This window comes from Eleginops maclovinus, chromosome 6 (assembly GCF_036324505.1).
Source record: "Eleginops maclovinus isolate JMC-PN-2008 ecotype Puerto Natales chromosome 6, JC_Emac_rtc_rv5, whole genome shotgun sequence".
NCBI classification, from domain to species: Eukaryota; Metazoa; Chordata; class Actinopteri; order Perciformes; family Eleginopidae; genus Eleginops; species Eleginops maclovinus.
The window spans coordinates 283,581-538,338 of NC_086354.1; the positions used below are offsets into that span (position 1 = coordinate 283,581).

General features: G+C 41.5%; 8 protein-coding genes, 1 long non-coding RNA gene and 1 pseudogene across 22 annotated transcripts in view; 6 read left to right on the forward strand and 4 right to left on the reverse strand.

Annotated features, from left to right (window-relative positions):
• The window catches only part of LOC134866481 (kinesin-associated protein 3-like), an 18,864-nt gene extending 13,630 nt beyond the window's left edge, over positions 1 to 5,234 (forward strand). The window contains exons 19-20 of the mRNA XM_063886685.1: positions 2,209 to 2,293; positions 3,137 to 5,234. Of these exons, the coding sequence (XP_063742755.1) occupies positions 2,209 to 2,293; positions 3,137 to 3,239 (188 nt within the window). The 3' untranslated portion in view covers positions 3,240 to 5,234. The remainder of the gene's footprint in view (positions 1 to 2,208; positions 2,294 to 3,136) is intronic.
• Positions 5,235 to 8,158: 2,924 nt separating this feature from the next.
• LOC134866504 (protein Niban 1-like) lies at positions 8,159 to 32,024 on the reverse strand. Of its 2 annotated transcripts, XM_063886713.1 has the most exons (14): positions 31,834 to 32,024; positions 29,234 to 29,364; positions 28,903 to 29,037; positions 28,682 to 28,799; positions 28,120 to 28,281; positions 15,949 to 16,064; positions 15,753 to 15,857; positions 14,244 to 14,406; positions 13,811 to 13,992; positions 13,430 to 13,576; positions 13,132 to 13,242; positions 11,321 to 11,428; positions 10,829 to 10,940; positions 8,159 to 9,905 (listed from the first exon to the last, which is right to left on the reverse strand). In XM_063886713.1, exons 1-14 carry the CDS (start codon positions 31,886 to 31,888, stop codon positions 8,446 to 8,448), a joined length of 3,105 nt encoding a protein of 1,034 aa, XP_063742783.1. In that variant the 5' UTR covers positions 31,889 to 32,024; the 3' UTR covers positions 8,159 to 8,445. The 2 variants fall into 2 exon arrangements, with proteins under 2 accessions (XP_063742783.1, XP_063742784.1); XM_063886714.1 differs by lacking the exon at positions 29,234 to 29,364 and having other exon boundaries at positions 31,834 to 32,021.
• Positions 32,025 to 33,051: 1,027 nt separating this feature from the next.
• LOC134865467 (olfactomedin-like protein 2B) lies at positions 33,052 to 46,841 on the forward strand (annotated as a pseudogene).
• Positions 46,842 to 70,584: 23,743 nt separating this feature from the next.
• On the reverse strand, positions 70,585 to 80,129 carry dusp12 (dual specificity phosphatase 12). Of its 2 annotated transcripts, none has more exons than XM_063885094.1 (8): positions 80,023 to 80,129; positions 78,484 to 78,748; positions 74,972 to 75,085; positions 74,527 to 74,645; positions 74,117 to 74,204; positions 73,799 to 73,890; positions 71,726 to 71,805; positions 70,585 to 71,143 (listed from the first exon to the last, which is right to left on the reverse strand). In XM_063885094.1, the coding sequence occupies exons 2-8, from the start codon at positions 78,744 to 78,746 to the stop codon at positions 71,000 to 71,002; spliced, it is 900 nt and encodes a 299-aa protein (XP_063741164.1). In that variant the 5' UTR covers positions 78,747 to 78,748; positions 80,023 to 80,129; the 3' UTR covers positions 70,585 to 70,999. The 2 variants fall into 2 exon arrangements, with proteins under 2 accessions (XP_063741164.1, XP_063741163.1); XM_063885093.1 differs by lacking the exon at positions 80,023 to 80,129 and adding an exon at positions 79,294 to 79,664.
• An 11,720-nt stretch (positions 80,130 to 91,849) lies between these two features.
• On the forward strand, positions 91,850 to 103,197 carry prg4a (proteoglycan 4a). The gene is made up of 13 exons (XM_063885810.1): positions 91,850 to 91,922; positions 93,377 to 93,493; positions 94,201 to 94,314; positions 94,938 to 94,997; positions 95,381 to 95,443; positions 97,763 to 97,957; positions 98,491 to 98,580; positions 98,829 to 98,915; positions 99,355 to 99,494; positions 100,444 to 100,603; positions 100,777 to 100,872; positions 101,323 to 101,448; positions 102,065 to 103,197. The coding sequence occupies exons 1-13, from the start codon at positions 91,850 to 91,852 to the stop codon at positions 102,250 to 102,252; spliced, it is 1,509 nt and encodes a 502-aa protein (XP_063741880.1). The 3' UTR covers positions 102,253 to 103,197.
• On the reverse strand, positions 102,776 to 141,808 carry LOC134866224 (nucleoprotein TPR-like). Of its 5 annotated transcripts, none has more exons than XM_063886267.1 (55): positions 141,571 to 141,808; positions 140,408 to 140,512; positions 140,228 to 140,292; positions 139,617 to 139,707; positions 139,308 to 139,411; positions 138,566 to 138,730; positions 137,921 to 138,013; positions 137,711 to 137,791; positions 137,506 to 137,593; positions 136,661 to 136,798; positions 136,463 to 136,557; positions 135,658 to 135,855; positions 135,398 to 135,505; positions 134,289 to 134,506; positions 133,515 to 133,678; positions 133,305 to 133,429; positions 131,666 to 131,814; positions 131,402 to 131,564; positions 127,475 to 127,609; positions 127,096 to 127,236; positions 125,974 to 126,214; positions 125,194 to 125,390; positions 124,945 to 125,085; positions 124,243 to 124,359; positions 123,715 to 123,918; positions 121,731 to 121,909; positions 120,804 to 120,951; positions 120,462 to 120,599; positions 119,696 to 119,827; positions 118,902 to 119,032; positions 117,463 to 117,673; positions 117,233 to 117,376; positions 115,896 to 116,009; positions 115,600 to 115,704; positions 115,256 to 115,468; positions 115,044 to 115,082; positions 114,491 to 114,685; positions 114,245 to 114,356; positions 113,942 to 114,135; positions 113,337 to 113,407; positions 112,894 to 113,093; positions 112,140 to 112,334; positions 111,768 to 111,880; positions 110,924 to 110,998; positions 110,458 to 110,691; positions 109,430 to 109,601; positions 109,159 to 109,349; positions 107,019 to 107,090; positions 106,602 to 106,693; positions 105,391 to 105,503; positions 105,214 to 105,312; positions 104,633 to 104,774; positions 104,390 to 104,487; positions 103,876 to 103,974; positions 102,776 to 103,105 (listed from the first exon to the last, which is right to left on the reverse strand). In XM_063886267.1, exons 1-55 carry the CDS (start codon positions 141,719 to 141,721, stop codon positions 103,050 to 103,052), a joined length of 7,554 nt encoding a protein of 2,517 aa, XP_063742337.1. In that variant the 5' UTR covers positions 141,722 to 141,808; the 3' UTR covers positions 102,776 to 103,049. The 5 variants fall into 5 exon arrangements, with proteins under 5 accessions (XP_063742337.1, XP_063742334.1, XP_063742336.1 ...); XM_063886264.1 differs by having other exon boundaries at positions 111,768 to 111,883; XM_063886266.1 differs by having other exon boundaries at positions 104,438 to 104,487; positions 104,633 to 104,744; positions 111,768 to 111,883; positions 112,110 to 112,334.
• Positions 141,809 to 142,159: 351 nt separating this feature from the next.
• odr4 (odr-4 GPCR localization factor homolog) lies at positions 142,160 to 161,542 on the forward strand. 8 transcript variants are annotated; one of them, XM_063886073.1, is made up of 14 exons: positions 142,160 to 142,308; positions 142,639 to 142,742; positions 143,391 to 143,501; positions 143,958 to 144,050; positions 147,323 to 147,429; positions 147,510 to 147,546; positions 152,025 to 152,168; positions 152,240 to 152,335; positions 152,503 to 152,550; positions 154,868 to 155,011; positions 155,601 to 155,709; positions 160,017 to 160,217; positions 160,789 to 160,842; positions 161,427 to 161,542. In XM_063886073.1, the coding sequence occupies exons 2-14, from the start codon at positions 142,644 to 142,646 to the stop codon at positions 161,495 to 161,497; spliced, it is 1,314 nt and encodes a 437-aa protein (XP_063742143.1). In that variant the 5' UTR covers positions 142,160 to 142,308; positions 142,639 to 142,643; the 3' UTR covers positions 161,498 to 161,542. The 8 variants fall into 8 exon arrangements, with proteins under 8 accessions (XP_063742143.1, XP_063742147.1, XP_063742140.1 ...); XM_063886077.1 differs by having other exon boundaries at positions 154,892 to 155,011; XM_063886070.1 differs by having other exon boundaries at positions 160,789 to 161,542.
• A 235-nt stretch (positions 161,543 to 161,777) lies between these two features.
• On the forward strand, positions 161,778 to 202,708 carry dpydb (dihydropyrimidine dehydrogenase b). Its single transcript, XM_063886067.1, has 25 exons — positions 161,778 to 163,084; positions 164,944 to 165,054; positions 165,547 to 165,629; positions 167,121 to 167,208; positions 167,445 to 167,606; positions 170,038 to 170,234; positions 170,741 to 170,822; positions 171,131 to 171,218; positions 171,399 to 171,506; positions 171,852 to 172,021; positions 181,561 to 181,771; positions 182,611 to 182,795; positions 186,923 to 187,138; positions 187,657 to 187,821; positions 188,583 to 188,651; positions 188,772 to 188,855; positions 189,500 to 189,620; positions 189,737 to 189,856; positions 190,268 to 190,410; positions 199,275 to 199,329; positions 199,649 to 199,770; positions 200,117 to 200,263; positions 200,369 to 200,431; positions 201,156 to 201,233; positions 201,769 to 202,708. The coding sequence occupies exons 1-25, from the start codon at positions 163,055 to 163,057 to the stop codon at positions 201,931 to 201,933; spliced, it is 3,063 nt and encodes a 1,020-aa protein (XP_063742137.1). The 5' UTR covers positions 161,778 to 163,054; the 3' UTR covers positions 201,934 to 202,708.
• Positions 197,288 to 197,997, reverse strand: LOC134866442 (uncharacterized). The gene is made up of 2 exons (XR_010166039.1): positions 197,806 to 197,997; positions 197,288 to 197,621 (listed from the first exon to the last, which is right to left on the reverse strand). It is a non-coding gene; the product is annotated as an uncharacterized LOC134866442 (long non-coding RNA).
• A 1,191-nt stretch (positions 202,709 to 203,899) lies between the features above and the next one.
• On the forward strand, positions 203,900 to 230,943 carry LOC134866103 (polypyrimidine tract-binding protein 2-like). Its single transcript, XM_063886069.1, has 17 exons — positions 203,900 to 204,004; positions 205,516 to 205,537; positions 205,893 to 205,944; positions 206,651 to 206,814; positions 210,202 to 210,273; positions 210,371 to 210,442; positions 210,530 to 210,688; positions 210,911 to 211,021; positions 211,323 to 211,491; positions 214,605 to 214,682; positions 215,734 to 215,846; positions 218,057 to 218,090; positions 219,254 to 219,346; positions 223,338 to 223,454; positions 223,571 to 223,670; positions 223,772 to 223,849; positions 228,907 to 230,943. The coding sequence occupies exons 1-17, from the start codon at positions 203,997 to 203,999 to the stop codon at positions 229,034 to 229,036; spliced, it is 1,572 nt and encodes a 523-aa protein (XP_063742139.1). The 5' UTR covers positions 203,900 to 203,996; the 3' UTR covers positions 229,037 to 230,943.
• Positions 230,944 to 254,758: the final 23,815 nt, after the last annotated feature.

Consider the following 254,758-nt stretch of genomic DNA (forward strand, 5'->3'; position numbering starts at 1 on the left):
AACTTCATATTGTGCGACCAACAGATGATCACAAAATATACAATACATTTGTTTTTCAGCATAGTAAAGGGAAAAACCACTTCTCTTTCAACCAGTAGTAGGATGTTCTTTTTTCCATTTTGGAATATTTCAGAAGAAGAAAAAATGTGTGGAAAGCACGACTTTTATGTTAACTACATATTTAGTTCAGCAGAATAATTTCCACGTACGAACTAAACTTGAATCATTTTAGAGGCGTAAATACCTACGGAAGCGTATTGCTGCCACACACACAAAAAAAGGCTCAGTATCAGGTAATTACATGAAAAGTTTCACGTTTTTACAAGATAATTTTCACATTATTACATAAGATGTTCAGCCTAGACTGAACTGGCATGTGTCCCAGTGAGCTCCTGCTGCTACTTCGCCAGCCTTCCGTGCCCCTCCAGTTGATCAATGAGGAATGACGCTACCTCAATAGGGTCGGATTCGTTCTTCCTTCGGTACAACCCCATGCATGGGCGGCGGGTACTGTAGGCTAGGGAAGGCTAAGCCTTCCCAAATATTTTTGTCACTGCATCCTGGTCATTTAAAAATAATGTATAATGTATGTGTTGTTGACAATAGCGCTGCTATGCAGCCTCCGCTATTATTGACCTGATGGCGTGCAAGCACCTGCGCAGGCATGTTTGTGTCAATCCCCTAAATACCGATTGATTAGGACATCCGATTGACACTACAATTTACCGATGTACCCCAAATGTCTCATTTTGCACGTGTTGCCAATGGCAACAATAAACAATTGCTTCGTTCAGCAATACAGCCTGACACAACAACAATGCTGCTGTTCAACTGCTGACATCTGTATACAGTAGGTGTTTCTGCTCCACAGTATTTTGTAAATCCACTATTTCTGTGGTGACTTCACAGCGACAGTATTGTTAGATTGTGATGTTTTTGCTTGTAGACACTTTTTGTATGCATTTAATTTATTCATTACAAAACCAGATAGCTTGTGTAAGAAATGTTCTTTTATTCGAAGCCCAGGAGTCGATTTAAAAGAAACGAAGTGAAGCTCCTCATGAAAGTTTTAAAGGAGTATTTAATAAAAGGATGTAGCAGTAGGTTTTAAAGTAAAGTTTCACAGCTGTGGCTCAATAGCCCGGTACACGCGTCCACAGGCCGCTGACTGAGTGGAGCTCATCAGTAGTTACTGTCTGGCGGTCCGGAACAAAAGAGAGCTCGATTTCACAATACAAACATGTTTTATAGAACCATCCCTTTCGGCCATACAATAAACAACTTCAAAATAAGACGAGCTCCGGTCTCGTGCTCTCATTGGTTGGTAGCGGGGGCTGGATCCTGTTGGCCGCTTGGTCTCATGGGGTTCTCCGGATTCTTCTATTGGTTGACTATCATCGGGGGCGGGTCCTCTTATGATGTCACCGTCGCCATCTTGTTAGCGTAGTCATGAAGTTCTCACCTACGATATTCTATTATGCAATCCTTCTGAGGTTTATCAGTTATTAAACACGCAACAGTATCATCATTGCAGCATCAATGAGTGAGAGGTAGAGGCGGTGTGTTTAGTATGTAACTCCACGCGTCCTTCTCCCTCTACTCATATATACAATACAATATTAGCTACATGCTATCTGAGGCTAAAACCAACATCCGGTTACAAAATAAACAGAAGTAAAACAGTTTTCAGAATAAGACAGTGTTGTAGTTACACATAATATTGATGATTATTTCTTACACGCTGCACAAAGTTCCTCCCTGACCTCATCAGCACAGACAGCTGCTGACTCACCTCAAGCAGCCGCATGAGAAGTATATAGGAAACATTTTAATTAATTCACCAACACTTATGCTCTTGGTTCATTCTTTCTCATGAGACTGCTGAGTGGAAGCTGCAGTGCTGGAGAAGTGAAGTGTAGTTTTTACTGAAGGACAAACAAAAGCTACTGAAGGACTGTGAGTGCCAGCAAAGAGCCTGTGAAGAAAGTTCATTCTGTTCCTGAAGTGTGTGTGTGTGTGTGTGTGTGTGTGTGTGTGTGTGTGTGTGTGTGTGTGTGTGTGTGTGTGTGTGTGTGTGTGTGTGTGTGTGTGTGTGTGTGTGTGTGTGTGTGTGTGTGTGTGTGTGTGTGTGTGTGTGTGTGTGTGTGTGTGTGTGTGTGTGTGTGTGTGTGTGTGTGTGTGTGTGTGTGTGTGTGTGTGTGTCTTTAGATGGAATAACTCCAGCTGACGGTTCAGTCAGCCCAGACTTCTTCAATGACCTACAGCCTCAGAATGGAGACATGCTCCATACAGGGTGAGTGAACATACTCCAGTAAGAACATTCAGCTGAATGAAAACACGTGAAGCAACTAATCATTCTCCAGGCTAAACTGGCTTAAACTGTGCCGCAATATCAAAGGGTAGAAAGCACTCACAGCTTTGAATGGTGGCTCCTCAGTTCCACTCTCAGGAATTTGACATCATCATAAAATGGTTTAAAATATAACTCACTCTTCAACGCCATAAATAACTCTGCTTTAAGATAGGGTCAAATATGCTTTCTGAACTGTCTCTGATAGGTTCTCAATACACTATCTATTTACTATCAACTTTATTACTACGCGATCTACAGCCGAATTACCATGTCACATCGAGTCACTGTGAATGTGTGGGAAAAAAGAAGCACTAGCAGTATGAATAGATGGTGCCGGTAGCCAAATGTCCAGTGTTGGATTAAATGCTAAATTGATACGGGCTTACAGTTACAGTATGTCTTGTTTTAAAAGGGTGATGCTCTCGAAATATAACTGTAACTGTGAGGTATATCTATATTTTTCCACAAACGGTAAGAAGGGAATGTGGTCAAAGAGGTCTGCCAGCTCTAAACAGCCCACTGCCCTATTGATAATGTGGAAATATTACAAAAACATTTTTTTTTTAAACTTTAAAGTCCACTTTAAGTTATTATATACTGCACATACAGTAATTGATTATTTAAACATTTATTGTATGTTAACATTTAGTAATAGTTTTTATTATAGTAATATGTGTCTTTTTTTTCAAGCTAAATTCCTCTTATTGCTACTTAGCTACTTTATAGTACTGCAACTATTTATCTGTACCTTTTTAAATGTGTAATGTTCTGTCCTGTTTTCAGAGATGGCAGCGATGTCTTCGACCAGACCAGCTCCTCTCCTGGACGTCCAGCTACTGCGTACGGCTTCAGACCCGATGAACAACCCTTCTATCAGTACTCATAGATAGACAGACACACACACACACACACACACACACACACACACACACACACACACACACACACACACACACACACACACACACACACACACAGGACGTCCTGTCACCCCCCACACACCCCCTGCATGTCCACTCTCACATCTTTAGATTGAAGTTCCCTGCTAGAGTCCCTCAGTACTGAAGGCCTCATGTGGGGATAGCTCCTGAAACATGGATCATAGTCACCTTTTCATCCACTCAGCATTATGAACGTATAGGAAGTCTTCCTTACTTACTGAGTACAGCTCTCTTCCAGTGTCTTCCCCAGGGCTCAGCAGATCATTGAAAGAACACTTAGAGGGAAACTCCAGTACATTTCAACCTGGACCTGTGATCCTGCCAGGCACATCTGGCTCAGATAGTTTCTATAAGTGTGTGACAACATTTTGGAACATGTCCAGGTTGAAAAATATTTAGCTATCCTTTCTAATTTTCTAAAGATCTTAATATGTTTTTGCATATTCTCTCATGCAGTAATTATATTTGTTGCCTCTTCAAATCCCTTAAAAACAGTCAAAGGTTACATTCCATTACTGAACCGTTTCAGATCCAGTTACACCCACTACACTGTGTTATTAACATGCACTATGATGTACATAGCTTTGTTTTGTCACTGTAAAAATAACTTAGGGTTCTTTTTCACTGGCAAACCAAACTTATCTTCAGCCCCCTCGGTATACTTTAATCTCCATTTCCCCCAATCATGTTAAAACAAGCTTAAACAACAGTGGTCAGCAACTGTACTTTGATGAGATTGATTTCAAAGATGTTCTGAGCAGCAGGCTAAGGACAAAAAATTACTTAATTAATCCTCTATTAATTCATTCATTTTCGCGCTAAGTTTAGGGTGAACATGAGCACCTCTTGTGGCAGCAATGTGACGTATATGTTAGCCATGTCAAACGATAACAGTATTACATACATTACATACACATAACATGTATTATTAGAAAACCCTGTCACTGCAGACACAATGTGTGATAAAACATTTGTATTGACCTGATACCATAAGCCCCTTATCCTGTCTGCTCCCCATAAACAACATTGAGGAGGTTTACGTGCAGGAAGTGCCGAGTCCTTTAGTCTCTGCCAGCACATGTAGCAGCTGGCACAGTACTGGGCTCTGCTTTCCCGGTCAGTGTTACTCTTAGTTAGTACAGGAGGAAAGAAAACAAGCCCATTTGAATAACGGGCTTTAAAGGCACGATGGGTAGGATATGTTGGTTGCGCAGAAACATTGGAATAGGCCCCTCCTCTCCCAGCTGTATGGGGCCCAGCACATGTAGCTTCCTCTGTGATGCCTGCCTATGATCTGGCCCCTGGTCGCTACGCTTTTATAGAAGCTAACGCCTAAAAACATCCCTAACAAAGCATTATGGAAGAAAGGGTATGTATTAGACTATCCAGTAAGGACAGTCCTACTCATTTCGCCCTTTAAGTCTATTGGATAGTATCAGAGGAGCCTCAGGTTTTCCATTGGTCAATCAAAAACATGTCCACAATCCTCAGAGGCCCAGATCTAGCTCACCTAAACACAATGAAAGCATTTAAATTATTTATTCATTATCCTCCCTGACAAGTCAGAATTATAAATGCACCTTGAACTGTGGCTGGAAATGTACATTTAGTTCCCTTGAGCATGGCACACATGGAACAGAGCCTATCTGAGTGTGAATCAGAGCATACACACACTTTGAAAAACTTTATCGTGTCATTGACGGACCCACATCTGAGAGGAGGCTCAATAGAGGCATATTTGCACATATAGTTTATTGTTGATGCAAGGTTATATTTTATGTTTTTATTAAGTTATTAGTATTTGTATATAATTGTGTTTTTTATAATTGATCTTGCTACCTAACAACATTGTAAACATGAACTATTGTTGGACTATAAGAATTCTCTGTCTCTCTGTCTGTCCTGCTCAGGTTCTTTAATAAAAATAATTCCCACATGCATATGACTCTTTAAAAAGGTCCCTTAATTACTTACTTTCACTGGAGGAACATTTAGAATACTTTTACTGTGACAGAGTATTCCCACACTCTGGTACTTCTACTTTACTCAAGTACAAGATCTGAGTACTTCTACTTTTACTCAAGTACAAGACCTGAGTACTTCTACTTTTACTCAAGTACAAGATCTGAGTACTTCTACTTTTACTCAAGTACAAGACCTGAGTACTTCTACTTTTACTCAAGTACAAGATCTGAGTACTTCTATTTTTACTCAAGTACAAGATCTGAGTACTTCTACTTTAAATCAAGTACAAGACCTGAGTACTTCTACTTTTACTCAAGTACAAGACCTGAGTACTTCTACTTTTACTCAAGTACAAGATCTGAGTACTTCTACTTTTACTCAAGTACAAGATCTGAGTACTTCTACTTTAAATCAAGTACAAGACCTGAGTACTTCTACTTTTACTCAAGTACAAGACCTGAGTACTTCTACTTTTACTCAAGTACAAGACCTGAGTACTTCTACTTTTATTCAAGTACAAGATCTGAGTACTTCTACTTTTACTCAAGTACAAGACCTGAGTACTTCTACTTTTACTCAAGTACAAGATCTGAGTACTTCTACTTTTACTCAAGTACAAGATCTGAGTACTTCTACTTTAAATCAAGTACAAGACCTGAGTACTTCTAGTTTTACTCAAGTACAAGACCTGAGTACTTCTACTTTTACTCAAGTACAAGATCTGAGTACTTCTACTTTTACTCAAGTACAAGACCTGAGTACTTCTACTTTTACTCAAGTACAAGATCTGAGTACTTCTACTTTTACTCAAGTACAAGACCTGAGTACTTCTACTTTTACTCAAGTACAAGATCTGAGTACTTCTACTTTAAATCAAGTACAAGACCTGAGTACTTCTAGTTTTACTCAAGTACAAGACCTGAGTACTTCTACTTTTACTCAAGTACAAGATCTGAGTACTTCTACTTTTACTCAAGTACAAGACCTGAGTACTTCTACTTTTACTCAAGTACAAGACCTGAGTACTTCTACTTTTACTCAAGTACAAGATCTGAGTACTTCTACTTTAAATCAAGTACAAGACCTGAGTACTTCTAGTTTTACTCAAGTGCAAGACCTGAGTACTTCTACTTTTACTCAAGTGCAAGATCTGAGTACTTCTACTTTTACTCAAGTACAAGACCTGAGTACTTCTACTTTTACTCAAGTACAAGACCTGAGTACTTCTACTTTTACTCAAGTACAAGATCTGAGTACTTCTACTTTAAATCAAGTACAAGATCTGAGTACTTCTACTTTTACTCAAGTACAAGACCTGAGTACTTCTACTTTTACTCAAGTACAAGACCTGAGTACTTCTACTTTTACTCAAGTACAAGATCTGAGTACTTCTACTTTTACTCAAGTACAAGACCTGAGTACTTCTACTTTTACTCAAGTACTAGATCTGAGTACTTCTACTTTTACTCAAGTACAAGACCTGAGTACTTCTACTTTTACTCAAGTACAAGACCTGAGTACTTCTACTTTTACTCAAGTACAAGATCTGAGTACTTCTACTTTACTCAAGTACAAGATCTGAGTACTTCTAATTTTACTCAAGTACAAGATCTGAGTACTTCTACTTTTACTCAAGTACAAGACCTGAGTACTTCTAGTTTTACTCAAGTACAAGACCTGAGTACTTCTACTTTTACTCAAGTACAAGATCTGAGTACTTCTACTTTTACTCAAGTACAAGACCTGAGTACTTCTACTTTTACTCAAGTACAAGACCTGAGTACTTCTACTTTTACTCAAGTACAAGACCTGAGTACTTCTACTTTTACTCAAGTACAAGATCTGAGTACTTCTACTTTAAATCAAGTACAAGACCTGAGTACTTCTAGTTTTACTCAAGTGCAAGACCTGAGTACTTCTACTTTTACTCAAGTGCAAGATCTGAGTACTTCTACTTTTACTCAAGTACAAGACCTGAGTACTTCTACTTTTACTCAAGTACAAGACCTGAGTACTTCTACTTTTACTCAAGTACAAGATCTGAGTACTTCTACTTTAAATCAAGTACAAGATCTGAGTACTTCTACTTTTACTCAAGTACAAGACCTGAGTACTTCTACTTTTACTCAAGTACAAGACCTGAGTACTTCTACTTTTACTCAAGTACAAGATCTGAGTACTTCTACTTTTACTCAAGTACAAGACCTGAGTACTTCTACTTTTACTCAAGTACTAGATCTGAGTACTTCTACTTTTACTCAAGTACAAGACCTGAGTACTTCTACTTTTACTCAAGTACAAGACCTGAGTACTTCTACTTTTACTCAAGTACAAGATCTGAGTACTTCTACTTTACTCAAGTACAAGATCTGAGTACTTCTAATTTTACTCAAGTACAAGATCTGAGTACTTCTACTTTTACTCAAGTACAAGATCTGAGTACTTCTACTGAAAAATGCCATATAATCCTCTCATATTGTTATTATCTGACTGTATTTGTGGAATAGTGAGGGATCCTCTGGTTAATGTGCTTTTGAACATGACATCAACAAACTGTTTCTAAAAACGTCCTCTGTGACGTGACTGTGAGGCGTCTTTACACAGCTTTGTTGGATAGTTCATTGTGATTGGTCAATTCTACAGGCTGTTATTTCTTTACAGTAGGCCACTGCTATAATTAACAGACTCTCACTATGGAAACGTTTGCGATCTCTAAACACAACAAGCAGAAACACTGAAATCTATTGGTTTTAAATCAATATTTTGAATCATATTCTAGTTGGGTTTTTTTGTAGCCGTGTAATAGGCTTTATAAAGGTGCAGTGAGCAGGTCATCACTGCCATATAAACCATATTAACCCCTTTCAGGTTGGGTCCCCCCTGCAAAAGAATGACCAGCTTGTGTACATTATCACTTACAGAAGTTTTATATCTTTATTGAATCATTTGTCCGTTCAACGTTAGCAGAAAGTCACAATGTAAACAGCGGATTAATCTAAATGAATTGAATCATCATTAAAAAAAAGCTTACTGAAGTATGTGGAATTATGTGTCTTTTTAAAATGTAATATAAATGTGTGACACTAAAAAGATGTGTAATGATCTCCTTTCTGCATTTGTTCACTTCATTAACCTCTGTACCATTAATAAGGGCGCTCCAACAGTCAGTCGTCATGGTAACGTGTGTCAGGCTGTATGGCTGCTGTTGGGACAGGGGCTGATGAGCGTCTCCACCTCAGTGATCTCAGTGACAAGGTCTCTGATCATCGCCACGCTGTCCAATGGCGGCTCAGCATCACTCTGACACTGCGCTCCCATTGGCTGAGGGCTTTGAAGAACCTCCTCCTGTTTTTCTTTCACTCCTTTTTCTGCATGCTCTCCTTTCTCCTCGTCCTCTTTTCTTTCCTCCCTCTCACTATCTTCATCACCCACCCTCTCCTCCCCTGCTGCCTGCCATGTGGCGCACTCTGCTGGCGGCTCAGAGGACTCTCCCCCTACATCCACAGTCTCACCCCCTGATCTGGCTTCACCTTCAACTCTTTCCTCCTCCTTCTCCTCTTCTTCCCCACCTCCTGCTTCAGTCTCCTCTTTCCCGTCTTGGATTCTCTTCTCGTCTCCCCCTCTCCCCCTCTCCACCTCCCAGCTGTCCTTCACTCCTCCCGTCAGGTACACAGCTCTGTCGGTATGAGAGAGCGTCTGTGGTGCAGAAATGCAACCAATCGCCTCGCTCAGTGACCCAAGGCGGATTTTCATTGGACAATCTAAACAAGGTGCAGATGGAGGGTGTGGATCCTGGGTGGGGGGGCCTTCTGTTTCTCCATCTGAGGTTGTGAGGCCAGGGCGAGGAGGCGCTGCAGATTGATCAGCTGGAACATATGTGGACTGCAGCGAGGACAGAGTGGACATTGGGGGGTCTGCACACTCTGGGGTGGGGTCACTGGTATCTGCAGGTGCATCACGTGCCTCAACTTCCTGTGTGGGGGGGTCTTCTGTTTCTCCATCTGAGGTTGAAAGGTCAGGTGGAGGAGACTCTGCAGATTGATCACCTTCAGCAGCTGGAACATCTGAGGACAGAGTGGACAGTGAAGGGTCTGGACAGTCTGGACAGTCTGGGGTGTGGCCACTGTGCTCTACAGGTGCACTGACTTCCTGTGTTGGCGGGACTTCTGTTTTTCCATCTGCGGTTGAGAGGTCAGGTGGAGGAGGCGCTGCAGACTGAACACATTCGGCTGGAACATCTGAGGACTGCGGTGAGGACAGAGTGTACATTGGGGGGTCAGGACACTCTGGGGTGGGGTCACATGGATCTGTGCATGCAGCAGATCCAAATTCCCGTGTGACGGCTGCCTCAGGTGAGGTGAAGGTGGACACAGTTGTCTCTGAAGGTGCGTCAGGCTGGTCTCCTCCGGCTTCCTCCTTGGACTCGGACCCAGCGTTAGGATCCGGTTCACTCTGAGGGTGAACCTCAGCTGTCACTGTCTCCCCCCCTGCACTGGGTGCTGCTGAGGGGGGGTCTCGGGTGGGCGGGGCCGGGCTGCCTGGTGCAGAGTGAGGGGGCGTCTGACCCAGCAGACTGTACTGACTGATGGTCAGATCTGAAGTGTCCAACAGCAGTCGGCTCTTCTTCCCGACTGCTTCCTGCACCGCTGAGGAGAGGAGCACAGGGGCTGTTAGAGAGCCTTTCTGTGCGTGCAGGAGGTCAAATAATATGTGGTCTGTAGTTACAAATAAAACACTGAATAACATAATGTCCTGCAAGCAACTGGAAAATAAAATAGATATTCATTATTGCCTGGGGACAGTTCTGAAATATACTCCATACTGTAAAATGATCTGTGATCGGCACAGCTTATCTGCAGCAGATATAACAAACATACAGTATATACTCATTTAATCACATTTCTGGTGATGGCAGTTAATGTAGGGGGACTCATTTAGTCGTTATCACCTTCTTTACTTTTTTTTTTTTTTGTCTCTTTCTTTGTACATATAATCAGTGCAAACTATTTCTTGATGCTTTTCCTTTCAATGGTAAATGTTAGCATATATGCACTTCTTTAAGATGTAAAACCTCGGTTATGCACTGTAGAAACTTAATCAAAAGACTTTTGATCTTAAAAATCAAACAGATATACAGATATGGGCAGTGTGTGTAGAAGACGCCAACGAGACACAGTTCAGTTCATTCAAATTACTGGATTATTATTAGCAATGCATTTATCTGTTCATCACAGCTAATACATATGGAGCTTTGCATTACTTTGTATACTGCTTCTGGATATTTCAGCCTTTTATTATAGGTTTATGTTTATTATTTATTAGTTAGAAACAATAATCTGGACCTGAAAAGTAACTAAAGCTGTCAAATAAATGGAGTGAAGTAAAAACTACAATATTGGCTTTTAAAATGTAGTACAATAGCATACAATGATAATACTCAGGTTACGTACAAGTACGCTCTGAGTTGTTCGTAAGAAAAAAAAGTACTCTCACAATCATGCATATGACAATAAAGCCTTGAACCTTTGAACTTCAAGATTTGCGTGCGTGTGTGCGTGCATGTGTTTACCTGTCTCTATCTGCTTACTGAGGATGTTTCTCAGTACGTCATCATAGACGTTCTGCACCAGGATGAAGCTGCTGTAGTCTGAGAAGATGAACTCCTCGAACTGCTGCAGCTCCTGCAAAGAACACACACACACACACACACACACACACACACACACACACACACACACACACACACACACACACACACACACACACACACACACACACACACACACACAGTTTAACACTGTAGAGCAGTGCAGTGAGTATGAATGTTATGGTCACTGTGTGTGTGTGTGTGTGTGTGTGTGTGTGTGTGTGTGTGTGTGTGTGTGTGTGTGTGTGTGTGTGTGTGTGTGTGTGTGTGTGTGTGTGTGTGTGTGTGTGTGTGTGTGTGTGTGTGTGTGTGTGTGTGTGTGTGTGTGTGTGTGTGTGTGTGTGTGTGTGTGTGTGTGTGTGTGTGTGTGTGTGTGTGTGTGTGTGTGTGTGTGTGTGTGTGTGTGTGACGTACACTTTTCCACTTGCTGTCCATGTTCCTGCTGAGAGCGGGCAGGGTGATCTGCAGCAGAGCGTCCTGATACAGCCTCCTCTGAACCACTCGGCTGTCATAGTCCAGCTGCTGCTCACACACACACACACACACACACACACACACATGCGCTTTGAGTAACAGAATATTCAATTGTCAACCAATAGTGTCAGACAGTATAAGTCTGCACAGCCTCAGATGGAGTCTCTGGAGCTTTATTCTCCCTGAATAATGTTTAAATGTAACCTGTTTTGCTAACTGATATACAACATATCATTTTTGGAAAAAAAATGTGCAAATAAACTGAATTATACAGCATAAAAAGAGACCCTAAATATACAGAAACACACAAGTAAAAGTGCCAAACTTTATTTAAGGAATAATGTTGGGGCGCCAGCAGTGGCGGCTGGTGAAAAAAAATCTTGGTGGGGCTAGTGTGCCAACAGGTTTCCCTGCCTAATTTAGCATAAGCATTCAAATGAACAGTCGGAAAATGACTACAGTTCCACAATAATAATTTAATTTCACAGTTTCCAGCTTCACAGAAAAAGTAACAATGTACAGCTATATTAGACTTTATGCTATCAAATACTATACAATACAATCAAGGGATAAATGAACAACAAGGGTATGATTTCAGCTGAATCTATACAAATCAACAGTGAGTGAGTGAATGAGTGAGTGTGGGTTGAGAAGAGAGAATGAAACAGAACTTTCCTATTCAAATGTAACATATACAAAGAATTTAGAACCAAGTTATTTTCAAAATTTTTTACATAAACAGATTATTTTAATACCCTCTCTCAAGGAAAAATGCATTTACTTGGAGAAAACAGCATCAGTGCCATACAGTTGTCATTGCATGTCACAGCCTGAGAGAAACAACAAAGCATTCTCCACAACTATATTATAATTACATACTATAATATTATTACATATTACATCGCCATCATCTCTCTTCGTCGTCGCGCGTATTTTTTCCCCACGTAGCGTAGGACAGAGTCTGGGAGTCGCACTACGAAAAAAAACTATCGCTGGCTCCTTATGTAGCTACAGCAATCCTAAACCTTCACACATTTTACGTAGCAGTTGGGGCTAAATTTCCAGCGCCCCACTGGCGTTAAATTTGGCGACGTTGATAGGCCAATTATTCATAATTTCTCCCTAGCAACCATAACCGGATTGGCTGTTTAGCTGCCGGTCAGGGGCACTTTGCCGATCGCCCCATGAGAGAATGATACACTGTCTGTCAGTGGAAATTCACTGTTTAATGAGTGTTAGTTGGTGGAAATGTTGTTTAAATGATTTAAATTGCATGTAGGCACACACACTATTAAGTAAAACTGACATTGATTTAAAAAAAAATATGCAAAAAATATTTGTTCCCCTCAACAGCTGGTGGGGCAGAGCCCCAGCGCCCCCTATGGGCCAGCCGCCTCTGGGCGCCAGGTGTTTAGAGACTTACGATATCACAAATGAACCCCCCCTTATTCTGCAACGGCAGGAAAAAGGGAGGGCAGCATATTGTCTTCATCAGTGTAAAAATAACAGTCTTTAAATAAAGTTGTTTCTCTTTAATATTAGTGCACCAGGACACTTTGGACCTACTTTTTGAAACCTGTCCTGAAACAATGTTTACTCTCAATTCCATACATTATATAATGTTCAATATCTGAAACAACATCTGTTTTTGCTTATTCATAAAAGTATGAATTATTTCGTCACAAACTGACTGGAGGGTTTCTTATGCTGAAAAACACAATTATTTTAATATTTCATGTGGCTGTGTTTACCTTCAGGACTCGTTCTTTAGCTCGCTCCATCTTGAAGGGAATCAGAGAAGGCTGCAGTCGGGCTGAAGACTGCAGGAAGAGATCCAGCGTGTGCACAGCGCTGTCCAACAGCTGCCACACACACACACACACACACACACACACACACACACACACACACACACACACACACACACACACACACACACACACACACACACACACACACACACACACACACACACACAGTGAGGTTTTAAAGGGTCTTGGCTGTATTTTAAACCCCGGCTGAAGCCTCTCCCTGAACTCTGCTCCTTACCTTCTCCATCTGCAGGTGAGCACAGTGGACCAGCCTCTGGATGCTGCTCAGCCCAAAGCGCTGCTTCACATCTTGAAGCTTCTCCATCAGGTTCTCCACCTGCCTGTAGCTCTGATCCAGACTGATGGAGCGCAGTGGAGACAAGTCCTGTACAAACAAGCAAAAAATACAGTCAGGAACTCAAACCACATATTAAATATCATACAAGGAGTGCCTCAAACAGTGAGACCTTCCGTCAGTTAGAGCTGCAGGGTGAGGCTCTGATACCTGCATGAGAGACAGCAGGTGTGACCCAAAGAGACATTCATTTAAGCACATTGGGAAATTCGAGCCAAAATGTATTCTTAGACTCTCACTTAGAATACAGATATGCACACTCACCTTCTTTGTCTCCTCTGTCCCTCCATTAGTGTGTGTGAAGGCTGAGTCCATCTGTGTGTGAAGTGTGTTCTGCATCCCCTGAATCCCTGCACTGATGTGCTCTGTGAGCGCTTCAAGGATGGAGGACATGTAGGGCGACACACACTCACCACACACTTTCTCTGCTTCTGCACATATACATGCTGGAATACACACACACACACACACACACACACACACACACACACACACACACACACACACACACACACACATTGGACACAATATTTACAGACTGATTTGTATTTTTACATTATCATAGCACCAGATGCAGTAGAGGGGACTTATTGCAGAAGTCTGTCTGTATTTAGTTTTTTCCTTCTTTATCTATACTGGAGGATTGTTGGCCTCTCCAGAGTGTTCTGTGTGTGTTCACGCTGTCGGGTTGCACTACCTTTGACCTTCTCCTCCAGGAAGCAGTGAGAGGACATGATCTGGTCCAGGTTGGATCTGATCAGCGCCTGATTTGCTGACGCTGTCTGCCGACACTCAGCCCTCAGAGCCTCCAGACTGACAGAGAGTTGCTCCAGCACCAGAGAGTAGCTAGCCTGTACCGTCTACACACACACACACACACACACACACACACACACACACACACACACACACACACACACACACACACACACACACACACACACACACACACACACACACACACACACACATACACACACACACACACACACACACACACACACATACACACACACACACATATTAATGATCAATGAAAAGTCAATATCTAAATTCTGACCAGGGATGCAGGATTCTGAGGATAGTAAGATTATAATCTGAAGTTGGAAGAAATAAATGTAAATATTTCAAATATTAACACTGCTCTGAAAGCAGTCATTGCTTTTTGTTGCCACTGGGGGGGGGCAACATAACAAGCTGTTTTATATATTTCCATCTAAAGGTGATTTGTGTGTCAGTCCTATTTGAGGTGGAAGAAGTACTCAAATACTTGACTGAGTAAAATTAGAAATACTTTGGTCTTAAAATACTCCATTACAGGTAGAAGTCTTAATTGCTAGATGTTATTTAAGTAGAAATACAGAGGTATTATCAGCTATTTGTACTCACAGTATAAGAATTAAAGGTATTCAATATGCATAATGGCGCTTTATATTATATTACTGTTTTTATCAGGGTACTTTAATTTTGTGGTTTGTCAATGAGAAGCCAATTTTAGATACTTACAATTTAAATACTGGTTTGTATTTTTGTATATTGGTAGTGCAGCACTGAATCATATCAAATAAGGAAATCTGATGTTTTAATATGTCAAAAGTAAATAGTAACTATTGCGAGTGTAGTGGCATAAAGGTACAAGCTTTGCTTCCAAAATGTACAGGGTTAGAAGTATAAAGTAGGATAAAATGGAAATACATGTCAAAATAGTAATTCAGTATGGTACTTGAGTAAATGTACATAGTGACTTCCCACCTCTGTATTTGAACACCTAGCTGACACATTAGCATGTTTGACTCTTTTTTTCTCTCTCCAGAGACATCAATGATGAGGGGTGCTCTATTGTTCATTATCCCAGTAGACCTCATTAAATGCCCTTTTATTCACTTCTCATATAAACATACTGGGAAAAAAAGTTGAAATCTGTTTAAAGAAAAACATCTTTACTTTGGGCTGAGGTGGATTGATGGAAACAAAATGTGAAATATGGACCTGTATAAATAAGTTAATTACTTAAGCTTCCACTGAAAACAGGATATTTGTGTGGATCAATGAACAATCTTCTTTAGACACATCACATGAAACTAATTTGTGCTGAATTGGGATGGAAATGGATTACTGTTATCAGGTTTCCTTAACAGGGTGAGTAACTTCTACCCTACATTAATAAAGACAGTAAAATATGAAAGACAGTATATGTTTAACTCACTGCCAGCCACTGTCGAATCCTCTCAGCCTTCTTGCCCTTCAATCTGGACTGAAGCTGACTCTGTAGCCATGACAACACCTCCTCCATCACCTGTGAGGCCAGCACCTACACATGCAAACACAACATTTAATAACCAAATGTCCATCAACCAGGAACAAAAAACAAAATGAAATGAAATGTGTGTGTGTTGGCTGACTTGTTCCTCTGTTCCGAGCAGCATTTCCCAGGATTCATAGCATCCTTTGTCCTGTCGGTAGAGTCGGAGGGCTCGGACGAACGCCTGGCCCTCGTAGGATGACTCACACCAGGGGTCTGCAGGGAAGTCAGGTGGAGTTAGATTGAAACCATGTTCATCCTTTGTTCAAACCAAGTGTTGTGTCAGTATGCAAAGCCTGAGGTCTGATCCCTCTGCCACAGAGCTCCATTGTCCCCGAACTTCTAAAACTGAGCCTCCTGCTGTTGCACTGGGTGACTTTATTTCCACACACATTCACAGTTGGACTATTGTTTGATAAGAACTGCAGTGAACAGCTATTTTAGGAAAGTAATTATCAAATGATTTGAGTTCCTGATTCTGGTGCAGTCGCAGACCTATTTGAATGTCGTTCTCAACCTCTCCTTGCCTTCATTTCCTGTCATCTCTGCACTGTTGGCTGTAAAGTAACTGATTACATTTACTCAAGTACTGTACTTGAGTATTTCCATTTTATACTCCTTACTTACTTTTACTCCACAACAATTATTTATTACCTTTTAGTTAATTTTCAGATATGGCTTAATGATACAAAAATATATAATCACACTCACATGGGTATTTAGGTCCACCTGGAGTAAATTCAGCAGCTACCCTGCAGTATACAAAGCCATTCAAACTAGCTGCACCTTTACCAGCTCTGAGAACACTTTAATGATCAATCATTATAAAACATATCAGAGATATTATTCTGAAATGGACCAATCAAACAATGACTACTTTTACTGTCGCTACGTTAAGTACATTTAGATGAGAGTACTTTCTACTTTCACTGGAGGAACATTTAGAATACTTTTACTGTGACAGAGTATTCCTACACTCTGGTACTTTTACTTTACTCAAGTACAAAAAAGAATATAAGAAAGTTGAAGATAGTGATGTGAAACCTAACACTACTGGAATCAGTAAAAGTAGTCATTGTCTGATTGGTCCATTTCAGAATAATATCTCTGATATGTTTTATAATGATTGATCATTAAAGTGTTCTCAGAGCTGGTAAAGGTGCAGCTAGTTTGAATGGCTTGGTAGAACTAAAGTCTGATTTAAGGGTTGAATTAATTTGAGGAACAGAAAGCTGCATGCTGAGGACAATTCCTTTGTCATCAACACCTTCAGAATGAATCACACCCATGCAGCTAAAAGTAAGTCAGGGAGCATGAAATCATAACCGAAATGACGTCACACACACCCATTTATTCTTCAGTAAAGAAGCGGGACTGATTTCCTCATGTGTTGGTCTGTGCAGCTTTAAAAAAATGCATGTACTTGTGTAATATTGGAAGAAAAACAGTGAGGTTGATTTTTTTGGTAGAGTTCCCATTTACTTTCAGTTATATCTGTTCACATAAAACTGGTCAACACTGGTTTCAAGTTATTTTGACACCAGACTCCAGCTAAGGCTTACACAGGCATGAAGCGGCTGAGTCGGCAGGTGCCTTGTTGGCGCATTGGTATTTTGAGGCAGCAGAGAGAACAGAAACCTGGTCTAAAGTCCTCGTATTTAAAGTGTGCATTATTCAGATAGTTAGAACGCCTACATCAGTATGCAGGTTACATCACATGCACCTTCATTGAGAATAAATGGCACATAACACGCTGATTGGTTTCATTCATGAAGGCATAAAACCCAGCCCTGACTTACTTTAGGAATACAAGCACTTTGCCCTTTGTGGTTTACTTTTCTTCCAGATTATTGACAGTTTAAATCTGAAGAGTGGAGTTGGAAAGGCATAATATATCTTATGGGTTATATTACCCTATATTCATTTAAGATCATGTTTTAGCGTCCAAAGTAAACCGGTCCCAGCCGGCCGGCTGCGTGTTGTTTCCTGTTGCTGCTCAGTATCTTAGTGGCTGTGCAGATATGTCATGCTGTGTTTTGCAATAATGTTAAGGGGCTCTTCATGCTTAACCACAAAGGAAGTGAACAGCATTAATATTTGTATCTGTAGCCAGGGCAACTGCCACCACATTAGTGACACATTCAAGAAGAGCCAATCAGCAGGGGCAATTGGTAGGTTTAATATTTTTAAAACTCTACGTTACAGAGGGGTCGAAGTTTTTTTAGAACCTTCACACTACTTCATTATTTGGATGGTGGGTATGACTCATGTACCCCTTTGGCAGTTAAAAATACTCTACAGGACCTTTTTTAACCGGAAATCATTCAAGGCATGTTGTGTTGCATCATCAGCAAACTTCAAAAAACACATTTCACCAGTAATAATAAAAACTGCCCTTTTTCCAAATGTGGACAACAGTAACCAGGACTTGATTTGCCAATTTAATCATCAAATATGTTGTTTCTTATTTTGTTGTGTGATAAAACCATTTAAATGTTCATCTGTAGCCTAACATTCTAAAATGTGGTATAATATTAACAAAAGAGGATGAAAGAATCAGTGATCTAAATAAATCAAAATATCTAAGTTTGATGATGCAAGCTAACATTAGCTGCCTTACGCTACTGCCATTCCAGACCAAGACAGACAATTAAAGCAACACAGCTAAGTGTTTCATTGAATAAAGGTTATTATATTAATAATGACTTGAAATGATCATATGTCCGGAAGTTTTAATCATTCTTGGAAAGTTACATGGTCTGTCAGATTGGTATCATCTCATGTCATTCTCGGGAAGAAATGAAATGATTGCATTTCAGAAACTACGAAAGCGAAATAGGGGTTATATTTTGTGTCCAGATGAGAATTCCTCATTTTCAGTTACGTTTCTAAGTTTTGGGCAATGCTGTGCAGCACGTCCCTTAACAATCTTTCATTTAATTTGTTCTCTTTAATATCTTAATATACTTCATATTACAAACATGGGAACAGCGCTAAGTTATAAACACACACACTGACGCGGTCATTTGCTACATCGGCAAATGCATCGATGACGTCGTGCCGCGGATTACTGTACGGACATTCCCAAATGAGAAGCCCTGGATAAACGGCGAGGTCCGAGCTAAACTTAAAGCACGGGCCATCGCGCACAGCGGCGGTGATTTGGATGAGTACAGGAATTCCAGGTATGCACTCCGGAGAGCTATTAGCAGTGCGAAAAGACAATACAGGGACAAGGTGGAGTCGAACTACAAGGGCTCCAACGCCAGAAATATGTGGGCTGGACTAAAAACAATAACGGACTACAAAAGGACAACAAGTGGTGTTGAGGAAGTGTCTGCATCTCTCCCAGATGAACTGAACACATTTTATGCACGCTTTGAGAAGCCCCCGGCTGTGGAGGCACAAAAGGCCCAGGATCCCTGCTCACTGGTTTTAACCAGTGCAGATGTGTGTAGATCTCTGAAAAGGATCAACGCACACAGGGCTCCTGGACCTGATGGCATCCCTGGCCGTGCTCTCAAGGTGTGTGCAGTTCAGCTGGCAGATGTGTTCACAGACATTTTCAATAGGTCACTGCTCCAGTCTGTAGTCCCCACATGTTTTAAAGAGTCCATCATTGTCCCTGTCCCCAAAAAGACAAAACCCATCTGCCTCAATGACTACCGCCCAGTTGCACTCACCTCCATCATCATGAAGTGCTTTGAGCGGTTAGTCAAAACTTTTATCACCTCCTCCCTCCCTGACTCACTGGACCCCCTGCAGTTTGCATACAGGGCAAACAGGTCCACGGATGATGCCATCTCCCTCACCCTCCACACTGCCCTCTCCCACCTGGACCAGAGGAACACTTATGTAGATGGCCACTAGCAGTGTCTATTATGCTTATCCTGTTATTATATTTTATCCTTTATTCTGAGTTACTTTTTATCTCATGTGACTTTTATTTTGACATCATGCTATCTGCACGGTGAACCAATCCTTCCAGAACGTGCACGCTCGCTGAAGGTATAACACAAGAAGGCACGTTACAAGACAATGCATGTCTAGAGTCAGAGATCTCAAAATAGTATTATAACTTTAAATTAACGTGTTCTCTAAAGCGTTCCTTGAAGTGTTATATTACGTTGCAGCATTCCTGGTCAAACCCGTTTGAATGAGTGCTCTATTTGCTTGGCAGTAGCAGTTTAAAAAATAACGTATGAAGTTGCTAGCTAGCTCTCCAACGTTAAGTTAATGGCGGCAGTCTTCCCTGGATCACCACTCTTTAGCACCCCTCGATATGCGGAGCGAGGTATGTGTTTCATTGTAATGTACTGTCTATTTCATATGTATTCATTTCTTACGTTTGTGTAAATGATGTAATGTAAATAGTAATGTGATTCATTTCATGATAATGTCGTTATCTATTTGATGCTAGCTTGCTTAAGTGCATTTGTCAAGGCATTATTTGTATCTAGCTAAATTGCCTTTGTCATTTTCCTTTTAAGTTTTCACGGTGTTTTGTGCAATGCACACTCGTCTGAATAAAGTACACCCGTAAGGAAACACTCCAAGCCTGTTTATTCAAGTTGAGGGGCCGCTACAGTGAAAACTCGACTGCTCGACGTGGAGTGAAACTCAACTCGACGTGAGAAGGACCTGCCATCCGCCATTCTAAGACTGCTATCTACTGTTCCAACGCCCTCACTTCAAATGGAATCCAGGCAAGACCGGTCCATTTCGTTTATGTTGATTGCTGCATAAAATCACAGGGACTTTTCGATTGTGAACAGTGATATTTATGTAGGTCTAATGGACTGAAATCACCTTTATAAACAATATACTGTAGCCTACATGGTTGATGCTCTGATTTAATCATAGGCATATATGAAAGGTGAATTTAAGGATACAGAAGGGTAAATTAATTTAACAAAAAAAAATTGAACAAACTGAACCTGTTAAATGTAAATTCATTCATGGGTAAATCTGTATGTTAGCAGTCATTGCTAAGCTGTTTGTGTGTTAGCCTACATTTTGTTGATGCTACTCGTCCAGTGCATGTTTGATATTAAGTATTTGCAGAGAAGTATTGAGCTATATTTCAGTCATTAAACTATAGTTCACTACTTCAATATAACCAAACAGCTACACAACTTTAACAAAATGTCACTTGATAGGGAAGAAGTAACTAACACACATGACCCACCCATGACCGATAACCCACAGCCAGTCAGATCTAGTTCACGTGAAAGAGCATTTACAGAAAAGGGATTAGAGATGCACAAACAGGAAGCCATTAAACATAAGAGAGAATTCATGAGAGCTTATTGCTCCTGGAAAGAGGTGGCAGGAAAGGTTAGGACAACGCTAAAATCATTCTGTTCTCAAGATGAACTAAATAAAATCAGAGAAGAAATCCAAAGGCAACACAATGCAGTAAGTGAATGTTATGAGCCCATTCAACGCAACCACAATGCCACTCCAGACATTGTACCAAAAATAGATGCTTGTATAGCACTCACTGCAGAGATCAGCGAAATAATAGAGAAGCGGCTAGAAACTGTTGAAGAGGTCTTCAATCCAGAACTTGAGAAAGTACGAATGAGGATGGCACTTAAGAAGGATGAGTATGGATCTATCTTCGGACACACAGAGACAGATACTGTACACTCTCTAGCAGAAAATTCAATCCACTCACAGGCCTCAAGCCAACATGTAGATGCAGAAGCAGAACTTGCAGCTCAACAGGAAAAGGTTAAAGCAGTGTATGTAATACAAGCTCAAGAAGAAGTTCTTAGCAAGTTAGAAGAAGAGAAGCAGCTAGTTCTTAAAAGGTTGGAAGAAGAAAAACAAATAGCTCTTAAAAAGATAGAGGCAAACATGCGTCAGGAAAAGAAAAGACTACAGCAAATTCAAGCACAGTCAGAAGTAAGAATAGCAGAGGCGAGAGTAAACGCATACGAGAGCCTTGAACATGACTCCAGAAACTGGCTAAAAGAGACTGTTGATCTCACAGTTGAATACAAAGGCCAGCTTAATCCAAAGGCCAACGCATACCAGCCTCCACAAGCACACGCCAATGCGCTAGCGCCTCCTGAGAAAGACCTTACCCAAGCACTCATTAACTCACTCAGTATGAATCGCCTGCCTGCTCCTGAGCCACCAAAGTTCTCCGGTGAAGCCCTAAAGTATGTAGACTGGAAGATGTCCTTCATGGCCCTCATAGACCGCAAGCCTCTCCCAGCTCATGAAAAAATGTTCTATTTAAAAAACTATCTGAGTGGAGAAGCACTTAAAGCTGTAGAGGGATTCTTCTATAGAAACTCAGAAGAAGCATATCAGGGTGCCTTAAAGGTCCTGGAAGAAAGGTACGGAAACCACTTCATTGTGCAAAAGGCCTTTAGAGACAAGCTCATGAAATGGCCCAAGGTTGGTAACAGTGATCCTGCTGCACTTCGAGAGTTTTCTGATTTCCTGCAGGCATGCGTTGAAGCGATGCCTCATGTGAAAGGATTGGCCATCTTGGACGATTGTGAAGAGAACCACAAGCTGCTGAAGAAATTACCAGACTGGATCACACGAAGATGGAGCAGAGTCGTCACAGAAAGGTTGGACGAATCTGGGGACTACCCGAGCTTTTCCTGTTTCACAAGGTTCATCCAAAAGGAGGCCCGGATAGCCTGTAACCCTGTCGCCTCTCCACTTCTGATCAAGGACACAGATGACAGGCAGCCCAAGAGAGCTAGAGCACTTCACACAAACACTAAAGGGAACAATCCCTGGGAGAAGGTCGAGAAAGTGTTCAGCACCAAGTCAAGGCCACCTTGTCCTATCTGTAAAGAAGAGACGCACGGCGTCGTAAAGTGTCCTACCTTTGCAGCTAAATCTCTGGAAGATAAGAAGGCCTTCATACGGGAAAACAATTTGTGCTACGGATGTTTGAGAAAAGGACATAACAGTAAAGATTGCAAAACACGACACACTTGTGGCACATGCAGCAGACGTCACCCCACCTGCCTACATGAAGAGAGAGAGAAACGATATGTGGAAGCAAAAGAGAAACAGTCCACTTCTACAGACAAAGGCCAGGAGGAGATCAAGGTGACGTCCCATGCAGTGACGCAGCGTGTCTTTGCTACATCAAGCATCGTCCCTGTTTTCATGTCATCTGCAAATGAACCACAGAAAGAAGTTATAACGTACGCTCTTCTGGATACGCAGAGTGATTCGACATTCGTCTTGGAAGACCTACTCGAAGAGCTGAATGTGGAGACTAAACCAGTACAGCTCAAACTGAGCACCATGACAGCTGTTGACACACCCATAGCAAGTAGAAGTGTCTACGGTCTACAAGTTCGAGGACTACAGTCTGAAAAACAGATTCAGCTACGCCAAGCTTACACTCGTGGCTTCATCCCGGTCGATAAGTCCTACATTCCGACTTCCAAAACAGCGCTGCTTTGGCCTCATCTAAAGCATCTAGCAAACAAACTTCCGCTGCTGAAGGACTGTGAGGTGGGACTGTTAATTGGAAGTGATTGCCCGTTCGCGTTAGCCCCCCTGGAAGTCATCACAGGAGGCGAAAATGATCCATTCGCCCAGAGAACGGAACTCGGCTGGAGCATCGTAGGCTCATCCAATCCACATCTGGATCGGCAGGGAAACCAGAGGTTCGTCCATCGAGTGACGGTGAAGGAAATACCAGCGCCATCAACCACTGACGTGCTGAAGGCCTTGGAATCAGACTTCAATGAAAGGAAGTATGCAGACAAAGACAAGTATGTGTCACAAGATGACATTCACTTCATTCAGTTCCTGAGTGACAACATAACTCAAAGGAAAGATGGACACTATGAAATGCCCCTCCCTTTCAAGAGCACAGAGCCTCCTCTGCTACCAGATAATAAGAAGCTGGCTACAGTTCGACTGCAGCACCTAAAGAAAAGACTGAAAATTAACCAGCGGTATAAAGAACAGTACAAGGCCTTCATGGCAGATATGATAAAGAAAGGCAACGCAGAGCCAGCCTCTCCTGCAACAGGACAGCAGACTACGTGGTACATACCACACCATGGGGTGTTCCACCCCAAGAAGCCAGAGAAGCTAAGGGTCGTCTTCGACTGTTCAGCAAAGTTCCGTGGTGTCTCACTAAATGATACACTGTTAACAGGTCCTGACCTGATCAACTCTCTCCTTGGAGTGCTCTGTCGTTTCAGGAAAGAGGCTGTAGCCATCATATGCGACATCGAGAAAATGTTCCACCAGTTTTACGTTTCTCCTGAACTACGGAACTACTTACGGTTTCTCTGGTGGGAGGATGGAGACCTCGAAGCAGAGCCTCAAGAGTATCAAATGGCTGTCCACCTATTTGGCGCCGCTTCGTCACCTGGATGTGCCAACTTCGGTTTGAAGTACTTGGCACGCCAACACAAGGAAGAGTACCCATCAGCATCAGCCTTTGTTGAAAAGAACTTCTACGTCGATGATGGGCTCATCAGCGTCCCCTCCGTAGAGGAAGCAAAGAAGTTGATCGCTGAAGCACGAGAGTTGTGCAAGAGAGGAGGCCTACGTCTACACAAGTTCAACTCAAATGAAAGGTCAGTCCTGGACTCTGTGGACCCAACTGAGAGAGCAGTCACATCTGAACCACTCAATCTGGACCTAACTGCAGCTCCAGCAGAACGTGCTCTCGGTATCCAGTGGTCCCTTGAACATGACACTTTCAGCTTCAATGTGAACCCACAGACCAGGCCCTCCACACGTCGCGGCATCCTATCCGTCATTGCTTCTTTGTACGATCCAGTTGGATTCGTGGCTCCGTTTATCCTAACCGGAAAGTGCATCCTCCAGGAGCTGTGCCGTCGAGGCATTGAATGGGATGACCCACTTCCCGAAGACTTAAGTCCACGGTGGGAGAGATGGAAGAGTGACCTACAAAGGCTGAAGGAAGTCTCAATACCGAGATGCTACCAACCACAAGGCTTCCACAAAACTGTCATGAGAGAACTACACCACTTCTCAGATGCCAGCAATGTAGGATATGGCTCGTGTTCCTATCTGAGAAGCAAGAATGAAGATGGTGAAGTTCACTGCAGCCTCGTGATGGCAAAGGCTAGAGTTGCACCTACAAAACTCACAAGCATTCCAAGATTGGAACTTTCAGCAGCAGTGGTCGCTGTAAGATCGAGTGTCATGCTGAGAAACGAACTTGAAATGCCGATCCATGCTGAATTTTTCTGGACCGACTCCCAAGTTGTCCTGGCTTATATCAACAATGAAGCAAGAAGGTTTCATGTCTTCGTTGCCAATCGTGTGCAAATGATCAGAGAACACACCAGCCCCAGCCAGTGGCACTACATAGATACAACAGAAAACCCGGCTGACCATGCGTCGAGAGGGCTCAATGCAGTAGACATCTCATCAACAAACTGGCTACCGGGACCCAAGTTCCTGCGGGAACAGGAAATACATCCAGAGTCTCACCTCACTCCAGAGTTGCTTGTTGGTGATCCTGAGGTCAGGCAAATACAGGCGTTTGCAACCAAAGTTGAACCGTCCAAGTCAGACATTCTTACCCGTCTAAATAGATTCTCCTCCTGGTCAAAACTCCTGAAGGTCATTGCAAGAATCAAGAGGCTGAATTCAAAGCAAACCCATCCTGGCAAACCTGTGAGTGTGGAAGAACGCGAGAGAGCTGCCGAATCAGTGATGAGGCTTGCACAAGAAGAAGCATTCTCCCAAGAGATGAAGATACTTCAAAGGGGAGAAAGTCTTCAAAACTCCAGCCCTCTGTTTCGCTTGGATCCCATCTTAGAAGGAGGAGCACTTCGTGTCGGTGGTAGACTAGATCAGTCATCCTTAAGCCTAGAAGTCAAACACCCTTTGATTCTACCCAAAGAAGGACATATTACCAAGCTGATCTTGACCCACTGCCACGAGAAGATCTGTCACCAAGGACGGAACCAAACTCTAACAGAACTTCGAGCCAATGGGTTTTGGGTCATCGGTGGAAGTAAGTCAGTTGCTAAGCTGATACACAGATGTGTGAAGTGCAGAAGACTCCGACGGCCTGCAGAAGAACAACGCATGGCAGAGCTCCCTAAGGAGCGTGTAGAAGTCTCTGCTCCCTTTACATACTGCGGCATCGATTGCTTCGGCCCATTCATCACTAAGAAAGCCCGCAAAGAGCAAAAGCGCTATGGCTTAATCTTCACTTGCCTTGCCTCTCGATCTGTACACATTGAAATGCTTGAGGACTTATCCACAGATGCATTTATCAACACCTTAAGATGCTTCATCAGTCTCAGAGGAGCCGTTCGTCAACTGCATTGCGATCAAGGAACCAATTTTGTGGGAGCAAAAAATGAGTTCAAAGAAGCACTGAAGCAATGTGACACCAAAACAATCGAGAGCTTCCTCGCAGAAAGGCAATGTGAATTCATATTCAATGCTCCCTCAGCAAGTCACGCTGGCGGTGTCTGGGAGCGCCAGATTCGGACTGTCCGTAATGTCCTAAATGCCACACTCTGTCAGTACTCAGGCAGACTCGACGACTCTTCCCTTCGTACTTTGTTCTATGAAGCAATGGCTATTGTAAACAGCCGTCCGTTAACTGTAAACGGGGTGAATGATCCTACCTCACTTGAGCCATTAACTCCAAACCATCTCATACTGATGAAGTCAAAGATTGCCCTTCCACCACCTGGCAAATTTGAGAAGGAGGATGTCTATGCAGCTAAAAGGTGGCGAAGAGTCCAGTACCTCGTCGAACAATTCTGGGGCCGCTGGAAGAGAGAATATCTCATGAACATCTCCACGCGCCAAAAGTGGCACACGACTCGACGCAATCTTAAGGTAGATGACTTAGTCATTATAAAGGAAGACACCCCTAGAAATCAGTGGCACCTGGGACGAGTGGTTGAAACCACAAAGGAGAGTGATGGACTAGTGCGTCGCGTCAAAGTGTTAGTAGGAGAAAGAACGTCAGTGAAACAAGATCGGCCTACCAAACCTTTGATTATAGAAAGGCCCATTCAGAAACTAGTTCTCCTCCTCGAGAGTGAGTGATCAGTCCAGTTGTCTACACCTTATCCCTCTTATGACAGGCTACCCTCTCTTAGTTACTAATTAGTACTCACCTGCACATATCTAGAACACTGATACAGATATAGGACTCAAGTATGAGCCGTTCAGCCAGGTTGATCCTTGTCTTCACTTTTCATAACATGAGTGGTGGGAGTGTAGATGGCCACTAGCAGTGTCTATTATGCTTATCCTGTTATTATATTTTATCCTTTATTCTGAGTTACTTTTTATCTCATGTGACTTTTATTTTGACATCATGCTATCTGCACGGTGAACCAATCCTTCCAGAACGTGCACGCTCGCTGAAGGTATAACACAAGAAGGCACGTTACAAGACAATGCATGTCTAGAGTCAGAGATCTCAAAATAGTATTATAACTTTAAATTAACGTGTTCTCTAAAGCGTTCCTTGAAGTGTTATATTACGTTGCAGCATTCCTGGTCAAACCCGTTTGAATGAGTGCTCTATTTGCTTGGCAGTAGCAGTTTAAAAAATAACGTATGAAGTTGCTAGCTAGCTCTCCAACGTTAAGTTAATGGCGGCAGTCTTCCCTGGATCACCACTCTTTAGCACCCCTCGATATGCGGAGCGAGGTATGTGTTTCATTGTAATGTACTGTCTATTTCATATGTTTTAATTTCTTACGTTTGTGTAAATGATGTAATGTAAATAGTAATGTGATTCATTTCATGATAATGTCGTTATCTATTTGATGCTAGCTTGCTTAAGTGCATTTTCAAGGCATTATTTGTATCTAGCTAAATTGCCTTTGTCATTTTCCTTTTAAGTTTTCACGGTGTTTTGTGCAATGCACACTCGTCTGAATAAAGTACACCCGTAAGGAAACACTCCAAGCCTGTTTATTCAAGTTGAGGGGCCGCTACAACTTATGTGAAAATGCTGTCCATTGACAACAGTTCAGCATTCAACACCATTGTGCCCTCCAAGCTCATCATTAAGCTCAGGGACCTTGGGCTCAACAGCGCCCTCTGTGACTGGATCATGAGCTTCTCTTTTTGCACTATTTTATTTATCTTATTTGCACCATGTATGTTGAGTTGTTGGAGGAGCACGCGACATAAGATTTTCATTGCCAACATATACGCTGTATCTGCTGTGCATATGACAAATAAAACATTGAAACCTTGAAACCTTGAAGTGTAATAGCTGGCCATAGAGAGTGCATGTGAGTGGGGGGTTTACCAACGTTGCCGTGTCTGATGCAGGTCTTGATGGCAGAAAGGAAGTTATCACGTTCTTCTTCCTGTAGGAACAGGAAGCAGGTGTGCCCCATATAAGGCAGGTGCAGATACACTGCAAGCACATCTGGAGAGGATACCACCGAAGAAGAATCCTCCTTTACTCCTAAACACACACATGGACACACACACAACTGTTACAGGTGTGGAATGACCGTCTTTATTCTTTAGTTAGAGCTTTATTAATTACACCAAGCTTCATGTAGCCTAAGTTAACTCGGTGTGGTATCAGTAAACTTCACAGGCTTCCTGCTCAATTGACAGTGACTTCAGCAGTAACATAGATAAAGGCATCAGCTCCATTTCAGAAACTTTAAAGCTGTCTTAAGTCAAGGTAAAGCAGTGAAAGTATTCTAAAATAGAGCACACTTTTTTTACACAGCAGTAGCCTATGTTGCTTTAGCTTGCTAATGTTACCTAACCTAAATTACTGGCAAGATGGATGGCGGAACTAGCATTTGTTAAATACTGAGGTGTAGTATTATAAAGAAATAAGTTAGTATTGCCATTGAGTATTCCAGCACAGGTTCGCTCCAGGTGAGCTTTGGACTCCTCCTCTTTTGTGAACACACTGCCCCCTGCTGGCTGGAGAACCAACTTTGCTGCACATCCACGACTGAAGCTCTAAATGTGGGAACACAGACAACATGTCCAGCACAGGGATATATCCAAGTCAATTTTATGTATAATATGCCATATTTAGTTCGGTAAAATGTGCATGTGTTACCTCTGCATTTTCATGTATCTCCACTTTGTAGTCTCTTAGTACGATGAATCTCTCTCTGCATTTCTTCCCCTGCTCATACCAGCAGGAGAACTTCACGCTCGTTTGGTATAGCACATCTTTTGGAGGATACTGAGGCTATGGACACACACACACACACACACACACACACACACACACACACACACACACACACACACACACACACACACACACACACACACACACACACACACACACACACACACACACACACACACATAACCGTTAATGTCTAAAAAAAAAAGTGCACAGATTGTTGTTTGAAAGACTGATTGACAGGTGCAGCTCATACCCCCTGTGCTAGCAGTAGGCTCCTCCCCTCTTTCTTAGGCTCCACCTCCTGGTGTAAATGTACGGTGTAGGCTGCAGAATACTGCAGTCGGTAAAACACACTAAAGCTCTGGAACGTACTGTCCACAAGCCCTGGATACACACAAACACAGCTTTTTCAAAATGATGTCCATCCTGAAAATTGAATATAAGCCTGTTAATGTGCTGGAAGAAACTATTGGTATACAAACATTAGGTGGTAGATTTAGCTTCAATAACATAGCATGTTTCTGTCTCCTTTTGTATAGCCAGTCCTTCGTACTTATGTGTGTCCACTAAATAGCCAATGGCTGCACTGCTCTCAAACGGCTGTTAACGCTGATAAACCCCTGTTGACTGACGGCATTGATGGAGCAGTTACCATTTGATTCGCCCTTAAGTTCACACAGTCAGCTCTGTCAGCATGTTTGCAATGTTTTCGCTCTTAGCATTATTAGCTGCTAGCTGCCAACTCAGGTGTGAACATGATGAGAGCTGTGTGGAGTCAATCCCTCTGCTCTAATTTAAATGTAAATGTTGTTGGTTTTATTTGTTTTGTTTTATGACCTATATATATTATGTTGCATTGTTGGAGGAGCCTAGGACTTACGTTTTTCATATCTACACTGTAGCTACAGTGACAATAAAGGCTTTGAATCGTTGTGTTAATCTACACGCTCCACAACTTTACTCTTTTGGTTCAAGTGTTTAAGTGAACATTAGCTAATGCAGCTTTAAAGTGCCTCTGCTGAGGTTGTCGTATAGTTTAGTTGAGGAGGTTATGTATAACACAAAGCACGACCCTTGGTCCGAAACAACAAAAGTGGGAACCAAAAGACTGTAGGAAGACTTTTGTGGAGGAACCTATTCACTGACACAAAATATTTATTATTTATGGAGGCTTTAAATTAGTGATTCTGGTAAAAATGGATTGAAACAACGGACCATCCCTCTGCTGCTCTGCTCTGAGATCAGTTAGAAGTATGGAGGACAGTGAGAGATGTGGTGGGGCAGAGAGGAAGATAGCAGTTACCACACACACAGACACACAGACACACACACACAGACACACACACACACACACACACACACACAGACACACAGACACACAGACACACAGACACAGACACACACACACACACACACACACACACACACACACACACACACACACACACACACACACACACACACACACACACACACACACACACACATTAACAGAATGAACTCAGATCACAGAACAAAAAATAATGCTTAAGAATTTGAACAGTGTGTGAATCACTGCTTTAAAAATGTGTACAGCAGGTTTGCATGAGGGTTTTCAGATATAAAAAATCTGTTGACCAATAAAAAGACGGGATTAATGTACTTCCATCACTGGAGGCTCCTGATGAGTTGTCATAATCTGTTTTTTTCTAAATCATTTTAAGATTTGTTTACAGTGAATGTCCATCATACATAGTTTGAGTCACACTGTAGCCTGACTTTCATCTTACACACACACACACACACACACACACACACACACACACACACACACACACACACACACACACACACACACACACACACACACACACACACACACACACACACACAGATCAGACCGCCCATAATAATGTAATAGTTGGAAATGGCAGTAATTACATTGGAGGAGATTAGTGACTGACAGGATGTGACTGTGCTGATAACATGTATAGGAATGCAAACATACAGTAGACATGAGCAAAGCCACTCTCATAGCACATCATTTGTATGTAATCTATGTTTGTTTGAAAGTCAGATAATGTATAACATTTATACGAAAAGGAAAAAGTTGGTAAATGCGTCACATTTACGTGATGTCCCCGCTATGATTCTGGAGCTCGTTTGTCGCAAGTCACTGCCCTCCCTGTGTTTCCTGTCTTCCTCTTAGCTGAATGCTATCTAATAAAAAACAATGTCAATTGTTAATTGATGCCCCCTCATGCAAGTACATAACCTTACATTACAATGTAGTCCAATAAAAAACCACTAAACACTAAAATGATCATATATTTGAATATTCGGTGCTGCTGGATCACACAAGGTCAAAAAGTATTTTAAAAATCTTGGACATCCAGACAATAATGACTAAATACTGGACAAAACAACATATAAAAGACAGAAAATAGGATCTGCACCCTAGACAAATGTTTCCATTGCATTTATTTGAGAAAATTCATTTATTGATAATTTGCATTATCTGGAATGCAAATGCTCATTCTGTTTAAAATATCCCTTAAAACAACCTTTAATACCCTTCGAACAGCAGAGCAAATCATTCATATAGGGGCAGCATATACATGAGTGAATGAGATAATGATGCTGGATTTGAGGATAGACACTTTGTTGGAACTTGCCACTCCGATACCTCAGATATAGACTCCTGTAAGAACTGCTGCTGCTGCCCCAGTATTGCTTCTGCTGTGATAGTGACACCAACACTTTCGCTGCTTCTGTATTTTCTCTTTTACTTTATATTTTCTCTGTCCTTCTCTTTCATCTTCCCGGTTTATCAATTATACTCTGAACAAAAAGTAAGTGATCTCTCAGTTTTACCTTTGATGTTGCTGATTTTAGCCTCATCCAGCAAGCCAGAAGAAGATGCTCCCATAATGTATCAATTTAATTTCTTCTTGAATTAAAGGTTTTATTTGGTTATCTGGGTATGTATACACAAGAAACCTGTACGTAACACATGTCAGATAAATGAGCTGCTCTGATGTGTCAAGAGTTTTTGCTCAGCTCACTTCCTCTGTTTTCTGAGGGAGTGTGTGGTGAGCTGGGCGGTGCTGTTCAACATGAGAGGAAACCTGTCAGAGCACTCCTTTCACAACTGCAACACCACACACACTGTCACACACTCTCCTGCAACGCCACCTGCTGGTTGACTCTTTGTTGAAGCTCTGCGAAAGTGTAACTCTTACATATGACATTTTACATCACTTACATTCTTATTGATTGTAAGAGTGATTTACTGGCATAAACACACTGTTTTTATGCTGTTTTGTGTCTTCAAGTGACAGTTTATTACCTCAACATGTTATATGGGCTTTGAATAAAATTATTGCCAAGTTGTAACATTGTCATCCCCAAAAGAAGAATGTTGCTAAAACATATTACCCAGTCGTATTTTTAAATGTCGACTTAAAGGCTATCAATTATGCATTTTAGGGTTATCCCTTGCCTGTAATGTGTTATATGTTCATGTAATTGTAAATGGTCTGCCAAGGCTAAAATCCGTGTGTTCCCTCTAGAGGGAGTTTCTCTCCCACACAACCCCTCCATTGCACTCCTTAGTTTAACATAACGATATCACTGTCGATCACTATGAAACCCTAGCACTTGTATTGGCTAGCACTCAAACACAGACCTCTATAATCACAACAGAGCGGCCAGCTAACCAATCAGAGCAGACTGGGCTCTGGTTTCAGACAGAGGGTGAAAAGAGGTGCTGCAGCACAGGCAGTATGAGAAAAATAAAGAGCTTTTTGAACATTAAAGCATGGAGACATGTCCCAGTCGATACTGATATGTACCTGAAAATGAGTAGAATAGGGCCGAATAAGAGTAGGCTACTAATGGTAAGGCATTGTAGTTTCCCATGAGTGGATAGTGAAACTGAAGAGGTTTTAAGACGCTCTCTCTCTCTCTCTCTCTCTCTCTCTCTCTCTCTCTCTCTCTCTCTCTCTCTCTCTCTCTCTCTCTCTCTCTCTCTCTCTCTCTCTCACCCTCTTTCCCTCCTCTGCACACAGTCCTGGTTTGGACCGGCTCCGGTTGGAGGTCAGTGCTTGCTGTCGGTCCCACCCATCTCCCCGGCGACACGAATAGAGCTCCCGTGTTTTTCAGCATTTTATTTGAATAATTGCTAACTTTTTTAAAATTCGTACTTTTAATGAATTCAGGACCGACTTCGGGAGCAAATTGAGTGCACGAGCGTAACTTGTTTTGTTCCGCTAAACTTTGACCGGACCCGTCCATTCATAGCTGTGAAGACGTGTGGGCCATTTTTAAGTGTTTGGAAGCTGGACATTTATCCTCTTGGTTAGCCGTTAGAAACGGCAGACTGTTGGCTGTTTGTTCTTTCCGCTGTCAGACTGGACCTGCTCCGGTTTGGCTTCAAATACCCGGTAACTCCCTTGGGACTGGTTTCTTCAGTTCATTGTGTTCAGTGGAGAGATGTGGCGCAGACTCTCGCTGCTGGTTCTCTGCTGTGCTGTGGGGTTGCTGGATGCTCTGGAGTCGACAAGCAGCACCGACCTCTCGCGGGATAAGATGCTGTTGACCGAAGCAGGGGAGCTTGGTAAACCGGACAATGATGCTCCCCCCGCGGCTAAAGTGGAGGTCAGTCAGCGGGGAGGGAAGCAGCGGTCCGCGGGGAGAGTCCAGCAGCCCACTGCCGAGCCTCTGGAGGAGGAGCTGGACAACCAGGAGAACATCATCAGCCAGGTCAGTGCAGTGTGCCTCAAATATTTTTTTACAAGTACAAGTAAAGCATCAACATTCTCCTCAAGTATAAGTACAGCAGTATAAGCATCACAATATACTTAAAGTATCAAAAGTAAGTACTCATTACGCAGATTGACATCAAACCTGGTGAAGGTGCAGCTAGTTTGAATGACTTTGTATAGTCAGAGTAGAAGTACAAAGAAAATATAAAAAGCTCCAGTAAAGTACAAGTCCCTTGAAACTGATTGTAGGCTAGTAGAGCACTTGAGTAAATATATTGAGTTACTTTACACCACTGCCAATGTCTTGTTACTTTAAGTAAATATATTAATGCTACAACTAACTTTTAACGTAGTATTTACGTAAGTATTTCTACACTGTGGTAGTTCTACTCTTACTTAACTACAGGATCTGAGTACTTCTTCCACCACTGCTTGTAGTTTAATCAGAAATTGCCTTAAGAAAACCTGTTGAATTAAAGTAGATCTAATATTTCACACAATATTAAAAAGAGGCACCCTTTAATTTGGCAATTCCAATGTATAACCAGTTTAATAATGTTTTATCACATGATATTTTTCAGTTTATAGGAAGAGTGAATCTGATACACTTTAGAACAGGGGTGTCCAAACTTTTTTCACCGAGGGCCATAATTAGAAAAACGTACGAAGTGCTGGGCCTCACTAAAGGTGAGGTATGCTAAATCAATCAAATGTTGGTAAATTATTGTTGATACTTGAAAATCCTTTAAGAAAAACAATGGCCTACAACATAGCTCTCCACAGGGTGTCATTTATTTTGTGAGCAGGTTAACCCCTAAAACAGAATCTTCAGATTGCTTATAATAAGAGGAACTAGGAAGGGTATTTTTGAAGCTTGTTACAAGCTACAACTAAACATGTTTTAACATCATTTATTTGAAAAGTGGGCTTATTAACACACACAATACTACTGTGAAATGTATCTTGACATATATATATATATATATATATATATATATATATTTAAGAAGTACAATATAAGAAAACACAAGTTTCAGGTTGGGGCCATATTCCATTATACTTTGGAATTTGCTGAGGGCCGATATAAAATGCCCCACAGGCCGCATTTGGCCCCGGGCCATAGTTTGGACACCCCTGCTTTAGAAGTCCAGTTTAGTTTTCCTCTTTCCACCAGACTTTATTTGATCTGGTGTCCCGACAGCCCTGTGTGTCTGATCACATCTCAGTTTTATGGTGAACTCCGGAATAGTTTCCATTCCCTTCATCAAATGAAAACCACATCAAGAGAGACACATGTTTAAACTGTAAATGTATCATTTCTGAAATGAAAACGAGATTATGTGTTCACATTAGACACAGCATTTTTTACTACTGTAAAACGATGGCTATCCTTTATTCTTCCTTTAAACACAATCCCAGCCCCACAGTTGGTCACTTCAGCTCAAATTACGAGTAGATCAAGCCAGTGTGTGTACACCACGGCCATGTGCTGCATCCTTTTGGTGGTTGGTTATGTAATATCCTTCAAACTGTACTCCAAACCAAAAAGTGCCTTTTCGTAAATCACTGTAGCTATATATATAATATATATTATAGAGAACAAAACAAAGTATCAAATATACATCATATTAAGGTTGAGTTAAATTGTGTTTTCTGCGACTTTCCTTAAATCTGAGAAAATAAGAAAAAAACGGACGAAACACAAACACAAGTTTTCTTTCTCTTTCAGCTGCTGGGCGACTACGACAAAGTAAAGACTGTGTCTTCAGGGTCCGACTGTGTGTGTCGCTGCATTGTTCGACCAATCAAACGCTCTGACTGCAGCCCTATGCATGACAGCGACCAGGCATCCCCATCACAAGATTCTTACTCCGTGGAGACGATCACCAAGGGAACAGACTGCAAAAAGTGTGTGTGCATGGCTCCACCTTCAGCCGTTAACCCCTGTGAGGGAGAGTACAGGTTTAAAAAACTACAAGAGGCCAGCAAAGATGACATCAAGGTAGACACACACACACACACACACACACACACACACACACACACACACACACACACACACACACACACACACACACACACACACACACACACACACACACAAACAAACAAACAAACAATATCGCTTTCATAGTTTTTCTGTTGGCTGTTGAGGACAATGATTTATTGGAATAACGTAAATTTGAACTTTAGGTAAAGATGACTCAAAGTGTTCTCACCTCTGTGCCTGTTAGCTGGCCACTATCATTGACTTGTTGGAGGGCTCTCTGTACGGACTGGACTTGTTGAAACTCCACTCTGTAACCACCAAGCTGCTGACCAGGGTTGATAACATGGAGAAGGTGAGAGCACACACACACACACACACACACACACACACACACACACACACACACACACACACACACACACACGGTCAGCTGACTACCTGAATATACTGAAGGACCAGGTTATTCCATCAATGGATCTTTTCTTCCCTGATGGCACGGGCATGTTCCAAGATGACAATGCCAGGATCCATCGGGCTCAGACTGTGAAAGAGTGGTTCAGGGAGCATGAGACATCATTTTCACACATGGATTGGCCCCCACAGAGTCCAGACCTGAACCTGATTGAGAATCTTTGGGATATGCTGGAGAATACTTTGCGCAGTGGTCTGAATCTCCCGTCATCAATACAAGATAAAAAGAAATGAATGCAAGACAGAAATAGATGTTGTGACATTGCAGAAGCTTGTGGAAACGATGCCACAGAGAATGCGTGCTGTAATCAAAGCTAAAGGCGGTCCAACGAATATTAGAGTGTGGGACCTTTATTTTGGCCAGGCAGTGTATGCTGTCTCGCATGGAGGGAATTCAACTCCAAACACACTTGAAATCTGCTTTCTCATAAGGAAGAATGTCATAGATGGTATATAGCGATTAGGCTACTTTAGGGTTGGTTTGAGCGAAAGACTGTAACTCCTATAAGATAATAATACTTGTCATTTTCCTTGTCAGGACAAGGAAAAAATAATTATAATAGCAATTAGAATAGCACCTCCGCAAAGGCCAGTAAACATTCACATGGTCCTTTGGTGCTATTTTGCCCCTGTGTTTCTCCTCCCCCTTCCAGCTGTCTCTTGTCTTGTGATTACCCATGTGTATTTAGTCCCTGTTTCCCTTTTGTCTGTTGTTCGGTCGTCATCATTTCTTCCCTGATCCCTTCCATGTTACCTGCCTGTTCCTGTCGCCCTTCATGTCTGAAGCTAAGTTTTTCGTGTTCTGTGTTCCCCTTGATTCGTGTTTTCATCAACAGCTTTTAAATAAAGCTTGCTTTTTGTTTTTGACCCTTACCTGCTTCCCCTTGATTTACTTCACTTGGGTCCAGTTTCCTCAACCCTGACACTTCACCAAGTTTCATGAAGATTGTAAGACTAATTTTGACAATTTTAACAAACTACTTTATATATTAAATCAAATTATAATCAGAGGTGAAAATGGTTTGTATCCTCTCACGTTTGCCCTTTGTCTTGCACTAGTGTCTTATAAGCAGCATTTTTTCCATGACAGAATGGAGACCTATGTACCCTCTGTTTTTAGCCTGTTCGTGTTTACATTTTGACAACTGGCACCATTTAGAGTGTGGGAATGAACCATTAGCAGTTTCCCATAGATGTAGAGACAACTAACACCGGACAACTTTCATACTAAAAACCTCAAAACAGGATTCTGAGGCAAATACTGCACTCGTTTTTTCAGCTTTGCTTTTGTGATGCCTGCTTAAAATGGACTGTTCATATGCTGTCATCATGTGTGTGTTCTCCAGGGTTTTGCCCATAATTTTACTGAGAGAGCAAGAGAGAAAGAACGTGTGAAGGAAAGAGCTAAAGAAAAGGACAAAGAGAAGAAAGCCCAGCAGAAAAAAAAGAAAGTTAATGATTTGGACTGTGCAGGACAGAAAAGTGGAGCCGCTGCTTCCGGCAACAAGCAGGTATTATCTGCCTGAAAACGATATAATAAACTGAAGCACAGAATGACTGCATCCTCTCTGTTTTCAGACTGTGATCTCAACCGAAAATCACTGTTTTGTTGCAGAAGAACCAGGAAAGTCAGCAGAAAAAAAAACAACAGCAAGATGGTGTGGAACAACAACCGCCAACCAGGAATAAGACAGGAACTGAAAAGCCAATCAAAGACAAGACAGAGCCAAAGCAGCCAATCAAAGACAAGAACAGCATGGTCATCAGGGGCGTGACCTTTTACAAGGCAGAAGAGGAGATCTCCAAGGGAGAAGGGAAGGATGAGAAAGGGAAAGGAAAATACAGTGAGTTTAAAGTACACCTATTTTTTTTGTGCTTTTATGTCTCAATAAGTAGTCATGTTTTCATTATATTTTAAGTTGATCTCACAAACATTTTAGCAAATAAAACATACACACGTCTGCTATTATGAGCAGGTAATGTTCAGTGGGTAACAGATGTTGGCTACCGTTGCATATGACACAATAAAAGCATTTCGACTGAGTCCAAACATTAAAGCTGCTGGCTGTAAAAGCAAAATAATGAGCTGAAAGGAGCTAAAATACTCTGTTTTTGGTTGTGTAATCAATCTCTGTAGGTGCATTACTATTAGCTGTCTCTTTAATTTACAATCACTCTGGATCCATTGTCTATATACAAATATTGATTGTAGTCCCTCTGAGGCTCTGGATTGTGGCCCTCTCTTCACCTGTCTGTCATTTCACTTCTTTAACAGCTACTACAAATGCTTCAGTGGACTTACCGATCTCTGGGCCGCCTCCACCTACCAGGACATTCCCCGCCAAGCGTCCAAGACCTTCCACTACTGTTAGCACACAACTAGACCCTACACACTTATCAAAGAGCAAGGCTGCACCCACCCAGCAACCAACAGCTCCCCCAACTACCACCAAACAGACCACCACTTCAACCACACCAGTTCCCACCACCAAACCAGCAGCTGAATCGACCACTAACATACCGTCTACCACTCCAAAAACAACAACAACAACAACAACAACAACAACAACAACTATCAAACCAAAGACAGCATCGACCAGTGAAATACCACCAACAGCTACAAAACCAGCTGCAGCCAAACGACTTCCCACCACCATCAAACCAATAATTAGCCAACGCAACAATCAGCAGACCACTCCCCTCTCAGATACCGATATTAATTCACCCATTAATGCGTCCCCCACAGCAAAGTCTCAGCCGGCATCGAGAAGTCGGCTTACTTGGACGGAGAGCCCTGCTGACCAACCAAAGACCACAACGAAGCCTGGTAAGGATACATGTTGTACAGTTGTTTATCCAAACCTAACCTAACCTAACTAAACTAAAACTAAACTAATACATGTGGTACAGTTTATCCAGCAGTGAGTGCACTAAAATGTGTGGAAAATATATCTTCCTATCTGTCTGTCTGTCTGTCTGTCTGTCTGTCTGTCTGTCTGTCTGTCTGTCTGTCTGTCTGTCTGTCTGTCTGTCTGTCTGTCTGTCTGTCTGTCTGTCTGTCTGTCTGTCTGTCTGTCTGTCTGTCTGTCTGTCTGTCTGTCTGATCTTGCAGCAGTGTGAAAGGAGGCGACACACTTTTCGGATTGTAAATGCAGTCTTCACACTCGTTTAGCTCTGCTTTGTGGTCTCCACCAAGCTTTTTTAGAAGCTAACACTAAAGTAAACTCTTCATAGTACTCTTGCATCCCCAGTGTCACCTCTCTGTGTGTTCTGCAGTGTGTGTGAAGGTAACAGTAGCCAGCATTTCTGAATCCGGTTCAGCAGACTCTTACGCCTCAGTGTCGGAGCCTGGATGAAAGATTCTCACGGCATGGCAACGTCATTACCTTACTATGGTGACTATGGCAACAACCTCTAGAGTTCGCGCGGGATTGAGCGTTATGTGCTATATGTTCAGACATTCAATGTATGCCCATGTATTGAAGTATATTTAAAAACACAAATAATGAAGAATCATGAAACCCTCTTATTGTCACATACATCACACGCAGGAAACCACACTGAAATTGTTCTGCAAACACTATTGGCATGCCGCCGGGGACAATGGAGCTGGTTATGTCGGCTTGTCAGGCATCACGGGCCTAGTAACTGGATTGATATTATTTTTAAAAAACAACAGGAAAACTAGTGCTGCTGAATCAGTGTGTGGAGGAACAGATGCATGCCTGGTCAGTGTTGCGTGACCTGACTTATGTGTGTTTATACGTATAAGTGTGTGGTCGCATTCTAGTCACCTCTGAGTCAGGCAGCATGAAACTTCTGCAATCTGAGCGCTACGGCTTCTAACAACTTGGTTCTTCCTGCCGTATTATTGTTGAGGCTAACCCCCTGATGTATTCAGCTCCCCAGCTCAGCTTATGAATCTCTGAACTACTTTTGTCACACCGCTCTCAGTTGTTTGGAAGTTTAAACAGTTTTGTTTCAGAGAGACTGGACACAACTCAAACAAACAGTTTATGAGATCTTATTGGCTGCCAGAGATAGCGGTACCAGGTGGGTTACTGCTTGCTTTTCTGTTGGCCTGCAAAAACACATCATCCCTGAAGCAATCCTTTAACAATCCTTCATAGGTAAAGCTTCATATATATACAGTGGGGCAAAAAAGTATTTAGTCAGCCACCAATTGTGCAAGTACTCCCATTTAAAAAGATGAGAGAGGCCTGTAATTTTTATCATAGGTATACTTCAACTATGAGAGACAGAATGAGAAAAAAAAATCCAGGAAATCACATTGTAGGATTTTTAATGAATTTATTTTCAAATGATTGTGGAAAATAAGTATTTGGTCAATAACAAAAGTTCATCTCAATACTTTGTTATATACCCTTTGTTGGCAATGACAGAGGTCAAATGTTTTCTCTAAGTCTTCACAAGGTTTTCACACACTGTTGCTGGTATTTTGGCCCATTCCTCCATGCAGATCTCCTCTAAAGCAGTGATGTTTTGGGGCTGTCGCTGGGCAACACGGACTTTCAACTCCCTCCAAAGATTTTCTATGGGGTTGAGATCTGGAGACTGGCTAGGCCACTCCAGGACCTTGAAATGCTTCTTATGGAGCCACTCCTTCGTTGCCCTGGCGGTGTGTTTGGGATCATTGTCATGCTGAAAGACCCAGCCACGCTTCATCTTCAGTGCCCTTGCTGATGGAAGGAGGTTTTCACTCAAAATCTCACGATACATGGCCCCATTCATTCTTTCCTTTACACGGATCAGTCGTCCTGGTCCCTTTGCAGAAAAACAGCCCCAAAGCATGATGTTTCCACCCCCATGCTTCACAGTAGGTATGGTGTTCTTTGGATGCAACTCTGCATTCTTTCTCCTCCAAACACGACGAGTTGAGTTTTTACCAAAAAGTTCTATTTTGGTTTCATCTGACCATATGACATTCTCCCAATCCTCTTCTGGATCATCCAAATGCCCTCTAGCAAACTTCAGACGGGCCTGGACATGTACTGGCTTAAGCAGGGGGACACGTCTGGAACTGCAGGATTTAAGTCCCTGGCGGCGTTGTGTGTTACTGACGGTAGCCTCTGTTACTTTGGTCCCAGCTCTCTGCAGGTCATTCACTAGGTCCCCCCGTGTGGTTCTGGGATTTTTGCTCACCGTTCTTGTGATCATTTTGACCCCACGGGGTGAGATCTTGCGTGGAGCCCCAGATCGAGGGAGATTAGCAGTGGTCTTGTATGTCTTCCATTTTCTAATAATTGCTCCCACAGTTGATTTCTTCACACCAAGCTGCTTACCTATTGCAGATTCAGTTTTCCCAGCCTGGTGCAGGTCTACAATTTTGTCTCTGGTTTCCTTGACAGCTCTTTGGTCTTGGCCATAGTGGAGTTTGGAGTATGACTGTTTGAGGTTGTGGACAGGTGTCTTTTATACTGATAACGAGTTCAAAAAGTGCCATTAATACAGGTAACGAGTGGAGGACAGAGGAGCCTCTTAAAGAAGAAGTTACAGGTCTGTGAGAGCCAGAAATCTTGCTTGTTTGTAGGTGACCAAATACTTATTTTACCGAGGAATTTACCAATTAATTCTTTAAAAATCCTACAATGTGATTTCCTGGATTTTATTTCTCATTCTGTCTCTCATAGTTGAAGTGTACCTATGATAAAAATTACAGGCCTCTCTCATCATTTTAAATGGGAGAACTTGCACAATTGGTGGCTGACTAAATACTTTTTTGCCCCACTGTATGTGATTTAATGATGTCATCATATTAGACTCCACTGACAACTGGACATTTCCTATCAAAGAGGGAAAGGATGTAGCTAAAGTACACCTGAATAAAAAAACAAGTAGAACAGAAAAACTAAAGAAAAGGAAAAGGCATTTCAGCCAGATTAAAATAATCACAACTTGGAGATTTAAGACTCAAGATGTTGCCCTTTTTTGCTGTTTTGTTTTAAAGAATCCTTGAACGCCATCCATCTGAGTTTGAACTTCTTTCAGGGAAATGTAAATGTAATGCCATCAGTACAAGGTGTCTCTACAGGGATATCTTTGGAGTTGTAGCAAACCATATGGGAGAAGATGGGTCTTGTTTTATTTTATTAATTTATACAGTATAAGGATTTGTCTATTAAAGGGGCACTATTATGCCTTTTGGGGGTTTTCCCTTTCCTGTTGGCAGTTCTATAAGTGTTAGTACATGTAAATGTTCTGCAAAGACAAAAATCCCTGTGCTCCCTCCAGAGGGAGTTCTCTCCCCCTGCCTGGAACGCCTCCATTGGACTTTGTTTAATTCCATAACATTCTGAAATCTAGAGCTTCTATTGGCTAATGCTCCATCTGGACATCTCTAAGCGGTTGACCAATCACAGACAACAGAGCCGGCCAGATAACCAATCAGAGCAGACTGGGCTCTGGTTTCAGACAAAGGGTGAAAAGAGGTGCTGCAGCACAGGCAGTATGAGAGACATAAAGAGCTTTTTGAACATTAAAGCATGGAGACATGTCCCAGGAGACACTAAACGCTTATATAAATCTGAAAAGGACCCCTTCAAGCTCAAGATTCATGAAGTAGCTTCTCAGAGACTCAACCTACCATGGCAGCTGTAATTCTATATCACATAAAGCCTAGCAGGTAAACTTGGCATACTTCTTCAAATATCACAACATAATTATGTTCCATAAGTCCTCTATGGGTGTTTCACATGTTTATGTTTAGTCATAGTCACACTTGTCTGAACAGCTGCATCTGTCCTTCCTCCTGCTCAGGTCAGGCGAGTAATTCATACAAGCTGCCCTACAGTTTCACTGGAACCGGCCACGTGGTGCTTAACGGAGCTTTCTACTACAACCGGGCCTTCAGCAGGGACATCATCAGATACGATCTGAGACACAGATATGTAGCCGCCTGGACAACACTACATGATGCTCTGCTGGAGGAGCACGTGCTCAGGACAAACACTGATGTAAGACACATGCTCTGCGGTGTGAGGGAGTACGGTAACTGTGACATCACTGTACCAGGAACACTGCACGATAAATTAACTGGTGGGATTTAGACTGGGGACACTTCAAAGGGTCATAAAAGGTCAGGGCGGGGAACAAAAACACTACAAATCACTAGAGGTCAAAAGGGCACATTTACACAGGAGTATACACAACTCACTGTTCATTTACAGACTCAAATATAAAGGAAAGTTACTGACTTGACCCACCTAACATTTCTTCAAAGTGAAAGTTAACATTATATGCAAAAATCGTTTATTTATTTTGTTTCAGAAAAGTGAGACGAGAAGATGAATACAGTTTTTGACATACTGTATGGGCAGTAAAGATGTGATAGCTTAGTTTAGTATAAAGGCTGGAAGAACAGAAATCAACTAGCCAAAGTTAGAGGTCAATAAAGCCCTTACAGTACACTCACTTTGCATGTTTACACACTGTATCTATTCCTTTCTATTGCATTTCTCTCAGCCATTGACCTATTCAAGGTCTGTTAGCATGCTTTTTGAGATCAAGAAGAATGTGTTTAGGCCTGGGTATATACGGGGTGCCTGGGTGTGTCTCCTAAAATAACACCTTTGTATCAATTGGTAACTTTGGGGATAATACACCCATGTAAAAGCAATATTACACCGTTATTAGACAAATGTAACAGCACTATTTTCCATATAAAACACCATATTTACCCTGTTATCACACCCTTTTTCCACATTGACAGAGTCTGTCAAATGAAGCTATCCCCCAGGATACAGAAACCTTTAAGGGTTGAGTGAGGGCCCCCTCAGTGACAGCATGTTGTGTTCCAGGTGCAGTTTGCTGTGGATGAGTCCGGCCTATGGCTGATGTACCCGGCTCTGGACATGGAGGGCTTCCACCAGGAAGTTATCCTGCTCGTCCACCTCCGCCATCGAGACCTGCAGCCCATAAAAAGCTTCCGCACAGGTCTGCGGCGGGGTCGCTACGGAAACAGCTTCCTGGTCTGCGGCGTGCTTTACGCAGTGAACAGTATGGAACATCGCTACGCTAACGTGACTTACGCCTTTGACACACACACGCTCACACACACCGTGCCGAGCCTGGCATTCACCAACTTGCACCTACACACCTCTCAGCTGGCTTACTGCCCCCTGGACAAGAAACTGTACGCATGGGACAACGCACACCAGATGACCTATGATGTCGTCTTTGCTTATTAGCGCTATGAAACGACAAGCAACCCAGCATGTCCAGCAAAGACAGGACAGTAGAGATAAGATAATATTTATCAGCGTGTTGTTTCTAAAGGACTGTGGATCAGTCTGACTGAATGTGTTTTTTATAAGGACCTCGGCTGCTGCTTTGTCACACACACTCCTAAGTCAATAGTAAGTAGCGAGAGTAGCATTTAGCTCAGAAAGGGAGTGGAAATGTTCTTACATTTTTGAAATAGACAAAACTCCAGGGACACATGAATGAATGTATCCATTGTAGGAAATCTGTGTTCACATGTTTCTCTTTTTCTGAGAGTGGAAAGTTTCCAGTTTAAAAATATGTATACCTGTGTCTCTCGTATTCAGACTGAGATGGGAAATCACTGAGTATGCACTGCTGTCTCTGTGTCCCATTCTGTATTTCTCATGCATGTCCTGTGAGTGTGGAGGATTTTCCCCTTGTATACATACTTTGAATTAACATTTAACACACACAATGGTCTTTAGAGAGGCCTTTGGTTTCTGTAACGACCCACATGAGTGCAGTGCTTTGCAATAGGAGTTATTTGTGTCATGTTAATTAGGATTGATGTAGTTTGTACAAAGTCATTGATTTTAAACTCTAATATACGGTGGCTAACAGGTGCAAAACGCGCGACAGTAGCCTTAAACTTTTCTATTAGAAACAAAGAAGAAACAAATAAATGTTCTGCAACTTCAAAAATGATGCAAATATAAAAACATGAATGTGTCAAAACACATGCAACTGATAAAACCTCTTCACCAACTTGACAACACACGGCAGGGTTTACAAAATGCGCTCCATAAACAGAAGAACCTCAAAACACAACGGAAACCAGGGGACACTAAAAAGGGGTGCACACAGCATGGGCTGCAGCGCATGTTTCATCATTTGCATGTTTTGGCAAATCTATATATTGTGTTCTATATGTGAATGATTAATGAAGCTGCAGTGCAGTGCTCCTAATGGAAATGTTTGGGCTGTATTTAACAAGACATTGCAGAGATAATGTGAAAAGAGTTCTGTATGGGGGAATGATGTGTATGATGTCATCAGTGTTGTAGTCTCAGCTTCCGTTTAAGAGCACGTATGAGTCTCTTTTGATCATATGTTGACTATTGGGTTGAAATTAGATACTTATCTTGACTCCATTTAGTTCTAAAATACATATGTGAAACTCTACTACTGGGAGTATATAGTGTTTTTGGACAAAAAAAGCATAATATCTTGGGCTCTGTTGCATCAATTGGGACCATCATTCAAAAACTCTTATCAAACGTCATGTAACAGTTAAGTTTGTAGTTTCCCTTTCGTAGCGCCATGAACAACTGTAAACTCATCCTGCTCCTCAATCCTGAATCCATGACATCCAATCACGTGCCTGTTAGGGCTTATTCCAGTAACAATCAGCAGCGTGTTCACTTAGATCCTGCAGTCAGAAAGATAGCATCAGGTGAAAACATACTTACTGTATATACAACTTCTAAATAAAGCAAATATTGATTTTAATAATGATTCTACTTGCACATGTTTCATCGAAATTCTGAGTAATACCTACATGTTCAGTATGAAATTGTGTTGTATTGTATGTTTAACTGTATGTCTTCTTAGCGTGTAGCATGTTCACTCCTGTATGTTTTCTACCTGAGGCTCAGAGCTCTCCCTCTGGTGCAGATGGGGCTTCGTTGTCTAACTTCAACATGCTACTCACTGCTCTGCTTGTTAAAACATTCTCAAGACAAAGTTGATTTCAACTGCTTCACTTGCTTCACAAGTTGGCCTTTTTAAATTTATAATAAAACATTTGAAAAAGATGAAGGTTTGTTTTGGTTTAACAGTTTTGCACAATTTAAAAATAGACAAACATCACAGATACTGTAACAAGTGTCACACAGTGCAGGAAGAGGCAACAAACACATTATTCAAATTCTCTAAATAAATAATGTTAAAAATCACCATTTAATACAAAACACAAGATCAATGCACACACAACAGCTTCAATTCAATAACAATGTCAAACTTTGAATACAACATGTACTACACCTAACATATACATGAAATAACACTGATGTGAACATAAAACCAGGCAGCAAATGTTTTTCAGGTATTTTTGTGAAGCAATGCAGCAAGGTACACATTTTGTTTTGGTTGGATGTCCACATCTTTGTTCCTCTGAAACGGAGGGTAAACTGAGCTCTACGAGCCAGACACTTAGGGGGAAGGATAATTGATGAAAAGGAACCTATGAATTCTCTTAAAGTACATTTTGAAAGGCATAGGAATGATCCCTTGACCTGAAAATATTACGTAAATAAAAACACACATTTGATAAACGCTGATGTCATAAACTGTAAGAATCTGAAGCCTGTTAAATAAAGGAGCAGATGAGATATGGAATCTGGTTGCAATCCTTACGGAGCAAGACACACTATTTTATGGAAAAATATTAGGTTCAACTTAATATTATTGCTTTCAACTAACTTAATACAGTTACTGTATGTGTAATTTGTTGACATAATACATTTGATTAAAGTCAACTTTTCAGTTTTTTCCTACGTCTCACTGTATTGTTTCTCCTTAAGTTATGTTGTCCTATACCAAGTGTAAAGACATATTCTGAATAGAAATTAGACAAATACGCTTGGCAAGACGTACCTCCTCAGCTGGTCCGGCATGTCCGGCCTTCTGTGGACATTATTTCTGGGGGTGATTTAGTTTTCCTGGAAGCAGCGCAGGCACTGGAAGGATCCCAGTGGTGGGTGGAAAATGAGCCGCAGCCAGATGCTGGTGAACGTCTGAATGTTCGGGACATACAACACTCTCACACACAGTCCTATTAGATCACACACACGTTGATAAGACTTCACAGACAGACTTTTCATTCCAGTCTGCTTTGTTCAGCGTAGCACAGTTCTCTTCAGGTCAGATATGCACTCTAAACAATGCACTCAAACAATTAACATATGGCAATAACACATTTTCAAAGCATACGAGCCCATAGGGAGGTATTAGGTCTGCTTCATGGCCTGCAGCCTCTGACACATTTTCACTAATGGACTCTGCAGAGAACTCAACAAAACTCAGGGAAAGATTAATTGCAAAATAACACTTGACTCTTTTTATTATAGCACCCATGAGGATTTATAGCTTTAACAGGGTTCGAAATAACGACACGCCCGCAAGCCCGGGTCTAGTAACTTTCTTACCGGGCTAGTAACTCTATGCACTTGCCTGCCCGTGTGTCTGGCAATTTTACAGCCCCTTTGCACGGAGCGTCTATTACAAGCATTACGGCCGTCATCGCGAACCTATTTTTGCTATTGTAAACCTCTCTTGCACAACATAAGATTGGTCTTATTTCGCACACGCTGCATTCGTGTCTTAACAATTTGTTTATTCAAATGTTTTTGTCCCTTCTGATAACCCGTAGGGTTCATGCTGTGTGTTGCCCACGATAACATGTAATAAAGTTAGCGTTCAATCTTATAGGTAAGCCACGTCATTTTACGGTGAACATAATCTTGGTTTTAGAAGTTAAGGTCACACAGGAGTATATTTGTAATGAGTTTGCCTGAATGCTAATCGTGTACACTGTTAAATGTTGGGTGATTTGTATAACTAGCACTTTTAAATCATTTGTAAAACATAAAAAATGGATGGAGATGTCAATGAGGAGATGTTAGATCTAGCAGTGACATACGGTGAGGTTCGTGGCTGGCGGGCAACCCTTTACTTCGTCGATTTCGGTAGGCCCACTTTAAAATTTCCAAAATTTTCCCCACCCAAATTTTTTTCCCCTTTTAAACCCAAAAAACCCCAAAAAATTTTTTTTTTTAAAAGGGGGGGAAAAAACCCTAAAAAAAAATTTAAAAAAAAAAAAATTTTTAAAAATAAAATTTTTTTGGGGTTAAAAATTTTTTTCCCCTTTTTTTGGAACTTTTTGGTTTTTTTTTAAAAAAAAAAAATTTTTTTTTAAATTTTTTAATTTTTTTTTTCCCTTTTTTTAAAACCAAAAGGGGTTTTTTAAAAGGGACCCCCCCGGGGGGTTTTTTTTAAAAGGGGGTTTTTTTAAAAAGGGGGGGGGGGTTTTTTTAACCCCGGGGGGTTTTTGGGGGGCCCCCCAAAAAAATTTTTTGTTTTTTTTTAAAAAGGGGGGGGTTTTTTGGGGGGTTTGGTTTTTAAAAAAGGGGGGGTTTTTTTTTTTTTGGGGGGTTTTTTTTTTTTTTTTGGGGGGGGGTTTTTTTTGGGGGTTTTTTGGGGGGGGGTTTTTTGGTTTTGGGGGTTTTGGGGGGGTTTTTTTTTTTTAAAATTTTTTGGTTTTTTTTTTTTGGGGTTTTTTTTTTTTTGGGTTTTTTTTTTGGGGGGGTTTTTGTTTTTTTTTTTTTTTTAAAAAAAATTTTTTTTGGGGGAAATTTTGGGGGGGGGGGTTTTTTTTTTTGGGGGGGGGTTTTATTTTTTTTTTGGGGGGGGGGGGTTTTAAGGGGGGGTTTTTTTTGGGGGGGGGGGGTTTTTTTTTTTTTTTTGGGGGGAAAAAATTTTTTTTTGGGGGGGGTTTTTTGGGGTTTTTGGGGGGTTTTTTTGGGGGTTTTTTTTTGGGGGGGGGGGGGGGGGTTTTTTTTTTGGGGGGGTTTGTGTTTTTTTTTGGTTTTTTTTTTTTTTTTGGGGGGGGTTTTTTTTTTTTTTTTTTGGGGGGTTTTTTTTTTTTTTTTTTTTCCCCCAAAAAACCCCCCTTTTTTTTTTTTCCTTAAAAAAAAATTTTTTTAAAAAAAGTTTTTTTTTTTTTTTTTCCCCGGTTTTTTTTTTTGGGGGGTTTTTTTTTTTTTTTTTGGGGGTTTTTTTTTTTTTTTTTGGGGTTTTTTTTTTAAAAATTTTTTTTTTTTTGGCCCCTTTTGGGGGGGGGTTTTTTGGGGTTTTTTTTTTTGGGGGGTTTTTTTTCCCCCCGGGGGTTTGGCGGGGTTTTGGGTTTTTTGGGGGTTGGGGGGGTTGGTTTTTTTTTTGGGGGAAAAGGGGTTTTTTTTGGGGGGGGGGGGTTTTTTTGGGGGGTTTTTTTTTTTTTTTTTTCCCCCCCCGGGGGGATTTTTAAAAAGGGGGTTTTTTTTTTTGGGGGGTTTTTTTTTAAAAAAAAAAATTTTTTTTTTGGTTTTTTTTGGGGGGGGGGGGGGGGGTTTGGGGGGGAAAAAAAAGGGGGGGGGTTTGGGGGGTTTTTGGGTTTTTTTTTTTTGGGGGGGGGGGGGTTTGGTTTTTGGGGGGTTTTTTTTTGGGGGGGTTTTTTTTTTTGGGGTTTTAAAAGGGGGGGTTTTTTTTTTTGGGGGGGAAAAAAAATTTTTTTTTGGGGTTTTTTTGGTTGTTTGGGGGGTTTTTTTTTTTGGGGGGGGGTTTTTTTTGGGGGGTTTGGTTTTTTTTTTTTTTTTTGGGGGGGGGGTTTGGGTTTGGGGGGGGTTTTTTTTTTTTGGGGGGGGGGTTTTTTTTTTTGGTTTTTAATTTTAAAAAGGGGGGGGGGGGGTTTTTTTTAAAATTTTTTTTTTTTGGGGGGGGGGTTTTTGGGGGTTTTTGGTTTTTTGGGGGGGGGGGGTTTTTTTTGGGGGGGGGGGGGGGGGTTTTTTTGGGGGGGGTTTTTGTTTTTTTTTTTTTTTTTTGGGTTTTTTTTTTTTCCCGGGGCCCTTTTGTTTTTTTTTCCCCCGGGGGTTTTTTTGGGTTTTTTGGGTTTTTTTTTGGGGGTTTTGGGTTTTTGGGTTTTTTTTTTTTGGGGGTTTTGGGTTTTGGGGGCCGGGGGGTTTTTGGGTTTTTTTTGGGGGGGGTTTTTTTTCCTTAAATTTTTTTTTTTTTTTTTTTTTTTTTTTTTTGGGGAAAAGGGGTTTTTTAAAATTTTTTTTTTTTTTAAAAAAAAAATTTTTTTTAAAAAAAAAAAATTTAAAAATATTTTTTAAGGGGGAAAAAAAAAAATGGGGAAAAAAAAAAAAATTTTTTTTTTTAAAAAATTTTTTAAAATTTTTTTAAATTTTTTGGGAAAAAAAAAAAAATTTTAAAAGGAAAAAATTTTAAAAATTTTTTTTAAAAAAGGAAAAATTTTTAAAAAAATAAAAAAAAAATTTTTTTTTTTTTTTTTTTTAAAAAAAGGGTTTTAATTTTTTTTTAAAATTTTAAAAATTTAAAAAAATTTTTTTATTTTTTTTTTTAAAAAATTGTTTTATGTTTTAATTTTTTTTTTTTTTGGGGGTTTTTAAAAAAAAAAAATTTTTTCCCAAAAAAAAAAAAGGGGAAAAAAATTTTAAAAAAAAAAAGGGGGTTAAAAATTTAAAAAAAAAAATTTAAAAAAAAAAACCCTTAATTAAAATTTTTTTTTAAAAAAATTAAAAAAAAAGGGTTTAAAAAAAAAATTTTTTTTTTTTAAAAATTTTTAAAGGGAAAAACCCCCCCCGGGAAAAAAATGGGGGGGGAAAAAAAACCCCCCCCCCAAAAAAGGGAAAAAAAAAAAAATTTCCACCCAGGGCCCCCTTTTTTTGGTTTTGGGGCCCGTTTCCAAAATTTTTTTTTTTTTCCCCCCCCCCCCGGGGTTGAGGGGTTTTTTTAAAAAACCAAAAAAAAATTAAAACCCCCCCAATGTTGAAAACAAAAAAAAAGGTTTTTTTTTTTTAAAAAAGGGAAAAAAAAAATTCCCCCTTTTTTGGGGGGAAAAAAAAAAAAAAGGGGGTTTTTTGGGGGGAAAAAAAAACAAAAAAAAGGGGGTTTGGGGTGGGGGGGGGGGTTTTGGTTGGGGGGGGGGGTTTTTTGGGGGAAAAAAAAAATTAAATTTTTAAAGGGAAAAAAAGGGGGGAAAATTAATTTTGGAGGTGGGGGGAAAAAAAGGGGGGGGGGGGGGGGAAAAAAAATTTTGGGGCTGTTGTAGACCCAATTTTCTACTGCTATTTCAGCAAAATTTTTACGGTTTGTATTACCATTTTGCCAAAGAAAAAGATTGGGTTTATCGTTTGATCCACTGCTAATATTGGGTTTATGTCCCCCGTTCTCAGTCTGTTTTTTACTTTAATTTAAATTTTTTGTTTGTTAAACTGCTGTGTTTTTTTTTTTGATGAAAAATTGTAAAGCGCTGTCAAATTTTCCCCCGGGCCCAAAAAATACTGATAATACAATCATTTCCAAAAATAGCTGAAAACACAAATTTCAAAATTAAAAAATAATTTTTCCAATTTTAACTTTTTGAGCTGAAAATCCCCCAAAAACGCTTTTTTTTTATTTTTTTTATGAAAAATTTTTGGTTTTTTGAGTGGGAAAAAGTGATGCGCGTGCCCAGGGCAGACATTGGGTTTGCTTGGGTTTAGTTAAATTTACACCGGGCTAGTAACTTTTGAAAGTTTAATTTGCCCCGTGTCTAGCTCCTATTTTTGGCCCCAATTTCATACACTGGCTTTAATTTTTAAATACATTTACCCCAACACTGAAAAAATATTTCCTCTGGATTCATGGTGGGTTAAACGGGAAATGTTTTTTTTGCAGGCCTGGGAAAAAAATGGAAAAAGCGTTTGATCAAATTTTCCCTACAAAAAAGTGGTGTTTATTTAATAAAAAATGCAAAGGGTTTTTTATTTTAACCCAAATTTTTTATGTTATAAATTTTCCCGTTTTTAATTTTAAATTTTTTGGGGTTTAAAAAAACCCCTTTAAGGGGTGATTTTGTGTGCGTTAAGCTTCTGATTGGCTCACATAATTCTCTTTGATGCTTTTTGATTTTTTCTGTGACACAGTATTGACGCTCTAGAAGATCACGTTTATTTTGAGTTTCTTTTACCTTCATTTAATACTAACCAAGTTTTTCTTCCTTCTGCAGCTTTTTTTGATGGCATCTCTCCAGTTCTTGGGCATGTGCCAGCGTATTAGCACAGGGCACAACAGCTACCTTTATGAAGTATTAAGGAGCCTTTAGCTTCACTAACACACAATCGACCACACACCTCCAATGTTTGATAGAGGAGAATGCATGAATCTTTCCATAAAGCTGATTGGATCCTTCAGAGATGACATCAAAAGTTATATAACCGTTGTGTTTATGTGGTGGAGTCTGTGTGTGTGTGTGTGTGTGTGTGTGTGTGTGTGTGTGTGTGTGTGTGTGTGTGTGTGTGTGTGTGTGTGTGTGTGGTAAGTGACCACCTAGCAGGATAAGAAGAAAGGCACCCATTCACATCAACTGAATACTCAAAGGTCTCAACAAGTTAATGTGTGTGTGTGTGTGTGTGTGTGTGTGTGTGTGTGTGTGTGTGTGTGTGTGTGTGTGTGTGTGTGTGTGTGTGTGTGTGTGTGTGTGTGTGTGTGTTCTGTATAACTGACTCAAACCACTTGGACTTAATGTCTACAAAGAGACCACACACACACACACACACACACACACACACACACACACACACACACACACACACACACACACACACACACACACACACACACACACACACACACTCATGCACTGCATCCATCCATCCATCCATCTTCTCCCGCTTTTCCGTCAGGGTCGCGGAGGTAACAGCCCCAGCAGAGAGCCCCAAACTTTCCTTTCCCTGGCCACATCAACAGCTCTGACTGGGGGATTCCAAGGCGCTCCCAGGCCAGCGAAGAGATATAATGGCTCCACCTGGTCCTAGGTCTACTCCTAGGTCTACCCCTCGGTCTCTTCCCAGCTGGACGTGCCTGGAACACCTCCCTAGGGAGGCGCCCAGGTGGCATCCTCACTAGGTGCCCGAACCACCTCAACTGGCTCCTTTCAACGCGAAGGAGCAGCGGTTCTACTCCGAGTCCCTCCCGGATGACTGAACTTCTCACCTTATCCCTAAGGGAGATGCCAGCCACCCTGTGGAGAAATCCCATTTCGGCCGCTTGTATCCGCGATCTCGTTCTTTCGGTCATGACCCATCCTTCATGACCATAGGTGAGGGTAGGAACGAAGATGGCTCGGTAGACAGAGAGCTTTGCCTTCTGGCTCAGCTCTCTTTTCGTCACAACGGTGCGGTAAAGCGACTGCAGTACCGCTCCCGCTGCTCCGATTCTCCAGCCCATCTCACGCTCCATTGTTCCCTCACTCGAGAACAAGACCCCGAGATACTTGAACTCCTTCACTTGGGGTAAGGCTTCATTCCCTACCTGGAGTGGACAATCCATCGGTTTCCTGCTGAGAACCATGGCCTCAGATTTGGAGGTGCTGATCCTCATCCCAGCCGCTTCACACTCGGCCGCGAACCAATCCAGTGAGTGCTGAAGGTCACAGACCGATGAAGCCATTAGGACCACATCATCTGCAAAAAGCAGTGGTGCAATCCTTAGCCCACCGAACTGCAAACCCCCTCCCCCACGACTATGCCTCGAAATCCTGTCCATGAATATCACAAACAGGATTGGTGACAAAGCGCAGCCCTGGCGGAGGCCAACCCTCACCGGAAATCGGTCCGACGTGCTGCCGAGGACCCGGGCCAATGCTCTCGCTTTGAGAGTACAGAGATTGGAGGGCCCTGAGCAGAGACCCCCTCACCCCATACTCCCGCAGCACCTCCCACAGTATCTCCTTGGGAACCCGGTCATACGCCTTCTCCAAATCCACAAAGCACATGTAGACCGGATTAGCATACTCCCAGGCCCCCTCCAGGATCCTTGCGAGAGTGAAAAGCTGGTCCGTCGTTCCACGACCAGGACGAAAACCGCATTGTTCCTCTTCAATCTGAGGTTCGACTATCGGTCGGACCCTCCTTTCCAGCACCTTAGAATAAACTTTCCCGGGGAGGCTGAGTAATGTGATGCCTCTGTAATTGGCACACACCCTCTGATCCCCCTTTTTAAAGAGAGGAACCACCACCCCGGTCTGCGACTCCTTCGGTACTGTTTCCGACTTCCACGCAATGTTGATGAGACGTGTCAACCATGACAGTCCCTCAACACCCAGAGCCTTCAGCATTTCTGGGCGGATCTCATCCACCCCCGGGGCTTTGCCACTGTGGAGCTGTTTAACTACCTCAGTGACTTCCCCCCGTGAGATTGGAATTGATCCCCCTTCATACTCCAGCTCGGCCTCTAACATAGAGTGCGGAGTTGTCGGATTCAGGAGTTCCTCAAAGTGTTCCTTCCACTGCCCTAACACACTATCAGTTGAGGTCAACAGCGCCCCATCCTTACTGTACACAGCTTGGATGGTACCCTGCTTCCCCCTCCTGAGGTGTTGGACGGTTTTCCAGAACAACTTTGGTGCCGACCGAAAGTCCTTCTCCATGGCTTCTCCGAACTTCTCCCACACCTGCTGCTTTGCCTCAGCCACGGCTGAGGCTGCTGCCCTTCGGGCCTGTCGATACCTTGCAGCTGCGTCAGGAGTACCCAGGGATAACATATCCCGGAAGGCCTCCTTCTTCAGTCGGACGCTTCCCTGACCACCGGTTTCCACCACGAGGTTCGAGGGTTACCGCCCCTTGAGGCACCTAAGACCTTGAGACCACAGCTCCCTGCCGCAGCTTCGGCAATAGAGGCTTTGAACACCGCCCACTCTGGTTCAATGTCCCCAGCCTCCACAGGGATGCCTGAAAAGCTCCGCCGGAGGTGTGAGTTGAAGGCCTCCTGGACATGGGACTCCTCCAGACGTTCCCAGTTCACTCGCACTACACGTTTGGGCTTACCAGGTCTGTCCAGAGGCTTCCCCCGCCACTCGACCCAACTCACCACCAGATGGTGATCAGTTGACAACTCCGCCCCTCTCTTCACCCGAGTGTCCAAAACATGCGGCCTCAGGTCCGATGATACGATAACAAAATCGATCATGGACCTTCTGCCTAGGGTGGTCTGGTACCACGTACACTTATGAGCATCCTTATGTTCGAACATGATGTTTGTTATGGCCAATCCATGACTAGCACAGAAGTCCAGTAGCAAACCACCACTCCGGTTCAGATCAGGGGGGCCGTTCCTCCCAATCACGCCCCTCCAAGTGTCTCCATCATTGCCCATGTGTGCGTTGAAGTCTCCCAGCAAGACTAAGGAGTGCCCTTCAGGAGCCCCATACAGGACTTCTTTCAGGGTCTCCAAGAAGGCCGAATACTCTGAACTGCTGTTTGGTGCATAAGCACACACAACAGTCAGAGTTTTCCCCCCCCATGACCCGCAGGCGTAGGGAGGCGACCCTCTCGTCCACTGGGGTAAACTCCAACAAAGCGGCACTCAACCGGGGCTTGTGAGTATCCCCACACTCACACTCCCCACAGAAGAATAGAGTCCAACCCTTATCCAGAAGTAAAGTTCCAGAGCCGACGCTGTGCGTAGAGGTGAGCCCCACCAGATCCAACTGGTAACGCTCCACCTCCCGCACAAGCTCCGGCTCCTTCCCCCCCAGAGAGGTGACATTCCACGTCCCCAAAGCCAACTTCTGTCGCCTGAGTCTGGTCCGTCGAGACCCTCTGCTTTCACTGCCACCCTTCTGACAGCGCACCCGACCCCATCGTTGTTTCCCGTAGGTGGTGGGCCCAAGGGACGGAGAAGCGGAGGTGTTGCCCACGTTGCTTTTTTGGGCTGTGCCCGGCCGAGCTCCGTGGCAAGCCCGGCCACCAGACGCTCGCTGACAAGTCCTCCTTCTGGGCCTGGCTCCAGAAGGGGACCCCGGGCTTCCTCCGGGCCGGGTATCCTCGCTTCCAATTGTGTTGTTCATGAAGTCTTTTTGAACCAATCTTAGTCTGGCCCCTTACCTGAGACCAATTTGCCATGGGAGACCCTACCAGGAACACAAGGTTCCAGACAACACAGCCCCCAGGTTCATCGGGGCACACAAACCTCTCCACCACGATAAGGTGCTGGTTCTCGGAAAGGTACTGCATAGTGTCTGGATAAGATAGATAGATTGGTGTCTGTACACACATCCCTGACAGAAAAGGAGAGAGACTAAGGCTAAAATGAATAATGATATTATTAAACCCATATAACACCAATAGTACACCAGTTTTATACCATTAGTACAGTAATATCACACTTGCATAACATCAATAGTGCACCCATATTTCGCCTTTTAATACCCACTGCTATTGCACCGATTTTACATCCACATTACAATTACATTTCACCCATGTTACACAATGACACATTCTGTCAAATGATTGAATACCACAGAATACAGAAACCATTTACATTTTAGGGTTACAGCTGGGGCAGGTCACACTGAAGAAGCCAGCGAGAATATACTATAGATTTAGAAAAGGATCTGACACAAACTCTTTCCCAACGACAGCAGCTAGCATCACCGTCTCCAAAAGTCTCTGAAGTCCGTCCCTGTCTGTCATGAAGAATCAGTTATGGAGGATGAAGCGAGATCAAGGAAATGCTTTCATGTCTGTCATGTACAACGATATTCAAGAGTACTTGAAGTATAGAAAGTAAAACAACTCATTCTACTAGTCTACTTCAGAAAAATAGTACAGAAGAAAGTAAATGTACCTAAACAAGCATTAAAGGTTTTAGTCCTCATCATTCAAATAGAATCTTTCACAGTATTTTATTTTTATTATATTTTCCTGTTTTTATGCATATAAGAGCATTTTAATGTTGTAGTTTGTCAGCTTAGAGTACGGCATTAAACTATATCAGCCTGTCATTTGTTTTAAGTGAACAAAGTAAGTGAGTGTGTTCAAATAAATGTGTTCAGTAAAAAGCACAATATTTGCCCCTCAAATGTGATGTAGTAGAAGTTTTAAGCAACATAAAAGGAAAGTACAAATATGTCAAAAAGGTACTTAAATGAGTAAATGTACTTAGTTTCTCACCAGCTCTGCAGTAGACTCACCCTGACAGTCTGTGTGCTCAGTCAGGATGTCTCCCATTGCTCCTCTATAACAGACAGCAGGAAGTTGGCTGGGAACATCATGTATACAGCTTTTTTATTTTTGTGACTGATGTCTGGGGCCAATGATATCACAGTCCAGCTCGAAAGACAGACACCGATTCTACGGCTATTTAATTCCTCCCAGTGATGGGGGGTTGATTGTCCAAAGTCTAATTTTCTGGACTGTGCTACTGCCTCAGGTTATTCCTTCCTGCAGTTATCAGACCGCTTTATAATTATTATTTGCTGCTATCTCTTAATTAGACTATTGACCTACTGTAATACATCTGTAATAACTGTGAAAAATATAATTTTACTTAACCAACTGTTATCTGGCTGCTATCATAATACTTCTACATGCTATCTTTAATTATGTATGCTTCTCATTTAATATTTTGCCTCTGTAATGTAATGTATTTCCTCAGTGGGCCTTATAGAGGTGTTCTGATTCAGCTAGTGCTATGTTAGCCATTTGCAACAACTGCTAATCCCCTCAAACTGTCTTAACTCCATTAGTGACATATGGAAACAGCTCTACAATCAGTTCACTGCAGTGTTTTGCTTTGAGTTCTTATTTATATTCTTTATTCTATTTTTGTCAACTTTGTGTGTCAGGGGTTTGAATATTTGGCTTGCTGTGTAAACATGATGTAGTTTCAACAAAGTGCAGGAACAAGCTGGTACAGAAAGTCTACTGTTTATGATGCTTTTGTCTTTTTACTACAGTCACAGAATCACAGTGAAAGTTTATAGAGGTTTAAATATTGCAGTGTTCCTTGAAATCAGACGCAGAGACTGCTCTAGCCTACAGACAGACCTTGAATGCTGCAGAGGAAATGCTAGAAAGCAGACTAGAGAGGAATGATGAGGGAGAGGAAATGGAAAAGAGATGAGAGGAGACAGGAGAGACATGATGTGTCTCCCAGACGTCAGATCTCACATCTGGATTATCACTCTGAGAACCAGACAGACAGGGAATAATGCAGCTGTTGAATTCCATTGTAGAAGACGATGGAGGTAACACAAAAGAACAGACCCAAGAGATTCAAACATTCAAAAGCTTTATTGTCACATGCACATTAAGAATAGTGTAGTATTAGGTTAGTTGAAAGCAATAATATTAAGTTTAAATAAAAATATCAGGTTTAACTTAATATTATTGCTTTCAACTAACCTAATACATTTTGATGACATTTGCTTACATAATAAATTTAATTAAAGTCAGTGTTTCAGTTTTTTCAGTGAATAAGACGTAAAGACAATAAAGAATTTTAAATTAAATAGTGCAAGAAAGTGAGCAAGACAAATGTAGAAATACAGTAAGTAAACTATATACATGTGAAAAAGTATAGGATACAAACTGAACGTAAAATAAATACCGTTCAGTGGACTAAAATACTGATTATCATAATTATATATAAACATGTGGACTGTAAATTGTCCAGCAGGTCAGAGAGCTTATGGAAACTGAAGAAAAGAATAAAACAGTTGCAGGTTCAAAGAATAACACTTCACACACACACACACACACACACACACACACACACACACACACACACACACACACACACACACACACACACACACACACACACACACACACACACACATACACACACTGGAAAGCCATTTGTTTGCAGTGTGTGTGCAGCCAGAGTTTGGGAATATAATGAGGAACAGAAGTAGGTCATTGTTTAAAGTTGAAAAGAGCATGAATCTGCAAATATCCCACTTTTTCACACAGTCCTCCACTGCCAAAAACCATTTACATTCTTCCGTCTAATGACTGAGACCACAAACAGGGAACTAACCTCCCTGTTGGTCCCATCACTGCAGATCTCTGTGAGCACAGGCACCACACAGTCCCGGGTCGGGATGGGGGGGTTGGATGTGACTCACTTCCTCCAGCATGTCATTGCTCACTCTCCTGCTGTCCTACTGTAGCTCTTCAGTGGGTCAGCTTACAGGAAGCAGGTCCAGGGAAGGCTTCTTGTGGTCTGCTGCAGAGGTGGGAGTACTCAGATCTTGTACTTGAGTAAAAGTAAAAGTACTCAGATCTTGTACTTGAGTAAAAGTAAAAGTACTCAGATCTTGTACTTGAGTAAAAGTAAAAGTACTCAGATCTTGTACTTGAGTAAAAGTAAAAGTACTCAGATCTTGTACTTGAGTAAAAGTAAAAGTACTCAGATCTTGTACTTGAGTAAAAGTAGAAGTACTCAGATCTTGTACTTGAGTAAAAGTAGAAGTACTCAGATCTTGTACTTGAGTAAAAGTAGAAGTACTCAGATCTTGTACTTGAGTAAGGTAGAAGGACTCAGATCTTGTACTTGAGTAAAGATGAAGTACTCAGATCTTGTACTTGAATAAAGTAGAAGTACTCAGATCTTGTACTTGAGTAAAGTAGAAGTACTCAGATCTTGTACTTGAATAAAGTAGAAGTACTCAAATCTTGTACTTCAGTAAAAGTAAAAGTACTCAGATCTTGTACTTCAGTAAAAGTAGAAGTACTCAGATCTTGTACTTGAGTGAAGTAGAAGTTCTCAGATCTTGTACTTGAGTAAAGTAGAAGTACTCAGATCTTGTACTTGAGTAAAAGTAGAAGTACTCAGATCTTGTACTTGAGTAAAAGTAGAAGTACTCAGATCTTGTACTTGAGTAAAGTAGAAGTACTCAGATCTTGTACTTGAATAAAGTAGAAGTACTCAGATCTTGTACTTGAATAAAGTAGAAGTACTCAGATCTTGTACTTGAGTAAAGATGAAGTACTCAGATCTTGTACTTGAATAAAGTAGAAGTACTCAGATCTTGTACTTGAGTAAAGTAGAAGTACTCAGATCTTGTACTTGAATAAAGTAGAAGTACTCAAATCTTGTACTTCAGTAAAAGTAAAAGTACTCAGATCTTGTACTTCAGTAAAAGTAGAAGTACTCAGATCTTGTACTTGAGTAAAAGTAGAAGTTCTCAGATCTTGTACTTGAGTAAAGTAGAAGTACTCAGATCTTGTACTTGAGTAAAAGTAGAAGTACTCAGATCTTGTACTTGAGTAAAAGTAGAAGTACTCAGATCTTGTACTTGAGTAAAGTAGAAGTACTCAGATCTTGTACTTGAATAAAGTAGAAGTACTCAGATCTTGTACTTGAATAAAGTAGAAGTACTCAGATATTGTACTTGAATAAAGTAGAAGTACTCAGATCTTGTACTTGAGTAAAGTAGAAGTACTCAGATCTTGTACTTGAATAAAGGAGAAGTACTCAGATCTTGTACTTGAGTAAAAGTAGAAGTACTCAGATCTTGTACTTGAGTAAAGATGAAGTACTCAGATCTTGTACTTGAATAAAGTAGAAGTACTCAGATCTTGTACTTGAGTAAAGTAGAAGTACTCAGATCTTGTACTTGAATAAAGTAGAAGTACTAAGATCTTGTACTTGAGTAAAAGTAGAAGTACTCAGATCTTGTACTTGAATAAAGTAGAAGTACTCAGATCTTGTACTTGAGTAAAGTAGAAGTACTCAGATCTTGTACTTGAATAAAGTAGAAGTACTAAGATCTTGTACTTGAGTAAAAGTAGAAGTACTCAGATCTTGTACTTGAGTAAAAGTAGAAGTACTCAGATCTTGTACTTGAGTAAAGTAGAAGTACTCAGATCTTGTACTTGAATAAAGTAGAAGTACTCAGATCTTGTACTTGAGTAAAAGTAGAAGTACTCAGATCTTGTACTTGAGTAAAAGTAGAAGTACTCAGATCTTGTACTTGAGTAAAGTAGAAGTACTCAGATCTTGTACTTGAATAAAGTAGAAGTACTCAGATCTTGTACTTGAATAAAGTAGAAGTACTCAGATCTTGTACTTGAATAAAGTAGAAGCACTCAGATCTTGTACTTGAGTAAAAGTAGAAGTACTCAGATCTTGTACTTGAGTAAAAGTAGAAGTACTCAGATCTTGTACTTGAGTAAAGTAGAAGTACTCAGATCTTGTACTTGAATAAAGGAGAAGTACTCAGATCTTGTACTTGAGTAAAAGTAGAAGTACTCAGATCTTGTACTTGAGTAAAGATGAAGTACTCAGATCTTGTACTTGAATAAAGTAGAAGTACTCAGATCTTGTACTTGAGTAAAGTAGAAGTACTCAGATCTTGTACTTGAATAAAGTAGAAGTACTAAGATCTTGTACTTGAGTAAAAGTAGAAGTACTCAGATCTTGTACTTGAGTAAAAGTAGAAGTACTCAGATCTTGTACTTGAGTAAAGTAGAAGTACTCAGATCTTGTACTTGAGTAAAGTAGAAGTACTCAGATTTTGTACTTGAATAAAGTAGAAGTACTCAGATCTTGTACTTGAATAAAGTAGAAGTACTCAGATCTTGTACTTGAATAAAGTAGAAGTACTCAGATCTTGTATTTGAGTACAAGTAGAAGTACTCAGATCTTGTACTTGAGTAAAGTAGAAGTACTCAGATCTGGTACTTGAATAAAGTAGAAGTACTCAGATCTTGTACTTGAGTAAAGTAGAAGTACTCAGATCTTGTACTTGAATAAAGTAGAAGTACTCAGATCTTGTACTTCAGTAAAAGTAGAAGTACTCAGATCTTGTACTTGAGTGAAGTAGAAGTACTCAGATCTTGTACTTGAGTAAAGTAGAAGTACTCAGATCTTGTACTTGAATAAAGTAAAAGTACTCAGATCTAGTACTTGAGTAAAAGTAGAAGTACTCAGATATTGTACTTGAGTAAAGTAGAAGTACTCAGATCTTGTACTTGAGTAAAGTAGAAGTACTCAGATCTTGTACTTGAATAAAGTAGAAGTACTCAGATCTTGTACTTGAATAAAGTAGAAGTACTCAGATCTTGTACTTGAATAAAGTAGAAGTACTCAGATCTTGTACTTGAATAAAGTAGAAGTACTCAGATCTTGTACTTGAATAAAGTAGAAGTACTCAGATCTTGTACTTGAATAAAGTAGAAGTACTCAGATCTTGTACTTGAATAAAGTAGAAGTACTCAGATCTTGTACTTGAATAAAGTAGAAGTACTCAGATCTTGTACTTGAATAAAGTAGAAGTACTCAGATCTTGTACTTGAATAATGTAGAAGTACCAGAGGCCATACAGCCTGACACACGTTACCATGACGACTGACTGTTGGAGCGCCCTTATTAATGGTACAGAGGTTAATGAAGTGAACAAATGCAGAAAGGAGATCATTACACATCTTTTTAGTGTCACACATTTATATTACATTTTAAAAAGACACATAATTCCACATACTTCAGTAAGCTTTTTTTTAATGATGATTCAATTCATTTAGATTAATCCGCTGTTTACATTGTGACTTTCTGCTAACGTTGAACGGACAAATGATTCAATAAAGATATAAAACTTCTGTAAGTGATAATGTACACAAGCTGGTCATTCTTTTGCAGGGGGGACCCAACCTGAAAGGGGTTAATATGGTTTATATGGCAGTGATGACCTGCTCACTGCACCTTTATAAAGCCTATTACACGGCTACAAAAAAACCCAACTAGAATATGATTCAAAATATTGATTTAAAACCAATAGATTTCAGTGTTTCTGCTTGTTGTGTTTAGAGATCGCAAACGTTTCCATAGTGAGAGTCTGTTAATTATAGCAGTGGCCTACTGTAAAGAAATAACAGCCTGTAGAATTGACCAATCACAATGAACTATCCAACAAAGCTGTGTAAAGACGCCTCACAGTCACGTCACAGAGGACGTTTTTAGAAACAGTTTGTTGATGTCATGTTCAAAAGCACATTAACCAGAGGATCCCTCACTATTCCACAAATACAGTCAGATAATAACAATATGAGAGGATTATATGGCATTTTTCAGTAGAAGTACTCAGATCTTGTACTTGAGTAAAAGTAGAAGTACTCAGATCTTGTACTTGAGTAAAATTAGAAGTACTCAGATCTTGTACTTGAGTAAAGTAGAAGTACTCAGATCTTGTACTTGAGTAAAAGTAGAAGTACTCAGATCTTGTACTTGAGTAAAAGTAGAAGTACTCAGATCTTGTACTTGAGTAAAAGTAGAAGTACTCAGATCTTGTACTTGAGTAAAGTAGAAGTACTCAGATCTTGTACTTGAGTAAAAGTAGAAGTACTCAGATCTTGTACTTGAGTAAAAGTAGAAGTACTCAGATCTTGTACTTGAGTAAAGTAGAAGAACCAGAGTGTAGGAATACTCTGTCACAGTAAAAGTATTCTAAATGTTCCTCCAGTGAAAGTAGAAAGTACTCTCCTCTAAATGTACTTAAAGTAGCGACAGTAAAAGTAGTCATTGTTTGATTGGTCCATTTCAGAGTAATATCTCTGATATGTTTTATAATTATTGATCATTAAAGTGTTCTCAGAGCTGGTAAAGGTGCAGCTAGATAGTCTCGGAGGATGAAACCCTCTATTTGTCACATACATGCACACAGCAGAGCACACACAGTGAAATTGGTCCTCTGCATTTAACCCATCCTAGTACTAGGAGCAGTGGGCAGCTATTGTGCAGCGCCCGGGGAGCAATGGGGAGGGGGGATTGGCGGTGTCCGGTGCCTTGCTCAAGGGCACCACAGCAGGGCCTAGGAGGTGAACTGGGACCTCTCCAAGTAGCAGTCCACCTTCCATATTTCAAGTCTGTTTGGGGACTTGAACCGGCGACCCTACGATTCCCAGTCCAAGCCCCTACTGACTGAGCCACTGCTGGACAAGCAGGCTTATAATAGCTTTGTATACTGCAGGGTAGCTGCTGAATTTACTGCAGGTGAACTACAGTCTGATTTAAGGGCTGATTATATTTACCATCATTAATCCAGATCTGTAACTAAAGGGATGAAATAAATGTAATGGAGTAAAAGTACACTATTTACCTCTGAACTGTAGTGGAGTAGAAGTACAATGTAGCAACAAATTAAACTCAAGTAAAGAACTACTAGTATCGTAACATTGTACTTTAATACTGTACTCAGGTAAATGTACTTAGTCACTTTACATCACGGGTCTGGTGTATGCAGTAAGCAAACCTGGAGTGTCAGACGTCCACATGAAGCTCTTTAAGATGCGACTCGCTGCGCAAACTGCAGCAGCACATCTGCTGTACTAATCTGATCTCCTGTGAGACAGCCGGGTGCTCTCTATTTTGACGGCTGCTCCTGTCTGCAGGAAACAGAGAACAGAGACAGAGAAAAGACAGTTATTTCCTGTCAATTATTGTTTGGTCTTCTTTTTATTTACGCTATGTACAGTCGAGGTAACTGTGACAGAAATGTGCTTTAAAGTTGTTTAAGTTATCAGATGTGTTTTTAATGTTCAAAAAGTTCTTTATTTGTCTCCTTCTGCCTGTGCTGCAGCACCTCTTTTCACCCTCTGTCTGAAACCAGAGCCAGGTCTGCTCTGATTGGTTAGCTGCTTAGCCTTTTACTTACATGTGTTGGAGTGCTAGCCAATAGAAGTGCAGGTGTAATGTCATTATGTCACGGAAGTAAACAACGGAGTCTACCTGGGAGTTTGCGTCTCTTCTAGTGACCGGGGAACAATGATTTGCTTCTTCTGAAATGGTACCTTCACACCAGACATGATGCGTTTTTTGACATGTAAAGTCAATGCTCATCAGACAGTGTTACAATTAATCTGTGATGAGACTTACCATCACCTACAAATGTAAACTAAAAGTTTCAGCACAATCTGCTAACTAAAATTCATAATCAGATATGGATGAAATAACCAAAGGATTGGATCACCATCCACTTAGTCACTACATTTAAAGACACTATAACCATGAAAGCAAACATCAGGGATTGTGACAACAAAAAAGAAGCCAGTGAACATGTTCTGTTTGAAAAACATCTGCCTTTACTTACTTTTATTACTGCAATCAGTCAGAGTGGACTTTATTAGCAGCCCTTCAGCAGCATTACAGAGGGGCTGCTCCGCAGATCCCTCACCACCAACACCATCATTAATAAAAGAGCCTGCCATGTATGTGTCTTATTTAGAGCACTTAAATAAGGGTTTTTAAATCTCCCATGTTTTGAATCCCTCACAGGCCATAAAGTTAAATGAAACCATCTGAGGAGAAAGCCTTTACGGACAGTTGAAGAACGTGTAAAAGAAACCGTCGGCCAAGGGGAGTTCAGGTTGTATCTAAAGAGTGGGCTGCCGGCTTTGGGTCTTTAAACAGTTACATCTAGAGAAAGAGCAATACAATATGAAAGTGCATGATCTCCACCAGTGGAAAGTAACAAAGTACTCTACTTAAGTACAATTTTTAATGTACTTTTCATTTAATGCCACTATATACTTTTACATTGAAAAACTGAACGTTAACTTTAATTTAATTAATTTAATCAAATTACACATAACTGTATTAGGTTAGTAGAAAGCAAAAATGTTAAGTTGAACCTCATCTTTTTTATTAAAACTTAATATTATAGCTAAAAGTAACTTAATAAAGTGTAATGTGAAAATAATGTGAAATCTATTGACATAAAACATTTAATTGAAGTGAACGTTCAATTTTCAGTGTACGCCACTACATATCAGAGGAAAATATTGTACTTTTACTCCACTGCATTATTTAACATGTTTACCTACTTTCAGAACTTTAAACATAATGTAGACTTTACAGAAAAGTAGAACTATCCAACGTAACAAAAAGTCAGAACTTGTTTATCTACAACAGTAAAGTCCTACTTAATTCAACAATATTGTCATACGTATAATAGTGAATCAAACATGAAGGCCAATTTTCTGCAGAATTAATACAACTTAATTAGTACTTTCAGTACATTCTGCTCATATTAACAGGTAACATAATGCTTCAATTATTAGTGGCTTAGTCAACGTGTTAGTGTACGAAGTGAACATCCCAATCACTGCAGAAGTTTTTTGGCTTTGGAACCAAAGGTTCACCAGTTCAAGTCCCAATTGGACCAAAAATAATGAGTGTGTATTGGTAGCTGGAGGGGAGAAAAACTAAATTTCCACTCAGTTCATTAATCAAAGTGGATCCTAATGTTATCGAGCAGGCAAAAGTAGTACTATAAAAAGCAGCAGAGACCCAACGTAACTTTTACCATGAGCAAGAACCTTGATGACCATCTTCCTGGACTTGAAATAACACAAGTCTAATATTATTTTTAAAAGAGTGTGCCATTATTATGGGCAAAAGCAAGCCTGAGCCAGCCCTAACTACTGTATAAGCTTTATCAAAGAGACAGTATCTATCCTAAACACAAACTGAGAGCTCATTCCAGGAGAAAAGACAACTTTTCCACTACAGCTAAATATAAAAAACGTTTGTTGATATTTATCTTTTCCCTGAGTTTTTGGCATTTCTACGTTTAACGCCCAATTTAAAATGTGGTTTGGATGAAAACGCACTGACTGAACCAGGATTAATGTACTTGGGTTCAAAGGGAGCTTGTGTTAGTCCCCTCTTCTAGAGTTTACACAAAAGGAGTAGATATTAAACTATATGTCTTGATAGAGTGGAAGAAGGAAGTGTGTATTGAGCAGGTAATAGGATAATAACAGTAGTAGCATGTTGGCACCATAGCTCACAGTCAGAGCTGTTGCTGCGCTGCTGTTACCATGCATGTGAATGTGCATCTTTGTGCATACATGCCTACACAAAACAGAGATCAAGATTTAAAAAACAAGACACCATAGCTCTGCTTAATGTCAAAAATCAAGCAAAAGTTCTGTAAAATGGTCTTATATGCAGAAGCATTACAAAAGCACTTTCACGTTTCCTTTAATCTGAATCAGAAGACTTTATTCCTCCCAATGAGGGAAATCAGGTCTGTGTGGCTCAGTCTCAGCTCTGGTGTGGAAGGTGTTTTGTTTCCTATCTAAGGGTGTGTTTACGCCAAGAGAGCCGTGAAGCTCTGGCTCCCACTCGAGTTTTGGAGACTGTAGGAACCACAGGGAACAATGCATTCTGGGAGTGCAGTGTTGCCTGACATGAGGAGCTTTGTGTGTGAGAAGAAGGATTCTAATTATATTCTGGGTTTTGCAGGGAGACAGATATGATCTCCTTTCTCATACACGTTGCATATCATTCTAGATCAGGGATGTCAAGCCCGCGGACAAAAAAAACCAAACGGCCACCAGAGGGTCAAATCCGACCACGGAATGACTTTGCAAAGTCTAAAAATATCAATGTGCAATCTAATGTCAGTCAGCAGCTTCAGTACAAAAGAGTTTGGTTTGGTAGAACTTATTGTTCATGCACTGCCAAAACTTTTATGTATTTTTTCTTTTTAAGGCAGAGGGATAACTGAACCTTCTTCTTAATAGTTCCCACTTTAGTGTGTGTGCTGGTGAGTCAGGATTACTACACAGACTGGAAATGAATGTAAAATCATTTTCTAGATCTTGACCAGTAGTTTTGATCATAAAGAAAAACAGTTCCAGATACCAGGGACTAAAGGTGTTTGTGGCCCCTGAACTGAAATAAGTTTGACTCCCCTGTTGTAAATCAACTCGTGAGTATAAAGTTAGTTGGAGCAGCCTGAGAAGTATTTGCAGTGATGATACTCCAGCCTCTTGAAATCATCTCAAAGATGAGGATGTGACATTCCATACAACACGACTGTAACAGCTGAACCTCCACTCTCTGCTCGCCCTCCCTCACTCAAGAGAGGCTGTGGCTCGGCTGTGGGAATTCCCCTTTAATTGATTCCTAATTCCTGTGCTCATGAGAGCATGGAAAACTCAGACCACATCTCCTGGCTCTGTTTTCCTTTTCTTTTCTTCTCTTTTCACACATATTCACTTTACCTTATTTAAACCCTTTCCCCAGCTCTCTCACATCACCCTCTCTTTTTGTTGGTGGTCACCGTGTTCGCTCTTTCCCCCACCCCCTACTCCGCACCACTTTTCCAGTGTGTGTGTGCTCCAGTTTTCCTGGCGTCTGTTTGACAGGACACCTCAATTGCAGTCCGGTACTGAAGTACATAGACATTCCACATACTGTACTGTGAGACTGATCTGAACCTGCACAGATTTAAATTGTTGCTAAAATAAGGTTCTGAGTGATTGCTTCAACTTGCGAAAAAGATTCTGTGCAGGTACTATTGAAAAATTGTCCTAGACATCATCAGTAGATTATCAGAGAATGGGCCCCTGGACAGGGTCAAGAGAAAGACCCACCGTCTTTCCTTTATGGGAACAAGAACCCAGACTTTTGGCCTCTTTATTTGCTGTTTTCTATGTTTTTGTAGTGGTTTTGTGTAACTTTGTGTCACTCTGTGGGCTCTTTGTGATGGCTTTACCTTTCTTTGTCGTTGACCCTTTGTATTTTGTGTTTCTTGGCTTTTCCTCTCTTGTTGGCTGTCCATGTGTTTCTCAGTGCTGACTCTGAGTCTCTCACTGTCTGTAGGTGTCTCTTTGAGGGACCCTTGCCTCTTTTAGCCTTTGAGCATGTGCCTGGTAGAGCCGATCAATAATCCATCCATACCAATGATCATTGTAGATCTGGAAAAGTACAATGTCAACTGTAAACACATTCAATAGAGGAGCCGCCTACACCTTAAATTGATTTGTCCATAATTTAGATTCTGACCTGACATTTGAGGGTTTATCCAAAACAATGATGACATTAAAGGACAGAAAATCCTCCACAACAACCACAAGCCACAGCGACTCTTCACTGAAACCAATCATGATTCAAATAAACTGATTCATACGAAATATATTCCTTTAAGGATTTTTATGAAGTCACAAGTATTACAAAGTACCCATTCTTAATAGCATTATAACACATATTATTATCTGAGATCCATTGTATATTATATGTTGTCAGATATGAAACAGCAGCTTAAACTCTAACTGAAAGTGTCGTTAGTGACAGAGCAGCATGTCTGTCACAGGCTGTCTCATCTGTCCTGAGTGTGTCTCTAAGATCTTTTGTTGTTAAAAGCTCAGCACTGGTCTGCCATCTTGTGGCCTTTATGAGTTACTACACATGATGTCTGGCTGAAACACCAAACAGATCATTGTAGCATCCCATAAACCCCTCTGTTTCAGCCCTGTTCCAAAAGAGCTGATTCAGTGACCATCACAAAGTGTCCAAAATCTGATCAGCTGATTCAGGCAGGTTTTTTTAGAGATGGATCAGGACAAAAAGAGAGGTGGTCTTTGTTACTGAAACATTCAGAGTCTTTGAACACAGAGGGGACACATGTTTATGTATAAAAGACAGGAAAAAGGGGATTTTGCATAACAGCGGAGACTTAAATCAACTGCACTGAATGACTTTTAATTTTTCTAAAATTCTGTGTTGCCATTTCATTATGTTTTAAATGAAAGTCCTTAATATATATGATTGCAAATTATAATTCAGCCCAAACAAAACACTTCAAAATGCTGGAGAGGAGGGTTAGTTGGTGTTGTTTTGTGTAGCGTCTGGGAAACAGATTGAAGAAAATGTCAAATATTTGTAGCACTTCTCTAAGCAATAACCCACTTACTTTAGTACTTGGGAAAACAACACGGGGGAGGGGGGGGGAGTCCAACTTATTTCTAGTGATAAGAATATAGAGGATTAAACACATTACAGAAATTGGTTAAACGATTATTAATTAATTCACTCACAATGGAAGAGTTGAGTAAGTGAAATGGAAAATATAGCCATGATAATCAGAAACCATATCTTTGATGAAAGATGGGAAAATAGGTCTATTATAGAACACAAAACACTTGTAACGACCAGGAGGAAAGATCTGACAATTAATGTACGTATGAGTATTTATGCTGGATCCATTATGTGCAAACTATACCTGATTTCCATTGGTGATTTTTCCTATTTTTTCCTTCCTGATTTGTTGATTGTTATGTATTTAATGTATGTGTCTATCTGTGTTCATCTTGTTATGTATGCCTTGTAATAAAATCATTTCTTATATGCAAATAATAATAAAATAGATAGAGATTACTAGCAGGATTACAGTGTTACAATACACTCTGAAACAAAGATGGATATATTAAAGGCTGACGGACTGAATGAATTGTCCTTATGGTTTAAATTTAGGCTACTTTAATTCTTCTTTATTTTCAATAACTTGCTTTTTCATGCAGAAGGTGGACACCTGATTTATTTAAAAAAATACGGTGTGATTTTAATTCATGTATTAGACTTAAACAGCATTTGCAAACTATTACTGTGACTACAGTCGCGGTATTCTTCTTTTCTGAGGTTACATACACATCAAATAAACATCTTATTGTTATTTATCTTGTCTTTTTTATTTGCATTGCATTTGATATTGAGTTGATCTAAAATTAACGGAAAGTAATCAGGTTACTTTTGATATTGTGAATAACACATAGCTACAGACTTAACTTTTGATATTTACAAATGTTTTTATTTTTCATTTATTTACATGCTTTGTGTGTATTACAGAGCTGTCCTACTTTCAGATTTATAAAACAGATAGAAAGTCAAGGGGAGCACACAAGAATATTAGTTGTGGTATTCAATTCAGTTTTGGCAATACCTTTTTCACTTTGTTAATATGCAAATATCCATTAAAGCCACCTTTTGGTTATTGGAATATGAAAACACCATAGGTATTTTCTGATTAATCAGAATATAAGACTGATTATTTTAGCACCAATATCTGCAAAACTTAAATAATTGAAGTTTGCAAAAGTGTTTTAAACATTTCAAAGGCCTCCTGATGTGAAGTGACTGAAGTTCTATCATGCGTTTCCCTCCAGTCCCAGGCGGTCCCGCTCTTAGACTGATAGTTCTGCACTTATTTCTGGATGTTGATTTGTCGGATCTCGTCCACTCTGTTGTGGTGCAGCTGGAAGGCGGGGGTGACCCAGCGACCGCACGAACACCGATCCCCACACCAGCTGAACGAGCCCAGCTTAGAGCTGCACTTAGGACACAGCAGCTACACAAGCGCGCACACACACACACACGAAGAGAGGAGAAGATCAGAACAGCTCCACAGTGATGGAAAGATGATCAGAACTAATACTCAAACATTTATACGCACTAATTACTAATGTAACACTGTTGTAAGATCAAACCGTGCAACACTGTTCACTGTTCACTGTTCACTGTTGGTGTTACGACTGGCCGCTGCTTCTTCACTTTCTTTAACGTTTAATTCCTTTTATGATGCTGCTGCTGTTTTATACCTTGGGTGTGTGCTTATTAGATTTTTTTTTAATGTACCTCTTATTTTGATAAGTTGGAAAACCCTTTTCATTTTGCCTCTTATCTGCAATGACTCTGCTGTAGGACAAAAACAGAATTTAAGATTTTTCTGTTTTCTGAATTGTGACAGGGGACATATATGCAATGTTCTATAAAGAAGGAACAACTACGACTCAAAATATTATATTTGTGACAGTTAAAGAAATAGGATCACATTTAAAAATGAAGCGACTCTGATAAACTGAAACTTGATATTTGAGTTAATTCAAATCTGTTTCTGTGAGACATGTGTGTGCTGTGTGTGTAGCGTTACCTGTCCATCCGTCACTCCAACTAAAGCTGGCTCCATCCACTGTACGGGCTCTATGAAGTAGGACGTGCAGTGGACGTCTCCTGGAAGAAGAAACATTTGCCAATACTTATAAATTAAAGGTTGAGTTTCTGTGACAGGACTTATCAGGAGGAACCCAGAAGTGATATGAGTCAAATGTGTATACTGTACCTAAGCAATATGTCAATAAGTCAACATCTGTACTGATATATTCAAACTGAAAATAGATCTGCTAAATATTAAACGATATTTAAGAGTGACAAAATTGTGGAGAATGTAGACAACTGGTTTCGAGGGAAGGAAATAAAGAAATAAAGAAATAAAGAAGGAAGGAAGGAAAATAATTTGCAGAATTAAAACACATCAGCTCTGGTACGCAGTATTTTTAAACGGTCCATGGTGAGTGAACACTGTTAACTCTAAAGACCACATGGATAAGAAGTCCTGCGAGTTCTACTATAGAAAGAGAAACATCTAAAGTAAGTCATGACTCCATAACTAGGAGAACTCTGCTGGGGATCAAGGGAGGACAGCTCCTGAATGTTTTGAGTTTTTTTTTGTATAACATCAGTCAAATAAATGTTAATGTATTTTGGTCACTTCTTTGCCTTCCTTCATTTTGGGGGGTTATCATGCTGGTAATTAACCATGATTGTCGTGGCGTTTTAGTCCTTTCCTTTTCGAATTAAAAGGCCACTCTCGGGATGCCGGGATTCGTGACGCGCCTCTCTTTGTTCCCAAAAAACACGAATTGAGATCATCGAGTTGAATCACATTTATTTGGTTGATCCGGCATACAAACGAACATAGGCTTTCTTGTTTTAACGTAAAATAAAAGGTTTGTCTCCGTGTCCAAACAATTACAAAAAGAGTACGGTCAAAAAGATTATACTGGCTCCCGTCTGAGGTCGCCGGCTGTGTGTGATTGCCCCGCTAGATAAGGGCACACAGACATGCGCACTAAGATAGATCAGTAAATACGTTATTCAATAATTAATAATATTCTAAACAGAAATGTGACATACAAAAATAAATCTAAATGGTCTAAACCAAGAATGGCTCTAACAATGATGCTTTGGGGGATTTTACCAGATGCATTGTGTTGCCATGGTTTCAGAGGGATAGCTGTGGGCCTCCATCAGGCTACAACTTGAGGTCTGTTCCATATTAGGTATTGTTTAAAAAAATGAGCACCATTTAAAGTATGTTGAATTAGCTCATAGCAAATATTTGTAATCTTACACAGTTTTAAAATAACTTTAAAAAGTGATTATATGATAAAGTTAAATCAGAATCTATTATTATCAAGTAGGTTTACACATACGAGGAATTTGCTTTGGTGTAATTGGAGCATACAGAGGAACAGAAAATAGAATAATACCTTGTCTTTTTGTAAAGGAATGAGCCAAAAATTGTACTATTATAAAAGCTATTTAAAAAAAAACACTACTATAATAAATTCAAAATTAAGACAGTATTGACACAAAAATATATATATGTAAGAATCAAATATGACAAATACTATATTTAAGTGGAGAGCTGTGCAGGTTTAGAAAGAGGTGGTGAGGTGAGCAGGGGGTGGGGGGGCAGGATGTACAATATAAACAGAACCAGAGGTCCAATGCATGAAAAGGAGTTTATTGTATTATTTGTGCTGGTTTAAGGATGTTTAACCTTTGTTTTCAGCATGCACCCTTCCCTTTCAGCCTTTAAAAATACCAATACATCATTGCCAAAATACTTCTTTGCAAGTTAAAGTCCTGCAAACAAAATCTTACTTGAGTAAAAGTACAAAAGCTTTATCAGCTAAATGTACTTAAAGTATCAAAAGTAAAAGTACTCATTGTGCAGAAAAATAATCTGACTCTTTGGTGCATTTTAAAAGTAGCTTAAGCTGTTTCATAAATGTAGTGTGGTAAAATTACATTATTTCCCTTTTAATTGTCATGGTTTAGAACTATAAAGTTACTTAAAATGGAATGACTCAATAAAAGAACCTCGAAAATTGCACTTAAGTACAGTACTGGTGATCCACTGGGTGTTCAGTGTTCTTACCGCTGCAGTTGCCGGACTTCTTGTGACCAAAGGCCTGCGCTCCTTCTCCCACAGGGTGACTGAGAATACTGGAGCCCCGGAACAGAGCTCTCCTGCAGAGGCAGAGCATCAGGAGCATTATGTTTCATTCAGCAGTAGAATAACAACATTTTTATTAAATGTTTTATTCTGACATGAATTCACAACTCCTGCACCCAGCAACAGGTGTGTTCTTGTTGTTAGGAAGAAGCTGGTAGACAGTTTGAAGCTTCCTGCTTCCAGAACCTTGACCCCCCCCCCCCATGAATTCAGTGCCTTCTAACATTCCTCCAGCTTCACCTGCACTTCCTGCAGCGATAGGACACTTCAGAGGACCTGCAGTGGGCGGGGTCAGTGGCAAACAGCTCCCTGGGAATGTGCTGCATCTCTGCTCTCACATACACACAAACACACACATGCACACGTGCACACACACACACACCCCGTTGGAAATGAATTTGTTGGAGTCCACGTAACGATAAATATGATCTGCTCATGGTTTAATCATTAAAACACATTATTATTATTATTATTATTATTATTATTATTATTATTATTATTCATAAAACAGTGCCAGTTCAAAATAATAATTTTAAATTTTTCACCAACCAATACATTTCTTGGAATGATGTTTCTTTCTTTTTCTTTACAATAGCAGATGCAACAGAAAGACTGTGTGTGTGTGTGTGTGTGTGTGTGTGTGTGTTTACCAGGATACTTCTCAGTGATCTTGATCAGTCTGTACTGTTTGTACAGAGGACTGGAGGTGTCCACTTCACAGTGCAGAGCCTCGTACAGACGCAGCTGCTCCTCAAAGCCACTGTTCACCCTGAAACACACCAGCAGCTGTCAATCATCTGCCCTGAGACTTGTTTTAATACCCATACTGACATAGCGCTCTTACAAGGTCAGATCAAAACATCATATATTATTGATACTTCCAAATTTTTCAATAAAAAAGCGAATAAGAAAGTTTTCTATATTTTCCTGATACATTTAATGATATCATCACATTAAAAAAATGTTGTTGGACTGCTTCTTGACCCCCCCCGTTGGTGCATGCCTCCCTCTTCGTGTGTGTTCTGTGTGCAAATCTCGCAGAATCGTTTCACTGCAGGGAACATGTAGCTTGTTGAAAGGTTAAAAGCCACTTACTGGACGTCCTGTTTGGCAGTCTTCAGCCGGTGGTAAGCCTCGGTGAAGCTCAGCTTGTGTTTCTTCATCAGGTAGGAGGTGATGATGGTGGCACTGCGACTCCTGCCGGCCTGACTGAGTCACAAACCGCAGCTGTTCACACTAAGCCCAAAACTACTGAGACCCTCTCAGTGTTGATAGTATATTGTGGATTCAAATCAATCAATGTTTGCTCCAATAGCCCTATGTCTCAGGGGGTTTACAGTTACAGCACCCTCTGTCCTTAGACCCTCGCACGTACAAGGAAAACCTCCCACAGAATCCCCCACAGTTACCAGGGAAATGTTATAAACCTCTGGAGAAAACCAGAGGAGGATCCCTTTATCAGGATGGAGAGAGATGCAGTAGGTGTTGTAAAGATCAAAAAGATATCAGTTACAACATAGACAATCTAAATGTTAAACATGATAATGTGACTATATAGAGGAAAAAAAAGATAGCTCCAGGTGGATAGAAATATAACTAGTAAGTTGTACTTCAGTAAGTAACTTCCAATAATTAGCAGGAATAACATTTATTTTGAGATGGAACCGATCTGAACCGGAGTGGTGGTTTGTTACTGGACTTCTGTGCTAGTCATGGATTGGCCATAACAAACACCATGTTCGAACATAAGGATGCTCATAAGTGTACGTGGTACCAGAGTACTAGGCAGAAGGTCCATGATCGATTTTGTTATCGTATCATCGGACCTGAGGCCGCATGTTTTGGACACTCGGGTGAAGAGAGGGGCGGAGTTGTCAACTGATCACCATCTGGTGGTGAGTTGGGTCAAGTGGCAGGGGAAGCCTATGGACAGACCTGGTAAGCCCAAACGTGTAGTGCGGGTGAACTGGGAACGTCTGGAGGAGTCCTAAGTCCAGGAGGCCTTCATCTCACACCTCCGACGGAGCTTTGTTCAAAGCCTCCATTGCCGAAGCTGCAGCGGGGAGCTGTGGTCTTAAGGTCTTAGGTGCCTCAAGGGGCGGCCTTTCGGGATATGTTATCCCTGGGAACTCCTGACGCAGTTGCAAGGTATCGACAGGCCCGAGAGCAGCAGCCTCAGCCATGGCCGAGGCAAAGCAGCGGGTGTGGGAGAAGTTCGGAGAAGCCATGGAGAAGGACTTTTGGTCGGCACCTCAGGAGGGGGAAGCAGGGAACCATCCAAGCTGTGTACAGTAAGGATGGGACGCTGTTGACCTCAACTGATAGGGTGTTGGGGCGGTGGAAGGAACACTTTGAGGAACTCCTGAACCCGACAACTCCGCCCTCTATGTTAGAGGCGGAGCTGGAGTGTGAAGGGGGATCAACTCCAATCTCACGGGGGGAAGTCACTGATGTAGTTAAACAGCTCCACAGTGGCAAAGCCCCGGGGATGGATGAGATCTGCCCAGAAATGCTGAAGGCTCTGGGTGTTGAGGGACTGTCATGGTTGACATGTCTCATCATTGCGTGGAAGTCTGAAACAGTACCGAAGGAGTGGCAGACCGGGGTGGTGGTTCCCCTTTTTAAAAATGGGGATCAGAGGGTGTGTGCCAATTACAGAGGCATCACATTACTCAGCTTCCCCAGGAAAGTTTACTCTAAGGTGCTGGAAAGGAGGGTCTGACCAATTGTTAAACCTCAGATTGAAGAGGAACAATGCGGATTTCAACAATTGCGGACCAGCTTTTTACTCTCGCAAGGATCCTGGAGGGGGCCGGGGAGTACGTTCATCCGGTCTACATATGCTTTGTAGATTTGGAGAAGGCGTATGACCGGGTTCCCAGGGAGATACTGAGGGAGGTGCTACGGGAGTATGGGGTGAGGGGGTCTCTGCTCAGGGCCATCCAATCTCTGTACTCTCAAAGCGAGAGCTGTGTCCGGGTCCTCGGTAGTACGTCGGACCGATTTCCGGGAAGGGTTGGCCTCCGCCAGGGCTGCACTTTGTCACCAATCCTGTTTGTGATATTCATGGACAGGATTTCGAGGCGTAGTCGTGGGGGAGGGGGTCTGCAGTTCGATGGGCTAAGAATTGCACCACTGCTTTTTGCAGATGCTGTGGTCCTAATGGCTTCATCGGTCTGTGACCTTCAGCACTCACTGGATCGGTTCGCAGCCGAGTGTGAAGCGGCTGGGATGAGGATCAGCACCTCCAAATCTGAGGCCATGGTTCTCAGTAGGAAACCGATGGACTGTCCACTCCAGGTAGGGAATGAGGCCTTACCCCAAGTGAAGGAGTTCAGGTATCTCGGGGTCTTGTTCTCGAGTGAGGGAACAATGGAGCGTGAGATGGGCTGGAGAATCGGAGCAGCTGGAGCGGTACTGCAGTCGCTTTACCGCACCATTGTGACGAAAAGAGAGCTGAGCCAGAAGGCAAAGCTCTCTGTCTACCGGGCCATCTTCGTTCCTACCCTCACCTATGGTCATGAAGGATGGGTCATGACCGAAAGAACGAGATCGCGGATACAAGCGGCCGAAATGGGATTTCTCCGCAGGGTGGCTGGCATCTCCCTTAGGGATAAGGTGAGAAGTTCAGTCATCCAGGAGGGACTCGGAGTAGAACCACTGCTCCTTCGCATTGAAAGGAGCCAGTTGAGGTGGTTCGGGCAGCTAGTGAGGATGCCACCTGGGCGCCTCCCTAGGGAGGTGTTCCAGGCACGTCCAGCTGGGAAGAGACCGAGGGGTAGACCTAGGACCAGGTGGAGGGATTATATCTCTTCGCTGGCCTGGGAGCGCCTTGGAATCCCCCAGTCAGAGCTGGTTGATGTGGCCAGGGAAAGGAAAGTTTGGGGCTCTCTGCTGGAGCTGTTACCTCCGCGACCCTGACGGAAAAGCGGGAGAAAATGGATGGATGGATGGATAGATGGATGGATGGATGGATGGAATATAGTAGAACACCTGTCTTTTAATATAAAGGGTATTTATAATAATGTCTTTAAACTACAAATCAATTCAGAGGTTATTGTATCTAGTACAACATGCAGTACAGGCTGACACTGATGCTTTCCTTTTAACCCCTAATGCATATCTTGGTTGGTACTGTTTAATAATAAAATGATTAAGACATGAAAACACTGGATGGGTCCCCGTATAGTGAGAGAGGATGACATCTAGTACATTTAATAAATTTACAAGGCAGGACTGAATCACTTTTAGGTAGTTTTGATCCTAAAATAACAGCTCCAGATACCGGGGACTAAATGTGTTTTGGAGATACATGATCTGTGATGCGCATGTGCAAATCACTTATCAAACTGAGGCATAATATCATTGAAATTACACTTCTTTCTCTTAAGAAATGTCAGGTTGTTCATAATGTTTTCTAAAAAGGTAGTTCATTAAATGTGAACATTGTCAGAATGTACTATTTTTGAAAGCTAAAAACAAAGGGAACAATTGTTGTTGTTATTTATAGGTTATTAAGCTATGATTACACTGGACAGCCCACTTGGAGCAGATTAGGGTGTATGTGGCCCCTGAGCTAAAATGAGTTGGACTCTTTAGACCCTTACCAGTGAACGAGTACAGCCCCACCTCCATCCACAGCCTCCTGAATGAACAGGAAGCAGTCATCCATGTGACTAAGAAGGTCAGAGGTCACCTCATCCAGAACATTGACCCACTTCCTGTGAAAGTTCCCACCAGCAGGAACCAGAGGGGCGGGGTCCACAGAGTCAACAGACAGGATGTGAGTGACAGCTGCGGCGGCCAATCCCTGGCTGTCATTGAGGTCAGCCGCAGTGCCGATGTACAGGCTGGGATCCACCAGCAGCATGACTGCACACACACAACATCAAAACCTATCAGGAATTTCATTCTATTTACTTAAAAAAAACCTTCACTATAAGTGTATCCTGCATTCCTTTGTGTCTTAAAGTTAATACATTATAAACAAATGTATGTAACAAATGTAAAAACATTTTTTAAATTCAGAACATTGGAAAGGTCTGTAATGAAATATTAAGAAACTATACATAGTCAAACATATTTAAGACAAAAACTAGCATATAAGAAAAGTTAATAATATAAGCTATAAAAGTGCATGATGTGCTGCATGCTTAAAAAATAAAGAAAGAAGATATATATATAAAGAGCAGGGTAGAGAAATATGCTGTATAGATATACATATGCATAAGAATAGATAGGTATAACATAGTAACAGGATGGGAATGGAACAGTGTATAAAACCATATAGTGAAAGTGTGTGTGTGTGTGTGTGTGTGTGTGTGTGTGTGTGTGTGTGTGTGTGTGTGTGTGTGTGTGTGTGTGTGTGTGTGTGTGTGTGTGTGTGTGTCAGCACCGTGAGGACGGAAGCTACTCACCTCGTTAGCCCTTTGCTTGTTTAGCTTTCCCGCTTAAGCGCCAATCCTAACTTTATGAAACAATATTTGAACAGGAAGTGCTGTGTGCAAAAGAATACCTGACTCCTAAAGTAAACACAGCACACCGAGGAAACTACAAAAAAAGTGTGGTTGTTGCGGCGGGTGTTTGGTTCGTCTTTCACATTGTCCGGATGGAAACAAACAGGAGGGCTCCTTAGTTCCGGTGTAACACCACGTTCTGTAACCTGTCGGCCTGTTAGTCACGCGGTTCAGTTTTTGTATTACTCGAGGGATAGAATTACTGTGATGTCTCACTTCTGTTAAAGTAGCAAAACTACCAGAGGTGGAAGAAGTACTCAGATTATTTACTTCCGTAAACGTAACGTATCAATACTGCAGTGTAACAATACTAATACTTTAAGTACCAAAAGTAAAGGTACGCGTTCTGCAAAATGGCAATTTTAAGCATCAAATCTTTTTACGTATTTTAATCAAATTATCTAAATGAGTTCATGTGTTCATCACTTCAATGTTGCTCTGGGTAAAGGTGGGGTTTATTTGAATTACTTTATACATTACAGGGTAGCTTAACCTAAAATAATATATGATAATGTGTGTTGAATTATATTTTTTTAATAAAAAAAGTGTAGTTCTTGAGTAAATGCACCTTACTGCATAAGGAATGCATTTATTTATCAGAGCTGGTAAAGGCGGCGCTAATTTACTTACTATACTGCTGCTGGATATCTTAAATCACTGTTTCCCAAACACTGGCTCGTGACCCTCAGCTGGGTCGCAAGAGATTTATTTTGGGTCGCCTTGTCACGACGTAGGTCTGCGCCTGCGGTATATCTTTCCGACACGTGAGGGCGCTATTTATATTTTCTCCACAGAAAGTGATAGCTTCCTGAACGACTGTGCCTGCAGCTAGCAAGGAGTTGATAGGCTAATTGAGACATGCTTGCTTGGTTATCGAAAAAGAAAGCCAATGAAAAATCAGCAAAGGTCAGTGACGAGGGATGTCAGGAGCCAATCCGCAATTTAGCGAGTGTGAACAATAAAACCATGAACGAAACACGGGAGGGTGTAGTAGTGGGAAATGACGCTAGCGCTAACGCTGGTAGGCCTATCGTGCAGGGATCTGAGCCTCCTTTGAAAAGACAAAGAGTTGTGTGGTGTATTAAATCTGTTCATACATACAGTTAGTTAAATCAGTTCATATACAGTTAGTTACTCTCTGAGGTCATAGAGTGCAGAGAGTGATGTTGTACAACAGGGTGTTGTAGAACAAACCTCTGGAATATGTCAGAAGGCCTCCATGGATGAGTAAGAAAAAGACAAACGTATATCTCACCTTATTTGGGTACACATTCTTATAGAACATCGCATTTGGTCACACACCCACATTTCTCCTATAAATTGCAAGCACAAAGACATTTCAGGGGACTTCCACAATTGGCTCTGGGAACCCGCATCGCCCGTGTTGGTGTCTGTTACTATGCTGTTGTAATAAACCTTATTATATACAAGCAGGTGTCTCCGGAGACTTCTTCATCATCTTCACAAACATCGCTACAAGATATACTTCAGATGCAACAGCAAGGCCGTACAAAGAGTATTTTTTTAATTATGGCTTTGTGAACTGTGCTGGTCCTACCCAGGATGCACGGCCAATGTGTGTCAGTTGCAGTGAAAAACTGGCGAACGAGAGTCTGAAGCCAACTAAACTGAAAAGACATTTAGAAACACTGCACCCTGATCTGGTGGACAAACCGTTAGATTTCTTTCAAAGAAAGGCACACGAGATTAAGTCATCTGCAAACGTTTTCCGGAAAAATGTTACATTAAATGACTAAGCCCAACTCGCATCCTACATGGTTGCTTACCGTGTGGCAATTGAGAAACAGCCTCACACGATTGCCGAAAAATTAATTTTGCCTGCCGCAATAGATATGGTTAGCGCTGTCAGTGACGAAAAGGGAGGTGAAAAATTACAATGCATCCCGATGATAACAACACTGTCTCCCAAAGAATACATGACATTGCAGATAACCTGGAAGAGCAGCTTGTTGACCGACTAAAGACACCAGGATGCTTCTCAATACAACTTGATGAGAGCACTGACGTCTCAGATTGCGCAACCTTGCTGGTTTATGTTAGGTATGTGTGGGGAAATGAATTTATGGAGGACTTGTTGTGTTGCTTGAATATTCCTACTGGAACCACAGGTGAACACATTTTTTGTGTCTTCAACGATTACGTTGTTTCGCATGGACTGGGGGAATTGTGAGGGCATAACGAGTGATGGGGCCGCAAACATGACAGGCAGGAATAGCGGAGTTGTAAAAAGAATAAAGGAGGCAGCAGGCAAGGATATTCCATGGACTCACTGTCTCATACAACACCTGGCATTGGCATGCAAGGGAATAAATACCCCCCGACCTCGACAAAACGCTGAACGAAGTTATTCGCGTTGTTAACTTCATTAAGGGCAGTGCACTTAACAACCGTTTTTTTTTTTTATCAACTGTGCACTGACATGGGAGCAGAACACACGCCCTTACTGTTTCACACTGAAGTGCGCTGGTTGTCCAAAGGCAGAGTTTTGACCAGAGTCTATGAACTTAGAAATGAAATCCTTGCATTTCTCATCCAGAAAAAGAATGCTCTTGCCAATTTATTCACTGATAATTGGCTTCTCAAATTGTCTTATATGGCAGACATCTTTTCATCGCTCAACAAACTGAACTTGAAATTGCAGGGACGGCACGACAATGTTTTCCTTAATTGGAAAAATGTCCAGGCTTTCCAAAAGTCATTGAAGCTGTGCCTTGCACGACTCAAAAGGCCAAACCCAAGTCATTACATGTTTCCCACTGTGTTACAGCACGTTGACGAATATGATGTTGCTGGCACGTGTGTGGAACACTTAACTGCTCTCATTCAAGCTCATCTCGCTGCGCTTATTGAGAACTTTGAGCGCTATTTCCCAACAGAGAGACATGACATTCTGAATGAAAAACGAATTTTGATTTCTGGTCCGGCAGAAGAAGCTGAGTTGTTGCAGCTCAGCTGCGATCGCACTCTACAAAGACGTCATGAATCTACGACCTTATCGTCATATAAGACTCAAGTTCTGAGATAACAATAAAGTCAGTAATGTTCGATTATAGGGGCATGTCGTTATTTGCCCCTATTCCGACATACCCCTAATACGACATGCCTCCATTCCAACATGCCCCTATACGCAGACGCGCAGCTTGTGAACAGGCGAGGCAGGCAACTGCTTGGGGCCCCGAGCCGCTAGGGGGCCCCCAAGAGCTGGCATGTTAAGCCAACTACTAGTTACTTTCATAAGGTACGCACACCAACGGGCACATACGCATTTAACACTGATGTTACAGGCACTTAACTTGTATAGTAACAAACTACGTTAATTACTATTTGGCCGCAAACTTAAACGTGCTACTCTCCAACTGCACATGCGCAGCGTTGCTAGGCAACGTCACGTAAATAAAGTGAGTCTTTTCGTACACATATTCTGATTGGATGGAATGTTGATTGACATTGGATTTGCCGAGTCAGAAACCCAACTTCCCGCCTGGTTTCGAAAATGAACGTAAGTGAATGGGTGACGTCTCTAGGTCAGTTATCCCACTTCACGTTAACCCGTGTGATGCCATCGTTCATTAAATTGGAAACTAAGCTGGAGGAAAATGAAGAGGAGCTATCCATCTGGTTGTGAGAAGAAGGAAAAAAAAGATGATGAAGAAAAAAGAAAGACAGTGGTAAGTGGAGCAGATAATGATCTAAGCATAACAGCAACAGTAAATGACTACTGTTATTGAACTACTGACTAGTGTTATTTATTGTTGAACTAACAGGGAGACAGACTAGCAGCTAGTGTTAAGCTAGCTACTATGAATGCTATGATAGCAATGAATAATGAAAGCTATGCCCAAGGAGAACAATTACAAATCTCTTTCATATCTCTCCTCAGGATCTTTACTTAAATTTATGACCACAAAAAAAACCGATAAAGTGCCCCTACCAAATGCTGACGATGAAAACCGTAAGTCCAGTGTTCCACTTTAATTGTTAACTGTTGACTGTAACTGTTTAATTGTTAATTGTAAAGATTATTTATGACAATATAGAACTACACAATTTAGTTTTATGTCACATCAGTTCCAGCAACATCTACCTCCAGTGGGATAGTGGACACTCCGCCTGGTGGTTGTCATGAGCAGGAAGAGACACCACAGGCACATCGAGTGCCCATCCCAGGTTTTGATACAGATGACTGTGAGTTTAATAAATCAATACATTTTACTTTAGTTGATAACATATACCATGCCCTGTAAAGATTCTTTATGACAATGTATACCTTGTTTTTTTTTTGTCATTCAGTTCCGGCAACGTCCACCTCCAGCAGGACTGCAACTCCTACCCCTCATCATGACACGTCACCTGCTTCTACAACAGCTTTGACCACATCAGAAGACCCTGCAGAATGGTCAAGTGTTCTAAGCCATACTGAAGTGTGTGCATTAGTCACAAATAGGCCTAAGCAGATCAAAGATGTGGTTTTCCCACAGAATTCTGAGAAAAATCCACGTAGATCCACAAAGGAAAACTAATGAGAATGGGAAAAAGATACAGCGAACATGGCTTCTTTATTCAGTTAGCACAGACTGTCTTCTGTTTTGCGTGCAAAGTTTTTGGTAAACAGGACAATGCACTTACAAAAGGAGGTTTCAGAAATTGGAGGAATCTGGCTGGACATCTAAAGGAACATGAATATTCCAAAACACACATTACCTGTATGACAACTTGGCATGAACTCCAGATGAGGCTCAAAACTAAAACAGCCATTGATCAGATCAACAAGGATTTGATGCATCTTGAGATGCAGCACTGGAGAGGTGTCAAGGGCATACAAATGTGCTATATGACCCACATAATGGTAATTTCTTGTCACAGGTGGAATTAATGGCACAATTTGATCCAATCATGAATGAACATTTGAGGAGGATCCAAAACAAGGAAACAAAGGTGCACTACCTCAGCAGTCAAATCCAAAATGAAATCATAGCACTAATTGGAGACAAAGTAATTCATGAGATAGTCAAAAAGGTGAAAAAAGCAAAGTACTTTTCTGTCATAATGGACTGTACTCCTGACATTAGCCACACCAAGCAGCTTTCTGTTGTCTTGAGAGTGGTGAACTGCGAGCCATCAGTTGGCGCATCTATCTCTGAACATTTCGTAGGATTTGTTGATGTTCAAGACACCACTGGCAAAGGTCTGTGTGACACATTCCTGGAGAAGCTGGACCAGTTCAGCTTGAGCATTGCAGATTGCCGTGGACAATCCTACGATAATGGGAGCAACATGATGGGACATAAATAAGGGGTTCAAGCAAGAATATTGCAAATGAATGAGAAGGCACTGTGTGTCCCATGCAGTAGTCACACTCTTAATCTGGTTGTAGCAGATGCTGCAAAATCTTCAGTAGTCTCCATCTCCTTTTTTGGTGTTCTCCAGAGACTGTATAATCTTTTTAGCTCCTCTGTGCAACGCTGGGCAGTTTTACAGGAACATGTCAAACAGTTAACAGTAAAATCTTTGTCAGTGACCAGATGGGAGGCCAGGATTGACAGTGTGAAAGTGGTGCGTTACCACCTGCCGGAGATCATACAAGCTTTGTCTGCTCTCCAAAAACGTTCAGTGCAGAAGACGGACTCAGAGACATTGTCCACAGCAACCAGCATTAAGGATGAACTCCTGACATGGAGTTTTGTAATGTGCACTGTAATCTGGTACAACATATTGTATCAGATCAACCACGTCAGCAAGATTCTCCAGAGTCCCGCTGTTTCTCTTGAAACTTTCATTTTTGTTTGTGTTTCTTTTTAACATATTCAGTTTATTTTGTATAATATAATATAGCCTATTGTTTTAATGGATGCACTGACTGGTTGCATCCGATCTGCAAGGGAGTCGCTTAAAGAAGTTCAAGCTATGCAAGCAATCGAGGCTGCTCCCAATTCTGCGGAGCTGTAGACCGGAGCTGATGGGATGACGATGGAGAGACTTGAAGAAGCAGTGGCGGTGGATTCGGGAGGGCTATCAGAAGCTTCCATGAGGGAGGACGGGGGCCCTGCGTGTCTGACAGTGTCAACTACTCTCTCCGAATCCTTCCACTTAAGTGGAACTATGCAGACCCAACGCACCATGGCGGAATGGCGGAAGTGCCGCTACTCCCACAATGGAAAAAATGTTGTCGGAGTACAGGCACGTTTATAAAAAAAATAAATGGAAATGCCTCTACTCCGACAATTAGACGTCAATGTCGGAGTAGAGGTATGTCGGAGTAACAGCATCAGTGGCGGCTGGTGAACATTTTTTTGGGGGGGGGCGCAGTTGGGCGGCACGGTTTAAATAGCACTTTTTTAGAGGTTTAGCTTAAGACAGTTGGTTAGGTGGCTGCGGCCACATTCGTGCTTCTTACATTTTTGTGTGAAGTGCTTTAGATCCTTCATCCCGGTTGTAGTCCAAAGTGTTTCAGTCCCAGGACTTTGAAATAACAGACAAGGGAAACAAAAAAAGGCATTGCTCACTGTACAACCAGCTAACCAATTCCGCTTAGCATACAAGTTTGAGGAGAAAGTCCGAGTGTAGGTTCTCCCGCGATCAGTGGTCGTCTGTTGAATGTTTAGATCCGGACGCTCGGGTCCCAAGTCTTTCAATTTCTTCTTTTCGACATCTGATAGTCGATGAAACGGTGTTTTAAGTAGAGCTTGCACGGAGTTCTCAGCCATCGATGTCGCCATATTCACTCAATCTAAGTTTCAGCTAGCTACGGTGCTGCTCTTTACGCTTGTGGTTAGGGAATGATAACGATGCTGATTCGCCGAAATAGTCCAATCGCGTATCTAAGAATGTCACATTGAACTAAGAAACAATGCCATTGGCCCACAGATCTAAGTTTCATCCCCCAATGAAAAGCTATCCTTGCTAAAATGACTGAGAAAAGTATAAGCTCTCCTATAGACTCCCATGTTATCGGCGTCCACGGACGGTAGCCGACCTGCCTATTCTCAGAAAAGGCGAATGGCAATATATTATGTCCGGACACATTTTAGCGGTTCTTGACAGTGGTCTCCCATACACATTTAACCCATAAACACGGTACATTTCTTATTTCAATTATGTTGTATAACGTTTTTTAACTCAAAAAGTCAGGGTGGGCGGCGCCCAAGCGCCCACTATTGACGCACCGCCACTGAACAGCATGTAACCTGTTAGATTATGGTCAAATTCACCTTTTTTATGATTTATGGATAATGTTGACTTGGGTCGCGATGGCTTGTGACTTTTAAAATGTGGGTCCCCAGAAAAAAAGTTTGGGAAACGTGTTAACCTGTATGTATCAATATTTGGTTATTATTTGATTTATCATTTCTACAAGCTAATAATCAGAATCTTTATAATACCAAGTAACTTAACCATGGCCTCTGTTCAAAGTCAGTGTCTCTGTGTTGCAGTCATGTCTGCTGGAGTCATTTTTTACTTTTATGCCGAGTGTTGTGTCACAGGGGATTGGTTGTGTATGAAGTGTTTTGCTATTTAGAATCCACATTAGCAAATAAACATAGTTTCACCTAATGTTTCATTCAATACACCCTGCATGGCCAGCGGTCGCTCTGGAAGAGGGTAAATAATAAATAGCAAAACTCTTAGTAAAATACATTGTGTCCCAGGTATTATAATTTAGTGTTTGGTCAAAGAAAAGAACACTTTTGAGAAAACAAGTCAAAACAATCATCAAAATGTGAGCTAGATGTTCTTAATTTGAGCTCATGTGACCACAGACTGAAAGTAAACAGAAAAAGAGCATCCTTACCCACAAGAGAAATAAACCTCAAACCCTATGAAACTCAAAAGGAACTGAGAGCAGGAAGACACCGGGAGGATGAGGTCATGTGAGCAGACACTGGTCACTGTCTCATTACCAGGGTCCAGTGGTAGTATAATGACACATGTTAAATGCAGATCAACACAAATTCTGGAATCTACCGAGAGAAAATGACACACCAACTGTCTGACTTTATGTATTAAAAAACTAAATTTACAATCACGTCAGGTTAACGACACACTTTAAACACATTTTCAGAGTCATGTCTGTCTGGCCTCCTGTTTCTCAACTTTAATTAAGTGTGTATGAATGTGTGTGTGTGGTGATGCATGTGTCCCACAGTCTGTACATGGTCACAATGTGGGGTGCTAATAAAGTTTTTATGAGCTGCTTTAATCTGACCGCTTGACCAATCACAACACCTCACTGTGACCCCACCCCTCCCCGAGAGCTCATTAGAGCGCTGCCCATCACACATAATGAACTGCTGAAGTGAAAACACAGAGCGCTGTGCAGTGACAGGTGATGGGTGGGAGTGTTGGTGTGTGGGTCTGCTGCACTGACTCACTCACATAGTGTAGCTCTCTAACAGATGCCTGGGAGACAGACTGTCAACAAGTCTTAAACAGCCTTTCCTTTTAAAATACTCTGTGTGAAACGACTGATTATGAAAGCCACTCTGTGTAAAATGTGATCACTGCATATTTCTATTCAGTTGCTCATTAAGGAAGTTTTGCAAGTAGAAATGATAATCCATTGACATTTGGGAAGCAATCTGGGGTTCAGTATCTTCCCCAGGACACTTCAACATACTGTGGGGTCTGAGTTCAATCCACAGACTCCTGAGCTGCAGGTCCCACTATGGGGCCAATGTAGTAACAAAGTTACCATAGAATCTAGGTCTCCTTGTAAAATTGTGACATTTATTTCTTGCTAATGTATGATGTTATCCTTTGCTCACCAGTTAGATGCACTAAAACCCATATAACACACAAGGAAGGGGAAAGCCATCAAGGCAGAATAGGGACGCTCTAAGAGAAGGCCCGATAATTCATAAAATAAAGGTTTAACTGCCAACTGAAACATCACAGTGGAAAGCAGAGAACTCTATATAGCTGACCTCTGTCTTCACATTCATTAAAACAAATATATATGTCTGGTATTTATTACTAGTAAATTCTTGTTCATTTCTGTTTTCCCCATTTAAGAATGGCACAATATAAAGTCGTAGCTGTCAAACTGCAAGACCATGTACAGCAAGACAATATTATTGAATTTAAATTCAATTTGACATGTGTGATTCGACATCATACAAGTTAATAAAAAATATTTCCGAAGCCGAGCAGGTAATCCTTAACATTGTAAACCATTGTTTGACACGTTCATTATTTCTCAAATCAAAGTTCATTTACAGGCTTTTTGTAGATCAATCAACATGTCATCTTTATCAGGGGACTGACGTTGTTCAGTTGCCATGGAAATGGCGCAATTTTTCATGACATGTCCATGACACAGAGCTTTGTTTATGTGAAACGGGGGCAAACATACTATAATGATCCACCAGCAACAGATTAACACCATAGGAAAATGTAACCACATTTTTGATGTACTTCACTTGAGTATTTCCTTTTCATGCTACTTTGTACTTAACATGTTATATATTATTTGGATAATGCCCACATGGATGAGTACTTTTAAATAAAAGTGCATTTTACTGCTGATCTTATTTTATGTAGGAAATGTGTTGATTTTTCACGTTTACTGACTTAAGTTGCCCCTGTGTTGCATAAAACAATAGATGGTCTGGGAGTATTTTATAATATAGTTCCTGCGTTTACACTAGCCCTCATCTCCACAGTGGTCTGTCTTCATGTAAAGTAACACTGCTCCACATCAAACTGCAAGTAGGGCCTCCCCAGATTGACCCTCTCATTGGTTTCCTCTCCTCAGCTCCTTGCCCTCTTCCTCTCCTTGTTAAAGTCTCCCACATGTAGACACTTTTTATGACCAACAAACAATTGAAACTCTATAAAGAATAATGATCAAAACCACATGACATCACTTTTGGCCGGCTCAAGCCCCTCATTCCTCCAGTTGGCCCAAAACAGCAGGAGTAATATCACATGTGGGTGAGCCGAAGGTCTCATCATTTCACTGAAATATTGTATTTAAGTACAATAATGTACTCCATTAATTTAATGGTAATATATATACAGCAGACCAATATTGATATTGTTAAATGAAGAATATAGAACAAGTTAAAATGTTCACAGAAAAATACATGCTTTTTAGGCCAAGCAAAACACAAACATTGTTGTATCAGTCAATTTATTTAACTTTACAAGTTATAACAATAAATACTCGAGTAGTTTTCCTTCATGTTCAAAAGGGGCAAGAAGAAGCGTACAAACGTTTGTGGTCCTTCCCCCTCTAATTTATTTTTCATTGTTCATGAAAATCAAAGTTCAGTTCATTGTCATCAGCATTCGTGAATTGACTCATTGTTTTTTTTAAATAAAAATAATCTCTTTGTACAAAAAATCATAATAATAATTTTTACTGGTAAACCGAAATCGTCAAAGACAAGAATAATCCGGAAATCACCGGCCCTGCTCTTAACCATTCAGGATTTGATTTCTGAATAGTTTTTTTTAGCTTAGATGAAGTTGCACAGTATTTCAGCTCACATTACAGTTATTTCTCAGTGTGAACAGTCCCTGGACACTATGAGGCAATAGTTGATTTGCGGGTTTGAACATCATTTGGATAGTTTTATATTCAACCAGGTCTTGTAGTTTTAGTTTTTCAATAATGGATTTGTTGATTGTCTTCGTAGGGCTCTTTTTTGCAGGATAAAGATTGGATGTGTATTTGCTTTGTATGTGTTCCCCCAAACCTCCACAAAGACTGATTTATTCGGTCTTTGACTTTATTCAGAATTTATATTGACTTGGTTATTTTGGCTTTAATGTAACTTATATGTGGTTTCCAACTTAATTCATTGTCGATCATTATTCCAATACATTTTATTTCCAATACTCTTTCTATTCCTACGCCATTTATTGTGAGTTCCTTCTCTGTATTGGCAGTTCGATTCCCAAATACTATGAATTTGGTTTTGCTTGCGTTCAATGTTCATTTGTTTTGGTCAAACCAAATCTTAACATCCCTCTCGATTCCTTTTCCAAAGTATCCAGGAGCTGTTGCAAATTGTCCCCACACCAGAGTGTACCATGTCAAATGCATTTTTCAAGACCAGAAATATCCCTACTGCATATTCTTTGTTTTCTATAGCCTTGGTAATGTCTTAAACAAATTATATGACTGCAAATGGTGTTTTGTTAGCCCTGAAACCATATTGTTGTTCATACAGTATGTTATGTTTGGTGATAAAGTCATTTAGTCTTATTTTGTATATTTTTTCTAGTATTTTAGAAAACTGTGAAAGCAGTAACTGTGGTCATTTGTACTTAGTTACATTCATTGGTGGAAAATAACTAAGTACATTTACAAGTACTGTGTTCAAGTATATATTTTTGAGGTACTTGCACTTTAATTGAGAATTTAGCTTTTATGCTACTTCATACTTTTACTCCACCATAATGTTTTAGCAAAAATATTACTTTTAACTGATACATTTATTTGGCGTATTCTATATCATAATTCCTCTAAACTGATTGTTGTTTTTAAGTCTTTATTTTTTAAGTCTCGAATTACTGTTTGACCTTCTTTGTTGCTTGTTTTCAGTTATGCTCTGTAAAGTGTCCTTGAGAGTTTTGAAAGGCGCCCATAAATAAAATAAATGATGATTATTATTATTATTATTATTATTATTATTATTTGACAAGATAAATTATAGTTCCTTTGCACGTTCATATTGTTAGTTTGAAAATGAAATTGACTATTGAATTATGTCATACTATTTCAGATACCTGACAGTATAAACAGTTATTAAAAGTTATTACCAGCTGCAGAATCAAAATCAATAATGGATATAGTATATACTGTATATTATTCTGAAGTGGACCAATCATTGTAATGAATTATTTGACTTTTGGTACTTTAAGTAAATTATGATGATGCTACTTTTGTTCTTTTATTTAAGTAACATTTCAAATGCCAGACCTTTATTTGTAACAGAGTATTTCTACACTTGAGTATAATTACTTTTAATGAAGTAAAAGATTTAAGTAGTTCTTCCACCACTGGTTACTCTATGTCTGGTTCTGAAGTGTGTTCCTGTGTGTAGGAGTTCACTTTGTGGCAGTGTAGGAAGCTTAGGAACATCTTGGCAGTATTTAATTAGACTGTGAGTGTAGTGTGTGTGTGTGTGTGTGTGTGTGTGTGTGTGTGTGTGTGTGTGTGTGTGTGTGTGTGTGTGTGTGTGTGTGTGTGTGTGTGTGTGTGTGTGTGTGTGTGTGTGTGTGTGTGTGTGTGTGTGTGTGTGTGTGTGTGTGTGTGTGTGTGTTGTGCTTATTTAATGTGTCCTGCCTCAGAGCTTCTGTCTCATATATAAGAGTGACACACTGACAGAAGAGCAAAGACAGAAAGAGTGATCTGCAGCAGCTGATCTCTCCTCTCTCTCTCTCTCTCTCTCTCTGTTTATCGCAGTGTGTGTTTGTGCTCTCATTGAAGATGATGGAAGCGTCTCTGTGGTCTCTCCTGCTGCTCGGCTTCGCTGTCACTCACTCTGATGCTGCTAGACCAGGTACGCTCTCACACACATTTATTCAACGCTTAAAATCTGAACTAATTCTAAATTAAACTATGGCAAATTGTGTTTGAATGTACTCTATAACGCCTTTCTAAGAAAGATATCCAGTAATATTTTTGATAATGCTATTATTTCCCTGATGTTAGAACTTGGTAATGCATTTCTCTATAGTATAAAATGTTTTAATATCTGATGCATTGCAGGTTCCAATGTGCTTTTATTGCAAAACTCTGATGCATTGTTAAAAACTGAACATTCTCATGATGCACATTTAATACTGTACAGAATATAAAATCAAACCATAAATGTGAATGATGCAGCTGAGCTGTGCTGACATTTCAGGTTGAATATTCCATCCCTAATACCTATGATGTATTACAATCAACTTAAAGCTTTGATGGAAAGAATTTAAGTACATTTAATTATTGTATTTGTAAATTTTTTACACATTTGTACTTCACTTGAGTATTTCCATTTAGAGCTTTCTAATTCTACTGCTGTATGTTTCACGGTAAATGTTGTACTGCACTACCTTTATAAGATAAGATAAGATAAGACAAGATATACTTTATCTATCCCAAATTGGGACATGTTTGGGTTGCAGCAGCATAAAACAAAACAAGGCCTTGCACACATTTAGAAATTAAAAATAGAAACAAACAATTCTAAAAAAATAGAAATATCTCAAAATGGAAATACAATAAACCAGCATTAAAGTAAAAATAATATATACAGTTGAGTGCAAGGAGTGGAATATTAAATAAAATATAAATGTTGAAATGTACAGTTTGAAGTTATAAGTCCAACCAAAGACCATCTTATCTTAGCACTTACAGTTACTAGTTACTTTGGACATATAAAAACACATGTTGATATGATGGTAATGCAGTACTTTACTACTAATCTACACAGTATTTCTAGTATCCAAAAATTCCAAATTGACCAACTACAATACTGAAAAACAGAATAGTTTAATAGTCATAATAATAATAAATGTGAAAAAATCCACTGTATTCACTAAAACCTCATTTCACTTTTGATACTTTGATACGATTCAGCTAATACTACTGTACTTATATTATCCTGAAATGGATCATTGTTCAGAATGAGTACTCTTTGTATTTTACTCATAAGTACACTTGATACTAATTCGTTTCTACTTTTACTTGAGTAACATTTTGAAATCAGGACTTTTACTTACAAAATTGAGTATTTTAAGACCATAGTATTTGTACTTTTAGTAAAGGTAGGGATCTGAGTACTTCTTCCGACACTGAATTTATGATACTTGAGATGATGGTGCTATAACACATGTACAATGCAACACACACACACACACACACACACACACACACACACACACACACACACACACACACACACACACACACACACACACACACACACACACACACACACACACACACACAAACACTCTCTCTGTGCAGGCAGCTGTGTGGGCCGCTGTGGGGAGGTGTTCACCAGAGGACAGCAGTGTACCTGTGACTTCAGCTGCCTCAGACACAACGAGTGCTGCCAGGACTTCCAGGCTACCTGCACCACAGGTAATCATAGGCGTCCTTTATACCGGGGACACTGGGGACATGTCCCCACCACTTTTGGAAAAGGTCACCTTTGTCCCCACCACTTTGCATCAGAATAATCTGTTAAAATGTTCAGAAAACAGCGTGCACAGAGCTATGGTTGAAGCTTATGCTTTTGCTTTAGTGCTCTATATGTTTTTTTCTAATATCATAAATGGCTATAATGTGAAAAAGCTCTATGGAACAGTTTAGCTTCTTTTGTCTCATTATCCTGGAGTAATTTTTTATTTTTTTTGTTCTGTTTTTTGGAGCCCCTTTAGTTTGCTGTTTTATTTGCTATAGAACTTTTAAAGCTATATCGAAATCTTTCAGCTTTTTTAGCTCGTTTTATTCTCTTTAACCTTGCAGCCCCTGTTGTTTAAATTTAACAGAACATTTGATGAGCTTCAGTTTCAATGTGTTCTGCTAATCTGGAACCATCAGAATCCAGCAGCTCAGTTTAACAAACAAATGTTCTGTTACATCGCTCAGAACTAGAGACTTCATTTATATTTCCCTGGTAGTGAGACTAAAATGAACCTCATAATAGAGCAACTTAGATGGGAATTTGTTGCGATCATCTTTAGGGGGCTATATCTGTTAGATGGTTTCCAAAACTTTACCCCAGTTTGACCGAATGTGCCTGAAGCAGCTCCACATCTGTGTGCTGTTCTGTCTGCTGTTCTCAGATCAGTCCTGTCAGGGTCGCTGTGGGGAGATGTTCAGCCGTGGCCGGCTGTGTGAGTGTGATGAACAGTGTAGCCAGTACAGCACCTGTTGTCAGGACTACCAGCTACACTGCGGTAATAACCAACAGCTACACCAGTTCACACCGTGCCTTCTGCGACTTAGCAACTCATACAATATTTAAAGGTTCTTTATTATACCCTATATATTACAAGTCTCAGATATATACAGAACCTGTCTCTGATTGGCTGAAACACCAAACAGATCATTGCAGCATTCCATAAGCCTCTCTGTTTCAGCCCTGTTCCTGAAGTGCTGAATCTGTGTCTGTAGCTTTAAATGCTAATGAGCTGCTGCTGGCCACGCCCCTCTGAGAAGTGATTGGTTTAAAAAACCAAAATGGTGCTCTAGGAGGAGATCCAGGTGATAATGTGGGTGGAGGTTACCTTGATAGGTTATTGGCTAATGGTTGCACAACCCCCAAAAACATAGTGACATCACAAAGTTTCCTACATCTGATCAGTTGATTTTCAGACATGTTTTTATAGAGATGGATCAGGACAATAAGAGAGGTGATCTTTGTTCCTAAAACTTTCAGAGTGTCTGAACACAGAGGGGACACATGTTTATGTATAAAAGACATGAAGAAGGGGATTTTGCATAACAGCGGACCTTTAAGTCAAATTGAAGCTTTATTAAGACTGATCTGAGTGTTGTGTTCCTCTGTTCCCTCTCTCAGATGCCGTTGTGTCAGTGTCTCACTCCAGGACTGCACAGCCTCTGAGAGCTGCAGCTTCAGGTCAGCATTACCTCACCCACCAGCACGATAGCTGCTCTCTTGTCATTGTAGCTTTTACGGGATCACTAACCAGATCTAACACTCTGTACTGAGTTAGGTAACCAAACAAATCCCAATTTCAGCCATGTTAGCTCATGTTTACTACCCACACATACAAGACGTGAGATGAAAATAAAAAAAGGGGACTCATTAATGCAATAAATATTTGTATGCGCATAAATGCAGGTACTAAGATGAACACAATAAGTTACATATTTCAATATATTAAAGTTTAGACTTTAAGGCAAGCTTGAAATAAGTTGCAGACTTTAGTTTTGAATACCATCAGGCTGGTTGATAACGTGTGCGTTCTCACCATAAAACTGATATTTTTTCCTCTTCAGGAAATCGGAGCCCAGGTAGGGGGTGGGGAGACTCCAACAGTGAGAGTGAAGAATGGTACTCAGGTGAGGTTGTTTTAATGCTTGTTCATTCAGAATAAGGAACAAAAACCCTACTGTGTTCAAAAAAACATTCATTAAATACAATAAATGCTTTCAAGACTTCAAGACAATAGTGTTTAGGAAAATACGATTTATCTTTTTTTTGCAGGGAGTTGGATGAGAAGCTGAATACCACTAAGAAAATATGAATAAAGGCCGGTTAGCTTAGCCTAGCATAAAAACTGGAAATGGGGAAATAGTCTACAGATCACCTAAAAGTACATTCAGCTGTTTTTTATAACCAAACCTGTGAATATGTTAGTCAGTTCTGGATCATGTATTGTAATGATTGATTGATTGTAATGGCAATTTTATTCATATGTTTTTATGTAGCGAGAGGCCCCTGCTCACGGTACCCCAGGGGTCAGTGTCCGGGGTCAATCACTCAACTGACTGCCAGCTCCTCTGGCCGAGCTCCTGCTGCACCGACAAATCAACTTCAACAGGGTTCGGAACATTTCTTTCTTTCTTTCATTTTAAAGAGTCCTCTCCTGCTGATGTTTAGGTGTCAAAGTCAAAGTCCACTTTATTGTCAAAGTTTCCACATGTGTTAAACAAACAGAAAATTAAAATACCGTTTCTGGCAGTCCCACAGTGCAAATATAAAAGAACATATAACATAAAAAGATAAGAGCCTAGAAAAAAAAGGTGTATATCAGTATGTAGCGTCTCTACTTTAAAGAGTCCTCTCCTGCTGATGTTCAGGTGTATATCAGTATGTAGTGTCTCTACTTTAAAGAGTCCTCTCCTGCTGATGTTCAGGTGTATATCAGTATGTAGCGTCTCTACTTTAAAGAGTCCTCTCCTGCTGATGTTCAGGTGTATGTCAGTATGTAGCGTCTCTACTTTAAAGAGTCCTCTCCTGCTGATGTTCAGGTGTATATCAGTATGTAGCGTCTCTACTTTAAAGAGTCCTCTCCTGCTGATGTTCAGGTGTATATCAGTATGTAGTGTCTCTACTTTAAAGAGTACTCTCCTGCTGATGTTCAGGTGTATATCAGTATGTAGAGTCTCTACGTTAAAGAGTCCTCTCCTGCTGATGTTCAGGTGTATATCAGTATGTAGTGTCTCTACTTTAAAGAGTCCTCTCCTGCTGATGTTCAGGTGTATGTCAGTATGTAGTGTCTCTACTTTAAAGAGTCCTCTCCTGCTGATGTTCAGGTGTATATCAGTATGTAGTGTCTCTACTTTAAAGAGTCCTCTCCTGCTGATGTTCAGGTGTATATCAGTATGTAGTGTCTCTACTTTAAAGAGTCCTCTCCTGCTGATGTTCAGGTGTATATCAGTATGTAGTGTCTCTACTTTAAAGAGTACTCTCCTGCTGATGTTCAGGTGTATATCAGTATGTAGAGTCTCTACGTTAAAGAGTCCTCTCCTGCTGATGTTCAGGTGTATATCAGTATGTAGTGTCTCTACTTTAAAGAGTCCTCTCCTGCTGATGTTCAGGTGTATATCAGTATGTAGTGTCTCTACTTTAAAGAGTCCTCTCCTGCTGATGTTCAGGTGTATATCAGTATGTAGAGTCTCTACTTTAAAGAGTCCTCTCCTGCTGGTGTTCAGGTGTATATCAGGATGTAGAGTCTCTACTTTAAAGAGTCCTCTCCTGCTGATGTTCAGGTGTATATCAGTATGTAGTGTCTCTACTTTAAAGAGTCCTCTCCTGCTGATGTTCAGGTGTATATCAGTATGTAGTGTCTCTACTTTAAAGAGTCCTCTCCTGCTGATGTTCAGGTGTATATCAGTATGTAGAGTCTCTACTTTAAAGAGTCCTCTCCTGCTGGTGTTCAGGTGTATATCAGGATGTAGAGTCTCTACTTTAAAGAGTCCTCTCCTGCTGATGTTCAGGTGTATATCAGGATGTAGAGTCTCTACTTTAAAGAGTCCTCTCCTGCTGATGTTCAGGTGTATATCAGTATGTAGTGTCTCTACTTTAAAGAGTCCTCTCCTGCTGATGTTCAGGTGTATATCAGTATGTAGAGTCTCTACTGGGACATGTCTCCATGCTTTAATTTTCAAAAAGCTCTTTATTTTTCTCATACTGCCTTTGCAGCAGCCGGCTCTGTTGTGATTGGTCAACCGCTTAGAGCTGTCCCGCCCTCTGGAAGGAACACATGGATTTTAGCCTTTGCAGACCATTTACATGCACAAAACCTATAGGACACACTACAGGACAGGGAACACCCCAAAAAGCCAAATAGGGCCTCTTTCAATTTAACATCTTTTCAAAAGATAATTATGTTTATATAAAATCACTAAACCCCTCCCTCCCTTTTCCTCCTTTAGGGGGGAGTAACCTCCCCTCTCATGGTGGAGTTCGACACTCCCCAGCCGCTGGCTCCTCTCTGCCCAGCCTCAGTGCTCTGTCGCTGGGCAGCGGAGCTCCTGTCGGCCCCTCTACTCCTGGAGCTGTTGATGGTGTCCTGAATGCCCACCTGCTGCTGGCCCCTGCCGGAGGGGCCACATCTGGGCCAAGTCAAGGTTTGAATACAGATATTATTTTAATGTATTTCATTTAGAATTTAACATTTGTTGAATTGGTTGAAATTGGGATGTCAACTGTACAACTGTTCTCCTTGTTTGACTGTTTGTAAAAGATACTGCATTATCTCTGTATTCTACTGTATTATAAAAAAATGGACTTTGATCATGTTTAGGATCTGACTAACTTAATTTGATGGATTATCTCAGACTGGTCATTTTAGGCAAGGTTCTGTTTTTCCATTTCAATTTGTTATGGGCAGCACATAGTTACACTAGATGCTATTTGTTTACATAAAACACTTACTGCAAAGAAAGTTGTGATGAAATAACATCTGGTTTTCACAAAAAAACATGTAGGAATGGGTCAAATTTGACTCAGGGACAACAAAGGTTCATTTAGTTCAAATCTGTTTTAAAAATCAGAAGAATTCTGTAGATTTTAGTTTAAAAATAGCTTGAAAAAATGTATGTATCTTAGGTAAGTTAGAGACAAGTATTCATAATATTTATTGCAATGTTTTGGTTCCCAGGTCTCAGTGGCCCAGAAGGCTTCAGGCCCAGACCCAGCACCTTGCAGGACGTAGCCCAGGCCCTGGGTCTCTCTGAGGGCCAGGGGACAGGTAGGATAAATGGTCTTGTGTTTGTTATTTCGTCTCTTATGATGATTGTTTCTTTACACATTCTGTCTTTTTCTTTCTGTTTCAGCTAACTGAAAGTTACCCTAAATGTATAAAGTTGTACACCGTTAAAGATTATTATGACCAGATGATGTCTGTATATGTGTGTGTGTGTGTGTGTGTGTGTGTGTGTGTGTGTGTGTGTGTGTGTGTGTGTGTGTGTGTGTGTGTGTGTGTGTGTGTGTGTGTAGGACTCTTGGCTGATGTGAACCTCTGCAGTGATTCTCCCATCGATGGACTGACAGCTCTCAGCAATGGGACCATTCTGATATTTAAAGGTCAGTGAAACACACATCTTCTTATTTGTTTTCCTTTTTGTTACTTTACCACAACTCCTTGATAATTTTAGTATTGAGTTAAATTACAAATGAAGGTTTTTGCATATAAGCACATGAGTTTATAAAATATTATATTTAGTCAGAAATGAAACCAGACAACAGTTTAAAAGCCTATTCATCTAGGCAACTGAGGAATCATTAATAAGCATGTCTAAACATTTAGGTCATTTTTCAATTTATTTAATATTTTACATTTTCTTTTTTGGCTACATTTTTGTTTAATATTTTACCAACATTCTTTTTATTACTTTTCTTAAGTAACATTTGTACAGCAGGATTTCACTTTTTTTTGCCTTGTGGAATGGATAGCATTGTAATACTCCTCCCACTACTGATGACTGATGTATGTTAATGTCGTTAATGTGTGTGTGTGTGTCAGGTGAGCTACTGTGGTCAGTGGACCCGGTCAGCCGCTCAGTTGGGGGTCCTCAGATGATCACAGACACTCTGGGTGTGTCCTCTCCCATTGACACAGTATTCACACGCTGCAACTGCCACGCCCACACCTACATCATCAAGGTACAGATATTAGCAGACCCCAGACCTCACGACCCCACTTCTACCGACAGTGATACTCATTCTGCAGCAGCTTCTGATACTCACCTACATCACAATAATCCCACAGCCGAGGCCCCAGGGTCTGGAACAGCCCGTATTTGTTATAATGTGAAATAAATACATCGTTTTGTGTACAATAATTTTGAAAAGATTATAATAAGGTGTTTATGTTTCTTCAAACTTACAATTATTAAATCATTGAAGGAGTTTATCAACTTTATTCTGGACTTTTTGCATACTTTGTCTCACAAACTTATACAAACTATTTATTTTTCTATATGTTCACAGGGTCACTGAACACAATGCGAGTTGGTGTTTCTCTAAAAAAAAAAAAAAATCTGCTAAATGCTATTTTAGATATAGGAGAAAACATTTACAAAAGAATCTTATTCAAATTTAACACTTTTCAAACAAAAAAATTACACATTTTTCCAAGCAATATCATTGTTGCTGAAAAATGTATATACATATACTGAATATACTGTACATTCTAATGCCAAGACGGGTTACAGTAAAGGCAATATGAACCCTGTCTTTACAATGTGGGAGAATCTGTTACACCTCCTCAATGATTGTTACAGAGCTCAGGAGGTCTGATTGCTCCTGCAAGGCCTCGGCTTAACATTTAATACAAATTATAATACTGTCATGTACTGTTTATTCAAAGAAAAGATGGACTAAAATCTAAAATAACTAATCATTGGCATTGTGTTTGTGTAAACTCTGGAAACTAGATGCACTATGGTCGTTAATCAAACCATCCTAAACAGTGACATCATTCTGCTCTACAGACCTGAAGCAGGAGGATCCTTGGAAACACACACTGCCATGGCACGTGCTTGGTCTGTAATCGGCTTAAATAATGTTTTCTAAAAAGTAACCGTCTCTCCTCCTCTCCCCCCCGCTGCAGGGGGAGCAGTTATGGCGTCTGGACGGGAACATGGTGATGGAGCCGGGTTACCCCCGACCTCTGACCTCAGAGTTCCCAGGGCTGACAGGAAGAATCAGTGCTGTGCTGGCAGTGCCGGCCACCAGGAGCTCCCCGGAGATAGTGTACTTCTTTAAGAGTGGTGAGGAGTGCGCACGCACGCGCACACACGCACGCGCACACACGCACACACGCACACACACACACACACACGAGATGAACAACCCGTCGCACACAGAGGGACGCAGTTTGTCTTCTTGATGAAGTGGAGTTTGTGGATCTGACCAGCAGCTGCTCTCCCTGTCGGTCCCGTAGGAGACGTCATGCAGAGGTTCAGTTTCCCAGCAGGCAGTGCTCCTTGCAGCAACACACCCAGAACCCCCCCGAAGGCACGCTTCACTCGCCAGGCCGGTCAGTATCTAACAAAACCATTTGCCCTAAGTGGTCCTCCAAACATTTTTAAAAATCCAGCATTAATTGTCTCTAAGAATGTGTCTAAATATAAAAAATACTATTTACAAAATCAGATCTGAGTGTTTTTTTTTGTTATTAGAGAGATGTTCTACATTAAATGGTTTTATGTTTGATACCTACAGTATACCACAATGAATTTTACTTTTACTAAAGTTACATTTCCAATTGCGGACTTTTTTATTTTTATTACAGTATTATTAGTTTGATATTAATTCTTTTAGCTAAGAAATCTGAATATTTCTCCTACCACAGCCACAAACCAACCCCCTATAGAGTATCATGACTAAGTAGTCAGCAGTCAGGATGCCATAAGATTAAAATAACTTCATAAAAACAGGAGTTTTATCAGGTTTATCCATCAAATGATGTTCTCATTTCTCTCATCAGTTCTTCGGGGTGCAGAGGTCAACATCAGAGTGTCTCTGAAGGGATTCCCTTCCCCCGTCACCTCCGCCCTGTCCCTGCCCCGCCCTCTGATGGGGGGGCTGTACGAGCACTACATCTTCTCTGGACGTAAGAACCCGCCTGTTACACACTCACCTTTCTCACTAAAGCAGAGAGAGAGAAACAGTTGACCACCAGAATCAGAACGAATGTATCCCCAGGGGATGTTGGGTTTTGTGACAGCTCCATTTCAGAATGAAATAATACTAAAGATAAATTAAACTACCACTGTTGACTCCTGTATAGTGGGTATACACTGCTGGTGTTTCATGCAGTTTAAAACAGCAGCAGTGATTGAAAATGTTTCTAAAGTACAGTTTGAAGATACTTGTATTTAACTTCAGTCTTTTCTTCTCATGCCACCTTCTACTTCTTCACCTCAGAGGCATCTCTCAGTATTTCAGAATTTTCAAAAACAGATCATTGGATTTGTCTTACAGAAAACCGTTCAATATGAGCTCTACCTCAAATAAGAACAAGAGTATAACCCTGCTTTTCATTAGTAACTACTACGATATAACAAATAAAATACCAGGGGTCATCTTCTTGATTACACTAACATATTGTCCTACAGACTCTTCACATGTTCCATGCTGGGTCTTTACATTTAGTGGGGCTTTAGAAACAGCTCTGAATCTCCTCCCGTTTGTGAGCTAGTTAGTAATAATTCTCTCTCTCTCTGCAGCTCTCTTCTTCAGTGTCCACATTTCAGGAGACCTGCCGGTGCTGACCACACCTCGCCCTCCCGCAGCCCCAGCCCGCACGCCAATCCTCAGCCCTGTCCTGTACAGCGACCTCACCAACATGGCCACTCAGAATGCTAACACTCCCCCCCCGGCTAACTCCATCAGAGTGTGGCTGCGCTGTCCCTAGAAACATCCTGACGTAATGCTCTGGTTTTACCGGACAATATCTCCAGGGATGTCGACCCAATATTCTTCACAAATTTGAATAACATAATTAAGAATTTACAAAGAGTATAGTAGTATAATACTATAGTATCAAACATGTCGTCCATTACGTTTGGCGCTGTTATTAACCCTATTTTCACAATTAATTACTCTTGAAAAACAATTCATGTTTTTAAAATGTACACGTTTTAGGCAATGAAATCACCAAAACCTCCAACAACAAGTAAACACCCTAAAAATAATGCTTAATATAAACAGAGAAACAGCCATTTTCTTACATTTAAGAATGTAAACCCAGAAGATAAGATACTAATATTGTTGCGTCATTTTCTATTGATCTAACTATCGATTATTAGACAGAGTTCCAGCACTAACTGTGTCACACTATATTCTGTGTCACTTTGCATTGGGTCAGAACATGGACGTAAGGCGCATTATAGAGGTGTGGAGTCAGGAGTTATCACTGATTGAAGACAACACATATCACTGCTTATCATTATTCAGCTTTAATATTAAAAGTGTATTAACAGCCTAAAAACAGAGCAAAATGAAGAACTTACAAAAATAATCAAGACTACGCACAACTGAATTAGAATCAGAGATTGATGGTACATTTCTCAGACACAGCTATCCTGCTCCAGAGATCACTGATCTGCAGCGGACAGAACACACTAGATGTCAACAAAAGCAATCTGTGGAATAAGTGTAGGTTTTTCTGTTTAATATTGGATCAGATGATCTCTGGTGAAATCATCTTCATCAGGCCAAGCCCCCTCTGCCCATGGCCCCTCCCCTTCCTCCTCGAGAGAAAGTGCCTGAAAACAAATGTGAGGAGGAGGCATCAGGAACAGCGACTGAGATAACCCATGTGATCGTCTCTGTGTTTGATTGTATCCCCATGTTCATGCTGCTCTCTGCTTATTGCACTTCAATAAACAGCTTTATCATTACCCAAAGAGTGACTGGAGTTTTATTGGAACATGTACCACATACAAAGTGATGACGGAGGGTTAGCTTCACAACGTCTCATCAAAAAACTGATGGATTTGGGTTTGTTATAACAAAACACAAAACATGATAGAGATAGAATCGGAGGTTGAAACCCTAGAATCGGAGGATGAAGCCCTCTTTATTAGTCACATACATGCACACAGCAGAGCACACACAGTGAAATTGGTTCTCTGCATTTAACCAATCCTAGTACTAGGAGCAGTGGGCAGCTACCGTGCAGCGCCCGGGGAGCAATGGGGAGGGGGGATTGGAGGTGTCCGGTGCCTTGCTCAAGGGCACCACAGCAGGGCCTAGGAGGTGAACTGGGACCTCTCCTCATGTTACCACCGCTAAGCTAAAGGTGGCTAATGTCCAGCGTGAGGACGTTTAGCATTCTCTTTTAGTCACGTTTTAGCAACCGCCTCTTATAAGACACACAGAGGCTTCAAGCATTCACCAGTGGGGGATTTACTGACTGATTTTATACTGTAAAACAAAGCGTGAACATCTCTTCAGCTTGTACACGAAGCAAAAGAGATTTAAAGACGAGGAAGCAGTCTTTCCTGACACTGAAAGGACAGTTATATTTTCTCACCTCTGCGGCTGAGTAGCGTGCGGGCCTCCATCCTCCCCCCCCTGGTTCCTCTGCTCATCACACAGCCCACTGTGCGCCGCTGAGCTCCACTGCTGGTGTCTGTGGACCGAGAGGAGCAGACTGTCAGGGACACAACAAATATAAAGCAAAATATAAAGCACAACCAAATATTTAAAGATTTGATTAAGAAACCTAAACAGATTGATCTGGTTGTCAAGCTGTCCAGAGAAACATCGCCTTCTGTACAAATTGATGTTGAAATATGTGTTAAAAAATCATTTTGAATGGAGTATTGCTTCAGACTTAACAAAACTAGTTTCTTTGATCAGATCCTAATATTTATTTATAGTTCAATGATAATGACAAATCATCAATCCCTCCAATATTGTGAATAACACCGTCATTGACTCAAAATGTGAAAATAGAGCCTTTTGACTGTTGTCCCAGCAGTTCTGTGAACATCCCAGAAGACCTTGGTTGAGTTCATAATGAAGATGTAACGCTGGTACAGTACCAGGCTCTTGACTGGTAGAGGGCATTGAAGCACTGTCAGTGTGCTGACCTGCTGATTCCAGGTCTGTCTGGCTGTCCAGAGAAGATTCAATTCCAGCTCTGCAAATCACAAACACTGAAGTCAGACACAAAACCTCCATCCTGAGCAACACGGGTCCTGAACTAACATCCTGTCTACAGCCAATGTTTCTACATAGATACTTCAGACTATTAAGAAAGGGATTCATTTTAATGAGCTGCTCACCCCTCTCCCTCCTGCTCCATGAAGACCTCATCCCCATCATCTGCAGCAGACGCCATGCCAGTGGAGGTGGTTACCATGGGAACTGACTGGGATGCCATGTTGTCACCACTGTCTGAGGGCAGAGACTCCGTGAAGACAGTCACTGACAGACAGACAGAGTCATGATTCAGCATTCAGATGTGGAAAGGGATGCACGTCAACTGTCCTAATGTGCACTGCTGGGTGTCACAATCTCAGGTCAAATCCATCAAACAGGCTACTGATTCTAATTTCACATCAAAATCAGGAAGACACACTTTAGTTTGATTGGGCGTCTGCAGCTGCACTTTCCTCTGCTAAATTTTATGGCCTTATTGTGGGAACTTCCCCCGAAATATTGTGAGTATCACATTGAAAATATGGATCGGAGCTTTTGAGAGATGAATACAAAGAAAGTAAATCAGAGTCGTAATAGTAAAAAAAAAGGTGATCTGGTGATCTTTATGAAAAAACATGGAGACAGATGGTCAATGCTGAAATAAACAAGGAAATAAAAACCTAATTCCCAATCCGTGACACATCTAGTACAGCGTATCTCTCACCTGGTGCAGCCACCTGCAGAGGTGTGGTGGGGACGCTCCTCCCTCCTCCGTCTTCATCGTGAGCAGCCAGGAACAGAGGAGACTCATACATCCCCAGACCTACACAGTTTTATGGTTAGGAAATCAATCAACATTCTGCCTGAGGTAAGTTCAGGTGTATCTGGTTGTGTGTGTTACCTCCTTGGGAGGCCAGCTGTCCCAGGTCAGAGTGAGAGGCTGAGGTCTGAGGCAGCAGATCTTCTGGAGGTCCAAACCTGAACCTGGTGGACAGACCTGCCACCTGAGGAGAGCTGAGAGACACAGGGGAGAGGGTGAGCACCATGACCTATACAGGTTCAGAGGTCGTTCGGTGGAGCTTATCACAAATTGCAACTTCACATCCAGGTCCAACAGAATGATAATCCTTCGCATATTATTATGGAACTCTTAGTAGATACATCACCTTAATCTCCACCTCACGAGCATCTTATTGAACAACATTGTGCTTTCACTCTTTTTTTACAGTTAGTGAGATGACTGGCCCTGCATGGAGTCCACCGTAGAGGGGTATGCTGGAGTGTAGCCACTCTAATAGACTCATTTAAATTCATGTCAGAAAAAGCTGCTTCACAAAGCTCTGTAGAGCCAAAAGAAGCAGAAAAGTCTACAAGGCTCCAGAAATGTTGCGAGTGTTACTGAGACTTAAGCTGAACAGGATTTTAGAGATGTATAACTTCCATTTCCATCTCCATAGGATTGACACTGAACATTCAGCCATCTTCTCTGAAATCTCTGTGATGTCTACCTCCATGAAAGGGTTGGCCACACAGGGTTCCAGCTTATCAAAATCACTGAATTTCCAACAGAGCGAAAAACAGGACGGGTCTCAGTTGGTATGGTTTCCCGTCCTTACTTTTAATAATTGTAAATAAAACCTTGTGGCACGTAATTTAATTTCCCCATTGTAGCGACCAGAGATAGGAGAGGGAAATATACCCAGTCTCTGATAGTGTGACGTTATTATGAGAGTGCTCTGATACTGGTTTGATTCTGAAATCGTACATACTATTTAACATGTCTACAGGATATTCCACAGTTAAATCTGTTCATTTTATTTCATGAAAAAGATTTCCCCCTCAATTAAATCATAGCCTGTTCTTATCTCATCATACAGCGGACCTCTGCTCTAGTTTAACCTTTCTGAAAGTTAAATCAAGAGGCTCATTTGAGCTTTCTCCCTAATGTTTGTCTGTTTTCTATCACCAGGGATATTTCTTTGTAAATATTGTTTTGGAATGCAGCCGCTGATTGACCTGATATTCTCTCACAATCAAACAGAATTGACCTTCTAGATATGAAATAACATCTAAAGGTTCCGTGTTGTGCTTCCTACTGTGTGCAGATCTTACTGTATGGCCTCAGCAAAGCCATCGGTGCGGTGTGGGACCACCAGGGTGGGAGTACTGGGAACCATCCTGTCGTCATCATCAAAGAAATGTTGCTGCAACACACACACACACACACACACACACACACACACACACACACACACACACACACACACACACACACACACACACACACACACACACACACACACACACACACACACACACACACACACACACACACACACACACACACACACACACACACACACACACACACACACACACACACACACACACACACACACACACACACACACACACACACACACACACACACACAGCATTACTCTTTAGACTGATTACACACGTAGGATATGTTGGACAACATTAACAGTAAATGCATTCTAACCCCTCGACACACACTCCATCTCTTACCATGCTTCCTATTCCCGGGGTGAGCTGAGGTCCACGTCCTACTGAGGGTCTGCGCAGCTGAGAGGACTGTCTCTGATAAAAAAACAAACAAACAGGACATCACTGTCAGACGATTCTATTCATTCAACATTTTTTTTTTTTACAGGACACTTTTACAGCAGCTACAAAACTCATTTTGAACAGATAAAAAGGCAAGTTAATTCTAATAAAATCATTAAAAAAAAAAGTTTTAAAGTTATTCCAAAATCTTTGCAAGTTTCTATAAAAGTAAAGATCTGTGAAATAGGAAAGGATAATATTTTGCCAGGTGAAATAAACTGTTTTTCCCAGGATCATTTTTTTAAGTCAGCATTCACAAAGAATGTTGGCCAGGAGCATTGGGTGTTATGTTTCTTGCCCAAGGACACATCATCATGTTGACTGGGAGCTGGGAGTTAAACCACCAACCTTCCAATTGGTAGATGACCGTTCTACTCCGTTTACACAAGAGGCTGATATGCCCTACTAGGACATGTTTTGGATAGGCTCAAAGCATCAATCACATTTTCTTCTAGATGAGTTTTACTGTTTGCACCCTAACATTAAAGGTATGTGCAATAGCACATTATTATTATTATTTTATTATAACACCCCTCTGTTTCACAGAACTTCACAAAAATATTTAACCGACTTGAAATTAGCCTGGAAAAACCTCCTAAGTAGACAAAGACAAAACCATTTAGATCAGTTCTAACCGCCTCTGAGTGCCTCCATAAATTCCTGGCGAGTAATCTATTACCATACAATCTTTATTATTTACTATTACATTTTGTATCCCTAAATTGTTTCTGTATCCTGGGGGACACAGTCATTTGACAGGCTGTGTCCATGTGTAAAATGGGTGTAATAAAACTGTAATATAGGTGAGAATATGGGTGTTATATACAAGTGTAATAAAAGGTGTTACATGGGTGCTATAGGGGTGTATTCATTTGTAATTTGGGTGTATGTACATTAGGGCTGTGCAATTTAATCGATCCTGCGATATATATCGATATTTTGTTTCCCGAGAAAGTATCGATATTTCAGCCGCGAGTATCGATACATTAAGTCCCATTCAAATCCCCCGTGTTCCGCGTGGCACTCTGCTCGCTGCCCATTACGTCTGCCAGCCGCTAGTGTCGCTGTAGAGCATTTCTAGATACACAGATCTAGTGTGTCTTCTTCTCGCGGTGAGTGCGAAGCGGTTCAGGAGAATGGCGGCTGACATTAACCCAGCACCTCCGCGCTTAAAAGCAGATGTGTGGGAGCACTTCGGGTTTAAAAAGAAGAAGGAAAGTGACAATTTAGATAAAACTATTGCGGTTTGCAAGCTGTGTCACACAAACGTGAAATACTCTGGAAATACCACTAACCTACGAACCCACCTACAACTTCACCACCCGGACAAGGTAATGCTAACTGAGGAACTCAAGAAGCTGCGGCCACCTGCTGCACCTTTGAATTCTCCATTGTCCATTGTGATACTGCACTTTATGTACTTATGTTTCAAAGGCTTGTAAGCTACAGTTTGCACTGTTTCAATAAATGAAACAAATTTTCTCACCACATATTTTGATTCATTTTGTCCAGCATTTGCAAGCTGTAGACTCTCTGTCTAGTCAGAGTCATATATTGTGTAATTGATGCTTTCAGTTGAATTAATTCAATCCAAGTCAATGGAACACTCACCAAAGATGTCACCAAAATCACACTGTCCCTTTAAAATCTTTCAGAAAATGATGTAAGTGTATCGAATTATATCGAATCGTATCGAATCGTATCGTTGGCTGAATATCGTCATATATATCGTATTGTGAGCTGAATATCGTGTATCGTATCGTATCGTGAGATTAGTGTATCGCTACAGCCCTAATGTACATTGTATTATGGTGTATTAAGGGTGAAATACCAGTCTATCATGGGTGCAACATGGATATAATGTGTAAAAATGGTGCAACATGGGTGTTACAGGAGTGTATTAATGTGTTATATGTGTGTAATAACAGTGTACTATGGGTGGGATGTAGAAAAAAGACAATCATGTGATCAGAGAAAGAAAAAAAGGGTTGTATCTGGAGTTATGAAGCTATATCAAAGTTAAGCATGACTTAGTTTTTACCTGTGTGTGTGGAGGTCCCAGCTCTTGAACTGGGGGTTGGATATAGAGTCTTGGTGGGAGGGGGTGAGGGGGCCTCCGAGGGTGTGGCAGGCGGGGGGTGAGGGAGGAGGAAGAAGTAGAGGAAGTTGGGGGGAAGTGAACAGGCTCTCGGAGGGGCTCGGACTCTGACGTGGCGCTGCTGCTGCCTTCATCTGCAAGAGAGTAACTCACATTAGAAGGTTTCAACAAGAGGACCAGAGAATCAGTGAGAGGAGATTGGGGGGGAGCTCACTGCTGTGGGACGGTTGCTGCGAGTCTGAAGACGCTCCACACCCTCTGTCCTCAGGGCCTTCTGACGGCTCCTCCTCTCCTTCCTCCTCCTCTACCTCCCTGCTCTCACTGCTCTCCTCTCCTCCTCTCATGCTGCTGTCACCAGCCTCATCATCATCCTCTTCGTCCTTATACTGAGGTAGAAACACAGAACTACGTTACTTACTCGGGACAACAGAAACAAAGTCAGTCAGCATTTTACCACATCCAGTTCCCAAGTTGTTTGCACATTGGTCTTGCAACATAATCTTGCACTATTTTACTGTACTCTTATTTATTGCACTTTTTCAATTGTTTTCTTATTGCTTTTATTGTTTTATGTCTATTTATTTATGTTGCATTTTTGGAGGAGCCTGGGACTCAAGATGTTCATTGTCCATAACTAAACTGCAGCTCTTTTGAATGTGTTTCTGGTCTGATGCCTGATAAGGTCTGTGGTTAAAACACTGGAGAGATTTTCATATTTAAAATACATCAATAAATATAAATGGTCAATGTCTGAAGCTCCTTTTTAGTGAAATAAGCAGTTGCTAACAAGTGGCTAAATTACACTTCTAAAAATCATCACACATAACATTAGCCACCTTTAGCTTAGCAGTGGAGATGTGAAGTCATGTGACTAATGTATAATGTTTATAGAGTGGTGCAGGAACGAGTTCTAAAACCCGGAAGTGAGTTAGCATTTTACCACTTCCGGTTCCCTCGTCTCAGAGTCAGTGGGATTTCTCCGTAGGATTTTGGAAAATAGCTGGAAATAAGGTCTGTGGTTGACACACGTTTAAGAGACGGATCACGTTTTGTTCTCCGACATTAAACACATAAGCAGTGACATCATAAATGTATTTCTTTTTCTGCAGTATTCCAAAATCCAATTGAAAATTTCCATTGCTTTTTGTTGAGGGCGCCCTTGTGATGCTAACATCCGGGTTGGCCTTCAAAAAAACATCATCACTGCATTACTATTTCTGATGTTAATAAACAGATCAGCACCCCGTCATCTTCTTCCTCCTCTTCCTCCTCGTCATCTTCCTCTTCCTCCTCGTCATCCGGCTTCTCCTCCCCCTCTCTGCTCTCGCGGCTCTCGCTGTCCGTGTCTATCACGATGACGTCCATGACGATAGCAGAGCCCTGACTGGACATCATGTCAGAGGGGACAGACTGGGACACTCTCTCCACGTCCTCGTCATCTTCAGCTAACACGGGGTAGCAATCATCCGGAAGCTCCTGCAGCACAGACATAAAGACATGAGTTAATATTTAAAACCATCATCAGAACAGTCTTATCTCGACCTCTTTCCCTAGTAGTGGAGACAATTGAAAGCTATGATCCCACTGTGCATGTTTGCAGTATCCTTATCTACTAGGGCTACATGATATGAGGATAACATGTTATAATGTTGTTGAATAATTGATGGAAATTCCATGCAAAACTAAATGAAGGTCATTGGTGACTGACCTGACTGTCATCAGGTGAATCCTGTCGCACCTCCTCGTCCTGTAGCTCTTCTTCAATCTCGTCATCACCTTCCATCTGAAAACAGAAAACAGTGACCACTGACAACATTTTTTTTCCCGCTACAGCTACTTTACGGATATGCTTCAGAATTTACACTACTGCCATTCAGACTTCTGCTTGAAACAAGGGTATGTTTTCCAGCTGTGTTTTGCTATTATTTTATTCCCCACTCTTTTTGTCACTTTGTCAAATGATTGACAGTTCGTAAAACTTTTCTGGAAAATCAAAGTGTTGATGTTTATCTTATTCACTGTTATACAGAGCAGTGGAAAACAAGTTTTGGCACATCCAAACATAACGTTAGTGCTTGTTTAACTTCTAAAACCACACTTGGCCCGGGCCGTGGTGCAATTGGCTGGGGCACCTGCACCGTACGCCGGCGACCCGGGTTCGATTCCTGACCCGTGGTCCTTTCCGGATCCCACCCCGACTCTCTCTCCCACTTTCCTGTCACTCTCCACTGTCCTATCCGATTAAAGGCAAAAAGCCCCCCCGCCCCCCAAAAAAAAATAACCACACACTTGAATTCTAATAGTCACGTTAACTCACCCAAAGTAACAACATTACACCAATCAGCAACTAGAAGTGCATTTCTCTATCATCGAACAAAGAGTTCTTCCTTGTGACAGTGAAAATAGAATAGAATAAATCCAGTACATGTTAATTACTACTCTTTGTGAAACACAAAGTATTAGGCATGATCCCAGTACCACAAAGAAAGGATATGTACATAGAATACTTTAGGAAAAGCAAGAATCCCATGCTCTGTCACCCGTGTGTTTACCTGTAGTGCTATCGTTGGTTTTAGTCGTAATTTTTTCGAGGTCGGAGGTGTGTTTGAACTCTCTGGTCGGTTCTCGTCTTCCCCGTCCTCATCCTCTCTGCCTCGCTTTGAACCTGCTTCAAACACCAAACGCACACAGGATGACATCAGTATATCAGCAAACACTATTGTATCTGGAGGTTAGTTCAGATTATATTGAATACGTTATTCACTGCCAAAATACCCAGAACTCTGTACTTTAAGTCAAACCTATTCCCCATTGATGTGTATTTATGCATGACACGCTATAGCTAACAACAGTGTCTTTGGTTTTCTTCTGGTGATGTCTTGCAGGGTGGCTACCTGATGGGATCCGCACTACGTCCTGCTCACCTGTTCCACTCAGGGAGGACGACGTAGACGGTCGCTCTGCACCCATACTTGGGCCTGCGTCCTGATTGGCTGCCTGCTGCTGGGTGGGCTGGACAAAAGCTGTGGCCTGGGTGCTGGTTGGCTGAGTCATTGATGTGGGTGTGTTCACCAGACTGGAGCTGGTAGAGTGTACAGCGGCTCCTGCACCCATCAGCCCTGCAAGGGGAAACATCATGACACAGAGAAAGTGATCGTCACCATAGGAATTGCAGCTATTTCTGTAGGAACACTCGGAAGCTAGCATCGCAAGGGCTCCTTCAACAAAAAGGTTTCCAAATATTGTGGATATTGCAGAGTAAGATCTGTTGCAAACACGGGTTTCAAAACTCTCCACATATTAACACCATTCTTATGACAAAGGGTAAATGCAATTGCCAGAAATAAAACACTAATGTTAGGCTATATACGAACTATATCATGGTCACATGACGTATAACTTGTTAGGAAACGCCGTTTTTAAGACATTTTAAGAAGCTGCAGACATTCACCAGTGACGTATTGACTGACATGTTTTATGTCGTCACCACAGACCTTTTTTCTGGCATTTCGGGTTTTAAATAACCATTGACTTCAAGATGAGTGAGCTTGTAAGTGCTTAAATGCTGACTGATTTCAAGAAGTTTTCTAACTGAACATAATTCAACATCTTTGAGGTAAGGCTTAGAAATGATCTACTGTTTTCTGTACTTCTTTTACGTAAATGTTTTGCTCTCACCCTCTTGACTGTCAGTCTGTGTGGTTGGCATGACAGTGGCGGTAGGTGTTGGGATGGGCACACTTGCCGGGGTAACCATTGGCCGGATGCTGGCTCGAGGAGGTGCCTTGCTACCTTGGGAGGGGCTTGGCTTGCTGCTAGGAGATGGAGTACTTGTGGTGGGGCGGATGTTGGCAGTGGGGGGGTCGGACAGGCTGGAGCTGAAGGAAAAAGCATGAAGAGTTGTCTTGATGAGCAAATGGTTTTTGTGTTAGTTACTTTGTTAGTGTAAACAAGCTTTTTGAATAGATTCTTTCTAATGTGGTTATGAGGACGTATTAACAATGTGAAGCTAGAATTGTCAGATAACACCCATGACTGTAAAAAGAACGTTTCTACGTAATGTGTAAATTCAAATGCCTTCTACATGTTTTTAGTGCATGACTGTATGTCTTGATTGTTACCTTCCCCGGTCTTGAGCAGGAGTCTTCAGAGAGATCTGTCTCTGTTCTGCAGGTCTGGCCTGATCACCCGCCTGAAGACAAACACAGGTTTGTAAGATTGCAATCAAATCCCAGAAATAATTGTGGAAATTGAAACACAGCGTTATTGAAAGTAAGTCATTAAAGAACAAGAAGTCACACGAAAAAAGTTGAAGGATAAGAAAAAGATGGAAAGCGCCATTCTTGCAAGCATTAAAGATCTTTGAGATGATAATTATAGGAATATAGTTTTTTGGGCATTTATTGCCTCACTCATCGCCGACAAGGTGCCTGGTCGCCCACGGGGGCGTTCTTAAAATAGAGCGAGTCATCACTAAATAAATACTAAAAAGGTAAAAACATTTGAGTGGTTCAAAACTTTGGGTAGTGATTTAATGACGAAGGAAAAAAGTGGGTCCTGAGGTTGACCAGCTGAGAACACTGGTCTAGCTGCAATGGCATCATACATATAATTACAGAACAAAACAGAACAACCCAAACTTGTGTTCTATTTTGATGAGTCAAAGTGATGTAATGCTGAGTGTCTTCAGTGTAAGAACCTTCATGTGCATCCTGTCCACATGTACCTTCACTCCACTCTGGTCCTGGGGCTCCTCTCGGGGGTCAGACTGGACCTGCGTCTCTCTCAGTTCTCTCAGCTCTTTGTCCAGCCGCTGAAGTCGTCCTTCATACTGAGACTTGAGGGCGTTCATTCTCACCTCCAGCTCCTCCTTACTCTGTTTCATCTCCTCTATCTCCTTACTGAGCTGCTCCTTAGCACCTAAAGGTCAAGGTGTAGGTAACACACTCAAGTTACTCTTAAGCTTAAGGAACACAGGAGCTTTGTCAGCCTGTTTCCAATCTGTCTTTTACATGCTCATGGATCTTACTGTTGAGTTGGTTGATTTTGGTCTTGGCTCCCATGAAGACCTTCTTGGTCTTTTCCTCTTTTTCAGCAATCTGCTTTTTGAGCTGCTCTTCTCTGGCCTTGCTCTCAGACATCTGCAGGGGAACAGCACCAAAGTAAAACTGCTGCTCTGACATTATCAAAAGGTATACTTCAACCCCCAATATGAAATGCAAAACAACCCCAATCACATCAAATGTGATTTAGGAAACGCGAGATTAGGAAGTACCTCTTGTCTCAGTCTGGCCAGCTCCTCTTGTTGGGCCTGGTTAGCGTCACTAGCAACATTAGCATCACTGGCCTGGCTGGACGGGGAGCTCTGGTTCTGGATGGCCTGCGTTGCTCGGTTAGCTTCGTTAGCCTTGTTAGATTCAGTCAGCTGCTCCTGCAGACGCTTGATGTCAGCTTCACGCTCTCCAACCATCTGACAAAAAGGAACAATTAGTCATGAGGCATTTCAAAAAAATAGAGAGCCTGATGCAGGTGAATTGGTTACGTCAGACAGATAATAATTTAGATTGGCAAATAGAAAAGTAGGGAAGGATGTGGAAAATTGATAAAGGGAAACACTTGTGATGACAAACTGATGAATTGTAATGAAAAATGACTAAATGCCAACTTTTAGGGGTGAACTCTGGCTTACTGATTACGTTTAACGCATATTTAAGATGCTCCATACTTCTATTAAATATGTGAGTCCAAATACTTCTTACACTCTCTTTAAAATGCTACAGATTTATCACCACCAGTGCTGTTTCTAGAAAAAAAAAAGTTATCCAAACCTTCTGCAGGCTGTCCAGGTGGGCCTGAAGCTCAGTCACCTGTTACGAGGTAAGCACATTTATTAGTTCAGGTATTGAAAGAAGAGCAAGTGGACTTAGATCAGCAGTTTTTTAGAAAGACTAATTCTTGACCAACTGTTAGTCCGTATTGTAAGTCGCTTTAGTCGTTTAAACTTTACATAAAATATATCAAGAAAAAGAAGGCTCCTAACCTTGCTCTCTGATTGGCTGAGAACAGTCTTGAGGTTGCTGATTTCCAGGTTGTGGCTCTGTTGGCTGCTTTGATTTGTGTGCTGTAGCTCTTTCTGACTGGCCAGGTTCTGCTGAAGGGCTTCTTTAGCCTGCTGGAGCTCCCTCTGGATCTGCTGAATCTGGTTCTGCCGGGCTTGAGCCTGAGACTGAGCTGCTTTCAACTGGTTCTGGACCTTTAAATGAGAAAGCAGGAAATAAAAGTTAGTACGGTTGGTCTTTTGACCAGTGAATTTATTTTGGTTCTGGGGTTATAGTGACATTCATATCTGCCAGGTGCTGCTGTGATCTGGGCAGTACTTCTTACCTGCTGGCTGTGGGTCTTGGCTTGCTGAAGCTCTTTCTGACTCTGGGTCAGCTGGTTCTGATTCTGCTGCTGTTGAGTCTGGATCTGGGACAACTGGGACTGGACCTATAGAAGTAAAGAGATGACAACTGAGCCTGTGAGTCCTGCCTTTCTGATGCATTCCATATGTAGAGCTAGCTTCATGACGGGTCTTGTTTCCTCAGAACCTCTCTAAAGGAATTCACAGCACTGAACATAGCTTTGTTGCATCCTTGCACAGGCTCCTTGATAGTGTGTAGCCTGCATGTGCTCAGTACCTGTGTAAGCTGGTTCTGTTTCTGGGTCAGCTGGTTTTGGACCTCCTGGAGCTTATCCTTGGTCTGCTGGTTCTCCTTCTTGGCTTCCTCCAGCTCCTGCTGGCCCTTCTGGGCCTAGTTTGGATACAAAATGATTACATAAAAATCACATGTACTTTCATTACATGTGTGTAAGTGACCAAAGCCATGTTTGTATGTAATTGCTGCTAGCCAAACTAAATGCTGAGTTTTATTTTCTATTGTATCATCCTATGGTCTAATTTGGTTTGGTAAACATTTATGACAGTTTAGATCAGAAGACTGATGTCGGAGGCATGAATCTCATACATTTTTTTGTAAGTTTAATCAGGTTTGTAATGGTTTACAGTTTGGTAATTGTCATTGCTTATAATATTATTATTTATATTGTTTGATCGCAGTGGAATGGATAAGTGTGGTCACATGTGGATATGGGTGCTACGCACTACAAAAATGTCTTAAATGATATAAAGGAGGAGAGCAACACTTTAACCTGACAGCCACACACACACTGTGAACATGTGGAAATATAACTTTAACACAAAAGTAGTGAAATTTGGGTTTAGTAGATTGTTTCTTTGTTGTAACAAAGCTTCTTGGCAATTAATCTTATACTTTTGGAAAGCCTGTTTTCTTACCTTTAGAATAGGCCACATTTGTGAGGGACATGCACTTGTGGGAGGAGCAGCTGAGTATGTGGGTTGCGCCCAGGAAAAATGTGACAAATCTGCTCAGCTAATGCCAAACAGCCCTTCACTTTCAGGCCCACTTGCACTGGAACCTCAACATGTGGAGGAACATTATGTTCAGCGATGACACATGGATCGTAGGGTCACAGTGTGGAGAACACACGGAGAACGCTCTGCTGATTGCTGCACCGATCGAGTAGCAGTGGAGAGGAGGGAATGGCCTGCAGTCCTGACCTCAACCCCATTGAACACTTATGGGATCAGCTGGGCGTACTGTCCGTGCCAGAGTGACGAACACAACCACGCTGGCTGACTTGGGACCAATGCCGATTAAGGAATGGGAGGCCATCCAACAGCAGTGTGACCAGGCAGCATGAGGAGGAGAGGTCAGGCTGTGTATGGTTCTTCCACACGTTACTCAGGCTGCTTGTTAATAAATAAATTGTTGCCAATATTTTCGTTTCTTCAGACTTCAATCATCCAATCCACCAAACAACACCAAAAGAGTCAACAGCAAAAAAAGCTGTGTCACATTTTTCATGGGGTCAACCCACATACTCTTTCATACTTTTTCTGTAGAACAGCATGTTGGCCTATCATCATATGATGTGTTCCTGTTCTCCTGCTCACCTCCACCACTTTTTTCTGTGCCTCCTCCTTCAGTGTGCTCAGCTCCTCTCTGGCCTTGTTGAGCTCCTCAAAAGCTTTAGTCTGCTCCACTTCCTGGCTCGGACCCGCCTCACTTCCTGCTTTAGCAGCATTTTCCCCAACCATCTGAAAGACAAACAGCTCACTATTTCACTTTAAATCCTTAATAAACTGCAGCGTGGGCCAGACATATTCCAGGCCTGCAGTCCCACCTTGTCATGCTGGGCTTTCAGCTCCTCGTACTGCGTCTTGTAGCGCCGTCCGATCTTCTTGACCTGATTGATGGTCCGGGTCTTCTCCAGGATGTCAGTGTTCTTTATTTCCAGGTCTTTCTTCAGAGTGTCTCTCTCTGACGTCAGACGGGCCACCGAGTCTCTGAAGGCCTGCAGCTGAGACTGAGCCGAGTTACCGCTGGCGCTGGATCTGATGCACAGGAGTCACAGTTAAGTCACATTTAGGGACTCGTGCATTATCTGCTGGAAGTTCTACACTGGTCATTTCAGCTAGCAAATTTAACTAAATAGAAAATGTTATTCTATGGATCAGCCAGGTTCTGCATCCAGTTGTTTTTAACAAAAGCTACATTTAAACTTTTGCCCTTTTCCTTTTTTTAGGAAGTTCACAAAAAATACGTAATAGACTCTGCATCGATATTTTTTTCTTTGCTGGTGTGTTATGTACGCGTCTTCAAGCAGGGTTTTCAAACGACAACGGTTACTCTTTTCATATCGGTTACTTGTTGGGTGCAGTGCTTTTTTGAAGCGGGACGTGCGCACAAATACTCATGGGTGCTCACAAGTTACGGTGGTCTGACTGGATTAGGGTTGGGTATCGTTTGGATTTGAACGATACCAGGGCTTGATTTTGGTTCTTTGAGAAGGTAAAAATAAGTACCATGCCAATTTCACTGGGTAAAAAATATATTTACGAAAACATTTACACAAATCTGTATTCATATTTACAAATCCCCCCTTTGCTGTTGTACTGCAACCTGCCTGTCCAACCAAACACAGTCTGTGTCCAACACATGTCCTGCAGTAAATATGCTACAGCTGCCCAACTGCTCACTGTTTGTTTGTGAAGCAGGGTATAAAAAGTACACTTTTTAAATGAAAATACTCTTTGTTTACGTTTACAATACTGACTTCCCTTAGAGAGAGAGGCTGAGCTGCACAGCGGTCAACTGATCCGGAGATCAGAGAGGAGAGAGGAGAGAGACAATTCTTATTAATCTGGTACCGGACAATAGTGATTTGTTCTTACTCGGAACAGAGTTCAGCTTCCCAACCCTGGTACTGTGCTCGCTACATTTCCCTCCCCACCCCCGTTTAACAGTACAGAAAGCGGCGAGATGCATTTCCTTAGGAATCGATAAGGATCGGAACCACATTTTGGTACCCAACCCTACTTGTGATGATTACATTAAATTACCGTTTTGTACATTACTGATTTTACTTACTATATATTCACTTCCTATCAACCTTGAAAAGAGGCAAAAGACCTTCCAACGGTGCTGATCAGAGAGCAACCTGATAAATGAGCTGACGCCTGCACTCATGTGTCCAAGGGTTAAATACTGATGTAAGTGTTTGCTAGTGTGAAACGGGCTCAAACCAGGACACTTCAGGGTGTGTGTTTGTGTGTGTGTTACCTTGCAAGTTCAGTCTTCAGCTTGGCCGTCTCCTCAGCGAGCTGTGTGATGCGTCTCTGCTGAGCGTCTCTCTCAGTGGACAGTTTCTGTTTCTCCTCCACATCGCCGTCTTTCTGCTGGCTCATCAGTTGCTGCAGATGGACAATCAGTCAAGTTTAGTGGAGACTTAAACAGCAACTACAGAATGTTCAAGATGCATCTTTAAAATTATAGCTCTGTTAAAAATAACTTAAGTACTGGAGGGGGGGTTACTTTTTTGTTCTTTCTCTTTGTACCTACAGCTCCGGGAAAAATGAAGAGGCCACTGCAGCATCATCAGTTTCTCTGGTTTTATTATTTATAGGTTTGTCTTTTGAGTTAAATGTTTTTTTATTGTATTCTATAAACTACTGACAACATTTCTCTGTGTTGGAATTCAACAGACACTGGAATGGCTGCCATACATGTAGAGATAAACATTTAAGAAAAATGTTGAGTGGTCTCTTCATTTTTTCCAGAGCTGTATAATCATTGAAAATTATTGTCTGATTTATATATGCTGAAGCTTTGCTCTCCATTGCTAAATGATAGCATATTGTAAGATTTATAAGATGTAAAGTTAAGCCTTGGTTTTGCACTGTAAAAATGTAATAATAAGATGTTTGATTATAAAAAATAACTCAATGACAACACTAGAATGTATTAGGTTACATCATAATGACTATACATGGAAAGTATAGAATAAATGTGGTCATGTGTGACATATTTTATTTATAAGATGCAGGTAAACACAGTCTTGCTGGGCTCCTTGTTACCTGGGTTTTGGCCTTCCAGCGTTTGAGGTCTTCCTCCAGGATCCTCTTGTCAGCCTGCATGGAGCCATTCTTCTCCGACAGCAGAGACAGAGACTGGTGCAGCGGGCTGATGTCTGACTGCAGCTTCTTAACCTGAAACAGAATGATCAAATCAGACAGTTAAATATTCACGTGTGGATTTGTCTTTCAAGTGGTCACTGGCTAAAATCTTTGCAATTCATGATATTATCCTAAAAATCATCACGATATGCTTAAAACTTTAAATGGCACCTAGACCCACTGGAATCACTTCAACCTATGTTTTGTTAGGAATCAATATTTGCATTGAATCATAGAATATCCCAAACCATCATAAACATAGCAATCATAAATGATAAGGTCCCCCTGCTTTGATAAAGGACAATTATAAAGTTTAAATAAGCAAGATTGTACAAGTTAGTTCTTTCTTACACCATAATCCTGTATTTTAACTCAAGCTCTTTTTTCCCCTTTTATACCATGAGAGCGATACAAGCAGATTTCAAGTTACAACCAGGGCTGAACAACTCATTGAAATGTTATCAGTATCGCAATATCTACTTCTTATAACCAAATCACAATCACAAGAGAGCACAATATTTTTGAAAGGCAAAATTGTTTAAAATATCTATTAGTATCGTGGTGCTGCAGTTTTCAATAAAAAGTAAATTGCCTTGTTTCGAAATGACTTTTTTTTGGAAATGAGTCCCAGCTGACAGTGATATGATATGCAACACTTGAGTCTTACTTGAGCCTGCGCCTGCTGCAACTCTTGTTCCAGTTTATCTTTTTCTGTTTTCAGCATCCTGTTGGTTTCTTGGAGAGTGTTGATTGTCTCCATCTTCTTCAGCTGCTCCTCCTGCTGGGCCAGAGTCTTGGCTGTAGCCTGAGGCAGGCAGGTAAACAGACAGAAAATATGAATAAAAACCATACACACTCATTGTAGATTGTTCTGGATGAAAGTGCCTGCTAATGTAATGCATGTGATTTTCATGTTCTCATCATTTACAGCTGAGATGGCCAATGAGCCCCCAACATGCTCTGTATTGTTTGTCCATCACCAGTCTTCCATCCCTCCATCCCTTCATACCTGCATCTTCTCCCTCTCGGCGTTCAGAGCCTCCTGCAGCTCCTTCAGTTCTCTGTCCTGGTGTTCAACTCGCTGTTTGTAGCGCAGAGCTTCTTCATCAGACGCCTCACACTGAGCCACAGCGATCTCTTTATCACGCCGGACAAACCTGCAACACACACATGCTTCAGATTCCACCCAAAAGCAGATGTACAGATAGAAGCAGTGGCTCAGTCAGTAGGGGCTTGGAGTGGGAATCGTAGGGTTGCTGGTTCAAGTCCCCAAACAGACTTGAAATATGGAAAGTGGACTTCTACTTGGAGAGGTCCCAGTTCACCTCCTGGGCCCTGCTGTGGTGCCCTTGAGCAAGGCACCGGACACCTCCAATCCCCCCTCCCTATTGCTCCCCGGGCGCTGCACGTTAGCTGCCCACTGCTCCTAGTACTAGGATGGGTTAAATGCAAAGGACCAATTTCACTGTGTGTGCTCTGCTGTGTGCATGTATGTTACAATAAAGAGGGTTTCATCCTCCGAGTATTCTTCTAGTGTGTTATTAAGTCTTTTAAACCAGTATTTTAACTGTACTTTTATTGTATGTCTTTGTTGTATTTTTTTTAAATAGAAGAGATCAAATGCACAAGAAGGTTTATGTAGCGACATATAATAACAGGAACTATTTACTAAGAAGGGGGGAAAGATGAATAACTATATATATATATATTATATTATATTAATTGTCCAATCTAACCGGAGGGTCATTAGTGATGCAATTTAAGCTAATTGGGCCCCTGGGCCTGTTTCATCCCGGGTTTTGGTACCCATCCCAATGAGCTCACAACGAGACATTAGTGATGTCTTAGGGATTGTTAATGGAGACTGTAAAGTTCAGTGTTTTCAGCGTTAGCAACCTAGAGTCCTTCCAACAGCACAGTGCTGTTGCTGCCTTACCTGAGTATTTCCAGGATCTGTTCGGTGGTCTTCCCCTCCTCACTGAAGGACAGGTCCAGCTGCTGCTGCGGGGTCTGCAGTCCACGACTCCTGGTGGCCATCTCATCCATCTGTTGGTGCAGGAGAGCGTTCTGCTTTCCCAACTCCTCACAGCGGTGCCTCTGATTGGACAGATCCTCCTGAAGGAGGGTCAAAGTGTAAAGACCAATCAGAAACAATCCTACAGCAGAGCTTTCTAAGGAGGCTGTCAGACACTATGGAATATTTGAAGAGCAACAGAAAAACAACATTATATTCAGGGATGCAAACCAATCAGGTATGAGAAAGGGGACAAGGATCCGACCCCCCCACTAAGTACATTTACTCAAGTACTATATTTGGGTACAATTTTGAGATAATTGTTCTTTACTTGAGTATTGTCATTGTATGCTACTCTGTTCTTGTACTCCCTACAGTTCAGAGATAAATGGTGTACTTTTACTCCACTGCATGTATTGAACACCTTTAGTTACATATCTGGATTAATGATGTGAAATATAATCAACCCTTAAATCAGACTGTAGTTCACCTGCAGTAAATCCAGCAGCTACCCTGCAGTATACAAAGCCATTCAAACTAGCTGCACCTTTACCAGCTCTGAGAACACTTTAATGATCAATCATTATAAAACATATCAGAGATATTATTCTGAAATGGACCAATCAGACAATGACTACTTTTACTGTCGCTACTTTAAGTACATTTAGATGAGAGTACTTTCTACTTTCACTGGAGGAACATTTTGAATACTTTTACTGTGACAGAGTATTCCTACACTCTGGTACTTCTACTTTACTCACTACAAGATCTGAGTACTTCTACTTTACTCAAGTACAAGATCTGAGTACTTCTACTTTACTCAAGTACAAGATCTGACTACTTCTACTTTACTCAAGTACAAGACCTGAGTACTTCTACTTTACTCAAGTACAAGATCTGAGTACTTCTACTTTTACTCAAGTACAAGACCTGAGTACTTCTACTTTACTCAAGTACAAGATCTGAGTACTTCTACTTTACTCAAGTACAAGATCTGAGTACTTCTACTTTTACTCAAGTACAAGACCTGAGTACTTCTACTTTACTCAAGTACAAGATCTGAGTACTTCTACTTTTACTCAAGTACAATATCTGAGTACTTTTACTTTTACTCAAGTACAAGATCTGAGTACTTCTACTTTTACTCAAGTACAATATCTGAGTACTTCTACTTTACTCAAGTACAAGATCTGAGTACTTCTACTTTTACTCAAGTACAAGACCTGAGTACTTCTACTTTTACTCAAGTACAAGACCTGAGTACTTCTACTTTTACTCAAGTACAAGATCTGAGTACTTCTACTTTTACTCAAGTACAATATCTGAGTACTTCTACTTTTACTCAAGTACAAGATCTGAGTACCTCTACTTTTACTCAAGTACAAGATCTGAGTACTTCTACTTTTACTCAAGTACAAGATCTGAGTACTTCTACCACCTCTGTTTATACCCTTTGGATAGATTTAAAACATATCCATATTGACTCGTGATAGTGTCAATCATTATGCCCATGAAAAAATCTATTACAAAACGCAGGCTAAAGCTAATGTTAGGTGCTAGTTACAATGTATGCTAGTTAGCTAAACGATTTATTAAATAATATTGCGAAAAAAAAAGACACATTCACTGCACATCAGCCACTTCGACAGTGAGCTCTACTCTGAGTATCAGAACGGCCTGTTCTAACCACGCTCTGAGTTCACAACCAGTTCAGCCTCTCAGGAACAGACTGGACCGGTTGTGAACTAATGAACGCACCTGTAGGTAACATAGCTGCTGTTAGACCATCATCCCTGGGCAGCAGAGTTCAGCTGGCAGACTTTTTGACTTTGTTTTCTGGACAAATCGTTTCTACACTTAATAAATTATATGTTTTTTGTCTATGCTTGATGAAAAGGACTCGTACCTTCAGCTGCCTCTCCACTGACTTCAGAGCTGCAGTCTTCTGCTGCAGGAGGGACGAAATCTTGTTCAGCTGCTCCTCCAGCTCTCTCTTCCGTGCAGCATCTTGCTGTGATCTTTTCTTGAGCTCCTGCAGGGCCTCCACGTCCGCAGCATGAAGCATGAGCTCCCTCTCATACTTAGCCTGTGCCTCTCCAGCTAGCTTAGTCTGAGAGAGGACAGACAGGAAACAGATCAGCCGATGCTGGATAACACAACTGCTAGGGACTGGGTTATTCAACAAGAATCATTTTCAGCAAAAGCATCCGCTTACGTTTCACTGTTGAAACACAATGCAGTGTATTAGTGTTGTTTAACAGTACTTATGAGACCATGTTCTAGAGAAGATACACAATCATTAGTTCTAAAATAGCACCAGTACGACATAGGAATAGAAACCCTTTTCACCAAACCAATTTCTTTATTTGTATGAATATGACAGTAACTTCCTGAAGTAAAATCATCCTCCATCTGTGTGTGTGTGTGTACAGACCTGCAACAGGCTTTCCTGTATGGCTTTCTGCTCCAGTGTGACAGCAGCAGCAGCTCTCTCCAGCGCCTCCTGCTGCTCTGTCTGGCTGGACTTCAGGCAGCGCTGCACCTCACACAGCTGGAACACACAGCAGGGAAACAAGCATCAACACCTGGAGCTCAAAATTGTGCAGCCTGAGGGGTCAGTGCGAAGATGCACCAAGGTTTCGGACAGTTTCATGTCAGGATTACCCTGGTTAAGATCATTTGATTCGCAGAGTGATCCCAATCTTCCTGGTTTTTTTTAGGTCTCAAGGATATTTGATGTTGCACTGTTGAAGGCTTTTAGATTTTCAATGCAAACAACTGCAGTTATTGTGCATTTGACCAAAAACATTTGGAATGTATCCCTTATTTCTCCATCACTATTCAAGTGCAACTGAAATGCAAAGGCAGGCTTTTTTTGGCTGAATCTTAAGTGATTAAAGGCAAGTTAAACTATACCTTCTGTTTTAGTGACTCTCTGAAGATGAGTGGAGTCACGTTAAAGAACAGCATTTTAATGAATGATTTATTGTTCAGTGTAAAACATGTTACAAAAAAGTGAAAAATGGCCATCACATTTTCAGATTGCCTGTTAAGTCCGACCAACGATCTAAGATGTACTATACTATAAAAGAGAGAAAATTAGCAGATCTTCGTTTACAGCATGCAGCGGGCTTACTTGTTTTTCCACAATATCCACAGCCTTTCTCCTCTCTTCCCTCTCCTGATGCTTCATCTTCTCTGCCTCTAAAATAGTTTTCTCCAGCTGCTTCTGCACCTCGTCAGACTCCTTCAGCCGGAGCTCCAGAGGGGAGCGGGACTACAGAATGGAGAAAAGTCCGGTAACAATTGGACAGGAGTGTATGAGCAGACAAACAATTTGGTGAATAAGAATAGTGTGTGAAGATAAATGATAAATCAGCTGTACCTCCTTTTCTTTCTTTAGACTGTCCTCCAGAGTCAGCACCACCGCCCTGTACTGCTCTACGGTAGCATTTGCATTCTTCAGCTGCTCTGTTAGTTCACCGTTTCGTTCCTCTGCAGTACGCAGGAGACCCTTCACCTCTGCAAGCTCCTGTTCTGATTGGCTGAGCTGCTGCGAGGCTGCTGGCACTGGAGAGCGCACTGAGGGAACACAGAGACAAAAACCAAGCTGTGAAGGGCAGATGCTGCAGGTGGGACCAATGGATATCAACAACTTACATTTAGACAATTACTTTTCTGGTTTCATGAGAGCTTGTTAAAATGTAAAAATGAGGCATTGTTTATTGAATATGTATGAATTTTAACCTGTTTGGTACAGAGATATGAATAAACCCAGGTTCAAAGAAATGTGTTGACATACTAAACATACATTTTTTACTGACATCTCTTCACCTCACTCCATAAAAGTGTAAAACCTTTGATAATCCCCATAAAATTCAGGTGTCAGTGCAGCGACAACACTATACTATATACACTCTTAGAGGGCATAAATCTACATCTACAGATTAAGACGAAGTTACAAATGAAAACATGTGTTTTTCTTATGTTTTCTTACTTGTTTGGAATAAGACATGTTCTAAAACAAACGCCCCAAGCGCTTTTTCATACCGTGTCTGGCTTTAATGTCACAATAATAGCGTTAGACACCTATCACCACTGAACTGAAAACATCATGTCTCAGAAGTCTGTCCACATACGTCGATCAGCGAGTGCTGCTGTTTACCTCTGAGTGGTGCTCGGAGGCCTGCAGCTCTGGTAGCTGGGGTGGAGGGGATGCTGCTGGGTGGGGTGCCAGCCTCAGAGGATGGACCACCACCAGCAGCAGCAGCAGCAGCAGCAGCAGCAGAGGCCAGCTGAGCTTTCAGAGCTGCTACCTGCTGCTCAGAGCTGCGCAACAACTCCCTGGTCTTCTGCTGCAAGGTGTTCTGGGTCTCCAGCTGCTTCTTAGCCTCTAATAACTGAGCCTGTGGAGGGAGGGGGGGTTACTTGCCAGGTCCAACAACACTTAATGGCATCGATCAAAAGTTTAGAATCAGCCGTTACATTGATGTTTTGTTGGCTGCAAACAAAGGAATTCAATGATTACATGTTCCCCACGGTTTTGCAGGAGAACACGGTTCAAACTTGGATTTTTAACATGTTTTTTAAACTACAAAACTGAGTAACCCTCAACCATTATTAAAACACAAAGGTAAAATGATGCTATGAATATTTAGGGAATTCTTAGCAGTGTATTCAATGTTGAGGATTAAACAGGGATTTTACAATTGATCCAAATCCAATGACACTAACCCTAAATTTACTATCTACTTCTTTTTTGAAGTTTAAAGTAGTGTTTAGGTAAAGCAACAAATTACCTTAATTCCAGATGTTTTAGAGATTATTGTCACCCAACACTTACAGAAAGCTGTTGCTGTTCTTAATATAAACATAATCTCACCTTGCATAGCACAACTGTTTCTGGTCTACTGCTGCCTGCTACACAACTCACTTCTGAACCTCTATAAGAGCTCTGCTAATATGCTTATCCATGATGATTGATTTATCTACTATTATTTAACAGTGCTCAGAGGGATCTTCTTCTCTTTTTGCCCTTGACATCAGTGTAGTTGAACTATTGCAGAGTGTCTTTTTCTCCATGTACACAATAACATGTAGCTGTAAAGCAGCTTGTTCCGCAACCTAAAAGCATGAGCCACCACTGAAAAATAGAATTGAAGAAGAATTGTTGTCCTAGACATCTGCCTGGACCTCATCTAGCTTTGCGGCAGAAGATTCCAAACTTTTAAACAGTCATGTATACACACAAACAATCAAATGTACTAAATGTAAATGTTCTACATACGTCCATGGTGCGCCCCAGGGCGTGTCTCTGTGCTACTTCCTGGTCCTGCTTGGTCTTCATTGCTGCCAGTTCAGCCTCCAAATGCTCCACCTTGTTGTTCAGTCTCTGGCGAGTCTCTGTCTCTGTGCGCTCCATCGTCAACTAGAACCATTAAAGAGAGGGGGAGGGGGAAAGGAGAAATTGTTAGAATAAGATGAATGTTTGCCATCTTGTTGCACCATACAGGGGTATCGAATGATTGTTTTATAGTGTCAAAGCCCCTTCATGACTTTCTGCCATTAAACAGTAACATTTCATTATACCACATCATAAATACAGGTTTATTGCGAAAAATAAACAAGAGGAGAGGTGAGAGGTCTAGTGTCCTCTGTTCGGGTACCTGTATGGTCTTCAGGTTGGTGAGCAGCAGGTTCTGGTTGCGTTGCTCCACCATAATGGATTCCTTCTCTCGACTGAGTCGACTCTCTGCTTGTCTCAACATGTCTTTTTCTTTGGTCAAGTTCTCTACGCGCACCTGCACACAGAGGGGGAATAAACTCATCCGGTTATTATCGGGAACCAGATAAAAAGGTGCAGGGCAAAATTTCTAAGATGGGAAAACCTTAGTTTTTTGGTAGTCACTAAATACAGAGAAATAGATTTAGCTCGCTGGTTGTTCATAGGTGGGGAAGTATAATCCGTTTCGGGGTATGAACATGCCAATGACAATAGATTTGTTTAGCAGTTAAAACTTTTTATTCAGACGTCACAATAAAAGACAAAAGTTCCATTGTACCCATATAAATGTAAAAACCACATTTTCCTGGTGCGTCACGTCTAACGTCAGGGCTGTGCTGAAAATCTGATTTTTTTCTAATGATGATCATTTGAACACTGGAAAGAATTTTTTTTTTAAATGAACGTTTCTGATGGGTTTTATTTTACTTTTTGATAATCAGCAATGTTAGAGCCAATTAAACACACAGTCATATTTGGGGAAAATGTTTATGTTGGCTTGACATATTACATGGTTCTAAATAGTATTTCATTTATACTATCATTTTTGTATAGTTTTGTATACAGTGATATAGGTGGATTATGCTAAGGTTATGTTTCTGTTTACTACTTTTTCATATAAAATGCTAGGTGTTCCTATTTCCAACATGGAATTAGGGCCTTAAACGCAGTTTTCAAGGCAGAGTTTTAGGAGCTATGCTAGGCTAGTTAGATGCTGGAAGTCTGCAAGATTGGATCGCAATACGTTTTTGACCGCGTTTACTGTTACGTGTTACGTGTTGTATCAAAACTTCAAGTCGGTATTGGACCGGACGAGACGTATTTGTGGATGAAAATCACCTACGGTGACGTTGTACTTTATTTTGAATAAACCTTCGTTCAAGTTTTACCTGCCTCCCGTGACTACATTGGGTCTTAAAAAACGTTTGGAAGTAATTGGAACGCGACTCAGAACCAAGATACATTGCAGATAGTGCCTAGAAACTTTGGACTGATTGAAACGGCCACTACAAGCAAAATACAATTACAGTTTATTTGGCTTTGAGCAATGCATACAAAATGTAAATGATTTATGTTTTGTTCATCAATAAATTGTTATACTGCTCCAAACCCTGCTAAAAGTTATCTATAGCAGAGGTCACGAACCCCCGGGCCACGGACCGGTCATTTGGTACCGGGCCGCACAGCAAGAATGAATAACTTACATTATTTCCGTTTTATTTACTGTCTGAGTCATAACAATCTTTTATTTTGAAAAATGACCGGATTCTCATGCTAAAATGTAACCCACAAGCTAGCAAAATGAATAAAAAACAGTCGTATTTGGAAAGTTTCTTTGCGAAGGGGAAAAGACTCAGTGAGGAGACGAAAGAAGAGCCTACGACTTCCAAGAAAAAGAAAGCTGCATATAACAGGCAATACCAGGAGTGCTACTTAAAATATGGATTCATCGCGACAAGTGATTCCCACGCACCAAGCCCTCTCTGTGTATTATGCGGTGATCGGCTCTCTAATGAGGCAATGAAGCCTTCAAAACTGCTTCGCCACTTGGAGACCAAGCACCCTGCATTAAAAGACAAGCCCTCAGAGTATTTTGAAAGAAAAAAACGGGAACACGAATGACAGAAAAAATTAGTGAGGGCCACCACATCAACAAATGCGAGTGCACTAAGAGCATCATACTTGGTGGCTAACCGTATTGCTAAGGCTAAGAAGCCATTCACTATTGGTGTAGAATTGATCCTGCACGCCACTAAAGACATTTGCCGTGAACTTCTAGGCGAGGATAAAATCATAACACAGGAGCCTCTGTCCGCTAGCAAGGTCACTCGGCGCATTGAGAAAATATCAGAAGACATTGAGACACAATTGCTGGAAAGGATTAATACATCACCGTGGTACGCACTCCAGGTTGACGAGTCCACAGATGTTGACAACAAGGCAATGCTACTTGTTTATGTGCGCTACCTTTATCAGGAGGATGTGCATGAGGATATGTTATGTGCACTATCGTTGCCAACCAAAACCACAGAACTCTTCAAGTCGCTGGATAACCATCCAACGACTTGAAGAGTTCTGTGGCTGTGACATATAATCTATCTATCAATCTATCTATCTAATAATATCTGACATATAACCATATGTCAGGGAAACTGAAATGGTCCTTTTGTGTCGGCATATGCACAGACGGAGCTGCTGCCATGACTGGATGGCGGTCTGGTTTAACTGCTTTGATTAAGGAGTGTGAATCTACGCATTGTGTCATTCACAGAGAAATGCTGGCTAGCCGAAAAATGCCACCGGAACTTAAAAGCGTATTAAATGATGTTGTTAAAGTTATTAACCACATCAAAGCACACGCTCTTAACTCTCGCCTGTTCGAGCAGCTTTGTGAGGAGATGGACGTGGAGCATAGACGCCTTCTCTTATACAAAGAAATAAGATGGTTATCCCGAGGGAAATCGTTGGACAGAGTGTTTGAATTACGAGAGCCGCTGCAGAGATTTCTCTCAGAAAAGAAGTCACCGCTGGCAGCACATTTCAGTGACGAGGAATGGGTCGCAAAACTAGCTTACTTATGCGACATATTCAACCTGCTCAATGAACTTAATCTGTCACTTCAAGGGAAAATGACAAGTGTCTTCAAGTTGGCAGATAAAGTAGCTGCATTTAAAGTCAAACTGGATTTGTGGGGACGGCGCGAACAGAGGCATATTGGACATATTCAAACATTATCGGGGATTTTCGGTGAGACTGAGCCTGAGCCGTCATTCTCCCAGCTGATGCACGATCACCTATCTTTGCTTTTAAACAAGTTCGAGCGCTACTTCCCAACCACAAAAGACCCATGAACTACCAAGGAATGGAACCGCGACCCATTTATGAACAAACCAGGTGAATCCAGCATGTCTGTGCGAGAAGAAGATCAGCTGCTGGAGATCGCAAATGACGGCGGCATTAAAAGTCTGTTCGAGACAACAACTCTGCCGGTGATCTGGATTAAAATCATGGCAGAATACCCTGAGATTGCCACAACAGCACTGAAAACCCTGTTGCCATTTCCGACATCATATCTGTGTGAAACTGGGTTTTCTGCAGTGACAGCAACCAAAACAAAGCTACGGAGTAGACTGGACATAAGCAACACACTTCGGGTGTCATTGTCCCTAGATGGGACCGTCTCGTTGCAGAGAAACAAGCTCAAGGCTCCCATTGATGTAGCGTTATGGTGAGCTAAAAATGTCATGCACTCGTTTTTGTTGTGTATCTGTATCTTATTTTTAAGGCAAGTTTAAACGTCACCATAGCGACCAGAGTCAGAGAGCGTTCGGGTTAGGGGGCAGAGAGGATGTTATTCATGTTATGTGGTTGGCGCGATGTTACGAGGACGCTGCTAATAAAGTTGCATACGAGTTCACAGTGGATTCATGTTTATTATTATATTTACAATATACCACAGTTTTTATGCCAGTTGTCATTTTTATTTTGTTGTATTTATCCGTCACACCTTAAAGCCCGGTTCGTGAAAATATTATCTGACGTTAAACCGGTCCGTGGCGCTGAAAAGGTTGGGGACTGCTGATCTATAGTATAGTCACTTTGATTACGCATGTGACACAGAGTGCTGAAAAGGGGGGAAATGAGCTTGTCATGTTTCTATCACATCCCATTTGAGCTGGAGATGATAAATGAAGTGACTAATCCTAAATATTGTTTTCTGGGAATAAATACTAATTGTGTATTTTCCTGTTGAAGGAAAGCCAGATGTTCGAATTATCGTTAAGATAAATAAGTTTCTCCTCTTCCTCACCTCTTCCAGTGCCAGTTTCTCGTTAGCCTGCCGCAGGTCCTGGTTCATGGTGTGGATGATTTGCTCGTGCCGTTGGGCAGTGCACGCCATCTTTTGGTTCCTGTCCTGTAGGGCGGAGATCTCTCTGCGGTAGGCTGACACAGTGTCCTGGAGCATCTCGTACCTACAAATACAAAGAGAAAAACGGAACAAACATAGAGCATAAAAAACACGTGCAGGGGCTGAAAATGAGGCAGGGGTTGCAGTAGCATGGACTTGTCAAACCTCTTGCTGCTGAACTCCAGTTGAGAAGTGAGTTTGGCGTGGCTGGAGCGGAGATCAGTGAGCTGCTTCTGCAGCCGGTCGTTGGTTTCATTCAACATCCTGTCGTTCTCTGCCTTCTCCTTCTTATACAGAGTGAAGGCGTCATTCAGCTGGAGAAGCACAAAGACATCCGGTCAGAACAGCTTTCATGCATTCACATGGGACGCAAACCAACTCTTTTGAAGTCAATGCACAGACATGGATAAAACAAACTCAGTATCACTAATTGCTATCGCCATGCGTTTTTTTCACGCAGTCTTTTGATATGTTCAATGCAAAAAAATCACTGCTAAATATGTCAATTTTGGCTTCATATCCCTTTAGCAGAGAATATGTATGAGCCTACTTTGTGATGTGCTAGTAACAGTGTGTGCAGTTATTTAGAGCAGTTTGTTCCTCCAGATGATGTTCTAACCCAGACAAGTGTTTAGTTTCCAGACATAAACTTTCACAACATGTAAAAAGCAGCAGGACTTTGTTTTGTGTAACTAGGTATTTAGATGGAGATAGCCCCACCCCCTCTTTGTGCATCTGTCACAGGAGAGCATAAAGAGAAAGAGGAACAGCCATAACACTGTATAACAACTCACCTCTGGCTAGCAGAGAGCTCACAGCTCCATAGTTTATCTTTTAATAATTGGACACTGTACATTTTACATGTATAGTTAATTAAATATGCTATTCCTTGCATACTTCTTTTATATTTTGTCTTGTAATTTTGCCCTCCATTGTGTTTATTATTGTGATAGTCGACTGAATCTTATCTTTCACTGTCTACATGTACAGTGCTCAGCGTAAATGAGTACACCCCCTTTGAAAGGTAACATTTTAAACAATATCTCAATGAACACAAAAACATTTTCCAAAATGTTGACAAGACTAAGTTTAATATAACATCTGTTTAACTGATAACATGAAAGTAAGGTTAATAATATAACTTAGATTACACATTTTTCAGTTTTACTCAAATAAGGGTGATGCAAAAATGAGTACACCCCACTGAAAGTCTCTTGAGCAAAGCTAAATTTTAGACTACAAATGTCTAATTTAACAATAATCAACGACAGGTGAGTCTAATTACTCATTACACAGGTGTCCAGCAGACAGCTGACTATAAAAGGGTGTTGCTTAAAGAAAACCCCTTCCCATTTCATGTTGTTAGCAATGGCACCACATGAAAGACAAATGTCACAAGACCTGAGAAAGAAAATAATTTCTTTACTCCGCAAAGGTGAAGGCTACAAGAAGATCACCAAAGCTGTACTTATCAGTCAGAATACTGTAGCAAAAGCGGTACAAAAACTTTTAAAAATGGAGCTGCAACCATCTCACAGAGACGTCCAGGTCATCCACGGAAGTTAACACCTCGACAGGAGCGTTATATTAAACTTAGTCTTGTCAACATTTTGGAAAATGTTTTTGTGTTCATTGAGATATTGTTTAAAATGTTACTTTTCGAAGGGGATGTACTCGTTTACGAGGAGCACTATATATTTTACTCTTTAGTTCTGTTTTATGTTCTCTCTGTGTCTGTGTGTGTGTGTGTGTGTGTGTGTGTGTGTGTGTGTGTGTGTGTGTGTGTGTGTGTGTGTGTGTGTACCTGTTTTAAGGCAGCTTTAGTCTGAGCGGTCTGTGCCGACTCAGCAGCAGCAGCTCTCTGAGGGGTAGAGCGAGTAGCCGGAACTGATGGCCTAACAGGTGCAGGTTGAGAAGGAGAATCCAGACCTGCAGACACACATGACTTCATTCTAAAAACACAGTGTCACTGAATGTTGAGAAAGGACAATAAGTGTTAGCATCTTCCAGGGACCTTGGGGGGGCAGGCTGAAGCCGGTGCTCTGAGTGAGTAGGGCCTTGAACATGTCTCTCTGCCGGGCGTTGGAGTCAGCCAGCTGTTTCTGCTGGTTCCTCTGCTCTCTCAGCTGTTCCACTTCCTTCTGAAGCTTATCCACACTCGCCTCCAGCTCGGACACACTAGAGTGAGACAGAGCTCAAGTTCAAAATAAAATAGCTTTACTGCTCATTAATTCTGCATTTCACCTGATCTAACTGTACGGCAGGAATCAAAGCACAAGCACATGAGTGGGTTCCATTAACGTGTCCATGATAACAGCATTTGAATGCATTTACACAGAACGATCAAAATGTGTGTAACAGAGGTGAAAAATTACAGAAAATCTAGCTATATTGAAAAATATGCTCTATAATCAAATAGAATATTTTATGTTTCTGTTAATCAGTGCATGTCTTCCTTTGAGGTTTGCTCACTTCGGATTTATTATATTCTGCTGTGATTATGTCAGTTTATTTAACTTTTTTTCAATCAAGAGACTTATGTTTACTTTATGTTGTTTAATCCTTCAATATAGAGCTTCCTTCTCATAGAGCACCAACTCACCGACTCTTTTCTTGCGCTCTATCCCAATAAAAACATAAAATACTTAAATGTGCAATTGCTAAACCACGCATCTTACTTTATGTTACCTGGAACCTTGTGGGCTACAATGTAATTATAAGTACACCTTAGGCAAACACTAGTAGTCAGTTGCTGTTGTTTTGTTGTTGCATTAATAGCAGTTCTTACCGCGCTGATGTGACTTGGCTCTTCTGCAGGTCCTTCTCCTCCTCCAGCTCCCTCAGCCTTCTCAGCAGGCTTTGGTTCTGCTTCTGCAGCTCCTCCACGCTGCGGAAGGACAGCGGACTGGTGACCTCCGAGCTACCGGAGATGTTAGTGGAGCTGCCGCCGTCCTTGGTCACCTTATTACCACTAGCTTCCTCCAACTGCACCAGAAGAGTACACACCTGGAAGAGGGACGCAGTTATTCGTGAAATCCTCTGCACCAATCAGCAGAGATCTCCTTTCGTTACCTCTGTTAAGTAGGCGTAAGACTCTCTGCTTTATATCATGAGCAACACTAATTAATTTAATTTAATTTTGATAGAGTTTGATATTATAATGACCTTTTCATGTAGGGAATTATTAAAGTATGTGATGTTCACTGATGGGTGACACCAGGCATAGCTTTGACACATCATATTTGTTATATGGCGCCTGTGAATATGTCTGCAGGCAGATATGTTGATGGCCAGCCTGTGACTGCATACTTGTATTTGCTTGTGTTGTTCACCTTCCGTTTTCCTTGGCTAAGCCTTTTTAGGTATTGTAAGATATCCGTTGGAACATCCAGCAGCCTCTTTCTGTTTTCAAGTATTATTGCTCAAAAAAGTCTTTCCATCATGAGAAGGATTACTTCACACTGCTGGCTCAATGTTCATGGTAGTATATGTAAGGGTGATCCATGGGCCAAGGAAGAACCTCTTATATTTAGAGCATATCTGATTGGGGGGGTGGCACTCATCCTTCTAGTTTTGAATTTTCATCATGATTACTTTAAGAAAACATTTGTTTTAATTCCCTATTTACATGATTGGTAATCAATTAAAACACCTGACAGAGAGGCGGGAGCCTGCACATCCAGAGCTTTATAATTAGGTTAGTGGTACAGATTGTGTGTTTTTAAGAGGAGTAAATGTTAAAATGCACACACAAGCAATGGAATGCAAATGTTCTTGCGTGTCAGGGTTTTTCCTGTGTTTAGTTCCTTGTGGCTCTTTGTTCAGCCTCAGCCCGTATACTGAATGATCATATTGAAAGAATAGGAATATGGATCTAGTCAGAATTCTTGTGTGTACCTGTGTAGATGTATCCTCTAGCTGTCTTTCTATCCTCTGTTTTTCTCTCTCTATGGAATCACAGCGCTGGTTGGCCTCCTCTTTATCTTTCTGCAAACTGTAGATCTCCTGATGAAAAGACAAAGCGCGTCATGTTAAACTTTACAAAATATGTTGTTTTCTAGATGTGAAAAGGTGAATAATTACTTCTTGATAATACATGTAGATAGAATACATGTATAGAATGTGACCAACAGAGTGAATGTGAACTCCTTGCTAACCGTTCGGGCCTGCTCCAGCTTGTTGCACAGTGAGGCCATAGACCTCTGCATGCTCTCGTACTCCTCCCTCTGACGCTTCAGGACCGGAGCCTTGGACTCCACCTCCATGACAATCTCATCCAGAACTCTGCTCACTCTGCGGGTCTCCTGCTTCTCCAGCTGGAGGTGTGTCTGGCACTCTGCATATGCATTATACAGCTACACACAAGACAGAGAAGAATGAATGATGAAGACAATGTCACTCATATCAAAAACACACAGGGTGAATACGAGCTACTCATCCTGTGTGACCTTGAATTCTTGAAGAAACCTTTGTTGATCTAATATGCGTTTAACATGATGTTAGAAGTGATCCCATTTATTTCAATTAATGAATATTTCTCAGTTTTTGTATTCTCGTTTAACTGTGGCATGCAAAATAAACGTTTTCCTAATAGTTAAAAAGGTCACAGAGGGTGAGTATTATTTTGTGGGTGAAGTCATATTTTAATTTCTGTTTAATATCAGGTGTGAAGCAGTGTTACACGAGCCAATACACAACCCTTATTCTATTGATTGGATTTATACAACCACCAGCTTATATAACCGTAGAACCATAGAGCTAAACTGATGATGAACCAGCCAGTAAATGGTAGGACATTGCCATCAGCTCTACAATGTGATCTATACAGGAGCTCATCGACCTTTGACTCACAGTTTAAAACAGTGGAACACATTTTAAAATATCAATGTAACTTAATTTTATAGGTGATTATGCATACATTGAAAACTATCATCCAGCCCCCCCTGTATGTCTCAAACTCACATCAAAGAACTTCATGCCGGGCTTGACGATGGCAGCGATGTTGGCAGCTGACGGACAAAGGGCGTCCAACTGCTCTTCAGTCAGAGAGGGCACACCTGGACAAGAACACAGCTCATAAACTTGTTCTAACACCTACTATACACACATGATGCTGTTCGTGTAGATATGAAAGTCTGATAGAAATGTGTGTGTTCTTACAGCAGTGTTTGCCAGCGGCCTTCATCGTGGCGTTTTCCAGCTCCTTCTCCATTTTCTTGAGCTTCTCTCTGAGCTCTGCCTCAAGCCGCGTCTTCACTTCTTCTCCCTCGGACACCTTCTTCTCCAGAGCCTTATTGGCTGCAGAGACAGACAGTGTGATCCATCACACAGGAATACCTTTATGCCTGACACACACAAGGGTGGCATCATCTACACTCTTTAATTATTATTATTATTATTATTATTAATAATAATAATAATAATAATAATACATTTTATTTTAGGCGCCTTTCCTGACACCCAAGGAAATCTCGTTAAACACAAACTTATGTGATTGTCATGTTTTGTTCTACAACATAACATACATCAATAAATACCCCACTGGTGCATGTCTGAAGCTCCTATTTGTAAAAAAAAAAAACTGAGGCTGTTAACAAGTGACTAAATGAAACTACTCAACATCATCCAACCGATCATAGGCGACTTGAGCTTAGCGGTGGTGACATGAAGTCATGTGACTTATGTAGTTCCTTTATAAAATTACATTAGCTTTTCTACTCCTGGTGATTGCATTTATGCTTCAAAAATCATTAGGTTGAGTTAAGATGTGGAGATTATCCTGCAGATAATCAGACTTTATATTCTGCAATATGCCAAAATCCAATGGAAAAATCCCATAGCTTTTTGTCTGCAAGTCTGGCCATTGTCATGGTGGGAAAAGGCTTCTCAGGATAATAGTTTCACAAAAGAGAAGCCATTCAGAAATTAATTAAGTGGATTAACTGCAGTACACATGTGCAGGTGTAAAGGACTTTTCTAAAAAAACAACCAAAAGCGTAGGCTACCTTCCCCGGTGTCTTTGACCAGCTTGCCAAGCTCCTCCAGGGCTCTGCTCAGCTCTTGATTCTTTGCCTCTGTGTCCACCGCTGACCCCTACAGGGAGAACACACACATCACACTCATGGAAAAACATAACAGTACAAAACTGAAAGAATAGAATGGAATATATTTAGAATAGTATATACTCATCACACGTGCGCTGATTCTCACCTTGTAAAGGGAAGACAGCTTCATGTGAGCGTTGAGCTCGTTGCGGTATTTCTCCTCCATGGCACTCAGCTCGTCTTTAGACTGGAGAGACATTCGCATCAGAAAAAATGAACAACACTACATATGTATACATTCCAGCGCATCTTTTAAGATGCCCTTTCTAGTCTAATTTTCACTTATCGATGAGACCACACTGTGTGTCTGTATTACCTGCTTTAGTTTGTTGTTGAGATCGTCCGCTCGTTTACTCTGGCTTTCACTGGTTTGCTTCAGAGAGGTCAGCTGTCTTTCCAGGCTGGTCACCTGTAGAAGAGAGCCGAGGGCAGAAAGATCACATTTGAATATTTCCTGTTTGTGGCCACATCATTTGTTTAACTAATACCAGGTCTCTGTGGGGCAGATGTGTGGGGAGTACTTGTGTTATATCCCTTGATTTGTTTTCTTCTCGCAATTGTTCTATCCCTCAGATTTAGGGAAAATACTTTTATAATTTGTTCTGTCAACACTTATAGATTCCTCGGACAACTGTTGCACATTTCTGCACAAAATCTTAAAATATGCAAAACCTTTTTTTTTTCATTAATGTGTTGTGCTTTCATTCAATTCTACATTATGTATTTTTAAGGTATTATTGTTCATATTTTATTGGATGCATTTTTAAAATATATTCATGGTTCTTGATTTTTGCTATACTTTCACTTTTAATTTATATGCAAAACTACACCAAAGTGCACTTTATGCATGTTAAAACCTACTTGAATTTAGATTCTGATATTTTGTCAATGGCATTACTAGCTGCATATATCCCACTCTGCTGAGTTTATACATCTTTACTGTATGTGTGTACTGTGTTACCTGCTCCTTGGTGTTCTTCAGACCTCCCTGCAGTTCCAGTATCTCTTTGCCTTTCTCTCTGTTGGTGTTCAGCAGCTCTTCAGTTTTGGTCTTCAGCTGTTCCGTTAACCACTTGATTTTCTTCTCATGCAACTCTTTCTCCTGCTCCATACGCTTCTCTCGGTGCTAAAACATACAAACCCAAGATATACAATCACCAAAAAAAAATTAATAATCTGAGCTTTGTGGTTTGCACTGTACATTATTGTGCATAAACCTGATTTATGTACTGAGGATGAGTGATCAGTTAAACTCTGGCCCTTTTAGACCTTGCATAAACATGCATCTTTTGTCATCTGATTGCAAGTGGACTATACATCACAAAAAAACCGCACATTAACAGTAAGCTGAACAGGGACATGCATTTAGATTCAGAGTCTTTGTATCTGCGTTGGCAACTCATTTGTGGAGAGAACAAGCCATAAACATGCGGTTCGGTCATTAGTAATTGGAAACACTGAAAATACACCAAAGGATTAGCCAGGATATTTGCATATCAAAATATATACAAACATTAGAGAAAGCTGCATTAGACATGAAGAATGTAACTTCTGTTATAAACACAACATACTTTGCATTTTTTGTGTTTTTGTTGTTTTTAACCTCTAGTGGTTGTTTGTAAAACTGCAGCTTTATGCATTTAGACTGAGTTTTTGTTGTCGTTGTTGTTGTTGGTGCTGCTGCAATGGAATGCAGTGCGTACCTGTACAGAAGCTTCAGTGGACTGTATGTTGTCCAGTTTCAGCTGCAGCTCCATCTTCACCTTACTGGTCTCTGTCAGCTTCTCATTCAGACGCTTCACATCCTCTGCAAACACACAAAACATTGATCTGAAAAACTAAAAACTCCTCTGAATCCAGCGCCTATGGATAAAGGATCTAGTCTCTGATTTAGATTGTTTATCACCTTAAGAAAATGTGTGATATTTGTCGGTATAAACATATCATCTTATGGAAACAGTAATATTAACAAGCAGTGTTTCCAGGTTAGTTTGTTCAAGCTGAGCTCTCACCAGAGAGGTTTTCCACCTCCTGCATTCTCTTCTCCAGCAGCCTCGCCAGCTCCCTCTTCTCCGCCTCAATCTCATACTTGGCCTTGGTTTGCTGTAGACACAAACATAACATAAGGTATTTAATACTGCCTGCACATTTTTCAGAAAATGTTGAACAACATAGTTTTCAATAATCTCAATAAGCTTTTAATGACTGCAATCATAGTAGTAAATTATATTTGAGAAACATGTAGAATACCTCAGTTTAGAGAATCTGCTCAACACATTTAAGAGGTGAACATCTATAACGTGATTTAGAGGGAAAAAAAGAATGTGCTTTCTACCAAATCTAAAAACAACATTGTAAAATTCAGTGAACTTTACTCTTTAATCCGTCATCTATGTAACTTACCTTCTGAAACGAAAATTACATTTATTGAAATGCGTGTTTTAAAACAAAGTTGAAACAATGAAAAAACCGCAGCTATTTCTTTAAAAACCAAAGTGACTGAATACAAATAACAACGCAAACTTGCTGGGAAATGTATTGTATAAGCATCATTGTAAACAAACAATATCAGAACATTATAAACACTTGAATGAATGGATATCCATAAGGAGCACAGGCATACCTGTTGTGGTGGCTTATCTTCAGGAGTCTCTGCCTCAATTCCCTTGAGAGCGCTCAGCTCTTCATCTGCAGAAAGACAATTAGACATAGTTAACAGTGACCATCAAAGTGGTCACTGTTAACTTGAAGTACTAGTGCCACAGAAACTGTAAGATAACAATATGTGTGTGTGAGAGCTCACTGAGTTTTTTATTTTCCTCCCTGAGTGTCTGCAGGTCTCTGGTGGTAGACAGGATCTGCTCCTGACTCTCAGCCAGTCTCTTCTCAATGTCAAAGTACTGCTGTTCTGTAGGGGCAGAGAACATCAACAAGAATACATGAGGGCACATATCAGACATCAGAACACTCTAACAAATGCTATCTTCATGTGCCACAGGACATACAGAGAAATATAAATAAATATGTAATAAAAAATATATATACACATATTTAGAAATCATAAAAAGGAAGCTGCATGTTCTGATGTATGAATGAGCCGTATATTTTCTCTGAGCTTATTTTAGTAACATTAAATCTAAAAGCAGAGGTGGAAGAAGTACTAAGATACTGTACTACTAGTACACGTTGAAGTCAAAAGTGCTGCAATCCAAATGCTACTCAAGTACAAAAGTATTGGCATCAATATATACAACCTAAAATACAATAGAAAAAGTAAAAGTACTCATCATGCAGATTGCCCTTTTTAGAATAATGTTTTGATTATAATTATTGATGCATTAATGTGGTTGTTACTTTGTATACTGCAGGGTAGCTGCTGAATTTATTCCAGGTGGAACTAAAGTCTGATTTAAAGGTTAATTATATTTCACATCATTAATCCAAATATGTAAAGTAACTAAAGGTATTAAATGTAGTGGAGTAAAAGTACACGATCTACCTCCGAATTGTAGTGGGTGAGGAGTACAAAAGTGGCAAAAATAATAAATAAATACTTACGTAAAGTCCCTTAAAATTGTACTTAAGTACAGTACTTGAGTAAATGTACTTCACTCAAATTTAAAAAGGCTCACTGGGGTGATGTTGTAAACATAACGGACTGTGAACAAATATTTGGGAATTTGGACTTGAGTCTGAAATAATTCAACAGATCTTGGATATATTCCTTAAATATAATACCAAGTTAAACAACTGTTGGCACAATGTTCATTATCTTCCGCTAAAGTTAGCCTCTGAAGCTAACATTAGCTGGAAGCTCTAGGCATTGAGGATGACACACACGGATTTTTCTGTTGCCGAATTAACCAGAAGACAGCTTTGCAGCATACTGGAGTTTGGCAGGAGGTTTTAAATCACTTTACACATGCTAACGAGCTTATTACTTTTTTCTAAAGTGTTGCTACCTACCACTGTCAGCTTTGAAGCGCTCGTGTTGCGTCCTGAGCGCCTCGTTATCATTCTGCAGCTCCGTAACAAACTTCTCGAGCTTGTTCTGGGCTCCTTTTGGGAGTTTATTCAACTCTGCCCGCTCCAGAACCTGCAGCAGGACGGCCGCCATCTCCACCTATTCCGGTCCCCCTGAATATTAACAGTAAATTGCAAAAACTCTTGTAAAAAGAATGTCGCACTGTCCACAAACCCGCTGAACTAGTGTGTCAAGGCACACTCATACAAAAGCGGGAACCATTGAAACCTTTCAAAATAAAGTACTCATTTACACTCAAGCCCGCTGTAACTTAACCAGGATGCCATCTAGGATTTGCACCTAGGATTTAAAATGACTGACGGGGTAAAATGTAAAAGCAGACCTTAAAGCACCTCAATAGATAGATTTAAATTGAAGTAACTCATTCAGAGTCTGATGTTTACAACTAGTTTTAGTGTTTAAGTTACTGTTGGAAGTTTTATTTTGGAGAAAGATTAACAATGTTACGTTTCCTTGTGTACCTTGACCATTTGTACAACATCCCTAACCCACTACGTCAGAGTCGTGCGACGGAAATACGTCATTGCACAAAGGAAAATGGTAATTTGTGTTTTTCTGCACTGCTGACGAATCCACACGAACCACTGCCAGCCGTCAGAATTATTAGCAAGTATCCTGCTTTCTGGTTCGTATTTTACCCACTGTCTTGCTTCTGTGAGGTAAGCTTTCCAAAAAAAACATCAAATTCAAGCTGTAAGAACTTATTTCAAATAGAACTTACCTTTTAACGTGAGCTTAATGTAGTGAATAAAATCAGTAGGCTAAAGTTAGAGCATAGCTACAACCCTTAAGCATACGACTTTACGTTGAGCCTAAGTTGTACTGGTTATTTTTTTACTTTAGTTTTTGTATACAACGCAAGCGTAAACAAAGTCTTTGTTGTGTTCTTCCACATCAGATATTTCGCAGCACTTTCTCATTTCAGACTTTTATAAAGAAAAACATTGGCTCCAACTGATTTTGCCTCTCTCTTTCTCCTCTGTCCTCAGGCAGTATGGGTCGCAGTTATATAGTAGAAGATGCTGTGGAGGGATATCTGTCCGAACTGTGTGAACAGCGAGCAGGTTCGGTCACAGGCCTGCTGCTTGGACAGGTGAGGTGATACAGAGACATCTATGTGGAGTTCAACTCTTGCTTAGTAAACCTTTACCTGTTAACTGGTGGACTTCTGCCTAAAAAAGCAGTAACAGTTTGCTTTCCAAACTGCAAGACTAACTAGAAAATAACCACTTGCACAAAACACAAGCTGAGGGCACATTTCTTTTGATGTTTGTTTACCCATCTGTCAACAAGTGTGTAGTAGGCCAGCACGATTTGGATACAGTAACTATTTCACTGATATTGCAATTGCAGTATGATTCACAATATTAGAGGGATTGGTGATGTTTGCATCATTATTCTCATTAGTATTGAAAGTTATATTCAAAACGATTATGGGGTGATTTTTGTACCTAAGAAAGATATATTTTTTAAAGCCTGTAGAATATGATTTGTAGGCTGGGTCCTCTATGGAGCTACTCAACCTCAATTCAGAATATTATTTACACATAATTTGTCAGTAACAAATACTGTGTCTCCTGTTTCTTAAATATTGCCCTGGCCCGTATTGCGATGTTGCTTAAACTTTGATTAATTGTGCAGCTGTAGTGTCTAGTATTGGGTCACAAAATATTACATGAAAGAGTATTTATTATAGGTGAATTAATTAGACAGTAATCAATATGAGTGATTAACATTTCAGAGCTCACCCCAAAGGGATTTTGTTGTCACAGCAACGCGGACGCCTCCAACGGAGGAGACTTTGGCAGGAAACTCTGTGGACAAGGAGTGGGTGACCGAGCATGCTCGACAGGTACGCTGATACTCAGGTGGTCTGAGAATTCAAAATGACTACCACCATTTAATGTGGCTGTTGAATCACTTTGGTTGTTACTTTTGGTTGATTCAATTATTATTGCACGCTTTATTACATATGTGTGTATTACATGAACTACAAAGTTCAGAGTGTGTAGGGATTTGAGAACACACTCATGAAATAGTCATTATATAATAATAACAAAAAAAACTGAATAGCAAATAGACTTCCACTTGGTTGAATTACTTTAAAAAATAATCTATAGCTCCATTTAATTATTTTGTACCAGCTATTTGTCTTCTAAATCTAACTCATGATCAAACCCATTTTCTAGGCAATGATTTTGTTTCTTAGAATTCTCTTTCCCACTATCAAACCTGAAGATTCAAGGTGATTTGCTTGGTCTGCAGGATTTTAAACTGTTTATTATCTCCTGTTTTGTTCTGTTTACAGGTGTCTCGGATGCTACCCGGAGGCCTCTCTGTACTCGGAGTATTCATCATCACTGATACTGAGGCAAAGGACACACTAACTACACTCCGACAGGTAAAATTCATACAAACACGCGTACATGTACATGATGTACACAATTAAAGCTGCAGTAATCCAGTCCTGGCCACTAGGGGGCATTCATCCATCCATCCATCCATCTTCTCCCGCTTTTCCGTCAGGGTCGCGGAGGTAACAGCTCCAGCAGAGAGCCCCAAACTTTCCTTTCCCTGGCCACATCAACCAGCTCTGACTGGGGGATTCCAAGGCGCTCCCAGGCCGGCGAAGAGATATAATCCCTCCACCTTGTCCTAGGTCTACTCCTAGGTCTACCCCTCGGTCTCTTCCCATCCTCACTAGGTGTCCGAACCACCTCAACTGACTTCTTTCAACGTGAAGGAGCAGCGGTTCTACTCCGAGTCCCTCCCGGATGACTGAACTTCTCACCTTATCCGTAAGGGAGATGCCAGCCACCCTGCGGAGAAATCCCATTTCAGCCGCTTGTATCCGCGATCTCGTTCTTTCGGTCATGACCCATCCTTCATGACCATAGGTGAGGGTAGGAACGAAGATGGCCCGGTAGACAGAGAGCTTTGCCTTCTTGCTCAGCTCTCTTTTTGTCACAACTGTGCGGTAAAGCGACTGCAGTACCGCTCCCGCTGCTCCGATTCTCAGGCCCGTCTCACGCTCCATTGTTCCCTCACTCGAGAACAAGACCCCGAGATACTTGAACTCCTTCACTTGGGGCAAGGCTTCATCCCTACCTGGAGTGGACAGTCCATCGGTTTCTTGCTGAGAACCATGGCCTCAGATTTGGAGGTGCTGATCCTCATCCCAGCCGCTTCACACTCGGCCGCGAACTGATCCAGTGAGTGCTTGAGGTCACAGACCGATGAAGCCATTAGGACCGCATCATCTACAAAAAGCAGTGGTGCAATCCTTAGCCCACCGAAATGCAGACCCCCTCCCCCACGACTACGCCTCTAAATCCTGTCCATGAATATCACAAACAGGATTGGTGACAAAGCGCAGCCCTGGCGGAGGCCAACCTTTATCGGAAATCGGTCCGACGTGCTACAGCGAACCCGGACACAGCTCTCGCTTTGGGAGTACAGAGATTGGTTAGCCCTGAGTAGAGACCCCCTCACCAGTGCAGAGCCCAACTCGACCGCAGCAGAGAAAGTGATTTTAACCCCAAGAAATCTAAAAAGCCCTGTCTGGAAATACTTCAGAATTTGGTCGGTAGACGGTAAAATTGTGGAGCCTCAAGATAAAGTAGTATGCAAGCTATGTAAGCTACAGTATATGTGGAACTCCAGCTAAACAGCCACGTCTCGACACATATTTTGCACCGCCCGCCACAAGCTCTTTGTCTGCAGCACGACAAGAGGCCTGCACGCAGAAATTAATTTCGTTCATATGTAAGGACATGAGACCGATCAGTGTCGTTGATGGGACAGGCTTCAGGGAGTTCTGTCAAGAACTGGAACCGAGGTACCGTACTGCAGGCGAGAGATAGAGAGAAAGAGTGCGTGCGAGCGAGAGCGAGAGCGAGGTCTGCGGTCTTGGCCATAAGTTAATTTACTTATTTTTGTGTAGGTAATACGTTGTCAAATATGTTTAAACTTAAATACACTACTTATACAAGTAGTTATGTCTCGTTTTATTAGTTTGTCCTGTTATTGATGTAATGCACGTCATTGACATAATGCGCAAACACATATATTCGAACTATTCGAGTATATGTGTTTTTTTTAGAGGGAATATTCGAACGTCATTTTTGAGCAATTTTGACAGCCCTAGTGCATAAGCACACACAACAGTCAGATAACCCGCAGGCGTAGGGAGGTGACCCTCTCATCCACTGGGGTAAACTCCAACAAAGCGGCAGTCAACCGGGGGCTTGTGAGTATCCCCACATCCGCTCGGTGCCTCACACCTTGGGCAACTCCGGAGAAGAATAGAGTCCAACCCCTATCAAGAAGTAAGGTTCCAGAGCCGACGCTGTGCATAGAGGTGAGCCCCATCAGATCCAACTGGTAACGCTCCACCTCCCGCACAAGCTCCAGCTCCTTCCCCCCCAGAGAGGTGACATTCCACGTCCCCAAAGCCAGCTTCTGCCGCCTGAGTCTGGTCCGTCGAGACCCTCTGCTTTCACTGCCACCCTTCTGGCAGCGCACCCGACCCCATCGCTGTTTGCCGTAGGTGGTGGGCCCGCGGGATGGAGAAGCGGAGGTGTTGCCCACGTTGCTTTTTCGGGCTGCCTGGCCGGGCTCCATTGCAAGCCCGGCCACCAGACGCTCGCTGATGAGTCCTCCTTCTTGGCCTGGGTCCAGATGGGGACCCCGGGCTTCCTCCGGTCCGGGTATCCTCGCTTCCATGTATGATTTTCATGAGGTCTTTTGAACCAATCTTAGTCTGGCCCCTTACCTGAGACCAATTTGCCATGGGAGACCCTACCAGGAACACAAGGTTCCAGACAACACAGCCCCCAGGTTCATCGGGGCACACAAACCTCTCCACCACGATAAGGTGCTGGTTCTCGGAAAGGGGGCAAACAAACATTAAAATAATATAAGAGATTTCCTTTGATCATAAAACAGTTGTGACTTTGTAGGACCTACGTTTACTGATGCAGCACGTTTGAAGAACAGGATTTCACTATGGTAACATAAGGCAAGGGAAAAAGTAAAGACTCAAGTATAAAGAGAAGTAAAATCCTAAATAAATAATGATCGTATTCCTCCAGTAGCTCTTTTTTCTTCCATCCATTACAGATACCTTCTGAATTTCATACAAGCCAAATCGCACATATTGGAGCTGCAATCTAGGTGATGCTGTTGAGCCATTTTGCCTGCACATAACAAAATGCTTATTTTCATATATATATATTTTAATATATCATATATTTTCATCATTTTCATATTTTGTCTTGAAGAAAATTGCATTTGAAAACTTTGTTTGGGCCCTTAAAACTCAGATCCGAAGTGCAATTATACAATTTGAATGGGGTACTGAGATGCCACTTTGTCTGTGATGTGAGCCTAATTACACAAAGCCTAAATGGGTTAATCTGGAGCTGCTTTTTAAAGGTGTCCACAGATTTTAGATTTGAAGTTGAATCAAATTAATCCCCCTTTTGTCTAAAACTTGGAGAGAGGAACTCCTAGCAAATACAATTTTCACACACACACACACACACACACACACACACACACACACACACACACACACACACACACACACACATTTCCACATCATATTTTCTTTGCTCAAACTGCATGTGTTGTTTTAATCTTCTGTTGTGTGTGTGTGCTCTCTGTGTTCAGTTGGTTTTCGCTGTGGAGAACCTGATCTCCTCGGAGACGCTGTGGAGCCCTGCAGAAGATGACGTCACAGACTGTGTCGCACTGCACGTCAACCGCAAGACTAGGAAGTATCCTTTTCAGCCCTCCTCCTCGATGTTTCAGTGAGCCAGCTGTTATTGTGTGGATGTTCTTTAACCCCACATATCAGAACCTTCTGCAGAACCTTTGACGTCAAAGATCCCAAGGTGTGTCTACCTTTTTCTCACTTAACCACAGCTTCAATCTGCTGTCCCAACACTTACAGAATATTGCCTTTTTAAAATACTCAAGCTCCTCCATCTATTCCTTTAATTAGTTTGACCAAAGCATCAATTCAAAGGCAAGTGCATTAAGAGTATTATAACATAGGGCCATTCAAAGTGCTTTGCATAAAACCCTAAAAGCATTAAGATATTATATTATGATATTAGGTTTAAGTACATTTAATTTAAATCTGAATCAGAATTCCTTTTTTCGTCTCACATAGGGGACATTTACATTTTCACAGCAAAAGTATAGATGAGGACAAAAAATAAACACTATTAGATAAAAGGCATGCACATAATATTTAAAATAAAAATAAAATAATTATGCATTTACAAAGTTAACATTTGAATAGATAAGAACTAGCAGCAGCAGTATTTATAATGTAAATTAAGTGTAGCATTATAATAAATCCAAGAAAATACAAATAAAAACAAGCTAAAATAGAATAAGTTTTAAAGGTGCCATAGAATGGAAAACTGTATTTCCCTTGGCATAGTTGAATAAGGAGAGTTCGGTACATTGACATAGTGTGAACCTCAAACACCATTGTTTCCCCCTTCACGTGCAAATCATGAATATGCAAATCACAGCAGTAAAACGGGCAAATTACAACAATCCCTGTGTGTGACGTAACACACGGTAGTCCAGCCCCAACTTTTGCATACACCAGCTGCTAACACTTACCACTCCGTGACGCTGCTCTCCAATCTCTGACCAACTGGCTGTTCAGAATCAGTATCAGAAGTACTTTATTTATCCCAAACTGGGAAATGTTTGCGTTGCAGCAGCGAAATACAAAGAGAAGTATAAGTATATAAGTATATAAAAACAAATACAAATAATTAGAACCAAAAACTAAAGTACAAATAAAAATGAATATGAAATATACAAATATACAAAAAGGTAATATTAATATGGTGTAAATGTACAATGTTAAGTGTGAAGGAGTGCATGTTAAGTCCAGTTTACAGACAGGGTATGGAGCAGAGAGTTATCTTTCAGCCAGAGGTGAGTTGTTATACAGGGTTATTGCAGTGGGCAGGAATGTTCTCCTGTACCTGTCCTTGTGACAGCGGAGCTGGAGCAGTCTGTTGGAGAAGGAGCTCCGTTGTCCTTCCAGCTGCAGGTGGAGAGGGTGGGTGGGGTTATCCATGATGGATAACAGTTTGTTCAGAGTCCTCCTCTCCACCACAGCCTCAAAAGGGTTCAGTTTGATGCCGATGAAAGAGCCATCTTTCCTGATCAGTTTATTGATTTATTGATTGAGGAAGATTCTCTTGGATGGCGGTGCGAGCAGTCGCAGCGGCCCCTCGCAGTCCCGAAAAAACAGTGTTTTCGTTGTTTTCGTCTAGTTTGTCGCTGTGTTCGTCATGTCCGACGGACTTATGTCGAAAAGTACAACAATACAGCCGTGAGTTTCTTCTTGGAAAAAGTACAACTTTCTTCAATTTGGAAGCCAAACTCTCCGTGGAACTCGGCAGCCTGGGACTACTCTGCTCCCCCCTATTGTGTGTCTGTCCCCAGTCAGTATGAGGAGCACACTGCTGAGGGACTGCGCAGAGGAGCTCACGGATGTCCTCACAGACATCTTTAACACCTCCCTGAGCCAGGCTGTTGTTCCCACGTGCTTCAAGGAAACCACCATCATTCCTGTGCCAAAGAAGTCATCTCCAGCCTGCTTCAACGACTACCGCCCCGTCGCACTGACCTCGACCATCATGAAGTGCTTCGAAAGGCTGGTCATGAAACAGATCAAATCCACTCTTCCTCCATCCCTGGACCCGTTTCAGTTTGCCTACCGAGCTAAACGGTCCACAGAGGATGCAATCACCTCCGCTCTACACCCAGCCCTCACACACCTGGACACTAAGAACTCCTACGTCACAATGCTATTCATAGACTTCAGCTCAGCATTCAACACCATCATCCCCCAGCAGCTTGTGTGTAAACTTACAGACCTGGGCCTTAGCCCCTCTCTCTGCAACTGGTTGCTGGACTTCCTCACAGAGAGACCACAAGCTGTCCGGGTCAACAACAACACATCGAACACACTAATACTGAGCACAGGGGCCCCCCAAGGCTGTTCTCTTCACCCTGCTGACCCATGACTTTAAACCCAACTACAGCTCTAACCACATTGTGAAGTTTGCTGACGACACTACAGTGATGGGTCTCATCAGCCACAACGATGAGACTAACTACAGGAAGGAAGTGAACCAGCTGGCCCGTTGGTTCCAAAATAACAATCTCCTCCTCAATTTGGGGAAAACAAAGGAGATTGTTGTTGACTTCAGGAGAACCCACTGCCAACCCCCCCTCCCTCTGACCATCAATGGTGCTGCTGTGGAGCAGGTGAGCAGCACCAAATTCCTGGGTGTGACCATCACAGACGACCTCACGTGGAACAACAACACCACTGCACTGGCAAAGAAGGCCCAGCAACGCCTCTACTTCATCAGGAAGCTCAAGCGAGCAGGAGCCCCCCCCCCCCCCGTCATGCTCTCATTCTACCGAGGCGCCACTGAGAGCATCCTCAGCAGCTGTATCACGCTGTTGTTTGGAAGCTGCCCCACCTCCAACCGCAAGAGCCTGCAGCGCATCGTGAACTCTGCCCAGAGGATCATCGGGGTCTCACTCCCTACACTACAGGACATCTACAACACCCGCCTCACCCGCAAAGCACTCAGCATTGCGGGGGACCCCACCCACCCCTCCAACAGCCTCTTCAGCCTCCTGCCTTCAGGGAGCTTCCTCAGCCTCCGTTCGAGCTCCACCAGGCTGAGGAACAGATTCTTCCACCAGGCGGTCAGGATGCTGAACTCTCTCCCTCCCTCCCTCTCTCCTCTCACTCTCTCCCTCCCTCCCTCCCTCTCTCGCTCTCTCTCTCTCTATCCCCCGTCCCTCCCTCAATCCTCTGTCTCTCTCTCCTCCCTCCCTACCTCTCCCTCCCTCTCTCATCTCGCTCCCCCTCTCTCATCTCACTCTACCCACCCCCGCTCCCATCTCTCCCCTGACCTCTCCGCCCTCCGTCCCACCCACCTTTCCCCATAGCCTCAATGGAAATGTACCAGGACATTAATCCCCCTCCCTCACACACCCGTCCCTCATCCAGCACCAGTCACTTTCTATTCTCCGCTGCTACTGAAAATGTACTTTGCACAAAGTATTTTTTTGCACTAAAGATCTACTTGCACTACCGTCAAACTGTGTTGATTGTGTCTAATATATGTATATATTACTTAGTTTTTTTTGTATACCCCTTTTTACTCCCCCTTTTTTTTCTCTTTTTATGTTATATGTTCATGTTTGCACTGTGGGACTGCCAGAAACGGTATTTCAATGTTCTGTATGTATAACACATGTGGACATTTTGACAATAAAGTGGACTTTGACTTGACTTTGATTCTGCTGGTGTCACCGGCTCTGATGCTGCCCCCCCAGCAGACAGCAGCAAAGAAGAGTGCACTAGCAACAACAGACTGGTAGAAGATCTCCAACATCTTGTTGCACACGTTCAAGGATCTCAGCTTCCTCAGGAAATAGAGTGGGCTCATCCCCTTCTTGTAAACAGCGTCAGTGTTGGCCCTCCAGTTCAGTCCGTTTTTGAGGTGCACTCCAAGGTACTTGTAAGCCTCCACCACAGCCACATCCTCTCCCAGAATGCACAGGGGCAGTGGAGACGTCCTCTTCCTCCTGAAGTCAATGACCATCTCTCTGGTCTTTGCCACATTCAGAAGCAGAGGGTTTTTCCCCATCCACTCCACAAATTCCTCCACCAGCGCTCTGTACTCCTCTTCCAGTCCATGCCTTATACACCCTACCACTGCAGAGTCATCTGAACATTTCTGGTAGTTGATGATCCAGGAGATGGTGAACACGTCTACCCTCATAGCCTGCAGCTTGTCACTCAGTAGCCGTGGCTGGATCGTGAACGTGAACATGGCTATTAAATTAAAGTAAATACATGAAAGGAAAAAAAAAAGATAAATAAAGAATAAAAGTAATTAAAAACACAGTATATCAATAAACACAGGGAGCCGCTGCAACAGGCTGCGACCTAGTAGCGGCGCCAACATCGGTTTCCTCCTCCGATAAAGGCTCAAACATGTGAGGTTGGATGCCAATAGCCTCCATAGTTCATCTCTCACAGTTTCGCGAACTTCACTTACTTCTGTGGGCTCTGAGGCAGCCATGGATTGCTCCTTGTAAACCAGCCAATCAGAGCAGAGCTCGTCATAATTATTTAAATGAGCGCCCAAATAAGGCTCAAGATGTGAGTAGCAGCATATTTGTTGACCAGGAATCCTTCGGATCAGGGTCCGAAGGCTGAAGCTTGTGGCTCACACTCAAATAATAAGGAGTTGATCAAGGTAGCATTGTGTTGTGCCAATAATGCTAACGTGATTATCTGTTCCAGAGCACGGCCAAGCCTGCAGACTGGAAGTACCAGTCCGGTGTGTGTTCCTCCTGGGGCATGGTGTCCTGCTGTCTACTTGTGGACATGTTGGTGCCGCTGCCAGACAAGAGGACGGATCCAGAATACATGGATAAATGTCTGAAGGTTAGTGCCAAAAACCACACACAAACACACTTTAATTTGCAGGAAATTCAGTTGAACACTCTTTGTTTCAGGAGGAGCTGAGAGGGTGGGCACAGCAGGTGGAGAGTGGAGTATGTCTGATCGATGGGAAGAAGCTGGCAGAGGACGCAGAGTTCCCAGGAGGACAGGTTGTACATATCTGACCAACACAAATCAGTTTTTACCTAAAGAAAAAAAAAAGCTTAACCTTTGCTCAACAGCAGTTTGGCAGTAAATGTGGTCTGGATGCACTGCATGAGGCCCTTGCAGACTGCTAACATTCTCATCCGTGTTCTGAATGCATTTGTCTCTGCAGAAGAGGAACGTGAGACAGACGTACACAGCTCAGATACTCATCACACCGGTAAGGGACATAACCACGCACGAACACGCATATATTTATATATATATGTATATAATTATTTATTTTTATATATATATATATCACCCATTCTTGAGAACTGGGACAAATCATTGTATTATGTATTATTATAAATACTTTTGTTTTACAATATATTTTTTATGAAGATATTGGCAGTTTAAAGTTGTTTTCCCAGATTTTTGCCAACTCCGTCATATTTCTACAAAAACTTAATTTAATCAGGCATAAAAAGGGTTAGCTATATGCTATATAAGGGAGGATATACACTGCCGGCCAAAAAAAAGGTCACCAGCCTGTGGGGGCAGTGCTATGATCTGGGGTTGCTGCAGTTGTTCTGGTCTAGGTTCAGCAACCCAAAGAATGAGGTCAGCTGACTACCTGAATATACTGAAGGACCAGGTTATTCCATCAATGGACTTTTTCTTCCCTAATGGCACGGGCATGTTCCAAGATGACAATGCCAGGATCCAACGGGCTCAGATTGTGAAAGAGTGGTTCAGGGAGCATGAGACATCATTTTCACACATGGATTGGCCCCCACAGAGTCCAGACCTGAACCCAATTGAGAATCGTTGGGATGTGCTGGAGAAGACTTTGCGCAGTGGTCTGAATCTCCCGTCATCAATACAAGATAAAAATAATAATAATGCAAGACAGAAATAAATGTTGTGACATTGCAGAAGCTTGTGGAAACGATGCCACAGCGAATGCGTGCCGTAATCAAAGCTAAAGGCGGTCCAACGAATATTAGAGTGTGTGACTTTTTTGGGCCTTGCATGGTGTGTATGTAGGTATACATATATGTGTTAGGGCTGTCAGTTAAACGCGTTATTAACGGCGTTAACGCCCCTTCCTTTTAACGGAACTATTATTTTTAACGCGCGTTAACGCGTGTGCGTTCTGTGACCCTCGGCCCGCTCCGTAGTTTAAGAAAATATCAGGAAACCATGGTAACGTTGTGGATCACAGCAGAAACACACTGCAAATGGAAAAAGAAAAGTCACTTTTGAATGGAAAGTTGAGCTATAAAGCCCTGCCGGGTGGTTTTCTCCACCGAGGTAATATGTACGTGCTGCAAAGTGAATTAAGTTTCCTCCGGAGTACGCCGAGTTTAAAATACCACTCGCTGACCAAGCATAGCGCTGATTCAGAGACCCCACAGAGGACAGCATAATAGCTAAATGGTGGCTACATACTGTAGGTCAGTGAACACTGTGGAGGATGAGGCTCTGCTAGAGTCAAAACGACCTTCTTAGGAGCCTTGGAGAGCCGACACTGTAAAAAAGGTTCATAACTTCGTCGCAGATTGTTGCAATAACAATGATGTTTAGCCTACTGTCTTGAATAAATATAATTACATTATTTATAATTAATAATAATAATTCTAACATTATAACATAATTTATGATTAATTCTAAAGCAATCATATTTATCCACCGACAAAAACTAGAAAATATCCCTTTAAGGTACATTTAGAACAGATACATAATGTGCGATTAATTTGCGATTAAATATTTTAATCGACTGACAGCCCTAATAAATATATATTTATTTATTTATACATATATATATATATATATTTATACATACATATATCTCTACATGTATGGCAGCCATTCCAGTGTCTGTTGAATTACAACACATGTCAGTAGTTGAAAGAATACAATACAAACATTTTCATTTTACCCAAACACATGAAACCAGAGAAACTGATAGTGCTGTAGTGGTCTCTTTCCAGAGCTGTATATATGTATTGCCAATCACTCAATCGTAGTGCACACATATTGAGTGACACATGTATGATACTTCCACATTATGTTCAGGATAATCTCCACTGATTAACCCCACGTTAATAGCGTTTAAAGGGTAAATGCAGTCCTCAGAGGTAAAAAGCTAACAATAGGCTATAAACAAACTACATTACGGTCAAATAACTTCATGTCACCACCGCTAAGCTAACAGCAGCTAATATTCAGCTATATGACGCTTAGTAGTTTCATTAAGTCAGTTGATGGCAACCGCTTTTTGTTACGATGCGTAAAAGCTTCGAACATTCACCGGTGGGATTTACTGATGTATTTTATGCTGTAAAAAAATCATTAAAAATCTCTTTAGATAACAGATCTTATTTCAGACGTCTAACAAAACCTGTTAAAAAACGGTGGACTGAGAAGAGAGAACTGGAATAGCTGACTGCTAACTCATTTCTGTACCACCATAAATTAATCTTGAGTCTTTGCTAAAATAAGTGAATGAAGCTACTAACTGAAGTGCACCCTTGTACATGCTGTTTGTAAAGAGGCCCCTGGTTTTGTTGTGTCAGAGGGAGCAGAGGTTAGCGGAGGTGGAGCGGCGGTGTGGAGGCAGCGTGTCCCTCACAGGAGCCGTCCACAGCAGAGCTTATCTGCATAGCAACAAACCAAAGGCCAGACTGGCAGAAAAGGTAATTTTCAAAGCTTATTTCTATTACATTATCATTTGTTTACACCACAATTAGTCACCTTAGTGTGATTCGAAATATGTAGTCCACCTCTTGTGTGCTGAGTTTGGGTGGAAAGAGAAAGAGGGAGAACACTTTTGGATACTTGTGTTGAGGGTATGGTCCTCCTCTGGTTCATTTCTTCTTTTGTTTTCTTTATTAAACAGCGTGAAAGTCTCTTAAGCAACATCATTTATTGGAAGTTTTTGACACTACAGGTTTATTGTCATATGAACTACAGTGCAATGGAAATCTTAAGTCCCGAGCTTCTCCAACAATGCAACATAAGAAAGAAGAAGAAGTTGTAGTGCAAGAGAATGTTGCAAGACTAATGTTTAAGCAATGCAGGAGGAGTTAACCATATACATGTAAGATGCTGTACAGTGAATTAAAATACTGCTTGCTGTAATAATAGATACACACTGAGATGCAAACAGATGAATGGTATGAGGTTGTGAAGGCACAGAGCTCAGGAGTAGTCCTAATGCTGTAGTTCAGAAGGATTACAATCGAACGATCGGTCATGTTGTCATGGAACTGTACGTGTGGACAGCTGCTGAAGAGGGACGCGGTTTCTACGGTGGCTACACGGGTTCAGATGCTGCTGGAAGAACTGCTGACGTCTGAAGAGGAGAACAAGAGCAGCGGCAAACACAAGCGAGGTACACACACACACACACACAGCGTATGATTCAGCAGTTATGAGCTTGTTTGGCTGAAGGAGGTTAAGGCTGAGGTGGGCGGGTTAAGGGTCAACCAATCACAGTGAAGGGAAATGATTGGACTGCTGATAGGAACATGTCTGCTCAACTGTGGGCGGATTTGCTGCCTTTTTTTCAATGGAAATGCAGAAATACAAATAAAAACATGAATTATTGCAAAGGGTTGTAAAGAGTTAGTATATCTATAAAAGTGAAATGCCACAAAGTGCAATAGAAACATATTTAGTGAATAATTGTTTCAGATCTGATGTTACCTTCCTCACCTATGAAACGTAGAAATCATATTGCCATCCTTTTTTATATAATCCTTTTTTATCATTTGAGGTCTGAATGCTCTTTTAAAATACATCATCTCGTTGCACACACATTTTCTGTAATACAAGCATGTTCTGTTATGATGATAGTGACTAACTATCAAAAACTGCTGTTTATCTAACAAGACAGAGTTATGGCTCTTTTATTTTTCTAACATTTGCTACAGTTACACAGAGTTTCAGCAGGTCACAGGTCAAACATTCAATGATCATCACAAAAACAGGACCCAGCTGTCTCACGCTCTTACCAATTACTAAATTAGCTAAATTTAGAAAACTAAAATGGTAAAATGATATGCCTAAACTAACCAACAAGTGATGGAGCCAGCCCTGCTCTTACTTCAACTGCTAGAAGCTCTGCTGTTTTGTGTACTGTGTATGTATGTATGTATGTGTGTATATATATATATATATACATACATACATACATACATACATAATACATACATACATACATACATACAGTATCTCACAAATGTGAGTACACCCCTCACATTTTTGTAAATGTGTTATTATATCTTTTCATGGGACAACACTGAAGATATGACACTCTGATACAATGTAAAGTAGTCAGTGTACAGCCTTTATAACAGTGTAAGTTTGCTGTGCCCTCAAAATAACTCAACACACAGCCATTCATGTCTAAACCGCTGGCAGCAAAAGTGAGTAGTAAGAAAATAGTCAGAGATGTCAGCAAGAAGCCCCGGACATCTGCCAAGATGATTGTTGCTGACCTGGCCTCTTCTGGAGTTGATGTTTCAAGGAACACAGTTGTGAGGGCTCTCCATCGTGGTGGGCTTCAGGGCCATCATCCTAGAAGAACCCCTTTACTCAAAGAGCGGCACATCAAAGCCAGACTGAGGTTTGCCCGTGAACATTTGAAAGGTAAAGATGAGTTTTGGAAGTCTGTGCTTTGGGCAGATGAGACAAACTGGAACTGTTTGGGCACATGGATGTTGCTTATGTTTGGTGAAGAAAGGGAAAGGCCTTCAACCCTAAGAACACAGCTCCCACAGTTAAACATGGTGGTGGGAGCATCATGCTGTGGGGCTGTTTTGCAGCCTCAGGCACAGGGAGCCTTGTTCAGGTGCATGGCATCATGAAAAAAGATAATGATGTTGAAATTTTGAGGGATAATATGCAGAACTCTGCTCGTAGTCTAGCGTTAGGTCGTCGCTGAGTTTTCCAACAAGACAATGACCCGCAGCATACATCAAAATTGGTCCAACAGCTCCTGAAGGATACCAAATCCAAGGTCCTGGTGTGGCCCGCACAGAGCCCAGACCTCAATCCTATTGAGAATCTGTGGCGGGTGCTCAAAGTGAATGTCCATGCTCGGAAACAACGCAATTTGGACCAGCTGGAACAATTTGCAATGGAAGAATGGGCCAAAATCTCTCAGAAGAGGTTGTTGTGGCTCAGAAAGGGTACACTATTGACTATTAATGGCCAGCGGGCTAATCATTTTGGATGTGTCATTTTTGCCCTTTCTTGTTTCAAGTGTATGAATAAAATATCTTAATCAAACTTAGTGGACATTTTGTCTTGGTTATTTTGGAAACAAATACACTATAAACACTTGTTGTTAATGGTCATTTCCATCAAGAAATCAAGAGCTTTGTCTAATTTCATAAGAGGGGCTAATAATTTGGCCTCAAATGTATATACAGACGTGGACGAAATTGTTGGTACCCTTCCGTTAAAGAAAGAAAAACCCACAATGGTCACTGAAATAACTTGAAACTGACAAAAGTAATAATAAATAAAAATGTATTGAAAAATAAAGAATGAAATTCAGACATTGCTTTTGAATTGTGGTTCAACAGAATCATTTATAAAAAACAAAATAATGAAACTGGCCTGGACAAAAATGATGGTACCCCTAGAAAAAAGACTGAAAACAATTTGACCACAGGGTCAAATTATTAATGCGTGTGCTGTAATTAGCATCACAGGTGTCTTCAGACTTGTAATCAGTCAGTCTGCTGTTTAGTATCATGGTGTGTACCACACTGAACATGGAGCACAGAAAGCTAAGGAGAGAGTTGTCTCAGGATATTAGAAAGAAAATTATAGACAAGCATGTTAAAGGTAAAGGCTGTAAGACCATTTCCAAGCAGCTTGATGCTCCTGTGACTACAGTTGCACATATTATTCAGAAGTTTAAGGTCCACGGGACTGTAGCCAACCTCCCTGGACGTGGCCTCAAGAGGAAAATGGATGATAAATTGAAGAGACTGATAATACGAATGGTAACCGAAGAACCCAGAACAACTTCCAAAGAGATTAGAATCGAACTCCAAGCTCAAGGTAGGTCAGTGTCAGATCGCACCATCCGCCGCTGTTTGAGCCAAAGTGGACTTAATGGAAGCTGACCGAGGAGGACACCGCTGTTGAAAGCAAATCATAAAAAAGCGAGATTGCAATTTGCCACAATGCATGTTGACAAGCCACGAAGCTTCTGGGAGAATGTCCTTTGGACAGATGAGACAAAACTGGAACTTGTTGGCAAGTCACCCAGCTCTATGTTTACAGACGCAAAATGAAGCGTACAAAGAAAAGAACACTATACCTGCTGTGAAACATGGAGGAGGCTCGTTATGTTCTGGGGCTGCTTTGCTGCATCTGGCACAGGGTGTGTTGAATCTGTGCAGGGTATCATGAAATCTCAAGACTATCAAGGCATTCTGGAGCGAAATGTGCTGCCCAGTGTCAGAAAGCATGGTCTGAGTCGCAGTTCATGGGTCCTCCAACAGGATAGTGACCCAAAACACACAGCTAAAAACACCCAAGAATGGCTCAGAACAAAACGTTGCACTATTCTAAAGTGGCCTTCTATGAGCCCTGATCTAAACCCTATTGAACATCTGTGAAAGGAGCTGAAACATGCTGTCTGGAGAAGGCACCCTTCAAACCTGAGACAGCTGGAGCAGTTTGTTAACGAGTAGTGGGCAAAAATCCCTGTCGACAGGTGCAGAAGTCTCTTTGAGAGTTACAAAGTCGCTTGATTGCAGTGATTGACTCCAAAGGTTGTGCAACAAATATTAACTCAAGGGTACCATCATTTTTGTCCAGGCCAGTTTCATTATTTTGTTTTTTAAATGATTCTGTTGAACCACATTTTTATTTATTATTACTTTTGTCAATTTCAAGTTATTTTAGTGACCATTGTGGGTTTTTCTTTTTCCTTTTTAAACGGAAGGGTATCAACAATTTTGTCCAGGTCTGTGTGTGTATATATATGAGAGCATTTGTTGAGCAAAGTGTTGTGAGGAGAAACCTGGATAATGTCATCTTGATGGTGCAAGATCTCTGATTGGCTTATTGGTAAAATAAACCTCAAATATGTTTAACTTATTGGATCAGAGCACTGTCAAATGTTTCTGTGAAGCTGTTTTGACTCACGGTTGTTTTATTTGGGATGTTTCTTTTTTATCTAAAACAGTTTTAACGTGCATTTATTTGCTTTAAGACGTAGGAGTTTTTGATGAAATATTTTTTTCTTTACTGTATCTTCACAAACAAATACAATTCAAACATATTGTTTGAAAATGTCGAATCAAATGCATGAGTTGAACAAGCTGAATAACAATGAATTATAAGCAAAGTGAAACAGGCAAAATGAAAACAAGCTCCTTTACTTATTTCAATGAATTGTTAACAACTGCACCTTCAGTCGAGTCACTTGGTAAGGCTGAGAATGATAATGATGGCTTTCAAGCAACTCACTAAAGAGATTACTGGGAAATTAAGGAACCAGTGACACTATCATGCTCATGCTATTGTGGTAGTGCTGACTGGTGTTGAATTAATTTTAAATAAAATCCCTTTAGAGTTTTTATTGATAATTACAGTCCTTTTGGACACTAATGGTTATATTCCACCCGTCTCAAGCTCTCACCCCACTGCACTCTGACTCCTTCTGTATTTCAGAGCACTGTCTCCCTCATCGTGTCTTCTGTCCGCTGAAAGCGAGCAGGCCCCTGTGTGTGTGTGACTACCAGTTCAGTGACGAGAGTGTGTGTGAGGTGACGGAGCGGCTGAAAGAGATGCTGGACATCGATGCAGACGAGGGAGACTTGGATACCAGACAGGAATCGCCGGCGGAAAACACTGAGCGGGAGATCGCAGCAGGTAGGGACGCATCGTTACAGTTCGTAGGATTTTAACATTATTTTTATTTAGGGCACATAAAAGTATCCTTCCCTTCTCTTATCACATCATCGATTAAGTGCTTGCCAGAGAGCCTATCAGGGTTTTGATAAATACCATCCCCGACTAAAGAACTGTTGACACTATTCAAAGTATATGTATAAACTTGAATAATATCAGGAGTTATAAAACATTTTACCACATGTTTAAGTGAATTTAACTGCCATTTTATTTTTACAAGCACTGTACATTTTTTGCCATGAAAAGATATACCATTACCATTGGGAGCCTTAGATACATTTAACCATAATAATTAAATCCAAAGTCAACTGAAACTTTAATAAACTCTAAATAAGTCATTTCTACAGCTATGCAGTCTGTTATTTATAAAACACAGGTTAATCTGACAGCTGTTTATAAGTTGGGTGAAATCCTGTAATGCTAGTCGATGTAAAGGCTTTCTCTGACGACCATCTTTATCCTGTTTTGGTTTTTTTTTAAACAATGTATGATTATAAATGAGTTGATGAAATGATGTGTTGTGTGGTTCCAGAGCCCACTATGGAGACAGTTGTAGCACCTGAGCCAAAGAGGAACACCTTTATTGGTAAAACACTGTGTACACCCTCAGGGTTACATTCACTCATAACATCACCAGCAATACTAAGACTGGTCACGATGCAGGCAGAGACCTTTATTCCTTAAACACTGGATCCTACATTTACCATTATGCAACTGAATAGTGTCCTCTTTAGACCCTTTCTGCCTTGTTAATGTGTTCAATTGTTATAAATATGATGTCCACATCATATTTATAACAATATGATGTCCACATCATATTTATAACAGGCTTTCTGTGACCTACAGCCAAGCAAATCTTCCCATGGTCCTTCCTCCACTCCTTACAGTGGCTGTTATATAACATAGTTACCTTGTGGTAGTCACGGGACATTACTCCTGTATGCTTTTGTTCCAGCTGATACAGTTAATCCCACTCAGACATTATAATTGGTTTCACAACCATACAGCACACATATTTGTTGTTATTTCCCACTTAGGTTCAACTTAATATTATTGCTTTCAACTAACCTAAAATCAGTTGAATTAATACAACTAATTAAAGTCAACGCTTCAGTTTTGTTCAGTGGATTTTGTGACTTGATTGAGACCTGATTCTTCTCTGTATTTCAGGTGTTGCCATGGCTACTGCTGTCGCCCTGCTTGCCTCTGCTGCCTCGATGCTTTATCTCTATGATGTCTAATTCAAACATGCTCACAAACATAATAAAGAATTTGTTTTAACATTTCCACAAGTTTTTTTTAAATCAGAAAATGTTGTAATGCATTTAAAAGATCACGTATGAAAGGGGTCACTCTTTGGGAAAAGCCTGCCGAGAATTATTACCAGCCTTTCTGTACTCCTGAGCTCTATTGAGTATTTGAACAGCCCGGAACCAAACACTGATGAAGACTAAACTAGAACTTAAAGGCCAGGTGACCTTAAAGAGGTTCAAATGAATACCAGTATTGCTTTGCTGCATAATGTGCTAACACATTAGCCATGGCTACATTAGAAGTTGATGATATGCCATTGTTCTATTTAAAATGAATTGTGTAGCTCTCAGCAGATTTGGATCTGCTTAAATATGTTATGGGTTCTTTTAAAAGCCATTCAAAACCTTTATCTCTCTGTTGTGGTTTCCGTCACCGTGTGAAAACATGGTAACATAAATTCAATGAAAAAAAGCGTGTTGGGTTTTCAATTCATTTTGGATGATCTGTAAAATACAATACGGGTATGATAGAGCCTTACAGTAAGGAGTTTTAAAGGTGAAACCCCTATCAATAGCTGCATGTATAAAACCAGGTTTTCAGCACCCCTTGATTAGATTCTGGATGAGCCCCCAGCAAAATATAGGGTTCTCTGTAGAGCACCCTGGGCTGGTTATAAGCACCCTTAGAAAGAGAAAAGTTTCTTGATAGAAACCCCAGAGAGGGATCTTGTGGAACCATAGAGCCAAAAATAACCAAAAATGTATTACACATATTACAATTTACAAAAATAAACATCCAGGTGGACAACAAAAAGTACCAGTAACAGAGTCTTAACAAAACAAAACAATTGTAGCATGTATAAAGTATTGTGATAGCAGCCAGGTGACAGTGAAAGTAAACGTGTATGTTGCACAGTTATTACAGCTTTGTCACAGTAGTTGAATAATTATAATTATAAAGTACACAAATATATTGTCTTTATTGTTCAATGTCAAGGGTCTACCATGGATCCAGGTTCAATGTATAAAAAAGGGAACACCTTTAAACCTTTGCCAAAGTGTTGAGATCTGTCACGGCTCTGTATATTCTGCAGGATCCAGGCCGGCTGATTATCTTTGTTCTGCAAACTTATCTTTGGGATGGAAAGGAAGGAGTTAAAAGAAGAAAAAAAAAACTAAGTACCCAGGATGGAGTTTGGACCTTCGCTGTGGTTACTGTTTGATGATCCAGAGCTCAGGAGCAATGCACCCAGTAACATGCCTGTCGTCCATCTGCTGAACTTCAACCCTCACATATCTTCTGTCAGTCAGTCTGCCTTATCGACAGATTAGTCAGGAGGAGACAACATTCCATTCCTCTAACCAGGCAACCTGTTGTCTAACTGAGTTAGAGGAGTGGGACTCATAAGGTCAGCACGCTTCCGGAGAGTTCCACTTGGGAGCAGAGCATTCCCGGACAGTGCTTCGGACCTCTAATCCAGAAAGCAGCCAGATTCTCCAGGAGATCTTCAGAGAGCATTTAGACCCAAAGCAGACCAAAGCATCATGTTGAGCAAAGATCTGCCGGATATTGAGGTAAATAATGCTCTCTGTAATACACCTTTCCCTCAGCATGTCCTCTACAGGTGGGGTCTAGCTCTTATAATGTTGATAAAATGACACATCATGATACATAGTGTGAAATGATCTGTTTTTTGGTTGTGATCTTGTTTAGATACCAGAACAGTTTTTTCTTTGTACCTGTATATCAAAGTAGAACAAAGTCACTTGAAATAAAACTCAAATAACCTTTCACACTTAAAGTCCTGAAATATTTTGTATGAGTACACATTGGATTATTCTTGTTTAGTTGAGGGGTTATCCTCCAGAACACTAATCCGAGGTCTCGCAATGGGATAATGTGCTGTGCATAGAGACTTTAAAAGCCTTACATTACCTGCAGAAACACCACAGATTGGTCACGAGGTACAGAGTGACAGAAATCCTTTAAAAAATGATTTTCAGCATCAGTATTATCAGAGTTCAGCTCATACTAAATAGAGTGCCTTCAATTTACTATTTAGAAGGCCAGAAAAAAAAATGTGTATGGCCCAATGTATTGTATGTAAAAGCTTTTATTCCCAAATGAACCAGGAGGATCTGCATCTTGCCACATTTTGCAGCATGCTGCATGCTTTTCTGGCTTTATGACTCACGATTCGTTGGACAGGGTCTATATGAGCAAAAGGGTCAAGGCACAATGTTATGACAAAGTAGTATTTCCCAAAAGTTTTGGAAATGGGAACCAATCGGCTCTAGCGAAGTGTGGTATTAAAAAGGAACAATACAAATGCTTGCCATGTTATGTGTGTGTTTTTGGTGGTGCCTATTTGTGTAAGTGACTGTATCTTTTTTTCTTCTGTTTTTGTTTTGTATTATTGTATGAGATGGGAATGTCATCTCCTATATGTTATTGTTATGTCCATGTTTGTGTCTCTATCCTGTAGATAAAAGAAGAAAAAAAAATATATATATACATATTTGATGTGGGGTTTGAAAGAAGTGTAAAAGGCAGAAAGGGTCTTATGGGGACACTATACTGTCGCATTATGGTAAATGCGGGGTCCAGTTTTGAAGGAATAAAGGTCAGGATGTCTCTGGCTCTGCAGCTACAGATAAGTGCTTAGTGATGTATGGGCAGAGTCGATGTATGGGTGTGCACGTGACGAGATGGCGCAATAGTTTTAATGGGTGTCCAACAAATCTGCATTCAACTGGTTTTGGAACTGATGTTCTGTAAGGGTGAAGCAAATGATAATATAATAACTGCTACATATGTTTAAAGAAAAAACAGTATTAAACTATTGTTAAATTGGGCATGAAAATATTTAATTTTTGGAAGTAAACACATGTCTGGCTTATCTGTTATTTGGTAAGGGCTGAAGTAAATCATGAGAGTAATTATTAGTTTCGTCATTTGATTTCTGTTGTAACATTGAGTCATAATGAGAGACAATGTATTATACCACACTTCACATAACTTCAGCACATTGACCCGGCTGCTCATTATCTTATCACCTTGAACCCGACATAACCAAACAAGTTTAGTTCCTAGAATTCTCCCTAGTTTCAGAGATTTTGTCAGCAGATCTGTGTGTGTGTGTGTGTGTGTGTGTGTGTGTGTGTGTGTGTGTGTGTGTGTGTGTGTGTGTGTGTGTGTGTGTGTGTGTGTGTGTGTGTGTGTGATAACAGTAATAGTTCATGAGTAACAGGTAGGAAGCAAAATCAAGCATTTAAAATCCACACTTTTAAACATTTGGGTTAGCAAAAGGAAACAGTTTATACAACTCAAACACCCTAATAAATAAAGAACAGTGTTTTTGCACGGGTCTGGACTCCTGCTGCAGCTGTTCTGGTTCTGGATGTGTTGATGTATTTTCCCCTCTTCCCTGCAGAGCATCCTGGCTCTGAATCCCAGGGTGAAGACTCATGCTCAGATTATATCTACGGCGAACAAGAAGAAAGAAAAGAAACACTGGAAGAGAAACCATGAAAAGAGCTGTGATGTAAGTACCACACACACACACACACACACACACACACACACACACACACACACACACACACACACACACACACACACACACACACACACACACACACAGCCTGGCGTTGGTTGTGCGTTTTAGCAGTAAGCATTTCTTTTAAATGTTCTTTCTCCATTTGTGTCCACCAATTCCATCTTTTTGCTCCTATCGTCCGAGTATCATGAATCTATTTTTCATTGTTCTGTCTTCTCTCTTCAGTCGCTAAACTGGGCTGAGGGAAATATAGTCTGTCAGACTTCGTGCCCTAACACTCTCTGTTGTGTGTAAGGACAGTGTGGCCCAGAGCGCTCTGTCACCTGTGTCTTATGGTTTTACTTTATTAAAGCTGATTGTGTTCAATTTAAGAAGAACGTTTCCTCGTCATTCAAAAGAACACGCGGAGCAGGTCCAAGCTCCAACACGTCCCAGTGTCATGAATCTATTTTTCATTGTTCTGTCTTCTCTCTTCAGTCGTGTGTGGACTTAGAAAACAACTTTGACGATATCAAACACACAACGCTGAGCGAGCGTGGAGCTCTACGAGAAGCACTCAGGTGAGAAGGAACTACTCTGTTCCGTTTTTAATGGAAATTACCAAACTGAGAAAATATCAAATCTTGCGCAGTCTCATGTATTCACTTGTTAGCAACAGCTGTTTTTATGACCTACTGAAGCTTCAGACATTCCCCAGCGGGGTATTTACTGACATATTTTTGTTGTAGAACAAAACGTGAAAATCTCTTCAGCTTGTGTTAACCACAGACCTTATTTCAAGCATCTAACAAATATTCAATACCGCTGACAGATGAGGGAACAGTTAGTGGTAACATGCTAACTCCTTTCCTCTATTAGCAGCTGCAGATCAATAAACCTCCACGTGTTATTTTGCTCCCCCTGTAGGAAATGAAAATACCAGCAGATGGTTTGAAGTGAAAATGAAGACACATTGATATTGCCTCCTACTAAACCTGAGCAACCCTGAGACAATGATTTTTACTTCTGCATTCTCGGTGGATTTTCATGAAACATTTCTGCCAAGGATGAACAGTGTAGGAAATGTTATTTTATTCGAAGCCCAGGCGTCGATTCAAAGAAACAAACCAAAGCTCCTCTTGTAAGTTTTTAAAAGGAGTATTTAATAAATGGATGCAGCGGTAGGTTTTTAAAAAGTTTCACAGCTGTGGCTCTGTAGCTCAGAACACATTTGAACAGGCCCAAAACATGAATAGAGTTCACGAGGTGTTTACTGTCCGAGGGTCCGAGCAAACAGAGATCGATTCCTTTGTTGCATTGCTCTTTGTCCAGAGGTCGCCTCTTCCTATTGGTCGCCTCAAGTCGTAACAGTACTTCCGGTCAGTTTAGTGAATACGTGGCATAGGATCGTCTCCCTCCTTAGGGTATTACAGCGTCAATAAGGAGAATTAATCATTGAGTGTTTGATGTATAACACCACAAGTAATTCCCCTATTCACTCTTTATCCAGATTCTGTCCGCTAAGGAAACCAACACTCAAACCCGCAGTTTCCTTCCGTCCGGCATCAAGCGTCATCAGTGTTGTATACATCCGGTTACAATAATAAACAATTTCAAAATAAGATTGTATTTCAAAATAAGACAGTATTGTGATTACTCGTAATATTGATTATCATTTCTTACAACAGTTATCACCGTGCTGATCCTTTGACTGTAGCAATAGAGATTATCTCTCAATTTGTCCTAAAAACCCACAAAGCAGTGACCGTGTTAGCAAGCTGATGTTAGCAGTTAGCTCGAAGCGCCGCTAACATACAACTTACATTACTTTAATAATAATTATTAATGGTTTGCCTTCAAGGGAATTTTTGTCTGGTTATATTCATATTGATAATACCAAAAATAAAACGTGTGGCAGATGCCAGTCCATGCTAATAAAATGATTGTTTTTTTACATTGTTGTTGACTTTACATTGTGGTTTATTTAAAGTGGTGCCTTTTGATGAAGAAACAGAGGCAGAAATATGTTAAAATTAGCTGAACGATTAAGTAAAAGTGTAATCTGTGGTTAGGTGTCTTAAATGCGTGGATGCTCCCTGTCAGAAGAGCTGCCCTACTAACCTGGACATCAAGTCATTTATTACAAGCATCTCTAATAAGGTACTGCAAAATACACACAAACACATACAGTCCCGCACACAGAGATTTCTAAATGCCAGTTCAATGTCGTGAAACATGTATCAGAAGAAGAACATGATATTGAGCAGTGATATTTGAGTGTATCTGTGTGTGTGTGTGTGTGTGTGTGTGTGTGTGTGTGTGTGTGTGTGTGTGTGTGTGTGTGTGTGTGTGTGTGTGTGTGTGTGTGTGTGTGTGTGTGTGTGTGTGTATACTAGAACTACTATGGGTCGGCTAAGGCCATCCTTTCTGACAACCCACTGGGCCTGACCTGTGGAATGGTGTGTCCCACATCAGAGCTGTGTGTGGGGGGGTGCAACTTGTTTGCTTCTGAGGAGGGACCCATTAATATCGGAGGGCTGCAGCAGTTTGCTACTGAGGTACAGTATTTGTATTTTTCTATGATACATTGTTTCTGTAACTTGTTTACGAGCACTACTCAAATGTGTTGAGTTTAACCAGTTGTAACCATGTCATCTGCTCAGTGCAGCACACTGATTCATCTTCACTATGGCTGATGTTAGAATGCTTCAGATATCGTTTGATAGATACAGTATAGATTGCTGCAGGGATGAGTCTTTGTAGGCTTACCAGGAAGTGCACCCTGACTCCCTCCCCAAAAAAACCAATGGGATTTTACCATGGGTTTTTGAATTATTGCAAAAATAAAAATCTTAGCAAAACAAAAATGTATACAGTTAGGTCCATTCCTAACTGTATACAAAAACAAAACTGACACAAGTTTTGTTTTTTTACCTGTTTACTGAAACATATCACAATTATTTATAAAATGTATATTTTAGAATTTCCCAGTTTGGGATGAATAAAGTATTTCTGATTCTGATTCTGATTCTAGTTATATAATGGACATGGGCTTAAAGTGCAGACTCTCAGCTTTCATTTGAGGGTTTCCACATTAAAATTGGATGAAGGGCTTAGGAGTTTCAGCTCCTTAACACGTGCCACCCTCTTTTAAAAGGGACCAAAAGTAATTAGACAATTGACTCAAAGGCTGTTTCATGGGCAGGTGTGGGCAATTCAATTCCTTTCTTATGTCATGATCAATTAAGCAGATAAAAGGCCTGGAGTTGATTTGAGGTGTGGTGCTTGCATTTGGAAGATTTTGCTGTGAAGACAACATGCGGTCAAAGGATCTCTCCATGCAGGTGAAAAAAGCCATCCCTAAGCTGTGAAAACAGAAAAAACACATCCAAGAAATTGCTACAATATTAGGAGTGGCAAAATCTACAGTTTGGTACATCCTGACGTCCACGGAAGACAACAGTGGTGGATGATCGCAGAATCATTTCCATGGTGAAGAGAAACCCCTTCACAACCAAGGGAACAACACTCTCCAGGAGGTAGGCGTATCAGTGCCCAAGTCTACCATAAAGAGAATACTGCATGAAAGTAAACACAGAGGGTTCACTGCACGGTGCAAGCCACTCATAAGCCTCAAGAATAGAAAGGCTAGATTGGACTTTGCTAAAAAACGTCTAAAAAAGCCAGCACAGTTCTGGAAGAACATTCTTTGGACAGATGAAACCAAGATCCACCTCTACCAGAATGATGACAAGAAAACAGTATGGAGGAGGCGGGGTACAGCTCATGTTCCAAAGCATACCACATCATCTGTAAAACACGGCAGTGTGATGGCTTGGGCATGGATGGCTGCCAGTGGCACTGGGTCACTAGTGTGTATTGATGATGTGACACCGGACAGAAGCAGCCGGATGAATTCTGAGGTGTTCAGAGACATACTGTCTGCTCAAATCCAGCCAAATGCAGCCAAATTAATTGGGCGGCGTTTCATAAGACAGATGGACAATGACACAAAACATACAGCCAAAGCAACCCAGGAGTTTATTAAAGCAAAGAAGTGGAATATTCTTGAATGGCAAGTCAGTCACGTGATCTGAACCCAATTGAGCATGCATTTCACTTGTTAAAGACTAAACTTCAGACAGAAAGGCCCACAAACAAACAGCAGCTGAAAACCGCTGCAGTAAAGGCCTGACAGAGCATTAAAAAGGAGGAAACCCAGCGTATGGTGATGTCCATGAGTTCAAGACTTCAGGCAGTCATTGCCAGCAAAGGGTTTTCAACCAAGTATTAGAAATTAACATTTTATCTTCAGTTATTTAATTTGTCCAATTACTTTTGCGCCCCTGAAATGAAGGGATTGTGTTTACAAAATGCTTTAGTTCCTCACATTTTTATGCAATCTTTTTGTTCAACCCACTGAATTAAAGCTGAAAGTCTGCACTTCAACTGCATCTGAATCGTATCATTTAAAATTCATTGTGGTAATGTACAGAACCAAAATTAGAAACTTTGTCTCTGTCCAAATATGTATGGACCTAACTGTATAACCACAGTTGCACAACATCACCACTATTTTTAGATGATATCCCGGCAGCTTAGCAACCATCTAGTTTCAGATGCGTAAATGTTCCTAATTCACTGATTGATTTTGTAGAAACAAAATGTGAAAAACCACATACACAATTTCATGCAACTGAAAACCCCATTAAAAAACACTATTTACTTCAGGAGTAATCTTGAATGTTTGCAATGAACTAGACTTTTTCCTGCTTGAACAAGTGATATTTATAAATCATCATCTCATTAATGTGTCCACAGTGGCTACTATTCTTCAAAGGTGACGGAGGTTGACTAATTGACAAATGTGTGTGTGTGTGTGTGTGTGTGTGTGTGTGTGTGTGTGTGTGTGTGTGTGTGTGTGTGTGTGTGTGTGTGTGTGTGTGTGTGTGTGTGTGCGTGCGTGTGTGTGTGTGTGTTTCTTCTAAGGTGTTTAGCAAGATGGGCATCCCTCAGGTCAGGAATCCTGAACTGCCACCTGCCAATGAGATGCCAGAGCCTTACCATGCCCCCATTGCTCTGATTGGTTGTGGCCCTGCGTCAGTCAGCTGCGGCTCCTTCCTGGCCCGCCTTGGATATGATAATATTACCATATTTGAGAAGCAGAAGTGGATTGGAGGGCTGAGGTAACACATTATCCTCATACTACTGTACAGTACAGCATATCAAAGTAAGATATTATATTTCATTGTGTATGTAATTATATTCTATCAATTAAGGTATTTGATTTAATGTATTTTGTCAATATTCATTGTAGGAACTTTAAAAAGTAGAGTTGCCAAGGCACATATTACATTAGATGCTCAGAAACATTACAAAATAAACATAAATACAAACAAACTAGTGACATTAATTTAGCAAAATGAGATTATTTTGTCACTTTATCATTTGGAAAGTGATGGCATTTATGAGGAAGAGCTGGATTAAGGTCTCTTTGACAGAAACTGAATGCATACCTGTAAAGTAACCCAAACCATAAATCAGAGAGGAAGATGTTGAGCATTAGAATGACTTTTTAAAACCTCTTTAACTTATTTGTAGAGCCGAAAATGAAGAGAAGTTATTAAACAGACAAAGTGAAAGGGGATTAAAGGAAATGTAACATTCAACACACATGTTTGATTCCCTGCAGCACAGCAGAGATCCCTCAGTTCAGGCTTCCCTATGAGGTTGTGCAGTTTGAAATAGACCTGATGAAGGACTTAGGAGTGAAGGTATGACTCACAGAAACTCCTGTCCTACTCACACATGTGTTTTCAATGCACCGATTGTCCTCACTGGGAAAAACATTCTCATAAGTACTGTGTATATCTTTCTTTATTTGGTTTATGATCATCTAAATGTGTACTGACATACGAGACCAAACATTTCAAATGTATTGACATAGAACATTCTACATATTGGATAGAAAAGATAGAGAGATGAAGTAATTCATTTGATTAAAATGGTAAAAACGTGTTTAGACCTTATGATTATTTGAATCCTCACACAGTCTTGATAGATGTGTGTTTTTATCCACCAGGTGATTTGTGAGAACGGGCTGGGTGTTGATGGAATGACTTTGGCTTCCCTGAAAGAGGAAGGGTTCAAGGCAGTCTTCATTGGGATTGGTGAGTGCCTTTCCAGTTTTATCCTTCAATCCTTCTGGGATAAATACAGTCTGTCTACGTGTGGTTGCTTTAAACTGTTATGCAAACATGGTTTCATAGAGTGAACTTTTGTGAGTCTTCAATTTCAATGTCATGATGGAGGGGTTGTTTTTCTCCCATTGCACCTGTGTGTGTCTCCAGGTCTCCCTCAGGCCAACAGAGCCAGAATCTTCCAGGATCTGACTATGGATCAAGGCTTCTTCACTTCCAAAGACTTTCTGCCCATGGTGGCCTCAGCCAGCAAGAAAGGTACTGTCACACACACACACACACACACACACACACAGAAAAATGCCCAACATACAGCATATCAACCAATAGTGAAATGAATAATATATTATTACTGCTAGGCAACAATTACAATTTGTTATCATTATTAATTGTATGGTTTTCTGCGAAGAATCAGTATTCATGGTATTGTAAAAAATAAAAAATAAAGAAGTAATATAAAAGTAGTCTATTGCGCTATACAAACAAAAGTGCAATAACATTTGGTCATATAGTATGTTGTGGAAAAACAAGTGGTGCGGTCAGAGTTATATATTTTATAGAGTTTAAACTCCCATGTCTCTCTGCCTGGCTCCCTGTGTGCAGGTATGTGTCAGTGCCGCTCCTCTCTGCCAGAGTTAAGAGGGGTGGTGATCGTTCTGGGGGCCGGGGACACAGCGTTTGACTGCGCCACCTCGGCCCTTCGCTGTGGAGCCAGGAGAGTGTTCGTGTGCTTCAGGAAGGGATTCACTAACATCAGGGCCGTCCCTGAGGAGGTAGGGAGGAGGAGGATGAACGGGTTGCTAAGCAGACGGAAACCTATTGGTCTAATTGCCAGCATTGTGAACCCAGAAATGTTGAGTACCCCGAAATGTTATGTTAGAAATGTATAGTATGGGTCCCCAGCACATAGAAGCTGCCTGATGCTAACTCTCGTGTTGGGCAAAGTGTTCTTAACCCTTGTTGCTACACAGATCAAGTCTCTGCTGGTGTATGATCGCCAATCTCTTTTAGATCTTCGACATAATGTCAGGTTTTTGGGTGCGTTTGAGCATGGTGGACAGAAAACTGTGCCCTCGCTACTGGCGGGGAACCCGACTCACCTGTACCGGGCCTACCTCCTCGGCGAAAGCGTCTCCGTCGCCGCAGCAAACGCCGCGGTCGGCTGGTGAAGCTTAAAGCCTGGCTGGCAGGATCTTCGATCATTTCCCGGACAGGACTTGGATTATTCCATCCTTTCGTTGTGCCCCGGCGTTTCCTGGATCCCATCGATGCCTGCCTGGTACCTGTCACCGGATTGTTTGTGGGACTCCAGCCCCGCCACCCCTGCCCTCCTCGGCTTTCCCAGCGCGGGATGAACCACCGTCTTCTGAAGACGCTGCCACGGTCTTGCAGATCCACCGAACCGCAGCCCCCGGCACCCGCCCGGATCGGCCTAGTGAACGCCAGATCACTGGCGAACAAAACGTTTATCCTGAAGGATTTCTTCAACTCTCACGGACCGGATTTTCTCTGCGTGTGATGTATATCTTGTAGCGATGTTTGTGAAGATGATGAAGAAGTCTCCGGAGACACCAGCTTGTATATAATAAGGTTTATTACAACAGCATAGTATCAGACACCAACATGGGCAATACGAGGTTCCCAGAGCCAATTGTGGAAGTCCCCCAGAACTATCTCTGTGCATGCAATTTATAGGAGAAAATATGTGTGCACATCCAAAGCATGTGTGCTCACAGGAGGTAATCATTAACAATGTGTGCCCCTCTAAGGTGAGTTCATAGGAGCCCCCTGACATATTCCAGATGTGGTTTTTCCCTCTCCTATCACCCAACATTCCTCTTACCCAACCTATGACCTAAGAGAGTATCTACCTTTGTATATCACCAGATTTAATGCACCACACGTGACAGAGACCTGGATCGGTGCCGGTGAGTGCAGCCCTCTGATCAAACTTTTACCGGCGGGATGTTCTTATTTTAACTCCCCGCGGACGTCGGGCCGTGGAGGAGGAACGGCGACTGTTTATAAAAATGATTTTAAATGTAAGCAGCGCGCGGTCTCATCCTACTCTTCCAGTTTTGAGGCGCATTTATTTGAGGTGGATCGCTCCGATCCGGTGCTGTGTGCCGTCATCTACCGACCCCCCAAATACAATAAGGACTTCTTAAATGACTTCTCTGTTCTGCTGGCTGAAATGATGCCTAAGTATGATCGTGTCCCCCTTGTCGGGGATTTTAACATTCATGTGTGTTGTCCTGACAAGCCGTTGGTGAAGGACTTTTTAAGCCTTATTGACTCTTTTCATTTGGTGCAGTGTGTGTCTGGTCCCACACACGAACATGGACACACATTAGACCTTGTCCTCTCTCATGGTTTGTCTGTGTCCAACCTGGAAATCTGTGACAATGTGTTTTCTGATCATTTGCCTGTGATGTTTGAAGCTGCCTTTTCCCGTACTGCAGTTAAATCTGGCGCTCCTGCTCGGAGCCGTCGGATTTTTAACCCTGTCACTGCTGGTCAATTCTCATCTGCTTTTAACCAGCTGTGTGTCCCTTCGGGCTTAACATCCGCAAACACGGAGGAGCTCAGTTCTTGGTTTCACTCCTCCTGCCGAACCATACTGGACTCTGTGGCTCCATTAAAAACTGTGCAGCCCAAAGCTAAACCTGAGCCCTGGCTTGATGCGAGAACTCGCGCAGCTAGACAGGAATGCCGGAAAGCTGAACGCAGGTGGAAGAAGGACAAGCTGCAGGTTTTCTATCACATCCTAATGGACTGTTGGCACTGCTACCAGATCACTGTTAAAGAGGCCAGAAGAGAATACCTGGCCAACCTTATCGACTGCAATTGTCACAACCCGCGTGTGTTATTTAAAACCATTGAAACTGTTCTTAACCCCGCCCAGCCTGGGTGCACAGAGGCATCCCCCGAAATGTGCAATAGCTTCCTGCACTTTTTCATTGACAAGGTTACTACTGCAAGGGCTTTCATCTCTACTCCTGCGACTGACCCCGTTCCTTGCTGGGATGTGTTCGGTTTGTTTGAGCCTGTGTCTCTGAAGGCCTTAGAAGATGTGGTTGGCGACATTAAGCCATCAGGTTCTCCCTGTGACACTGTCCCACCTCACTTTTTTAAAGAGGTCTTCCCTAGTATAGGGCAGTCGGTTCTGGCCATTATTAACAGCAGTCTGTCTTCTGGTGTTGTCCCCCAATTTTTTTAACATGCTGTGGTGCGACCCCTGCTTAAGAAACCTGGTCTTGACCCTGGTGTGCTAGCCAATTTTAGACCCATCTCCAAGCTGCCTTTTTATTTCAAAAATCCTGGAAAAAGTTGTTTATACTCAATTAAAATCAGTTCTGGATGAGCATGATGTCCTGGAGGTATTCCAGTCCGGTTTTAAAACACTGCATAGCACAGAGTCAGCCTTATTAAGAGTTTTTAATGACATCCTCTTGGCAAATGACTCTGGAGACTATGTGATTATTTTCCTCCTGGACTAACTGGCTTTTGATACCGTGGACTACAACATCTTAGTGCCTCAGTTGCAGCACCTAGTGGGCATTTCTGGTACCGCCCTGGACTGGTTCAAGTCCTGTCTGGCAGACAGAACCATGTGCGTAAGCCTTGGAGGTTCTGAGTCCTGCACTGTTCCGCTGTCATATGGGGTTCCACAGGGTTCAGTTTTAGGGCCCCTGCTTTTTTCATTGTACCTGCTGCCCATGGGTTCAATCCTGAGAAAGCATGGTATCTCTTTTCATTGTTACGCTGATCACAGCCTGATCTATGTGCCACTGAAGAAGAAGGATGCTTTCTCTCTGAAACCAGTTCTGTTATGTCTTGAAGACATTAAAGCCTGGATGTCCATGAACTAACCCTAACCAGTGGCTCTTGTGAACCCCCCTCTGTTGACTTGGGCCCCTTGGAGCACTACAGGAAGCCAACAGTCGCAAATTGGATTTTAAGATGGACAGTGATTTTAAACTGGACCGGCAAATTGGTGCAATATTGAAGTCCAGGTTTTTTTTATCTTAGGCAGCTGGCAAAGGTGAAGCCCTTCCTTGCACATAAGCACTTTGAAACAGTAATCCACGCCTTTATTACATCTTGGCTGGATTACTGTAATGCACTTTATCTTGGAGTCAGCCAGTCCTCCCTCGCACGTCTCCAGTTAGTCCAAAATGCTGCCGCTCGCCTCGTAACTGGAACACACTGGGAGCACATTACTCCCATTTTAGCCTAACTCCACTGGCTGCCTGTGCATTTTAGAGTCCATTTTTTAATTTTTAAAATATTTTATTTTAACTTTTTTTAAGCTTTTGTTACAAAGTATACAACATCTGACAGTATTACATAACATCATTTAAGTCATAAAAGAAAAGACAGAGACTACACATGACAGAAATGTATACAATAACCGAAATAGTCCAGTGTTCTCTGTCTCACGATACCGTCAGGAGTGAATAAAAAAAAACAACAACAATAAGACAACACAAACCGCAACAAAAACAAACAAACACACATGAAATAAAAGAAAATGATAATTAAAAAGAAACAAAAATAAAAATAATAAAAATAAAAAGCCCTGAGAGGAGAATCCAAACCTTTGATCAGTACAGAAAAAATACAAAAATAAAATACAGATATTACATAGCAGCCAGCTTCATACATTAACTATGTAGGTCTCATTAAGCAAGGTCAAGAACGGTTTCCACATTTGTTCATAGTAGTTTGGTGCATTCCCTCCGCTAAGACGCATTTGTTCCAATCTGGAAACAAAGACCATTTCGTTAAGCCATCTCTTAAAGCAAGGGGGTGATGAAGACTTCCAGTCAAGTAAAATATTTTTTTTAGCTGCTACCATGCCTGTTTTAAGATCTGCCTACAGTGGGAAGGAAGGGTTGAAGTCTTCTCAGAAGAGCCGAAAATTGCCAGGGTACAGTCTGGATGAATGTTTATTTTATATTGCTGAGAGAACCAATTAAATATATCACGCCAAAAGTTGTCCAGTACTGAGCAGTGCCAGAATAAATGTGAGAGTGTGCCTTCGGCCCTGCCACATCTATCACACATGGGAGACACTGATTCAAATATTCTATTAAGTTTAGTTTTGGAATAATGCAGTCTATGCGTGACTTTAAATTGAATTAACTGATATCTAGAGTTTATAGAGCATTTATGTATATTTGACAGGCCCTCCTCCCATAATTCCTCCGACAGTGGGACTCCTAGTTCTTTTGCCCATGTATCCCTGAGATGACTAGTACTTGCTGGTGCCTCAAAAGCAGTAATGAAGCGGGAGATCAAATGTTTGGAGTGTGGTTGTAATAGGACTGTATCATAAAAATTACAATTGTGTGGTCTTGTTGGGAAATCAGAGACTTGCTGCCTTACAAAATGTCTGACCTGTAAGTATCGATAAAAATGTGACTGAGGGAGGTGATATCTAGCCTGGAGCAGGGGGAAGGACACAAAGGTGTTATCTATGTACAAATCTGAAATACAGCGTAGGCCCCTCTCTCTCCAGTCCAAAAACACCCCATCCGTCAAACCTGGTTTAAACAAATGATTACCAGTTATTGGGGCATTCACCGAAATCTTTGATAATCCAAGATTATCTTTCTATATTTTTCTTATTTGATTCAGTATCTTTAAAGAATTACAAACAACAAAATTGTGGCCAGATAAATTGTGGGACAGTTGTACATTTGAAAAAAAGCAGTGCTGGAAGCGAGGTTTGTGACAAAGACATGGATTCAATCTTAAGCCAAAGTGGAGAGGAACAGTCATCATAAGGAGGGCCCCGCTGCCAGAACATTAGAGCCCTCGCATTCGCAGCCCAGTAATAATGCCTAAAAACAGGAAGGCCGAGGCCACCCCTTTTTGCCTTCCTCTGCAGATGTGCCTAAGAAGTGGGGGGGGGGGGTTTATCTGCCCAGACAAATGACAAGATAGCTGAATCCAATTGCTTAAAAAAAAATAATGGTAAAAAGATAGGGAGGTTTTGAAAAAGGTATAAGAACCTTGGAAGTGCCACCATTTTAATGGCATTAATGCGGCCAATCATAGAGAGAGGGAGCAACTTACATTTCCTAATATTAGCTTTTAGTTTATCCATCATATCTAAATAGTTCAATTTCAGTAAACGTTTGGGATTTTTGGAGATCTTGAGGCCGAGATAATTAATATGGGTAGTAACAAGTTTAAATGGCAAAGATTTCAAAAAAATAGGACAGATATTTGTCAATGTCAATACCCAGACAGTTTACCAAATGATTCTATGTAATTCAGGAGGTTGGGTACTGAGATCCTTGGGTCTGATAAGCAGACCAATAAATCATCAGCATACAGATTGACAAGGCTTTCAACATCACCAAACTTCACCCCGAGAATGCCTGGTTGGCCCCTTATACCCACTGCAAGTGGCTCCAAAGAAATATCAAAGAGAAGAGGAGAGAGTGGGTCGCCCTGCCTCACACCCCACTGCAGATCAAAGGGTCGGATCTATCTGAGTTAGTGAGAATAGAGGAAACTGGTTTAAGATAAATTATTTTCACCCATTCAATGAAATTTTCCCCAAATCCAAATTGTTTTAGTGTCTTCAGCATGTAAGGCCATTCGACCTGATCGAATGCCTTCTGGGCGTCGAGAGATAGAACCGCAGCTTGTGTATTTTTCCCATGCACCGAGTATATTGTGTTTAAAAGCAGACGGACATTACTAAAAGAAAACCGACCGAATAAATCCAGTCTGATTGGGGTGTATGATTGTGGAAATATGCCTCCCTAATTTTGTAGCCAGGACTTTAGTTATTATTTTCAAATCAGAATTTAAAAGAGCAACAGGTCTGTAACTTGCAGGGTCTAACTCTTCCCTTCTCCCTTCAAAAGCAAGCAGATATTTGCTTCATATAATGAACTGGGGAGCGTTTCATTTCTCCTAGAGTCATTCATCATCCGCAGCATGAGTGGAACTATTTTGTTATGAAATGATTTATAAAATTCACAACCGAAGCCATCTGGGCCAGATGCTCTTCCAGAGGGGAAGGATCGAATAGCAATCAATAGGTCAGTTTCAGAAAATGTGGCATCTAGATCATCCCACGCTACACTATCTAATTTGGGAACATTTAAATTGTCAAAAAAGATACAGAAATCTGCTTCAGTAGCCTGTACCTTACTCGAATAGAGTTTTTTATAGAAGTCCCTGAAGGAAGTGTTTATCTCTGTCGGATTGGTTAGGAGACTGCCTGATTTGGATTTTATCCTGTGAATAGCCTGCTTAGCCCTTTCGCCCCTCAGTTGGCTGGCTAGCAGTTTCTCTGGTTTATCACCAAGTTCAAAATGTTTCCGCTTAAGTTTGAGTAGCAGGCTTCCAACGCGTTTATTGAGAATGGAATTATATTCGTATTTTAGCTTCAAAATCTTATTATAATCAGTGGATGAGAGAGAGGATCTGTAGGTCTCCTCCAGCGCCGGGAGCATCTTTTCAATGTCCTTCATGCGGCTATTAAGTTCTTTTTTCTTAGCTGATTCAGATGAAATAATGTGGCCCCTCATAACTACTTTGAAGGTCTCCCACAAAATAGAATCAGAGACTTCCCCATTATCATTTGTAACAACAAATTTGTCTATACGTGCCGTCATATGCTCAGTAAAAGACTGGTCTTCAAGAAGAAGAGGTTTGAAGCACCAGCTATATTTTGGGCTAGACAGAATGTTCTTGAAGTTAAGAGAAACTGGACTGTGATCCGATATTAAAATATTATGATATGTAGAGTTAGTAACACTGGGCAGTAATTCAGAAGCTATCAGAAAGTAATCAATCCTGGTGTAGGATTTATGGACATGAGAATAAAAAGAAAACTCTTTATCTGTAGGATGTTGCAGTCGCCATATTTCAACCATGTTCCTCATTTTAATTAAATCATTCAGAATTCCCACTGAGGTTATTGAGGGAGGCGGTTTCGTAGAAAGTGTGTCTATGACTGCTTCAAGATAACAGTTAAAGTCACCCCCAATAATAACATTTGGGGTAGAGGCTGGTATCAAATCAAATAGGCTACTTTACGGAAAAAATCTGGATTATCAATATTTGGGCCGTAGATGTTAAGCATCGTTATTGGAAAGGAGTTTATGTGCCCAGATATCATCAAGTACCTGCCATAAGGGTCTGCAGTCATATATTCGAGGCGAAATGGTATGTGTTTTCGGAAAAGAATGGCAACCCCCCTAGAATTGCGGGTAAAAGGTGCTTGATAAACTTGGGAGATCCAATTCGCTCTCAACCTGCGTTGCTCATTTACACTAATGTGCGTTTCCTTAAGAAAGGTTACGTCCGGCTTTAATGACTTAAGATGCGAGAAGACGCGACCCCTTTTAATCACATGACCCAACCCCTTGACATTCCAGGAGACCAACGTAAATGTATCATTTATACTGCCATGTGTTATATTATCAGGTACTGACATTATCTCTAAAATGGAAGAAATCTGGTAACCTCTCAAGAGTGCACAAAACAAAGTAAAACGAGACACATAAAGACCATACGTTGTAGCATGAGGTAACACACTCACACAAACCCATGAACCTAAACATGACCCCCATCTGCCCCCAAGCACTTCCCCAAACGAAGCACGGACATCCCTTCATGCTCGGGGCCGCTACGCGCACGGCCTGAAACCCGCTTTCAAACTTACCTAACTGTTGAAGCTGTAATGGCTAACTCAGCTCAACTCCGCTGCCAAACATTATTTGAAATCAGACAAATCTAATTGACAGTCTCAGAAATTGTTGCAGACTGTTATCAATGTGTGAAGACTAGCATTGCAATAATGCTTTTAGCCCTTCACACCATGGGCCACAGACCCCTTTAAGATGTGTTTCTTAAGTCAGTGTTAATAAAAGTCATTGCCTCACTCGGTGCATTAAAAACCTTGAACCGATCCTTGTGATTTATCCGGAGCCTCGCTGGGAAAGTAAGCCGTGCTCCACCTTCAGCTCCCGTAGCATCCGCAGGGGCTCGGTGTATTCCCGCCGCTGCCGCATCACTTCAGGCGTGTAGTCCGGGAAATCAGCACCTTGTTTCCTTTATAATCCAGTTGTCGATCGCTCCGGAGGCGAAGAATGAGCTCCTTCTCCCGATAGAAGTGGATCCTGGCGATGATGGCGCGAGGATTAGCTCCAGCTGTTGGAGGCGGCCGGAGGACCCGGTGTGCCCGGTCGATAACCACCGGTGACCGAAAGCTGCCCTCGCAGAAAAGCTTCGGGATTAATGCCTCAACGAATTATGTTGGTTTACCTCCTTCTTCATGCTCAGGAATGCCGATAATTTGGATATTATTGCGACGCGACCGGCCCTCGAGGTCATCCACTTTTAACTTGAGCGCGTTGTTATCATCTTTCAGTCCCGAGACCGTCTTCTCTAAGCAGGTGATGCGGCTCTCATGGTCCAGGATTCCCTCTTCCACCGACTCTACCTTCTTCATTAGTTCCTTTTGAGAGCTCTGCAGTCTGCACTATCTGAAGTGTCTGCTCTAGCTTGTCAAACCTGTCGTTCATTTTTTCAAGAATCTTGTCTGCAATTTTTTCCCAGGTTAACGGCATCTGCTCCGTGTCGCTGCCGTCGGAGTCATGACCTGGCTGATCACCGCTAGCACTGTTAGCGTTAGCAGAGGATAGTTGAGATAGCTCGACGTTTTGATACTTCTTCGTCGGCATTTTGTTGCATAAACTTAACTGGGTACGCTTCTCGTGTGTGAGATTATTCTCGAGGCTAATGAAATTAAATGTGAGACTGTCAAAATAGTTAATTTAAGTATTGGCACGGAGGAGCTCCTGAAAGTACGTCTACTCCATGCGCTGCTCACTAGCGCCCCCGCTTTAGAGTCCATTTTAAGATTCTTTCATTTGTTTTTAAATCTTTATATGGTCTCGCCCAGTCTTACCTCTCTGAGCTGCTCTATCCTTACACTCCTGCCCGCTGCCTCAGGTCAGCTGATCAGCTGCTCCTGGAGGTACCAAGGCCTAAACGGAAGCTCAGAGGGTGATAGAGCCTTTTCCGCTGCCGGTCCTAATCTGTGGAATGACCTGCCATTGCACATTAGACAATCCCCTTCACTGCCCATTTTTAAAACTCGTCTTAAAACAGTTTTCTATTCCTTTCCAAGTTAGCATCCAGCAGTTTCTATAAGCTGGGGACCCTACCATACATTTTTATTATATTACTTTGGTGTACTCAACATTTCAGGGTTCACAACAGGACTCTAAGAGCTGGCAAACAGATGACAATACTGACCGCGAGTTCTCTCTGTCAGATGGAGTTGGCTAAGGAGGAGAAGTGTGAGTTCCTGCCCTTCCTGTCTCCTCGGGAGGTCATCATGAAGAACGGTCATGTTGCCGGGCTACAGTTCTGTCGCACGGAGCAGACTGAGGAAGGTGATTGGCTGGAAGACGAGGAGCAAATTGTCAGGCTGAAGGCTGATTACATCATCAGTGCCTTTGGTTCCATGCTCAACGAGCCTCAAGGTAACCGACCAATCAGCTGCAACACAAAGAATGATCAGCAGTAAGCCTTTTTGCTAGATAAAATAAGTGTTGTGAAAATGAATCATAAGATGTTTATAAGCTCTCTCTTGTGTGTGTTTTGTATCAAATTTGTAATTCGACAAATAAAATAGAATGAGTCCTTAAACTCGAAAATGTGTTAGCATGTTAGCACTACCAGTTACCTTGTTGCAAAGTTAGGTTTTTTTTCAGGTACCTGAAATAAGGTCTCTGGTTGACACACGCTTACAAGATTTCTAAGTTTTCTTTTACGGAAGAAACTACGTCAGTACATACCCCACTGGTGAATGGCTGAAGCTTCTGCGTTTTAAAAAACTGCGGCTAAATGTCATTACACCAAACATTAGCCGCCTTTAGCTTAGCTGTTGTGAGCACAGCCATGTGATTGTGATGTAGTTTTTTGTTTTATAGCCTAATGTTATCCTTTTTACTTTTTTTTGCCAATTAAATGTATGTGGTGTTAATGTGTGGAGATCATCCGTCTGAACAAAACGTGTATAGAGTATCATAAATGTGTGTTTGCCACAGATCTTTTCTTCAACATTCCAATGAGTAATGAGTAATTGAAGTGTAGTTTCCAAATGTACTGAAAATGTTAGTTTTTCATGTATGCAATAGACTAATATAGCTAAGGTAAAATCTTGGTCTCCTAAAAAATCTTTATATTTGCAGTGTTACATACAAAAAGAAGTGTAGTCTTCTCGGTCTTGAGCCTTTTGATGTAAGTCTTCAGATGTGTTGCCAATTGATGCAGAACAGTATTGCAAACATAACCTGAGCTACTTCTTGTCTGTGCGTAGTGAAGGAAGCCATGGCTCCTGTGAAGATGACCCGCTGGGGGACTCCAGAGGTGAACACGGACACCATGCAGACCAGCGAGCCCTGGGTGTTTGCAGGAGGAGACATTGCCGGTTTGGCAAACACCACTGTGGAATCAGTGAATGATGGCAAACAGGCTTCATGGCACATCCACAGATACATGCAGGTAAAATGTCTCTGCTTAAACACACTTCACACATCTTTCAAAAACAAGAGCTCAGACCAGATCCAAACCAGTTGTGTGACAAGAAGCTAACACAGTATGTGTCATCTTGGTTGGAATTTGTAATTTAGTCTTAAGAAGTCCTAACTAGGAAACTTGAGCTCGCCCACCAAGTTTATAACTGAATTTAAAATAAAATAGTCTCATTGTCTTCAGACCTTTATCTCATCTGATTTGAAAAGTCAGCTGTAGGGTTCTCTGTGTGAAGAGGTGTACCTGACATTTGAACCTCACATTTGATGTGGTATGTTCAAGTGGAGTCCTTATTACTTTATGTCTTTCAAATTTATTTACTTTGGCATGTATCGTAAGTGAACACAGCTTGGCTAAAAATGCAGGGTGTACTGCCCTCGCAGCGCGTATCTATGCAAAGCTAGACAGGTAGCTAACAACTTGAATCCTCCAATAATCACAAGGCTTTGTCTTTTCTTGAAGTTTACTGTAAGATTCTCATTGTGAAACTAGAAATACAAAACAGAAGTAAAACATACATTAGTACATATATTACTGATATACAAACAAATACAATTCACCATTCTGCCATCAAAGGCATATGAAAACAACAGCTTACTGTAAATGTAAATGCAATAAGCACGCCAACATTTAAATGCAATAAGCCTAAACAGTGCATTGACAATACTGCTACTACTAGCAAGCTAAACATAAAGCTAACTGCTTGCTAAATTAAGCATGTTCTAACAAACTCTCTACATACAGGGAAAATGTTAAAGACTCACATTTTCTACAACATATTAATGTTTCACAGGTTAAACATTATGTTCTGGTACTTACAGATAAATAGCATCCAAAGCAAAAGCGTAACACGCAATGAACTCTGCAGCACCGAGAGCCGGCTGCATGTCTTGACGTCAACAAAATACATGCACATATCCTAGGTACCGCAAAAGAACACAGGGGTGCAGTATACACAATGCAAATCAACCTTAATGATTTATATTGAACAGTTTTACTTTGAAACTAATATTTTTCTTTTTAAAAAAGGCAACACACTCCCCGCTTGGTATAATACCATTGTACCACTACCAATACAACATACTCAGTCTTTTCTGTAGGTTTCATCGGAAAGAAGGACCACAATCTCTGATATTGGCCTCAGAAACACCTTTGTAGCCCCTTCCTTGACTATCTTCACCTCCACCTTACGGACTCTTCTGTCGCTGCTCGGAAGAGTTTTCACAACCAGTCCCACTGGCCATTCATTTCAGTGTACTTGGCTGTCTTTCAGCAAGACGACACCTCCCGTTTTGACATTTGACTTTTCATCTGTCCATTTCCTGCGGCTCTGTAGTGTGTAGATATTCTCTTCTCCATCTCTTCCAAAAAAGGGGCTGAAACAGCACTCATCTTTTGAGTAAGAAGCATCGCTGGGGTGAAGACTGCTGGCATGTCTGAGTCTGCTGACACAGGGACCAAGGGTCTTGCATTCATAATAGCCATGACTTCTGCTTTTCCTTGCATAATTATGGGTGCTACGAACCCAAGAGGGTCATACAGACTGTTGACTGTGGACAAGATACCTCTCCATGTGAATGTTTTTTCTTCGTTGGACACCAGGAACGTGAAGCTGTCTGTTTCAAGGTTCCAGGAGAGTCCCGGGCTCTGTTGAAGAGGGAGAGGGTCAACTCCAAGGTCCAAATCCTTCACATCCTTTGCACGATCTTCTGCAGGGAAGGCTTCCATCACATGTCCACTTTTTGATGTTACCTTGTGAAGTCTCAAGTTGGACTCTGCCAACATCTTTCTGGTTCTTGTCAGAACATCTATGGCTCCTTCAGATGTGGTGATTGAGGTGAGGCCGTCGTCAACATAGAACTGCTTCTCCACAAACTGCTTCATCCTGTACTCTACTACATTTTTGTTGATGTCGTTATCCTCGTACCAGAGGTATCGTAGATAATCTCTGGGATCTTCTCGTCCGGCGAAACAGTAGAACATTTGTTCCACATCTACTGTCAAAGCTACAGGTTCTTTTCGAAACCGCAGAAGGACTCCCAAAAGGTGTTGTTCAAATCTGGGCCGCTGAGGAGCACAGTGTTCAGCGACACTCCGTCACACTCAGCACTTGAATCAAACACAACTCTTATCTTATCCAGTTTTTGTGGGTGATACACACCGGATGTCGGGAGGTACCAATGTTCTTGACCTTCCTTTAGAGGTGGAGCAGGCCCAGCTTGCTCATTTTCCAACCAACATCTTCCGCATGAACTCAACGTAGTGACCTTGCATTTTTGGCTTTTTCTGAATAGTTCTCCGAAGTGAGCAGAGACGCTTCATAGCTTGCTCTGTTACTAGGAAGACGCTGTCTGGGAGAATGGAATGGCAATGGTGCCACCCAGCTGTTTCTGTCATCTTGGTAAACCTGTTCATCCATGATGCTCAGGAAGGCCTTGTCATCCATGGATAGTGCTGGCTTGTCATCATTCTTGGACCTTTCAAAGACTGAACACCCTAGGCTATCTGTACCAACAATGAGTCCTGTGTCTTTCTCACAGACAGAAGAGATTGGCCTATGATGTTGTGTCATGCCACTGTAGTCTTCCTTCACCAGAATATTGTTTGCACATGGACTAAGAAAGGATGTGCGACCGTTGTTCAACACGTTTGCTTTGTAGACGTTGACACCCGCTGGTTTGTGGACTGTTCCCAAACAGGCTTCCCCGACTATGACCCATCCTAGGTCAAGCCGCTGCGCATAAGGAGCATTGTGAGGCCCGTTGATTTGCTTGCGCACCTTGTGCACCCTTAAGATGTCTCTTCCTAAGAGCAGGAGGATTGGAGCGTCTGGGTCCACAGCTGCAATTTTGTCAGCAACTGGCAGTAGGTGGGGGTGATGGCAAGCAACGTCTTGGGAGGGAATTTCCATCCTATCATCCGCCATCAGGTCATACTCGATTAAGGTGGGGAGAGAAAACTGTAATTTCCCATCCAAAGTGCTTTGTAATGGTCACTATATGCACTTTTTTAAGGCTAAAAAACAAAGCAATATCCTTTCAGATGGCCAAGCTTGTCTATTGTCCGTAACACATGGCTTTTGCATTCGTTTCTGAGGCTTGCGTTGGCAGCGTCTGCCTGTGTCATATTGTGAATATCACCAGTTAACATGGTGGGGTTTATTTCATCCATGTTAAACGGTGATTTGTAAACAGCTGCTGACAACAGCTGACAAGATCTATATGGTTCAAGCACGGCGTTGTTCGAGCCGTTCAGTGGCGTAATGATCCGATCATGGCTGCGATTTATATTTTCAGATTTACGGGTTCGAATCCCGTCGGTGGAGTTGGAATATTGTATATATATTTTCTATTTTTTGGCCAGCATATTTTGTGTTGTTGTCTGTAGGTGATCTCCACATGCACATTTACATGAAGTGATGCTTACGTTTTTTCGCCAAGATTTTTTTTTAATATATTATCTGGTCACACTTCAGACACTCAAGTAAGGTGAAAATGACGAACCTGGCAACCACATATGATTCGGCCGTACAGCGTCATATGACGCTCAAGGAGTGGAAAACATAAACAAACTCAACCAGTTGAACCGGAATCCAGTTAAACTGGAACACCGGCTGCATGTCTTGACGTCAACAAAATAAATTCCCCTATTACATGCACACATCCTAGGTACCGCAAAAGAACACAGGGGGGCAGTATACACAATACAAATCAACCTTAATGATTTATATTGAACAGTTTTAGTTTGAAACTAATATTATAATCTTTAAACAAAGGCAACACACAGGGCATTGCTGCAAAAGGTTGAACCCTACTTATTTCGCCACTTTTTACAAATCAAATCATCACCAAATGCTAATATGGTATAATCCTTGTTGGATTTAGGTTTACTGTAGATATCCCACATAGTTCATGTCATGACTGTCAAATGTTTCCTATTTTCGGTATGTACAGATATTCATGAATGCACCACACAAGCAGCACACAAATGGGACTTTCTCCTTAACAAGAGTACATGATGTTTTTAACTCACGCCTGACTCCATACATGTAAAAATATGATGTAGTTGACATGTATGTCCCTTCTCCCCCGCTGCAGTCTCTGAATGGACACTCAGTGGACCCGGTTCCCAAGCTGCCGTTGTTCTACAGTGCCATAGATCAGGTGGACATCAGCGTGGAGATTTGTGGAATAAAGTTCCCCAACCCGTTTGGCCTGGCATCTGCACCCCCCACCACCAGCACCGCAATGATCAGAAGAGCTTTTGAACAGGGATGGGGCTTCGCTCTGACCAAGACCTTTGGACTGAACAAGGTACAGTGTACATAAAAACCTTACAACATGTGATGTGGCCAGAACCATGACCATTTTCCTATGAGGCTTATTCAGTTTGTCGCAGGTTCATTTAGTTTCCAGGTACAAGGCACTATTTCAAAACTAGCACAAATGGTTAAATCTAAATAAAAACAGCCAAAAAATGACTGCAATCAACAATCATTTTTCATATTTGATCAGTATTTTTCTTTATTAATCGTCTAGTCTGGTAAAGGTTGGAAAAAATATTGCGTTACAGTGTCATGAAGCCAGGTTTAGCCCAATTCATATTGCATATTTGGGCCAACAAAAAGTAAAAATCTTCATATTTGTACGTTACTATGGTGAAGCAATCAAAAATGAGAAGGAATGCACAATCTAATCAGCAAGTAATCATATTTGAGAACCTGGGAGCAGGTTTGCTTTAAAAAAAAAGGTATGCTTCTCAGATAGTAGATATATGCTTCGTAGATACACTTCTGCCTCTATGAGTCATCTTTATACATCTATGTCTGCAGGATCTGGTGACCAATGTGTCTCCTCGTATTGTGCGTGGCACCACCTCAGGACATATGTTCGGACCCGGTCAGGGCTCCTTCCTCAACATTGAGCTCATCAGTGAGAAGACCGCCGCCTACTGGTGCCAGTCAGTGACCGAGCTGAAGAAGGACTTCCCTAATAACGTCAGTTTCCCTTCACGTCAGGATTTTTTTCTTTATGGACAAAGTCCTGCCTTGACTCTACTTACTAAGAACATGATGTTTCAATATTTTAGAAAAATTCCAATCTGGCTTTAGAAAACACCATCGTACTGAAACCGCTCTTCATAAAGTTTTGACTTAATTATCTCCTGCTTTTACTTGATTTAAGCGCCGCATTTGATACTGTTGATCATGAAATCTTTTTGAAACCCTTTGAGACCTGGGTGGTAATCCCTGGCACGGCTCAACAATGTTTTTTGCAAATGCCAGATCAGCTGCAACAGGTAGTCATTGCTCCCACTTGACCACGTCATCGTTAACCACAACTTCAGTTTCCATTTTTATGCAGATGGCACCCAGATTTATTCAAGCAGACCACTCCCGTAACACTGTTAATCTGCTCAACTGCCTTCAGGACATCCAAAATTGATGTCATAACATTTCCTGCAGCTAAATGCCTATGAACTGAAAGAATTATCATAGGTTAAATTTCAAACAGTCTTGGTTCTCTGTCCCAGTCTTCTGTTTTATGTGAAATCACTTTGTAACTATGTTTTGAAAGGTGCTATACAAATACAATTATTATAATTATTATGATGTTGTCATTGCTAAACCAGATGCAGATCTACGTTGTCATTGCTAAACCAGATGCAGATCTACGTTGTCATTGCTAAACGGGATGCAGATCTACGTACAAACATGTTGATAGATTTGTTAAACTGTGAAAACCTTTCCTCTGTCAGGTGGTGATCTCCAGCATCATGTGCAGTTACAACAAGGAAGACTGGACAGAACTAGCCATAATGGCAGAGGTGTAACATATCACACACACAGTTACACATTGTACACAGGAAAACTATTTTGTATTCATTAAATGTACAGTTTACATACAAAACTGTGTGTGATAGTCTGACATACAAATGTGTGTGTAGGCTTCTGGAGCAGATGCTTTGGAGCTGAACCTGTCCTGTCCTCATGGGATGGGAGAGAGAGGCATGGGACTGGCCTGTGGACAGGTACACACACACACACACACACACACACACACACACACACACACACACACACACACACACACACACACACACACACACACACACACACACACACACACACACACACACACACACAACACACACACACAATTCTGATTGTATAATATACAATAATATGCAATATATGCTCATAGATTGAGTAGTATAGTATAAGTATAGTTTAAAATCATACATCAGCATATTTTAGACTCGTAATCATACTGTATAAATGTTCTACATCCTGTTCTGCTATAGGTTACCCTTCCTTGTCATTTTTCCAAAATTGACAATTTATTGAATGTTTTGTGTATTGACAAGTGTTGTTTTTTTATTTACACACATAAGAATGCATGAAATCTATAACATGGAAAATTAAATGGGTCAAGAGAGATAGAGAAATCTAACAAAAACACAAAAGGCAGCAAGCTAGTATCAAAAGAAAAATACAACAAGAAATAAAACAAGATATAATACAAAGCGAGCAGAAAAACTAACCAATCAGAAGATAACAGTCCTGTTAAAATAAACAAATGTAAAACAGAGGAAAAAGATAGATAGTTAGACATCATGAGTTTTGAAAAAGCAAGTAGGTAGAAGATGATGCGTGTGTTTCTGTGTGTCATTAGGACCCGGTGATGGTGCGTAACATCTGTCTCTGGGTGCGTGCGGCCACTACCATTCCGTTTTTCGCCAAACTGACTCCAAATGTCACCAACATTGTCGACATCGCCAAGGCTGCTAATGAAGGTAAACACGCTTCATCCCTCCAGAATCGATAAGTATTCCCTCCACTTCCTTCCCTTCACTTTGCAGAGTGGAAACATTTACAACCGGGCAATTTATGTACTGTTGATGTTTCCTAGGTGGAGCAGATGGAGTGACAGCCACCAACACAGTCTCAGGTATGATGGGACTGAAGGCTGACGCCTCCCCCTGGCCGGGGGTTGGAAAGGGCAAACGGACCACCTATGGAGGGGTGTCTGGTGAGGATACACACAAACATACAAACACACACACAACCTGTTTCACTACAAGGTCTACGACACAACAATATGTCAGTAAACAATTTATTTCCATTTAATGATATGGGGAGGAAGGGATTAATGGATGAAGCGATGAATGATCAGAGGGATGTATGGAGGGAGGAGTGAATGAATAATAAATAAAGGAAATGGGGGATGAAAGGATCTAGGAAGGGAGGGATGAATGGTTGAGGGGATGGAGGATATAGGGAAAGGATGAGGTAAGAAGGGGAACAACGTTAAATCAGAGCCAAACAAGGCCGGATGTGTTGATGGGGTGTAGGTATAGAATCCTACTTCCAGGGAATATGTGTTACTCATCTAAACAACGCACTTCTCCCAAGCTCTCCCTGATCAGAACACTGTGTGCAGGGAATGCCATCAGACCCATCGCTCTCAGGGCGGTGTCCGCCATCGCCAGAGCCATCCCTGGTTTCCCTATCCTGGCCACCGGAGGCATCGACTCTGCAGAGAGCGGACTGCAGTTCCTTCACGCCGGAGCCTCTGTGTTACAGGTGAGACATGAGTCCTGGTATCCTCAGGCAGTCACTGTTATCATGATACAGTTCATGGTTTAATTACATATTACTTTGTTCTGAATCCCCTTACTCTTCGATATCACTGTATGCATTTTGTTTTACTTTTCACCAAATACATTTTTAGCTTTTATCATCTGTGTACAGTGTTGGGTATAGTTACTTTGGAAAGTAGTTAATTGGTTAATTTACAACGTTACTATCAATTAAAAGTAACCAGTTACGTTACAGCGTTACCTATTAATAAAAGTAACTCGTTAGAGTACTCCTGCGTTACCGAAAATTAAAAGCCGTTTGCAGCGCCTCGCACATGCTGCAGCTTAACTGACGCAGACACACAGCCTACTTAAAATGCACAGAGACGTCCTGACAATGAATAACATCATCCAACCAAATTAAATCTGCAGGATAACAATAACAAGAAAGACAGTCAGTTATATGCCACATAGCATTTTATTTTTTTAAATCACAGAACATGTGATCAAAATTTAGGAGTTGCCTAACGTTTGGTACCCAGCCCAGGTAGCCGATATGATGCAGTTATGAAAGTGCATAAATGTACGTACGCTTAGGTAAACAGAATCTGAGGTAAACAGGTTGCAGATTCAGATCCATTTATAAATTAACGACTGTGTTGTCTTCACTGCAGTGTAACAACTGAAGCTATCCAACAAGTTAAACTCTGATGCAATAACCAGGAGTCTGTGTCGTAGTTAACATTTCACTGTTGTTTACTGAAGATTCCAGCATTACATGGCAGAGTGAAAACTGCAACAAAACAAAGTTTGACATTTTTTAACATAAAGTTCAGCTTCACATGAAGTCTTATGAAATATCCTTGTAAATACATGTAAATAAAAACGATCTTTTAAGACTATTATTACCTTCTCTTTCAACTTTAAACTTAACTTAATCTATCAATTATTTAACTTAACAATGAGTTTTACTTACGACTTTGCTTCTAGCATCTTTCACGGTCAGGAATTCTTAAGTATTAACTGTTTTCAACAGATAGGAACTGAGTGGGAAGTAACTGATGACAAGGCAGGAAGTGGTAAGGAAGTTACAGGAAATTGTATCAAAGTAAAAGTTTGTATTCTTTCTCAATGTGTCAAAATAAAAGTCAAAATATATCGCCCTAATGGCGACACACTCCCCGCTGTGACCACTGTGAGGTCACTATACTAGCATGAACATTACATTCAACTAAGATCTACAACTGAAACATCAGTTCTTATGAAGAAGCAAAACCGTTTCCGTCACTGGTCTAAGGTAAGTCTTTGGTTGGCCTTGGTTTGCTGTCTTTAGTTCCACCTTACGGACTCTTCCATCTGTTCCTGGAATAGCCTTTGTGACCACTGCCAAAGGCCAGTTGTTGCGGGCAGCTTGGTTGTCTTTGAGGAGGACGATGTCACCGTCTTGCAGGTTCTGGTGGGACCTTGTCCATTTCTTGCGGCTTTGTAAGGTTGACAGGTACACTTGTCTCCAACGGTTCCAGAACAAGTTGGATAATGCTTGTACTTGTCTCCACTGCTTCGTGAGGAGGTCTCTGCCTGTGAAGTCACCTGGAGGTGGTGGGACGCCCACTTTCTGCGTTAACAGCATCGATGGTGTGAGGATGAATGGATTCTCGGGATCATTCGATACTGGAACTAGTGGTCTTGCGTTCAGAATTGCTGTCACTTCTGCCATTAGTGTGCACAGAACATCATGAGTTAGGCGAGTGCTGTGTTCGCGGAGCGTCGAATCCAGGATTCTTCGGGCTAACCCAATGAGGCGCTCCCATGAACCCCCCATGTGTGAGGCATGAGGCGGGTTAAACACCCAGGAGCATCCTTGATGTTGCAGATACCTCTGCACTGTGCTGTCTGGTTGATCTGCACTCAGCCCAAGTTCTTTGCAAGCCCCAATGAAATTTGTGCCGCAGTCTGACCTCAGTTGTTTGGCTGGTCCTCTTATGGCAAAGAAACGCCTCAATGCGTTTATGCAGCTTGAGGTGTCCATTGAGGTAATCACCTCGATGTGAACTGCCCTGGAGCTCATGCAGCAGAATAGTATGGCCCAGCACTTGCTCTGAGGTTGTGTCCCTCTGGTGCGTCTGGTGGAGACGTGCCAGGGTCCGAAGACATCCAGTCCCACATACGTGAAGGGAGGGCAGGTTGTAAGGCGTTCTGTGGGCAAATCTGCCATTTTTTGTTCCTGCATCCGTCCTCTAAGTCTGCGACAGGTGATGCACTTGTGAATAGTTGAGTTAACGAGCCGCTTGCCTCCCAGGATCCAGAGCCCAGCAGCTCGTACAGCACCTTCTGTTAACTGGCGACCCTGATGCTTTACTTGGGCATGGTGGTATCTGGTGAGAAGCAAGGACACATGGTGTTCTTTGGGAGAATGACAGGGTTCTTTTGTTCAATGGACACATCTGCATTCTTCAGTCTGCCTCCAAGGCAGAGGAGGTCATCCTGTAAGACTGGGTTGAGAGAGCGTAGGCAGCTGCTTAACGGAACTTGCTTTCCTCTCTCCAGAGCTTCAAATTCCTTCACAAAGGTATTCCTCTGAACAGCTCTGATGATGACTTCTCTTGCTTGGGAAAGCTCATCCACTGAACGAGGTAAGTCACAGTGATGCCATCCCTTGCACTTGCCTGTCGGAGTGCTGAAGGATCTCCCTATATGAATAAGGAGTGCGATGGCTCGTTGGAGAGTGTCGAATGTGGAGAACCTTTCAAAGCACTCTGTGCTGAGAACTTTCCCTTGTAGATCAGTAATGTAGCTCTTCACCGCTGGACGGACCTCTGCATCTGACTCTGGTGAGACTATGCTGAATGACTGAGGTATGACTGAGGCAGGGTCTGGCTGAACAGAGGGCTTGCGCAGGAAGGTTGGTCCGTTGAACCACATTGTCTTTGTGAGGTGTGCTGCTGGGACCGACCGCGACGCCAGGTCAGCCGGATTGTCTTCGGTGTTCACGTAGTGCCATTGTTCAGGGATGGTAGACTGGCGTATACGCTGGACCCCGATTATGGACGTACACATAGAACCGTCTGGACTGGTTGTAAATGTATCCAAGGACAACTTTGCTATCAGTGTAGAACTTTGTGGCATCCAGCTTTAGATCCAGTTCATCCTGAATCAGCTCAGCTATTTCCACTGCTAAGACTGCTGCACACAGTTCAAGTCTGGGAATGGTCGGGTCTGATTGAGGGGCAAGTTTGGCTTTTGCCATGACAAATCCCACGTCTACTGTGTCTTCTTGGATGGCTTTCAGGTAGGCTACGGCACCAATGGCCTTCACAGATGCATCGCTAAAGACGTGGAGTTCTACTCGCTCAGCCTTGGCTGGGCAGATGCCTGTGTACATCCTAGGTATATGAAAGTGCCTCAAGTCTTGAAGCGAGTTTCTCCAAGCTTCCCACTTGCCTAACTTATCTTCAGGCAATGGGGTGTCCCACTCCGATGTCTCAGAATTCAACTCTCTGAGAAGGCCCCTGCCTTGGATCGTAACTGGAGCCAGAAACCCTAAAGGGTCGAAGACACTGTTCACCATTGAAAGAACCCCTCGACGGTGTGAATGGTTTGGTGTCGGTTGACACAGAGAAGGTGAATGTGTCACTTGCTATTTCCCACAGGAGCCCCAAGCTGCGTTGGGTGGGTGACTCATCTCCACTGAGGTCTACATCCCTTTTGGCTTGTACGCAGTCCTCACTTGGGAAGGCTTCCAAGACAGCCTGACTGTTTGAGACAAATTTGTGGAGCCTCAAGTTAGACTCAGCAAGTGAGGCTTGAGTCCTATGAAGCAGCCCAATAGCCTCTGCATCAGTTGGGACAGAACAGAGGCCGTCATCAACATAAAAGTGCCGTTCGACGAAGTTGACTGTGTCTGTTCCATATTTTTCTGCGCCATCTCTGATGGCTCTTCTGAGCCCATAGATCGACACTGCAGGAGATGGGCTGTTCCCGAAAACATGAACTTTCATTCTGTAGTCAATGACCTCGTTGGCTACGTTGTTGTCCTTGAACCATAAGAATCGCAGGTAGTTTCTGTGCTTTTCGTCCACAAGGAAGCAGTAAAACATTTGTTGAATGTCTGCCATCACAGCGACCTTGTCCTTTCGGAACCGCATGAGCACTCCTAGAAGGGTGTTGTTCAGATCCGGTCCAGTCAAGAGCACGTTATTCAAGGAGATCCCAGACTGTTGGGCACTTGAATCAAACACTACCCTGATTTGATCGGGTTTCTGTGGGTGATACACTGCAAAGCTTGGTAAATACCAGCACTCTTCTTCTCTTAGCTCTGGTGCCACCTCAGCATGGTTGTTTTTCAGCAGTTTACCCATAAATTCCACGTATTGCTGTTGCATTTCTGGCTTTCTTTTGAATTGGCGTTGGAGTGAGCCAAACCGCTTGAGTGCTTGCTCGCGGTTGTTGGGAAGCTGTTGCCTAGGTAGTCTGAACGGCAATGGAGCAACCCAGCTGTGTGAATCGTTTCTGTAGACGTCTTTGTCCATCATTTTGAGGAAAGTTTCATCTTCGATTGAAGGTGCTAGCTTATTGTCCTGTTCCGTGCAGTCAAACACATTTTGACCCAGACTGTGTTCCTTAGCTCTGGGTGGTAAGGCACTGTTTCCTGGCAGTCTGTCGTGAAGTTCCTCTTTAATGTGCAAAAGGCTTGTGCATGGCTGGAAGAGTGAGGGCCGATGACAGTCGACCATGGCCGTCCGGAAGGAACTGACGTTCGGCTTGTGTGTGCTCCCTAGACAGACTTCTCCGACCAGCACCCAGCCTAAGTCAAGGCGTTGTGCGAAGGGTGCATTGGCGGGGCCATTTATTTGTTCCCTTACTTTGTGTGCTCTGATTGCGTCTCTCCCTAGCAGCAGGAGGATTTCAGCAGTGGGGTCCAGCTTTGGGATGTGTTCTGCTACCTTTGACAGGTGAGGCTGATGCAGAGCGGCATTTGGTGTGGGAATTTCAGACCGATTATCAGGTAAGTCATTACACTCAGTGAGTGGTGGTAAGGGAATCCTAACTTTTCCATTGAGGGACTCCACGATAAAATCTGATGCCCTTCTGCCGAAAGTGTCTACTATACCAGAACATGTTTTCAGTTGGTAAGGATATGGCTTAGTGTGGATGTCAAACTTGTCAAAGAAACTGGACTTGGCCAACGATCGGTTGCTTTGGTCGTCTAACACGACGTAGGCCTTGATGGCTTCCTCTGGGTGGTCTTTCTGGTACACTCTTGCCAGGCATATCTTGGAGCATGACCGTCCGACTTGTCCTGTACCACATACTGCTGTGCAGCTTGCGCTAACCTCACTGGTGTCGTTTACCTCTTCTCCCTCCCCGCCATGCTGTGGCGAGGTCAGAGGAGTCGTGAGGTGCGGTGCTGGTCCTGGGTGCATAGCTGAGATATGTCGGGTGCTGTCACACTCAAAACACTTAACAATTGTAGTGCAGTCCTTTGCCATATGGTTGGTTGAGCTACAGCACTTAAAGCAGATTCCGTTTTCTTTCAGAAATACCTTTCTGTCATCAAGAGTTTCGGCTCTGAAGGCTTTGCACTTCTTCAGTGGGTGGGGTTTTGCATGTATTGGGCAGATCTTACTCGGATCACTAGAGACATTTGACTCTGTGGGAGTGACATTGATCTTGTGAACTGCAATGGGTTTCTTGAAGGTTTTAGGAAAGGCACCTTCAGCTCTGACAGATGACATTGTGGTGGTATTTAAAAAGGCAAAGCTAGGGTCATTTCTCTTCTTGGCCTCATAGCATATGAGTTTCGTGAAGTAATCAAACGGTGGGAACCGTCCTCCATTTGCTTCTTTATACTTAGAACCGGCCGAGATCCATTTTTCCTGGAGTCCATAAGGCAGCTTGGTCACTATGGGTTCAATTCCGCGTGTCGTGTCCAGGTAGGACAGGCCTGGTAAGTAGCCATCTTCTTTAGCACACTGCACTTCCATAAGCAGGTCAGCTAGCTCTCGTAGCTTCAGATTTTCCTTGGCTGAGACTCTGGGAAATGCATCCAGTCGGGTAAAGAGGGCCTTTTCAATCACCTCTGGGGCTGCATAACACTCCTGAAGACGTTCCCAAGCTTTCCCCAGTGCTATTTGTGGACTTGCTATGTGCACTGCACGGAGACGTTTCACCTGGTTGCTGGACTCTTTTCCAAGCCATCGCGTCATCAAGTCCAATTCCTCAGTGGCTGTGAGACCAAGTCCTTGAGTGGCATTTTTGTATGATGACAGCCAAGCACGATAATTTTCAGGTTTATCATCAAACTCGTACAAACTTGTATTCACTAGGTCACGCCGAGCTAAATATTGTGCTAGGTGTTCAGTTGCAGGCATACTTTGAGTACTTGTTGGCTGGGGGTTGAAGGATGGAGCTCCAATATTCAAGTCACTGATCTGCGAGGTAAGAGTCTTGGGAATAACCCGCGGACCTTCTCGGGTAAATGGATTCTGGCTGACTGACTCTTTGGCTGCTGGTGGCGCATAGTCTAAGTCATAGTCTGTAAAATCCACATTGTTTGTGCTGTCGTATGAAAAAACAGGCGGCTGATGGCGTGAAACAAAGGGGTTGTTCGGGCTATAACTGAGAGTGGCATAGGTAATTGGTTGAGTTGGTGGCGAACTAGCCTTCATGGCTGTTTGTTGGACGGAGTTAGTGGAATGGAAGTGAGTTTGGATGTATTCACTTGTCCGTTCAAGTTTGCTTTGTTCTGTTGAATTTGTTTCATCCAGCACAATATAATTGTTGCTTCCTGAAACTGCTGATTCCCAGACAGCTGCTACGGCTTCAGCTTCTGCTGCTTCACGGCAGATGGCTAGTGTTTCAGCCTCAGTCTCTTTTTTCACTTTTTCTATCCTAGCTTTGGCTTCTTGCTCAGCATATTCGGCACGCACTTTAGTAGCTGCTGCTTTTGCTCGTGCACGAAGTAAAGCATTGGTTGATGAGGCAGATGAATGAAAGCTGCTTCCACTTTTTCCTGATTTATTAGATGTAGTTTCCATCTTGACTCGTTATTCAATGCTAACTTCTCAGTCTTTTCACTGTGTTGTCTTCACTGCAGTGTAACAACTGAAGCTATCCAACAAGTTAAACTCTGATGCAATAACCAGGAGTCTGTGTCGTAGTTAACATTTCACTGTTGTTTACTGAAGATTCCAGCATTACATGGCAGAGTGAAAACTGCAACAAAACAAAGTTTGACATTTTTTAACATAAAGTTCAGCTTCACATGAAGTCTTATGAAATATCCTTGTAAATACATGTAAATAAAAACGATCTTTTAAGACTATTATTACCTTCTCTTTCAACTTTAAACTTAACTTAATCTATCAATTATTTAACTTAACAATGAGTTTTTACTTACGACTTTGCTTCTAGCATCTTTCACGGTCAGGAATTCTTAAGTATTAACTGTTTTCAACAGATAGGAACTGAGTGGGAAGTAACTGATGACAAGGCAGGAAGTGGTAAGGAAGTTACAGGAAATTGTATCAAAGTAAAAGTTTGTATTCTTTCTCAATGTGTCAAAATAAAAGTCAAAATATATCGCCCTAATGGCGACACAACGACCAATCAACGATCTAACAAAAATGCAATAAAACAAACAATAAAATCGCTCACTGGCACACAGCAGGCACATTACAAATATAGCCTAATAGCTGAACTATGAAAATACTATTCAAGTATCACAGGCCTAAACTCACATTTACTCTTCAAAGTCCAGATAGCTTGCAAAGGTTTTTCGGTCCTGCACTGTTCCCTGGCTTACGTGTCGTTGGGATTTTACTTATTAATTTATGGAAAGATGGAGACTCCACAGTTGAAATTGGAAGCATCTCCTCAACCACATAACCGGCGACAATCTTATTAATTTCACTGGCAGAGAGGGTAGCTGAGCTAAAACTCAGACGCTGTTGCTTTGGAGCTGGTGCACCACCGTCGTCCTCCTCAGCAGGCCTTGCTACCAGCGGGATAGAGTGGTGCTTCGATGCAAGATGTTTTTTTAAATTCAAAGTGGAATTTTTTGAGGTCGACAGAAGCTTTTCAACAACACAGAGAGTGCATTTTACCGTTATGTTGTTCGTTCTTGTGAATTGAATATAATGTGTGTACTTCCACGATGAAAACGCTGACCTCTCTGCCATCTTGCCGGGGGTTCGAGACACTCACACACACACACACACACACACACACACACACACACACACACACACGCACACACACACACACACACACACACACACACACACACACACACACACACACACACACACAGGTAGTGTAGGTCAGCAGCAGGGCACAGACGCATCACAGCTCTGCGCCTCCGCTGACACATCCGCAGATGGCACAGAACTGTCTGACAAAAAGCAGGCTGCAGTCGGGATTTTAACGGATTACTTAAAAAAAAAAAAAAACTAAGTTACTGATTACCGAACGCACGAAACTAACGTTACGTTACTCGTTACTCGATAAAAGTAATTAGTTACTTAGTAACGCGTTACCCACAACACTGTCTGTGTATATATATAAGTGGTTTTAAGAAAGAGTATGAAAGGTTTGATCCAGTAAAGACAAAAACAAGTGAGAAAATTTCGCAAATACAAGTGTTCCTCCTTTTTGTTCCTTTAAACTAAAAATGAGAAAAAGTTCATTAAAGAGGGGTTCAGATAGAGTTCATTCATTTTATAGAATCATTTGAGGAATAAGCATTTACAAGATGACATTTTCTAAACAGAAATATGCTAATTGTATTTACTTAAAGCAAAATTTCATCTAATTAATTTGATTAAGTGTTTGTGGATGTCTGATTTCCTCCTGTGTTTGACTCCCCAGGTGTGCAGTGCAGTCCAGAACCAGGACTTCACCGTCATTGAGGATTACTGTGTGGGTATGTACCTGTTTCTACATGGTTTGTATTTCCATTGAAGGCATGCATTGAACGATCCATAGGCTGGTGTATTTGTGCCTTGTTATTCCAACAGGATGTACGCTACATTATTTTGAACTAAAATCAGCATTGACTTAGGAGACTGAAAACCCTTACTGGTGTAAATAAAGTTACTATTGCTAACAAAGACATGTTGCCTGGAGAGTTTCCCATTTTGTAACCACCATAGAAACACTCTCCAGGCAGTGAACCTTAATGCTTGTGCTTTGAGATGATGAAATGATATGATAAGAGCATAATGGTGGATGTGTGTTTGCAGGTCTGAAGGCCTTGTTGTACCTGAAGAGCCTGGAGCTGAGGGACTGGGACGGTCAGTCTCCTCCCACAGAGAAACATCAGAAGGGAAAACGAGTTCCCAGACTGGAAGACCTTGTGGGAAAGGTAGGTACTGTGGAATAATAGTATGAATAATTGTGGTCCAATATCCTACAACTTTTAACTTACAAGTTGAGTTACAGTAATTCAAAAAACATAAACTAATACAAATTACCCAACAACCTCTTGAATTTCAAAAGAATTCATCTAAATCCACCCACTGGGAGTACAGATTCTGATCCTGAAAATGTCAGAAATTGACTCAATAACCTCCAAAAGTGTGTGTGTGTGTGTGTGTGTGTTTGTTTGTGTGTGTGTGTGTGTGTGTGTGTGTGTGTGTGTGTGTGTGTGTGTGTGTGTGTGTGTGTGTGTGTGTGTGTGTGTGTGTGTGTGTGTGTGTGTGTGTGTGCAGAGCCTCCCTAGCTTTGGTCCCTACCTCCAGCAGAGGACAGACGTCATCGCAGAGTACAAGAAGAAGATCAGAAACACAGGACCTGAAGTGATAGACACCGACATCAGACAGGTCAACCCGTCTAAAAAACCTGTCCCTGCTGTCAAGGTATCACACACACACACACACAGACACAGACTCGCTATTCCTTATTGTGCTTTGGTGTGTAAAAAAGTCTTCTAACCCAGTGAACTACTGTGTTTTGGTCTGTAGGATGTGATAGCCAGGGCGCTGCGTCACATTGGAGCATATCAGGAACTTGACAACACGGACCAGGTAACAGGATGTTTCCTCACATAATACTTATTTGTTTTCATTCAATAAAGATTTAAACAGCTGCATTTAAATTGAAATTGTTGGCTTGACAGACCACGGCAGGCGTTATGGTAATTTTTTCATAGACGTTTTTACAATCTTTCTGCTACAGAGGAGCCACTCAACGCTAAATCCGGGCTAAAAGTTTTGATCATTCGAAAAATGTAAATGTATTTGAAAGCTGAAGTTTTGATCAGGAACTTTTCAGTTGAATATTATTTTGATTCACTCTACCAATTTTTTAATAATTTTTTTCTTATTTCACTTTATTTATTTCGGGATATTTTAATCATTCTTTTTTCAGATGCAAATTTAATGTTTTCAAACTCAGAGCTTTTTTTCTAGTTTCAAATCTTTTTCTTCTCATTCAGATCTTTTTTCACTTTCAAATCGTATTTTGCCACCGTCTGCTGGTCGTTTCAAAGAATGCAGGTTTAAGGCATGCAAGTTGCAGCTTGGATATTTTTGACATCTTGACACAACCAGAATCCTGTGTATATAAGGCTACAATAATATGAAGTAGTACAGTCATTTCTGACTTCCACAGTCCCTGCCTGACTCTGTGTCTGAGTATCTATTTACATTGTGTTGACACAAAGAGTAAAATAACTGATGTCGTTTATATACAGTTAAAGGTCACAGATAATTATGACCCCCCCCCCCCCTTCCCCGACTGTGTCCTCAGGTCCAGGCTCTGATAGATGAGGAGATGTGCATCAACTGTGGGAAGTGCTACATGACCTGCAATGACTCTGGTTACCAGGTACGTCCATCACTCTGTCCCAGTCCCTTCTCTGTTAGTAACACTCTGTGGTGTAAAGGACATTTACTCAAGGGTTGTACGTAAGTCAAACATTGAGCTACTACTTCAGTAATTTCACATTATGCTACTTTATTATTTTACTCCATTACATTTTGCAGGCAAATGTTGTACTTTTTAATCCACTATTATCATACATTATTATATGATGAGCTACCCAGTAGTGTGTAAAGTAGTTGAACTAACTAAACCCCACCTTCACCAAGTACAACAATAAGGTGATGAACACGTGAATGGACCAATCATTTTGATAAAATAATTAAGAAATATCTTGTGTTCAATGTGCCTTTCTGCATAACATATTACTTTTAAAGTATATTTTGATGCTAATACTTTTGACTCTTACTTAAGTACACTTTTGAATGCTGGTCTTTTACTTAGCATAGTACTTTCACACTGTGGTATTTCTGTGTACAACCGGAGTAATTGTTCCGTCTATGGTAACACTCATAACCCAGCGGCCTCTCTGTGTTTCCAGGCTATAACGTTCGACCCAGAGACCCACCTCCCCAAAGTGACGGACAGCTGCACGGGCTGCACTCTGTGCCTCAGCGTCTGCCCCATCATTGACTGCATCAAGATGGTCACCATGGCAAAACCATATAAACCCAAGAGGGGAGTGCCTGTTAGTCCTGTCTGCTGAAGGGACGGACAAACCGACCCACCTATTTAATATGAGAGAACAAATACTCTAACGTTTGATTTTAATTCATCTGCAACATGAGGTTTGAGTCATTTGTTGCCTTCTAAAAATGATGAAAGTCATTTGGATGATGTAAAGAGTGGAAAAGTGATAGAAAGCTTACATCCCATATGTTTTTCTTGCTTGATAAAAAAGAATGGGAGGGAGTTTTTGATAAATGTATTCTTGATTATAGGAAATACTACCAGCAATATTATTTTAACATCAAGCTCTACAATAATGATATCAATATTCATTCGTCAACAATTTCTCTGTTACTCTGAAGCAAGTTATGATATTGTGAATTCTTTATTTTAACCCTTCTGTGTGTAATGTAATAATAGACAATTAGTATTTGAATATGCATTAACTGTATTCTAAATGTATTCATGTACATTTACATCTTTGATTTAGTCTATGAATAAAATAAAGGTTTTCTGCAGTATCTCATATGTGGGTCAGACTGCGATTGAATTGATTGGACTTTGGTGGAAGAAGTATTCAGATAATAACCCTGATTAAAAGGAGCAATGCCACGATGTAATGGTACTATTTTATTATAGTTCTATATGTAAATCAAGTATTTATCAGTTTAATGTAGTGAATGTACTTTACAAAAATAGTTAAAGGATCATTTATCACTGTACAGAATGTGTGTACAATTTGTATTATTTTCAGTGTTTGAATGTTGCTAAATTATATTGACTTAACTTTCAATATACGTTTTCCAATTGTGTTTGACTGTATGCTTCTAGCCATAGTATTTTTGACGTAAAACACTTTTCATTTCTTTTCACTCACTCTACTTTATGTACATAAACTGTTCTATCAGTTATTCTCAACAGGTGTGTCTCCGAAAGCAACCAAGTGGGACGTGGTGGTACATTCAAATGGTTAGACATAGTTGTTAAAGGTCCATTTTTTTGGTAATTACGTAGCAAGTCATTTTCATTTATTTTTATTTACACCTGAGTTAAATTTTTCTGCCGTTTTTGTCATCATTTTTCTATTCTTTATTTCTATTTTTTTTTTTTAAGTAGCCGTCAGACAATATATTGGAGAAACAAACTATTTAAACTCTTGGTTAATCCTCTGCTGATTTCTTATCAAGTTACAGGTCAGTAACAAAATGAAAGTGCACACAAGAGCATACTAGAGGTAGAGATGCTAAAATCCAAGCAAACAGAAAATGCTCCTTCTTATTTAAGCTCCCACAGACACTTGTATGAATATATTCAGCTGCTGGATGATAAAAGAACAAATGAACTACAGAAAGAGAAAACCATAGAGGAGTAACAGCAGGATAGTTTACAAATCAGAGCTGCCCCTTTAACTGAATCTGATCTTGTTTTGTTTACCACAGTATATGGATTAAAAGTGTACACCTATTGGACTGTCAAAAAAGAGTAAAAACACAGTACATACTTGTCTAGGGATTCCACATTAAATTATACAATAGTGTACTTTACAAAAGTTGTTTTACTTGTATGTATGCAGTGAAAGCAAACAGAATATCTGGTTTTAAAAAATCAAGTGTCAAAAAAAAAGAATTAATTTACTTCAATGCCTATGCTTCTCAAATACTGTGTTTGACGGAAAGTTAATTTTGTGACAACAAGTGGGAGCAATTAAAGACTAAAATAATATATTTGTTCAAAAGAAGAACGAATTTGGACTAAATATAAACCAAAAAGCAAATACATCACCAAAACAGCCTATACGTCTAAACCAAGTGTGTAGAATGCTGACTTATATAAAAGCATATTTTCTTTTAGGAAATTCAGGAGCTGAAGAACCTAATAGTTCTTAAGGCATGCGCAATCATTTATTTTTACGCGCTACAGACTGGGTAATGAATGAATACTGGCAGTCACCTCCTGACCGTTAGGCAGCGGTAATGCATCTAACGTTGCTGTTGGTTCCAAGGTGCCATTAAAACAAACGAAGAAGAAGAACGCCCATTTTGCTCACATGCATCGAATTGAGCTGAAATATCATCAGACAGAAAAGGACAAAGAGCTGCAATGGACGGGTAAACATTTTTTATTGAAATGAATACTTTTAGGTACATTTGTCACAGCTGTGCTTGGACATGAACATAATGGACTGCTCCCCGTGCATAATTTAAGACATGTTAACTGTTAGCTCAGCTGCGAACCCTGATACTGTAAATTACGAAGAACATGACGTTAGCTAGAAGCCAACTCCCAACCAAGAAATGTGGTCTATTAATGTTGTTTTGCCGGCAGAGAACGGTAAAATTAAGGTAGGACATGGTTTAATAGCATTTTAACGGATCATTTGGGTGTCCTGACTTCGGCAAAGTCATAGGTAGCAAGCTAGTTAGCAAAAAGCTGTTACTGTAGTTAAGCATCACCTTCTCTCGTGCGCCAGTTACCGTTAACTAATTTGGGATTGAAGCAAAAATAGGTAACGTTACCGGTAAGGATTAATTTTTGCATAATAAACCGCATATTATTGTAATTTGTGTAACAATAATGTACCACAGCAGCTATCTGATATTGATGTCATATCCGACATGGTACGCGCACCTGTCAGTTAATTAAAGTCCTTTGTCTGGAGCTTACCTCACACAAAGTTATCAACCAATAAGAAGAAGGTAATTTCACACTGAAAAATAATGAAACGACACATGGAAATTATATTGATCAGTGACATTAAAAAACAACTGATTATTGTAACTCTAAAATATGTGGGGTCGTTTTAAATCGGCAATTATAATAATTGCCGATTTAATAATGATCAGAGATGGAAGAAGTACTCAGATATTGTACTTGAGTAAAGTAGAAGTACCAGAGTGTAGGAATACTCTGTCACAGTAAAAGTCCTGCATTCTAAATGTTCCTCCAGTGAAAGTAGAAAGTACTCTCATCTAAATGTACTTAAAGTAGCGACAGTAAAAGTAGTCATTGTTTGATTGGTCCATTTCAGAATAATATCTCTGATATGTTTTATAATGATTGATCATTAAAGTGTTCTCAGAGCTGGTAAAGGTGCAGCTAGTTTGAATGGCTTTGTATACTGCAGGGTAGCTGCTGGATTTACTGCAGGTGAACTAAAGTCTGATTTAAGGGCTGATTATATTTCAAAGCATTAAATCTGTAAAGTAACTAACGGTATTAAATAAATAGTGGAGTAAAAGTACACAATTTACCTCTGAATTTTTGTAGAGTAGAAGTACAAATAGCAAAAAATGTAAATACTCAAGTAAAGTAAAAGTACCTCCTCTACTAGTACAACAGTACTTGTAGTGTAAGTACAGTACTTGAATAAATGTGCTTCTGTTACTTTACACGACTGATTGTTTTAGAATTTAAGTCTTCAGATTTAATTCTGCGTGATTAAAATAGCTTAGCCTTCATTATGATGTTTTATCCATTCCTTTAACGGAGTGATGGAAAATGTTGAGCGTGTCTAATTCTGTATAATGCATGACTTTTATCCAAATTGCTTTACTTTAGTATTCCTAACTTTATTTGCTTTTCTTTTGTTTTAATTTCCCTGCATTCCCTCCATTGACAGTGATGTTGCAGTTGGTGTGAAGGCAAGCAGAATTTCTTTTTACCATCTTTGACTTTGCACACTTGCATTTTCTACGTGGTTTTGTTCACATATTGGGAAAAGATTGGCATTTGTTGAATTTTATTATAAAAATGGGGAAAGTAAATTAAAGATATATAGTGTTGGCTTTGATACTAAAAAGATTAATGTTAACCTCTGTGGAATGGTAGTATAGCAGAAGGTGTAACTTAAGTCACACTTTGTCTGCTGCTGCATGTTACAATGTGTACATTGCAGTTCAGACAAGCCAGGATGAATACAGTATGATGTGTAGTAGTATTTTGTCACAGAGAATAAACATTTACTTTATTTTTCCTTTTTTTTTTTTGTTTATCCAGAGAGGCTCAGATGAGCTCAACATGTACAGCAGCAGCCCTCCCTCTATGACCGGTAGGTTCAACCCTAACACATCACAGCTGGAGTCAATGGTTTTAGAACATGGAGAAGTGGTAGACAAGTGTTCCATTGGTGGTATATGTTTGTCAGTGGATTCGAAAATGACAAAGGCTGTTTAAGATTCCGATTATTGAATGACATTCCTGCACAGATCAGAAAACACTGGAATCATGAATAAAGGGAGCTGAATAAGCAGCGTACTGTATGCTATAAAACTTGCATACTGGATATGTTTAATAATTGTATTTTCTGTATCTGTAAGCACACAAATTACAACCAGAGGGAATCTAGAGTTTTGGGCTAAAATATCAAACAGTTGGAAAATGAAATCTTCTCACTCAAATACCAAACATTTTTAAAATAAAAACATAAGCTGTTGAATGTGATTTTAACATTAGGTTGACTATTAAAATAATAGCAAAATATTCTTCTTTCAATTAAATAATGAACGGCCAATTTCCCAGCAGACATTTTGACTTGTAATGGAGGAAAAGCACAAGTTATTAATTGTTATTAGGCCGTGTTCTTTTCAAGTGTTCCAGCAAACGATTAGTGAGCCATTATGTATAATACCAGGAATAAGGCCGCTAAACAGAAGTCATCATTTATTCTAGTATACTTACTGACTTCATTTTGAATTCAGATTTGTGGAGCCATATTCTGATTAATGTCTTTAAATACTATTTGTGCTAATGTGCAGCAAACGGCAGTGACACCAAGAAACAGCGTCTGGACGAATCTCCTCCCTCCAGAGTCCTCCACATCAGGAAACTTCCCAATGAAGTGTCAGAGACTGAAGTTATTGCTCTGGGGCTGCCCTTTGGAAAGGTCACCAACATACTGATGCTGAAGGGGAAGAACCAGGTAAACTTTGACACAACTCAGGGTGTCCGCGGGGTTGTAAAAGGTAGTAAATGAAATTAGCAAAAATTAAGGCCATTAAAAAGTAATAAACGTCAACTGACGAGGTATTACATTTTTGAACCACTATCCAACTATGAGTTTTTTTTCCATTTGTGTTAAGTGCAGATCTCCTAAAAATCTCGAGAATTTAATTAGCCTATATTATATAAATTATATGTGCGAGTAGGACGTGAACAATATCAATGATGTGACGTCAGTGCATGGCGACTTTATGCTTCAACTTGATAGCTTACACGGCTGGCTTGCTGCCAAAAGTTAGTTTGCTATTATTGAAGTCATGGGGAAATGTAATTTTTCGGACCTCTGGTTAGAGGACTCGAGATCCAAAGACTGGCTTAGGCCAGTAGTTGGTAACAGCCGAGAGGCTTATTGCAACGTCTGTAAAAAGACAATAAATATCACCTGGATGGGAGTGAATGCCGTCAGGTCACACATGGAGTCTAATAGCCACCAAACAAGAATGCGCGGACGTAGTGAGCAACTACCAATTTCGATGTTGTTGCGCTAGCGCAACGGCTACATCACCGAAAACCACCGCTCTCCCCCAAACCTACACCGCTCTGCTGCAAGCCACTGCCAGCGGTAGGCCTACCATCACCGTGAGTAGGCATACGACAGACGTCAGACAGCAAACTCTATGCCCCACTTCGACGCTGCGAGCTGAAGTTCTGTGGTGCTTGGAAACAGCGACTAAACACCACTCCTACAACTCTAATGAGGGGATAGGAGAGCTCTTCCAGAACATGTTTACTGATTCAGAGATAGCAAAATCCTTTGCGTGTGGCAAGGACAAGACGAGCTACATCATCAAATTTGGTATAGCACCAATTCTTTAAGAAGAAAGTAGTTGCAAGTTCAACAAAGCTGGACCGTTCGTACTCATGGTCGACGAAAGTCTTAATACATGTTTAAAAGAAAACAGATGGACATACACGTTCGTTTCTTGGAGGAAGGTTGTGTGACATCAAGGTAATTTGGTTTCGAATTCATGGGACATGTGAGGGCAGTTGACCTGTTGCAGCATATCAAAGTAAGTATATTTTCTTATAATCTTTGGTATATGCTAACATAGGGGCATTGTTTGCATTTGAACATTTTCATGGATTTGTGATGATTTAATTGATTTAACCTACTGTGGATTTTCTGTAATAGTAGCTATAATATTGGCAAATTTATTTAATTAAAAGGGCTGTAATCATCCGACAAAGCTATTTACTTTATGGAAGTTGGAGTAGAGTACCTGCAAAATAAATATACCTACTAATTCAGGTTAATAGCTCCAGTCTAGGCCACAAAGTAGAAGCAGAGCAGGCAGGCCACAGGGTCATGCTCAACCTTTCATATTGGCTCAATATCTAGCCCAGTGGTTCTCAAATTTGGCTTGCAGGTACCACCATTGTGACTAACATTGACCTACAGTAGCATGGCTTGTGATGGGCTAAGTGTTATAACCTTACTGTAATGCTTAATCAGAAGGTTATGCATTGATCTGATAAAGCCAAACTTAAATTATAGGGATGTTGTTTTAAATATTTTATTATATATGTTGAATGATTATTAACCTAGTCATAAAAAGGGAAACTCCAGAATATCACCTGTAGGGAGTCGCAGTTTGAGAACCAATGAATTAAATAGGCTACTACTCTGACAAAGCAGCTGACTGAACTACGTTTTAGCCTCAGGTTTGATCAATGACCTATATCACTGTCATATGTAGCCCAACACCTTGCTCGCATTGTACCCTAGGAAAATGTATTGCCATAATTGTAGGCTAAGGTTGTCTGAATGCTCAATTTTGAAGCATATATTACTGTCTGGATACTAAATGCAGTTTATTTCTATAAATTGTTATTTTAACTTTTTATCCTTTCGACCACTGAAGCGGCATCTGGATGTCTTTCTGCACTCCAAACTCAGCACGTCCCACCCTGAACTGCTAAGGTTCTGCCAAAGTGTTTCCCTCCTGTCCCATGGACAAGCCACGGTAGAGAGAGGCTTCTCAATAAACAAGGAGGTGGAAACGTGCAACCTTCTTGGCAAATCTCTTGAAGCACTTAGATTAATTTGTGATGAGGTCAGTGGCTCTGGTGGCATTCTAAAAGTGCCTTTGACCAAGGAGCTCCTGGCCTCTGCTGCTTCAGCAAGGTCAAAGTATAGGTTATACCTGGAACATGAACGAAAAAAGGAGAGTGCCACACAACAACTCAAGAGGAAAGCAGCGGAGGATGAGCTGGAGGACCAACGGAAGCATCACTGGATCTTCAGCAGTGTGACTCCCAATAGACGCAGACAGGTTAGCTGAGATGGCCGAGGGAAAGACTGGAACGAAGATGGTCGAGCTAATCACAAGGTCTAACACTCTTCGCAGAAGATTCAAAGACAAAAAAGCTGAATTGCTACAAATGGACAAAATAATAGAGGAAAAGGCTGAACGGTTGAGGCACTTGTAACTTTCTCTCTCTCGCTCTCCTTACTGCTACCTTACTCTACAGAGCCTTTATCTGTCCCTCTGTCTGTCCCTCTGTCCGTCCGTCAGTCAGTCAGTCAGTCAGTCAGTCAGTCAGTCAGTCAGTCAGTCAGTCAGTGTTGGGCAGTTTTTGAGTCCAGTGTTGAAGTTAAGTTATTACCTTGTTAGATTGTGATGGAACTCCTTTTGGAAAGGAATTATTATTATTTCATTACTCGTCACTTTTAACAGAACTCCTTCAAATAAACATTTATGTTTTTAAACTTTTAAACCTTTTCTGATGTTCATTTGTCATTGTGTCTTCATTGAAATAGAATGATAGTGAAAGAAAGAGTGTAGCACTGGAGAAGTGGTGTGTGCTCTTCCTACACATAACAATGAATTAACTTTTTGTCTTGGGTTAGGATTAAATAACAAATAATTGTGTATACGTAGGTCAGTGTTTTTATTGAGGCAAAAAAGTAACAAAGTACCCAGTAACTGTAATAATAGCTACTTGATTTCAATTGTAAGCATTGCTACACTTACTCACTCAGAAAGTTAAGTAACAAAAGACAGTAATCTGTTACTTTATAATTAGTTACCCCCAACACTGAAGTTTGAGAAGTCGGTGTTGGTATTAAGAAATATTGTGAAGGTATTAAAAAAGGTATTAAATTCAACTTAAAAATGTCTGTATACCCTGCAACTACATCCCAGCAGACAATGCCTCAGGGAAGTTAAACCAGGACAGCCTGGTAATGACATGTAGAACCAGCTGAATAAAATGTTCCTTCTCTAAACAAAAAGAAGACAATAATACATTTGCCCTGAGGATGATTTATTACTCGCATAAAGATAAATATTGCTGTGTTTTTCAGGCTTTTCTGGAGCTGGGTACAGAAGAAGCAGCCATCACTATGGTGAACTACTACACAGCTGTCACGCCACAGGTGTGTGGTCCTTTCCTGATGCACTGATTATTATTTCTACTTTAATCTCTTGATCTGCTAAATGAATTGCTTATTAAATGGATCCTATTCTATTTAGGTCCGAAACACTCCTGTCTTCATCCAGTACTCTAACCATAAGGAACTGAAAACAGACTCAGCTCTGAACCAGGTACACAGAGATATATTTATACACTTTACTTTAGCTTAACCAGTTTGAGGGCCTTTCCCCCATAATATATCCATTGTTCCTCTCCAGAGGGCCCAAGCAGTGCTGCAGGCGGTGTCAGCTGTTCAGGATGGAAGCTCTCCATCCTCTGACCCTGGCGTTTTGGACCTAGCTCCACCCCCCAGCCCTGTCCTACGAATAATCATCGACAACATGTTTTATCCTGTCACGCTTGATGTTCTACAACAGGTAAAACCTGAACATGTTGTCTAGACCCACCATTGGTACAAACAACCACATCCTTGTTTCTTTTTGATTATGAATAATGTTTTGAATTGAATTTTGCCTTTCAAAAGCATATATTATTTGACGTTATGTGATAATGTGATAGCTGTTTGTGTGCATAGCTTAAAGGTATATATCCTAGCTTTGTGATGTTTTTTTCCACTTTGAATTCTTGGAATTTTGCAGATCTTCAGTAAGTTTGGGACCGTAATGAAGATCATAACCTTCACCAAGAACAACCAGTTTCAGGCTCTTTTGCAGTTCAGTGACCCCGTCAATGCACAACAAGCTAAACTGGTAGGCACACACACACACACACACACACACACATTCTGGTCAACTGATATATGGTTATTCTGTTTTAATACATATCGCAGTGAACGTCTTGCGTTTAAGCCATGTTTGGCTTTGAACGTAGACAGATAAATCAGCCATCGAGATTAATAACTCTAAATGTCCAGCTTAGTATTTATCAAGGGCACAAATCTTTCATTTAAAAAAAAAAGGAATTCAAGATTGTTTGTTCATGTAAAGAACAAACAATTAATAAATGAGATGTTGAAATAATTGTTTGTTTATCCCGCTCCTCCTCATCCAGTCTTTGGATGGACAGAACATCTATAACTCATGTTGTACTCTGCGGATAGACTTCAGTAAATTGGTCAACCTCAACGTGAAATACAACAATGATAAGAGTCGAGACTACACCAGACCTGACCTTCCTACTGGAGACGGAGAGTCAGCCAATAAGGATCACTCTTTATTGGGTAAATACACTTCTGTCGTTGTCTATCTACACTACATCCATTCATGAATCCCAATGGAGTATTTATAATACTGAACTCCCACACAAATGCCCCCCTCAATCCACTATAAAGACCCCCTCTAAGGTGTGCCTTTGCTAGTGCTAGCAAAGACCAGGGTGCCTCACACTACATAAAATAACATATAGATAGATTTTCTAATTTATAAACACAGGTATATTTATTTGTCACATGCTTCCTCCTATCTTTATATTTTTAATTTCTAATAAGAGTCAACATAGTCATTAATGTTTGTTCTTTGACATACTTTATCTACAAATATGACCAATATTATTCACATGCTTTTCTGTTTTATCACTAAGCCCTCCTTGTTCATCACTGATCAGTCATAGATATTGGTAATGAGAGTTTAGCTATAAAATCCTAGCACACTAACAATTATCGAAGAAACACAACACTGCCGAAGTTCAATATCCAATTTGCAGGTGACATAATAATCATTAAAGGCCTTTTTTTTTTTAAGTGGGTGAGGATCTTATTATTTTGGCCTTAAGGGATACATTTTAGGCCCTATAGCAACTGCTCCTGTGTCGGTATGAACACATTGATGCCACCAAATGAGACAATACAAATAGAAAGTATTACAAATACAACCGTATTTTTAAAAGTAACACTAAACTGGAATTAATTTACATCTTAAATTATGAATATATACACAAAACATGTTCACAAATATCCAACTTTCAAATTGTCATTTTAAATCAACATTGCTCTACACACTGACTGAAGAACAGTAAATAGTGACATTATCCTATTCTTAAAACCCGGCTGTGTATTGTTCGGGCATACTAGAATAGCTTAAAGTATTTGTAGGGGTGCGCGATTATGGCCCAAAGAATGCTGGAAATCTCACGGTAAACAGTTCATTCATCACCACATTCATTGATATTATGACCGATCATAACTCGGCTCTATGCTCACACATACATATAGCATGGTTTAAGAAATAGGCTCCATGTCCATGACACAGCAGCTGGGTGATAAAGCATCCTTCCGTTTCCATTGTAACACTGACAGACATCTCCTCCCTGTGTATGAATAACCTCCCTGTGTCCACATTGTCCTCCACAGCAGCTGCTGTGTCACTGTATGGTGAAGGCTTTGGTGGAGGGGGAAAAAGATTCAAGATTTCAAGGTTCAAGGCTTTATTATGTGCACACAGTGTAGCTATGGCAAGGAAAAACTTTAGTCCCAGGCTCCTCCAACAATGCAACATAATATATACAGGACATAAAACCAACAAAAATAGTGCAAGTAAATAAATAAAAAGTAGTGCAAGAAGAGTCTATGTACACGTAAATGAATTATGATATATACATCAATAAACTGTGCTGCGTCACGAGAGTATCCTGTTGCTGGATCAATATGACTCACCTATGTTTTTGCATATATGATGGACTTTGTTTCTTAATAATTTATAAGTATCAGATTCATATTTAACAACATTCATGCTCCTATATTTATCCATGTATTTATTTATTTACCCTTTCATGTGTATTTTCCATCAGTTCCCAACGCCAACATCTTTGTTACTGTTTTTTTTATTAGGGGGTGATTGTGGTTCAACATGCAAACAAGCGAACAGTTTATTTGATAAACAAGTGCATTTCACCTGTGCTCTCCTCCTGAGCAGTTTGTGTTTAGCGTAAGTTACCATTGCCATCTAGCCAAGTTAAGACAGTCGTGGAGACATTGAAAACTTGGTAGTGATGCTTGCACTGGTTTAAGCTCTACTACTTGTTTGTTTGTTAATGCAAATCTTAATGTACTATCTATTAATTTTCAGCTTTCGACATTTCAACATTGTACACGTACCTTCTATGAGAGTAATACAACCCATTAGCATAAACAGCCCAGAACCTGTTTTCTGAAACTCGTGTTGGACATTAGTGTGTTACCGCAGCCTATGAAAATCATCGGAACTTATGTTAAACTGTGCCCATCTTTTCTCAAATGTCTATACGTTTAACAAAGGCTTACCACAATAAAATGTGCACTTCTGCACTCTCTAACACAGCGGTCCCCAAACTTTTTTTGCGGCGCACCCCCTTGTACGTCCCAACCGGGTTGACGCACCCCCCAAAAAAACGCAACAAAAAAACCCGCAATAAAGCTTTGTTTTATCGCCATATAAAGACTCATGTTTAATCATGTGCAAATACCCAGAACACGCATGACGATAACAACATCAACAAAGTTTCAATATAATGCAACAAAGAAAAATTGCAAGGATCGACAACATTATAGAGCATGGGCTCAGAAACAGAGAGAATAAATAAAAACGAGGATCTATCATTTCCTGACTCCCGCTCATTTTCTTCTCTCGGATTCGTTCCTATTCTCTCCGTCTCTGTTGCCTCCAAATCCTCACTCTCTCTTGGTCCCTCTCCTCCTTCATGACTAACAACTTTGTCATGGGACGTTCCACTTGACAGTTTCCCTGCTTTCAGCCAGTTAATCATATTTGAAAGAATGAATGAAACGAGTTGGCGCGCAAATATCCTAGCCTACAGTGAAACGTAGACGACAGTGGCTGTCTTCTTCTACGTTTCTATCAAAAACTAATAAATTATAGTTTTTTTATTTAAAATAAAAGGGATTACAAAGGAAATGTTTATTGTTCCTGTTTTTTGATATAGTCTATGGAAAAATCCCATTTAAAAAAAACAACACTGTAATATTTTTACACCAGACCACCATTACATGTTTCATCTTGCGCACCCCCACTTTGGGAATCCCTGCTCTAACAGGACACACACTCTCTCAGTATCTCAAACAGTTCAAAGTCTACATGTGTTTAAAATAATACCTGGAATGCTATCTTTTTTCAAAATAACTAAACAACATTCCACTTGAGTTCATACTTTCGTTGTGTTTTTGATGTATAAGTGCACTGTCATTGTGTCGAGGTATTTCACTTTATATTCACTTTATACTTGTTCTCACAGTATAGTACTGTCACAGTTTCAATTATTTTTGACTGTCAGTGTCAGTTTTGGTGTTTCTACACTACATCAGTGTCTTGTGGTATAAATCCAGTTGTCCTTGTCTCTTAGGTACCCCATCCGGAGCTCTAGCTTCCTACTCGAGCGGAGGGGGATACTCATCTTCTCTCTCCCTCTCGCAGGGTGGAGGTACCTATATTTTCTTTATTCCTAAAAATGTATAATTGTGTTTCCATCACTCTGTTCTGCTCCTTCTGTCATGCTGCTGCCCTGTGTCGTGTCATTTCCTACGATCGTTCTCTAGTGCCAGCGCTGGAACTTTTGTGTATTTTCACAAAAAGTACATTTTGTTCAGGTTTATAGAAGTCATAATCATGAGAAATGGTTGTGTTGCACAATCCTTTGTTTGTGTGACTGTGTGCCGGAATTCTATGTTATGTTTGATAACAGTTCAGTGCAGTCTTTTCTACCTTTTTTAAAAAATGTTGTGCTGTTCCTCTGAGAAATATACACAGTGATACTTCTATGATTGTTACTGGTCCACATTGTTTTTTATACGAAACATGTTTGAATTAAGTGAAAGGTAAATGGCACAAGATTGGATTTTTTGTTAGAATAATGATTAATTTAATAGCATTTATGGTTTAAATGTTAAGGTAATGCTTTGTGAGAGAATTCAACAAATTACACTACAAAAGGACAGTAAATAATCCAAATGATCTAAAATCCATTTTAGGATTTCCCTTATGTTCACATTTGTTTAGGTAGAGAGTTGGTAGATGACATAATTCTCAATTTGCTAAAAAACAGCGTCCACATTTCAGTGCAGATGATATTCATTACTAGGGCAGGTTCGTTTACCACTGGAAACTCCGGGCTTTAGCAAATGTTGCTTTGTGCAAATAAATAATCATGTAGGTTAGATCAGGATTACTTTCCTTTATGTTTAGTTCAAAAGCAAACCAATGATGAAAAGCTTACCATCTCTTTGATTTGAGGAAGCAAGCACATCTCCATCCTTCATTTGATTATATTTATCTTTTTTTTTGCTTCAGATTTCTTTGCATTATTTTTCTGCTGTAGCACTTTGAGATAATTGTCAATCCGTCTTAGATTTACATTTGTTTTGGGTTTGTTTTTTGTTGCAGTAAGCGTCAACAAGTGTGTTGGTCTTGTGGTTTCTGCTGCTGTATGTCATGTGTGACTCTTACCTGTTGATTGTTTTGTGCTTTGCTACCAGGAGCCATCAGTCCTCTGAGCGCTGCAGCGGCAGCGGCAGCAGCTGCTGGTCGTGTTGCTCTGTCCGGCTCCGGAGTGTCCGGAGTCCTGTTGGCATCCAACCTGAATGAAGAGGTACACATGCAATAAGCGAAACTCAACTCAATGAGTATCTGCGATCTCCTCTCTAAATCACTCATTTCAACTATTTAACCGACACCACTGGATCATTTTCTGCTTAACTGAAGTATGTTTTCCTGTGTGGGTGTGTGATTGTGTGTGTGTTTGTTCACCCAGAATTGGTCAGTGTAGTATAATTAGAGAATATTGTCACAGGTTAACCATGGGTCAACCCCTATTTTAGGGCAGGTAAATAGTTATTTATGTTCATCAGTGTACACAAACACCCTATTAGAAGATGCTAAGCAGTAGAACTTCTCAGATGGAATCTGAAGACTGTCTTCACAGTTAATAGGTCTACTGTATTACAGTGTTAACAAAGGTGTGTGTGTCCGTGAGAGAGACTGACTCTTTGGCACATTATGTGTCTATCAGATGTGCAAAGTTGTTTTTTTGAAGCTCTAGCTGTCTCTTAGCTAAATTCCCCCCTTACATACTTTTATCTTAGATTTCAGTTTGTTGTGGGTTTCATTTTCTTCTCTAAACGTGCACCTACTCCTATCTGTTCCTCTACAGTATCTGTTATCTGATCTGTGTTCCATCTCTCCATCAGTGTCCTCCTCTCTGTTTTCTCTCTGTTCCTCTGTCAAGACTCCGTAGTGGAGTCACGTTTCTGCCCCCTCTAGTAAACGGATCTTGTATCTTGGCTGTGACCGATCAGCAGCATACACTTGGGGGTGTGGTGTGGTGTGGCCATGTTGTGAGTGTTGAGTCCTGGGGATAGATTTTCAGTCACGTATTCATTCTTTCTCAACTGTGTCATCAAATGGACAGCTCTCTGGTCAGAATGAAGTCAGTTTTATGCAGTACACTTCTCCCATCGCCAGGTAGCATTAGAAACACCAACACAAAACACACATTCTTACTGTTTAAACCTAGTTTGCTTGAGAACTGGACAAAGTTCTATTTTATACTCCTGGAAAACAAGATGTAAAAAAGGATGACACCAGTACCCATAAAGTTATAACGATACCAATAGATTCAGTCAATACTCCACTCCTCCCCATCAAATAATTTAATACATATTAAAGTATAGCATTTGGTTTCTAAATGTATTAAATAACTGTACAAAACTGTTATATGAACGATTGATTACCAACTCTGTGAAATACACACTTGACTTCACTACACATTACATTTAAACAATAACCCTGCCATCGAAATCATACATTTTCTTTATTTTTTAGTTAAAATAAAACAAAAGCAGGTATCATTTGACAGGAGAATCTGCAAAACTACTGTAAGGTATGGTACTGTGTTATTTTGGTCACTACTGAAACTTACTTTATTAGCCATAGACGCCGGTAATACTGAGCGGCCCACCGTCCCGCTGAATCAAAAGAAATATGGCGTGGTCCATTCTTTTTATTAGTTTTGTTGATTTTTATTTATTTTTAAGATTAACTTCCTTAAAAGCTATGAATATATCTTTTTGCAATAAAGTTATCAAATGTAAGTTGCTTTGTTTGTGCCCCTTCAGTGGCCTCATGTGATCTTGTTGTCCCTCTGCTCCATGGTCCCGCCCCCTTTGGTTTGATATCTCCTGCCAATCACAGTTCATCTCTCATTCACTTATATATTTCATGCTTTTTTTATTTTTCCATTCTCAAATATATTATTTTCCACCCATCCTTTCTTGACCTCACTGATGAATGCATCCAGCAGGAAATATGCGTGTGAAAACAGAAGTGGAAGAAGTGTGTGTGTGTGTGTGAGTGTGAGTGTGTTGGGAATGGAACCAGCATCATTCAGACTCCGTTGATGTTCCACTGATGCTCTGTTTACTGACCTCTGCTTTGGTTTTTGTCCTCCTCTCTCCCTTCCCCGCCTCCTTTCTTCCCTCCTCTGCTCCTCCCTCACACATTTATTTTCTCCCCTTTGCCAAAAAATCCTTTAATGTCATAAACTTCCCCTGAAACCTTTCCCCCTCTAATTGTTTTATACTCCTCTCTTCCCTCCTCACTGTTTTTAATCCGGTCTAACCTGACTTTGGGTTTGACAATTTTGACCCGTCCCAAACCTTCCATCTTTGCTCATCACCATGGAAACCACCACCTCCCCCCTCGTCCAACACTGGGCGTCTGATCTCTACCTTCGTCTCTCCTCTTCCTCCTCCTCTGCTCCTCCTCTTCCTGTCCTCTGCTCTGCGGTCTCTCTCTCTAAAGATGGTCACGCCTCAAAGTCTCTTTACCCTCTTCGGTATGTTCAACCTCTTCTATTCTCTCCGTATATCTCTCTCTGTTAATCCAATTTTGTTCACTTTCTTCAGTGAGGTCGTGGACACGATATTCCTCTGTACCTCCAAGCCTCCCTCTATCGTGTGCGTTACACAGGATGTTGTGTTTGCTCAGCTTATCTCTTAACTGATGAGATCAAAGACACCACAATCCTTCCTGTGCCATCCATACTGTGTTCCCATAAATCTGCTGTCCTCTACATTTAGACTGAGGTTATTGTGAGGTTCACAACAGTATAATAATGCTCAAAATATTAGCATATAACACAGCTGCAGCTTGCAGTAACTATAATTACCACAGGAACATCTTTAAGTATACAAACTGTATAAGGACAACTGTACTCACAGTGCTTGTCACTACAACAGATTTGAGTCTTTCATTCAACCTTGAATGGTTCGGAGCTTTACTAAGACTCATTCCTCTACAGTCCTTCTGTCTCTTTGCCTTTTTTCTCCAGGTTTGGATTCATAAAGAATATTCATAGTCCACTTTTCATTGAAATTTCTACAACTTTGACATTGGGTTTACAGTAACTCGTACACTTAAACTAGGCCCGTCGTGATGCTCACATTAGACGTTTGTCCTCACGCTTATAGAAACAGTGTAATCTACTTGAGGATACGCCTATATCTTTCAAAGTCTTAATTATCAAGGCCTAAATACTTCATTTTTTATACATAATTGTACGTTTGTCTCTACAACATATTCTATCAGCAGTTAGTGCATGTCTTTTCAAAGGTTTTGTAAAGTGGATTTTTCTCCTACCCTGTGCAGTTGAAGCATTGTATGTGGTTGGTGAATCTCAGCGGAGGTGTGGCAGTGTTGAAAAATTAAGTCACTCTGCTGTACAGAAGGGTCTGCCTGAGTTTCTAGTGGATGTCAAATGGGAGGATTCCATCTTTTCCTTTCATTTGTCGTTCTAGCACTAACTTTATTCCCTTCATCCTTCACACCTCTTCTTTTTTATCTTCGTCGGCTCCATCTCTCCTGCTCTGTCTGTTCTGTCCTCATTCTCGTCCTCTACTCCACCCTGCTCTCTCTCTCTCCCTCTCTCTCTCTCTCTCTCACTCTCTCTCCCTGTCTTGGTCTGCCTCTCTCGCTCTCTCTCTCTCTCTCTACCTTCAGGAGTGTATGGTGATGTACAGAGGGTGAAGATCCTCTACAACAAAAAGGACAGTGCTCTGATCCAGCTGTCCGACGGCAACCAGGCTCAGCTGGGTGAGTGTGTGCTGAAGTGGTATCAGTCACTAGAGAAGACCTATTGCTATAGGCCGACCCGGAGGTTATCATCGCTGAGAAGTCTCAATAAGTCACACCAGCGGGGTATTCAATGACTTACTTTATGTCGTACAACAAAACATGACGATGTCTTCAACTTGTGTTAACCACAGACCTTAATTCAGACATCTAAACAAAAACACATTAAAGAAAACGTGAACTTCCGGACCAGGGAACTGGAAATTGTACAATGCTCTCATTTCAGGGTTTAGGACTCAATTCTGCATTCTTTGATATGAAAAAGAAGTTTAATCAAGACTTGATGTGTTTGTCTATTAAAGCACATGAGATGGTGAGGTCCTGATATGCACACTGACCCCCTGGATTTTTATCCAATATATATATGTGAGCGTTCGGGCTCACACCTAGGTTCCCAATGATGGAAGGACAACTCGGTGCTTCGAAACAAAATGAAATCTTTATTCCAGAACAGTACTTTAACAACGGTACTGGCGGTTAGTGGCTCGCGTCCTGCGTGCGAGGGGAAACGGACCTCACTCAGGCCCCTGTCTACTGCAAAGAGCCCAGAACCAGGTTACGACCATAATTTTAATCAGTCCCTCATTACCTGATTCCGATCAGCTGTCTGGCCTCCGGCTGAGCCACTCCTACCTACATTTTAAACCGTACATGCCACTCCAGAAATAAATGAACATTTTCTCTGAAAGGAAATGGGAACTATTACAGCAGTTTGTGCTCAGCTTAACGTATAAAACCTATTTTGAAACAAAGTTAATGAAATCAATATATTTCTCTAGCAACTAGTTTAAAGAGTTGTTTCATATTTAAGACGTTCCAATTATTTAATTTTCTCACTTTTTTTCTTATTTCAAAAGCCCTTATTTCTGCACAGTTGCAGATAAAGGTTATGCTACCAGTCTTTCTCAAAGAGTGGTCCGCGGACCACTGGTGGTCCGTGAGCGACCCCTAGTGGTCCGTGAGTATATTGGTAAAATGTCACATTTGAATTTAATATATTATAAGTTGAAAGTGTTTCTCAAACTGTCTCTAAATGACTAGAGTGTAGCATAGATGTAGCATATCTACGTAGGTTCGTAGCTACGTAGGTTACGATCTTATGTCATAAATGATTTGCGCAGTCAATTTGAGTTGTCAACTGACAAGATGGATCGATGGCTAAAGACAGGGTCAGTTAAAAGAAAATTAAATGACAAATCTGACGCGACAGTCAAGGTGCATCGTCCTGATGCAGCTGATTCAGCTACTACAAGTGGTTCAGCCGCAGCGACACGTGATTTTGTGTGCGTTACTGAGTCCCAGGAGAGCGGTTCGCCGTCTAACCACCACCCGGCTGAAAGCTGTGAAACTCGGCTTGATCGCGGAAAGTCCAGCGCTAAAGTGAAGAGAAAATATCACAGCGACTACATACAATTTGGATTTCTTTGGACTGGAGATGAAGAGGATCCCAATCCACACTGTGTTTTGTGCTATGAGTCGTTGGCGAACGAGGCTATGAAACCCGCCAATCTCAAGCGTCATTTTGAGAGCAAACACAAGGAATACATCGGGAAACCTTTAGCATTGGTTGATGAGATGAACTTAAAAAACATGACAAAGGTGGTTTCACAGTATTTTGCAACGGGGGAAAATGCGAAGGCTACAGAGGCATCATACAGGGTATCCCTTCTCATCGCAAAAACAGGGAAACCTCATTCGATAGGTGAGTATTTAGTCAAACCAGCTGCCAAGGTTATGAAATTAACATGGTCCCCCTCTCAAATGATACTGTCCAGCGGCGAATAACAGCCATGGCTGAAAATAGGAAAGATCAGCTGATCACACGTTTACGCCAAAGCCAGTTTTTCACTCTGCAACTGGACGAGTCAACTGATATCGTGAATGAGGCAAATCTGCTGTGTTTTGTAAGGTACATTTATGATGGCGGTGTGCAGGATGAATTTCTGTTTTGTCGTTCCCTGCCGACCAACACCACAGGGGAAGCCATTTTGGACTCAGTCAACGATTTCATCCTGCAGAATAATATCGACTGGACACGATGTGTTGGTATTTGCACAGATGGTGCAACTGCAATGACTGGGAAACAAAAGGGACTGGCAGCGCGTACGCGCAGTTGCACATTGCGCCACAGCAACACACTCTTGCTGTTGCACATTGCGCCACAGCAACACACTGTTGCTGTTGCACATTGCGCCACAGCAACACACTCTTGCTGTTGCACATTGCGCCACAGCAACACACTGTTGCATTCACAGAGAACAGCTGGCTGTGAAAAAAATGCCACCATGCCTCAAATCAGTACTGGACGAGTCTGTGAAAATTGTTAATACAATAAAAACCAAAGCACTGAACACACGTCTTTTTAAAGCTCTGTGTGATGAAATGGGAAGTGAACACACAAAACTGCTTTTCCATACTGAAGTTTGCACGCCGCAAGATGGAATTGTGGTGTGTCCGTCTGGATCGCCAGGAGTTTGACTGTTTTCTGACGCTTGTGGATTTTCTGCTCGCTGCAGATGAAGAGCTGGACGGCGGCACAGTTGCAGCCTTCAAGGAACATCTACAAGACTGTGAGCAGGATCGCTCAGGTGGAAGGTAAGAGACAGAAGGGTTCGGGGTTGGGCAAAAATAATAGCGTTTATTCCATACGAAACATGCAACGAAAGACAGCTCCCCGGCACTTCCAGGACGGGCAAGGCCAGGACGGGGTGTGTCGGCTTCCCAGGACCCAGCCTACTGCAAGACAGACCAGAACCAGGTTACCAACATGCTTTATATTAAAAGACTGATTACCTGATTCTGATCAGCTGTCTGGTCTCCGGCCGAGCCACTCCCCTCACCCCAGCAGCCGGCGCTCTAACCACACCCGGCTGCCACAAAGACCTACACTTTCAAGATATTTCCCAGAACCAGATGCAGGCTATGAGTGAATCAGGAATCCATTTGGGGACAAAACACACATCGAACACGTCAGTTCCAAGCTATCATCAAGACAGGCTGACAGCCTTGTGGCCATCTGATTGGACACTGAAGACAACTTTCAGAGAGAAAAGCTTGACAGACTTTTGGGTCCACGTCCAGCCTGAGCACCCAGAGCTGGCTGACGCTGCTCTGAAACTGTTGATGCCGTTTCCAACCACCTACAACTGTGAAGTTGGTTTTTCTACACTTGTTGGTCTGAAAACAAAGCAGCGTAACAGGATCAATGTGGACTGTGATATGAGACTAAAACTCTCCAGTTTGGATCCAGACATTGTTTCACTGATGTCTCAACACAAGCAGCACCATTCCTCCCATTAGGTAGCAACAGAGACACGCAGTGTATGAGTGAGTAAACAATGCTATTTGTAAATGTAACAGTGTAAATAATTACCTTGTATTTATTGTTAAATTTGTCAAACTTGTGCCTGCAACCATAGTTTTACTGTATTACATTTTTTTTAAATCCACAGCATTTTGCATATCTCTCTGTTCACTCGGACATAAACTCAGTAATACATGTAGACTATGTTTCATATGATGTGTAAAATCTATCAGCATTTACCGTTTAAATCGCATGTGAACGAAATGCTTGTAGAATCCGTAGTTGTATTTGTATTGTTGATTTAATGTGTGAACGAGCGATATAGAGAAGGTCACATAAAGCTGTCATTATTAGGCTGTAATTTGTAATATACTGTTGGAGTGGTAAGCAGGCCTATTGTTTTGTGAAATTTTGGGGGTTAGGTGGTCCGTGAGTGTTTTTTTATTGGTTAAGTGGTCCTTGGTCTAAAAAAGCTTGAGAAACACTGTGCTACACCAATACTAGATATTTAGCATGGTAATGTATTATTCAACCATAGAAGCATTATATGGATTTCATACAGTAGACACGCGAGCCTGATATACTGTATCAGCATATTTGGAAATGCTTTATCACTCATCCATATTTCCTTTTTGTCCTCATGTCTAGCTATGAGCCACTTGAATGGTCAAAAGGTGTTTGGTAAAGTGATGAGAGTGACGCTGTCCAAGCATCAGACCGTGGCTCTGCCCAGGGAGGGGCTGGACGACCAGCTGCTAACGAAGGGTAAGAAGAATCTGCATCTTCGATAAAAAGCAATTCCAGGTTTATTTCCTTTTGTCCAGTCTGTAGAATTTGCTCCTCAGCTCATTGTGTCTATACTGTGTGTGTGTGTTGGACAGATTTCTCTGGCTCACCTCTCCATCGCTTCAAGAAGCCAGGCTCCAAAAACTTCCAAAACATCTTTCCTCCCTCTGCAACACTTCACCTCTCCAATGTCCGGTAACCTAACCTCTTCATCTACCAGTCGTACCGCTAGTGGAGTGATTGTAGCGATCACTTGATGCTCCTGTGCTTTAACACTGTTGTCTCTGCATGTCCAGGGATGGAGTCGGAGAGGATGACCTCCGTCTTCTGTTCTCTAACAGTGGAGGAACTGTCAAGGCCTTCAAGTTTTTCCAGTAAGAAACATCTCAGCACCTGAACACTCCTTAGCTCTTTGAATATCCTTGTATATCTATGAAATATTTCAACTTACAAAGCACGCACATTCAACTCAATCATTTTGATAGTCATAATAGACTCATAATATCCTCTACACCAGGGGTGCCCAACCTTTTTTGAACCAAGATCTACTTTTAAAGTTGATAAGTGTGTCGAGATCTACCATGCCATATCGAAAGCCATAGCGTAGCCAGAATTAACTGTGCACCTATATAATAACACAATTTTCTGACACAAAGATCAAGTTTTAACAATAATAATACATTTATTGAAGTAAAAGTACGTCTGCAAAGAATAAGCACAAGTAGGCCTAGGACTGGCCCGTAACAACACAACAACATACAACCCAATTAATACAATGCCTAATTTAAGTTGGAAAAGTGGTTCTCTACCTTAGTGGGACTTCTGGCACTGAGAGGAGGAAGCTAGTCTCTCATAGTCCGGACAGTAGGAGCTGAGTGCCAGCCCTAAGCAGGGCGCAAGGTGGTCATCAGTCATGGTGGATCTGTATTTTGACTTAATGATTTTCATATGTGAAAACGCAGACTCACACAAATATGTTGATCCAAAAAGTGCAGTCAAATTCTTTGCAGTTTGTCTGAGGTTGGGGTACTTCTCTTTCTGCATTAGATTCCAGAATTGGACATTTGTGTCAGGTGTAGCTCTTGATTTGAGCTCAATGTCATTATTTAGTGTGAGGATCTCATTCTCAATAGCACCGCTATCCAGGTTGAAGAGTGATGCCACTTTGGACGTTATACAATCCACATCTATATTCTCCCCAAATGGAAAACTGAGAAACCTGACAACAGGCTCAATGGATGCAAAGTCAGTAAAGCGCCTGTCCAATTCTGACAAGATGCTTTGCACTTGATCATCATGACGTGCACTCTCAAGCTCCGCACAGTCTTTGCCCTGACGCTTAAGTTCTGTGTCCATGTGTGGAAAGTTCCGCAGATCACACTGTTGCAACCTGCTTGATAGCAGCTGTAACTTGCTTTTAAAGGTGTTCATGGAGCTGATCATGTTGATGATGTGTTGGTTCTTACCCTGCAGCTCTAGATTCAAGTTATTGAGCTTGTCAGTCAGATCAGTAAGAAAGGCTAAATCCAAGAGCCACTGACTGTCTTCTAGCTGTGCATACTCAGCATGGTTTGAACGTTTCAGAAAGTCTTTAATTTCGGGCAACAATTCAGAAAACCGTTCCAGAAATGTACCTCTGCTGAGCCACCTTACGTCTGTGTGCAGCAGCAGATCTGTGTGTTCTGCACCGGTCTCCTCCAGTTGCGCACGGAATAATCGCCTCCGCAGACTCCTGGCCCGAACAGAACAGGCAATCTTGTTAGCCACATCCATCACGTCTTTCATATTTAAAATCTTCCCGCACAACCCTTGCTGGTGAATTATACAATGGTAATTGCACAATCCAATGAACCCAGCAGTACGTCCAATCATTGCTGGAGCCCCATCGGTTGTAATGGAGATTGGTTTCATCTGACCATATGACATTCTCCCAATCCTCTTCTGGATCATCCAAATGCCCTCTAGCAAACGTCAGACGGGCCTGGACATGTACTGGCTTAAGCAGGGGGACACGTCTGGAACTGCAGGATGTAAGTCCCTGGCGGCGTAGTGTGTGCTGATGGTAGCCTCTGTTACTTTGGTCCCAGCTCTCTGCAGTTCATTCACTAGGTCCCCCCGTGTGGTTCTGGGATTTTTGCTCACAGTGGGGTGAGATCTTGCGTGGAACCCCAGATCGAGGGAGATTAGCAGTGGTCTTGTATGTCTTCCATTTTCTAATAATTGCTCCCACAGTTGATTTCTTCACACCAAGCTGCTTACCTATTGCAGATTCACTTTTCCCAGCCTGGTGCAGGTCTACAATTTTGTCTCGGGTCTCCTTTGACAGCTCTTTGGTCTTGGCCCCACTGTATATGTGTGTACTATAAACAGATGTGAGTAGAGATTCACAGAGCTCAGGAGTTCAGCAGTCTTATAGCCTGTGGTATAAAACTGTCTCTGAGTCTGGTGGTCTTGGTCCGGATGCTGCAGTACCGTCTGCCAGACGGCAGCAGACAGAACAGATTGTTGCTGGGGTGATTGGGGTCCTTTATTATCCCTACCGGCCTTCTTCCTACACCGCTGGGTGTAGAAGTCCTCCATGGATGGCAGCTCCGTCCTGGTGATGTGCTGAGCAGTTTTCACCACCCTCTGTAGAGTCTTACGGTTGAGGGCGGTGCAACTGCCATACCAGGCGGTGATGCAGCCAGTCAGGATACTCTCGATGGTGCACCTGTAGAAGTTGCAGAGTATCCTGGAGTCCATGTTGAACTTCCACAGCCTGCGGAGGAAGAAGAGCCGCTGTCGAGCCGTCTTGGATATGACCCTGGTGTGATGTGTCCATGTCAGGTCCTCACTGATGTTTACCCCGAGGAACCTGAAGCTGCTGACTCTCTCCACAGGATTCCCGTCGATGGTGATGGGTGTGTGTGCCTCTCTCTGCCTCTTCCTGTAGTCCAAAATCAGCTCCTTTGTTTTGCTGACGTTGAGATGGAGGTTGTTGTCCTGGCACCAAGATGTCAGGGCTCTGACCTCCGCTCTGTACGCCGTCTCGTCGCCGTCTGTGATCAGGCCGATGACGGTCGTGTCGTCAGCAAACTTGATAATGGTGTTGGAGCTCTGTGTGGCCACGCAGTCGTGTGTGAACAGGGAGTAGAGGAGAGGGCTGAGCACACAACCCTGAGGGGCTCTGGTGTTGAGGGTCAAGGTGGAGGATGTGATGTTCCCCATCCGCACTGCCTGGGATCTGCCTGTCAGGAAGCTCATGATCCAGTCACAGAGGGCGCTGTTGAGCCCAAGGTCCCTGAGCTTAATGATGAGCTTGGAGGGCACAATGGTGTTGAATGCTGAACTGTAGTCAATAAACAGCATTCTCACATAAGTGTTCCTCTGGTCCAGGTGGGAGAGGGCAGTGTGGAGGGTGAGGGAGATGGCATCATACGTGGACCTGTTTGCCCTGTATGCAAACTGCAGGGGGTCCAGTGAGTCAGGGAGGGAGGAGGTGATAAAAGTTTTGACTAACCGCTCAAAGCACTTCATGATGATGGAGGTGAGTGCAACTGGGCGGTAGTCATTGAGGCAGATGGGTTTTGTCTTTTTGGGGACAGGGACAATGATGGACTCTTTAAAACATGTGGGGACTACAGACTGGAGCAGTGACCTATTGAAAATGTCTGTGAACACATCTGCCAGCTGAACTGCACACACCTTGAGAGCACGGCCAGGGATGCCATCAGGCTTCTCATTTGGGAATGTCCGTACAGTTATCTGCGGCACGACGTCATCGATGCATTTGCCGATGTAGCAAATGACCGCGTCAGTGTGTGTGTTTATGTCGTCCTCCTCAAACACACACCACTCCGTGATGCCAAAGCAGTGGCAGAGAGCAGAGTCAGACTGCTCGGACCAACGCTGCACTGTCCTCGTCACAGGTCGGTCCCTCTTCAGTCTCTGCTGGTAAACGGGGAGCAGAAGAAGAGATATGTGGTCTGACTTGCCGAAGGGGGGGCGGGGGAGGGCTTTATATCCATGCCGGAAAGGAGTGTAAACATGGTCCAGTGTATTTCCACCGCGCGTGGGGCAGCTGACGTGCTGATAGTATTTCGGCAGGACTTTCTTCATGTTGGCTCTGTTAAAATCCCCGGCCACAATAAATGCGGCCTCTGGCCGAGAAGTCTCTGTCCTGTCGATAATCCCATACAGCTCCTCCAGCGCTGTGTTGTTGTCAGCGTGCGGCGGAACATACACTGCTGTTAGAACAACCGATGTGAACTCCCTCGGCAGATAAAAAGACCGGCATCCGATCATGATGTGCTCTAGGCTGGGAGAACAGTCCGAAGAAATGATCTCCACATCTGAGCACCAGTTGTTGTTAATCATGAAGCAGACACCTCCTCCCTTGCTCTTCCCTAAGTTTATTGTCCGGTCCTGGTGATGAATGGAGAATCCGTGTGGAGCAATGGCGGCGTCCGGTATCGTGGGGTCGAGCCAAGTCTCGTGAAAACCAAAACATTACAGGTCTTAATGTCCCGTTGAAATGCCACCCTGCTACGGAGTTCATCCAGCTTATTATCCAGGGATTGGACATTTGCCAGAAGTAAACTCGTTAGAGGAGGCCTGTTAGAACCTAGCAACCATACCATGCGCGCAGATAGAAAGAAGCGTAGAAAGAAGCGCAGATAGAAAGAAGCGCAGATAGAAAGAAGCGCAGATAGAAAGAAGCGCAGATAGAAAGAAGCGTAGAAAGAAAGAAGCGCAGATAGAAAGAAGCGCAGATAGAAAGAAGCGCAGATAGAAAGAAGCGCAGATAGAAAGAAGCGCAGATAGAAAGAAGCGCAGATAGAAAGAAGCGCAGATAGAAAGAAGCGCAGATAGAAAGAAGCGCAGATAGAAAGAAGCGCAGATAGAAAGAAGCGCAGATAGAAAGAAGCGCAGATAGAAAGAAGCGTAGAAAGAAAGAAGCGCAGATAGAAAGAAGCGCAGATAGAAAGAAGCGCAGATAGAAGCGCAGATAGAAAGAAGCGCAGATAGAAAGAAGCGCAGATAGAAAGAAGCGCAGATAGAAAGAAGCGCGTGAGATTTTTTCTGTGATTATGTCTGATCTACCTTACTATAGCTGTACAAATCTACACACTGCCTGACGCGATCAGCAGTTCATTGTGCCTATTTAAGATGTTTTAAGTTGGAAGTTTTAATGTAGGCCTATTTTACACAACAGTAGGAGGATAGCCTACACACAACATTTTCTCACGATCGACTGGAACTCAGCCCGCGATCGACTGGTAGACCGCGATCGACTGGTTGGGCACCCCTGCTCTATACTATGCATTAACAATCAGTAGGTTTGATTTTACCCCCCAGGAATAATCCGTTCCCTGCAGAAAGATGAAATATGTGGAATGTTTCCCAGTTACTCACCATGATATTGAGCGCTCTGTCTGTGCTGCTTCTTCAGGGACCGTAAGATGGCCCTGATCCAGATGACGTCGGTGGAGGAAGCCATCCAGACTCTGATGGACCTTCACAACTATGATATGGGAGGAAATCACCATCTGAAAGTTTCCTTTTCCAAGTCCACCATCTAACCCTGACAGCGGACTCCTGACGGAGGACGTCCACACTGTTTTTTATTTTTTAACATTTTCTGTTAACCTCTGCTGCACTTTCCCCACACATCTGATTAAGTAGTACAATGTTTTATCACTGAAATGTGCTTTAATGTCCAAAGCATCAAAACAAAGTAAATCAATATATTTAATTTTAAATATTGAGAAATCCAGTTTCCTAACAGCATATTTTCTTGACCAGTAGAAGTAGAACAACCCTCAGTGTTGGCCTGAAGGCAGTTTTCAAAGTAAGCACCTCTGTGCTCCGAACAGCGGCTGATAGTCCTGTGAAGTGGAGCTCCCGTGGCTGTAGTGAGGTCTAAGATGCACTGATCCCAGCTTTCTGAGAATCTGCCCATCGGTACGATAACGTTGAAAGAATTGGGGAACGTTGAACGCTTCTTTGCAGCCTGCTGTTTCACTTTAAAGCAGTGGAGAGTTTTAGATTAGATTTTTTTTACAAGAGCCAACAGCTGTTTTTTTGTATTTCCCTACCCAGTGATCACCTGTGGGTTTTGTAGTAGTGTTGTTTTTCTCCGATTCCTGTATTAAGTGGTCTGTTATTTCTCATTTTGTTGCTACTTGAACCACTTTCTGTGTTCCCCAAGCAAATGCCGATTTGAAACCCAAACCACCAGCTGTTGTCCATACAATCATTTCTTGTAGTCACTCCAAAACACCAGTCATGATGGACTCCCCCCACCATGGTGACAACTCTTTCCTTCTGGCAGTTATCAGCTGCTGCCCCGCTACACAGCTGTCTTTAAAATAGTTCCTCAGTGTGCCGGTTCACTCCTCTAAATGTCTTCTGTGCACTCAAATCGTAAGTAAAAACATTTACAACATAAAAGTAAAGGGATCAGATGGGGTTTTCACAAAGCTTAGAGTGCATTTCATGCTGCTCATCTGCAATGTAAATATGACCCATTTACATCACCAACACACTTTTATACTTTGTAGGCATGTTCACTACCTACACAGACCGCTTGCAGCAGTACACAGAATCACTTTAAATGTAGTTTCAACACCACATGTTCCTTGTTGTGCAGTGTCGTGCAATTTGAAAATATAAAAAGGCTCTTAACTGGCACACTTTTTGTTGCTGTTATTCCAGTAGGGGAACAATCACGTTGAAGCTGTGTATAGAGGAGTTTATTGAACGCTTTAACAAACCCTTTCTAGGAGGATGTCTAAAGGCATTCTTTGAGGCTCATGGTGATGTTGAATATAATTTCATAAACACATGCTTACATGGAATGCTATTGAGGATCCTAAAGTGGAGCTTTGATTGAAGAATAGAGCCACCTGTAGAAGTTCCCCTCTTTTCTAAACCAGTGTGTGAGTGGGTACACACACACACACAGACAAGCCGCACGCTAAGGCTTTGTATGGACAAGGTTTCAACATGTGATTCTGGTCTTGGTCTCTCTCTCTTGATTTGGGAGGAGGCCTGTTGGGACCAAAGTACATGTGCCTTTAATCTGTTCTGATTTGGTGTGATGTGTCTTCAAACTGATGTGTTTACTGCTACTGTCTGTTGATCAGGTTTAAACCTGTGGAAACAGATGTGTTGTTGATTATTGCTCGTCCTCCCAGTCCTCTGGCTCACAGGAAGCAGAGACACACAGACACTGGGTCCCTGGTCCACCTGAGGAACTCCTCTCTGGTGCTTCAGCTGCAACACGTTTTCTTTCAGGAGATGTTATAAATGCTCTGCTTGAGCCCATTTTCTTTGGTGGTAAAAATTCAGATTTAGCCCAAATTAAACACGTGTTTTCTACCAACAAACCCAAATGATAGTGTGTGTGTTTGTGTGACGAGCTTCAAGCCTCTCATCTGTACCTCAGCTGTCAATAAAGGTCTCGCCGCTCTCACTTCTTTCTCTTTCCCATCGTTAAGACTCTTCTGTCAACATTTCTGCACGGCCTGAAGAGCATCCATGAGGACGGCTAAAATGTGGTCACGTCTTGCCACCATTTCTGCGTTGACATCTTTGCAACACCTCACAATTCTTATTTCAGTTCTCGTGGTCCAAGTGAGTTTCAAGAAACCCCAACAACCAGATAAACAAGTTAATGACACACATTTTGAAGAAGTAAAAACTACTAAGAATTTGGTTTATTTTATTATTTTTATTTCAGTACCATTGAGAAAATGGCTATGCCTTTACTAAAATTATTCAAATGAATTGACAGGCCGCAAAGATGGCCTTGACGGACGTTAGCCACTCAAAAGGAGATTTTTCATATGAAATATTCATTTTGACATTTTATTTTGTAAATATGGATGGTACTGTAGAAGGATCAGCAAAGAGAAAGATTTAGGTGTTGAGACAAATATTTTTAAGAAGCCGAAACGGGTAATGATGGAGTATGGGCGAACACGTTCGACAGGTTTATTAAAAAGATTCAAAACCTGAACTATTATTATATTTATTTTAATAATGAAATTCATTGCAAGATGTGATTTTGCATCCCTATGAAATTATTGTGCGCATTGCAAAGGACCAGGGTACGCATAAACAGAGGTAAAGCTTAAAAAATGTTTATTTTATTTATCCAAATCCTTTACAAATACAGAATGGGTTAAAAAAATTAATCTTGAAAAGATAATTATATTATAAACAGCACTGCATCCTCTAGTAGTTTAAGATTATATATCCATGCTGCTCAGTCTAGGGTTCATCTCATGGGGGAGAAGATTCTTCCTAAAAGGCGTGACTTAGATGAAAAGGACACCCCTCTTGTTTTAGCAGAATGGTACAGTCTAATTATACAGGTCCTTCTATTGAGACAGGTGTTATCAAGCAGCTGCAGGACACTGACAGGAGGATCTTAGCACTATAATTAACACCTTAGTAAGTATAAACGAGAACATCTATCAATATAAACCGGGTAGAAAAAGGGCCTTAGTGACAAAATGTCCTCCAATATTCCTGGTGTGGCATGTTAATCAAATAACATCATTTGCAAGGGACGGTTCTAAGGGGGGGGGGGGGGGGGGGGGACAGCTGCTACCCCCCCCCCCCCACTGAAGAGCTTTGATGCCCCCCCCTAACTTTTTTGTTCTTAAAACTTTAATTGGTAAATCTAAAAGCCCCTATGTCAACAACCTTCTCAAAGCATTAAATGAAGTAACACTTTGACCTAATTATTTTTATTTTATGAATAACCTAAAGCCCCTAAAATATTTTGCTACGGCCCTGCATCATGCACACATATCCCGGGTCACAGCTGCAGCAGAGAGAGACTGAGCCAGCATCTGAAGGTGAAGTCCATTACCCTGTGGACCATTCTGTCCTTGTATTGGTTTGAGTAAAGACACAAAGTTAATACACAATATTAAAAACGGCGTGTTTGTATTCCTTTTAACAGACGGTCGCCTTTTCAGGCTGTGTCGTTCCAACTACACACTACACAGTGACAGTACTAGGAGATCGATCATTTTTATTTTGTTGCTAAGCAGTTAAAACAATACGTGGGTTAACCTTACATGTCACAGCAAAGAATGAATAAATTAAAACAGGTTACATCGCATATGTTTACTGCATAGACGGTACATAAAGGTGTACCGTCAAACTGAGAACATATTGTCAACACAAAGGGTTTGATGTTTTTTACTTTCAGATTTTTTAAAGTGTATTTCATTTCTACATGGCCCTACAGTGTAATGTATTACAAGGTTTTTAACCAGTGCTTTACATCTTGACTCTTGAAGGCCAGAGTAGCTGGAGTAATTCAACAGAACATGTAAAGAAAAGGGGATATTGCTTATTTTTTTATCACAAAAAGTCATAGAACTGAAAAGAAGGACTAGAGAGAGGGAAATGAAAAAGGAGAGGAGAGTACACTCGAGGGATCAGGAGGGTCAGAACAGGAGAAGGCCACAGAAAGAGATGAAGATATGGCTAGAGAAGAAGTGGGTGTGAGAAATAAAGAACAGGGTTCAGACTCAGAAAGAGGGACAGAAGCAGGAAGTCAGAGGGAGGCTGAGGAAGATGCTAGGGAGGCAGTTGCTATTCTAGCTGGACCACATGGTATGTGTATAAACCCCCTCCATTACAGTAGCATAGCATGGCATGTCACTCACATGAAACTTAACGTAAAATAACATGTTAATTCCTGCTTTCTGTTTTATACAGGATTACTTGCATAAAGATTTACAAATGCATCTTGTTGTATTAGTGATGATGATCAAACTAACAATATAAAACAAACACCATGCCCCCCTGCAAAAACCTCTTGCCATTCCTTTGCCACCCCATGTAACATTTTCTAGATCCGCCACTGTCAGTCGCTAGCCGTATCCAGACCTTCACAGCAAGTAGTCGGTTCCATTAACCAGAGCTTTGAGCTGCAGCTTCACAGTGAAGATGAAATGAGGGGAAATGAGCCCTCTCATCTGTCTGTTCTCTGCCTTTGATTTCTTTATCAAACACTCACTAATGAGGGTCTTATTATGGCACAGTGGGGTCTTAAAAAGGGAAGACAGAGAGCATGACAGGAAGGAGAAGACAAAAGAGAGAGTAAATATAGACTAATGGACTCATCCGGGTTAATTACCCGTCCTCACTTTAATCAGCCGTGATTTGGTCAGGCTGGAGCATCAGCGCTGCAGATTGCTTTATAATCTTTATAAAGTGTGAAGGCGTGATCAGCGACACACACACACACACTCTGGACCGAGCAGCTTGCAGAGCGTGTGATTTAGACTGCAGAGACAAACATCTGTAATCTTATCCACAGAAACACTCAACACAAAGTCGCCCCCAGACCTTTTTATTTAGTTTAGGCCTGGGGTTGTAGAAGAACAAGCTTCCTTGAAAGCATGAGAGTTGACTGCATCCTATTCAGGTGTTTTACTGTACTGCCTAAGAGCCTGACACGCAGCCGTTGTCAGATGGTTTCTCCTGAGCTTTACCTGTTTTGCCAAGTACATTATCTGCTGTGAGATGATGTATGTTTTAGAAAGTAATGAATTATGAATGACTTACCACCCCTGATGTGGCAGTTAAAACCTATGTTTATGACAACTAATCCCTTGTGTACCGCTGTCGCCAGGATACACTTGTGGAAACCAAGTGCTCCCATGTGTGTAGTGTTCTATTACCATTGGACACCGGCGTGTGAAGTGCACTTCTGATCAGTGTCTTACTTCACCTCCCAGCCTGTTAAGGTTTCAAGGTTTCAAGGTTTTATTTGTCATATGCACAGCAGATACAGCGTATATGTTGGCAATGAAAATCTTATGTCCCATGCTCCTCCAACAACTCAACATACATGGTGCAAAAGATAAATAAAAGTTCGTATCATTTCACTTTGTTAGGTAGGGCTTCTGTGGTAAAGTTACCGTGGCCAAGGTGACGTTACCCTGGCGACCATTTTCTCACGCTCGTCAAAGCTCTCCAAAGCCATGACGGGACTTGATGCAGCCGCAGGACTTGATGAGCAAAAGATAATTAAACACTTTGACCCCCTAATGTCCTTACCTTGGCCATTTGGGGCCTTGTACTGTATTTTGGTCAGAGCTCTAGATAATCAATATTGGTCAGTAATTGTAGCTGTGTGCATTAGAGATGTACTTTGCCTCGTTTTGAGTCTTTTCCCCACAGAGCCAGGGTTTAAACGTGGAGGTTGAAGATTTGCCAACCTGACTTCATCTGTACAGAGCGTTCCCGAGCATAGAGCTGAACAGATCTATCAAAAGTGTGAAATAGAGACTGACAGAGATAGAAAAGTGAAAGAGCTTGAAGTAGAGCACATGATGAGGATCTCTTCTTCCAAACAAACCTTATAACAGGTGTTTCAGAGTGTTGATGGCCACAGAGGTTGACTCTCATTTCAGTGCACTTGAACCAATTGAAACTGCACTAGTCTGGCCTCAGAACATGTGGCCTACCCTAGAAGGCTGTTCATCTCCGTCCTAGGAAGAAAGCTTACAATGCAATGTGCTTTAACACATGATATTGTGTGCCTATGAGCTTGTGCCAAAGGCCTGCAGTCAGCAATTAACACCTTTTAACATTTTTATGAGGACATTTAAGGAACTGCAAAGCTATGAAGGATGCTCTTGTGTGCTTGGACTGTAATAACTGTTTTCAGAACTGCTGCAAGAGAACCACCGCTGTAGGCCTGTAAACCCAGAGTTAATCCTGAAGCTTTCCTAAAGTCCTTCATAGATCTGACCTCAGGGAAGAGGCTTTCAGGAGTGAGGACAGACAAAACCAAGAAGAGGTTTATGAAGGCGAAGAAAGAACTGAGCATTCTATCAACGATCAACTTCAATCCTTAAACTTTCCCCCCTACCTTAATGACTTGCGCCTTAGCCAACAACCAAAATGAGTCTTACTGTTTTGAAGGACAATGGGACAGTCCTGACACCATCCCCCATAGCTCCATCCACCAGTTAGACCCCCCTCCCCCACAGGGAGGGGCCTGGGCCTCTCAACATGCTCAGATGGCCCTTCCATCCCCACCACATTGTTAACATACTGTTCAAAAGACAGAACTCCAGGAGTTAAGCTGAACTAGACCCCAACCCTTCTCAGACCTGCTCTGATCCTGCATCCTGGGTACAAGCGGACTCTGGGTACAGACGCAGATGAAAAGACACATGAAGTACACAGTGAGGTCACAGGTCCATAGGGACTGTCGGTACACCTTATATTTGCAGGTAAGTTGTGTGTGCACATAGATAGAAGATAGAATCGGAGGATGAAACCCTCTTTATTTGTCACATACACGCACACAGCAGAGCACACACTAGTACTAGGAGCAGTGGGCAGCTATTGTGCAGCGCCCGGGGAGCAATGGGGAGGGGGGATTGGAGGTGTCCGGTGCCTTGCTCAAGGACACCACAGCAGGGCCTAGGAGGTGAACTGGGACCTCTCCAAGTAGCAGTCCACCTTCCATATTTTCAAGTCTGTTCGGGGAATTGAACCGGCGACCCTACGATTCCCAGTCCAAGCCCCTACTGACTGAGCCACTGCTGTCCCATAATTTTTTTTCATGACATGTTACTTGGAGATGCTTTTACACACACTGTTTACTGTGGACAATCTCCACAGGAGCAACTTGGGGTGAAGTGTCTTGGACACAGTGACATGGTGACTGCAGTGGGGACTGAACCCTGTGCTCCCCTGATCCGAAGATCAATGCACTAGTCCACTGCACCACAGCCACCATCTCAACCAGTGGTGGCAAACATATAGCCCGTGACAAAATCACAGAGAAGACATTAACTGCATTTTACCCAACTTTTGTATTATTTATATATACATTTTATAGATTTACAAGGCAGTGGGCTAACTTAGGCTTTTTCCCTAATAGCTCCCACTTTAGTTTGTGTGCTGGTGAGTCAGGATTACTACACAGACTGGACATGAATTCAAAAGAATGAAAAAGATTTCATTCAATCAAAGTGAACTTTTTCAGAATGCACTTTCTTGCACTAAAACAAAGGGAACAATTTGGAATTGTTATTTATAGGTTATTATGCTATGATTGACTGGTGTGGCCCACTTGAGATCAAATATGGCTGATTGTGGCCCCTGAACTAAAACGAGTTTGACACCCCTCGTCTAAACATGCAGCTGTGGGAAAAATTAAGAGACCACTTCAGCATTACCAGTTTCTCTTGTTTTGTTATTTATAGGTATGTCTTTGATTTAAATTATTATGATTTGTTTCGTATTGTATTCTATAAACTACTAACACTTTTTCTCTGTGTTGGAATTCAACAAACCCTGGAATGGCTGCCATACCTGTAGAGATAAAGATTTAAGAAAACATTTCCGGAGCTGTATTACAAACACACTGTTGTTCGTCAGGGGAGGCAGAGAGAAGTACTCAGATCTTGTACTTAGGTAAAAGTAGAAGTACCCAGATCTTGTACTTGAGTAAAGTAGAAGTACCCAGATCTTGTACTTGAGTAAAGTAGAAGTACTCAGATCTTGTACTTGAGTAAAGTAGAAGTACCAGAGTGTAGGAATACTCTGTCACAGTAAAAGTATTCTAAATGTTCCTCCAGTGAAAGTAGAAAGTACTCTCATCTAAATGTACTTAAAGTAGCGACAGTAAAAGTAGTCATTGTTTGATTGGTCCATTTCAGAATAATATCTCTGATATGTTTTATAATGATTGATCATTAAAGTGTTCTCAGAGCTGGTAAAGGTGCAGCTAGTTTGAATGGCTTTGTATACTGCGGGTAGCTGCTGAATTTACTCCAGGTGAACTAAAGTCTGATTTAAGGGTTGATCATATTTACCATCATTAATCCAAATCAAACTAAAACTAAAGTACCTCAACACATCTTTGGACATCATTCAGACTTTCATCGTTTTACATTATTGCACATATTTACATTTACATAACATTGATGTGACACTACTTTGCACATTCCTATACAAACTGTTCAGCTCTTACATTTTTTTTAACAGATTTATTGTTCGTATTGATATGGTCCTATTTGTTTGTCTTATTTTTCACTGAATAAATGTGAATGTGAAACCTGCTTGAGATCAAACATTCTTTGAAATGAAATGCAGTTTTAACAAATGAGTTCCTAGACAATCCACCAGAGGTCAGCGTGAGTCAAGTCCTGCAGCCCGCACTGGTGCATCTGAAACTTAGGGAACATATTTTACAAAATTCTGGTATTTAAAGAATATTTTATCAGTCCAACTGATATTAAACTAAAGTCATCTGAAAATTACAACAGTACCTCAATGGAATTACACATATATACGTAATATCAGGATACTGAGTGAGCGTCAGCCAGAGTTATCTCCTGAAAATGCTAACCCCACGCACGCACGCACGCACGCACGCATGCACGCACACCAACACACACACACACACACACACACACACACACACACACACACACACACACACACACACACACACACACACACACACACACACTTTTGAAGAAGAGAATAAAGGGGATAGAGTTACAGAGAGAGGTGAGATCACCAGGCCCCCGGTGCCTCATACAGATGGTGGATGGAGCTTTAATGCAGAGGCTGCTCTATTGAACTCTACAGGATGCAGTCAGCTGATGTTACACTAGCGGCCATATTGGAGGTGGATTTCCTTAGATCTGTGGACTGTTATTTACACTACATCTCCCGTTCACCTACCTGTGTGTATGAACAGACTCCTATTTTCTGGTCTCTGACTGACTGATGTCTCAGCACTCAACCCTCTGAATGTCCGTTGGATCGTGTTTGCAAGCTGTTGCTAACCATAGCATCTGAGCATGGAACTCAACTGTTGCTGCAATGAGTCCTTAACTGAAAATGAGTCAGGGTTTTTTAGCACATGTAGTTCCCTTTCTTTAAAGTGAATGTCTTTTTAATGTGTTTTTGTTTAGATGCACAAAATAAGGTCTGCAAGTTTACAAGATTTTAACATTTTGTTCTACGGTCTATTCATCAGTAAATACCCCTACTTGTCAATGTCGGAAGCTTTTATGTGTCTATATAACGGTTGTTGCTAAAAACTGGTGTAACTCCCTCGCAACACACGTGGTTTTCTTTCTACTGGTTCATTGAAGTCTTCTCTCCAACTTCACCGTGAAAACTAACACAGAACATATAGAAATCACGTTAGCATAACATAAAATAACATCATGCACGGCATGTGGACTCAACATTTTAACGAGTAAAATACAGACAGACAAACAAAAACACCTCGTAGGCTGCATGCTACAAAAAGGGAATTGTCTTTGGGTCTTCCTTACTATCCTTCAAATCTGTTCATTTCTTCTTTTCACTGGCACATGCTTGCTTGCGTCTTTCGAAGTCTCACTCATCACGCGAGAGCAGCCCAACTGAGCTTTCAAAATAAAAGTCCTAAATGACGTGATGCACAAATATAACTTAAATAAATTCTCAATAATAAAATTGGTTTCAGAAAAGGCAAACAAATGATACAAATTATGCAATCAATAGAATGGCAACAGTTACAACTTGTGTTAGCCCCCTTTAGCTTAGAGGTGGCGAAGCGAAACCATGATGTAGTTGGTTTAAAGGTCTCCTATTATGCTTTATTTGAACAATATATTGTAAGGTCATATCTGTACAAAACATGTCTGTGAAGTGTTTTGCTCAAAATACCAAACAGATCCCCCATTGTAGCATGCCTCACCCCCCTCTATTTCAGCCCTGTTCCTGGAAGTGCTGATTCTGTGACTGTAGCTTTAAATCAGTCTTTCTCAAAGAGTGGTCCGCGGACCACTGGTGGTCCGTGAGCGACCCCTAGTGGTCCGTGAGTATATTGGTAAAATGTCACATTTGAATTTAATATATTATAAGTTGAAAGTGTTTCTCAAACTGTCTCTAAATGACTAGAGTGTAGCATAGATGTAGCATATCTACGTAGGTTCGTAGCTACGTAGGTTACGATCTTATGTCATAAATGATTTGCGCAGTCAATTTGAGTTGTCAACTGACAAGATGGATCGATGGCTAAAGACAGGGTCAGTTAAAAGAAAATTAAATGACAAATCTGACGCAACAGTCAAGGTGCATCGTCCTGATGCAGCTGATTCAGCTACTACAAGTGGTTCAGCCGCAGCGACAAGTGATTTTGTGTGCGTTACTGAGTCCCAGGAGAGCGGTTCGCCGTCTAACCACCACCCGGCTGAAAGCTATATAACTCGGCTTGATCGCGGAAAGTCCAGCGCTAAAGTGAAGAGAAAATATCACAGCGACTACATACAATTTGGATTTCTTTGGACTGGAGATGAAGAGGATCCCAATCCACACTGTGTTTTGTGCTATGAGTCGTTGGCGAACGAGGCTATGAAAACCGCCAATCTCAAGCGTCATTTTGAGAGCAAACACAAGGAATACATCGGGAAACCTTTAGCATTGGTTGATGAGATGAACTTAAAAAACATGACAAAGGTGGTTTCACAGTATTTTGCAACGGGGGAAAATGCGAAGGCTACAGAGGCATCATACAGGGTATCCCTTCTCATCGCAAAAACAGGGAAACCTCATTCGATAGGTGAGTATTTAGTCAAACCAGCTGCCAAGGTTATGAAATTAACATGGTCCCCCTCTCAAATGATACTGTCCAGCGGCGAATAACAGCCATGGCTGAAAATAGGAAAGATCAGCTGATCACACGTTTACGCCAAAGCCAGTTTTTCACTCTGCAACTGGACGAGTCAACTGATATCGTGAATGAGGCAAATCTGCTGTGTTTTGTAAGGTACATTTATGATGGCGGTGTGCATGTGTGATGAATTTCTGTTTTGTCGTTCCCTGCCGACCAACACCACAGGGGAAGCCATTTTGGACTCAGTCAACGATTTCATCCTGCAGAATAATATCGACTGGACACGATGTGTTGGTATTTGCACAGATGGTGCAACTGCAATGACTGGGAAACAAAAGGGACTGGCAGCGCGTACGCGCAGTTGCACATTGCGCCACAGCAACACACTCTTGCTGTTGCACATTGCGCCACAGCAACACACTGTTGCATTCACAGAGAACAGCTGGCTGTGAAAAAAATGCCACCATGCCTCAAATCAGTACTGGACGAGTCTGTGAAAATTGTTAATACAATAAAAACCAAAGCACTGAACACACGTCTTTTTAAAGCTCTGTGTGATGAAATGGGAAGTGAACACACAAAACTGCTTTTCCATACTGAAGTTTGCACGCCGCAAGATGGAATTGTGGTGTGTCCGTCTGGATCGCCAGGAGTTTGACTGTTTTCTGACGCTTGTGGATTTTCTGCTCGCTGCAGATGAAGAGCTGGACGGCGGCACAGTTGCAGCCTTCAAGGAACATCTACAAGACTGTGAGCAGGATCGCTCAGGTGGAAGGTAAGAGACAGAAGGGTTCGGGGTTGGGCAAAAATAATAGCGTTTATTCCATACGAAACATGCAACGAAAGACAGCTCCCCGGCACTTCCAGGACGGGCAAGGCCAGGACGGGGTGTGTCGGCTTCCCAGGACCCAGCCTACTGCAAGACAGACCAGAACCAGGTTACCAACATGCTTTATATTAAAAGACTGATTACCTGATTCTGATCAGCTGTCTGGTCTCCGGCCGAGCCACTCCCCTCACCCCAGCAGCCGGCGCTCTAACCACACCCGGCTGCCACAAAGACCTACACTTTCAAGATATTTCCCAGAACCAGATGCAGGCTATGAGTGAATCAGGAATCCATTTGGGGACAAAACACACATCGAACACGTCAGTTCCAAGCTATCATCAAGACAGGCTGACAGCCTTGTGGCCATCTGATTGGACACTGAAGACAACTTTCAGAGAGAAAAGCTTGACAGACTTTTGGGTCCACGTCCAGCCTGAGCACCCAGAGCTGGCTGACGCTGCTCTGAAACTGTTGATGCCGTTTCCAACCACCTACAACTGTGAAGTTGGTTTTTCTACACTTGTTGGTCTGAAAACAAAGCAGCGTAACAGGATCAATGTGGACTGTGATATGAGACTAAAACTCTCCAGTTTGGATCCAGACATTGTTTCACTGATGTCTCAACACAAGCAGCACCATTCCTCCCATTAGGTAGCAACAGAGACACGCAGTGTATGAGTGAGTAAACAATGCTATTTGTAAATGTAACAGTGTAAATAATTACCTTGTATTTATTGTTAAATTTGTCAAACTTGTGCCTGCAACCATAGTTTTACTGTATTACATTTTTTTAAAATCCACAGCATTTTGCATATCTCTCTGTTCACTCGGACATAAACTCAGTAATACATGTAGACTATGTTTCATATGATGTGTAAAATCTATCAGCATTTACCGTTTAAATCGCATGTGAACGAAATGCTTGTAGAATCCGTAGTTGTATTTGTATTGTTGATTTAATGTGTGAACGAGCGATATAGAGAAGGTCACATAAAGCTGTCATTATTAGGCTGTAATTTGTAATATACTGTTGGAGTGGTAAGCAGGCCTATTGTTTTGTGAAATTTTGGGGGTTAGGTGGTCCGTGAGTGTTTTTTTATTGGTTAAGTGGTCCTTGGTCTAAAAAAGCTTGAGAAACACTGCTTTAAATGAACAAGCTGCTGCTGGCCACGCCCCTTTGGAGCTGCTGCTGGCCACGCCCCTTTGGAGCGTCATGATCTCTCCTCTGAAGAGAGTTTTCTACCAGGAGAAACTCGGCTAAACGCTGCCGTGATTAAACGCCATATTATGTTCCAAACTACATCCAGCATTATCTCTGAAACAGTATGGAGCTCAAACGTTTCTCTCTCTCGGTTTACCACAAGGAGAGGACCTTTATATTACACATAGTCTCCACCATAGGCGCAGATTTATGTTTCTGCTGGTGGGTGCTCAAAACAGTGGAATGTCCCAACCCAACTCCCTCTGCAATGGAATACTCTTTTCTGATTGGCTAAGGGGTGTACATGTCTTTGCAGCAGGTATTCACCCTATTACGCCCCGCCCATTTTTAATGGCTTTTTTCTTCCGCTTTGTGTATGATCTTCCGGTCAGCTAGTTCCGGTTAGCTAGTGTAACCTAACCTTTAGTGTGACCTAAAGCTTCATGAGAGTCATTAAGACCTGATCCCACGGATGAATATGAGAGCTGTTAGAGAAATCACGGGTTAGGTCATCAGCCAAAGAGGTGAAAGCATCCAGATGCAACCCAGTGTAAAGTAGGCTCAGGTTGTCATTTCGCACAAGCTCTTGATATTTTGCAGTGCTCGCTGAGCACTGGGTTGCCTGGTCACACAGCAGAGGTTCGTGAAGTAAAGGTCTTGCAGCATAGTTGTGATCGGTCATGCATTGATCCTCCCACTGCGTTCCGATGTCGCGATGTCCATCACCCTCCGGCTCGAGCTCAGGCTCAGCCTCAGCAGCATTGCTGGTTGATGCCTCTATGAAAATAATGACTCAGTTAAAACTAAGATGTATCCGTGTTGTCATGGCTTAACTAAGGTTAACACTATTTTGAAAACATTTACTCCTAAACTACAATCGTTTAAAACTGTGTTGACAAGCAGTCGATAACAGAATGTTACCACAGCTACTAACTCGCGTTATGGCAAAGTATGTTCTGAGAACTTACCTGATTGCCTAACAAGCTGTCGTCGCGGACGTCGCACCGGAGCTTCATACCCAAGCCATTTCTCGGGATACGGGTGTTGGGTAGTAGGTCTACCATCCACAAAATGAAACGAACAGACATAGGGTCTTTTTGGAGTTTTTTTTAAGTGAAGTGCCCTCAGCCAAAGACGCCGGTCTTCCTCAACGCTAGGAGGCGGATATAGATGAAACGATGGCCCACAGCATTCAATTCGCTTCTTCCCGTGAGTAAAACACTCTTGCTGAAGAGACAATCTTATTTTTCTCCAATTGTTATGGCAACCACGGACTGCACAAATTATACTCGTCATTTTACCTGACTTCTTTTTGCCCTTGCTTTTAATGTTAGCGAACGCCTCAGCTGTTCCACCGGAAGTACTAGCACAAAATAAACAAGATGGCTCCGCCCTTGTAACCATGGAGAATAGGGTGAATAAACCTATAATCAAACAACGTAACCATGACAACACAATTAACTGGGAGGGGGGAGGTTCCACGCACTACTTTCTCTAAGCACTAGGCTACAAATCAAGAAATCATCAGGTTATTACGCATATTTCCTAAATATAAAGGAAATGGTCAAATAAACAATAGGCTATAACAAATTTCCTGATGTGGTAAACGGGAGATAAGCGGGATAACGGCCTTCGAGGTGTCCATTACACAAAGTTAATGGATTTCCGCTGCGCTGGAGTTCTTCACCCCGCTTCTTCCATGGCATGGCATGCACAGGCACGTGGGTGCTCGGCCTTCTCCGTGGGTGCTCGGGCCCAGAAGCATCCACAGAATCAGCTCCTATGGACTCTCCAGCACAGCGTTAGCTCTGAGTGTTAGCTATGTTTGCTAATGTAAACACAGACCATAATACTTCCAAAACACGTCGTGCATTGTTTCTGATACAACACATAGCTTGTTTTTTCTCCAGTGTTTACCACTAGAACAGTGACATTATATGTATTATATATAACAACTTTACTCTAAGTCCCTCCTGCAGACATCCTGCTAAGCACACACACACAGAGCTGCTGGGGGGGATTCAGCTCGCTGACTGTATTTTGCGGACAATAGGTGGGAACGTTTCACATGTTGCCAGGAGTTAAATGTAAAGCCAGCCCACATTTCGGGTATGACGTCATAACGGCAGCAAATCTGGATCAGCTCGTTTGTACCCCCATTTTTAGAGATGTGGGTAAGGAGGAAAAGAGAGAGGGTTGTATTTTCTGATACCTTGTGAGTCTACTTACACAACGGGGACACAGAGTTATGTATACAAGACAGCAAAAAGTGCATTTTGCATAATAGGGGACCTTTAAGTCTACCGTTAGCTTATTACTTCTGCATTTACACTTGAACTATTATCAAAGTGCTGTTAATATGTAGAGATATCCTGCTGAACAAAAAGGGTAAGTATGTGTGTTTGCCACATATCTGATTGTTGTTCTTTTAGAAACATTCTAAGGCTGCAGGCTTCCCAAATGAAAACTCTGTTAAGTTGAAGACATATCAATGAACATGAAAGTGCATATAGGGTTATGTGATGTGAGTAATCCTGCCATAAGAACATTTTTAATGATCCTCTACTGAGACATTCTGCTGCCCTCTCCCCTCTGAACAGAGTATCCAGGTCTGCACAATCTGACCATCTTAATATACGTCAGGTGGGCCGCCAGTGTGAATATCTCCAGATGTGCCGGTGTGTATTAGTGCTGTGTTTGAATGGGGGCCTCTCGGACTTATCTAATGCATGCTGGGATAAACCTCCAAAATAAAGGAAGGAAGGATGTAAAGAAAGAAAGACATTTCATCTGTGACCTTCCAGCAGACCAATAACATGACGCCTTCCTGATTACGTCAGAGCCCCTCCTCTGTGTGTGTGTGTGTGTGTGTGTGTGTGTGTGTGTGTGTGTGTGTGTGTGTGTGTGTGTGTGTGTGTGTGTGTGTGTGTGTGTGTGTGTGTGTGTGTGTGTGTGTGTGTGTGTGTGTGTGTGTGTGTGTGTGTGTGTGTGTGTTCAGCGATGCAGATGATCCACAGATCTGTGGTTGATCTGCTCCACCCCTCCCCCTCCATACCTCCATGTTCTCCTCACACTCAGTCCTTGGTGATGAGGGGGAGGGGAAAGTGGGCGGAAGGGGAGGGGGGGTATAGGTCATTAGGCAGCAGGATGAAAATGAGAGGAGTAAGAGCAGAAACAAGTGGAGACACACACACACACACACACACACACACACACACACACACACACACACACACGGGAGCGTAATTTGGTCTGTTACTGGTACTGGGGAGTGTGAATTTCCATGTTCCCGGTCAGAAATTTGAACCTGAAGAGGATTTTCTGACTCTGAAAGTTTGGAGACCCTCATCAACTCCAAACTCAAAGTATGGCTGCATCAACTCAGCTGTGCTGTTACACTGTTTGTGTCTCATTGAATCAGTCATACACACACTATCGTTCAACTTGTATCCGGGGACATATTGCTCCAGTGCTCAAAATAAACGTTACCTATAGTTCATTCTGGTTGTACTAGTAGCGCTTACAATAGCTAACAAAGCTAACAGTTTCCATCTCGAAGAAGTATAGACCTCTATTTCCAGCTCTAAAGGCTACATTAGCTGCAATTAGCATAACACACCCAAATATGCATCCAAACTAAGGCTAGTAGATTTACATTGTGGGCAATGTAGGCACACGAAAAGGAATAAGAAAGCATGTACTGTTTGAAGAATGAGTGGTTTTGTTCTTCATGAGATCAACAAGGTATTACTGATTTTTAAAAATGTGAGTTTAACCTTTAAAAATAGTACAATAGGCCCCGGCCGTGGCGCAACTGGCTGGGGCACCTGCACCGTACGCCGGCGACCCGGGTTCGATTCCCGACCCGTGGTCCTTTCCGGATCCCACCCCGACTCTCTATCCCACTTTCCTATCACTCTCCACTGTCCTACCAATTAAAGGCAAAAAGCCTCCAAAAAATAAAATAAATAAAATAGTACAATAAAAGCTTTTAGAAATGTGCAGAATAAAAGCAACACTTCCTAAAATGTGTTTGAACTGACACTGACAATGAAATCGCATCTTTGAAAGAGTTCAATGCTTAACCAATGGTGAACCATTTCAGTCTGCCGATGCAGCCATGATGGACTGGAAAGTGAAAACACACTAAGGTCCTCCTCCTGACATATAAGGTCCTTCATGGGCAAGTTCCAAGCTATATTGTCAACTTGCTTTCATCTACAAGCCGTCCAGAGCTCTGCGATCCTCTGCTGTTGGGTTGTTAGAGAAACAGAAACAGCGGAAAGACGTTTGGTGAAGCAGCTTTCATTAACGATGCCCCAAAGCTATGGAACAAAATACCTATAGAGGTATGAGGGAGGGAGTCCTGCTCGGTAGAAGCCTTTTAACAAAAAATTCAAAACATATTTGTACAAACCTTTTAGGAAGCTAACCACATTGTGTGTTGAATAAGCAGTATCCTCCGTTTAATGCACAATTTCATCGTTGTACCTTTAATCTAAATACATTTTTATTGTCTACTCTATTTTGACTTGTAACTGTATTCTATGTGAGATGTCTACTGTGAAGCACTTTGAACTGCTCTGATTGAATGAAGGTGCTATACAAATAAAGGTTTTTTTTTAAAACACTTTTTAAAATTGTTTTTTAGCATATATAGACAATACATAAGACAGTACATAGACATCCAAAAGACAAAAAAAGTACATTAAAAGTCACATACACAACATAAATAAATAAAATTAACTACACAAACATGTGGGTGGGACTATTTAAGGAAATATACAAACATGTAGGCAGATATAAGAGGCTTCCATCCTTCTCCCAGCAGAGGAACATTACTCATTTCAAAATTGCTGACCCAAAGTGCTCTCTAGATCCGCATGTTCCAGATAGTTAAGGAAAGGTCCCCATACTTTTTTTAAATAGTTCTTGTTTTCCTTAAAGTGAATAGGTTATTTTCATGCAGAGAGTTCTTTTAGCCATTTCCCAATTCTTGGACTATTTACATTTTTCCATGAAAGTGCTATCATCCCTTTTGCTTTCAGCAGACATAAATTCAAAAAGATTTGTTCTTTCTTCCTTATGTTGTGTTTTTTGGGTAACATCCTAACAAAAAAAACTTGGGCTCCATAATTGAATGATAAAATCATACATTTTACCTCGTCCCAAAACGTTTTCATCTTGGTACACTCCCAAACACAATGAAAGAATGTTCCCTTGGATTGTCCACACTTAAAACATAAGTCTGGGATATTACCATTAAATCTGTTTAGCTTTTCTGGAGTAATATATGTACGCATCAGCCAATTATATTGTACGAGCTTAAGACGGGATTTGCTGTTTGTGATTGAGCCTTTACACAAGCACCTATCCATTCATCAATTGAAATGTCTTCCTGCAGATCCTCCCTCCACTTTCGCAGTTTAGCTTCGGAGGACTCAGGGGACCCAGATATAAGCAAGTTATAAAGTGCAGAAAGGAAGTTTTTCCCCCTACAATCCTTTAACATTATTTTCTCTAATGGTGAGTATGGCGGAATAGTTAATTGTTTTTGGTTTGCTCCAATAAAGCTTCTAATTTGTAAAAATTGTTTCTGTGGAATGTTGTGTTTGATTTCAAGCTCCTCAAACGACATCAGTTTATCAACAATGCACCTATATCGATCCTGAATTTTCTGTACCCCCTTATCTGACCAAATTTTAAACCAGCTCTGCCTGGAAGGAAGTGACTATTTCCCCAGATTGGACTCAAACGTGAGAGAGAGAGAGGCTCACCCAAGTACTTCCTCACTTCATGCCATACTCTAAACATGTTCCTAGTAATAAGGTTAGTGTTTTTAGTTTTTTTAAATGTTTAGACTAGTTGAGTACAAGTACATGGGAAGAGGTATCTCTAGAGCTTGGGACTCCATCTCTCTCCAGGAAGGGGGGGTTGTCGTTTGTAAAGTAAAACACAATTTTCCTTAACTGAGTTAACAATAGTAGAGGGGATTAGGACACGCAAGGCCCCCTCTATCATAGGGCATATACAGGAGGGCCAAGCGCAAGCGGGCTCGTTCGTTGTTCCACAGAAAGCTTAAAAATAATTTCCTTAACCTTGAAAATAAGTTTGGAGGAGGAGGCAGGGGGATGTTTTGGAATAGATACAACAACTTGGGGAGTATGTTCATTTTTAATATATTAATTCTCCCAATCAAAGAAATCGGCATAGGCTTCCATCCATCAATTGTGCAGGTAATTGATTCCATAATAGGATCGTAATTAGAATAGACTACATCTGTTATATTGGGCACTATTTTTATACCCAGATATGTAAAATTATCTGCAACTTTAAACTGGGAGACTGGTGCAGTCGGACTACTTCTCTCTTTGGAATTTAATAACATTATGGAAGATTTTGAATGATTAATTTTGTAACCGGAAAATTCTCCAAATTTCTCTATCACTTCTAGTAATGTTGGAATTGATCTTACCAAGTGCTATGGCCAGCGGTTCTATCGCCACTATAAAGAAAAGTGGTGATAGAGGACACCCCTGACAGCATCTCTTGTGAATCTGAATTGGTTTCGAGGTTGTATTATTTGTAAGTATTTCTGCAACAGGGTCAGTGTATAACAATTTAACCCATTTACATAATTTTGTATCACAACCAAAGCCTTCGAGGACATCAAAAAGATATGGCCATTCGACCATATCGAATGCCTTCTCGGCATCTAGCGATAAGAGAGCAGTATCTGGCATTTCCTTTTGGCTATGTAGAACGTTCAGTACCCTTCTGACTTTATGAAACCTGTGGCGCCCCTTAAAAAACCCATTCTGATCTTCCTTAATTATCTCCTTCCAGCCTTTTTGCAAGGATTTTACGTAACACCTTTATGTCCGAGTTAAGCTTATTGGTCTCAGATTTTTGCATCTAATGCAGGGTTTCCCTGGTTTTGGTAACAATGTAATCAAGGCTTCTCTCGATGATGGCGGAAGGATTTCATTTTTGAAAGATTCCAACAACATGTTTAAGAGAGGATTTTGTTTAAGTTTAAGGCCATCTGGTCCTGCAGCTTTCCCAGATTGTATCAATTGCCTCAGAGATCTCTTCTAATGATAGTTCACTTTCGAGACTAGGTCTGAGTTCTGCTGGGATACTAGGTATGTTGAAAGCGTCTAAGACAGGGTTGCCCAACCAGTCGATCGCGGTTTACCAGTCGATCGCGGGCTGAGTTCCAGTTGATCGCGAGAAAATGTTGTGTGTAGGCTATCCTCCTACTGTTGTGTAAAATAGGCCTACATTAAAACTTCCAACTTAAAACTTCTTAAATAGGCACAATGAACTGCTGATCGCGTCAGGCAGTGTGTAGATTTGTACAGCTATAGTAAGGTAGATCAGGCATAATCAAAGAAAACATCTCACGCGCTTCTTTCTATCTGCGCGCGCATGGTATGGTTGCTAGGTTCTAACTAAGGACTTGGAAGGGCGCGAGAAGCTTGACTAGAGCGAGTGGATACTACCATGGCAGCAGAAGCTAAAACATCTAAAACTCATCATTTTCATTCAGAGTGGGAGGAGGATTATTTTTTCGTGTATTCGAATGCCAAGTCCATCTGTCTTATCTGCAATGCAAATGTGGCTTTACCAAAGAAAGGGAATTTGGAGCGGCATTTCAAGACGGTCCAGAAGAGCTACGATACAAACTTCCCAGCTAAATCACCACTGCGCGCCCGAAAAGTCAAGGAATTGAAAAGTCAGCTAGCAGCACAACAGTCCATTTTTACCAGGCCCAATACCACAAGTAGGGCTGCAACCATAGCTTCTTATCGTGTCTGTCGTGTTCTTGCAAAAGGAAAGAAATCTTTCAAGGAGGGTGAGATTGTGAAAGAAGCGTTCATGGAAGCCGCAGATGCAGTTTTTGCCGATTTACAAAATGGAAAGGAGATTGTGTCTGCTATTCAGGATGTGCAGCTATCAAGAAATTCTGTTACACGGTGATGCGAGGGAATGGCGGAGGATGTTGAACAGCAATTGAGGAATGATATTGACACATGTGAGTGTTTTTCTCTGCAATTCGATGAATCCACTGATGCTGTGGATGTGGCTCAGCTATTTGTGTTCATTAGAATGGTTTTCGACAATATGAGTGTAAAAGAAGAGCTGCTGACCATTTTGCCTTTGAAAGGGCACACAAGAGGCACAGATATTTTTCAGGTTTTTATGGAATTCGTTAGTAAGAGCAAGTTGCCCCTCTTCAATTAAAGAATTTCTGAAACGTTCAAACCATGCTGAGTATGCACAGCTAGAAGACAGTCAGTGGCTCTTGGATTTGGCCTTTCTTACTGATCTGACTGACAAGCTCAATAACTTGAATCTAGAGCTGCAGGGTAAGAACAAACACATCATCAACATGATCAGCTCCATGAACACCTTTAAAAGCAAGTTACAGCTGCTATCAAGCAGGTTGCAACAGTGTGATCTGCGGAACTTTCCACACATGGACACAGAACTTAAGCGTCAGGGCAAAGACTGTGCGGAGCTTGAGAGTGCACGTCATGATGATCAAGTGCAAAGCATCTTGTCAGAATTGGACAGGCGCTTTACTGACTTTGCATCCATTGAGCCTGTTGTCAGTTTTCTCAGTTTTCCATTTGGGGAGAATAAAGATGTGGATTGTATAACGTCCAAAGTGGCATCACTCTTCAACCTGGATAGCGGTGCTATTGAGAATGAGATCCTCACACTAAATAATGACATTGAGCTCAAATCAAGAGCTACACCTGACACAAATGTCCAATTCTGGAATCTAATGCAGAAAGAGAAGTACCCCAACCTCAGACAAACTTCAAAGAATTTGACTGCACTTTTTGGATCAACATATTTGTGTGAGTCTGCCTTTTCACATATGAAAATCATTAAGTCAAAACACAGATCCACCATGACTGATGACCACCTTGCGCCCTGCTTACGGCTGGCACTCAGCTCCTACTGTCCGGACTATGAGAGACTAGCTTCCTCCTCTCAGTGCCAGAAGTCCCACTAAGGTAGAGAACCACTTTTCCAACTTAAATGAGGCGTTGTATTAATTAGGTTGTATGTTGTTGTGTTGTTACGGGCCAGTCCTAGGCCTACTTGTGCTTATTCTTTGCAGACGTACTTTTACTTCAATAAATGTATTATTATTGTTAAAACTGGATCTTTGTGTCAGAACATTGTGTTATTATATAGGTGCACAGTTAATTGTGGCTACGCTATGGCTTTCGTTATGGCATGGTAGATCTCGACACACTATCAACTTTAAAAGTAGATCTTGATTCAAAAAAGGTTGGGCACCCCTGGTCTAAGAAGTCATTTTGATGAGTCAAATCTGTATTTATGTCAGAGTCGTATAGTTTTTCATAGACATTTTTAAAAGCCTCGTTTATTTCTAAAGGATCGACTATAGTATCTCCCTTATTATTCTGTATTGACGTAATGGATCTTTCAATTTGTAATTGTTTAATGAGCCACGCTACTATCTTTCCAGGCTTCTCTCCTTGATCGTAAAATGTTTGTTTGAGTCTTATTAGACTTGCCACTGCTTTGGAAGCTGATAATTCATTATACTGTGATCTCAGTACTAGCAGTTCTTGTTGTGCTTTAGGGCAGGGTTTCTGAAAGGGGTCACCCTCCAGGGTTTTTATTTTTGATTCCAACATTGTCATTTTCTGACGAGCTTTTTTGGATTTGGAGCTTGTGTGGTTAATAATTTGGCCTCTAATAAATGCTTTAAAAGCTTTCCATCTTATAGATGCTGATGTTTCCGATGTATTTGTCTCAAAATATAAATCAATTTGTTTGCCGAGATACGTGACAAAATCTGAGTCTTGGAACCATTTTTGTTGGAATCGCCATTTAGAAGGATCTCTCTTCAGCCTTGACCCTAACCCTAACCCATAAAGCAGTGAATTTAGGGCATGGTCCGAGATAAGGAAGGAAGTAATCAATACGGGAATAAGATCGGTAAGAAGCTGAATAGCAAGAATACTATTACATAATATTAAGTAAGACTTCCCTGCTTTTGGTGTGTGATTTATCTATGCCTCCTGACCGATCCTTTGTTGGATCCAATACACAATTAAAATCACCTGCTATGATGCAGTTACCAGTAAATGTTGAAAGCGTATAAAACAAGTCCCTGAAAAACCTCGGGTCATCATTATTGGGGGCATATATAGTAACTAGATTCAGGTTTTCTGTCAGTAGAGTACCCTGTACAATTAAGTATCTACCAGCCTTGTCCTTGATTAGGTTTGTTACCTGATATGGTACCGATTTGTGAATTAGCTTCATAACACCCCTAGCCTGAGTAGAACTTTGCTGAATACACACATCCCGCCCACCTCCTCCTAATTCTAATATCATCCTTTGGCAGTAAATGTGTCTCTTGCAAAAAAAGTATTTTAGATTGCAGGCTTTTAATTCTATTCATAACCGGTTTTATTTTTTCAAGTTTTTGCAAGCCTCTGCAATTCCAGGAAGTAAATTTAACCTCCACACCCTGCGACATGACCTTTGACACAGATTAGGTTACCCACATGTTCATAAGAATAAGAAATACATTTAAAAAACATTAAGAAACATATCACGGATGCTCCAAACCACATCCAACCCTGTGAACCTTGAACCCCTTTTCCGAATACATCCACCCTACTGGGCAGCCCACCCTCCTCGTGTTGACACTCCCTCTTATAGCTGACAGTCACTGTACTCATATACAGCACGTGCTTCAGCTCGACTATACTTCTAATCCTAACGTTTGTTTTACATTGCTAATGGCCATGTACTCATAAGAAATCCCACCTAAAGTATATCCACCCTACATATCTAATGGGCAGTGAGCTCAGGAGGAGCCAACACATGTTATGCCGTAACATGATGATAAAAAGTACCAAAAATAAAAAGATGCGTTCATTCTTCAATTTTAAACTAAAGGCTCCGCATACCTTCGTCAAAAACCGGCACTTACCCGTTTTGTTAACCAACCATTGCAGGGCTTAACACAAATGTAGCTGAATAGATAATTATAATAGACAAACTTAACTTAAATCACCAATCCCCATAAGAGCTGGCCTCCATAGTACTTATTAACTCAACCTCATTCAAAGCTATTGCTGTCAGGCTTGTAACTTCAATACGCCATGAAGGTTGGCAAGAATTGATGTTAATGGTGTAAACATAAAAATAAAATAAAAACCACTCAGAAATAAAAGCTAGGTCCGGGCCAGCGTAGTTAGCGTCTCATGTGTGGTATCAGACCCCAATGTTATAAATTGTTAGAAAACACTCGTGACCACCAGAACATATGAACAAAACATTTGGTCAGTGTCAGTCAATAGTTCCAAGCTTCAAGTAGTTCATAGTCCAGACCAGGGCCGGTCCTGCGCTATAGCCTCGTTGCACGGTAACCGTAAATTCTACTTCCGCTGTTACTGTATGCGCTTCTAAACTTCCGGTGTGATATCGGTGAACGTCAAACATGGCGAGTTTCTACACTAGATGCCTGCAGGATCTCCCAAACATTTCCATCTCAGATGTCCACCGACTTGTTCGGATGGGCAGTTCTACACCGAAGAGCAAACGTGATAAGGGATACAAAATGTACCTATCCAGTTATATCGACAATTATAAAGGTAAGTTGTAACTATGGCACAATATTATTGTAGCTACATAGCTAACATTAGCGCTTACATAGTGATATTACTGTGGTAATAGCTTTACTTACTTTTATAATTTAACGTGGTCTTTGCTCGACTTTTCAATGTTCAATGTCCAAAATCCTCCGACGCAAGGCTTCGTTGTCCTCAACCAAGTCACTTGCTCGTATCACCGTTTGTGGCAACACCGAGTAGTCGTGGTCAGTAGCTACAGCCGCGATTTCCATCTCGTTGTCAGAGACATCGGGACTCTCCACATCTGGCCGCGGGCGCCTCTCCCAAACACTCGGTCTAGGTGCCGATAGCTCAAACCCGTTCCAAGAAAACAGAACAGGGACTGATCCCTTTTGGAGTTTTCTTAGTCCCCCGGCTGTCACGACACAATCTGTGCTTTTAAAGTGCCTACTGCAGACCTTTGAATGTTTCGTCGGACTGAAATTATCCCTTCGGATTCTCCTCAGCCACTCGGCCCGTACCGCCGGGTCAACGGGAAATGAATGAAAGGAAAGTAGCTTATTGTACCTCGAAGAATTCGTACACTGAGGTACACAACAGTGCAGTGCCGATGTCCCCAGTCGTCTTTCTTTTATTGTGAACACACTCATTGTACACTTCTAAATAGTAAAAGCCGGTTACCGGTATCCAGCTGTCAAACGCTATCATAACACGGAAGTGTTCGACCGGAAGTTTAGACGCGCATACAAGTAACAGCGGAAGTAGAATTTACGGTTACCGTGCAAGGAGGCTATTCAGGGCCCGGGAGCAACATTGCGCGCGCTGTTTTTTAGTCCTGGCTGCCTTCGTTAACTTACAACCATCCTGTCCCTGTAGTTTAGGAATTTCATGATAAGAGGTCTTGGTGGGTCATTTGCATCCCTCTTCTGGCCGATTCCGTGAGCTCTCTCCAGTACAAACTTTGAA

Coding starts and splice junctions, on each gene's coding strand:
- LOC134866504 (XM_063886713.1), bottom strand. CDS start 31,888: ATGGGAGCATCTTCTTCTGGCTTGCTGGATGAGGCTAAAATCAGCAAC. Junction 28,800..28,902: donor AGATACATGAAAATGCAGAG/GTAACACATGCA, acceptor TCCCACATTTAG/AGCTTCAGTCGTGGATGTGC. Junction 16,065..28,119: donor CATCAGACACGGCAACGTTG/GTAAACCCCCCA, acceptor ACTTCCCTGCAG/ACCCCTGGTGTGAGTCATCC.
- dusp12 (XM_063885094.1), bottom strand. CDS start 78,746: ATGCTGCTGGTGGATCCCAGCCTGTACATCGGCACTGCGGCTGACCTC. Junction 74,205..74,526: donor GATCACTGAGAAGTATCCTG/GTAAACACACAC, acceptor ATGTGAGAGCAG/AGATGCAGCACATTCCCAGG. Junction 71,806..73,798: donor GAAGTCCGGCAACTGCAGCG/GTAAGAACACTG, acceptor TTCTTCTTCCAG/GAGACGTCCACTGCACGTCC.
- prg4a (XM_063885810.1), top strand. CDS start 91,850: ATGATGGAAGCGTCTCTGTGGTCTCTCCTGCTGCTCGGCTTCGCTGTC. Junction 91,923..93,376: donor CTCTGATGCTGCTAGACCAG/GTACGCTCTCAC, acceptor CTCTCTGTGCAG/GCAGCTGTGTGGGCCGCTGT. Junction 97,958..98,490: donor CACATCTGGGCCAAGTCAAG/GTTTGAATACAG, acceptor TTTGGTTCCCAG/GTCTCAGTGGCCCAGAAGGC.
- LOC134866224 (XM_063886263.1), bottom strand. CDS start 141,721: ATGGCGGCCGTCCTGCTGCAGGTTCTGGAGCGGGCAGAGTTGAATAAA. Junction 127,237..127,474: donor CCAACCTGAAGACCATACAG/GTACCCGAACAG, acceptor TAATGGTTCTAG/TTGACGATGGAGCGCACAGA. Junction 113,094..113,336: donor CCTGCTCAAGACCGGGGAAG/GTAACAATCAAG, acceptor TTTTTCCTTCAG/CTCCAGCCTGTCCGACCCCC.
- odr4 (XM_063886070.1), top strand. CDS start 142,644: ATGGGTCGCAGTTATATAGTAGAAGATGCTGTGGAGGGATATCTGTCC. Junction 143,502..143,957: donor TGACCGAGCATGCTCGACAG/GTACGCTGATAC, acceptor TTCTGTTTACAG/GTGTCTCGGATGCTACCCGG. Junction 147,547..152,024: donor TTGACGTCAAAGATCCCAAG/GTGTGTCTACCT, acceptor TATCTGTTCCAG/AGCACGGCCAAGCCTGCAGA.
- dpydb (XM_063886067.1), top strand. CDS start 163,055: ATGTTGAGCAAAGATCTGCCGGATATTGAG. Junction 165,055..165,546: donor ACCATGAAAAGAGCTGTGAT/GTAAGTACCACA, acceptor TTCTCTCTTCAG/TCGTGTGTGGACTTAGAAAA. Junction 170,235..170,740: donor AAGTGGATTGGAGGGCTGAG/GTAACACATTAT, acceptor GATTCCCTGCAG/CACAGCAGAGATCCCTCAGT.
- LOC134866103 (XM_063886069.1), top strand. Junction 205,538..205,892: donor ATGTTGCAGTTGGTGTGAAG/GCAAGCAGAATT, acceptor TTGTTTATCCAG/AGAGGCTCAGATGAGCTCAA. Junction 211,492..214,604: donor TAAGGATCACTCTTTATTGG/GTAAATACACTT, acceptor CTTGTCTCTTAG/GTACCCCATCCGGAGCTCTA.